This window comes from Microcaecilia unicolor, chromosome 13 (assembly GCF_901765095.1).
Source record: "Microcaecilia unicolor chromosome 13, aMicUni1.1, whole genome shotgun sequence".
NCBI lineage: Eukaryota > Metazoa > Chordata > Amphibia > Gymnophiona > Siphonopidae > Microcaecilia > Microcaecilia unicolor.
Window position 1 is genome coordinate 59,467,036 of NC_044043.1, and position 288,358 is coordinate 59,755,393.

General features: G+C 44.8%; 2 protein-coding genes across 3 annotated transcripts in view; one reads left to right on the forward strand and one right to left on the reverse strand.

Annotated features, from left to right (window-relative positions):
• Positions 1–12,817: 12,817 nt before the first annotated feature.
• SUPT6H (SPT6 homolog, histone chaperone and transcription elongation factor) lies at positions 12,818–138,923 on the reverse strand. Its single transcript, XM_030222091.1, has 37 exons — positions 138,851–138,923; positions 136,805–136,924; positions 136,245–136,415; positions 136,024–136,094; positions 132,335–132,533; positions 130,266–130,350; positions 129,728–130,001; positions 129,124–129,225; positions 105,717–105,833; positions 105,224–105,313; positions 95,485–95,627; positions 91,441–91,592; positions 89,450–89,554; positions 82,577–82,706; positions 82,200–82,350; positions 59,940–60,094; positions 59,443–59,638; positions 59,063–59,202; positions 58,714–58,831; positions 58,550–58,626; positions 53,694–53,829; positions 45,064–45,201; positions 43,924–44,091; positions 43,369–43,496; positions 42,938–43,145; positions 42,620–42,767; positions 41,340–41,482; positions 40,134–40,274; positions 35,127–35,322; positions 34,636–34,874; positions 18,806–18,919; positions 18,551–18,675; positions 17,939–18,051; positions 17,454–17,534; positions 17,106–17,275; positions 14,906–15,150; positions 12,818–14,318 (listed from the first exon to the last, which is right to left on the reverse strand). The coding sequence occupies exons 2-37, from the start codon at positions 136,905–136,907 to the stop codon at positions 14,132–14,134; spliced, it is 5,259 nt and encodes a 1,752-aa protein (XP_030077951.1). The 5' UTR covers positions 136,908–136,924; positions 138,851–138,923; the 3' UTR covers positions 12,818–14,131.
• Positions 138,924–145,881: 6,958 nt separating this feature from the next.
• KIAA0100 (KIAA0100 ortholog) overlaps positions 145,882–288,358 on the forward strand; it is a 144,726-nt gene continuing 2,249 nt past the window's right edge. Inside the window, exons 1-38 of one of the 2 annotated variants that reach the window (XM_030222080.1) lie at positions 145,882–146,119; positions 153,428–153,557; positions 153,830–153,879; positions 153,986–154,145; positions 155,964–156,082; positions 158,228–158,288; positions 175,292–175,586; positions 194,197–194,320; positions 194,694–194,818; positions 202,228–202,295; positions 202,551–202,696; positions 202,805–202,920; positions 203,309–203,472; positions 213,938–214,211; positions 217,021–217,226; positions 217,870–218,959; positions 219,726–219,917; positions 220,354–220,556; positions 220,639–220,757; positions 228,045–228,265; positions 239,045–239,235; positions 240,293–240,392; positions 240,717–240,916; positions 241,095–241,389; positions 242,550–242,707; positions 242,967–243,173; positions 243,503–243,602; positions 246,488–246,667; positions 247,935–248,056; positions 253,703–253,858; positions 253,972–254,093; positions 265,886–266,066; positions 266,801–266,887; positions 267,325–267,435; positions 277,004–277,139; positions 283,937–284,067; positions 284,688–284,789; positions 288,256–288,358. The exon at positions 288,256–288,358 is cut by the window's right edge and continues 32 nt beyond it. In XM_030222080.1, the coding sequence (XP_030077940.1) occupies positions 146,049–146,119; positions 153,428–153,557; positions 153,830–153,879; positions 153,986–154,145; positions 155,964–156,082; positions 158,228–158,288; positions 175,292–175,586; positions 194,197–194,320; positions 194,694–194,818; positions 202,228–202,295; positions 202,551–202,696; positions 202,805–202,920; positions 203,309–203,472; positions 213,938–214,211; positions 217,021–217,226; positions 217,870–218,959; positions 219,726–219,917; positions 220,354–220,556; positions 220,639–220,757; positions 228,045–228,265; positions 239,045–239,235; positions 240,293–240,392; positions 240,717–240,916; positions 241,095–241,389; positions 242,550–242,707; positions 242,967–243,173; positions 243,503–243,602; positions 246,488–246,667; positions 247,935–248,056; positions 253,703–253,858; positions 253,972–254,093; positions 265,886–266,066; positions 266,801–266,887; positions 267,325–267,435; positions 277,004–277,139; positions 283,937–284,067; positions 284,688–284,789; positions 288,256–288,358 (6,616 nt within the window). In that variant the 5' untranslated portion in view covers positions 145,882–146,048. Of the gene's footprint in view, positions 146,120–146,403; positions 146,453–153,427; positions 153,558–153,829; positions 153,880–153,985; positions 154,146–155,963; positions 156,083–158,227; positions 158,289–175,291; positions 175,587–194,196; positions 194,321–194,693; positions 194,819–202,227; positions 202,296–202,550; positions 202,697–202,804; positions 202,921–203,308; positions 203,473–213,937; positions 214,212–217,020; positions 217,227–217,869; positions 218,960–219,725; positions 219,918–220,353; positions 220,557–220,638; positions 220,758–228,044; positions 228,266–239,044; positions 239,236–240,292; positions 240,393–240,716; positions 240,917–241,094; positions 241,390–242,549; positions 242,708–242,966; positions 243,174–243,502; positions 243,603–246,487; positions 246,668–247,934; positions 248,057–253,702; positions 253,859–253,971; positions 254,094–265,885; positions 266,067–266,800; positions 266,888–267,324; positions 267,436–277,003; positions 277,140–283,936; positions 284,068–284,687; positions 284,790–288,255 lie in introns of those variants that run through there. The other variant, XM_030222081.1, reaches the window with a different exon arrangement.

The following is a 288,358-nucleotide window of genomic DNA, read 5'->3' on the forward strand; positions in this document are numbered from 1 at the left end:
CCTCCAAACGGTTGATCAACCTAGTCACCTCATTCTCTGACCACTGTTCCTGAGCCACCTTGTTCAGGCAATGCACCTCCCAACCAGTTAAGCTGGCATCCACATCAGCATTTCCAAGGCCATCCCACATCTCAGGCTGTCTACATTCTGTCACCATACCAAGCTGTGTCTTATCTACCCCTGAAGGAACAAATGGGTCCCCAGATCCTCCTTGACCCCAAAATACTTAGTCCCAGGCTGTCAGGCTTACCTGCCAGGCAAGACTCCTCACTTGTGCCTGAAGCCTCTGAATCCTGCCTTCCAGAAGGAACACCTTGGCCTGAAGTGCATTGAAACATGCACCTAGATATTCCAACATCAGGATGTGCTCAGCTTGCTCTTGACTAGGTTGACAATCCATCCTTACAAAAAATATCACCTCCACTGTGGTCCATCTGCTTTCTTTAAATGACTTTGCCCAAATCGGCCAGTCATCCAGGCAGGGATGCGCCAACATTCCTTCCCTTCCTCAGCCAAGTTTCTGCCACCATTGCCTTAGAGCTAGTTCTCAGGGCCATGGCCAGACCAAATGGAAGGGCTTTGAACTGAAAATGCCAGCAGCACCACAAAATGCAGGAACCTCTGGTGCTCTGACTGAATGGGAATAATGCAGGTAGACTTCTGTAAGAGCTAAATAAAAATACTTTCCTTGAGAAACTGCCACAGTAACAAACCTGTGTATCTCTATTTGGAAGGTGGATACAAGCAGCACTTTGTTCACCTGCTTGAGAACCAAAACACGGCAGAATGTACCCTCTTTTCTTGGGAACCACGAAACAGATTGTGTACCAGCCCATTCCTTGCTCATCCTGGGGAAACCATTTCCACTGAATTACCCTGTTCAATGTTGACCAGACTGCTCCCACCTTTAGAGGAAACTGGCAAAGCAACCCCAGAAATACACTGGCAAAGGGTGAGTACACCCCTGGGGAAATTCTGCAAATTTGTCAAAAAATCACACAACATTTTTTTGCTTTTCCTTCCCCTTTTCCCACTTACCTTGCAGTTTTCCTCTCTTTCTCTTCACACCCTCACTTCCTTTGTACTTTCCCCTTCCCTCAAACAAATAAAACCTTTATTCAGACTGGCAGATGAGCATGGCAAACACTGAACTCCAGCAGCGGGCTGCTGTGCCACCTCCTGATCTTATTCTTCAGTTATCTCATCCAGCCTGACTGCAGGGCCACAACATCATTGCAGATCTTATCATGAGACTTGTTCCTGCAGCAGCAGATTATGCACTTTAAGCACTTCTGCTGCCAGTCTAAATGGTGTAACTCAAGAATAAGATCAGGAGGTAGCATAGCAATATGGTTAAAGCCACGGCCAACCCTACATTTAAGTGGCTATGCTTTTTTTCATATGGCCCTGCTTTTCAACCCCTATTGACAATGCAAATGGGGCCTCACAATTAAATCGATTTTCATCCCTCACAAGTCCCTCCAGGTTAAAGAGAAGTACAAGGTATGCCATACTCACCTCAACCCAGTGTGCTTGCCACTACTTTAGTACCTTGCCCAACATTTGCACCTAAGGTTACTTGTATTAGGTAGCCTGTTAATCTACCTACCCTGCAGATCACTCACTGGTCCCTTTCTTGACAGGGCTCCCCCATCCAGTGTGCAGGGGGGAGGGGCTGCTTGAGTAATATTACCACCACTGAGGAGGGGGTCATGCAGGGGATTTCACATATATTAGGGAGGAGAAGGCTGCAGAAACTTGGTACTGGGGAATTGACTGGAAGGTGTGGAATGCACAGGATTGAGGAGGATTTAGGAGATGTAAAAGACACCACATGAATAGAAACAGAAAAAGAAACTGAAGGCCAAAAATGCTTACTCTAGGTCTTCTGGAGGTCAAGGTAGATGATCCAAGCCCAAATCTGGAAGTCAGGGCTGATGGATTTGAAGCACCCTCCAACACAAGCAGGCAACAGCTGCAGGCTTAGGAACCTAAGTGCCAGCCTCCTGGCACATACTGAAGTTTTGCCTTTACTGGCTCCTCTGCTGTCAGCCAGCAGTACTGGCTCCTGCTCCTCCTCCTCCTCCCCTCCATGGACTTCTTCAGCTGTATGTCATGGAGGAGAGGTTAGTACTGTTGTCAATTAGCAGCCAAACCCTGCTGGTGGAGGAGGAGCATATGCCCCCAGTACAGGCTACTTCCCAACTTAGCAGCACTTATACATGTACAAGGGAAAAGTCTCAACTACTACGGCAATAAATTTTGTTTGATTGCACGTAGAAAAAGTCATCACAGACTAAAAAACCCTCAAAACCAATATATATTTTTTAAACAATTTTTTCAATGTTTTCAATGTGAATACTATTCCCTGAATCCACTTATAAAGTTTTTTTTTGCTTTCACTTCAAAACAATCCATATTTTCAAAAAAACACGAATCACTCAACTGCACTTATCTTGCCATGTTGTCCTCCAATAATACGCTGATTCCTACGGTCCCGTTTCGATTGTCTTCATCAGGGAACCCAGCGACACAGAGGTCTCAACAACATTGCTCCTAAAGTAAACAGAACATTTTTTTATTATTGACGATGATCGCGTTGTCTCACACTAAAACTGCAAACTTTGCCAAAAACACATCGTTTTTTTCTTCCCCAATTAAAGGCAAAGAAGCATGAGAGCTAAATGGTCTTATATAAATTTATTCCTCGCACATGTGTCATGTCCAAATCTTGGTTGCAAATGTTATAAAGTTTGGCATCCTTACTGGCTCCTCACTTAAAATTTAAAAGAAAAAACCTCCAATCATGGATTGCCACATCACACACATAATGCGTAGGATCAGCTGATTTCTACTTCGGCTGACAAAAGACAGCGCAAGTTTACAACAGCGTTGACTAGAAGAGCTATAAGTATATAAGTACTGTCATACTGGGACAGACCAAAGGTCCATCAAGCCTAGCATCCTGTTTCATACAGTGGATAATCCAGGTCACAAATACCTGGCAAGATCCCAAAAGGTTGGGAGGGGGAGAAGCAGAAGATGCTGCCATTGGTAACAGAAGAGCCAATAGCAGTGCTGGCTCCTTCTTCCCGCCCTAAAAATATAGCTAATGTCAGGGAGAGGAGGAACGGTAAGTACTGCTTTTCTGCTTCTCTCAAGCAGGTTTGGCTACACATGGCTTTATGCTTCTCCTCCTCTGCGATCAAGATTTTGGTCTTCCTCCTGATTCTTCCTGCAACTGGATTCATAAGTACATAAGTACATAAGTAGTGCCATACTGGGAAAGACCAAAGGTCCATCTAGCCCAGCATCCTGTCACCGACAGTGGCCAATCCAGGTCAAGGGCACCTGGCACGCTCCCCAAACGTAAAAACATTCCAGACAAGTTATACCTAAAAATGCGGAATTTTTCCAATAGCGGTCTATGGACTTGTCCTTTAGGAATCTATCTAACCCCTTTTTAAACTCCGTCAAGCTAACCGCCCGTACCACGTTCTCCGGCAACGAATTCCAGAGTCTAATTACACGTTGGGTGAAGAAAAATTTTCTCCGATTCGTTTTAAATTTACCACACTGTAGCTTCAACTCATGCCCTCTAGTCCTAGTATTTTTGGATAGCGTGAACAGTCGCTTCACATCCACTCGATCCATTCCACTCATTATTTTATACACTTCTATCATATCTCCCCTCAGCCGTCTCTTCTCCAAGCTAAAAAGGTACAAAAAGGTAAAATTCTGTGTTTTGCAATGCTAAGGAATTCTGCACAAATTCTGTACCGCGCAGTTGCACAGAATTTCCCCAGGAGTAGATGAGCAAACTCAAGGGTATACCCTTCTCATATAACCTCAAATCAGTGGGTTCAAGAAGTTATTTGGATTCACCACTGGTAAAAGCCTTAAATGACTATCCACTGGCACCACCATTCTGATGGCCACATTGTGCAACACAAGCCCCTCCAAAGGCCCTGGATACCACCTTCATGGCCTCCTCTGAAGGCTACTCAAAGGACTCCTCCTTGGGCAAAACCTACTCCTCTGAGAACCACTGACTTTCCCTGGAAGGTACTGCCTCATGTCTCAAAAATGACCTTGATTAGGACTGTAAGTTCCCTGCCATCTTAGGCTGATCTTCTGGGAGCCTAGGAGACCCTCAGGTCCTTCACAAGCTTCTCCAAGTCCTTACCAAACAGCAGTCTTCCCTTGTAAAGCAGCTTGCTGAGACAGGTCTTCAAAGCCACATCCACCGACCAACTGCAAAGCTAGAGAAACCTACGAGTGGAGACTAACAGTGCCAGAGGCTTAACTGAAGTCTTAAAGAAATCGTATATCATACTCACCAAGAAGGCTGTGCCCATCTCGAGATGCACCATTTCCAACTACTCATCTGAGGCTCCAGGCACAGAACCATCTGGCTACTGCTCCACCCTCAAAAATAGACACAAGCTACATAACCTCCACACACTGCGACCTGCAAGGCCAATGCCACTACTTCACAGCACTGCAAGGGCCTCCATGAGATGATCCTGAGGATTTATCAGCACTGCTCCACCCAGCTTCCAATGGAACAGTGGTTTTCATCGTCAAAGGGGACACCAATATGCTGTCCCTATTCGAGAGGCAAACTCTCTCCTTATCCCAGTAACAGATGTAGTCTTGACATGGCCTGAGTGTCCTGGAGACCGGCATCCGACGTCTGCCACTCCACCTCAATCATCTTGCTGATAACCTTGTGCATTGTTAGGATCCTGGTGGGTTTCCCAATGTCTTCCAGGAGTGATCTCCAGTCTTGATCATCTCGGCTGGCTGGTCCCTAGATATCTTCAGAACTTCCAAAACTTAAGAAATCAAATAGGACAACTCATCCTTCTGAAAAATCCAGCACACCATGGCATCAACCCTCCTCCTCCAGGATGTCTTCCATCCACAGACCTCGGGGTCCTCTAGTGCCTCTACCACTGGGACTGCCAAATTACCTGACACCAGGAATGCATCATCATCCAACTCTCACTGGCACAAGCTGTAGCCTCTTTGCTCCCGAGGGGCACTTGGGTATCAAGGCCCTGGGTCCTCCACCCAGTCCCCTCTTGAAGCAAAAGACTTGGAGCATTAGGATGAATTGTGATATAAAATCCATTGCTCCACCTTACCCTAGCTCTAAAACTGTTGTTAGCTTAAGTGGAGGCTCCTCTTCATGCAGTTCTGCAGGTGCAGGCTGAAACAAAATGGTAGTTTCCCCACTAAAATCAGGTACCCGTGAAGATTGGGCTCTCTCCCCTCAGTGTTACCTTGCACCTCTCTGGCTAAGCCGACCAGCTCTCTGATCCCCCGCAGGCTCCCTGAGCCATCGCAGGTGCATCGTATTGCTCTTTGCTATATGTACGGCAAACACTGCCTGGCAACAGCCCTGCTTTGTGGTTCCATAGGCCACATAGCAGCAGCTGTGCTTGATCTTCACTACCATGCATCCATAGCTGCTTCAAGGTATGACTCTGAGCTTGTTTCTTCATGCCCTCCCCTCTGATAGTCTTATCACTGGCATTTTCAGGAATAGACCTCCAAAGGATTCTCTGCATTCTGTCCATCTTTTTTTGTCCAAACTTCATTTGTGCTCATCTATTTCTGACCATAAGGAGGCTCTCAAAGAATCCCTCTCATGAGTAGGAGAGGGGTCTACAAAACCCAAATAGGGCGGTGAAGGGAGGGACACAAACTATTGGGTTTTACACCCACAGGCTCTGTGGACCAGACCAGCCAATCCCAGCCTCACTCACAGGAGACAATTATATAGGATTTAGAAACAGAATCGCCTCCCTTCATGAGTAAACAATAAAATACAATTTAATCATTTAAAAACCATTTAAAAACCTCCATGGCTTAAATGTACAGAAGGTGAGTCTTTCAACTGAAGGAAAGCTCTGGAATGAGAGGGCATAGGATGAAGGAGAAAGGGAATAGACTCAAGCATACTCTAAGGAATTAGTTTTTTTTTACAGAAAGGGTGGCGGATGTGTTAAAAGAAGATTGGAGCTCATGAGATTTGAAAGCAGATATGAAAAGCCACACTGAATGTGACTTCCAAATCCAATCTCTAGGGCAGACAAAGAACTATGGTGAAATTAGGCCTTACCTGCTAATTTTCTTTCCTCTAGACCCTCCAGACCGGTCAAGACGCGTGGGTTATGCTCGCCTACCAGCAGAGGGAGACTGAGAACACTAACTTCAACTATGTACATATAACCTGTGCCCATCCCACAAAAGCCAGTATACACTTAGCAAAGCAGAGAAAACCCCCTGCAACTTGAACTCTGAATCTAGAAAACCCCTGTACCTGGAAAACCAATAGTCAACACCAACAGTGTGCTCAGACAGATGGAACGTCAAGCGCCCCGCTCTGTCAAGTATTATGGGCGAAGAAAACTCTCCGGCCCAGTGAAAGAAAAGGAATAGTCATAGCAGAACACGGCTCAAATACTTCTGATACGAACAATATCTCTGAAAATCCATAGGGCGGGCTCTTGACCGGTCTGGAGGGTCTAGAGAAAAGAAAATTAGCAGGTAAGGCCTAATTTCACCTTCCTCAGCGACCCTCCAGACCGGTCAAGACGCGTGGGAAGTACCAAAGCAGTAGAAACTTAAGGGTGGGACCCTCGAAACGCAGAAGACAGCACAGCCGCTCCAAAACATGCATCCTCTTTTGCCTGAACATCAATCCTATAATGCTTCACAAAGAAATGAATGGACGACCATGCCGCTGCCTTACAAATATCCTGCGGAGGAATAAAACTACTCTCCGCCCAGGAAGCAGCAACCCCCCAAGTTGAATGCGCCTTATGTAACAGGGGCACCGAACGCCGCGTCAACAAATAAGCCGAGGCAATAGCCTCCTTCAACCACCTAGCCAGAGTCCCCTTGGAGGCCGCAGACCCTCTCTTGGGACCTCCAAACAAAACGAACAACCTATCCGAAGCCCGGAATTCTCTCGTTCTGCTCAAATAGGACCGCAAGGCGCTGAACATCCAACTTAGCCAACCGACGCTGAGAGGCATCCCCCGAACGATCCCCCAACACCGGTAACGAAATCACTTGATTCACATGGAACGCTGAAACCACCTTAGGAACAAAGGAAGGAACCGTCCTCAAAGTCACTTTCTCTTTCGCAAAGGACAGAAAAGGCTCCCTACAAGACAAGGCTTGCAACTCTGAAATTCTACGAGCGGAAGCAATGGCCACCAGAAAAACAGTCTTCAAGGTAAGATCCTTACATGTGATGGATGCCAATGGTTCAAACGGAGGACCCACCAGAGTCTTCAAGACCAAATTCAAATCCCAAGGCGGAACCATCGGACGACAGGGTGGCCGAATCAACTTCACTGCCCTCAGGAACCGCCCTATGTCCGGAGAAGCTGCCAAGGAGACTCCTCGAATCTTACCTCTGAAACAAGACAAAGCGGAAACCTGCACCTTCAGGGAAGAAAGGGAGAGCCCCCTGTCCAAACCATCCTGCAAAAACTCCAAAACCTCCATCACCGAAGCCCACAAAGGGACAACATTCCGTTCAAGACACCAACTCTCAAAGATGCGCCACACCCGCACATAAGCCAACGACGTGGACTTCTTACGCGACCGCAACATTGTATCAATGACCCTGGCCGAGAAACCCTTCTTTCTCAATCTGTGCCTTTCAAGAGCCAAGCCGTAAGCAAGAATGGAGAGGGGTCGGCCATCTCGATCGGCCCCTGCACCAGTCTCACCCGAGACCCCAGGGGAAAAGGATCCTGCACTAACAACCGCATCAGATCTCCGTACCATGGCCGACGAGGCCAATTGGGCGCTATCAGAATCACTAAGCCGGGATGACGACCTATCCGCTGCACCACGCAGCCCACCAGCGGCCACGGCGGAAACACATAGAGCAACTGCTGAGTCGGCCACGGCAGAACCAACACGTCGAGACCCTCGGCTCAAGCATCTCTTCGACGACTGAAGTACCGCGCGACCTGCGCATTGTCGGCCGATGCCATGAGATCCAACACCGGCCGACCCCACTGCAACACTATCCGCTCGAACACTGAGTGATGGAGAGCCCACTCTCCGGGATCCAACATGTGCCTGCTCAGATAATCCGCGTCCACATTGTCCACTCCTGCTACGTGGCCTGCCGAAAGAGCCTGAAGATGAGCCTCTGCCCACCCCAACAACTCCACCGCCTCTACAGCTAATCCTGGGCTCTTTGTCCCCCCCTGCCGATTCACATAAGCGACGGCCGTGGCATTGTCGGAAAGAACTCTGACCGCCTTGCCCTCTAGCAGACTCTGGAAGGACTGAAGAGCCAACCGAATTGCTCGAGTCTCCAGGCGGTTGATGGACCACGACGCCTCTTCCGACGTCCATCGCCCTTGGGCCACCTGCCCTAGACAATGCGCCCCCCAGCCTAACAGACTCGCATCCGTGGTCAGTACCACCCAATTCGGCACCTCTAGCGGCATACCCTTCGCTAGATTCGGAGTATGAAGCCACCAGCGGAGGCTGCGCCGAACCATCTCCGGCAGCGCTAGCCACTCCTCCAACCCCTGGGACTGAGGGGACCAACGAGTCAACAACGAACTCTGCAACTGTCTCATGTGGGCCCTGGCCCAAGGTACTACCTCTATAGACGCCAGCCATCAGACCTAACACCTGAAGATACTCCCGCGCCGCAGGCGCCCTCTGAGCTCGGAGCTGACGTATCTGAACCTGCAGTTTGGAAATGCGAGGAGCCGTCAAAAACACCCGGCCTCACTCCGTGTCGAAACGAACTCCCAGATATTCTAGAGACTGTGACGGAACTAGGTGACTCTTGGCCGGATTGACAACCCAACCCAGCGACTGCAAAAAGGTCACCACCCGGGCGGTAGCCTCCTCGCTCTCCGCCTGAGTTTTGGCTCGAATTAACCAGTTGTCGAGATACGGATGCACCAAAATGCCCTGCAACCGTAAAGCCGCTGCCACAACCACCATCACCTTGGAGAAAGTGCGAGGAGCTGTAGCCAGGCCGAACGGGAGCGCACAAAACTGAAAGTGACTTCCTAACACCACAAAACGAAGAAAACGCTGGTGCGCCTCTAGAATGGGGATGTGTAAATAAGCTTCTGTCAAATCCAATGAAGTCAGAAATTCCCCTTCCTGAACCGCTACAATGACCGAGCGCAACGTTTCCATCCGAAAGGAAGGAATCTTTAGAGCCGCATTGACCCTCTTGAGGTCTAAAATGGGCCGAAAAGAATCCTCTTTCTTTGGCACCACGAAGTAAATGGAGTAACAACTGGTACCTCGTTCTCCTGGCGGAACAGGCACCACAGCGCCTAAATCTACCAGAGTGACAGAGTGTCTCGCACTGCCCTTGCCTTGCGCCTTGAATGACAGGGAGAGACGAGAAAGAAAATCGGACAGAGGAACTCCAGCGCGTACCCGTCTCGCACTATCTGCAGCACCCACTGGTCTGACGTGATTTGGGCCCACCTCTGGTAAAACAAGCGTAAGCGAGCCCCCACACGAACCAGAGGCTGGACCCCCAAACCATCATTGCGACACACGGGACGTGCTGGCCCCCCCGGCGGCCCCCATGAAAGGGCTGGGTTCTCTGAAAATAACAACCCCGGATCCCCCCCGAGGACCTACCAGGCCGATACCGTCTAGCTTCCTGACAACGGCCTCGCACCGCAGAGCCCCTAGACGCCTTAGGCCGAAGCTCTGGAAGCCGCGGGATCTTAGCATCACCAAGACCCCTAACCAACTTATCCAATTCGTCTCCAAAAAAGCAAAGCGCCCTTAAAGGGAAGCGAACACAACTTTGCCTTGGACGCGGCATCTGCCAGCCAGCCCCGCAACCACAGGGCCCTTCGAGCCGCCACTGTGAGGGTCATGTTCTTCGCCGATGCACGCAACAAATCATATAGCGCATCTGCCAAGAAGGACAAGCCCATCTCCAACTTTGCCAAATCCTGCACTAAGGCGGCTCTATCAACTTGCGGAGCATCTAGCAGCCGCTCAGCCCAGCGGAAACATGCTCGAGCCACCAGACCTCCACAAACTGACGCCTGCAAAGCCAGCGCCGATAAATCAAAACTGCGCTTCAGAAATGTCTCCAATTTCCTGTCCTGAGGGTCCCGCAAGGCAGTCCCTCCATCTACAGGAATTGCAGTAGCCTTAGTCCTCTCTAAGATCCGCATTCATAGGAAATGTACGAGAGACCCTTCGGATCCCCTTAACCAGCGGGTCCTGCTTTTCGGAGGGAGCCGGATCAAATTTGAGCGTAGCAGACACCTGCTCAATAAGATCCGCCAATTCCTCCCTGTGAAAAATGCGGACCACCGACGGATCCTCCCCGGGCACTGTCTCTCTATCTGGCCCAGACAAGGACCCCTCCCTCCTCTTCCAGGGGACTAAAGTCACCCTCTGACTCTGGAGGAGAAAAACAGTCCAAGTCCTCAGCCCACTCAACACGTGGCCTCTTAGCGCTCAAGCCCACCCCCAGACTAAGGGGCTCCGTGCGCGACGGTCCCGCCTGCCAGGCCTGAAATAAGGACCAAACAAATTCCGGGGGGAAACCCATCCTTCCCGAAACGTCCCTTCCAGAAGCACCAGCCACTGGGCTGCCCTGAGGTCCGCCGACTAAATCCGGAATTCTCGGGCCCGAATCCAAGATGGCGGCGGTTCCCGCCAAAACCGGGACCGCCGCTGAACCACTAGCCGGAGCCCCTGCAACCTCCTGCAAGGCTGGCGCTAACACCGGCGGAGCGGAGGACTGAGTCTTCGGTTCCCCGCAAAAGCGGCAGGAACCGCCAATCACATCGACCCCCCAATGCGTGCAAAAACGACAGCGAAGCGGCTTCGTGGACATCCTCGAGCAAAGGTAAAAGAAACGGGAACTCACCCCAAAGAAGCCACTCACAGCTCACCTAGAACGGCTGACCAGCTCCGGCACTCCGGAGTGCAGCTGCACAGCTCTCCACACCGTCTGGGTCTTTATGAAGTCTTTTTTTTTTTTTTTTTTTTTAACTTTATTGCAGCACAATTTGAGCCCTGCTGCTATTAAATCCCTGGCATTCAAGGCTGCAATATAAAAACTGCAGCCGAGGCACAAAGCTGCCCAAACAGGAGAGCTAGCTCGGGGGAGGGACCCGGCCACCCGGGTGTGACACCCCAGAGGGGACAATGGCAGGCCCCACCGGCACCACCAACCCCCAAGCACACAGAGTAGTCCAGGCACAGGGATGCTCCTCAGGAACGATCAATAGACCAGCCTAAAACTCTCAACTGATCCCTGACTCCTACCAGACCGGACAAGCTGCACAGGCTGCTAGTCTACCCTCTGCTGAGACTGAGAAAATACTGGCTTTTGTGGGATGGGCACAGGTTATATGTACATAGTTGAAGTTAGTGTTCTCAGTCTCCCTCTGCTGGTAGGCGAGCATAACCCACGCGTCTTGACAGGTCTGGAGGGTCGCTGAGGAATCAGACATTTGACCTTTAAGCAGATCTCCATAAGAATACTCTATAATAATGGGACAAGTTGAGGACATAGGGCAGGAGTGAGGTACACCAGCACAGCTCTCTCAGTACCCACTATTCTGGCACTGAAACTCACACAGCTAACTCTGTACTTTGCTCCTTCCAAGCAGGAATCTCTGCTATGCATGTACTGCGACCCATGCATTTAACTCACACTTGCGGTCCTCCCCTGTGAAAACCTCTGCTATTCCAAGTGCTATCTACCATTCTCCTATTTTCAGTCCTAGGGTCAAACCCCTTGCTTTCCCCGTAGCTTCTTGTGATGAATAACAGGTTCATATCCAAGCCACTTCTTTAGGTCTGCAAGGCAATTTGGAGAAGAAAAAAGTTCTTGTACAGATTCTACAGCATATGCACTAGCTACACGTACTTAAATTGACAGCAATAAATACCTTTTTAATCAAGAAAATGTTCTCTTCTTTAACATGAATTCTTTGCAGAATATGGGCTGTATAAGCAGCAAGGTTGCAGTTATGTGCAGACAAGGCAGTTCTTTCAATCTAAACATTGGCAGTAGAGCATCTGGTTCATGATCCTTTTTATAAAACAGTGGTTCTCAACCCTATCCTTAGGACATGAATATGCATGAGACAGATCTGCATACAGTGAAATCAGCACATGCAAATCTGAGGCATATTCCTTGTTCAGAGGATTAGCTTGAGAAACCATGGTATAAAGCCATAAAAACATATGCAGTATCGATCAAGGGAGTCAAGTATAGTAATCACATTAGAATTTACCTTCAAACCCTCTTCCTTTACTTGTGGATTACTGGGGTCAGTGTTTTTTCAGGTCAATGTGGCTGTGGAATTAAAAAAAGAAAAAGCTTCCAAGTTGTATCTTTTCTAGGATTATACTTTTAAGAAAAGACCCACACAAAAGAGCTGACATGGGACTGGTATCAGAGCACAGCAAGAACTGCTTTAGTCTATCCAGCTCACAAGTAGCTCTGAATTTAAGAATATGTAATTAAGTTACTTCCTGGTTCTGCGTTTTACTATTTTCAGAATTCAGACTTTTGAGAAACTGTAGCTTGAAAGCTTATTTCTGTGCCAAGTGCCCATGGTGTCACTACCATGAGTCCTGCCAATGCCCACAATTATCTCAACAATGTCTTGTCACAATAAGAAGCCACAGTCACACAGTTTCAGGGGCTCTGCACACTGATAAGGATAATCCTCAGGATAACATCTGTATCCATACAGTATTATGAGGTATGATTTAGTTTAGAAGATACACACAAACCCAGAGGGCAATCATCCAATAGCATTCAAAAAGTATCCTTTTATTTACAGCATGGCACAACTAAAAACAAACAGCAGTTGAGTGCTTCTGCATAAAAAAATCTGCAACTACTACCCTTTTTTGGAGACTGGAGCAGCAGACCCAGTACTTATTTTCAGATAGCAAATTTCAAGCTCTGTTACTACATTCTCAGTGTGGTATAAATTTGTTGTATAAGAATGATGCCTCAGAATTGAATTACGTCCTTGGCTGACACAGGAAGGAGAAGAACCTGACCACACTGCCCATAATGGAAAACAAAAATCAGAATCACAGTCTCAGAAGAAAGACTCAGAGGGAAACTCCCTCTGAGCAGGGCAGAATGTGGTCCCTCCCATGAACTGACAGAAGGGCACAGGCCTCATGACAGCTCCTGATGCCCAGTGCACATTGTTCTGAGCCCCTCTAAATGGACCCAGCCTAACTGACCTACTTGAGCAACCAAACAACAGTAATTGCAGCTCCTGGTGGGATCTTGCAGGAGGCTGAGCAACCACATGAGAAAGGCTCTGTGGCAAGACCGTTTATTCAGCCTTTGCAGTTACAAACCGACAGGTCTAGATTAAAGCACGCATGGCTGGACACCTCATTCCCAAAAAAATTAAAACAAAATAAAACCTACACAAGATGCTGGCTTTAAAAATAACCTGCCACTGCAGTGTAAATGAAGTTTCTTTCAGATGAGTTTTGAGATCTCCCACAAAGATCAATGTCATACACACTACAGGAAATGGCATAGTGCACCATTAATTAAAAAAAAATTACAAAAAAACAAAACCAGAATAAATATTTGCAGAGGAAGTTCTGAAACAAGGGAAGCAGACACCATACCCCTCCTGGCAGAGCACTTTGCTCCCACTTGCATGTATGTGGATACTGCCCATGCAGGAAAATTCATGTCACGGGCTGGAACTGGAACATCAGCAGTTTTGTTTTTCTTCAGCTTCTTGTAGTCCTTTTGGTAGGCAGAACCTCAGAGATTTCTGCATATTTTGGAGAAAACAACCTGAAGTAAGCTCTAGGTCACAAGCTGCAGTGAGTGCCTCTCTTCCAGTAACATGCTCTCCAAGTGCCTTTTATAGGAAGATTGACTTGCCTTTTGTACTTTGCAGAACTTGTGAAGTGAGGCAGACAAATGTTGGGATTAGCCCTGTTACTTGTCGTTGCTCTTGGGGTATGCACCACTGCTCTCGTCACATTTCAAGTCATTTTGAGTAACAAAATGGGAAAGGACTGGACCCTGCAACACCCCCATAAAGAAATAAAGACAATTCATGAGGTGCCAGAGTGCTCTTTATCGGTCCATTTCATCTAGCAATGGCGTGGCATCACCAGCAACAGACATCGGCGTGCTCTCGATCATGGGGCTGGGTGAAGGACGTGGGGTCAGCCGCTGCTTCTGCTTCCGTCTTTCTGCTTCCTTCTCTTGCAGCCACTGCTCTGCCATTTTGCCCCAGTCAATGGCAGCATGAGTGCTGGACCTGAAGGAGACAGGCAAGGAGCAGAGTTTAAATTCAGTGTGAAAAAAACTGTTGTATCTTTACAAGATAATAGGAAATTCTATAAGAAAACTTGACGCATGGCTAAATAGGCTGAAACTCCTACATAACTTCTTATCTAAGACAAGAACACAGTAGGGCTCATGTACCATGTCTACCCCCACCCCCTCACCCCACCATGCCCTGTTTCCGGAAAGAAACTCATACACTATTCAAACTGCCGGTTACGTCATTTGAAAAAAAGTTTTCTGCTGTCTTGATCAAAATTATCCTTTAGCAGTTTTATGATGCCTCTTCTTGCTCTTGTCATTGCAGATGTGTTAAGGGTATTCTTTAGCAGTTTATGAAGGTTGCTAACTGGCTCCAAATTTTCAGGATAGGCAGATTCACTGGCTTTGCCCCACTGCCTGCATTGACATGAACCAAGATTGGCTCAACCTTTCCTAAAAATCTGAAGCCACTTGGTAACCCTATGTTTATGCAGTCTCTCCTTGCCTTTAATCAAGAATCTGTAAGTGGAAACTGCCGGTGTTATCGACAAGTGAATTCCTGTTGCAATGGACACTTACTTTGGTTGCTGTCTTTGTCTGGAACTGGATGATGGCTGTGACTGTGAGGACTGAGGCGTGGGTGTAGGTGTAGGTGTAGGTGTAGGTGTGGGTGTGGGTGTGGGTGTAGGTGTGGGTGTGGGTGTGGCACTAGACTGTAATTGATGATATTGGGGGGTTGTGATTGGCTGATTGGGTGTAGTGTAAGAATAGCTGGGGGTCATCAGAGGGGTTGCCACTGGTTGCTGTGCTGGCGTTGTGAAGACCTAGAAGATATGAGAAGACCTTTCATTGAGACATAGCAAAAAACTGTAAATGCAGCAGGTGTCATTCACTTGCACTGCAAACGAAGCTTTCACCACTGAGCTAAATGAGTGGTACAAGCTTTATTTGCAGAAGAACTGAAAGTCATACCACTTCAAATCCCGATCATGAGATTCCTTGTGAGCACAGAGCATACACTCAACATAATAAATAACAGATAAAAGACCAGTGTGTGAAATTCTGGCCTTTACTGCTAAGGTTATGACCCATAAGAACATAAAACGTTGCCATACTAGGACAGACCGAAGGTCCATCAAGTCCCATATCCTGGTTCCAACAGTGGCCAATACAGCTCATGAGTACCTCGCAAGATCCCAAAAGAGTAACAGATTTTATGTTGCTTATCCTAGAAATAAGCAATGGATTTTCCCCAAGTCTGTCTTAATAATGGCTTTTTAAAAAATCCTGCTAACTTAACCTCTTTTACCTCATTCTCTGGCAACGAATTACAGAGTTTAATTACATGTTGAGTGAAGACATTTTCTCCGATTTATTTTACATTTACTACTTAGTAGCTTCGTTGCTTGCCCCCTAGTCCTTGAATTTTTGGAATGAGTAAACAAGCAATTCATGTGTACCTGTTCCACTCCTCAGTATTTTGTAGACCTCCATCTCCCCTCAGCTGTATCTTCTCCAAACGGAAGAGCCCTAGCCTCTTTAGCCTATACTCATAGGGAAGTTATCCCATCCACTTTATCATTTTCACTGCCCTTCTCTGTACCTTTTCTAATTCTGCTATATCTTTTTTTGAGATGCAGTGGAACTACACAAAATATTCAAAGTGCGGTTATACTATGTAGTGATACAAAGGCATTACAATATTCTCATTTTTGTTTTCCATTCCTTCCTAATAATTCCTAACATTCTTAACTGAAAGTAGAAACTTGATTGCTGGTAGTACATTGCTTCTTATTAAAATCAGCTTTTGGCGTTGGTTCTCTGTTATTCTGGGTAGAATAAGCATATATATTCCTGTGCTTAACTCAACACAAAGGGCACACCACCCCATCTCACCTTAAGCATAAAAGCTACTCAAACTGGTGGGGCTGTTCAGGGCCACATTAACCACCAATGGGCCCGCGGTAAAGTTTTGTGCATGATGCCCTCCACCTTCCACCAGGTCCAGTACCCTCCCTTACCCTCCTCTCCCCTCCAGCATAGCTTACCTTGCTTCCCGGGGATAAAAAGTGGCATAAATGTGCAGAACCACTGCCAGTTTGTACCACTGATGACTCTGCTCCACCCCCTTAAACAGAAGTCACATCAAAAGGGGTGGGACTGGCAGAACCACCATGTGTGTGGACTGATAGTTGCTCCATGCCTTTATATTACATTTTATTCCTGCAAAGCAGCTGCATTAAAGGGAGGAAAGGAAGGAAAATGCTGGACTGGAGTGGGCCCTGTATTCGGGTTGCTTTTACTTATGAGCTCCTGTTAAGCTTGGCATTGGGCAGCTGCTGGTAAAAGCATGTTGTCCAAACATCTTGCTATTAAGTCCCTTTGACCTTGCTGGATTGTACTTTGTTAATTTCTGTGTACTTAGAGCCTGTTGGTATCAACTCAGCTCCTTCAGGGCCTGCAGTGTCAGTCTGTGCATTCTAGATCTGCACCTTGCTTTCTTTATCACTTCTCTACTTGCATCTGCTTTTGGGGGAACAAAGGGCAAGTTGTTTGCAATACTGCAACTTCCTCTGTTTCTACCACTTTTCTATGTATCTGTCCCAAGCATTGCCGATTCCTGACTACCTCGTGATGAGGTTTATCCAATTTCACTCACACCTTTCCTGAGTTAACTGAAATATATTAGTAAGCATCCAACACAAAAACTAATCACATGTTCTGAGATCAACCTTATAACGCCTGCCATGTCAAAATCATGTACTCCAGCAGCACTCACGTGGTAAGCACTGCTTCCGCCCCCACTGCCACCTCCGTAGCCATACTGGCTGGATGCCCACTGCGCTGGTGTGGAGTTGGGATTCTGTCCTTGTCCAGCTACTGCAGCGATGGCATTGAACATCTGTGACGTCATGTTCTGAGGAAGTGCATTCACGACACGGGTAAGGTCTGCAGGGCAAAACAGAGAATAAAAGGTTTCATGACTAGCAGAATTTTTTCTTTCCTCACCATTTTTCTAGCAGACCAGGGAAACAAGCAATTATGGGAAAACAGGAGAAAAAAATTCAGGCACTTATTTGATATCGTGACAACGTAAACAGCCAAAAGTAAGGCTGATTCCACTCACCTGCTAGGTTAATATTGGCAGGGGTGGCATTCAATGAGCCTGGGGTTCGGGTTCTGCTGCTGCTGCTGCTTGGAGTTATACCTTCAAAAGCAAAGAGATGCCGTTGGCTCTCAATTATTTCACACCACCAATTTGTTACAATCAACTTCCAATGTCAGTGCAAAATTGAGAAAGAAGCTACAATTTTATAGGTCTCAAAGTCGCACATTTAGTGCACTGTACAGGTCTTTCCTCTCAGCAATACATACAAGGACAAGAAACAAAGCAGCAAAGAGCAGCTCTACTATAAGAATGCAGTGATTATGGCAAGCATAAGATTCAGGGGGTAAGAATGCCTATCAGTAAAGATAAACAGATACAGATATGTCACTGCACAAAGGACCTGACAGACTGCTATTTGAAAATGAGGCTGAACCAGATGGATGTTAGCTCCACAGAACCAAACATTGAGCTCTAAGAATCATAACATGTTCCGAGGCCCTTACCTGGCACAGGGTCCTGGTAATGGTCCTTGAACCATCGGAATAGCCCGTTTACCGTGGGAAAGATCTGACCTCTGTATCGGAACCCCTCTGGTGTTACTGTCACAAACTCGATCCTAAGGTGGAGAGGGCAGACAAGAATAACAAGGATTTTACCTGCTACTTCCTCCTTCAGTATGTGGAAGGGGATATGGGCTCTTGCAGGCTGAGTCTGTGGTTGTGTCCAGTGCTTGGCTCCTCAAGGGAGGGGGAGAGCCAAAGGGAATGGAAGCCTATAATTGCTTATCAGCAGAGATGGTAACAAAATGGTAACAAAATTTAAACAAGCTAGTACTATAGATCAAGCAGCTTAAGTAAATAGGGGCAACCGTGGAGGAGACAGCCCTCATCTTCTGATGTGTTACTAAGTTTGCAGCCAGAGTTATGAACACCGACCTGCTGTAGTGACCGAGTTCACAGCTTTTATAGGGATTGAGGAGGAGGGATCCAGAAAGGGGCAAGGATTATGGAGCTCACACCAGTAAGTGAATGAGTGCACATAAATGTCAGGGGTGGTATGGGGACTGCTACAGGTGAGGTTGGCACCACTGTCTGGCAAGCTTTGAACATGCTCACCTTGGTTTGGCTCGAGGCTGGTATCCTAGCAGGAATTTCCCAGGGAGGTCTTTACAAGCAGAGACATAATATGGAATAAAGGTTGGTTTCTCCTTTTTGGTCTTTATTAGAAGTTCTTCCAGTTTCTAGTCAAAATAAAAACACCTTAGTTACAACATACTAAAAATATCTGTTTCATAAAGTGTTGGACAACTCCTTCAGTCCTCAAATTGTGTTCACTCTGCATACACATTGAACTCTGTCATGCTAGCTCACCTTCTTCTCTCCACCGTTGCTGTCCTGGTAGTACTTGTGACTCAGCAGGTCTCTAGCAAAGGATGCCATTGGCTGAACATAGCGAGCAATTATTTCATCCAGGTCCTCAAACTCCTAGCAAGAAATAAGTATTTTTCACTGTGAATGTTCTACTCATTTTTTTGTCACCTATTTTAGCTGACATTAACCCTTAACTTGCCAAAACCAAGATCCAGGATTACAGATATCACCAGTAAGGTGAAGGGTTGGGGGGGGGGGGGGCATTCAGAGCTGACATTACTCCCCTTTATAGGGGGCTGGTGTTGCTTTCAGAGCCTCACCATCTTATATCAAAGCTAAGACAACTGAAGGCAGTTGTGTTTTGGCTTTCCAATTCATTATTAAAGCCAAACCTAATGATGTCAATCATTTCATGGTCACTTACCCAGGAATAAAATAATGCTGTACATCAAGGGTATGATTTATTTTCTGAGTGGACAACAACATACTCACTGCTAGGTTTCTGAGGGGCTAATGCAAAGGCCTGTGGTTGCTGGAAGGTGGACATACACATTATTGGCCGCACAAGACAGAAATTAGCTTGTGATGCACAGTATATTTGAAAGAATGGTAAGGAATGCCATTAGGTATTCCTCTGCAATGCACAGATGTACAAGGGATTTTAAACACATACGCAACATGAAATTCACCACCAGGTCCTAAGCAGTGTAAAAGGGTTAGTTGAGAGGGTATAAGGAGAAATTAGGTCTTACCTGCTAATTTTCTTTCCTTTAATCCAACCAGACCAGGTTAGAACCTGTGGGTTATGTCTGTCAATCAGTGGATGGAGACAGAGAAAAAGAAGTACTTTATGCTTCACCCAATAAGGGCATCATGCAGTCTTAGATGCATGGTATTTTGAATGACAAAAGCAATGGACCATCTGTTTTCCATTGTGCTTGAGCTGTATTAATACAACTCATCACAATATATTGCCAGTAAAAAACTTTGAAAAGTTAAACTGATAGAGAAAACTGAATGTTGAACCTGAACAGAGTTTGTTGATAAAAGAATGAATAGAGTAATATTAAAAATATACTAAAGTGGTCTAAATAACTATAAATATATTAGGGACAGCCTCTGGTCTGGTCTGATGAAGGAAAGAAAATTAGCAGGCAAGATCTAATTTCTCATTTCTTAGCTTCCTCACCAGCCTAGTCCAGAACCTGTAGGATGTTTCAAAGCAGTTCCCAAGATGGGTAGGATTCCAAAATCTCCACCTGAATTTCAGTCCCAAACACAGAATACAATCATGCTCCTACCAGGAGTTGACAATGCTTTGTGAATTTAAGATGGAATGGTTGTATCATCTAATCTTGACATTTTTTATTCTGCTTTACCAATATGGCTCAGGTATGACTTTGGTTAGTTTATTACGAACTAGAGACCTGCACGGGAATGGGGTCCACGGGAATCCTGTGGGATTCCCGCAAGAATGGAAGCACTTCTGCAGGGATCCCGCGGGGACGGAATCAATTCCTCCAGGGTTCCCAAGGAAGTGTATGCTGCACTTGTGCCAGCTTCTCACCTACAGACTACCAAGTTCTTTGAGTGCTGTCTCTTCCTCCTTGCTTTAACAGCACAGATGCAGAAAGTCTCCATTAAGGAGGTGGTAGAGACACAAATGATGATGAAATTCAAAAAGGCAAGGGATGAACACAAAGGATCTGTAATTAAAAAATGGATGTGTCAAGTGACACTTAGATGGCAACTCTGGCTGTGATGAACTAGGGCCAGTATCAGGTACACTTGTATGGTCTATGTCTCATATATGGCAATTGGGCTTAGGATGGGCTGGAAAGTAACTTTAGTGGCTGGAAGATGAAGACAGTGCTGGACAGACTTTTATGGTCTGTCCCGCAAACGAGAAGATGAATAGGCTGCAGTGGGCTTCGAAGCCAACTCCAGCAGCTGGAACATAAGGATAGGGCCAGGCAGACTTTTATGGTCTATGTTCCAGAAACACCACAGAAAGACAAAAAACAAATATGATATTACATTCATTGTTGATTTAATCGTGAATTGATAATGAGTGTGACTATTGGGCAGACTGGAAGGACCATTCTGGTTTTTATTTATCTGCTGTCACTTACTATGTTACTATTAATCCTCTCTGCTCCCAGGATTATGCGCAGACCTCAGCTCTGACAGTCACAAGCATCAGATGTCACCTGACCTACTGGTGTGTGCATGTGGTGACCTCTTAGCACACAGTGCCAGTGAATCAGAGACAAGTCTTACATGTGTGCACCAGAGTGTTCCAACTTCCATTCCTTCCTTGCCTGCAGTGCTGCTGCTCGAACTCAGAGAGAGACAGAGAGCTGACCAGAATTTTTTTTTATGTACCATTAAATTCTTGCAGAACTGGGTGGGGACAGGTTAAATTCTTGTGGGGATGGGTTAAATTCTTGTGGGGACGGGTTAAATTCCAGCAGGGATGGGTGGGGATGGGTAAGATTCCAGCAGGGATGGGCGGGGGACAGGTAAGATTTCTGTCCCCCATGCAACTCTCTATTACAAACCCTAGCAGGAACTGTTCTTTGCATTGATACCCAAGAACCTTCCTTTGATGTGCTTTTCACCAATCATCCAGATAAGGAAATACATGGTTTGCCTAGCGATGCTGCAACTATAGCAAGACACTTTATAAACAACCTTGGAGAGAGGCCAAATGGCAGAATGGGGTGCTGGTAGTGGTGTTTCCCTACTCTAAATCTGAGATACTTCCTGTGACTTGGATATATTTAAATGTGGGTGTAAGAATCCTTTAAATCGACAGAGAATAGCCAATCATTTTCTTGAATCATGGGAAAAAGGGTACCCAGGGAAATCATCCTGACCTTTTCTTAGATCTGGGATGGGACCACATCTCCCTGTCATTTTGGGCACTAGGAAGTATTTAGAATAGAATTCCTTCCCATTTTCACGGTGGTATGGGCTCAACTGTACAGGCCTTTAAAAGGGAAGAGTTCCTCTGTGAGCACTTCCTAATGCTGCAAGCTCAATTTTCAAGCTCTTGGTGGACAATTTGGAGGGAGTTGATGCCAACAGGGTGTATCCTGCCTGGACTATTTGAAGTACCCACCAGTCTGAGGTTACAAATGACCACCTTTCTTGGAAAAATTCAGTCTCCCTCTGACTAGCAGGTTGCCTGGAATGGATACGTTTATTTCAGCTTTGCTCTACTGGAGCCAGTCAAGAGCTCATCCCCTGCATAGACTGGGGAGCTGGTTGGGGTGTTTGGGTTCACTGCTGCTGAGGACGGAAGTACAGAGGCTGGGCCTGCTGAGGAGGACAGGACAAGGAAGTGATTCTACTTCTTTAATAGTAGGCACTTTTTCAACTTCTACCAGAAAACCTCCGATATGTAGAGGCTGCAGAAGAAATGATGGCGGCTGAGAAGAAATGGGCTGAGGAAGGGGCTTGATGGCATCAGTTCTCTTTATGAGATCTAACACCTCCTCCATCTTTTCCCCCAAAATACTGTCGCCTCAGCAAGGGACGTCCGCCAACTTTTCCTGAACGGCTGGTTTGAGGTCCGAGACATGCAGCCATTAGAGTCTGCGCGTGCCAATATCTATGGCGGAAAGTCTGGATGCCATGTCAAAAGCAGCAAAAGTGGCCTGAGCTATGTGCTTCCAACACTCCTTCTGCTTAATGGTTAACTAGCAAAGTTCTGCAGCCTGCTCCAATGAGAGAGTGTCTGCAAACTCTAGTGCACTGCGTACCAAGTTCTTCAAATAAATGCTCATGTAGAGCTGGTAAGACTATGTGGACAATGAGCATCAAGCTCAAACACTTTCCTCCCAAGATTCCAGAGTGCGAACATACTTGCCTGGGGATGCTGAGGCATGGGTCCTTCAGCTTGGAATGATATAGAAGCTGCAGCTTCTCAAATCTTGGAGCCTTCTAATTTTTATACATAGAGTCCATCTTCTTTGGAACCACCTGTACTGAGTGGAGTCTCCCAATTTCTTCATTTCTGCAGTTGGCACTGTCACAGCTTCCTTAGAAGGGGAGTCATAACCAAGGATGTCCCAACATATCTTGGCCTTAGGCTCATCCTCAATCTCCAATGGAATGGCCTCTGACATTTCCCTCAAAAAATTGATGAAAGAAAGTTCCTCTGGCAGAGACTTTCTTCTCTCCTGTAGTGATGAGGGATCTGAAAGTAGGCCATGGGATCCCTCCTTTGAAAGGTTCTCTAGCTCTACATCAAATCTCTGGGAGCGGTTCGACTTCAACTCAGCAAAGTATTTCTCTTGGTATGGCAAAGTCTGCATCTGCCTTGGGCCACTGGACCTGCAACCAGGCTCTGGGCCACAGCACCAAGGTACGGGTCTTCTCTTGGACTCTAGGGCCACTTCCTCCCCCAACGGGCTGGAGAAGAGCACTGCATTTGTCGGAGCTGGCTCCGATGTCCAATGAGGCACCAGCATTGCTGAACACCCAACAGATAAGGCATGGGTCTCCAGGATGGGCTGGAGTGGTACCACTGCCATCAATGCCTCAGCATCATGCCAGGCTAGGATGTGTCCCAGCTCTTCCTATAACATGACCCGAAACTGCTCTTTTGACGGCAGGCATTGGTAAAGGTGTTGCTGGGGCAAGTGTCAGTACAATAGCAGCCTGCAAAGAAGTCGGAGCCAAATCAGATGCGGGCTCCCGGCTTTGGGGAGTCTGGCACATTGGCACCACTTTCACAGAAAGGGAGTGGTCCTCACGGTGCTGATGCTTCTCAGGTACTGGTGATGCTGGCGTCTCCTGGAGCTCCTGGTGCCATGCTGTGAAGAGGGGCAATGGTCATGCTTCTTTGCCTTTGCTCAATGCTGGACATCAGTATCTCTCGGTGCCAAGGATGAAATAGAATCCTTGCGAGTCCTTGGTGTCAGGTTTGATGATGCACGGCCTGAACAGGTACTACTAACGCTCAATGCTGAGGCCAGTGGAGACCTCAATGTCGGTGCATTTCCAGCCTGCAATGCAGCTCACACCGCCATCTCGGTCAATGCCTCCGAAGCTGATGGACTGGACTTCAGTGAATTGAAAAATCTCTCTCACTGGACCTCTCTACATTCCTGTGCTCATTTCAGCATTTGAATAACTGAGCTTACATTGAAAGGGTAAATGGTCAAGACTGAGGAATTGTACTCACCAGTTGTGAGTGTCAGTCACAGACATGGTCCTACCAAACCTTGAACATTCTTGAAACAGCTGGAAGGTTTCTGTGACATGCAAAATCAAATGACACAATTCTGAACAAAATAAAAATACTCTTTTTTTTTTTCTTTGTTTTTTTTACCCGAGACCAGGAGCTCTGGTCTAAGCAAGCCACTACAAGAAAAACAAGAGCCACAAACAATTATAGAATTCAATGGAAATATAACTAAAACTGAAAAGTAAAAAGGTCCCATGCTACTCACACTAAAGTTCAAGGCAGGAAGGCAATAAACTGCGCATCAGAGAGGTGAGGTAAAACACATGTGAACAACAACTCCATGGAAAAAAAAGAACTGAGGGTCCCAAGCTAGCTACGCAGACAAGAAGGCACACGCGAATGCACAGTCAGGCCAGCCAAAGGCTTCAAGAAAGTTCTGAACGTTGGGCAGTGTCCGTCCCAGGGCTCCGTCAGTGATGTTACCAATTCGTGGTGATCGGTTGTCCTGCTTATCCTTGGAGAACAATGTCTTCCCAAAAAAGTGTAAGTCCACTATATGGTGCTCCTTCATACCACCAAACATTTATCACCTGACACCAAGTATCCTTGCCTCACAACTGGCAAGGCTGTAAAAGAGAATGAATCTTTCAGGAAGGAATCACGTGACTGGGGAAAAAGGCAGAGTACCACTCTTGACTAGTGCCTTCAGAAATCAGACCAGGTACCATCCAGCCTCCCAGCAGGCACTTACAGAAGGCTAAATGTCATACTAACATAGTAACATAGTAGATGACGGCAGAAAAAGACCTGCATGGTCCATCCAGTCTGCCCAAGACAAACTCATATGTGTATACCTTACCTTGAATTTGTACCTGTCCTTTTCAGGGCACAGACCATATAAGTCTGCCCAGCAGTATTTCCCGCCTCCCAACCACCAGTCCCGCCTCCCATCAGCGGCTCTGGTACAGACCGTATAAGTCTGCCCTCCCCTATCCTCGCCTCCCAACCACCACCCCCTCTTCCCCCCAACTGCTCCGCCACCCAATTTCAGCTAAGCTTCTGAGGATCCATTCCTTCTGCACAGGATTCCTCTATGCATATCCCACGCATGTTTGAACTCCGTTACCGTTTTCATCTCCACCACCTCCCGCGGGAGGGCATTCCAAGCGTCCACCACCCTCTCCGTGAAAAAATACTTCCTGACATCTTTCCTGAGTCTGCCCCCCTTCAATCTCATTTCATGTCCTCTCGTTCTACCGCCTTCCCATCTCCGGAAAAGATTCGTTTGCGGATTAATACCTTTCAAATATTTGAACGTCTGTATATCACATCACCCCTGTTCCTCCTTTCTTCCAGGGTATACATGTTCAGGTCACCAAGTCTCTCTTCATACGTCTTGGAACGTAAATCCCATACCATCCTTGTAGCTTTTCTTTGCACCGCTTCCATTTTTTTAACATCCTTCGCAAGATACGGCCTCCAAAACTGAACACAATACTCCAGGTGGGGCCTCACCAATGTCTTATACAGGGGCATTAAAACCTCCTTTCTTCTGCTGGTCACTCCTCTCTCTATACAGCCTAGCAATCTTCTAGCTACTGCCACCGCCTTGTCGCACTGTTTCGTCGCCTTCAGGTCCTCAGATACTATCACCCCAAGATCCCTCTCCCCGTCCGTGCCTATCAGACTCTCCCCGCCTAACACATACGTCTCCCTTGGATTTCTACTCCCTAAGTGCATCACTTTGCATTTCTTTGCATTGAATTTTAATTGCCAAACGTTAGACCATTCTTCTAGCTTCTTCAGATCTTTTTTCATGTTTTCCACACCCTCCGGGGTGTCCACTCTGTTGGAAATCTTGGTGTCATCCGCAAAAAGGCAAACTTTACCTTGTAACCCTTCGGCAATGTCACTCACAAATATATTGAACAGAATCGGCCCCAGCACCGATCCCTGAGGCACTCCACTACTCACCTTTCCCTCCTCCGAGCGAACTCCATTCACCACCACCCTCTGGCATCTGTCCGTCAACCAGTTCCTAATCCAGTTCACCACTTCGGGTCCTATCTTCAGGCCGTCTAGTTTATTTAAGAGCCTCCTGTGGGGAACCGTGTCGAAAGCCTTGCTGAAATCTAAGTAGATGACGTCCATAGCACGTCCTTGATTTAATTCTCCTGTCACCCAGTCAAAGAATTCAATGAGATTCGTTTGGCACGATTTCCCTTTGGTGAAACCATGTTGTCTCGGATCTTGCAACTTATTGGCTTCCAGGAAATTCACTATCCTTTCCTTCAGCATGGCTTCCATTACTTTTCCAATAACCGAAGTGAGGCTTATCGGCCTGTAGTTTCCAGCTTCTTCCCTATCCCCACTTTTGTGAAGCGGGACCACCTCCGCCGTTCTCCAATCCCTCGGAACCTCTCCCGTCTCCAAGGATTTATTAAACAAGTCTTTAAGAGGACCCGCCAGAACCTCTCTGAGCTCCCTCAGTATTCTGGGGTGGATCCCGTCCGGCCCCATGGCTTTGTCCACCTTTAGCTTTCCAAGTTGTTGATACACACTCTCTTCTGTGAACGGCGCTCTATCCACCTCATTCTCAGGTGTACTTTTGCTAGTCCCTCTCGGTCCTTCCCCAGGGTTTTCTTCAGTGAAAACAGAACAAAAGTATCTATTTAGCAAATTGGCTTTTTCTTCATCATTTTCTACATAGCGCTTTGTTGTATCTTTTAGTCTCACAATTCCCTTTATAGTCTTTCTCCTTTCACTAATATACCTGAAGAAGTTTTTGTCTCCCCTCCTTACATTTCTAGCCATTTGTTCTTCCGCTTGCGCCTTCGCCAGACGTACCTCTCTCTTGGCTTCTTTCAGTTTCATCCGGTATTCCTCCCCATGTTCCTCCTCTTGAGATTTTCTATATTTCTGGAACGCTAACTCTTTAATCTTTATTTTCTCAGCCACTTGCTTTGAGAACCATATCGGTTTCCTTTTTCCCTTGCTTTTATTTACTCTCCTTACATAAAGGTCTGTGGCCCTGTTTATTACTTCTTTTAGCCTGGACCACTGTCCTTCCACTTCTCGTATGTCCTCCCAGCCCATCAGCTCCTTCCTCAGGTATTCTCCCATTTTGTTAAAGTCAGCTCGCTTGAAATCCAGGACTTTGAGTTTAGAGTGGCCGCCATCCACATGAGCCGTTACATCAAAACAAACCGTTTGATGGTCACTGTTTCCCAGGTGTGCAGCCACTTGGACATTTGACACACTATCCCCATTCGTGAGCACCAGATCCAACGTGGCTCCCTCCCTCGTGGGTTCGTTCACCATTTGTCTGAGCAGAGCACTTTGGAAAGCATCCACAATCTCTCTACTTCTTTCCGATTTTGCAGACGGAACCTTCCAATCTACATCCAGCAGATTAAAATCTCCCAACAACAGCACCTCTCTTTTCTTCCCCAACTTTTGAATATCAGCGATCAGATCTTTATCTAGTTCTTCCAATTGTGTCGGGGGTCTATAGACAACACCCACGTGGACCAAGGTTCTATCCTCTCTTTTTAAGGTGATCCATATCGCTTCTTCCTTTCCCCAGTTCCCTGTCATTTCAGTCGCTGCGATATCATTTCTCACATACAGAGCTACTCCTCCACCTATACGTCCCTCTCTATCCTTCCTAAAAAGATTATAGCCTGGTATGTTTACATCCCATTCGTGGGAACCATTGAGCCATGTCTCTGTGACTGCAACTATGTCCAAGTCAGCCTCCAAAATCAGGGCTTGAAGGTCATGAATTTTATTGCTTAGACTGTGAGCATTTGTGGTCATTGCTTTCCATGTACATTTCCTAGTATGTGTTTTGGTTTTAGTGATTTGTGAGGGTGTTTTCTCTTTGGGTACCTTCTCATATTTTTGTTCCCCCTTCCTTGCTTTTTCTTTTTTTTCCGCTTCAGTTTTATTTTCAGGAACATCACAGTGCTGTAGTGGAGCAAAAGAATTTTATAGTGGCAACACTTGTGCGGGCGGATGCTTCTGTGTCACATGATGAAGTCTGCCTGAGCCTACTGTGAATCATCTGTTCTTATGTGGCTTTATTTTTTGAGGCAGTGGTGAGAAGTTATGATTCTGCACAGTCCTATAAGTTACTTTAATTGCATCTAATTCTTGCATTACTTTACAGAGCTCTTGTTTTAAACTAGATAGCTGAAGACAGATTGGACAAGCTTTAAGTCTCCAGATGATTGGCCTTGAAACTAAAGCATCACAATTATTGCACAGAATAAAAGTCATCCTGATTGGTTGAATGGGTATGAATAGGTGTACTATGTTGGAGTAACAGCCTGCAAGACTGCCTGTGTATGATTGAGTAAAGTTAATGAGGTTTGGTTTGTCTATAAATGAGTGGCAAACCCTGGGGTGGGTGGGATTATAAGTTCCAAAGTGTCAGCTAAGTGCTGTTGATTTGTTGAATGGGTATGAATAGGTATTTTATGATGAGGCTTGACAGTATACAAGATTAACTTTACTCCTCAGCAATTTGAGACAGTTGTAATTTGGGTGGAGTTAAGTTGTGATAAGTAGTATAGTTAGAATAGGGATTTAGGAAGTGTCAGTCTTGGGGTGGGTGGGATGAGGGGTAGGGTGGGTGGGTATAAACCTAAATTGTGGAATGTGTTTGCTGTAAAACCTATCTTAGGCCTGTATTAAGCCTCTTTTCTACAATGCTGATTGGGACAAGGGGAGGACAAGGATAGTAGGTAGAGATGTGCAAAAAAACCACAGTTCTAGGGTAGGAAAAGCCACAAATATAGCCAGCACAAATCTTATCTGAGTTTCTCCCAGCCAGAGACCAGCAACACAGCTCTCCACAGAAAACACACTTGTGCTTTTAAAATGGCTGCAGGAAAAAAAAAAAAAAAAAAAAAAACAGGTGAACTGAGATAGATGGGGTGGGGGAAGGAAGGAGCTCAGAAACTTGGCAAAAGAAAGATTTCTAATACTTGCTGGCAGTTTGAAATCAGAAATCTAGTTTTCAGATTCACAGATATCAATAAACCAGTTTGAAACACAGTTTGAAACACAGTCAGATTATACAATCAGAACAAACAGAATATCCTGCTCCCTGGCTCCAGCTTCCCTTTCTTTGGCTAAAGAACTTGTTTGCCTTGGAGTTGCACCAAACTGATAAGATATCCACTCACCTGACCCCTAGTAATAACATAGCCACTCTCGCAGTCCTTATACTTCAGGGTTCCAAAAGGAGCTGGCTCAGAAAAATCTTCTGAACAATAATGGTGTTAGTTATGTAAGCTGCTGCCAGGCTCTGCAGGGGAAACTCCATCCCAGACCAAATCTGACACACATACCAGAACACCTGAGAGCTACCAGTTTCTCTTAGTTTGTTCCCATCAGCATTATCTTGTTTGCTACCACCTGAACTATCTTCTCCCAAGCTAGAAGCCAGGATTTCTGGAGTGCTACATGGTGGGCTCTGGCCCTTGGCATAGACTTGGACCCACTGATTCTCCACCAGGACCACCATTACTGCTTCAGCTGCCCCAGACCACAACTCCCCTCCTAGCCTAGCAGGCTCATCTGTATGGTGCAAAATAACCACGAAGGGGACTCTTGATTCATTGCCTGCCAGAGACAACTTTGAAAAGTTAACTGCTCAGGCTCCTTCCAACCTCTGGAGACAGAGAGCAAGTGTAGCCCTGTGACATTGGGCTAATGGAGGTAACCTTAAAAGAAGTATGAACTGGGAGACATACATCAGGTCTCACTGTCTTGAAGCCCACAGAAAACCATTCTTAGAGAGGATGTGGAAACTAAAAGTGAACTCTTGAGTCCCTGATGTCCAATGCCACAAAACCATGGTCTTCTTAGGAGAGAAGGTGGCTCCTTCATGCTTCAGAAACAAGGAAGGAGTAATACTATTTTTTAGAATAATTGTCAGTACACAGGACCCACACCTGCAGAACCAAGCTATAGCCAAACTCTCCTGTACTGACTCAGCTCTAAACAGCCAGACATCTGAACTTACAACCCCCCTTGATCAACAAGTAACTGAAGCCTATGGTTAGCACAAGGGAAACAGCCTGAACCTGTCAGCGAGGGATTCAGGATACTGAATCTGAGAAATATTCCTGAGAAAATTAATAAGTCATAGGATAGGAGGCAATGTTCTGTTGTAGATAAGGAATTAGTTACTAGACAGAAAACAGAGGGTAGGGGTTAAATGGCCATTCCTCTCAATGAATAGTGGAGTGCTGCAGAGATCTGTATTGGGATCAGTGCTATTTAACATATTTATATATGTCTGGCAATCAGAACAACGAGCAATGACACAAAACTATTTAAGATTGTTAAAACATATGCGGACTGTGAAAAATTGCAGGAAGACCTTACGAGATGGAAGACTGGGTATCCAAATGGCAGATGAAATTTAATGTGGACAAATGCAAAGTGATGCACATTAGGAAGAATAATCCAAATCATAGTTACCTGATGCTAGGGTCCACTTTGGAGGTCCACACCCAAGAAAAAAGATCTAGGTGTCACTGTAGATAATACGCTGAAATCATCTGCTCAGTGTGTGGCGGTGGCCAAAAAAACAAACAGGATGCTAGGAATTATTAGGAAATGGAAGATAAATAAGACCGAAAATACTATAACACCTCTGTACCACTCCATGGTGCAACCTCACCTTGAGTATTGCGTTCGGTTCTGGTCTTTGTATCTCAAAAACTATACAGCAGAATTAGAAAAGGTTCAAAGAATAACAACCAAAATGATAAAGGGGATGGAACTCCTCTCATATGAAGAAAGGCTAAAGAGGTTAGGGCTCTTCAGCTTGGAGAAGAGACAGCAGAGGGGAGATATGATTGAGGTCTACAAAATCCTAAGTGGTGTAGAATGAGTAGAAGTGAATTGATTTGTAACTCTTTCGAAAAGTACAAAGAATAGGGGGCACTCAATGTCTGCTATTGTAATAGACATGGAACCAACCCAAGAATAAACAATCCATCTATAGATCACTGTCTTTTATGTGGCCCATCTGAGAAAAATCAGGTGGTCATGCCCTAGAAAATAAAGGGTCACCAGCTCCTCTCTCCCAAACAACTTCCCCAATGAGGTAATAAGCCCCGATGAGGAGGCAATCACTCTGCCTGCTAAACTGGTTTATCCTCTTCCCTTTGCCCTGGTCAGTGGAATGCTCTAGCAACCTAAAGAATGCTAAGGCCATCCTGTGGTTTCTTCCATGTAGACACTAACAGAATAGGGCTAGGAAAGCCTCAAAGAGTAATTTGAAGGTGCTGCCAAAGCAGAACCACCCAGGATTTTTTTTCCCTTTAATTACTTTCAAGCTGCAGCAATTTTCATGCATCCTAAGAATAATCTGGCCTTAAGGGCACTACAGGCAGCTTCACTTAAGTAGAGGAGCAGCCAGCTGGTTCTGCAAGCTGTTCCCAGAAGGGATGGAAGGGGGAGGACAGAAGAGATCTGACATGCATATGAGATTACCTGCTAATATATTAGCACAGACAACTGGAACTGCACATGTCCCATCATACCTCAGGGTGCATAAATTTGTAGACTTACGAATCTCTCCAGTTTTCTATCGAAGGAAAGAGAGAGATAAAGGGCCCAACTTGCTTCATGTACGGTTTTTTGGTGCAAAGCAGTAAGCACTGACCAAATCTTACTTCTTGTGCACTGCATGGGCCAAAGCTCAGTCTAGGGAACTCCTCCAGCTTTGCTTTCGGCAAGGTGCTAAACCTCCACAGATTGCACCTGCATATCTGGCACCAGCTTGCCTGCCTGCTCCCAATCCAGGTCAAGTGCACTGGCCGACAAGCTGCACTGCTATTACTTACTACAGTGTGTCATCACCTTTTTCCCTTGACACATCCACTATCTTGTGCCTGCCCGCTCTCAGGTTGGGCAAAAATGTGCTTACTGACATGCTGCACTATTATGATTTACCTACAATGTGTCACCTACAAACCAGAAGGGTGGGGTAAGGAAGAATAATCAATCAGACCCTATGAGTCCAGGGAGAGTGGGAAACAGTCTAGGAAGAGACTGCTGTCTCTTGCTCTCAGACCCACCAAGAGTGAAAAGTTACCAGGCACCACTTGATACTGGATCTATTGTTATGGGAACACAGCCTCCAGCTGAGTCTGTTCCCAAAGAGGGAGAGAAATCAGCCCCTTAAGTCTGTTGACTGTAACGTCCCCAGACTCAGTCTAAGCTCCACCAGGAACTTGACCTTATAGCCTTCCTGTGAGCAGCCTACTCATGGTTGTTGCATCATCAGCTGGAACCAGAAAATGTGAGGAGCTAGAAGGCAGCACCAGCCCCTTTAAGGGGAGTCAAGCAGTTTTTAGCTGTTTTTCTCTGTCTTCATCTGCAGGCAAGGGAACATAACCCATTTGCCTGGACTGATATAGCATGGTTAAGGATCTTTACTAGCATTATTAATACTAAGTGCTGTCAACTACCTGTCATTACAAGACCACAAGTCTGTTTAGAAGACTGAAGAAACCTTGAGGACGAAAATAGAGTCGGGGGTAACAGCACACATGAAGAAAGCGTTCTCTCGTTGAACCTAACGGCTTTACGCACTGGACATCTGGTACCATACCATCGTATATGGGACCCTTGTGTTCAATGGTCTTCTGGTCCCGAGCTCTGTAAACTGTTTCAGTAAAAGAGATACTTAAGCTTTCTCTACGAACACACACAAAAAAAAAAAGGGGAGACGGGGGGGGGGGGTGGGGGGAATAATAATTGTTGTTTTATTGTGCAATTTACAATTACAATAGTGTTGGAAATGTTATCTAATTGGCTATTTGTCATTTGGCTTATTGTATTTGCTATATAAAATTTCAAAAATAAAAGTATAAAAAAAAAAAAGAAAATGTTCTTTCTCCAAGGGCCCGATGAACAGAATTCGGGGTGATTAATGAGTCAGAATTACCAACCAATGCTCAACACTAACAGAACACAAATTATATCACGCTGTTAGTTATGCATCGGTCAGTAAAGGGGTCTGAGCATTCCTGGCACAGCTCTTGTGCATATGGCTAGTGATTAGATCCCTCCTGACCCCCCACAACCAAAAAACAATCCTCCCAACACCTAAAAACATTCCCAGGGTTCCAGTGGACCCCCCCCCCCCCCCCCCCCAACACCTAAAATCATCCCCAGTGGTTCAATGAACCCATTCCCAACCCCCCACCTTAAAAAATCCCTGGTGGTCTAGTGGATCTCTCTACACCCCCCCCCCCCCCAAAGGAAATCACCTAGTGGTCCAGCGAGCCCCTAGTCAGGCCAGGCCGGACCCCCTAGTCACCACTAAAAGCCCTGGAAGTCTAGTGGAATTCCCCTCCACCTTCCCAGACCTTAATGTTGAAGGCAGGATTACCTACTCCCTCCTGCCTCTGGGCCCGCCTGCTTCAAAACAGTGGCACTCAGTCCCTGCCCGGTGCATCCTGGGATGCACTGGGAGGGGCCTAAGTACCATAAAAGGAGTTTTTTCTTTATATAGTGCTCAGGCCCCTCTCAGTGCATCCCAGGATGCACCAAGCAGGGGCTGGTGACGCGAAGCGGGCGGGCCCAGAGGCAGGAGGAAGTAGGCAGTCCTCCTGCCTCCAACTCTAAAGTATGTGGAGGGGTCTGGGATAATGTTGAACCCAACACAGAAGTACTTAAGTTATGGTGCTACTAGGAATTCCACTAGACCACCAGGGATCTTCGTGGTGACTAGGGGGTCTGGCTGGACAGCAAGGGTTTTTTTTTTTTTAAAGGTGTGTGGGGTAGGAGTTGGTGTATGTAGGGGTGGGGTCCACTGGACCATCAGGTGATTTCTTTTTGGGGGTCAGGGAGTCCACTGGACCATCAGGGATATTTTTAAGGGTGGGGGATACTCGGGATCAGAAAACTGGAATGCTACCAACTTTCCTATCAGTGCCTAAGCCAAGCAGCGCTCAGGCACTGACAGGAAAGTTAGCATGGTACCTCAATGACAGCTCCAAAGCTGTCTGTAGGCTTTAGCTACTAGGGCAGGAATTTTCCATGCGCTGGTTTTCTGAGCACTGCACAGAATAGCTAATGAGCTCGTTTTACTACTAGCAAGCTCATTAGTGACTTTCGGTCACTGCTTCCGTGCATGGTAAAGCAGTGACCAAAAACCTCTGCATTGGCCACACAATAAAGTTTTCTTTTAGACTGGCTAAAACACAGTCTAAATGAAACGTTGCAAGTCCGGTTTGCTTTGAGCATCAGGGCCTACGATAGAAACCTACAACTTTGGTCACTTCATGCCAGTATATGATTGAGTGGAGGAGTGGCCTAGAGGTTAGGGTGGTGGATTTTGATCCTGGGGAACTGAGGAACTGAGTTTGATTCCCACTTCAAGCACAGGCAGCTCCTTGTGATTCTGGGCAAGTCACTTAACCCTCCATTGCCCCATGTAAGCCGCATTGAGCCTGCCATGAGTGGGAAAGCACGGGGTACAAATGTAACAAAAAAAAAATAAAAATAAAGAGCACATTTCTGGAGATGACACCAAAGCTGGGGACAAAACTATTTTTCAGAAAGAGAAAAATTTTCAGTAGGCCATACCCCTTCTTCCTACCTCATTATTGATCCACAAAGTGGAACCCAGGCTGAAAGCATTCTCTTTTCCCTCCTCGCGCACATCCACATGATGGTAGATGCCATCATTCACCTTCCAAGTGACAGTAAGGTGATTCTCTCCCTTGCTACTGGGCCTGATGATCACATCTCCTTGGTCCATGGTTTCCATCATTTTCTCGGCTTGTTTAAAATTAATATTGTGGAATGAGGGATGAGCGATCACTCTCTTGATATATGCTGTGGGAAACCAGACAAGCAGTTTTGATCTTAGTTACTGGTCAGCTATTCTCTAACTGGAGAGATATTGACATTTAAAGTGATAAGATGAAGTTCATGCAAATGAAAGGGGGGGGGGGGGGGGCGAATGACACTCCCAATACAAACAAAATCAAATAATAATCCAAACTAACTGTACCATTCTATTGCTGAAACATACCAGTGTCCAGAGTATAATCTGAGGGGAGTGAAAGAAGAAAGAAATAAACTCACTCGTCCGCTGTTGTTTCTTCTTCCAGTCCTCTTCCAATTTCTGATCAGCTGCTTCAGCATCAAAGTCATAATATGTGTCTTTAGGTAATTTCCACTCATTGTTTTTATCCATTAGGTCAGAAGTCCGGCAAGTCATATCCACACCAAACTTCTCTATATCGATCTTCATGATCCGGCAGTGGACAGTCATTCCCACCTAGAGAGAAAGCAACCACATTGGCACAAAGTCTGCAGAATTTATGTAAAAGGGAACAGTCCATCCAACAGACAGGAAAAGGAAAACCAAAACACAGAGGTTAAGTTCTTGGAGAGTGTGAAAAAAAAAAAAGCAGACCAAGAATAACGGAACTAAGATGAAAAAAGCTTTGTAAAACAAAAGGAAAAATTTTGTCTTACCTGCTAATTTTCCTTCCTTGGATCCAACCAGTCCTGTTCAGAAACACAGACTGCAGCTACTGATCAGAAGATGAAGGCAGAGAAATAACAGCTGTAAGCTCTGCCCTATAAGAGGGACTGTGCAGCTCACTAACTCAGTATTCCTGTAACAAAGCAGATCATGTGTCCAACTTCTTTATCTCAGAACCACCAAAGGGACCCAGATTATCCATAATGAGCACCCTCCCCAACAGCTCAGCTTGAGTTTAAATTCTTCCAGAGGCCAACCCTAGGCAAGCCCACCCAGAGCAACCAACACAATTCTCATCCAAAACAGGAGGGCCCCCCGAACAGGTCTGGCTGTACTTAAGGAAAGAAAATTCGAAGTAAGACTACATTTTTCCTTCTTTTTCACCCATTAGACCAGTCCAGAAACATATATGATTTAACAAAGCAGTCCTCAATGTGGAAGGGGAGGACCCAGCTGCCAAAAAAGCAGAATCAAAAACCACAACATCCCAAGCACCAACATCTAGGTGGTAGTGCTTCACAAAGGAGTGAAGAGAGGACCAAGCAGCCTTACAATCTCCACTGGAGCTACCGCCTAAGTTGTTGCCACACTTCAGACAGAATGAGCCTGGAGGCCAACTAGAGGAGAGTTGTCCTTAAGAAGGTAAGCCAAGGAGGAGATCACCTCCTTAAGCTACCATGCCACCTTGCAAGTGGTGGTCTTAGATGTTAACATTGCTGATAAGATTATACTGGCTCCTGGAAGAAGACAGATTTTATTTTAAAATTTGTACTTTGATATTTAAAATACTTTATGGTGAGGCTCCAGTATATATGAAGAATTTAATTGTTCTTTTGACTCAATCTAGGGAATTGTTTTTACAGAAATCCTCTACTTTTGCAGTTCCCAAATCCTTGAGGAATCTGTCCCAAGGCAAACTTTTTTAACCACGTTTCAATACCTAGCTGCACAAGTCTGGAATGCCTTACCAATTAAGATTTGAATTATTTCTGATTATATGGTATTCAGAAAACTGTCAAAAACATATCTTTAACAAATATTTTATTTTTTGGTTATTTTAATATGTTTGCTTCAACTTGTTGTTTAAATTTCTGTTAATTGTAATTCTTCAGGTTTGTCTGATTTCTTACAATGTTATGTAATCCGCACTGAACTTAAAGGTTGCGGAATACAGGTATTAGTTACTTCATCCTTCCTCCGAAAAGGAACAAATAAATTATCTGATCTACCAAAATCACTGATCACTTCCAAACACCACAATAAAAGTCTCAAAAAGGAAAACTCCTCTTTCCAGTCCTTCCAGCAAAAAGGCTGGGAGGGCAACCACCTGATTGACATGAAAGGACAAAACTACCTTAGAGAAGAAATGACAAACTGTCTGACTATACATCCCTTCTTTCAAAAACCTGAAAAAAGGATCCCTGCAGGACAATGCCTATAACTCCAAAGTTTCTTTGGGCAGGACAAACAGCCACTAGGAACGCAACCACCTTCAAAGTCACATCCTTCACTGTCACCTTCCTGATAGGCTCAAAGGGAGTCACTGACAACACCCTCAAGACCAAATTAAGATTTCAAAGGAGAACCAAGGGGCAGACTGGAGGCCACAAATGTGCCACTCCGTTAAGAAATCGAAAGACATCTGAGCGTGTCCTTAAGGGAGAGCCTTCCCCTCGTCCTCTGTAACAGGCCAGTGCTGCAACCTGCATTTTCAAGGAACTGAGAACCACAGCCCATCTTGCAGGAAGGACAGAATCTGATCCATTGAGGTCAGAAGGGGAGCAAGCCCCCTTTCCACTCACAAACTTTCCAAGAGCCTCCAGACCCAGGCATAAGCCAGTGAGGTTGAACGCTTCCAAACTTGCAACAAAGGTAAAATTAGTCCTTACCTGATAATTTTCTTTCCATTAGTCCCAACAGATCAATCCGGAGGCTTGTGGGTTATTGTCCCTCAAGTCTCTGGATTGATCTGTGGGACGCTATGGAAGATAAAATTAGTCCTTACCTGATAATTTTCTTTCCATTAGTCCCAACAGATCAATCCAGAGACTTGAAGGACATAACCTATAAGCATCTGGATTGATCTATGGGACACTACTGAAGTTATAATAAGTTTATCTGCTTAGCCTTTTCGCCTCAGGAGCCAAGCCATAACACAAAAGCGAGATGAATATTCCATCACCACTAGGCCTTGGATCTGAAGGACGTTCACCAGAGGGGAAAAAAAAAACCAATTCTTCCACTTGCGCCACATTAGATTGCAAACCAATTCAGAGCCTAGAGAATCACCAGAGCAGGGTAAGATTCCACTTTCTGTAATAAAACACACAGCTTAGCATCGCCCAACGAGGAAACACATACAGCACTCTGAACGAGGCCACTGCTAAACAGGGGTATCCAAATCATCAGGAGTCCCCCACTGAATCCCAATCATAGCAACAGCTTTGTTCGAGAGCTCCCCTTTTGTCAAAATCCAAAGCGTGTCTGCTCCAGAAATTCATTTGGATATTCTGGTTTCCTATTATATGCGCTATGAAGAGTGCTTAAATGTTGACCTTCACCCAACACTATGTCCTGCATTGCCACCAAACTCCTGCTCCACCCCTGGATGACTGACATAGGCCACTGCTGTGGCACCGTCTGAGAAGAACCAGACTACTCTGCTCTACACCAGAGACTAAAACAAGACTAATACATTCTGAATGGCTTGAGTCTTCAGCTGGCTGATCTACTAGGATACCTCAACATGGGACCAATGTCCCTGTGCCACCTGTCCCTGATAATATGCTCCTAGCCAAAAATGCTGGCATCCATCAACAGCAGCCTATAACTGTGGGACTCCAAATCCATGCCCTGCATCAGGTGATCTTGGGCACGTCTCTTAATCCTCCATTGCTTCAGGTACAAATTAAGATGTTGAGCGGTTCAGGAGCAGAATACCTACTGTACCTGAATTTACACCACTTCAAGAATTTCATAGATACCACCTGCAAGCCCAATATCCCTTAGCTACCAGACCACACTGTCTCCGGCTTCATTAATCAACAGAACCTGCTCCTCACTGCATAAAAACTCAGGCTTGGGGAGTCTTCCTTGCTATAATGGCCCATACCTCAGACTGGAACTACCTTCTCCACTGACAGGGCAGGAAAACATTGCCTGGCCAGGTACTGAAAAAAAAAAAAATTCTAGACAGTTGGCAACCCTAGCCTCTTGAGTTCTTAGCACATCCAACAGGCCCCCCCCCTAAAATTTTGGGCCCTAGGCACATGGCTAAAGTTTGCCTATGCCTTAATCTGGCTCTGCACATGCCCCAGCAGCAATCTTATGCACAGCTTAGCTGTCTGCACAAGCCTGTTTTCTCTGCACAGCAAACTCTTTTCCCCCTTCTCCAAACTTGTCCACTGATGCCCAGACTGAAGAAGGGGAAGAGGTCACGCACACAAGCACCTACACCAAGGAATGGTGGAAGTAGGGCTAATATCCGTCCAGCCTCGGTTCACTAGCAACTGGGGACCAACATAACTCACTCTCCCCTCCCTCTCACTCAACCAAACTCAAGGGCAATAGGAACACCTCCAGACCACCCCCCTCCACCCCAGAAAGCCTCACCTGAAGCCACTACCTGGACCGAAGGAGCACTTGATCTGCAGACCAACTAGGTCCAGGGAGTTTAATTCTGCTAGACCAAAACCAGCATGTTCCAGCAGCTGAAGTCAGAAAATACTGGCAGGTTACCTAGTGACACAGCTCCTTATAGGTAGTGATGTTACTGCAAACTATGGGGGTCTTTTACAAAGGTGCGCTACCATTTTTATTGCTCGCTAAAAATTCATGTGTGCTAAACATTAAGTTGCCCATAGGAACACAATAGGTATCTTAGCGTTAGCACATGCTAATTTTTTAGTGCGCGCTAAAAACGCTAATGCGCCTTTGTAAAATGGGCTCTATGTTCTCTGTCACTACCATCTGCTGGCAAGGAAGCAAAGCTCATTTGTTTGGACTATACTAGAAGGATAAGGAATTACAAATAATATTAAATTTTATTATCACTTATCTTGAACATTTGTATAAGTTTTACCTCTAAAGAGGTGTTCTGATGAAACATGGCCATGTTGGGCTTAAAAAAAAAAAGTGAACATATAGAGTTCTTGTTTTCACTGGTGTGTTTGCTTTTTGCATCTGTTCCTTCCAATAATCAAAAAGGAGCCAAATACAAAAGAAGAGTTCCAAAAATCTAAAATGCTTGGCTAATAACCTAGATCCCTCTCCCTGGCCTCTCTACATGCTATAGCCAAGTGCTCTGCATACTTCCCAGGCAACTTCCTCCCCCACCAGTTGGATTTATTTTATTTTATTTGTTTTCAGCACTTGATAAACTGCAAGTGATCCCTGAGACGACTATGTGGTTTACCAACACCTCCCAACCCCCTTTACTATCCAGTGTTTCACAGCTGGCCACACCTGACACTTCCCTAATTCCTTCCCTCCCACACTCTGGTGCTCTGGATACCTCCTGCTTCCCCTCCCTCCCAAGGTTGGGCACACCAGGCATCTCTGTCCACCCTCCCTCATACAGTCATGCCAAACTCTTCTTTCACCTTGACTCTTTCTTCTGGGCGCTTGACTACTTTGTCGCTAAGAAACTTTGTTGGTATGAAGCCTGTGACTCCGTTATCCAGCCTGGTTTTAACACCTATTGCCTGACCTGGGCACGAGCCGCTGTCAAAGTGATTCCATACCTACAGAAGAGCAAAAAGTCAGCATTACAAACACATAAAATGGCTTTAATCACACTGAAAATTTCTACATTGACTCCTTCCTGGTCATGGGGTTCCCCAGATGTAATCTATTTAAAACCTTGCCCACTTAGACCTCGCCATTCACACTATGCTCACCTATAAGGCACATCACAGGCCTGCCACTATTACTCCTGTGCCAAACAATTAAAAAAAAAAAAATCAAACTTCTATGCAAAAAATTTACAAATTCTGCAAAATTCTGTGCACAAAATTTGCAAATTCTGCAAGTTTGCCATAATTTAACAAATATTACAACCCCCCCAAACACAGATACCATCTATATTTTTCCTAAAACCCATAGCATCCATATTTTTCCAGCCACCTCCCTGCACCCTCCCTCACACACATCTTTATATATATATATATATATTTTTTAACAGCCCTGCCTTTCACCTACCCTCACCAATAGCATCCACCTTTTTCTAACAGCCCTTCCCCTCCACTTTTTTCCTTTTTACAGCCCTCCACACATACCCATAGTATCCAACTTTTTTTTTTTTTTTTTTTTACAGCCCTACCTCCCACCCATAGCATCCACTTTTGGATTTTTTATTTTTTGTTTACAGTTCCCTCCCTGCCTGTACCCGCAGGCCATCAATATTTTTCTTTCAGCCCGCTCCTGCACTCACCCATGAGGTAGGGTTGCATGGGAGTACCTCTTTGGGGCAGGAAAGAATCCTGCTCTTTCCTGCCCGGCCTGCTGCCACCGCTTTTTCCAAATGGCTGCCGAGACTTCCTGCGGCAGTCTCACACCACCACCAGGTAGGCCTTGGAAGGCTACAGCAAGGGGGAGGGGGGGCAGGGAGGCCAGCCATCCAGCCTCACAGCTCAGATTCTGCGCAAACATGTGGAATTCTGTGCTCCACAGTCACGCAGAAGTACATTATGACCATATGTAAGGATGAAGAACCTCCAGACTACAAAAACTAAAAATCAAGAAAACTTATCTTCAGATTCTTTTGGTCAATTGGCACATGACAGACTATTCAAAGACACAGTGTTTACCTCGCTGAGCTCTGGGAAGTTATCCTGCTGACAGAATGGACACTGCCACAGACCACTCTCATCATTCCTGATGGCCTGATCATAGCTCTCACCCTGAGGCCGCCGGTGTGCAATTCCTGTCACATTACAGATAATCAGTTTACCTGCAGAAAAGAACAGAAAACCTCAGGAAGGAATCAGAAAACCAGCCCATTGAATAGATGATACTGTGCAAACCATACATATTTCTAGTTTTTATTTTAATATAGTTATTTTGCTTTTCTTGAGCTGGGAGCAGACGTAAGAGTTGCAAGAGAGCTATAAATGTGCTTTTTCTGAAAACTACCCTTCTAAGGCTGTAGTTTGACATTTGGCCTATGCTAACTTGTGATACGTTGCTTGGCAGCAACTAAGAGCCACAGACTCCTATGATTAAGGACACCTGCAGAATCCAGTCAAACAATCAAAAGGAGAAGTAAGTGGGTGTGGGTGAAATTGTAGGCTCAGCAAGAGGGTGGAGGGGGCTCGTATAATGACTAGCATAACAAGGACATAGGTCAACCCATTATCTAATGAAGACTTATGCTTATGTGCATGACAGGCCCTAACTGTCAAAGCAATGAGGGAATAAATGATAGAAGTTGGAAGATGATAGTACATGCTGGAATAGGATTCATCATAACAGGAAATAAAATGTTCTGGAAAGATGCATATTCATTAGGTAGGAAGGATAATTATAATTAAGATAATGAAGAAAGGAAGAAGAAAGTATTTAAGAGGAAACAGAACTGAGGATGGCGAGCCTCAATGTGCCTACACTAACAGGTGGACATATTGACAGCTCCCAGGGAAAACTCTGTTTTTATTTGCTACATATTATACTCTATTGGGATTTTATTTGTTGATATTTCAATAATTACTGATTGGCTTCTTTGATTATTTGAATAAATGTTTATTATGTCTAACACTTATTTAATAGCTACAGTTTTTCTGGCCTGGGGTTCTGCCTGGGGGGCAAGGGTCCACCCTTCAGGAAACCTCCAGAAGGCTACTCCTGTCTCTGAGGCAAAGACAGGAATGCAATACCAAGGAATAACTTTGACTTTTAAATTATTATATGCTGAAATTTAAAACATTCATGTCATAATCTGAAATTCAAAAAGCTGTGAATGTCAAACTTTAAAGCTAAAAATGTTATCAATACATTAAGGTCCAAGAAGCTATTTTAACAGGTGGTAAAATTTTATAAGCATTACATGAAAAAGCCCATAAAAAACACACTGGAGTGATGGGTTACATACCAATGTAGAATGTCTCAGGGGTTTCCTTGGTCAGCATGTTGAACACCTCTTCAGTGTTAGCAGAGCGGTAAGGTGTCCTCAGGTCCTTGTACCTGCAACTCAGCTCTGCCCGGATGTCATATAAAGTGATATGCTTGTCACCATAGCCCTGTAGAGAGAACAGTGTAAGACTAAGCTTTCTATACTTCCATCAACAATGTGCGCATGCACCCATTAGAACAGTGATGTCATCAGCCTCATTCTGGTCTCATTACAACCTTTGTTCTACTGTAAGAACTTCATCTTCCTTACCATAGCTCCCCATAATTAAACACTAACCTGCCTCTCTAGCTCCTCAGCAAAGGCATCTAGATCAAGGTCCTTCAACCGTTCTGGGTTCTCTAGGATCTCCTCTAGGGCTCCTGCAGGGTTGGCATCCTCTGCTGATTCATCATACTCTAGTGCATCAACTGCCATCTTCCGTGCCCACTCATAAGTCTCAGGGTGTACTCTGGAGCCATCCAGCACCTCGATGTAGGAATCAGTGCTACAGAATTCAAACTGGCTTATCAGAAGACAAAAGAGATACAGATGCCCCCCCAAGCACCAGCAGCAACTCCCAAAACAGAAAACCTCTCAAAGGAGAGATATTACAAGGTCTGTAAAACATCTGGATAAATACCCATACAAGGCTTTTACTTATTCTAAACTTAAATTTGAAATATAATAGAAAAAGGAAGGAGGAAAACATGATTATTCATGGGCCCAACCTGTCTCCCAGTGAGGCGGTGTCAATCTTGATAAAGCCAGCACAGTTGATGAAGACCTTGGGCCCCATGTGACACATAGTGACCAACTGGGTTCGGTTCTCCAGTCTAGTATTGTTCTGTTTCAGGATCTGTCAGGAAATATGGGGCAATGTCTCACTACTATTTTCACAAACCTTCAAAAAGCAAAGTATTGTTGAATATCTGTAAGGTTGTGATATACAACACCCTCTACACCTCTCCAGCATCCCTTTCCATGTCCCTTCTCTCACATCTCTCCTACTTCCTTCCATGGAATACTAACACACTGTTATGAAACCTCTACAGCTCCTTTCGGCAATGGTCCTGCTTTCTTTTTATCCCTGTGTATCCTGGAGACAAGTTCTGAGAACAGAAATTGGGGGTGGGGTAGGGGTACACGCAGAATGAAAGCAACCTATGGCATACGATACTCTCTCAGCCTCTTCACTATCTGTTATAAATATTTATAAGCTCAAATTCTCAGGTGACCTCACAAACGAGCCCTCAGATGTATGGAAGGAATGCACAGATTCTTACCTTCAATAAATGAGTGCCCTTCCGTGGTCCCAAGCCACAAACATACTGGATAAGAGACTGTGTGTAAGGATGAGCAATCGCTCGATTGACATCCACTCCCACTTCATTTACACGGTTTATAAACTCGCAATATAAAGCACTCAGCAGCTCTTCTTTTACTACATGCTCCTAAGAGAAAGGAATGGGACAACTTGATATGAAATGAGTCTTAACTTCAGCAGTCTTCATGACACAAGCTACAATAGGAATGGTCTTAATCATCAATTCAGTCAGTGTTAAAAGGAAAAAGTATTTGATCTTACCTGTTAATATTCTTTCCTTGAGTCCTACCAGACCAATCCAGATGAAGGGTTGTAGTTATACTTCCCTCCCCACCATCCAGTAAATGGAGACAGAATGAACATCTGTGGGCTTTGCCCTTAAAGAACCATGCAGCCAACTGCTCCTCAGCTTTTCATTTTTCTTTAACAAGTATAGATCTTCTTCAACTCATTCCAGACAGAAGGGGGGGGGGGGGGGGTAGGAAGTTCCATGGTCACAAACAGGAATGTCTCCCCCCACCCCTGAGAGATCCCAAGGGTTATTCATGAGTAAATCACTAACAGATGACAATACTCCCAAAGTATAACCATACAGAAAACTGGACTGCTCTGGTAGGACTCAAGAAAATTAGCAGGGAAGACCAAATTTTCCTTCTTATCGTCTACTAGACCAGTCTAGACAAACAAGATGCTCAATTTCACTAAAATAAGCGTGCAGGGCGTGAGGGGAAGAGAGAGCAGGGAAGGGAGAACGGCGCTGGACAAGGCTTCAGCTAGTGGGGGTTGGGGAGACCCCCCCCCAGCCAAGGTATTTGCTGCCGCGGTGGGTGGGGAGTGGCAGGGTGGTGAGGGAGGGGGGGGACAGCAGACCAAAATGTGCCCCCCCCACTGCGAGGTCTGGCTATGCCCGTTTTAAATACTGTCCATTTTAAAATACATCATTTGGCGTTTCACAAATGGCCCCCGGCCAATGATGAGCAAATATGACAACTCTGCAAAATTTGGTTTTATGGGCTACAAGGATCATGTAAACTTGGAAGTGTGCTCTGAAATTTAAAAAAAAAAGTTGAGAAGCACTAGACTAAGTAAAATAGCTTACCTGCAAAGGATGAAGTTTCAGGCAAAGGATGTCCTCATCAGTGCTGCATACCTGGGAGAACTCAATCAGAGGGTCTTGGATGCGACGGGCAAGGGAGACAGCCTGCCGCAGCACAGGAGGGTAATCCCGAAAATCAGTCTACATGAGAAAGATTAGTCAGTCTGCATGCAGAGTGCAAACAAGAATGATTTACTACCTAACAGAAGCACACTATGATCAGGAAAGCCAGGGTACAGAGAAAAAAAAAACAACAACAAAAAAAGGCAACATTAGTAGCATCTCCAAGACAGTGGCAGAAGGGTAAGGAACAAAGCATTTAAAAAAAAAAAAAAAAAAAACCTTATATGGGTGAAAGGGGAAATGTTAACACAGTAGATGAAAGCAAATAAAGACCACCGTTCCTGTTCAGTCTGACCAGTTGTCTTCCTCAGTGAGTCCTTACTTGCTAATTGTCTTTCCCTGAGTCATGCACTCCTGGCTAGCAGGCAGAGACTGAGAACTATTGAGCGGTGCAGCCCTCTGATCAACCAATATTTATCATAAAGAAGTAATTAATATAACTCCCATAAGAACTAAGGAACTTTTCAACAGACAACACATCAATACTTTAAAATGTTCACGAATACTGTACAGACACAACAAGGGAATACTAACACTCCAGTGCTTTCAGCAAGGCGGCAAAATTTTATTTAAGAAGGTGGGTTCTGACCTGGTCTGGAGGGATTGAAAGCAATGACAATTAGCAGATAAGAAATAATTTACACTTCCTTATCTCTCCAGCCCAATTCCGTTAGTAGTCAAACTGATGGAAAGCCTAGTTACCAAACAGCTCACTGAATATCTGGACAAGTTCTCATTATTACATGAATCACAATCAGGATTCCGCCGCCTTCACAGCACTGAAACTGTACTAGTCACTCTCCTGGCCAAATTCAAGCGGGAAATAGCCACAAGTAAAAACATCCTCCTTCTCCAATTTGACATGTCGAGCGCTTTTGATATGGTAAACCACAACATACTACTGAAACTACTAGATTACTTCGGGATTGGTGGACATATACTTAACTGGATGAAAGGCTTCCTAACCACCAGAACATACCAAGTAACATCAAATTCAAACATATCGCCTCCATGGAAAGCTGACTGCGGAGTACCTCAAGGCTCACTACTATCACCAATACTCTTCAATATAATGATGATCCCACTGGCCAAAGCCTTATCCAACCTAGGCCTCAACCTGTTCACCTATGCAGACGACATCACAATCTACATTCCCTTCAAACACGACCTGGCAGAAATTACCAATGAAATCAAGCTCGGCTTGAACACCATGGACTCATGTGCAAATTCTTTCCAAATGAAATTGAACTCTCAAAAAACACACAGCCTTGTCTTATCATCTCAATACAATAAGTTCACCCCCACAACCGTAAACATCCCAAACCATACTCTCCCTATCTCAGACAATTTAAAAATGCTCAGCGTCATAATCGACCGCAACCTTACTCTTGAAAGCCAAGTAAACTCAAAAACCAAGAAAATGTTCTATTCAATGTGGAAACTTAAACGCCTAAAACCCTTCTTCCCGAGAGAAACATTTCATAAATTAATAAAATCAATGGTATTAAGCCGTGCAGATTACTGTAACAGAATCTATGCGGAATGCAAAGATCAACTCACAAAGAAACTCCAGACAGCCCAGAATACAGCAGCCAGGCTGATATTCGGTAAGACGCGATTCGAAAGTACCAGACCCCTCCGAGAAAAATTGCACTGGCTCCCTATTAAGGAACGCATTACCTTCAAAATCTGCACCCTGATCCACAAAATTATCTACGGCGTAGTCCCAGGATACATGATTGACCTTATAGACCTGCCAAACAGGAACAGTTCAGGATTATTTCGAACATATCTAAACCTCCATTATCCACACTGCAAAGGTATCTAATACAAAACAACCTATGCATCCAGCTTCTCCTATTTAGGTACAAAACTTTGGAACGCACTGCCAAAAGGAGTGAAAACAACCTACAATCATCTAAACTTCGAAAGGGCATACACTTCTTACCCAACATAGATGTCAACACCCTGCAACACAACATATCCAGCGATCGTATCGGACACTATTTAACCTTCCCTCTCTCTAACCCCCCTTATGCCTGAAAGAAATGGACCCTTTATACGACCACAATATCACCTTATATTTGTTCCCCTACTGTTCATGGTGAATGCCTCTGATCCAGCCTACATCATCTGTTCCTGCCTGCACCCTCTGTCCCGGCCTACATCATCTGTTCCTGCTTGCGCCCTCTGACCCGGCCTGCGTCATCTGTTCCTGCCTGCATCCTCTACTCCAACCTGCATCTTCTGCCCCAGCCTGCTCCTGTCTAGTGCAACCAATGTTCCTTAATTCTATTGTTCTTGCCTGCATCCTCTATTCCAACCTGCATCATCTGCCCCAGCCTGCTCCTGCCTAGTGCAACCAAAGTTCCTTAATTCTATTTTTTCCCTACCACCTGAAGTACGTCAGACTTTTCATGGCCCCTATACACATCTCTTCCTAGCCCTAACCCTTCCTAATCTTTTCCCTCACCCCCCACCACTGCCCATTACAGGAACTCACTGCCCATCCATTGATTTCATCACCTCACCTTTTCCCCCTTCCTCCTTCTCAGCTTTTAATCTTCATCTCTTTCTTCCCTCCATTGTGCCTTCCCCATTCTACCCGAGTACCTCTCGCCTTCGACGACTTCGTGGCCACACCTCTCCTACTCTCCTCCGCTCTCTTTTACTCCTTCTCTTATTCTGAAGCTGATGATATATCAATCCCAATCCTGGTCCTCCTCTTCTGCCTTCTTTCTACCTATGCAGGCCACATCGTAACGTCTCTAATCTCATCTCTATTCATCTTCTTCCCCCTTCCTCCTTACCCTTCTCTTGTGCCCTATGGAATGCCCGCTCCATCTGCAATAAACTTCCCTATATTCATGACCTCTTCATTTCTCGTTCCCTCCATCTACTGACCTTAACTGAAACTTGGTTCTCCCCTGATGATTCTACTTCTGTCGCGGCCCTTTGCCATGGTGGTTATCTTTTTTTCTCATACACCTCGCCCTGCCGGCCGCGGCGGTGGCGTGGGATTGCTGCTCTCTCCCTCCTGCAAATTCCAACCTCTTCTTCCACCCCAATCTCAGTGCTTTTTGTCCTTTGAAGTCCATTCCATCCGCCTTTTCACTCCTCTGCCTCTCCGACTGGCTGTCATTTATCGACCCCCTGATAAATCTCTCTCATCCTCTCTCACTGACTTTGACGCCTGGCTTTCCTTCTTCCACGAACCTACATCCCCCTCCATCATCCTTGGTGACTTCAACATGCAAGCTGATGATTCCTCTAACTCTTATGCTTCCCAATTCCTTGCCTTAACGTCCTCATTCAATCGCCAGCTATGCTCCTCTGCACCTACCCACCAAAATGGTCACTGTCTCGACCTTATCCTCTCCTCCAACTGCGTCCCCTCCAGTTTCTGCTCCTCAGCTCTCCCCCTTTCTGACCATCACCTATTAACCTTCACACTTAAGCACCCTCTTCCTCAGTCCCACCCAATCTCAACCCCCACATCTAGGAATCTTCAAGCTATTGACTCCCTTACTCTGTCCTCTTGTGTCTCTAACCCTTTCTCTTCCACCACTCTATCTAAATCTGTCAATTAAGCCATTTCTTCTTATAATACTATTCTCTCCTCTGCCCTGGACACTCTTGCCCCTCCCATGCCCCGTACTACTAGATGTACCAAACCCCAGCCTTGGCTGGCCTCTAAAATCCGCTACTTTCGTTCCTGTGCCCGCTCTGCTGAACGTTCTTGGCTTAAATCCTGCACCCTTGCCGACTTCATTCATTTCAAATTCATGCGTAACTCCTTCCAGTCTGCCCTCTCGCAGGCCAAACAGGATTACTTCACCCAATTGACAAATTCCCTTGGCTCTAACCCTCGACTTCTCTTCGCCACACTGAACTCTCTCCTCAAAGTGCCTCTGTCCCCAATTTCCCCTTCTCTTTCTCCTCAGACCCTAGCTGAGCATTTCCATGATAAAATCTGTAAGATTAACCTTGAATTTTCATCCAAACCCCCTACTCTCCTTCCTCTCCTTCTTATTCCTCCTCCTCTGAAGTTTCTACTGAGGAAACTGCCCTTCTTCTTTCCTCCTCTAAATGTACTACCTGTTCATCTGATCCCATTCCCCCTCATCTACTTAACACTATCTCTCCTACTATCACCCCTGTCATCTGTCACATCCTTAATCTCTCACTCTCCACTGCAACTGTTCCTATGGCTTTCAAACATGCTGTTGTCACTCCACTCCTTAAAAAACCATCACTTGACCCTACCTGTCCCTCCAACTATCGCCCCATCTCCCTTCTTCCTTTCCTCTCCAAATTACTTGAACGCGCTGTTCACCACCGCTGTCTTGATTTCCTTTCTTCTCAACCTATTCTTGACCCACTCCAATCTGGTTTCCGCCCTCTTCACTCTACTGAAACTGCACTTACCAAGGTCTCTAATGACCTGCTGCTGGCTAAATCCAGAGGTCTGTATTCTATCCTTATCCTTCTTGTCCTATCTGCTGCCTTCGACACTGTTGACCACACCATACTCCTAGATACGCTGTCCTCGATTGGATTCCAGGGCCCTGTTCTTTCCTGGTTCTCCTCTTACCTCTCACTTCGCACTTTCAGTGTTCACTCTGGTGGTTCCTCTTCAACTTCCATCCCGCTTTCAGTTGGTGTCCCCCAGGGTTATGTCCTTGGACCCCTCCTTTTCTCCATCTATACCTCTTCCCTTGGTACCCTGATTTCATCTCATGGCTTTCAATACCATCTCTATGCAGATGACTCTCAGATCTACATCTCCACCCCTGAAATCACAACCGTAATCCAGGACAAAATTTCATCCTGCTTGTCTGACATTGCTGTTTGGATGTCTCAATGCCATCTGAAGCTAAACATGACTAAAACTGAACTTCTCATTTTTCCCCCTAAACCCACCTCCCCTCTTCCCCCTTTCTCTGTCTCTGTTAATGGCTCTCACATCCTCCCTGTCTCCTCAGCTCGTAACCTTGGAGTCATCTTTGATTCCTCTCTCTTCTCTGCGCATATTCAACAGATCGCCAAAACCTGTCATTTCTTTATCTATAACATTAGCAAAATTCACCCCTTCCTTTCTGAATACGCTACCAGAAGCCTTATCCAAACCCTTGTCACCTCTCGCTTGGATTATTGCAACTTCCTTCTCGCTGATCTTCCTCTCAGCCATCTCTCTCCTCTCCAGTCTGTCCAAAATTCTGCAGCATGACTTATTTTCCGCCAAAATCGTTATACCCACACTAGCCCATTCCTCAAGTCACTTCACTGGCTCCCTGTCCACTTCCGCATACAGTTCAAACTTCTCTTACTGACCTTTAAATGCATCCATTCTGCAGCCCTCCATTACCTCTCCACTCTCATCTCTCCCTACATTCCTCCCCGTGAACTCTGCTCCCTGGACAAATCTCTCTTGTCGTCCCCCTTCTCCTCTACTGCTAACTCCAGACTTCGTTCCTTTTCCCTCGCTGCACCTTATGCCTGGAATAGACTTCCTGAGCCTACACGTCTAGCTCCATCTCTACCTGTTTTCAAATCTATACTAAAAATCCACCTTTTCACCACTGCTTTTGACTCCTAGCCACTACTCAATTTGCCCTCCCCCTTGTTCCTTCTCACCCAGTACTTCCCTTGTCCTCAATTGTTTTGTCTATCTGTCTTATTTTTAGATTGTAAGCTCTTTTGAGCAGGGACTGTCTCTCTCTATGTTGGATGTTCAGCGCTGCGTGCGTCTGGTAGCGCTATACAAATGTTAATAATAATACTATGTAAGCCACATTGAGCCTGCAAATAGGTGGGAAAATGTGGGATACAAATGTAACAAATAAAAATGGGATAGGAGGTAGTGTTCTATTGTGGATTAAAAACTGGTTAAAAGATAGAAAACAGAGAGTAGGGTTAAATGGTCAGTATTCTCAATGGAGAAAGGTAGTTAGTGGGGTTCCCCAGGGCTCTGTGCTGGGACCACTGCTTTTTAACATATTTATAAATGACCTAGAGATGGGAGTAACTAGTGAGGTAATTAAATTTGCTGATGACACAAAGTTATTCAAAGTCGTTAAATCGCGGGAGGATTGTGAAAAATTACAAGAGGACCTTACAAGACTGGGCGTCTAAATGGCAGAGATGATGTTTAAAGTGAGCAAGTGCAAAACTTTACCAACTAAAGAATAATAGTTATGGTTCCAGGTTAAGCCGATTTATTTTAAATATTGAGATTAATTTCTCCATTTAAATACCTGTCGCCCCCCTCTAATCACATAATTGAGATCTAAGGAAGATATAAAGTGTTTCTTTGAATGGATTGTGATGTACACTACTGCTATGTAACTCTAGCATGGTTGGATCTGTTTTTCCTTTGCAAGTGGAAGTTAACTTGTAAAATAAATTTAATAAACAAATTTAAAATAAAGTGAGCAAGTGCAAAGTGATGCATGTGGGAAAGAGGAACCCGAATTATAGCTACGTCATGCAAGGTTCCACGTTAGGAGTCACGGACCAAGAAAGAGATCTAGGTGTCGTCGCTGATGATACGTTGAAACCTTCTGCTCAGTGTGCTGCTGTGGCTAAGAAAGCAAATAGAATGTTAGGTATTATTAGGAAAGGAATGGAAAACAAAAATGAGGATGTTATAATGCCTTTCTATCGCTCCATGGTGCGACCGCACCTCGAATATTGTGTTCAATTCTGGTCGCCGCATCTCAAAAAAGATACAGTGGAATTAGAAAAGGTGCAGAGAAGGGCGACGAAAATGATTAAGGGGATGAGACGACTTCCCTATGAGGAAAGGCTAAAGCGGCTAGGGCTCTTCAGCTTGGAGAAAAGGCGGCTGAGGGGAGATATGATAGAGGTCTATAAAATAATGAATTGACCGGGTGGATGTGAAGCGTCTATTTACTTTTCCAAAAATACTAGGACTAGGGGGCATGCGATGAAGCTACAATGTAGTAAATTTAAAACTAATCGGAGAAAATGTTTCTTCACTCAATGTGTAATTAAACTCTGGAATTCGTTGCCAGAGAATGTGGTAAAGGCGGTTAGCTTAGCGGAGTTTAAAAAAGGGTTGGACGGCTTCCTAAAGGAAAAGTCCATAGACCGTTATTAAATGGACTTGGGGAAAATCCACTATTTCTGGGATAAGCAGTATAAAATGTTTTGTACATTTTTGGGATCTTGCCGGGTATCTGTGACCTGGATTGGCCACTGTTGGAAATAGGATGCTAGGCTCGATGGACCTTTGGTCTTTCCCAGTATGGCAATACTTATCAAACATATAAATGGCAAGTGATCGACTCACCTGCAAATGCGCAGTAGAGACTTCCCTTTCTGTCTCGCCCTCACGTCAATGCGTGATGACGTCAGAGGGCGGAACAGAGAGGGAAACGGAGTCGGACTGTTGGACACTGCCGCTTGGAAACGAACATCGTGCGCACCAACTGCCACCCTCCCCCCCAATCCCCGCCGCCGCTCCCGCCCCCTCTGTATCGGGCCCCCTGCACTGACCTGACAGTGCCCCTCACCTCCATGTGGAAGCGCTGCAGGCAGCAGCAGAGCGATCTGCTGCTGCCTGCAGCGCTTTCACATGGAGGTGAGGTGCTGTCAGGTCAGTGCAGGGGGCACGGCACGGAGGGGGGAGGGAGCGGCGGCGAGGAGGGTAGCTGGAAATCTCGCCCATTTTAACGGGCTTAATGGCTAGTGTACTTATAAAATACATACCAAAGCAGTAATAATTACTTATGATGGGAGAGCACGAGCCCTTTTGCCAAAATTCTGGCACCAAAGGTTGCATCTTCGAGCTTGAACATCCAGCTTATAATGCATTGACACCCAAATAGTCGCTTTACAAATTTCCACAGGTAAAATTAGAGAATATTCTTCCCAAGAAGCAGACTGTCCACTTGTTGAAAACCTCTGGCACCAAACAGCCTCTAAGAATACATGCAGCAACAATAGCTTATTTGATCCACCCTGAAGAGGTGAACGAACATGTAGACAAAGGTGAACTGGTTGATATTGTGCATCTAGATTTTCAAAAGGCATTTGACAAAGTACCTCATGAATGATTCCTGAGGAAATTAGAAAGTCATGGGATAGGAGGTAATGTTCTATTGTGGATTAAGAACTGGTTAAAAGATAGTAAACAAAGAAGGACTAAATGATCAGTAGTCTCAATGGAGAAGGGTTTCCCAGATATCTGTACTGGGACTGTTGCTTTTAAACATATTTATAAATGATCTAGGGAATAACTAGTGAGGTATTTAAATTTGTAGAAGACACAGTTATTCAAAGTTGTTAAATCAGAAAAGGATTGTGAAAAATTGCAAGAGGACCTTACAAGACTGGGCATCCAAATGGCAGATGACATTTAATGTGAGAATGTGCAAAGTGATGCGTGTACGAAAGAGGAACCCAAACTATAGCTCTTTCAAGTCCCATACCTAATTCAACATTCAAGCCTCCTCCCAAATCTTACCCTCACATGGGGCACTTGCCTCAGATTTTTTGCTGTTCATGTATAAGACAGCAAGTTCATTGTCCACCACCTCCACCCCAATAGATGACATTTGCTGTCCCTGATCCAGTTCATGCACAATGCGTTTTACATCTTCCATCATCATCTGAGCATCCCTGTAAGTGTGGAAGGGGACAAAAAGAGAGCCTCATTACTTCAAATGCTTCGTCTCAAATCTATACATATAATTAGTAACAGGCTACTTCAGAATTTTCACTATAGTCTACAAAAAATAAAATCAAAGGATAATGCAAGTGCAATTAAGAGAAAAATTAAAGACCATGACATAGTAACATAGTAGATGACGGCAGAAAAAAACCTGCACGGTCCATCCAGTCTGCCCAACAATATAAACTCATATGTGCTACTTTATATGTATACCTGACCTTGATTTGTAAAAGTAGTTTTCAATTTAATTTTCTTCACAGATTTGATCCAAGTTGTACAAGCTCCACTGGTAGCAGAGCACTAGACTCTTGAAACTGTTTGCTGTTTTCAGAATATGAAGTTAAGCACTGGCTGTTGGGACCTCTGGAGAAGACTTTTCCCTAGAAAAATGGCTTTTTAGGGCAGTGCCTCCAAATGGAGAAATTAGAGCTTACCTGCTATTTTTCTTTTTAGTCCCAAGGTTCAGTCCAGATTTGTGGGTTATACCCACCTTTCTGCAGATGGAGGTAGAGACTTGTACAGCTGTACCAATAGCATATTTTACTACTCAGCTGAATACGAATAATGAAAAATATTATTTGGCAGAACACGAATACGAATAATGGGCATTGAGCTTTAACATAGCAAATAATAAAAGAAGCAACATGAACTCCGAGATCGTGTTTATTTCAGTCGGATTTAGCACAGTACAGCCCCGGATTATTCATATTCGAATTTAAATCACTATTCAGCTGAATACGAATAATATATTTGGGGCACTATTTCGGGCCGAATTGAATATGAAAATTAGGTCAGCCCTAGCACAGAGTAAAACACAGCTCTGCCTTATAGGCTACTGTGCAGCTGCTCAGACTATTTTGAAATCTAAGCAGTGAAAGCACAAAGAAAAGAATCCACAACGCCTGCCTCCTTAACACAGGATGATCCAACAGTGAAATGTAACACACAAGAACAGTGTAACCTTAGAAAAAAAACTATTCAAAACTTGTGCTTATGAACCAGAACTGAGCAAAATGGAAATTCAAAGCAAGGGCTGACGGACTCTTGACTTTGGGACTAACGAAAAGAAAATTAGCAGGTAAGATCTAATTTCTCCTTCCATTTTGTCCCAAGGATCAGTCCAGACTTGTGGGATGTAGAAAAACAGTCCTCAAGTTGGGAGGGGCAGAGATAACCGCCAAAAGAACCAAAGCCCCAAAAGCAGTTTTTATTCTGCCTGCTATATACAAACAGTAATGTTTTGAAAAAGAATGACATGAGGCCCATGTGGCCGATCGACAAATTTCATCAACAGAAATCACCTGTGCTTTGGCGAACGACAGACAGTGCTCTAAAAGAGTGAGCATTAATCTCCACAGGCATCGACTTCCCTGCAAGAATATATGCCAAAGAAATGGCTTCTTTCAGTTAATGAACAATTGAAGCTTTGGAGGCTCATATACCCTTCCTAGATCCTGAAAACGAGGATGAAAACATATAACATAGTAACATAGTAAATGATGGCATATAAAGACCTGTACGGTCCCATCCAGTCTGCCCAAAAAGATAAACTCATTTGATCAAAACATCTGAAGTAGTTGGTGACTTCTAAGAGAACCCTATGTACATCACCAAACAACAAAAACGTGAGCCAATAATTCTTCTGGAATAAAAGGAGGTAGCTTGGTTTGTTCAGACGGAAGTTAGGAACTATCTTGGAAGAAAAAGGCACTGTTTGGAAAACGGAAAAAAGGGTCTCTACGTGACAAAGCTTGGAGCTCCAAAACACTCCTAGTTGATGCCATAGGCACTAGGAGCATTGTCTTCAGAGTAAGATCTTTCAGAGTGGCATGATCGACGAAGATGGAACTCCTAATGCCAGAGCAGAAGACTCCTCAATGGAAAGCAACGCCAGTGCCTCTGAAATACGAGTACTGAGCTCCTCTTTAAGAAAACCTCAGTACAGCAGAATCAAGATCAAGTATTTTTTCACGGAGAGAGTGGTGGATGCTTGGAATGCCCTCCCGCGGGAGGTGGTGGAGATGAAAACAGTAATGGAATTCAAACATGCATGGGATAAACATAAAGGAATCCTGTTCGGAAGGAAGGGATCCTCAGGAGCTTAGCGGAGATTGGATGGCAGAGGCAGGGCTGGTGGTTGGGAGGCGGGGTTAGTGCTGGGCAGACTTATACGGTCTGTGCCCTGAAAAAGACAGATAAAAATCAAAGGGCTGGTGGTTGGGAGGCGGGGCTAGTGCTGGGTAGACTTATACGGTCTGTGTCCTGAAAAAGACAGATATAAATCAAGGTAAGGTATACACAAAAGTAGCACATATGAGTTATCTTATTGGGCAGACTGGATGGACCGTGCAGGTCTTTTTCTGCCATCATCTACTAGGTTACTATGTTACATTCAGATCATCCTCCTCCTCAAGAGGGAGCTCTCCCTCTTCCAATGCCTCCTTCAACGATGGCTCCATTGAATAGACCAAAGCCAGATCATATAAGGAGGGAGAAGCAGACAGCCTCATCTGCCCACTCCTGGGTCTAAACGAGATCTCTTAGGAGCTGGAGAGGAAACGGGGTGAGAAACTGACTGTCCCTGCTTCTTAAATAGGCCTGGTGTAAGAGCAATATAAACTCCAGAGAAAAAGATCCCGATGCTATGTTGGGCCCTGAGGCTATAAAATGGTGGCCCTGCTCTGCGCATGGACAGAAACTGCTCCTCAAAGCCAGTTGGCCCTGACAAAATGGTGCCTGTTCCCACGCTCTCCTGCATCAAACTGCACATTAGCCCTGCTGGAGAGAACAAAGAACCTGGAATATTTGAATGCTGCGCCGAACCTGAACATGTGCTGCCACTGTTTCCTCCACATCCCGCGGGATTCCTGGCTTCAACACACTGCAATGCCCTGATGCCGGCTGGCAGGTTCCACAGTGGGAACACTGCTTAACTGTCTCCATGGGAGTGGCTAGTCACACTGTCACCAGCGCAGCACAATATGTCTCAAGTGGTGAATCAAGATCCCTCCCCTGCACCAAGTAGAACTTTTAAGCCTTCCAAGAAGTTCTTGTATTTCGCTTTACACACGTTTAGTTCTAAGCGGATTACATAAAGAATGCTAGAGTCAAACTTTAGCTAGACTTACCACTGTAGCTGCTTCCCCCAAGCTCTCAAGTTCTACAAGTCTTACCACAGATGAGAAAGGCTCAGTACTGATACTCTGCCCCACGGTCTTCAGCAAACCTTTTTCCTTCTCCTTTCTTTTTTAAAAGGTTTGTCAGGGAGTGGGTGGTACAAGGCAGGGTTTCCTTAGAAACACTCCTCACTGGTGCAACTAAGGCACCTTACACACTAGTGTGCCGAGGCTGACAGGGACGGGGGCTCAGACCAGGCTGGAGTCAAAAGCTCTCTGGCAGAACAGGATAGAGACACCCTGAAGTGTAGATGCTTCTAGAGGGAGGCTCCGAGGCAAGAGGGCTCCACTCTAAGCTGAGCTGTAGTATCTGAGGAGAGATCCAGGGACGTGGTATAGCTCAAGCTTAAAGCTTCAGATTTTGTGTGGGAAGACTAGCAAGGTAGAAGACATCTTAAATTAAATTCAGAAAGTATTTGTTTTGATGTGAGGAACCAGAGAGAAATAAAGAGACTGTACTTGTGCTGGACATAAGCCTGTAAAGTAACAAGGTGAACATGTGTCTAACAAAGTATTTTCCTTTTTGCTTGCAACCCTGTGTGTATGACCGAGTTGGTGCCCAATCCAAGCCACACTCTCAATCACAATACCACATATTGGATTTCATACAGGTTACCTGCTCTTGCAGCTGGGTAACATCCTCTGTCTTCTGCTTCAGACAGCTCCTCAACTCTGTGACTCTCCAGGGGAGAGGTGAAGGGAGGGAAGAAGTAAATTTACAGGGCACCAGAGACAGAGAGATGAGGACCTCCAGGTGACTCTTCAGACTCAAGCTACCCGCAAAGCTCAAATGGGGACCAGTTGACCACCTGGACCAGGAGCAAATCACTCAGAACCAGGGGCTGAAAGGTGTGTTTGCCCATCTGCTGGAGATAGAAATTACTGAGGAAGCAGACTGGATGCCATCAGAGACGTCTCAGCTCAGTTTTCAGTTCTTTAATCTCCAGCTGGTTGATGGACACAAATATCCCACAGGTTCTGGGATGGTATGAAGCTACATAATGGAAACTCCAGTTTGTATCCCTCTCTGATAAACTAGTCTAATGGTTAGAGCACTGGGCTTGTCATGCAAGGGCACCCAGTTCAAATTTCACTGCTGCTCCTTGTGAGCTTGAGAAAGTCACTTAACCCTCCCCCACTGCCTCAGGTGCAAAATTAGATTGTGAGCTCTCCAGTAACAGGAAAATACGCAGTGTACCTGAATGTAAATCACCTTGAGCTACTACTGAAAAGAGGTGTAAGCTAAATCCAAACCCTCTGCATTAAAGTGGAAAAATCCTCTGATTATTTGTACTAGCTTTCTGTCTGGAAAAACAGACTAAGTGTTTGTATGAGACAACGTTATCCTTAATAAAATAGTTGCAAAAAAAAAAAATCCTCTGGCATTTGGTGGTTACCTTAAAGTAAATGCCATTGAACATTGGATTTCTGTCACTAAGTGACATACTCTCTTTACAGCTATCTTTTATACTGCTGCTTTAATCACTCATACCTGTTCTCTCCAGCAATTGCTACCACGTGAGGTTTCTTACTCAGGAGAAACTTCTTCAGGGTCTCCATGTCACGGGTCTGGAGGAAAGCATAATTACAGATTCAATGCAGTGTAAAAGGTCAATTATCAACACTGTGATCTTATTCTTCCAAAATGCTCCATACCTTCCGCTCCCGCTCCTCCTCTCTCCAGGCATTTCTTCTCTTGGTAAAGTATGGCAAGCGAAGAAAATCTGTAACCTCCCCTTCACCATTCACCAAAGCACAGAAGACAGGATGGTCTCTGGGAAACAATGCTACCGGTAAGTATTACAAGGTCAGACAGATCACATGAAGCAATAGTTAGTGGGTTTGTATTTACAGCACTGTACAGTGAATTAAAAATCCTGAAATATGAGCTCAAGGCTCCTTTCTGCTACTACCTCATGATTTCAGGGAAGTTACCATTTCCCTGGGAATACAGTTTGTCTTAATTTGATTTTCCTAGTCAACAAATGACAACACACATACATACCTAGCAGAGGAGAAGGCCATTCCCAGAACTCTGATGCCTTTCCCCTGGCTTTCCTCCATAAAATCATCATCTTCCTCTACCTGCTGATCTGGACGGTATGGCGACACCTTCAGCCAGTTGTAGAGTTTACGACTGCAGCACTGGGATAAGGGTGGTAAGACAGTAGATTTTATAGTTTATAAACTGCATTACTAATGGTCTTATGTTGGGGACTGAAAGTCACCTCTTCCTTTGTTTAAAAACAATGTCAATGATAATGCCACAAGGATTCCCTGGTCATTACAAACACCAACATTGAGGGAGAAAGTGTTACTGCAAGGGTATGCCCCTCTGAGAATAAACATCCTAGCTGAGCACCCACAGAACAGATGCCTCCTCACCTTGATGACAAATTCCTTAGCTTCGATAAGCAGTTTGTTCTTGAGCTCTTTGCCCATCTGTGGATACAGAAATTGCTTGAGTGCTCGTTCAATAGCCATGGTGCGCTGACGATTCCATTCCTGCACCTGGTGGCTGAACTCGTCCCGGTAATAGAACTGTTTGATCTCCTCAAAGTAGCTCTGATCACTGCCATAGCTACAGGAAGAGGAAGAGAAAGCAACCTTTCACAGAGGGATTGGTCAACAGAACCTTGCCTTCCATCAACCCATGGGCTACCATTCTAAGAAACTCTTCAAAAAAAAAAAATGTGTTCCCAGCTCTTGATCCACCCTCGAATGTCCAAAGTGGATCCCATATGCTTCATCCCTAACAGTTATCTTCCAACCCACTTCACAGCTTCAGCGAGACCATAACACAGAGTTAAATACTCTTAGGCCCAACACACTGCAAGCTTAGAAGAAAGTTTGTTCTAGGCTCACTGGAAAGCTTTACTCACCCTCCCACGCCTTTCATATCAATGCAAATCTCAATGGTTAGTAGTCCCTCCTCTACTGCCAGACACATCTTCAGGAACTGGTCATCTCTCAATTCTTTCACTGGCTTATTCTTCAGGTACTTAAAGGAATAGGCATAATGGGCTTCATCCACATCCTGCCAAAGAAACGAGCAAGAAAAACAAGTTTATTTAGATCAAAAATTTGCTCTACTGCCTTGATATGCTGCAACTAGCTGATCTGGCTTCAAGCTACCTTATCAAGGGCCACCCCAATAGCTCACAGGTTTTCTAGGATGCATCACAGTGTTAGACAAATGCTGCTTATTCAATGCAGTGCTCTTACCCATGTTCTATAAATCATATAGGCTCAAGTATAGTTGCATTCCTGGCGTTCACCATGAATAGCAAGATACAACAGCTACACATGTGCGATGTCACTGAGAAGGAGCAGAGTCGGATTTTCTCTTCTAGAGCTCATAAAACTTTATGTGTGTTCCCATGCTCCTCAGTGGTTCATTCTCCTCAGTCAGTTGTACAGCAAGCTTCAGCTTTGGGAGTGAGGGTGAGATTGTGGGGCTGTAGAATCCTGCTGTCCGAGAATGTCGATTACAGGTACACAACTACATTTTCTCCATGGACCAGTAGGATCACTAGTGTCATACAATTTGATACTCTCAAGCACTGCTCCCTCAAAGCTAAGCAAGAGTCTTCTAGCTACAGTTCTGTTTCACTGTCACATAGTGAGGGACAGGCATGCTCTGCAGGACTCTAAGGAACCTGCCTGTCCCTACCAACTGAAAATACAATATTGAAGCACCACCCTCAATAGCAGCAATGCAGTTGGAGGACTTGCACTCAGCTTAGAGGGAACAGTGCTCCCAAGCTGATGGTTGTGAACATGCTATCTACACCATCTGAAGTCATGCAACTTGTACACTGAATAAGGTGGAGGAGGCTTGTTTAAACATTAGTCATATATATTCTGAAGAACTACTTGATCAAATACATTGTCCGAGTCTGGAGGCTGGTCAAGACAATAAGTGTTTTATGAAGGTATGCACAGATGACCACAATGCCGCTTTGCAAATGTTCTCTATTGTGATATTGTCATCCTAGAACACCTCGAGCTGATGAGCCATCACCTTCACAGGGTCTTTTGTTCCTCTATTGGTAACAAAATAAAAGTTTGCAATTCAAATTCTCTCTTCAACTAAATGCCCTACATTATTTGAGTTGAAAGATACTACCTAGTTAATTATTTATGGACTTTTCCTTCATGAACTTACACAATTCTCTTTTGAATTCTTCCTATGTTGTTTACCTTGACCACAATCTCTAGCAACACATTCAACAGTTTAACTATTCGCTGCATGAAAAACAAAAACCCTTCTATGATTTGTATTTAATCTGAAGGTCATTAGTTTCATAAAATGTTCTCTTCTGTGTTTGACAGGTTTAACAACTGTTCCATCCTATTCAAGCTTATAAATGATCATGTTCCCTCTTAGTCATCTTACCTCCAAGCTGAGAAGCCTTAACATTTTTAGCTTCTCTTCATAAGGAAATGTCCACCCCTTTTATTATTTTGTAACCCTTCTCTGAACCTTTTCTAGTTGCATTAAATCCTTTTTGAGATGGGGTAATCAGAACTTCATACAATACTGAAGGTGTGGGCACACATAGGACCTATACAGAGACATAACAAATGTTTTCAGTTTTGTTCTTAATTGCTTTTCAGATAATCCCTACTATTCTCTTTGCTTTTATAGCAGCCACAGCACACTGAGCTGAAAATTCAACGCATTATCCACAATGACGCCATATATTTTTATTTGGTGGTTACTCCTAACTCAGAACCCAGCAATATGTACTTGTAGCTGGGATTCTTTTCCTCCTATGAAATTCACTTTGCACTTGTCCACATTAACTATCATCTGACATTTAGGTGCCATCTCCTAGTCTCGCAAGATTCTTCTGCAAATCCTCAGAATTCTCAGCCATTTTAACAACTTTAAACAATTTTGTATCATCTGCAATCAACCAACTTCTATCTCCTATCATTTAGGAATGTGTTAAACAGCATAGGTCCCAAAATAGATCCTTGGGCACTCCACTAGTGACCCTTTTCCATGTAGATAACATACCATGAAGTCCTACTCTATTTTTGTGTCTTTTAGCCAGTTTGCAACACACAAAAAAGTATATGTCCTCCTACCCATGATGCTTTAAATGTGTAAGGACTGTCTCATAGGGCTTTTGTCAAATGCCTTCTGAAAATCCAAACATACTAGATCAACTGGCTCACCATTATCTACTTTTTCACACCTTAAAAAAAAATCAAAAAACTATGCATCCTCTCAGTAACGACAAAATGAAGATATTTAGTTTTTCTGTTGCTAACTCCCCAAGCACTCCTTTTACCCTTAGTCTCTAGCGATCCAACCAAATCTCTCATAGGCTTTTCCTTCAGAAATGTTTTTAGTATTAGTTCTTGCTTCTGCAGCAAGTTTCTTATCAAAGTCTCTCTTGGCCTGTCTTATTACTTTTGTACATCTAACTTGCCAGCGCTTGTAATCATCTCTGAATTCTTCATTAGAGGTGCTTTCCATATTCTGAAAAATGCCTTTTCAGCTTTCATGCTTTTTCCACCTCCCCATTAAAATCACACTGGCCACTGGTCTTTCAACTTTTTTTTTTTTTTTACAATTTTATCTGGGCTTTCTAAATGTAAGCATTGCAGCTAGGCAGAAGTACCCAAATTTAAAGATATAACTCTATCACAGAGGAATTAGTAAAGTATAATAAATTCTGACTCCACTTACATTAAACAAACCATCCAACCAAGAAAAGTGATGCATTCGTAGAATGGAATAAGACAGAGGGAAATTCATTTGGGAGAGACAGATGGTGAGAAATCCAGACTGCTTTATATTTTTAAGGAATTTAAGAGTATCCCATGTTGATAGAGCTAATGGGCTACTTATTAAGACTTGAGTTCAGTTGAGAGAAGTCTAGGAAAGAGAAATGGGATCATTTGGAGAAAGTAAGCTTCTCAGGGAGGGCAAATGAGTGGACAAAGTCTTGTTCTCAGAGAAGTAAGGAAGAAGTCATGGTATTATTAGAAAGAAGTAACCTTCTCAGAGTATTGTTTTCATTAAAGAAAGAGATAAGAGAATCAGAGGACAAACGATGTTCAGGAAGGTTAAGAATGATGGCCCCTTATTACTGTTGAAAAGATACTAAAGAGTTGTTTTGGGCTGTGATTTATGCATGGCTATCAGTTCAGAAAAATGCCTTTTTTTGGCAAGGAAGATTTGTTTGCAATTTAGTTTCCTTTTAAATTTATAATGTTTAAGACTAAGATGGCTCTTAGTTTTGTATCAAAGCTTTCTACATATCTAAGTATCTCTTCAAGAGGTAAAGACCTGGGCAATACCAGCTGCTGCAATGCAAAGAGTTAGCATAATAGAAGCTAAGGCGTCTATGGCAATGCAAAGACGGAAGTTCTGTCACTTATTTGACAGTCAAGAGTTTGTTCATGAAAGTTAGAGGGTAGATGAGGGAACAATAACCAGGTCATCTGATTGAATACAGGAAATATTTACACTTTCTTTGAGGATATTTGGAGGCTCAGCTGTTACTGATATACTAGAGATAAAATCTAATTAGAAGTGATCACCATTGGATCAGAATAGGGGAAATATACAGGCATATAATGAATTCATTGAAGAAAAATTTAGATTTATTGTGTGGCCTGCTGAACGGATTCAATTCAATTCTTGTATACCACTAATATCCCATTTCCAGGGTTCAGTGCGGTTTACATTCTTTGACTATCTTCCACATGTAGGTTAAAGTCACCAAGACCTATTAAAGAAGGATAGGCATGACCCATAAGTGTTACAAGAAATTTTAAATAAATATTTTACCCGAGACGTTTTTCTTCATAGAATAGGAGGGGACGTAGTTAGAATCTTCCAATTATTACAGGGATAGAAGATGTTGAATCCATCCTTAGGTCAGCAAAATTATAGAGCTCAAGAGTGGCCAAGAACAGGGAAAAGGAGCATAAAGAAATGCACATAGTGCTCCTTGGACATGTGACAATGCAGATGGTGCATCCTAGTCTATTCGTTCATAGTTGTACTTCCAGATACAACACTTTAGTGCAAAGGTGGGCAGATCTTAAATGAAGTCACAGGAGGAAAATCTGGGCATGGAGCAGCTTAGTGCTTATGTAGGCAGATGCTCGGAATTGAAGGAAAAAAGTATGAGTATGAACTAGCTCAGGAAAGTAAAGAAATGGTTAACAACAAACAAGCTAACAGAGTCAGAGAACTTCAGAGAAGAGTATACAATCTTTGTTTTTTCAAATGGTTAGTTATCAATGCACTGTGGGATAATGACTGAATGTGTCAATTCCATTAGAACTTCAGTTCTCTCCATGCACTGTTGCCATGTGTTTTAGCAAATGTAATACTTGTCTTGGCCACGCTTATTGGCGACATGGAATCTCATATGCTCAATCAATTTTGTTCCTTCCACTCTTTGGGTTGAAACACTCTGTCTGAGTGTAGATTAGAATTCCTATAAATTTGTAACACCTGAACTAGGACTACAGCTGATTTCTGAATATTGATGACACACTATGTCTTTGAGGATCCATATTGAAATCAAAGAGGTTGATACTTTCTCTGTGGTTTCTCTTGAAATCATTTCACAACTACAATCTTCAGGATCAATATACTATCAATTAAGTAGAACCTATCTAAATATCCTAATCAATTTGCACGATATGCTTATCTTACACAATTGCAGAAACCAAGTACAAATTGTTCAAGAGCTGTTACTCTAAATTATGGTTCTTGACAAGCCTCCTGGAAGACCTATACTATCATCGAGAGGCTCCTTACTAGAACCTTTATGCATATTTGTAGATCATTTTTTAAAACCATATGTTGCTCAGTCTGCATCATTCATAAAGGACACTACACACTTCCTTAATATTTCACAAGAAATGCTGGTTCTTTCGGACATGAACATTTTGATGGTGACTATGGACATCAAATCTCTATATACATCCATTCCCCAATCTCAGGCATTGGAAGTTATCTGGCAGGTGTTACATGATCGCCCGAGGCCAGTAGAGGTGTCCTCTGAATTCTTATTTGAACTATCCAAATTAGCACTAAACAAAAATTTGCTCTTGTTCCAAAATACATTTTATCTACAAACAGCTGGAGTAGTGATGGGGGCAACCTTCGCACCTATGATAGCCAATCTGTACATGAACAGCTTTGAAAAGAAATGGTTGGCAGATTCACCTTTCCAGGATAAATTTCACACCTGGAAACGATACAGTGACAACATTCTCTTGCTCTGGTCAGGTGATATTGGACAATTAAAAGTATTTATCAACAGGATCAATACGTGTGACCCTGTCATTCAAGTCACTGAAGAAACGGTAGGATACAATGCCCATTTTTTGGATGTATCAGTGTCCTTAGTTAATGGTCATTTTGACACGGTCTACAAAAAACCCACAAAACAGCTTTTTACAATACCAAAGCAGTCAGTCATCATCGAACATTAAAGAACAGCTTACCTTACTCACAATTTATGCACCAGTGTAGAATTTGTAGTAAGATGAATGATTACAAACTTCAAGCAAAGCAATTGGCTAGAGGTTTGAAAAACGTGGGTATCCAAAACATATTGTAAAAAATGCATATCTACGAGCAAAGTACAATGATAGGGATTTACTTTTGACAACCGCTTCATCAGGTGGTGTTGACAATTCCTTTGAGACCTTTGTTTTGTGTTACAAGTCGGTGGGGGGGGGGGGGGGGGGAGATAATGAGGAACTGAAGAAAAAAAAAGTATTCCTCCCACCAGAATATCTGTGTAAGCTTTTGTATTCAAAAGCAAAATCCAGACTTTGTCTGTGACTGGTTACTTTTAATTTGTTTGCGTGTGTCTGTGTGTCTTTGATGGTATTGTTAATGTCGCCGCTGCAACCTAGTGGAACCATATGAATATGATTGGCATATTCCGTATTGATAGTATAGTCTTCAGTAAGAACGATATTGCATTCTTTGGAGTAGAACTGCTGTTGATCAATACTGTCCACTGCTAAGGACTGGATGTTGAACCATCCTGTTTGTAAGAGAGACAATTTCATTGACTTTTTACCCAAACAGGTTGTCCCCTGAGAACAAACCATCAGCCAGTTGTTCATGTACATCCTCACACAGGTCATCCTTCTTGCTGCTAAAGCTGCTCCTCTAGATGTGGAATCATAGGATGTTCCAATCAAATAGTGCATTACTCCAGTTCTTAGGGCTATACTGTTTTTGAAGTATTTTGAGAAGTGGTAACTAAATCTGAAGCTTTCTCAAGAACAGCATAGAAGAACTATTAATGGAATTGATGTACCACTAATCTTGAATCTATACAGGAATCTAGATCTTTACCTGGAGGCATGGTACAGTGGGATTGAACCTTTGCATCTTTCTACAGTGGATTCCACTACCATGACTGGTGGCGTAATTGTAATTTGCTAACTGCGCTCTATATTTTGTCTCCAATTTCTTTGAGGTAGCCAGAGTGGATCAAGGTGCCTGCAAAATTTTTGTTTGTTTATTGAGAAGGACTTTATGGACTGGCAGACCATTAAAGTCTTGTGGGATATCTAAATATTTTAATAAGACTATGAATTCTGTGAGTCTGGCTTTTCCCATGTAGATTAGGACACTTTTTTGTAATCCTTTAAAGAAAGTTTGGATACAATTCATCCTCTGGTTGAGGTTCACTTTTTTGGCTGCTGCAGCTCTTCGGCTTGGAAAAGAGACAGATGAGAGGAGATATGATTGAGGTCTACAAAATCCTGACTGGTGTAGAATGAGTAAAAGTAAATTGATTTTTTACTCGTTACAAAAGTACAAAGACTAGGGGACACCAGAGGAAGTTACATGGAAATACTTTTAAAACAAATAGGAAGAAATATTTTTTTCACTCAATTAATAGTTAAGCTCTGGAACTCTTTGCTGGAGGATGTAGTAACAGTGGTTAGCATATCTGGATATAAAAAAGGTCTGCACAATCCAAGGGTTCACTAAAAGATGGCCGCCAAATGAGTCAGACGTGTGTGAGAGTCCCTGCTATTTCCTGAGATGCCAAAAAGAAGAGGCTGGGCCACCACCGCAGCCTCCCAGCGGCAGAGACCTTTGGCTCGATCCGGCCCCATTGAAGCTTTTCTGCAGCAGACTCCAGATCCTGAATCGTCGGTGAGCGGCCTGCTTGCTCAGCATGGGGGAGATGGAGGTCCCGGGCAGAACTATGGGCTGGAAGTTTCTCTCAGCCCCGATGTAAGAGACCCTCCCCCATAGCCGCATGGAAGCAGCTCCCCGATGGCGGCGTCCTCAGCCTTGGGTGTGGAACGAGCCTCAGGAGCAGTGTGACGGGAGGCAGAGTGTGATCTAGAGGGAGTCACAAGGAGTTTAGAATTACAAACTCCATTATTAAGTGCAGAAGCAGCACTTACAACGTCAGGGGAGATAGAAGCTGTGTGTCACGATCGTGCCCATGTTTCAGGCTCTCAGTCATCTCGCCACCTGGTGGCTAGACCTGGTGGCTGTATTGGATTGTCTGTGTGCTGTTTCCCAGGTTCCAGAAGTCAGGCCGGTCCAGTCCGGATCTTCCAGCCTCCCAGATTATCTTGGGAGTTTTGAAACTTAGCAGCACCCTTACCTGGTGAACTCCCTTGTATGTGGCCTTTATTAGCCACCTGGAAGCTTCTGCCTTTGCTTCGTCTAAGGTCCCTGGTTTGTTGGTGCTTTGTGGCACTTCTGCCTAGTCTGGTTTCTTGTTTGAGTTTCTTGTCCGGTTCTAGTTAGTCTGTGTGTAGTTTAGCTTAGGTTTATTGCTTATTTCTTAGTCTTGTTTGTATTTCTGTGTCTAGTTTGTTTGTCTCTCTTGCTTAGTGGCTGCTCTGCAGCTTTCAGTCCTGTCTCTTGTCTGTCAGTATTTGTACCCTGTTTCAGTGGCTGCTTGGCAACTTTCAGTTCCTGTCCTTTAGTTTGTCCATTTCCTGCCTTATGTAGTATTGTCTGTCTGTGAGTCCTAGCCCAGTTTCCTGTGTTGCTGCCCATGTTTATTCCTTTCCCCTCTGACCCTCAGTCCCTGTTCAGCCTAGTGGGTATCCAATTCCTGCCCTGTCCGGTAAGTCCTGTCGGCTGCCTGCACCCAGGGGCTCAACTCCTGAGGAACGGCGGTCAAGTGCAGGGGAAGTCTAGCTGTCCCTGTCAGAGTTCTGCCTTGTCTCTGGTATGGGGTGGTTTTGCCTGCCACTGCTGCTCCACGGCAGTGGCCCAAGGGCTCATGAACCTAGATTCTACCTTGAAAACCTAACACTGTGAATGCAAAAGGAGAAAATCCAATTCAACATGCTGAGGTACTGACCACTCAATTTACAGTTTTATTAACTAAACCCCCAGAAGTGACTTTGGACAATTTGTGATCTCTGATTTAGGTAAAGTACTATGCCCCCAGGTACAAAAAAATAAGTAAAAATATTTCAGTATTAGAAAGGAAGATAAAAGAAACCGAGGATGGACTAAAATCTGTGAATCAATATGTTCAAAAGCAAGAAAAAGATCTTCAGCAAATGCAATTGTTGCAAAGTAATATTGTTAAAGATTTAACAAACCTGAGGAGGAAGACAGAAATACTTGAAAATTACTCTAGAAGTAATAATCTGCGATATATACATTTTCCTCAACAATTGGCCGTCTCCCCTCGGGAAATGCTAAAAAATTAAATCAAAGACATTTTGGGGGTTAGGGAAGAAAATATCCCGCCCTTTTCACAAGTGAATTATCTCCCCACTAAGTTTGATGAAAATCAACAGACTCAGCATAAGCAGGTGTTAGATGTTTCTATGTTATTGGAAATGTTAGATACAGAAGTAATGGCAGCCACCTTGGTGGCTACAGTAGTACTGGCACCAGATAAAATTTGAATACTGAGAATGTTTTTCCAAAAATAAGTAAAACATCTACAAGGGTTCAAAAGTCCAAATTTTTCCAGACGTATCAAGGGACACAGAAAAGACGTCAGCAATTTCTTCAAATGAAATCAGAAGTACTTCAGTTGGGAGCTACGTTTTTTCTTAAATATCTGTGTAAATGTTTGATCAGATACCAGTCAATTAAATATGCCTATTATGAACCCTCCCAACTCGCAGCTTTTATAACATCTAAACGAAATTCTGGAGGTTGATCCATCCAGTATTAGCTCTTGTATGCTATTACAGGATTCAGACAAGTCTGATATAAATATACTTATAATTTCCTAGATCTCCATGTTATAGGAATCTTGGACTCAGATTGTAGACTTAAGTTAGGTTAATAGAAATAATTGTTTATTTTTCCTTTATTATTTCTTATATGAATATTCCCAATGTAACCAAACTTTTCTGTACAAGTGGATTATTGCTTGTTTAATAACAGAAACCGATAAATAAATAAAATAAAAAAAATTTAAAAAAAAAAAAAAAAAAAAAGGTCTGCACAAATTCCTGGAGGAAAATCTGCTATTTGAGACGGACATGGGGAAGCAACTGCTTGCTCTGGGATTCATAGCATGAAATGTTGCTGCTAATTGGGTTTCTGTCAGGTACTAGTGACCTGGCTTGGCAACTGTTTGGAAAACAGGATACTGGGCTACATGGACCATTGGTCTGAGCTAGTATGGCTACTCTTATGAAGACTCGGAAGGAAAAACCAGCCAGCAAACTTTTTTTCCCTTTTGCAAACTTCAGCAATAGTTCACAAGTATCCACTTGTTATGGCAATACAGAAGGTATAAAAGAAATTACAGGAAATAAAGAAGAAAGGAAAAAAAAACCACAAGAAAAGCTTAACACTAACCCGTAGTCAAATCTTAAACAATCTTCTTGAGCTCTATGAAAGACTAATTGTTCAAGCAAGAAGAAAACATATTTAATCCCTTTAAGCAGTACCAAACATTTGCAAGGATAAACCAGCAAGAATGTTGCCCCAATACTCAACGTCTTGTCTTAAGGCAAGAAAAGACAAAAGAAGCCACTACAATAGCACGCCAAATAGTCTCAAATATAAATTGCTCCAATATTGCTGATATCATTAATATCTATTTGTTTATCTGAACTTTGCACAGCTGGAATCTCTCCTTGGGGTTTAAATGGGGCATTACTATAATAAACCTTGTATAAAGGAGGAAAAGGTTCTGGGGAAAACTTCAGAGAAAGCTCTCTTAAACATGTCCAGATGCAATACCCAAGGAGAGCATGGAAAATTCAGTATATGAAGATTAAGATATGATAGTAATTTTCAAATTGCTCAATCTTCCTATGCACAGTTTGTCCTTAATAGCTGTGTTTTTAAATTCCTGAAGCTGTTTAATATTTATTTATTGCATTTGTATCCCACATTTTCCCACCTATTTGCAGGCTCAATGTGGCTTACAGAGTTTTGTTATGACATAGTCATTCCAGGATATCAGATACAATTAGTAATATACAGAGATTAAAAAAGGGAAGAGAGAAGGAAGGTGTTGGGCAGGATAGTATAGATGGTGGATTTTAATAACTGGGTGGGTTGGTGAGGTAGTTTTGTAAGGCTATGGGTTCTCTTTGTAGGCCTTATTGAAGAGATGTGTCTTCAAAGATTTGCGAAAGTTAGTTATTTCGTCAATGGTTCTCAGGGCTGTGGGTAATGCATTCCACAACTGCGTGCTCATTGAAGAGAAGGTGGTGGTGTGTATCAGCTTGTATTTTAGTCCTTTACAGCTGTGGAAGTGCAGATTGAGAAATTTGCGGGCTGATCTTATGGCATTTCTGGGAGGCAGGTCCACGAGGTTTAGCATGTAGATTGGGGCGTCTGTGTGAATGATTTTGTGTACAATCGTGCAGATCTTGAACGCAATGCGTTCCTTGAGTGGGAGCCAGTGAAGCTTCTCTCTTAGAGGTTTTGCACTTTCATATTTAGTTTTTCCAAATATCAGTCTGGCGGCGGTATTCTTGAATTTGTTTGAATTGGCTTGAAGAATCATTTTTAATGTCTTCAACCACCTTGACAAGTCAATCCACCTTCCCAACCAAAAGAAGTTACCACATCAGAAGTTTTCTTGGAGGTGGAAGTGAGATCTTGAAAAGCTTTCAAAATGGAGTCCAAGATAACTGCTGTGGAGGTTGCAACTGCCACTACTTCAGAAGCAGTTCCAACATTCTCAAAATCTTGGCATGGCAACAGCAACGAACCGCCTCCTACTGAGGGATCTGGCATCAATTCCTTCGATGCACCAGAACCCTCAAAGAAAGTCACTGTGACCGCCGGACACAGTGGTGGATTAGATACTGGGGGAGAAAGGCTTGACATTATGCCCCAGAGAGCCCGGCGTTCCCTCACTATAGCTCTCAGCAGGATGCTCAACCCCAGAACTTCCTCTTGTGGTCCCAACGGCACATCGCTCAATACTTTGTTGAATCGGGGAGAAAGACGAGGCCAGTGGGGGAGCCAACTTCACTATCCCCTTCCTCTTCGTACCAGTGAAGCATTTTGATGAGGTGATAGAGGTGGACTTAGACAAACATCAGATTCCCATATCTTAGTGCTCAATCCCGAATCAGGTATGTTTTTTTTCCTAGAGAAATCAGATAGTGAGTCAGATGAATCTGAATTGCTCAAGAGGATATTTCTACTGCCTAACTAAAATAGACTGATGCGTATATAGAGGAGGATGTCTGGACTTATCTAACCAGTAATCATTCCTTTGAGAACTTTCTCCATAATCTTGTCGTCTTTGGATGACAAGACAAGCAGAGATACGGTAGTTGGGTCTTGATATTCCTAGATGAGTTTTTCATATGTCAGTGTGATCTGTTATGCGTGTCAGAATTGGCAACTGTGCTATGCTTTAGCACTAAGGTTTTTCTTCAAATCTGAGCCACTTCTATGAGAGAGAAAGCTTGATACAGGGGATTTCCTAAGTGGGAAATCCACGCCATGCTGTGTCTTACTTGGCATGAGAGGGAGTTGTTGTCAGCTGTTCAATGACACTATGCCAGAAAAGCTCTCAACACTGTGCCGTATTAGGAAAAAGGAGGAGAGGTTGGCACTCTGAAGATGTTGTGTTCAGGATGCCTCAGATTCAGCAGAGGCAGAGTTGTCATTGAAGAAGAATCATTTGTTCAACTCAGAGCACCTGCTGGTATCAGCGTAAGAGCTGGGATTTGCTCTTCCTTTATTTATTTAATGTTTAGAGTAAAAAGAATAGTTTAAGACACTGGTGCAGTCTTATGTTTTAATGCGTTTAGACTATTGTAATGACTGCTTGTTTCCTAAGAAATTGATAGTTCACATTGGGTTAGCACAGAATGCAGCAGCACAACTGCTGTGAGCGCTTCCTCGATGGTCCATTGCTGAACTTCTTAATGTTTATTTGTTTTTAGCATTTATAGTCTGCCTATACCAAGGTGGATTACAATAAGACATTCACAAAAGTCATATACTTAAATACATATACTGAAAACATGTCTTCTTCTGAATGCTAAAATCAATTAAAATTGAACTGTAGGAAACAGATTAAGATACTAGTGCTAGCATTTCAAGTTTCTCATTGGATGGGGTCTTGTTCTTACATATTAGAATTTCCAGGTATCTAGGACAGTGATTCTCAACTTTTCTTCTGTTGTAACACACCTGACAAACAACGTTCACATGTGTGACACATTAAACACTACAGTTCATGACTGAACAAAAACATATCCCTTACATAGTCTTCAGTACTGGTGAAAACAAAATACAAACACAGTGGTGTTGACTGCTGGGTGAGAAACAGCAGACCTGCAGCATTTCCAATTGGGGCTGGTGGGAACAGTGATCATTGTGGATAATGGTGAAGCAGAAGCAAGGACCAATTATGCAGATTTCAAGTAACCGACTCCCTGCTCTCCGCAACCTGCAGGCACACATAGCTGTTAATGAAAAAAAAAGGGCTTGCAGTGTACATTTTTGGCGACCTACTGGTTGAGAACCACTGATATAGGAGATTCTTAAAGTCTTCACAGGAGGGCCTACTGGAGGTACCTAGGGTGAAGGAGGCAAAAAGAAAAAGTCATATGTAAGAGGGCTTTCTAGGTCACAATGGAATGGTATGCCAGTGGAGTTGAGGTTAGAAAGACATTATGCGTCTGTAAGATACCGAGCGGGTTTTTGGTGTGACTGGAGCAATAATACAGCCAGACATGAGGTATAAGTGCAACATAAGAGGTGTTTATTTACAGAACAAATAGTCTCAGTCCTGTTACCTCATAGGGCCGGGTCACAGCAAGGATAGTCCTCTGTGGTTCAGGAGCAGCCATGCCCCAAAAACACAGTCCTTCACTTCTAATCCAGGGGTCGGCTTTAACTCCAGCCAGACCTCAGACACACTAACCGTCAGTTAAGCAACACCAGTGGTTCAGTACTCTTGCACAGTGCTAATGTTCCCATACTTACAGTAGAGTTCCTCAGCATTCACATGCCCTCATGGCTTACCCCTGCCACACAGCATAACTTGTATTCACTCTTACAGTAATTCTCAGCCAGATAACCACACCTCACAATACAGGTAGGCAGGTCACACTCTGAGCTCCTGCTCTTCCTCCTCTGGGTCTATAGGGGCCTTCCTCCTCATGAGGCATCTCTTGCCAAGATCTCTGTACTGGGACCTTGCTCCTCCTGGGATTTCTCCTCCTGGGGCCTCTCTCGCTCTTAACTTCCTGTATTCTAAAGCCACTCCCTTTGGGACAGCCAACCTCACTTCCCCATAATGCACCGGATCCTACCATTGTAGTTCTGCAATACAATAGAACACGCAGGTTCAACACCCCATGCTGTCAAATGGCTGAACTGCCACACAATGCAGGGAAAAGCACCAGGGACACCTGCATCAAGTCCCTCACTGCCTCACAGCATCATTAAAAAGAGTTGAGAATTTGGCTTTTTCTATTTTAATGGTGACTGAGATAGAGCGCCTCATGAGGGGGGGGGGGGGGAGAAAGAATTTCAGCATTTATTTTATTGTGTTTCTGTTTTATAATTTATTTTGGTGTCAATTGTGAACTGCTTTGGACTTTTTGCCAGTAAGGCAGTATATAAATTTGTTATGCAAATAAAAACACAAACAGCTGTGATCATGGTTAAACAAAGACTGACATTACCACTGGAGCACAAGGGAATATGTGCACATGCTCAGAAAATTATTATAGAATTTTTCTGCACTCTGGGAGAAGGAATCCAAATCAGCTCTTTCCTGGTGATATCATCCTTTTTGTGCAGCTATAGCAATCCTGCTAATCCATGGAGAATACCAATTCCCAAGGAGAGAAACTGGAAAATCAGTCACACAGACTATTCATGGGAAGATGGGAGAACCACTCTCAATCTGGAGACTTAAAAGTGCAATATTGCAGACATAGCATAGCCAACAATACTAACATTTTCTATGCCTGGCATGCGTAATGGTCCTTCTGACTCTCAATGGCTACGAATTTGCATTAGAGGCTGACCAAATTTCAGATTTGGCACTGAAACAGAACCAAAATCCAGATTTCAACTGAAAACACTTCTGCATTTTCGGCCAAAAACAAAACTGTCCCCTCCCTCCCAATAGTCACTCTCTGCTACTGCTACCTCCCCCTCAAAAAACAAAGGGTCCTACTGGTCCAGTCAGCCATCTGACCCTATCTATCTTCTCTGCCCTCCCACCACCCAAAGGCCCTCCTCCAAGCCTACCTTTAAACAGCCTGGTGGTCTAACAGCGTCTTCTGGGCAAGCATGATCCCCAATTGCTCGTACTTCTGTAGGTTGCTCAGCAAAAATGGCTACCGAGACTGCCATGGGCAGTCTCAGCGACCATCTTGGGATTGGAAGCAGCAGCATAAACAGAAGTGACTGGAAGCTTGAAGTGGAACAATGAGACAATCTGCACACCAATCCTCAAAAAATGTGCCAAACTCGAACATACACAAAAGAAGTTGACCGCTTCTTAGAGCACAACGTAGTGGCAATGACTGCACTGGAATAGCCCTTCTTTGTCAAGTATGCTCTTTCAAGAGCCAAGCCGAGAGAACCAAGCTGGATCTTTCACAAGCACTGGCAGCAGCCGAAGCGGCTCCTCCACCAGAAGCCACATGAGATCTCCACATCACGGCTGACGCAGTCAGTTCAGAGCCACCAACACCACTAGATTAACATGAATGCGCTGAATGACTCTGCCTATCAGAGAGCACGGGGGAAATGCATTCAGAAGACCTGCCACAGGCCAGGGCTGCACCAGTGCATCGAGACCTTCTGCTCATCAGTGAGGAACCTGTGCGTTGGATGAGGACGCCATCAAGATCATGATGGGAAAATCTCATGGCCACTCAGAAGAGTGAAGGCCTCCCGACTCAGTCTCCACTCTCCCAAGTCCAGGAGATTCCTACTGAGATAGTCTGCCTGGACATTGTCCACATCTGCCATGTGAACAGTGAGGGGGGGCCACCAGCTGACATTCCGCCCAGGAAAGGAGCGGAGCTGTTTCCCTGGTCACGGACAGGCTCTTTGTGTTCCTTGATAGTTTACGTAGGCCACATGCACCGCCTTGCCTCGGAGAAGATACTGAAATGAGAGAAGCACCAATCTTATCGGTCTCATAAAGCCGGATCATACACTTCACAATACAGAAAAAGAGAGTCATCTAAGGGGAGAAGAAAACGCCAATTTATAACCATCTCTGATAATGTCCAGGACCTATTGGTCCGAGGTGATTTTGGCCCACTCGTAGTAGAAGATAGACAGCTGACTCTCTATCCGTATAAACGAACAGTGGACCGACACCCCATCATTGAGACGAGTGGTCGCATCACAGCACCAGTGGGTCGCTTATCCCCGCAAAAGGAAGAACACTGCTAAAATCTGGGGCTCTGGAAGTTGAAGCTTGACCCTGACAGTACTGGCGAGCCTCCCAAAAACAGGCCTCGCCACCCACGACCATGCTGTGGACTTGGGTTTGTCCTTGGGGTGCTGTTGTCGCTTAGAGTCCCCCAAATCTTTCACAATCTTCTCCAGGTCCTCTCCGAAGAGCAGCTTGCCCCAAAAAGGCAATCTAGTGAGGCGCTGCTTGGATGCCATATCCGCTGCCCAGTGATGAAGCCACAACAAACGGCTGGAAGAAACCCCAGTGCCATCTATTTGGCTGAAGCGCATACCAGGTCATAAAGGGAATCTGCCAAATAAGCCAGCCCTGATTCCATATGGCACACAACGGACCCCAGAGCAAAGACTATGCCCTCATCCTGCTCCAAAGCCTATTGAAACCAGCTAAGGAACGCCCCGGCGGCATAACAGCTACAGATAGAGGCCTGGAGAGTTAACACGGAAACCTCAAAGGCACACTTCAAAGAAGCCTCAAGACACCAATCTTGCATGTCTTTCAGTGCCACTCCACCCTCCACAGGCAGAGTAGTCTTCTTGGTAACTGCCGTCACCAGAGTGTCCACCGTGGGAAGGATAAATTTATCTACCTGGTCCGTGCCAACCGGGTAAAGGTGAGCCATTGCTTTAGCCATCTTAAGCTCCCCCCTCAGGGTCTGACCACTGAGCTGAAATAAGCTCTAGGATGGCCTCGTGTACTGGAAAAGACTTGGATGGCTTCCTCGTGCTGGCCATCTTAGGATTGACAGCGGCCGCGACCTGCACCTCCAGATCTGCAATGTTCAGCGCCTCCAAGGCACTAGAGATCAGCAAAGGTAAATCATCCTTATGAAAAAGGAGCACAGCGGTAGGATCATCAGACTCTCCCTGTAACAAATCACCCTCCTCCAGCTGATCCATGCAAAGATGGCCAGGAGACCCCAGAGAGTGCCGCCAGCAATGGAGAGGAGGAGATAGGGGCCAATGACCACATGTTGGGGTTTTTTTATTCTTCTCATTAGGTTTTGTTTTAAATTGAGCACATTTTAATTATTTACACTATGTTTACAGTGGAGTCTGTAATTAGGCTATGACACGGTCCCCAGAGAAGGCCATAATATTCTTCCCTCTGATCCTTTCACTTGCTATAAGAGATATAATAGTTTGGACAGGTGAGGCAGTAGGGTTTCTACATCCTTACGCCCACCCCGAGTCACAGTGTATAAGCCACTCCCAGGATCTGGGGTGACAGAGAAGACAAAGGCCAGGTTTCTTAGAGGAGGAAAGGTCTTTATTACTTACCAATCTTTGGATGATAACAAAGCAATATGGCAATATAACAGTCAGGCAAAGTAATTCGAGTAAAATAATTACACAATGAAGCAATTAGCCAATAGAGCAATTAGACAATTAGGTAATTACAGATAGCTACAAAGGCTCTGTTGATCATCTGACCCCCCCTAGACTAATACAGTATCACAGTGGCTTTATATACACTGGACTGAGCAGCAATCCCCCCTCCCAACTTGCAAGTTCAGCAAAATCATGTGTTACATCAGCTAATTTCTGTGTCACTCTATTGTTTACATAAGATGGCACCTACTATCTACTACTACTATTAAACATTTCTATAGGGCTACTAGACTTACTATCTCAATGTTTATGAAATTCAGCATCTTAAAATAGGTTCAAGTTTTCTTTTACAGAGGATTATAGACGCCATTTTGTTATAGGAATCTTCCAGTACCCAGGGCTTATCAAAGTGTTGTCTAGATCCTCAACACTTCTCTGTCTTCAAACCTTGTGGAGTAGTCTCAGTGACACCGACTCCGTCAGGGAGAGTGGAATAATGATCATAAGAGTCAGAGTGACCTCGGATACACAGCTTTTCACAGCTCTCAGCAAGATTGCTGCTGTATTACACAGAATGTTGAAGTCAGGGCTTTCAGAAAGATTCAGCCCTTAGCAAAAGTATAGAAAAGTTTAAGCCTTATAGTTATGCAGTTCATAGGTCATAAATGACCTGTCAGTGGTCAGAAAAGAGCACATCAATTCAACATATATTACTACACACTGTTTATTTAACATTTGTTATTTGCTTCTCATTGTGGTTTCACTCTTTTTGAGATGATTTGGTGGATCCTCCCTTTCCTTTCCTTTCCTTTCTTTTCTGCTCCTGGTACCAAAGTAGCATTGTTCTGACAGAAGGAACCTGCTACAGATCCTTAAATGCAGAGCATAGATCACGCATAAGAGAGCGCTAAAATATGTCTTGCTTTGAAAACCAACTTCTGGATTTTAAAAGACCTTCTGATACAGAATTGGCCAACAATCTCTACAGTAGTGAAATAACATGTTCCTTTACCCCTTTTGTGCCAAGCAGCCGTGCTGCAGTGTTCTGCAACAGGGTTCTTGACACACCTAGCAAGTCAGGCTTTCAAGATACCCACAATTACATGCACTGCCTCCATTCTTGCAAATCTCTCATGCATATTCATTATGGATATCCTGAAAAACCAACTGGCTAGGTGTGCCCCAAGGCCTACATTGAGAACTATGATCTAGATAAAACTAATGAATGGCCCACCCTCAGCGACTGACCACTACACAGCAGGATGAACTGCTGAACTGTAATTGATAAAATGAAAACTAAACAAAGGGGCACAGAACGTAAAACAGTTGGTCCGGGACGCCGCGGGTGCGTCGGAGGGGCTGATCTGAGGGTGATCCATCAGCGAACGCGGACTTGCCGCCATGAACTTGGGGGGAGCTGCCACTGAGGGACGTGAGCTGTTTTTTTTTTTTTTAAATGCCTATAAATTTGCATCTCATATTAAGATACTACATCTAGAACTGTAATCTGCCTCACTCATCCCATAGCATGATACTGCATTTAGAACTGCAATCTGCTTTAAATGCCTGTATTTTGCATCTAGAATGGTAATATGCCTATCTTTAACCTCATAGCATTATATTGCATCCAGAACTGTACTCTGCTTTAAATGCCGATAATCTGCCTGTATTTTACATCTAAAACTGTAATATGCCTATCTTTCACCTCATAGCAGTATAATGCATCCACAACTGTAATCTGCTTTAAATGCCGATAATTTGCATCTCATAACATGATACTGTATCTAGAACTGTAATTTGCTTTAAACCACTGCTTTTTAAAATCTGCATCTCACAGCATGATACTGCTTATAGAACTGTAACTTGCCTTTCTTAAACCAATGGTATTAAGATTTGATAACCGATTTGATATCCTCTAAAATGCTCTAAACTACACCAACTAATATACAAACTAATACTGATATGAATTCCAGTAAACTATTCCTAACTATCTACTGTCTCACTCTAATCCAACACACAATCATAATCCCTAGTATAGACAACAATAGTCCCACAACTCACAAACCACCCACACAAACCATACACAACATGCCTATTCAAAAAAATCAAAAAAGGCCACGAAAAACCTACTACCAACGGACACCATCAACAGAAAGAAAAGAAAGAACTTAAACTCACATATCAAGAAGACAGACAACTGATAAAAATTACCACTACCTCGAACCCAACTGAACACCACCAACTAATACAAATAGGCTACATCAATGCCAGATCGGCAGTTAATAAAACCACAACTATAACTGACTGGATTACTGATGAACATCTCGATTTCCTACTTATTAGCGAAACTTGGATCCATGACTCCAAAGATCCAATAATCCTAGAGCTGTGCCCCCCAGGATACAAAATTACCCACTGGACAAGAGAAGGAAAAAGAGGAGGAGGCATAGCAATAATTTATACATCTCAATTCACAGTCACAACAACAGCAGAATCTATGCTTCCCCAACTTGAAATATCAGTCAGAATCAACCACCCCAAACTACGTGATCACCTAAACCTAATCCTATTCTACAGACCCCCGGGCAACTGGCAAGACTCACAAACGCACTTTATGGATTTCATATCGAATACCTGCGTTTCCAACCAGGACCTTCTCATAGTAGGAGACATCAATCTTCATCTTGAAGACACCAACTCAAGCAATGTACGTGAATGCAAGGAATTCCTCCAACTATGGGAGCTTCACTGGCCAAGCATGCAACCCACCCATAACAAAGGACACATATTAGATATTATCACCCACAAATTCTCAGTAGAACATAATCTCACACTTATAAACACAAAGTGGACAGCCACGCCATGGTCCGATCACTACAAAGCAAACCTCTCCCTCCGCTGGAGAACAAAAAAGACAACAAAAACAAGAACAAAAAAAAACCTACACTACGAGAGGCAAATTAGATATTTGCCCCAATAGCCTAATAAGATCCGCCCCCAAACAATTCAAAGAAGACCTCATGAATCATGTAAACCACAGGCTTCAAAATGGTCTCTTTCCCACGGAGAAAGGAAACATCTTACTTACTCCGCTGCCAAAAGACGCTACGAAAAGCACAATGGACCTAACCAATTATCGCCCAGTAGCATCTATCCCGCTCATAACCAAACTCATGGAGGGCACAGTAACGAAATAACTCTCTGAATACCTAACTAAACACTCAATTCTTCATGAATCTCAATCAGGATTTCGGTCAAATCACAGCACCGAAACTGTACTAGTATCCGCAATGAACTCATTCAAACAAGCAATTGCAACTGGTAACAACATCTCCTCCTACAATTCGACATGTCCAGCGCCTTCGACATGGTTAATCATGGAATATTACTATAAATACTAGAATATTTTGGAGTAACAACGAACGCGGACATATCACCCACATGGATACCTGAATGTGGAGTTCCCCAGGGATCCCTTCTGTCACCAACTCTCTTCAACCTAATGATGATACCTTTAGCCAAACTTCTAGCCAATCAAAACCTTAATCCCTACATATACGCAGACAATGTCACGATTTAAATCCCATTCAAACACAATCTAAATGAAATCACCAACGAAATCAACCAAAGCCTCCAAATCATGCACTCCTGGGCGGGTGCATTCCAGCTGAAACTCAACACAGAAAAAACACAGTGTCTTGTACTTACCTCACAACACAACAAAAACAACTACTTCACTATAACCACACCATACTGCTCTCTCCCCATTGCACAAAATCTGAAAATTCTTGGAGTTACTATTGACCGAAACCTCACACTCGATGCTCACGTGAAGAACACAACGAAAAAGATGTTCCACTCCATGTGGAAACTCAAAAGAGTAAAACCTTTCTTCCCGAGATACATATTCCTTACCCTAGTACAGTCAATGGTAATAAGTCATCTGGACTACTGCAATGCACTGTACGCTGGCTGCAAAGAACAGACTATCAAAAAACTCCAAACAGCCCACAATACCGTGCCAGACTCACATTTGGAAAAACCAAATACGAAAGTGCAAAACCCCTAAGAGAGAAACTTTACTGGCTCCCACTCAAGGAACGCATTGCGTTCAAGATCTGCACGATTGTACACAAAATCATTCATGCAGACGCCCCCCCGATCTACATACTAAACCTCGTGGACTTGCCCCCCAGGAACGCCATAAGATCATCCCGCAAATTTCTCAACCTGCACTTCCCCAGCTGTAAAGGACTAAAATACAAGCTGACTGATACACGCCACCACCTTCTCTTACATGAGCACGCAGCTGTGGAATGCATTACCTACAGCCCTGAAAGCTATTGACGAAATAACCAACTTCCGCAAATCTTTGAAAACACATCTTTTCAACAAGGCCTACAAAGAGAACCCATAAACTCACAAAACTACCTCACCAATCCTTCTAATTATTAAAGTCCACCTTCCATACTATCCTGCCTAACACCTTCCTTTTCTCTTCTCTTATTTAATCTCTATACAATACTAAACGTATCTGATATCATGGAAGGACTATGTCATAACAAACTCTGTAAGCCACATTCAGCCTGCAAATAGGTGGGAAAATGTGGGATACAAATGCAATAAATAAATAAATAAATATGATCATCCAATGTCAAACTCCTGCCAGACACCCAGAATCTGGCTAGGTGTGTCCCAAGGCCTATGTTGAGAACTACGATCTAGATAAAACTAATGAATGGACCACCCTCGGTGACTATCAGTACACAGCAGGAAGAACTGCTGAACTGTGATAAACCTAATCAAGTAATAATATGATCATCTAATGTCAAACTCCTGCCCAGACACCCAGAATCTGAACAGAATAGTTGGAATCTGGGCTTCTCTCACACAGACTTTAAAATCTGCTTACAACTCCCTTTTTTCTTACCTTTTTGCCTTTCTTGGTTGGTGTTACGTTGATTTTGGCCCTTTCTTGGAAGGTCTGTCTAAGAACCTGCCTGACCAGTGGCTCTCGAGCTATCTGCAGAGCAACCATGTAGCGGGCTCCTTCCAGCACTGCCTCAGCAGTATTAAACTGACTAAGAGAGAGAGAGAGAGAGAGAAAACAACCCATCAGTACAAAAACACAGCAGGCAGTACTTTTTACTTTGGAGTACATGAACAGATTGGGAAAGTATTATACTTAAATGATTGGCACATAGCGGAGCTGGACAACACTTGGCTTACAGCTTTTGGGATGAACTCTTAAGTCACCTCTACCCTCCATTCTTCTACAAGCTGCTGTACACTGAGTGAAAAACTGACCTGCACACGTAGTCCTTTGCCAGTTCCAGGGGCTCTGCAGGAAATTGCTCCGTCTCGTGCCGCTGGTAACTGTCCCGGAGGTTCTCTCCAAACTGCTCAGGTGTCAGCCCAAATTTCTTGGCTAGGCCATCTATGGGAAGATGGAGGGTTGTCAACAAGAACAATACCTATATTTAAAGAATGCTACTACAATCATACAAGGTGCTATGCACCCTGTTTCCAGAGTCCAAGCATAGCTCCTGGTACCTCCTATGGGTTATCATCATACTATCCAGATCAACACACAGTGTAAGCAACCGTTGTTTTCCTCTGCCCAACCAAGTTTAGTACTGCTGCCAGAACAGGAGAGAAAAAAAAAACTTTAATATAATAAACCTCTGATTAAGGGAACATTAGTTCTTACCTGCAAATTTACTTTTCGTTAATCCCTCCAGACTGGTCCCAACTGTTGGGTTATGCATGTCTACCAGCAGGTGGGGACCGAGAACTTCTGACTCTTGAAATATCAGTCAGAATCAACCACCCCAAACTACGAGAGCCAGAATAAACTAGCAGAGCAGACTTCCATCCCATGTAATGCCCCTTCCCCCTCAGTGCTCCCTTTCCATCACTAATTCAGCTGCTCTACACTTGAAACCAGAATCATACAGCCCATGTACATTTGCTGAACTTATGTCATATCAAACTGCTACTTTATTCTTTTCCTTTTTCTGCAGAACTATTGAGAAAGAAGTAAACCAAACCAAAACCTTGCAGTGCAAAACACCCTCTTCTAGAACACTACCAAAGAAGAAATTAGTCCTTACTTGCTAATTTTCTTTCCTTTAGACCATCCAGACCAGTCAGGATGCTTGGGTTATGCATGCCTACCAACAGAAGGAGACTGAGAACACCTGACTTTAACCATTGTATATCAACCCTGTGCAGCCCAACCAGTCAGTATTTAGAAAACAAAGCAGAGAAAGAAAAACACTCTAGAACCCCATACTCTGGCCAACAAATGACACAGTGCTTCCGTAGACTGCTATCACGCACTATTCGAGAGATCATTGTGTGGCTTTTTTTTTTGTTGTGTTTTGTTAGTAGACACATGTATTAGCGAAACAGCCACAGCACCCTCCAAAAAAACACAGCAGCAAGCACCACACGATAAGCTGGGAGGGCTCTTGACCAGTGTGAAGGGTCTAAAGGAAAGAAAATTAGCAGGTAAAGCCTAATTTCTCCTTCCTTAGCAACCCTCCAAACCAGTCAAGATGCTTGTGAAGTCCAAAGCAGTATTCTCTAAGGGTGGGACCCCCGAAACCAGAAGTTAAAAACAGCTACCACAAAACCAGCATTCCCTTTTTACTGCACATCAATCCTGTAATGCTTCATGAAGTAATGGAATGAAGACCACACCGCCAACCTGTAGATGTCCTGCAGCAGAATCAAACTGCTCTCCACCCAGGAGGCTGTATTCCCTAAGTATAGCGTAGCATAATGGTTAGTGCAGCGAGCTTTGATCCTGGAGACATGGGTTCAATTTCCACTACAGCTCATGACCTTGGGCAAGTCAATTAACCCTTCATTTCCCCAGGTACAAAAAAAAAAAAAAAACTTAGAATGTGAGCCCTCTAGGGACAGAGAAATTACTTGCATCTAGTAGCGCTACAGAAATGATTAGTAATAGTAGTAGTTGTAGCTAAGCACCAATGGACCTTTGAGCAAATACACCGATGCAACTGTCTCCTTGGAAGCTGCCCCTCCTTCCTTCGGACCACCTTACAAGACAGACAACCGATCCGAGACATGAAGCTCCTCTGTCCTCTTCAGATAATGCTACGCTGATCCTTACCCCCTGCCTTATCTTCCAAAACCGGCAAGGAGATAACCTGATTCACATGAAAGTCCAACACCACCCTGGCCAAAAAAGATGGAACCAACTTCAAAGTAACCTTCTCCCTGGAAAAAAGAGCAAGAAGGGTTCCCTACAAGGTAAGGCCTACAACTCTGAAATCCTCCTGGCCGAAGAAACTACTACCAAAAACTCCACCTTTAAAGTGAGATCCTTGCAGGTGCTCGACTCCAGTGGCTCAAAAGGAGAACCAACCAAAACCTCCAAAACGAGATTCAAGTCCTAAGGAGGCACAAAGGGGAACCACTGATGCTGAAGAAGCTTCACCCCGTGAAGGAAACAAACCACAAGCCAAGGCCACCACTCGCACCTTCAAGTAAGACAATGCCAGGCCCTTTGTTCAGACCATTCTGCAGAAATTCCAGAGGCTGGTAAGACCTATCCTGGTACCAGTTCTCAAAAATATGCCACACCCTAATATAAACCAAGGAAGTCAACCGTATCAGCGACTGCAACATTGTGGAAATCAGCTTGGAGGAAAAAGCCTTCTTCTTCAGCTGAGCCCTCTCAAGAGCCAGGCTGTAAGCGAGAATGGAGTTGGATCAGGCATCACAATTGGATCTTGATGCAACAAGTCAACCGACCCCTAAAAAGGCAGAGGATCCTGCACCAACAGACAGATCAAGGCCCCCTACCATGGACGGAGTGGCCATCTGGAGCGACCAGAAATCACTGGACCCGAATGGCGCTCTATTCATTGGATGACCTGACCCACTAAGGGCCAAGGAGAAAATACGTAAAGAAGAACTTGAGCCAGTCATGGAAAAAAAATCAAAGCATTAATCCCTTCGGAACGAGGATCCTTCCGACGACTGAAGAAATGAGGCACCTGAGCATTGCTGGACATTGCCATGAGATCCACGTGAGGTATGCCCCACAAAACAGACCTGTGAAGTGACCATTCACGAGAATCTAAAGTGTGCCTATTCAGAAAATCTGCTTGCACGTTGTCCACGCCAGCCATGTGCACTGCGATGACCTGAAGATGCAACTCTTCCCAATTTACCAGCAATGCTGTCTCCTCCACCACAGCGCGGCTCTTCGTACTACCCTGCCGACTGACATAAGCCATGGCCATAGCATTGTCTGAGAGGACCTGCATTACCCTGCTGACGAGGAGCGAACAGAAGTACTTCAGAGCCAACCTGATCGCCCGAGTCTCTAGCCGATTGATCAACCAGCGGCCCTGAGCCACCTGAACAAGACAAGGGACCACGCCAAGCCCACCAAGACTGATGTCCATGGTGACAACTTTCCACTCCAGTGGATCCAGAGGCATGTCCTTCTCCAGATGGACAATGCAAAGCCACCACTGCACCGTCAATTCAGGAGGTTCCAAACTAACGCCCCTCAATGTCTCAAGTAACCACGAGTCATTTTCCAACTAATCAAAAATTCCCATCAGGGCATCAAGAGTCATTGTCATCAAATGGTCTAAAGTCTCTTCCCCACCAAACCTCCCAACCCCCCCTCGCTCCCCACCCCTGGGTTTCCATGGTGTACTGTCAACATTAAGAATTCTACTACGCGCTACCGGGGTTAATGATTCCCAGAAAGGCGACCACCTCCGACAATAAGCATCCCCTTTGGATGAGGCCAGGTCTCCCACCCCCCTACGTTCTAATGCACATAAGGAAATCATTCTAGACCTCCATTGCTGATAAGTGGGGGCTTCTGCCGTTATCCATTGGTGAAGGATTACTTTCTTATCCATAAGAACCGCCCGTTTCAAAAAGGGCCCAAGTCCCACAGCCCCTGGGGCCGATAACTTGAACTGGTCAAATAAAAGAGATGCATAGGGGGTCCAGGTCACTCCCCAGAGAGCCAACACATGCCCAGCCATCCGTTTCCAAAACTCTAGAACCCTGGGGCACTGCCAGAACATGTGACCAAGAACCGCCAAGGAGCGAGCACACTTGGCACAGGTGTCATCAGCTCTCATGGCTGGCCTCATCGCCCTGTGTGGGGAAAAATACATTCTCATTACAAACTTATAAAGAGTTTCTCTCAGTGTCACGTTCTCCGTCACTTTAGGAATATTTAACATGTAAGTTTTTAATTGCTCGCCCTTCAGATTCAAAGAAAACTCATTATTCCACTGGGTTGCCAGTTTCTCATAATCTACCTCCCCCAACTCCATCAGCCTTCTTAAAGTCTCCCTTACCATTATCAGTTTGGTCGCTCTTCTTTGAATCTTTTCTAATTCCACTATTCTTTTTTGAGATAAAGCGACCAGAACTGAATGCAATACTCAAGGTGTGGACATACCATGGAGCAATACAAAGGCATTATAGTATTTTTGGTCTTATTCACCAACCCTTTCCTAATAATTCCTTGCATCCTGTTTCCTTTCTTGGCAGCCACCTCACAGTGAGCAGAAGATTTTAGTGTATTATCTACAACGACACCCGTAATCTTTTTCTTGAGCGCTGGCCCCCAAGGTGGACCCTAGCATCAGGTAACTATGATTCAGATTATTCTTTCCAATGTGCATCACACCTTGCATCTGTCCACATTAAACTTCATGTGCCATTTGGATGCCCAGTCTTCCAATTTCCTTAGGTCTTCCTGCAATATTTCACAGTCCTTCCCACTATTCCAGAACCTGTGGGATAGTTGTGTACATCAACCAGCAGATGAAGACAGAGAACTGAAAACTGAGCTGAGATCTCTCTCTTGGCATCCAGTCCAGCTCCTTAGTATTTACATAGACAAGCAGTAAGGATAATACTCAGAATACAAACAACAACCTTAAACAATTCGCTAACCTAACACTAACCAGACGAGCAAACAAGTGTGACCCCTTTTCATCTCTGGACAACTTGCAGAGAACAAGGGAGATATGCAGGAAACACAATGCAAGGCGAGTCATTCTTTGACCCTTTACTTTGCACCAAGTACATAAGTGTTGCCATACTGGGACAAATACGACTCTGCAGTCTCAAATTACCTGAAAAGCTTAACTGGAGACCAGCTGACCAACTAGACCAGAACAAATCACTCAGAACCAGAGGCTGAAAATTGTGCCCATCAACTTGCTGGAGATAGAAAATACTGAGGAGCTGGACTGGATGCCAAGAGAGACATGTCTCAGCTCAGTCTTCAGTTCTCTACCTCCACCTGCTGGTTGATGGACACAACTATCCCACAGGTTCTGGAATAGTGGGAAGCTAAATGGAAGTCATGAATGATTCATAGGGGAGAATCTAGAGACCTTACGAATACCTTTAACTAAAGGATCCACCTTACATGGGGCATCTTCTTTAGAGAATCTTCTTCAAAACGAAGCATGGAAGTGACCTGCGCTCCAGAAACGTATCTCTGTGAAAGATATGCACAACAGAAGGATCTTTACTCTGAGGAAAATCCCAGCATCTTCACTGGGTACTTCCCACTCATCCTGCACCTCTTCATCTGGTGCCTGTTCATCAATGGACCACCAGGCAGCCTCCTGCAGGGGGTCATCTTTCCAATCCAGCCTCTGCTATTAACAGCCACCAACAAAACCCTGGTTATCAACCTCTCCAGGTCTAAAAGCCATCCAAGACTGCACAGGCTTACTACATCTGCCACCTACTGTAGACTGAGAACATACTGGCTCTCTGAGATCTGTACAGGATACTTACAGGATCACTTAAGAGTCATACATTCTCAGTCTCCATTTGCTGGTAGGCGTGCATAACCCATCAGTCGGGACTAATCTGGAAGATGACAAGGAATGGAATGCTTGTGGAGCTCCACCCCCAGGAAAACATGGGAGGTTCTTTGCAACTCTGCTGCACACAAGGATCAGTCACTATACTCAAAGACTTGAATTTACTGCTCAGACTCAATACATACATGTACCAATGTAAGGAAATACTGTTTCTGTGAAGAGACACTGGTACAATTAAACTGAAGCAGTAGCACAACTATGAACAGAGGGTGGGGCACAGAGACCAAGACTAGTCAAGCCCCTAAAATATGTCTTCTGTTCTCTTTCTTTTTTAGCGAAAACTTTTTGTTTTGTTAAAAATCATGGGGTCAAACACAGCAATCCAAGCAAGGCCTAACTGACGCAGAGCTGCACAGCTACTCACATACCATCTGGAGACTGAGAAATACTGGCTGACTCAGGGTTGCACAGGACCTTATAGGATGATGACACTCAGTAGTCCTCAGTCTCCCCATCTACTAGTAGGAGGTTATATACCCACTCATTGGTCTGGAGAGATAAGGAACGGTAAATGGATTTCTACCCCGCTATTACCTCGTAGTTCTAAGCGGGTTACAGCTATTTAAGAAGCCAGTTTCATTTAACTGGGATAAAGGAGCATAATAATAAATTTAGTGATTAAGAATAAATAGTAATCAGTAGTTAGCGTGGGACACAAATTTCTGAAACAGAAGTGTTTTCAAAATTTTCCTAAAAAGAATATAGGACTGAGCAGATTTAAATATAGGTGAAATCGTAGTCCATAATCTTGCTGCTTGAAATGCCAACCCTAATTCAATGAAACGTAATCTCTTTTTACCTTTCGATAATTGAAAAGAATAACCTACAGTACCAGTATGTCTTGTTCTTAAAGCATAAATGAATATAAAATGTGGATATAGATAGTCTGGTGCCAAGCCATGTAGAAACTTAAAGAAAAAACACACCAATTCGAAATAGATTCTAGCCTTGATGGGCAACCAGTGTAATGATAAATAACTGGAAGTGATCCTAATTGTATTTAGACAATCTAAAAATCACTCGAACTGCTGTATTCTGTATTGTTTGCAGTCTCCTCATCATGCTGCTTTAATCCACATATAATATTCAAAAATCTAGTCAAATGAAAAAACTGGTATAAAACCAGGCAGCAGGAGCTGCAGATCTGATTTGGCTGCCCTGAACACGAATTGTATTCCTATTGTTTGTTATAATCCACTCTGTACACCCTACAGGGTACAAGGGCAGAACAGAAATTAGTAAACCAAATCTACAGCAGCAATACCTAAGCCAGCATTTTGACAGATAGTATACATGTCCCTGCGAGATGCCTGCTTCAGTTCAGGTCCCTTTTGTTCTTCATCATCCTGCTCCTCAGCCTCTCCTTCTCCTGCAAAGAAACATTCAGAGTCTTGAGACAGTGTCCATAGACAGAGTAGTAGAATGTATTTTATTTATTTAACACATTTATACCCCACATTTTCCAACTAGTTGTAGGCTCAATGTGGCTTACACAATACCATAGTGCAGGCTACAGTTAGTAAAATACAATTAAACAATGTAATAATAAGATAGTAATCGTATATGCAACGTATAAAACAACAGAGATAAAAGATAATAGAGTCCATGAATTTTACTATAACAATAAGATAAGGAGTTGATTCTTGCTCTACCACTGACAATGAGGCCATAAATACCATACTTATCATAGGTAACTGGTACAAGAGGCCTTCCCCAAACCCAGAAGCACTGGCTGGAGCATAGAGTCAGTTTAAGATTAAGAGCAGGGATGGCAACAGGACAGTGACTGGAGGCAGCAAACTGGAGAACTTCCAAGCAGGCTGCAGCTCTAATTCCCCATCTGCTACCCTGATTTGCTCATTCTATAGAACCCAAGACCACCCCCTCCCTTCTACTCTTCTGCTTCAACCTATATAAACAACAATCTCTAGCCACCTATGGTGACAACTGCCTGCACACTTCAAATTATCACAGCTGCAATGAGGTATCCTAGATAATAATTCTCACCTCCAACAGCATGTGCTTGGGACCGTGCCTGCCGGAAGTGGTCTGCTAGGCAGGCACACACTGACCTCAGTGACATCAGTGACAGACAATTTGGCAAAGCAAAACAATCTGAGTGCTGGCCATTAGGACACAGGGTTGATAGGAGAGTTTTAAAAGACTGAAGGAACCGAAAGTGTTAAATGGGAGGAGGGGGGGAGTTCTGAACGACTGAAAGACATGAACATTTGGGAAAGGAAAACAATCTGAATGCTGGCCATTAGGACACAGGGTAGATAGGAGAGTTTTAAAAGACTGAAGGAAACGAAAAAGTGTTAAACTGGAGAGGGGGGGGGGGGGGGGGAGTTGTGAATGACTGAAAGACATGCAAATTTGGGACAGGAAAACAATCTCAATGCTGGCCATTAGCACACAGGGTACATAGGAGAGTTTTAAAAGACTGAAGGAACCAAAAGTGCTCGGGGGGGGGGGGGGGGGGGGCAAGTTCTGAATGAATGAAAGAAATGAAAATTTACGAGAGGAACACAATCTGAATGCCGAGCATTTGTACACAGGGTAGATAGGACACTTTAAAAAAAAAAAAAAAATGAAGGACGTGAAAGTATTACATCTTGGGGGAGGGATGAGGAGGAAAGTGGTGGGGTATCCAGATACTGGGCGTTAGGGCCACGGGGGTACATAGACTTTTGAAAGCCTTAAGGAACCCAAAGTGTGGGAAGGAGGAGGAAAAGGAGGGGAGGGAACGGGGTGAGAGGCATTAGGAACAGGGGAGGGGGCCCTGTCACACACTCTCATTCTCACACACACACTGTCACACAGACAGTCTCACTCTGTCACACACCCGCACATTCACTCTGGCTCTCTCTCAAACATACACACTCCCAGGAAAACCTTGCTAGCGCCCGTTTCATTCATTCCAGAAACGGGCCTTTTTTACTAGTTCAGAATAAGTTTGTCTTCCTTCCCATACAGATCATACATCAGTGGAAGTGAGGCATGTCATGTAGTACCAGAGGTTTATTTAGGTGTTTTTCTGAAATATTACACAGCACAATATGCTGGTATCTAACCTAGATGAAAGGGTCATAAATCCAAACCCTTTAAAAGTTCAGTTTATTCTATATTCAAGAGGCCCACGTTTGTGAGGAGTGGTATGTGGAAACACAACTGAACACAAAATAAAAAGAACATTTTTCTGTTTGCCTGTCCTGTGCCATAATGTTGCCAAAAATCCTGGAAAAAGGGACACACCTTCCTCCTCCTCTCCCTCCTCACGAATGCGCTTCTGCTTCTTGCGACTACTCTTGGCAGCATTCTGCATCTTGGGAATGTCTCGGCCATAATACAGCAGGAAGTGGTTGTACACATCCTTCAGTTCATCCATGGACTGCACATCTTTCAGCCTATAAAGGGAAAGAAGTGGGAGGTGAGGGGATGATTGTGGATTTATCTAATGCCTTTTCCAGTAGTATATCAAAGTTGAGTTACATTCAGGTACACTAGGTATTTTCCTATGATAGGCTTACAAAGCGAAATTGCTTACTTGTAACAGTGGTTCTCTGTAGACGACAGGGAAATGCAGCCACACTCAGAGATGACATCATCCAACAGAGCCTCAGGTGCCGGAGTGGTTCTTCAGCTTACAGATGTCAAGAGTTTGACATCTTTGACCATGAGTGGGAGTTCCCGCACCACCTCGGTCTCCCTCCTCTGCCTCAGTCTACCATAAAGCTAAATGAAGTGCTGATCGGCACTTCACCTGCACTTCCACCTAGAACACCCCCACATTTGAGGATTTCTCCAACTTACTTTTTCAACCTTTGAATAGCAGAGGCAAGAGCAGAGTGCAACACTGAGACCCGCTAAACAGTATAGAGGCATATTTTCAAAGCACTTAGCCTTCCAAAGTTCCATAGAAACCTATGGAACTTTGGAAGGCTAAGTGCTTTGAAAATATGCCTCAGTGTCTAAATCTGTGTGGAAAGGACAGGAGCGGTCCCAACCGCAAGAAGACAAAATGCCGGTGCAGCACAGTCCTGCAGTAATGTCAAATTCAGCTTGAGTTTCGGAGTTGGCGGCTGAAGAGGTGACACTAATGGAAACGCTATTAGACAAGCACTTAGGAGAAGCTTAGTAAGGTGCACAATACCTTGGCGGAGCTTAGCAGGGATATGGCCCAATACCAGTATCACATTGGTGAACTTGAAGACTGGGTATGGGTATAGGTGGCGGAAGATACCAGCTCCCAATTACAGAAAACACTAAAGTCCTGCCAAGACAAGCTTGAGGATCTGAAGAATCGCTGCAGAAGGAGCAATCTATACTTAGACTGGCATTCCAGAAACAGTTTTGGATGCAGATGTTATACTTGTTTTCTATTATCTATTATCCTCCTTCCCTGTTCCTCTTTGCCCGTAATGTCCTGTCTGTCTGTTTTACTTAGATTGTAAGCTCTTTGAGCAGGGACTGTCTCTCTATGTCAAGTGTTCAGCACTGCGTGCGGCTGGTAGCGCTATATAAATGTTAGTAGTAGTAGTAGTAGTTTGTGGTTTTAGTTTTTTCAGTTCTTCGTTATACCATGGTATAGAGTTATGCCTGCGTGAGGTTCTTGTTAGTAATGGTGCTATTTCCTCTCATATGCTTCTGCATCTGTTATCCCAATCTAGGGGATAGTGTATCGAGTCCATTTGTGCTGTCCATTCGTTAATGCATATCTGTTGCCAGAATATTTCAGAGTCCATTTGGCCTCTCGTGGTTTAGGTTGTGTGTTCTTGTGTACGGTATGAGCCTTTTTCCGTCACTGTAGGGATATGTTTAATTTGTAATGGTCTGACCATGGTGTGTCTGTCCATTTTGTATCTGATAGTATTAGGTTCTGGTCTGTGGACAGTTTGTGTGTGATAAGGCCAAGTGTGTGCCCTTTGACATGGGTTGCTTGCATATATGGCCATTTAAGGCCCCATAGTTGGAGGAAATCCTTGCATTCTCGTGCATTGGTAGAGTTAGGGTCTTCTAGGTAAAGACTGATGTCACCTAGTATAAGTAAATTGGAGTTAGATACGCAGGTGTTTGATATGAAATCCATAAAGTGTGATTGACATTCGTTCCAGTTACCTGATGGTCTGTAAAACAAGACACAGTTCAGGTGGTCAAGCAAGGTTGTATGGTGGATTCTGAATGAGGCAATTTCAAGTTGGGGTGTTATGGACTTGGCTATGGTTACTGCGGTGGTGGGATCTATGGATTAGAGCTATGCCTCCGCCTTTTTCTTCTTTTCTGGTCCAGTGATTGATTTTGTAACCTGGGGGGCACAGATCTAGAATTATGGGGTCCTTCTGATCGTGGATCCAAGTTACATTGATGAATAGTAGGTTGAGGTTGTCTGAGATGATCCAATCTGTTATTATTGTTGCTTTATTAAATACTGATCTGGCGTTAATGTATCCCACTTGAATTTTTTGGTAGGGGTCAGCTGTATTCGGTGTTGTGTTAACTTTTGTTAGTTGTCAATTCTCTTGTAGTATGGGTTTGTTATGCCCTTTCTTTCCTTTGTGTTGATGTCCGCCTGTTGGTGATCTTCCATTGTTTTGGTTGTTGTCAGTTTGGTGGGATGTGTTGTATCTGGGCAGTCTAGTAAGATTGTGTATTGTGGGTATGATGTTGGTTTCTGTGAGTGGGGTGGTTAGTGTATGGTGGATCAGGAAAAGTTTATTGAATACATTTGGTATAAGAGAATTCCTCAGTGGGATGCTCCGACTGAGAAACTGAGGTTTAGACTGAGGGAAAGTTGAGGACATGGAATCTGAGGTTACAGGAAGGAGATCCCAGTGATGGGAGTACTAAATTCCTGAGGAGAGGGAATATACTCTGGTGATTGCTGACCAGACCAGGGGGACTTAAAGGAACCTGGAGAGGTCTAGGGACTGACCTGTACCTGAACCAATTCATCAGGGGTAGGCTGGTGTGGAAATAATGGAGGAACCTCCACGGACAGCAAAACAGAAGAACGGTCACGTACAAATCACTGAAGTAGCTGCAGGAAAGCCGAATTAATGTTATGTGGAGAACTTAGTCCTGCATGGACTGCAGGACTAAGGAGAACCATTAGGTTTTGACATAACTTCTGATGTTTCGAAGGGGTTGGCTGCTGACTGAAGCACTGAGATGGAAGTTGTCTTTTTGAAGCTGCTGAGGAGCTTTTACTTTTGGGTTTAGTGCTTTGAGATTTTCCCTTGTCAGGATTGAGTGCCTGAAGAATGGGAAGTGTGTTTTTTCTTTTCTTTATGCTTACTTACAGTCTGAGATACAGTGTGTGGAGAAGGAGGAGGAGGGTGGACCTTGAGTCCTGTTGCCCAGCATGATCGAATCCAGAGCCCCCTACCACTATGTGCAAAATACTGGCTTGCTGAGTGGTTTGTTTCTGTGGCACAGCAGTTCCACCGAAGTTGTCTCTAAGGTGAGACAGAAGCTGTTTTGACGCTGAGGAAACCACTGCAGGAGGCATTGCCATGATGCGAAAGAAAACGAAAATGAAATCAAATTTAATAATGGAAGTTGCGGTTCACTATACTGCCTGTAGAAAATAAGAAATATTGTTGAAAATGAAAAGGTAACTTGAAAACCATTTGTGAGAACAGCTGAGAGCTGAAGAACCTATCAGTGTGACCTGCAGATGTAAAAGACTGAGGGGAAATAGGAACTACAGCACATGCGCAGAGATGTCAAACTCGGGGACATATCTAAGCTGAAGAACCTGTTTGTCACTTCTGCGTGTGCCTGCATTTCCCTAAGTCTATGGAGATTTTAAATTTACACCTGGAGCAATGAAGGGTTTCATAACTAGCCCAAGATCACAAGGATCAGCAGTGAACCTGGCTTCTCCGTTTCTCATCTTATGACACTTAACCATTAGGTTGTCAGCCTATAGCTTTTTAACAATATACATGCAGCTACTCACATCGTACAATACAGAACAGCCAAAATAATCAAATCTCACAAATATTACTGTTTAGGGCTTCACAACGATAGCATAGCTATGCAGTCTGAATATATTCCACTTTTCCCATATGCAGCTTCAAAAGTAAAAACACTATAAAAAGAATGTTATCTGCAAACACATATTTCAGGCTAATAAAGAAATCGTTTCAAAAAGACTTCATGTTTCAGATAGCAGCTAAACCCAATCAGCGGCGATGTCTGGGCATACAGATCTTTTGCTACCATTCCTCGGGCCCACAAACTCCAAATTTCACTGATCTATGACCTGGGCACCGCTTTCTCCTCAGACTCACTCACCTCTCCATGTCTGTGGTATCGAGGGGCCGAATCCCATCTGCCAGTGGTTTGTCTGGATCAGCAGAGATCTGCTCATATTGATAAGCTTGCATCTTCTGAAACAGACGCATCAGATTCTGTTTGCGAATCCGCAGCTGAGTCCGCTAAAAAGAAAAGGAAAATAGACATGTGTAGGAATGTAGTTATTGACTAGTTTACAAGATGGCTCTGAGCTCACAGGCAGGAACACACTTAGCACTAACAAAAGGTATGCTATGGGTTCTGACACTGCATCAAATGGTCACTGATCAGATCTGAGGTCTGTAAGGAGAAATTAGATCTTACCTGATCATTTTCTTTCCATTAGTCCTTCCCACTATTCCAGAACTTGTGGGACAGTTATGTCCATCAACCAGCAGGTGGAGATAGAGAACAGAAACCTGGGAGTCCCCAACTTCCACTATTATTATACTGCTGCCCAGCAACCTATTACTAGCAAGTGGGTGGGGGGTGTTCCCACTAAGCCATGGCTGGAGCCATTCCCCGACCACGATCAGACAGTGATTTGATCGTGAACTTAGAGTGTTCCTGGCCTGGAGTCCCTCAGTTATTACAGGGTAATAACTGGATAAATGTCTCTTATCTGCACCTTTCTCTTCCAGCCCTAACGCCAGACTCCATTCCTTTTATCTTGCTGCAACATATGCCTGGAATAGACTTCCCAAGCCGATACATCAAGCTCCATCTCTGGCCGTCTTCAAATCTAGGCTAGAAGCCCACCTTTTTGATGCTGCTTTTAACTCCTAACCCTTACTCACTTGTTCAATACTCATGTTTTATCATTCCCACCCTAGTAATTCCCTTCTCTTATTTGTCTTTACTAATTAGATTGTAAGATCTGTCGATCAGGGACTCTCTCTTTATGTCCAGGGTACAGTGCTGCGTAAGTCTAGCAGCGCTACAGAAATTAGTAGTAGTACATCGCGAAATCACACTCAAAAATATATTTTCCTCAATAGACAATACTATCTGTCCCCTGCTATTCAATATGCTCCGGCCTTCCCAGCGGGCAGGCAGGCTTCTGTGATTGCTTGGTGGGTCCATAGTGGGCAAGGAACCTTGGGTCAATTGTGGGAAGAGGGCAAGGTTTTACCTTTTCCAGACCTGCAAGAAGAATATGGGCTGCCTGCAAGGGACCTGTTTTCCTTAGGCCCAGATCAGGGATTATATACTATGGAGAGCGAATGAAGTTCTGGCCTTAGCAGAAATATTGATGGAAAAAGCTCTGACGAGAGAGGCAGAGGTGGTATGTCACGTATCTATCAGGCATTGCTCTCTGCTAAATCTCCATTGTCACATTATGTTGTCATTTAGGAATCAGACTTTGGCACCTCCTATGATCCCCAGCAACAGACTAAAGCTCTGAAATGGTTATTAACGGTGTCTTTTACTACCAATATGATTGAAAATGGATACAAGATATATAGGTGGTACTACGCACCCATGCACTTACGCCAAATTTATGAGTGGATCTGACCAGTACTGGCGTCGAGTGTGGGGCCTATGGAGATTTCTTTCATACCTGGTGGCCTTGCCCAAGGGTCTCTGCATACTGGGCAACTACCTTGAGGCTACTGCATATGATCACTCGGGTGCAGCACCTCCCAAAAAACAGAGGTTGTTTACTCCATTTTCATCCTACTGGGGGTTAAACCCGAGATATAGAAATTTGCAGCCTACTTGCTCACAAGATAGCAGTAGCCATGGATTACTACAATACCCACTGAAGAACAGGTGCTTCACCAATTGGACTATGTATATCAAATGTCTCATCTGAAAGCTATACGGCAAGGTTGTATCGTACAATTCCACAAAATCTGGGATGTACATAAAACCACAATGGCAAGGGTCCATGGTGCCCTGAATTACTCTTTTGGGTTGATTTTGGGTTGATACAGCTTCTATACGTTACAGAATATAGTGGTATTTTAGGGGGTGGTTTTCAAGATGGGGGTGGGGGAGTTGGGACAGGAAATGGTTGGTATTTTGTACTGCTTCTAAGATGTTTTGGTTTGTTGACAAATTCCAATAAAATAAAATAAAAAAAATACAACTTTCTAACCTAACAATAACCAGACGAGCAAACGTGTGGACCTCTCATCTCTAGACAACTTGTAGAGAACAAGAGATATGCAGGAAGCACCATGCACCAACTAAATATCTCCAAAACCTTGGGCAGGCTTCTGGAATAGTGGGAAGGACTAATGAAAAGAAAATGATCAGACTTCTCCTTCCATTATATAGCTTTCCACTATTCCAGAACCTGTGGGATGTTCAAAAGCAATCTCTACAGGGGGTGGGATCCTGGCCCCACCACCCTGAGGGCCAAAGCCCCAAAACGGGATCCTGGTCACAACACCCACCCAGTAGTGTTTAGCAAAGGTATGCAGTTTCAACCACATCGCCGCCTTGCAAATATCCGGAGTCATAAGATAATCTCTGCCAGGGATGTCGCTTTACGCCATGTAGAATGAGCCTGCTTCCTTGCAAGAAAATAAACTGACGCAATAGCCTTCTTCAGCCACCCAGCAACTGTGGGCTTGGAAACCATAAGGCCAAGCCTCTGTTTACAAAACAGCGAACACAGTCTAATTTGTGAAACTCATTTATGACTTCCACATATCTAATGAAAACTCTACAAATATCGAGAAGCTTTAAGGAAAAATACTCTGCCTCTTTGTCCTCTCTGTGAAAGGATGGAAACTCCACAGATTGGTCAAGATGAAATGCTGATTCCACTTTCAGAAGGAAGGAAGGAAGAAATCATGCGCAGGGAGGCCCCCGCCTCCAAAAAGTGAAGTAAGGGATCCTGACAAAAAGAGAGTCTGAAGCTCTAAAACCCTACATGCAGACACAACAGCCACCAAAAATGCTGTCTTTAGTCCAATACCTTTCCAAGGAGGCTCTCACAGAACGCCTAGCATCCACCTGGGGCTAACCACGCAGCAACTTAGAGGGTCTATCCCAAGCACAGAACAAGTTCATCTGCCGCTCATGTTCTACACTAGCACCCTCCTCCCACCAACTGGGTCCCAACCACCTCTAGGCAAGTCTCACACTCTCAAATTATCTCCAGTGATTTCTAGCTTACTTACAGACCCAACACACAAAACCACCAGGATTTGTGGGTGCACTTGGATGAGATGGCCCTCACACTGCAACAAAATCAGAAAGCATGTGGTAGAAGGACAACCCCCCCCCCCCCCCCAAAAAAAAAAAAAAAAAAAAAAATCAAAATTTCTGTGCTCCATCGAACAACAACAATGCAGGTTGTAATTGTGAGAACAAAAGGGGTAACACATAGGGTCTAAATGTATGCCAGATACTAGAAGCACTCAAGATCTTTATCTACCATTGATCCTCACTGTGACGTTTAGCAGTACTCCTGTATATTATAAGCCATGTAGGACCTATATATCACTAGTTCTCTAACATTCTAATTTTTTTTTTCAATTATAAGAAGTATTTATTGAAATATAAGAGATTACAGAAAACAAGAGTGCAATGAAATACAAATGCAAAAACAAAAACAGTAAAGGTGTTAACATTGAAAACTTATTTTTTTCTAAATTTTACAATAAACAGCACCCAAATCAAACCCTTAAAAAAAAAAAAAAAAATAAAAAAAAAAATATAAAATAAAAACCCCAACACAAACTCCCCATCATCAACACAACCAAAACCCCCAACTTAAAAAGAACAATGTGTTACAAATGGCTCCCAAATTGCCTCCCACTTAGCCAAAGTATGTTGGCGAACAGCCCACAATCTCTCCATTTCACAAATACACCATAATTTATGTAACCATAAAATCAAAGAAGGGACCTTTGGGGACTTCCAAAGCGCAGCCAAAGTAACTCTAGCAGCTGACATGGCATGTCTAACCAATATATCCTGAGATGTGGTTAGACCAGGGGGTAAACCAGGAAACAAGAAAAATTCTGGCAACCACTTAATAGGTTTAGATAACCATTTCTGGTCTATATTGAATAGCTTTCCAAAATGCTCGTAACCTTAGTACAAGTCCACCAGATATGCCCCATAGTACCCCTCTGACCACAACCCCTCCAGCATAATGGTGAGACTGATGGAAACATATGTTGTAGACGAGCAGGAGTCAAATACCACCGGTACATAACTTTGACTGCGTTCTCTTTAAATGGAACAGAAACAGACGTTCTTAATAACGCATGTTCCAAATTGGACCAAACATCATCACCCAAAGTCAAGCCTAACTCCTGCTGCCAATGCCTCCGATGCTCAACTGAAGAGAGCCCTAAACCACGTAAATGAGCATATAAACTACAGATTAGACCCCGCGTAGTCCTAGAGTCTTCACAAAGACTTTCTAAAAAGGAAGCCTCCCTAGTCAACAGAGGCTTAATAACACTAGAAGTTAGAAAATGCTTCACTTGCACATAAGCGTAAGTATCAGTGGAAGGAATAGAGTAAGTGTCAACTAAATGTTGAAAAGATACAAAATTTTCCTCCTCGAAAAATTAGCTCCAATTCTCTAAGCCTGCTAAATACCAACGCAAAAACAACTCCGAACCAAGACCCGGAGAAAACATAGGATTATATAGCAAAGGCGTAAATCGTGAGAGATTCAAATTCGGCTTGTCAAATAAACCATCCCAGTAATACAAAGTTGTCAAGATAGAAGGACACAACACTCTAGGCAAAGAACGATAGCGCCGCGGAATCCAAATAATAAAACGCAAGGGACACAAGCCCACTAAAGCCTGCTCCAGTCCCACCCACCGTTTCCGAGAAGAAGCATGAAACCATTCCATAGCAGTCACGACTTGTGCTGCTTTATAGTACCAAAAAAGGTTAGGCACGCCCAACCCACCACTTCGGATTACCATACAACAAGGAACGAGAAAGGCCTGGCCGCTTATTAGACCAGATAAATTTGAGTAAACGATCCTGTAAACCTGAAAGAAACACACGTGGCAAACGGATAGGTAGGACCTGAAATAGATACAACAAGCGAGGAAGAACATTCATTTTCACCGTACTAATCCGCCCAAACCATGACAACTCCATAGAACACCAAGAATCCAAGTCTCTGTAGATATTCCGCAAGAGTGGAGGATAATTAAGTGAAAACAAATCTGAAAAATCCTTCGAAAGTAGAACTCCCAAATACTTAATTCCCCGGGTAACCCATTTAAAAGAAAAATTAGATTGCAAAGACTGCAAAATAGGAGCAGGAAGATTAATAGCCATGGCTTCCGACTTGGACATGTTCAGCTTAAAACCTGAGGCAGACGAGTAATCATCCAAAAGCCTAATCAAATTAGGCAGCGACAATAGGGGTTTGGTCAAAGAAAGTAAGATATCATTCGCAAATAGGGCTAATTTGTACTCCTGATCCCGAACAACAATCCCTGAAATATCCGGGTGGGATCGTACAGCACAAGCAAGAGGCTCCATGACCAAGGCGAACAACAAAGGAGAAAGTGGACACCCCTGCCACGTGCCCCTCGATAAAGGAAACGCAAGAGAATTCCCACCATTGATGTGCACACAAGCCGTAGGGGACTGATAAAGAGCCCGAATCCAACTGCTAAAACCATCTCCAAACCCCATTTGCTCTAAAACACGGAACAGGAAAGGCCAATGCGCACGATCAAACGCCTTTTCTGCATCCAATCCCAACAAGCAGAGGGAAAGATCGTTCTCACTTGCGACATGCAACAAATTCACCATGCGCCGAACATTATCCTTTGTGTGCCGATGGAGGACAAAACCCACCTGATCAGGGTGAATAAGGTCCGGCAGCACCTGAGCTAAACGGTTCACCAAGACTTTAGCTATAATTTTAACATCCGAATTAAGGATTGAAATAGGACGATAAGAAGCACAATGTACTTTGTCTGAGCCAGGCTTTAGTATAACAGCTATCCATGCCTCCATCATGGAAGGAGGTAAGGCATCACCAGACCGCACTGCATTCAAAATTTCTACCAAGAGTGGAGCAAGCTCCCCACGAAAGGCTCTATAAAATTCATTTGGCAACCCATCAAGCCCAGGAGCCTCCCCAGCAGGCGTCCTTAATTACCTTAACTACCTCGTCCACATGAATACGACCATCCATCATATCACGCTGCTCCACATTTAGGGAGGGGAGCCCCTGGGAGGCCAAAAATTTGTGCATGGCCTCCGGCTGCAACGCTGGATCAGCCATGTACAGAGAATGGTAAAAGGCCTGAAACCTCTGTCGAATCAAAGGAGGTGTGGTCAGAATCCCGTTATCATCAGCAACCTGCAAAACAGTATGGTCAAACCGACGTTGCCGCAACTTATGAGCCAACAAACGACCCGGTTTATTACAATACATATAGCACTGTTGCTGCTGTTGACCCCGAACAAAGGCCAACTGTTCCAAATATACAGCATCAAGGCGAAGACGCAACAATTGGATCTGCCGCAATACAGATGGTGATCGTGAAACCTTGTGAATCTCCTCCAAGCGAGACAGTTGAGAGACACAATCTGCAACTTCCTTACGCCGAACCTTAGCCCGAGAGCTGGCCAGCTTCAGGAAAACCCCCTTGTAACCGCCTTCAAGCAATCCCACACAGTTCCCAAAGATGGACCTGATTCCAAGTTGAACTCAAGATAGTCTTTCAGAAGAGAACGATAGTCAGCTAACACTTTATCCTCTTTTAACTAAGAGACATTCATGGTCCATCTCGAATCCCATACAGCCTCACCCGAGGACGAAAGCTGTACCCAAATCGGTGCATGATCAGAAATAGTTATAGGTCCAATTTCAGAAGAACAGCTGCCCTGTAGTAAGGAAACATCAAACAACAAGTGGTCAATACGGGAATAAGAGTCATGAGGATGGAAGTAAAATGAATAATCCCAAACCGCAGGATGATGCAAACGCCAGACATCCACCACAGCCAATTGTTGAGCCAGAGCCACAAGCACAGAAGAAACCTTAGCATCTGAGCTAGACCCCCCAGCCAACCTATCCAAGGCCGGATCAAAACACGCGTTAAAATCACCCCCTATAATCAGGCAATCATATGGATCCGCTCGAACAAGTTTCACGAGTTGGGCAAAGAATTGCCCCTGAGAGTCATTAGGGGCATAAACAGCTACCAGGGTGAGAGCTACATTATTTAGCAGTACATGCAAAATCAAATATCTACCAGCAGAGTCCCGTCTAATGCGCACTATTTGAACCTGTAGAGAGCTATGGAACAATATCGCAACCCCCTGTTTCCTGGACGCATCAGCAGCAGAAGTGCAATAAACATATGGGTAATGATGTTGCGTCAAATACTTTTCATGTTCTCTTTTTAAATGAGTCTCCTGTAGGAAAACCACATGGGGTTTGTGAAGCAGAAGTTCCTGGGAAAGCTTATACCGCTTCTGAGGAGAGTTCAGACCCTTTACATTGTAAGACAGGAACTTAAGGTCAGCACTCATCTAGTCTCCGATACAGAGGGCGGAGAGAATATGGCATACTGAGATAGCCCACAAGGGAGCAGGCCAATATGGGGTGTCGAATCACGGAGAAATGGAGAAGGGAGGAGACCCCCCCCCCCCCAAAAAAAAAAAAACCCAAACAACAAAAAAAATAGCCCCCACTGAAGACCACCCAACCGTTTCCTCCTCTCCCATAGAACTCACAGAAAAGAAGAAACCCAGTCCCCCTCCCCCCACAACCCAACCCAGCCAAGCACACCCCACCCCCAGTATGCCCCAGCCCCTCGTACAGATAAGCCCCCCTCCCCCCCCAAATGTGTATATATATATATATATATATATACACACAAGGGTAACACCACCCTATGTGGGAAAGTAGAGGGACCAACCCCAGCACCCCCGACAGCCCGACCCAACCAACCCCCACCCACTCACACAGCACACCCAACCCAACCCATACAAACAAGCAACTAGCAGCAGACCCATGCAAATCTCCCCCCCCCCCAAAAAAAAAAAAAAAAAAAGTGAAAAGGGGGAAAAAGAACCAAGTCAAACAAATGTTCAATATGACAAACACTAACAAGTTTAGCAAAATGACAGAGGACCAGGAAGCTGAACCACCACAGGATTTATGAAAGCTTCACAACAGCACCTGGTACCCTCTTCCATCTCCGGAATTTGGCCAGAGTTTCAGGAGCCACAGTGGGAGGAGGAGCTGGTAAAGGTGTTAGCCCCGCCAAGTGTAACACCTTCCAAGCGTCTGCAAGCGTTTGAACACGATGGCTCTGACCCTGACACGTAAAATGTAAAGCGAAGGGAAAGCTCCAACGGTAACGTATCCGCTCCTTGGTTAAAAGCTGCAAAGCTGGCTTCATCTCCCTACGCCGCTGCAGGGTTAGCTGGGAAAGATCTTGGTACACCGCCACCCGGGTGTTGTTAAAAGTCCTGAGACTGTCGAGCCCGGGATAACAGCAGCTCCTTATCCGTGTATCTAACAAATCGCACTGCAATATCCCTCGATAAACCTCCTGGTCGCTGCACCCCTACATGATGGGCCCACTCGAGAGCAATGGGAGACGCGCATAGGTCTGCCCCCAGGAGAGCCACACACAGCGAGTGTACAATGGTGTGTACAATGGTCGGCACGTCCTCCGTTGCTCCGCCTTCAGGCACACCCCGAAAACGGAGGTTCTGGCGACGCCCCGTTTTCCAAATCATCCATCTGCAGGAGGACGTCAGCGTACTGAGAGCCCAACACTTTTATCTTAGCTTCGTGAGATGCGAGGGAGTCAGAGAGATCCTCCGTCTTGTGCTCCAGGTCTTCGACCCGGCCACCCAGGTCTCGAAGATCTGCACTCAGCGTCTCAATCTTGTCCAGGATCTCTACTTTGGAAGCCTTGATGTCCGCTTGCAAAACGGAAAGGATTTTTTGAAGCTCTGTAGAGACTCCTCGTTTTGACTTGGAGGAAGGCGTTTTAGAGTCAGCAGAAAATGCCAAGTCAGAGTCGGAATGGGACAGCTGTGATGGCGACGGTGAGGCGCAACCGACCTGGGCCCAGCGAGCCGTTGAACGGCCGTCCCCTTTTCTTCCCCCACCAGCTGCCGACTTGTTCATCACGGCTGCCCTCACTGAAACCAGGAGGGAAAGGAGGTAAGGAAACCACGCCAAATTACGTGTGGAGCCAATTAAAAGCCAAAATTAGAGTGAGTGAGCGAGGAGCGCAAGATCTAGGCTGCCATTAGAGACAATGACGTCAGCACTCCCCTCTAACTTTCTAATTTTAAGATGCAATATAAATCAAAAACAAAAAGCACAGATACAGCAAACCAGAATTCTGTGGACACATCCTAAGAGTTCTACAACAGATTGCAAAATAACTTAAGACCTAAAAAAATGGAGAATACGCAGCAGTCTCCCCAGGGGATACATCTACATATATATGACAGTTATTCTGAGGCAGAGTGAGAAAGACACCATAAAACACTGCTACACAATTAGGACTTCATCCATTAAGCTTTTTGCTTTAAAAAAAAAAAAAAAAAAAAGGAGAAAATCCTTAGTGAATCAGGCCCTTAGCGTGGACTGTGGGGCACCAGCTTCCAATGGACTGCATAGGGCTTACAGTCTTAAAACTATGTTAAAAGGGGCAGCAAAAGAGAAGCAAGTAGCATTCCCCATGCCTTGTTCTGCAGCAGATGCACAATAAGTATAAGGGAGTAACCGTTCATATGGTGCTCAGGGTACACCTACCTTTTCATCCCATTGCCAGACACGCCATAGGTCATTTATATTCAGCTCTGGTTCCACATACTCCTTCCTATAGAAGGCAATGAAGGGAACCTGATGAAGAGAAAACACATGAGATTGGCATCTACTAGTCAGAAAAGACGAGGTGAATAAGCAGGTTACTCTACTCCTGTATAGCGTGCCACAGGCAAGGACTTCACTCATTTCTACCACAGAACTCTGCCTATAGAGCAGGCCCTCCAATAGAAAATAGTTTTCAAGCTACACCAAGACTTTTAGGTGGAATATCAGTCCTTTAACATTCAATGATACAGAATCCTTATTGTTTAGGATAGCAATTACTCCCAAGTACTGCACACATTATTTTCAAACAGATTTGTAATAAAAGAGTACAGTGCACTATGATACACATCCCAGCATTTGTTATTTTAGCCTTTTTTTTTTTTTTTTTTTTAGTAGAGATCATGATTCAATTCCTGGATTAGGCAAAACATACCTCAAAATGCTGATTTCTCATAAAGTTGAGGGCTTCTTTAATCTTCTGTATAGTGCTAGGTCCCTTCCTGCTGAAACTGCTGCCAACTTGACCACGATCCAAATAGTCACAGCTTTCCTGGGGAGAACACAACAGCTTGAAAGGAGGAACAGGATAGATTCTACAATAATCACAGCTTTCATGGGCACTTTTGTGAGGTTACATCAATAAATGTATTTATATATAATAAATGTTGGATAATTACAAATGTACCTCATTCTATTAACAACCAAATTATATGACAGCAATATAAGTACAGTCTGTATGACAGGCTGTATACATCAAGAGGGTGAAATGTAAAATCCTTTAGTGGAGTAGCTTAGTGGTTAGTGCAGTGGACTTTGATCTTGGGGAAATGAGTTCGATTCCCACTGCAGCTCCTTGTGACTCTGGGTAAGTCACTTAACCCTCCATTGCCCCAGGTACAAAATAAGTACCTGAATACCTGAATATATGTAAACCACTTTGAATGTAGTTGCAAAAACCTCGGAAAGGCGATATATCAAGTCCCATTTCCCTTCCCCCCCCCCCCCCCCCTTTCCCTTTAGTCCTGCCAGAGCCAGACCAATCCTGATGAACTGGTCATGTCTCACTGCCAAAAGAAAACAGACTTCACTATTCTTATAAGGGTCTGATGCTGGATTCAGCTTCTTAATATCCTAAGGCAATCTTATTTTGATTTGCAATTCATAGTATCCGCTAAGAATCGACAGAAGGATGTGGAGCATTAAAAAGCTATCTATATACATATATCATTACTTCCACTTTCACAGCTGTATGTTAACACCTCCTCACTGAATTACAAAAACAAGTAACTTTCTATGGAAGGAAAGGCCTCAAAGTCTTTTACACAAATCCAAGTCAACAGAGCTTCAAACACTAATCATTGGCATTAAAAAAAAAAAAAAAAAAACTTTACACAGAATTATTTTCATTTGTGATTTTTAAATAGAAGTACGAAACATTCTTCACTTATCTCAACAAACCAAGCAGCTATTGCAAAGCTGACCTTTCTTAACTGTTTTTCATGAACTGTCCTTATGCAATGGTGGCCAGTGTGTCGCTTAGCTGCTTCAGTGATTTATGGAATTCCAATATAAGACTTCAACTGTTCATATCAAACATGCTACTTAGTTTCCAAATCACCGTCACAACAAGGTCTGATGCAGTCAAAAAATTTACTCTGTGGTCACTAACCCATGAATGAGTTAATAACCTACCCCAAGACTACGACTAGGCCACCTACCATCAGAGTGGGCATCATACTTGCCGTTAAGTTTTTATAACTTGCTGGACCAACAGCACTTGTCACTATGGCTTCCCTGGGTGGGGTGGACTAGTCTAGCAGAATTAAAGGAAAGGAAATTAACAGGTAAAGAAAATGTTGGACTTATCTCTTAAGGAGAAATTAGATCTTACCTGATAATTTTCTTTCTGTTAGTCCTTTCCACTATTTCAGAACCTGTGGGATAGTTGTGTCCATCATCCATTAGGTGGAGAAAACTGAACTGAGACATCTCTCACTTGTCATCTATCCAGCTCCTCAGTATTTACGCAGACAAGCAGTAAGTAGAAACTCGGAGCACAACAACCTTAAACAACTTGCTAACCTAACACTAACCAGAGGAGCAAATGTGTGGATCTCTCATCTCTGGACAACTTGTAGAGAACAGATAAGCAGGAAACATCATGCAGGGTGACTCATTACTTCGCACCAACTAAACGTCTCAGAAACTTTGGGCAGGCCTCTAGAATAATGGGAAGGACTAATGGAAAAAAATTGTCAAGTAAGGCCTAATTTTTCCTCTCATTAAGTAGCTTTCCACTATTCCACAACCTTTGGGATGTTCAAAAGCAATCCCTAGAGTAGGAGGAATCCTGGCAACATTGGCCTGAGGCTCTAAAACTGGCATCCGAGCATGCCGCAATGACCACCCTGTAACGATTGGCAAAGGTATGCGTCGACCTCGACCATGTCACTGCCTTGCAAATATCCACCAGAGACAGTAAGATTTTATTTTGAAATGTGTTTATTGATTGAAGTCACAATATTAACCAAGCATTTGTACATGACAGTAGCATTTCTTTAACTCCTCCTGCAATTATTCCTAGCTAATTCGCTCTCTCAAATGCTAAGGAGTGTCTTTGCGTCTCTTCTCACTATCTAATATAAGATGAACTGTTAAACTACTACAATTACCCCTCAACCTTCCTCCACTCCCATCCTCTCGGTTCATCAAACTGCCCCACCTCCCTTCCCCTCCCCCCCATAATCCACATCCGTTCTGACCCCCCCCCCTTTTTTTATTTCCTCCCCTCTTCCCACCCTCTTTACCCCCCCCCCTTTTTCTATACAACCCTGCGATCAGTCTAATCAAACATGTTTATCCGGTCACATATTAAGAATTCGGTCTCTACCCCCAGGGGGTAGTGTCTGCCAAAACGGAGTCCATATTCGATAGAAGCCTTTCTCAGTGCAGCGCAAATCTTGCCTGTGGTCTGCCACTCTTCTCTTGAATCTCACATAGTCTATCATGTGACTGCGCCATTGCTGCAGAGTAGGTGCTTTATTTGTAATCCACTCCATGAGAATTAACTTTTTAGCTATCATTGTTGCTCTGCGCGTGAAGCCCGTGAAGCCAGCCGGAATAGGCCTTATCAATGTTGCTTTGCCAAAAAGCATCAACGGGCTGCTCTTCCAAGTCGCACCCCACATTGCTGACGTGCTTTTAGTTAGTCCTCGCACGCCCAAAACATATGCCCTAGGCGTGCTCCCTCAGCCTTACATTTGGGACAAGCTCCATCCGGCGATATCCCCACGTGAAATGCTCTGTGTGGTGAGACATGAGATCTCAGTACAAATTTGTATTCCCTTTCGCAATAAGTGATCATCTTTGATGATCTCTGGATCAACAAAATATACTCCCTTAGCAAGTGCGGTGTTACCTGCACATCCAATTCTGTGCTCCACTTTTGAGCGAGGGTTTGAAAATGTGGATCCTCCACGGTGTCTCTCAAATGTCTATGATGCATTTTTAGCGTAACCTTATTGTGTGATTGGAGCGAATACACCGAGGACAGTTCCTCCTGCACATCTTCTGTTAAACATTCCCATGGCAGGCCGCGTATGTAATGTCTTAGTTGCATATAGCGGATATAGTCCGTAGACTTAAGTGAAAACTGGATTTGTAGTTCTTCAAATGGTTTTATTCGTCCCTCCTCTGTTAAGGCCTGGAGGAGATATATAAGGCCACGTCTCTGCCATCTGCGAAAGGTTGGGTATATGATTCCAGGTGGAAATTGGGGGTTATCACAGATTGCAATGAAAGGAGTGACGGTCCCCGAAAATTTATGATGTCGACAAGTCCGTTGCCATACCGCTTGTGCCGTAGTAAGGATATGCGTTCTTTTCAAAACTTCAGGAATTCTGCCGCCTCCAATGTGCAGTAGACAACTAAAGTGGATTTCTTGCGTCAAAGCCATCTCCATCTGCGTGGCCGTGAAATCCGATGTGGCTCTATACCAGTCTGATATGTGCCGCATTCCACTAGCCACTGTGAGAAATCTGATACTTAAGACACCCATTCCTCCAAACTCCCTGGGTATCTGCAGTATTGAAAGTGGTATGCGCGCTTTTCGCCCTCTCCATAGAAAGTGCTGCAAATGCTTGTGAAGTGTTTTTTCATCTTCCTGCCTGAGATATAGTGGCAAAGTCTGGAATGTGTACAGCCATTTTGGTACCATCATATCGCAAAGTGCGATGCGGCCTGCGAGGGACAAGGGATAGTTCTCCCACGTCCGCAGTTTAGTACAAGTTATCTCCAGCAAGGGGGTCACATTCAGGGAATAAAGGTTATTTAAATCTTTTGGCAAACTGAGTTCCTAGATATTTGACCTTGTCACCCGCCCGGGCTATGGGGATTTCTCTAGCCTCCGGCTGGCTGCTGTCTGTGTACACTTCCAGAGCTAAGGATTTCTGCATATTTAGGGTAAATCCGGAGAACTGTCCAAAGTCATGTATCCATTTAATTGCTCGGTCTAGGGAGCTGTATGGCTGTGAAGTGATAATCATAAGGTCATCAGCAAAGGCTAGGGTTTTGACTGTATCCCCTCCCACTCTGATTCCTGGTATTCCTCTTTCTTGCTTTAGTACCCGCAATAATGGCTCTAAAGATAATATAAATAAAGCTGGAGATAGGGGGCACCCTTGTCTGGTCCCCCGCGCTATTGTAAATGGTTGGGCTCTAATGCCATTCACTAAGACCTTCGCTGTTGGGTTTGCATATAAGGACTCAACAGCCCTATAGAACCTGTCTCCGAATCCTATATATTTCAAAACCGTAAATAGATAGTCCCACCCCACTTGATCAAAGGCTTTCTCGGCGTCTAGTGAATATAGTGAAGCTGGGGTCTCTGTAATCTGACTAGATGCCATAGCTAATAATAATCGTCGGACATTCTTTGTTGCTTGCCTAGTCTTGACAAAACCTGCCTGTTCCTCCTCTATCAGTCTGGGTAAGATCTCGGCCAGGTAATTGGCTAGGACTTTAAGATTTTAAGGTCTACATTTAGGAGGGAAATAGGCCTATAAGAATCTGCTTGATTTTCTGGGCGTCCAGGTTTTAAGTTATCAAAGCCGCGTTTGCATGCGGCGGGAACCGCCCTTCCCCAATCACCTGCTCAAAGTATTCACATATCAGGGGATATAACGAGTCAGGTAGCATTCTATAGAACTCCCCGGTATACCCGTCTGGGCCTGTTGCAGATCCTCTGGGTAGGAGCTTCACTACCTTTTGGATTTCTTTTATTGATACTGGTTTTTCTAGCTCTATTTTTTCCTCCTCTGATAATTGAGAGGGTTTCGCCTGATCTAAAACCTTTCGCATGTCATTGATCTCTGGGATTCGCGAGGAGCTATATAGCGAGGCAAAGAACTTGGTGAAAATCTCTGCTATTTTCTCACTTTTATTCTGTATCTGCCCTGCCTCGTCCTTCAATGCCACTATTGGTTTGCAGGAGCCCCAAGCATTGATCAGTCTCGTCATCATTGTTCCTGGCCTATTGCCGAATCGGTAAAGCCTAAATTTCTGATAAGCTAAGGATCTGCTCATGCACTCATGTAGTAAGGACTTAAGTGTCACCTGAATGGCCCGTACCCTCTCCCTAGTTTCTGGTGTTGGGTGAGTGATGTATTGAGTCTTGGCCTTCTTTAGGTTCTGTTCTAATTGCAGTATTGCTATAGTGTGTTTTTTATTTCTGACATGGATATATACAATTACCTCTCCTCTCAGAACTGCTTTGGCAGCATTCCAGAACAGTTCCGGGCGATCTTTGTGCCTGTCATTGTGATAAACATAGTCCTCCCATTTCTGTCTTATGTGATCAGAGACAGTAAGATAATCTTGGCCCAGGATGTAGCTATATACCTTGTAGAATGAGCCCACAAAGCCCGAGAAGCCTGCTTCCCTACAAGCAAATAAGCTGACGTGATAGTCTCCTTCAGACATCTAGCAATTGTGGGCTTAGAAACCATGAGGCCAAGCCTCTGCGTACAAAAAGCACAAACAGTCTGTCCAATTTGTGAAACTCATTCATGATTTTCAGATACCTAATGAGGACTCTATGCACACTGAGAAAATTCGAGGAAGAATACTGAGCCTCTTCGACCTCTCTGTGAAAGGATGGAAGCTCCACAGATTGGTTGAGATGAAATGCTGATACCACTTTCAGAAGAAAGGAACTGTCAACAGGGAGACCTTAATATCCGAAAAGCGGAGAAAGAGAGCCTGAAGCTCAGAAACCCTACGTCCAGACGCAACAGCCACCAAGAACGCTCTCTTTATTTATTTGTTACATTTGTATCCCACATTTTCCCACCTATTTGCAGGCTCAATGTGGCATACATAGTACCGTAAAGGCATTCGCCAAGTCCAGTAAAGGAACAAATACAAGGTGATATTGTGGTAGATTAAAGGTACATTCGCCTAGTCCGGTAGAGAAACATATACAAGGTGATATTGTTGTCGATTAACGGTACTTGTGTTTGAGGAATGGTGGGGGATCGAGGGGAGGAAAGGTTATATAGTGTCCATTACGAGCTTTGGTTATGCTGTGTTGCAGAGTGTAAGCATTTATGTTGGGTCGGTGGGGAATGCCTTTTTGAACAGGTTGGTTTTTAGTGATTTCCTGAAGTTTAGGCGGTCATAGGTTGTTTTCACAGCTTTTGGCAATGCGTTCCATAGTTGTGTGCTTATGTAGGAGAAGCTAGATGTATAGGTTGCTTTGTATTTAAGTCCTTTGCAGTTTGGGTAGTGGAGGTTTAGGTATGTTCGAGATGATCTGGTTATGTTTCTGACTGGTAGGTCTATGAGGTCTGTCATGTATCCTGGGACTTGGCCGTGGAAGATTTGGTGGACCAGGGTGCAGATTTTGAAGGTAATATGTTCTTTAGCATAAGATCTATCAAGTGGCCTTCCGGAGTGGCTCAAAAAGAGGCTTCTGAAGAGCGTGGACTAAATTAAGGTTCTACTCTGGACATGGAGTATGAAAGGGATACTGCACATGACCCACTCCCCACAAGAATCACAAAAGACGTCTTCTGTACTCGACCCCTGAAACAGGCCAAAACTGCAACCTGAACTTTTAGAAAACCCAATATCAATCCTTTCCGAAAACCTGCCTGGAGAAAAACCTAGGACTGGCATAATCTAAGCAGAGAAGCGAGAAAGTCTACGCTCAGAAAACCAGCCCTCGGACATCTGCCACAACCTCACGTATGCTATGATGTAGAGTGTTTCTGAGCCTGAAGCAAGGTAGAAATGATCGAATCAGAAGGAGAAATTAGACCTTACCTGCTAATTTGCTTTCCTTTAGTCCCTCCGGACCGGACCAGGATTGGACTCTTGGGTTATGCTCGCCTACCAGCAGGTGGAGACTGAGAAAAACTTGTGACTCTGGAGAGCCAATAAGAGCCCTGGTCATGTGACCCTAGCCTCAGTATTTGACTAACCAAGCAGAAAAGAAAGAGAGAAACCTTCTTTGCCGTATGGAATCCTAGCAGCCACAAATTCCTCGACAAAGCCAAGTACTAGAGCTCACCAGCAACTCTCACCAGAGAAGCTGTATGGCTCACTTGTATTATAGCTCACCAGCAACTCTCACCAGAGAAGTGGTATGGCTCACTTGTATTATAGCTCACCAGCAACTCTCACCAGAGAAGTGGTATGGCTCACTCATATTCTAGCTCACCAGCACTAGAGAAGAGGTATAGCCCACTTGTAGTATAGGTCACTAGCAACTGTCCCCAGAGAAGTGGTATAGGCCACTTGTATCATACTTCACCCACAGCTCCCACCAGAGAAGAGGTATGACTCACTTGGCTCACTTGAAGTATAGGTCACCAGCAACTCCCACTAGAGAAGCGGTAAGGTCCCCTTAAAGTTGTATAGATACATACATACATACGTACACATATATAGCAGCAACGGAACCCACCCGCAACTCCAACTAGAGATGTGGCATGGGTCACTGAAAATGCTAAATATACAAGCTTGTTATTGTTTGTTTGTTTTTTTAAATTATCTATTTATTTATTTTACTATTCCGTTGAAAAAATGACAAAACATGGGAGGGGCCTGGTCCGGTCCGGAGGGACTAAAGGAAAGCAAATTAGCAGGTAAGGTCTACTTTCTCCTTCCTTAGCGTCCCTCCGGACCGGACCAGGATTGGACTCTTGGGAAGTACCAAAGCAGTAATGTTACGGGAGGGACTGGCATTGAGAACGCGGAAGAGTACCTGAAAACAGACTAGGATGAATACGAAGCCAAAAGCTTGAAGATCCAAAAGCCGCCAACAAACCAAATAGGATGACTACAAAACAAAAAAAAAAACCTACAAGTCCAAGCGACGATGACTATTGTCCCCTACCTACCGCACTAGCTGTGCAGTGCGAAGGACAGGGAGACTCTAGAAAGAGAAAAACTGCTGAAAGAAAGATTGCAAAGCTAAAGGCAGAGCCGCCTTGAAACAAAAAATCTGCCAAGAATCCACCTCAGCTGAGAAAAATGGCAACAGGAATACTGAACTACCACTCCTACAGATATCCTAGCCGACCTAACAGCATATTGGAAGAAAGAAAAAACTGACAGAGAGAAAGCACCTGATCACCTGAAACTAAAAAGGTGAAAACAAGAGTACAATTAAATAAATTACCATAGCCGAAAATGCTATGCAGGAGAAGAAAGCATCTAAATCCCTGCCGCCAAGCTGACTAAAGGTGCAAATAAAGTGCCAGCCGCTGCAGTTACAGAATATGGAGAAAACATATCTCAGAGCGCAATTGAAATGAGATAGAACAATCATCTGTAGCTGCTGCCTCTGCAAGCAGATCACCTGAAATTCTTGCCGCAAACACCAACTAGAGGAAACGTGAATAACTGAAATGCAATGTAGACACTTGTTAATACCCTCATTAATACCTTTTATCATATTGAATTCCATAAACCACTACACAGTTCTAGGAATAACATGTATAGAAAGATTGTCCGTTTAGGAATCTAGGCAGGTGCCCTTTGGGCTCGATGGGACATTTGACCTTTTCCGAGTGTGGTAATACACATGTACCTATGTAGAAAATTTGTCCACATTCTCGAGACATACCTACAGAGAGGATGCTCAATCTCAACCAGGAGACCAGAGTGCTGCACTCTAAAGACTACATAGGCAACTGAGGGATTCCATCCGAGAAAAATAACCAGATAGGAGAGAATATATGAGAGGTGAGAGAATATCAGAGAGATGTAAAGAAAGTCATAACCCAAGAGAAAATATCGAGGAAAAAGATAGAGAAGAAGACCGTAAGATCCCTGCTGCCAGAGGACATGTACTCCTGCCATTGTCTTTGCAGCAAGAGACTAAGCAAAGCATACATGAGTTCAAAGCGAAAACAAAAGTTGTAGAAGAGGGACATCCCATTAAGGTACTATCCGCTGACAAAGCCCAGAAGCTGCGAGTCTCTTCCCCTGAAAGTAGAGTGAAATCCAAGAGAAAAAAAATACACACAATGCGTTTTGTTTTGTTTTTTAATCCAACCACATGCCATGTGAAGAGTAGATTCTTCATTGTACTTTGACAAATGACCTAAGCTACTGCTAAGGCATTGTCCGTCAGACTCTCACCACCTCGCTATCCAGTAGGGAAAGAAAAAAACACTCTCCCAGAGTTAGACAAATATTCCCATGTCCATGACATTGAAGAAGTGAAAAGTTGCCAAAGGAGACTACTGAGACTCGAAATATAATGAAGAAAAATTCCTTCTTGGGCGCTAGAAACAGAAAGTGGGATGCATGTAGAGAAGACAGAATACTCTGCTCCAGTTTGACTAAACAAAGAGAGAAAAGCAGAGATATATAATGAAATCTAATGAGATCACATGAGAAATCAAAGGAGAGAAGAAATGATAAACCTGGCAACATTCACCACCCAACCTAGAGTCAGCAGAAAAATGTACCCCCCTGTGCGTGACATGACAACTCTGCCAATAAGACGTTCTGTCATGAACCGGTCGTCCAGGAAAGGATGAAACGAGGAGGCCTTGTTTCATGAGCGCCGCTGCGAAAGAGCAGGGCAATAAAACTGGTAATGTGGACCTTGCCATCATCCTCGTATCATGGCCTTTTCTCCTGCCATAGTGAGATATACGGACCCACACCTCATAGAGAAGAATATGGTAATTATAACCTGTATTGGGCCCAACGTAGTGATGGCAAAAATGCCCAGGAAGTGAAAACAAAATCCCCTTCCAAATGAAAAGAAGCTCTGGAGTGAGAGAGCAGAGCACGAAAAGAAAGAAAAAAAGAAAGGAAAAATATTATAAATGGAAAAAGGTGGTGAATTTGTGCCATAGCCTTTCTGGTGAAGGCGGAGAATACAAGACTGTATCTGACTGTAAGAAAGTATGAGACAAGAACATAAGGTCTGTAAGCAAGAGAAAAAAAATAGTAGATGCTATGAAAGGGCATACTGGACACAAAAACAGAATGTGTACAATCTGCCAATGCTATATATTTTTTTTTTTTTCAAGCAAAAATATTTTTAATTGAAAAATAAAATTTTTTCTATTCTACAGGTTTGTCCACATCTATGAAATACGTACAAGCTCATTTTCAAAGCACTTAGCCTCCAAAAGTTCCATAGAAACCTATGGAACTTAGCCTCCCAAAGTGCTTTGAAAATATGCCTCATAATATCCTTGGCGTTTTACTTGCAGTTGGTATTCCTAGTCTTGCCATTGTTGCATATATGAAAAGAAGTAAACTAGAAAGCTTGTGGACCATGTAAGTCAGTTTATGTATGCCCCTGTATTTCTCTATTTTGCCACCTTGTTTATTTTAGTTGTATTAATATGTGTTATTATCAGATATGGCAACAAATGCAAACAGACTTAAGGGTCTAGAGACAAAGATTCATACTTGTCATAAAAAAGAACAAGTTAATCATCACATTACATGGCCACCAAACAATGTTGACAGAATGATGAAATTTGGAAGACACTTCCAGAAAATTTGGTATGAATCAAAACAGTAACAGAATTCATGGCCACGGGATAGACAAAAAGGGATCTTAATGGAAGGACAAAGGAAGAGAGAAGACCAACAACTGAGTAGAATATGGGATGCCACAAAAATTAAATATATATTGACAGACTAGGTGGATCAAATGGTCTTTATCCACCAAAATCTTCTGTGCAGTCAGTTTTCAAACAGTTTACTTGGCTTGGCTACCTTTCAAAGATAGCTTCTTTTATCTCTGTAAGTTTCTGAACTTAACATTTTCTCACTTACCCACTAAACTTGTCATCCATAATTCTTGGAATGGACTAATTTAACATGGCAAAAAGGCATTCTTCAGGCAAGTTTTCTATGTAGCTGGTCAATGCAGAGTTTCCCTACTAACTAGCTAAATTTAGCAGGAAAACTATGTTCTCAAAGTAAAGACCTAGGTCTTACCACTTAAGTATGAAGGTGATTCTACTTATTTTGCCTATCACCATTTCATCACTTAGCCCCACTAGCAACTGGTCACTTCCTTTTCACAGCACACTCTTATTTTCTTACCCTCTATTCATATCCTCCCTTCCTAATGTATCACATTTAGTAATCACTCCTCCCCTCTGCTTTTTTTTTTTTTTTTAATTTAAAGATTTTTATTGTACAGTCTAAATAACAATCACAGAGAGACTTAGTCTCTTGAACATTTTCAAAATCCTCAACAAACAAGCTATGTCAACATCCATTTTGTGTTTTGTCCCCTTCCCCATTCTCCCCCCTGCCCTCCCTTCCCCCTGCCCTTCCCCTTACCCCCACTCTCTTTGCAACTTCCGCAGCCCCACCTCCCTTCCCTATCCCCCTATGAGTGGATGTACCTATTCCCCTACACCTCCACCCAGTATTTTCCCCAGCTGTATCCATTCTTCTGCTTGTGGTTTATGTTTTCCCTGACGTGTATCTGTCAATTTTTCCAAACCTATCATTAATCTTAGTTTTTCCTTCCAGTCCTGCTCCGTGGGACCTGTCTTCTATTTCCATTTTATTGCTATGTTTGTTTTTGCTGCTGCTAGGCATATCCTTTTTATTCTACATTGCCATTTCTTTCTCCCTTTGTTCCCATAGCCAAGTAAACACCATTTGGGATCACATGGAAATTGAACTCCAATCGCTAGAGTTATGAGTCCTGTGATTAGCACCCAATACCCCTTTATAAGCGAGCATTCCCACCATATATGAAAGTATGTTCCCTTCTCTCTCTCACATCGCCAGCATATATCCGTAGCTTCAGGGTACATTACTTTTATTCTGTCTGGGGTGTAGTACCAACGGCTCATTATCTTATAGGCATTTTTCTTAACTAGTACGCATACTGAAGCTTTTTTTTTTTTTTTACTTTAAAGTTTTTATTGAGAGCTTTACAAGCATAACACCTCAAAATACTGAACACGTTACATTCCTCGTAGAACAATATACCTCCAAAGTTAAACATTTACATGTATAAGTGCATAGTTCTCTTTTCGACCTACCCACGCTCCATTTTTATCCCCCCATACTGAAGCTTTTTTAACTTCCAGACACATTCTTTTCCATTCATTCTCACTAAACTCAGTTTTGCGGTCTTGCTCCCAGGTTTTCATATATGGTAATTTTGTAAATCTTGTACCCCTAATGTGTTCATATAGCTTTGAGATTCCCTTACTTCCCTCAGTGATTGCCCCCCACAAATTCTCAAATTTTTCATTCTCTAACCAGTCCCCTTTATGCCAATGTTCCTTTATTATATAACTTTTGACTTGAAGATAAACAAAGTGGTCGGTCTCGGGCAGATCATATTCTTGTCTTAAGACTTGAAAAGTTTTGAGTTTTCCATCTACTGTTAGCTCCCGAAATCTAATCAATCCTTTATCAAACCAAGTTTTAAATATCTTATTCTCCTGACCCCCTGTGAAGCCTGATTCCTGAGTTATCCAAGCATATGTTGATCTTTCTTGCGGGCCCCTCAATTTCTTTTTAAGTCTGCCCCATAGTCTGAATAAATGTGAAACAAATGGGTTCAATGTCAAGTTTCTATAAGTGGCCTCTGAGAAAGATCCCCATAACAGTGCATCTAGTTTTCCCTCTTGCACAAAAATCTGCTCTAACCGTGTTACAGGGGAGAAATCTACCTTACTCCAAGTTCCGATTTGTTTGAGCTGTGCTGCCCAATAGTACCATGTTATATTTGGCATGCCCCTTCCCCCCTGCTCCACTGTACCTCACATTATTTTCCTTGATAATCGCGCTTGATGACCTCCCCAAATAAATTCCCCCAGTTCTGATTGTATTTTCTGCAATTCTCCCTTAGGGACCAAAATTGGCAAGGTTTGGAATAAAAATAGTAATCTTGGGAGTATGTTCATTTTGACCGCCGCTATGCGGCCCCACCATGAAAGCCAGCCTGTCCTCCATTTACTGAGATCTTTCCGAATAGCTGCAATTAATGGTACATAGTTAATCTGATATAACATGTTAAGATCTCTCGGAATTTGTATGCCTAGATATCTAAAGTTCGAGTCTGTCCAACGAAAAGCAGTATTCATCTTCAGTTGTTCTATCTCCTGATTAGATGTCGTGATCCCCATCAGTTCTGACTTATCAAGATTTACCTTAAATCCTGACATTCTCCCAAATGAACTCAACTCCTGAATGAGCATCAGTATTGTTAACAAGGGTGTCCCTATGTAAAATAATAAATCATCTGCAAATAATGCAATTTTATGTTCCCTCCCCCCCCCCCATTTGTACCCCCTTACTTCTTTTAATTCTCTAACTCGCTGTGCTAAGGGTTCAATAGAGATGGCAAAAAGTAGCGGAGACAGTGGACAACCCTGTCTTGTTCCACGCTGGATATCAAATAGATTTGACCAACCCCCATTCACCTTAATCCTAGCCACTGGCTGTTCATATAGTCTTTTCACCCATCCTATAAAAGGTCTTCCCATTCCCATTTCTATCATTACTTCCCATAAGTATTCCCATTCAACTCTATCAAACGCTTTTTCCGCGTCCACCGCAAGCAGTGTCATAGAGTCTCCCCTTCTCTGAGCCCCCCAGATCAGGTTGAGGGTTCTCCTAATATTATCCGCTACCTGCCTGTTTCTGATAAAACCTGATTGATCTTCATGTATAAGGGATGGCAAAACCCCGCTCAACCTATCTGCCAAAACTCAATGCTATATTTATTGCAGACTTGACTGAAGGTCCAGATAAACTGCCAGCCGCTGCAGTTACACAATATACCCTTGAAACTCATATGATATCAGAAGAAACATCCAAGATCCTATGCCACACTAAAAGTATATTTTCTTTGCCACTTAATGACTCCCAAGGTCCTTATGCAATACTAAATGTATAATCTCCTATATATTTTCATCATGCATGATGTAATGGAACATGGAATACAACTGCAATAAATAAATAAATCAATAAATATCCCAGAGCGCTTGATGCCAATTCGCGGGAAACTGAATTGAACAAAATGTATAAATGATTTGTTTTCTATAGAATGTCTGAACGTTTAGGAAGCTTACCAGACACCCTTGGCCTGGATTGACCGCTTTCGTAGCTAGGAAGCTGGACTCGATGGACTCTAGGCCCTTTTCCAGTGTGGCAGTACTACTATACATTATATATATATATACATATATATATACACACACAGACACATCTTACAGAAATAGCTCTGAAAAAAAAAAACAATTGCACCACACTGCAGCTGTTTTTTTTTTGTTTTTTTATAGAAAGTGTAGCTAAATGAATGCCTGACTGCCACCATGCCTAAGGAAAAATTTAGGATACCTGAGATGAGAAAAAGCAAACATACTAAGAAGGAAATCCTCCCTGTGCAGTAGCTACGCACCGCCAAAAGGCAAACAGACTGTCCAAATGCAGTCTGTTTCGTCTGTCCAATTTAGATTGCAAGCTGTCGAGCAGGGACTGCCTCTTCATGTTCATTTGTACAGCGCTGCGTAAGTAGTAGTAAACCAAAACATACAGTCATCCCCTATAGGGGCCACCTAAGAATAAAAGCATAAGGAACAATCAAAATATTATTTTAAAGATATGAATAGCGGAACCAGACACACGCAGCACCGAATACCTTACATAGAGAGAACAATAGGAATTGAAGCTGAAAGTCTTTAGAAGAAAAAGACTCCGAGGGAAACACCCCTCTGCTGCAAATCTCCAGACTATCCCAGAAACAATATCTTCGTTCTTCTACAGTGTTGAAGAGAAATAAAATAGCAGTCTGTTTTTATGGGTTTTTTTAATATAAACAACTGAGCTTGCTGGTTAAAAATGTGGGACTTTCTAGAGTGGCTGCCTCTCCCAGAGGCATACCCCTTTCTAAACAAAGGGTAGCCCTTCCCAGCTATGTATGGGAGATGGGGAGGAAGGGGGGAGAAACCCGGGGGCACCCCGAGTTTAACACCCCCAGAGGCTGAAAAGAAAGAAAGGAAAAGAAATCCCTACCTGACCAGCGTCTAACAGAGAATTCCTAGGCACAGAAGACGAGGTAGCATTGTTGTTCTTATTATTAACCTCTAAAAGAGAAAGATAAAGAGAGAGACTAATGGGCTCGATTCCTACCTGCTGGGAGACTGAGAAAATTCTGAGGCTAGGGTCACATGACCAGGGCTCTTATTGGCTCTCCAGAGTCACAAGTTTTTCTCAGTCTCCACCTGCTGGTAGGCGAGCACAACCCAAGAGTCCAATCCTGGTCCGGTCCGGAGGGACGCTAAGGAATAACCTTTTTCAATGGCCAAGCCCTAAGACCAAAGAGGCATGGATCCTCAATGAGCACCAAAACTTGCTTCAGTAGGCTTTGTACCTGCTGAAGACAAGAGAGGATCCCTGTCCAGCAGTTGAGTCAGGTTTGCACATCACGGCCTCCACAGCCAAACCGGGGCTACAAGAATTATTCTACCCTAGTGCAACGCAATTATTTTCAACATGTGGCCTACCATGGGCCAAGGAGGGAAGACATACAGGGAAGGCTGAACTGGGGAACTGATCCCCCATCAAGCCCAGTTCTCTCAGACAGCTGAAGAAATTGGGCACTTTGACATTCCATTTCATCTCAATCAAGTCCAGAAGAGGAGAACCCCATCGGTCCACTATCAGCTGAAAATGCTAGCTGGATAGTTCACATTCTCCCAGGTCCAAGGAGTGCCTGCTCATAAAGTGTACCTCCAGACTTAAAGACCCAATTCATCGCCATCAGGACCACCTACCCAGCATGCAATACTATGCTTTGCAAAACTCAGCCCAGCAGGGGCCAAGGAGGAAATACAGACTATTCCTGTTTTGAAGAAGCATCTCAGTTCAATCAAACAGAAAAGCTTCCTTGGCTACCACTGTACTCTTTATTCTGACCCCCTTCCCCCAAATCAACCAATATATGCCACAGCTGTGGCACCATCTTAAAATTTCTTATTACTTTGCCCTGAACCCAAGGTTGCATTGGTCACTGACCCAGACATTGAACTTCTCAAACAAAAGTGGCGTCCATCATCCCCACTAACCGTTTGAGAGTCTTGAACCCCACACCTTTCAAGAGGCCCAAGAGTTAAGCCATCACCTCATACTGGCCTTGGCTTTTGAAGTCCATGGGAGACACATCTCAATATGTTGGCATCACACTGACTCAACTAGTCAGTAACAATGACTGCAGAGCCCAAGGGGCTAAAATCAAGTGTCACTGCAATGAAAACAAAAAATCTGAATATAAAGCCGTGGCACTCCCTTTGCTGTAAGAGCCTGAATCTGAGCCTGGACCTTCACCTATCTAGGCAGAATATCTTTCCCCTTCAATGTACTGAAGCCCAAGATATTCTATGCATTAAGTGGAACCCAGCTTGCTTTTCTCATAAATGAAGATCCATTTAAGAGATTGCAACATTTTGGCGATTACAAAATGGAATAGACTTAGATGCACCTAAATTGATTATCCCAAGATCATGACTGCTATAACACAGACTTCACACTATGATACTCCACTAGTAACAAGGGGGGAGGGGGGTTTGCGGTAAGGGATAGGGGGGGAGGGGATGAAGGGGGGATACACTGCTTTCTGTTTTTGATGTTTAAACGTTCTGTACGAGATATGGTGAAATTAGATCTTACCTGCTAATTTTCTTTCCTCTAGACCCTCCAGACCGGTCAAGACGCATGGGTTATGTCCTCCTACCAGCAGAGGGAGACTGAGAAACACTGAACTTTTGAATACTGTATATATAACCTGTGCAGTACATTCACTAGCCAGTATAACCCTGACAAAGCAGAGAAAACAACAACACCAACTAGAACTAATAACCCCGTACGTGGTAATTGTCAATTGGACACTTTCTTCATATCCTTCATTGTGTCCTTCAGATAGTGTGTGCTTCCACAGGTGAACGAACAAACACGGTCACACCTGACCAGACTTATACAAACCAAGTCTGAAACCATAGAAATCACACTCAACAGCTGCCAAGAAAGAACAACAGAGTACAGACCTCTTGGCCTACAGTACAGACAGGGCGGGCCTTGACCGGTCTGGAGGGTCTAGAGGAAAGAAAATTAGCAGGTAAGATCTAATTTCACCTTCCTCCACGACCCTCCAGACCGGTCAAGACGCATGGGACGTACCCAAGCAGTAATATCTTAAGGGCGGGAACCCCGTAGGCCCGAGGTCAACACCGCAGCCCCAAACCCTGCCTCTTCCTTGGCATGCACATCAATCCTGTAATGTTTAACAAAGGAATGCAAAGACGACCAAACCGCCGCTCGACAAATATCCACCGGAGGAATCAAACTACTCTCCGCCCAGGAGGCCGCCATACTCCTGGTAGAATGAGCCGAAAATTCCTTAGGGACCACGCGGCCCTTCAGCAAATACGCCGAAGCAATTGACTCCTTCAACCATCTAGCTATCGTAGCTTTGGAAGCTGCCGCGCCCTTCCTTGCCCCACCATGGAGAATGAACAAACGATCAGAAAGCCTATAGTGACGAGTTCTGGAAATGTAACAGCGCAAGACTCTTCGCACATCCAACTTGGCCAGTCGACGCTGCTCTGCATCCCCGGCCAAGTCACCCAAAACTGGCAAGGAAATCACTTGATTCACATGAAACTCTGAGACCACCTTGGGCACAAAGGACGGCACCGGGCGCAACAAAACCCTTTCCTTGGAAAAGGACAAAAAGGGCTCTCTACAAGACAAAGCCTGAAGTTCTGACACTCGCCGAGCTGAAGTAATAGCCACCAAGAACACCGTCTTTAGGGACAGATCCTTATCTGAAACAGAAACCAAAGGCTCAAACGGCGGCCTCACCAAAGTATCCAAAACGAGATTCAAATCCCACGAAGGTACCATCCGCCGCCGTGGCGGGCGCAGTAACTTAACACCCTTCAAAATCGAACCACATCCGGACTAGAAGCTAACGACTTTCCCTGGAGCTTCCCACGGAAACACGACAAAGCCGCTACCTGCACCTTCAAAGAAGACAAGGCCAAACCCCTGTCCATACCATCCTGTAAAAACTCCAAGACATCTGTCACCGAAGCCCGAAAGGGCAGCACCTGCCTACATGCACACCAATGCTCAAAAACTCGCCAGACCCGGACATACGCCAACGAAGTGGACCGCTTACGCGAACTCAACATCGTATCGATAACTCTGGCCGAAAAACCTTTCCTCCTTAACCTGTGCCTCTCAAGAGCCAGGCCGTAAGCGAGAACCGATCCGGATCTGGCATAACTATCGGTCCCTGACACAACACCCCTGAACCTGACAACGGCAGAGGATCCGCTATCGCCAACCGCACCAGATCTCCGTACCACGGCCGACGCGGCCAATTCGGGGCTAACAGAATCACTTGTCCGGGGTGTCGAGCGATACGCTGAATCACCCGACCGACCAACGGCCATGGGGGAAACACATACAGCAACTCCTGCGGCCACAGCATTAGAAGCGCATCTATGCCTTCCGCTCGAGGATCTCTCCGGCGACTGAAAAACCTCTGAACCTGAGTATTGCGGGCCGTTGCCATGAGATCCAACACGGGAAGACCCCAGACCGACACAATGCGATTGAACACCGACCGACGAAGCGACCACTCTCCGGGGTCTAGAGCATGCCTGCTTAGGTAATCTGCCTCCACGTTGTCTACCCCGGCCACATGTGCCGCGGAGAGCGCTAGAAGATGAGCCTCCGCCCATTGACACAACAGCGCCGCCTCCTCCGCGACCGCCTGACTCTTTGTGCCCCCCTGACGGTTGACATAAGCCACGGCGGTGGCGTTGTCGCAAAACACCCGGACTGCTTTCCGCACCAGCACACTCTGAAACGCCTGAAGCGCTAGACGAATGGCCCGGGTTTCCAAACGATTGATGGACCACTGAGCTTCTACCTGAGACCAGCGCCCTTGAGCTACCTGCCCGAGACAATGAGCTCCCCAGCCCTGAAGACTGGCGTCTGTGACGAGAATCACCCACTGCGGAGCCTCCAACGGCATTCCCTTTTTCAGATTGCCTGGGTCTAACCACCACTGGAGACTGAGGCGTGGGCCTACCGGCAGCTGAAGGCGTACATCCAACTCCTGCGACAGAGGCGCCCACCGACTGAGAAGAGCTGACTGCAACTGTCGCATATGCGCCCGGGCCCACGGAACTACCTCTATGGTGGCCGCCATTAACCCCAGGACTTGCAGATACTCCCGGGCCGTCGGAGCCGCCTCCGACAGAAATAGCCGAATCTGACTCTGCAACTTGCGAATCCGAAGGCCCGGCAGGAAGACCCGACCGTTCCTGGTATCGAATAGAACTCCCAGGTACTCCAGCGACTGTGACGGCACCAGGTGACTCTTGCCGAAGTTCACTACCCAGCCCAGCGACTGAAGAAACTGCACCACTCGAGCAGTGGACTCCTCGCTCTCCGACTGGGACTTGGCCCGCACCAACCAATCGTCCAGATACGGGTGCACCAGAACCCCCTGCTTCCGCAAGGCCGCCGCCACTACCACCATGATCTTGGAAAAGGTTCGAGGAGCCGTAGCTAACCCGAAAGGCAGAGCACAAAACTGAAAATGCTTCCCTAAAACCGCAAAGCGCAGGAATCGCTGATGAGCGGCCCGAATGGGGATGTGCAGATAAGCCTCCGTCAGATCCAAAGACGTGAGAAACTCCCCTTCCCGCACCGCGACAATGACCGACCTCAATGTCTCCATGCGGAAAGAGGGTACTCTGAGAGCTGCATTGACTGCTTTCAGATCCAAGATAGGTCGAAATGCATCCTCCTTCTTTGGGACCGCAAAATAGATTGAATAGCAGCCCAAGCGGTGCTGAGCGGCTGGAACAGGCACTACCGCCCCCAGACTGATCAGCCGCGCCAACGTGTCTCGCACCGCCGCCCGCTTGAGCCTCGAATGACAAGGGGACTCCAGGAACCTTTCGGGAGGCGAGCCGTCGAACTCCAGAGCGTACCCGTCTCGCACCACTTCGAGCACCCACTGATCCGATGTGATTTGGGCCCAGTCCTGGTAAAACTGACTCAGCCGAGCCCCTACCCGAAACAGGGCCTGGACCCGCACACCTTCATTGTGAATTACGCCCCGAAACCTGTCCTCCCGCGGCGAAATCACGGCCTCCTCGCCGATTCCCCCGAAAGGACTGTGTTCGCTGGAAGAACCGACCTCTAAAGGCCCCACCAGTCCTCCCGGGCCTATACCGGCGAGCCTCCTTAAACCGACCTCGGGAGGAAGAACCCCTAAACGCCGCCTTAGGCCGTAAATCCGGAAGACGAGGGGCCTTGGCATCGCTGAGACCTTTCACCAACTTATCCAAATCCTCACCAAAGAGCATGGACCCCTTAAAGGGAAGCGAACAAAGCTTAGCTTTGGAGGCCGCATCTGCGACCCAACCTCGCAACCACAGTGCCCTCCGTGCCCCCACCAGCATAGCCATATTCTTGGCCGAGGCACGGAGCAAATCATAAAGCGCATCAGACAAAAAGGAGGATCCCATTTCCAATTTGGCTAATTCCTGTACCCCGGAGGTCCCAACCTCCACCGAATCATCAAGCAGCTTCTCGGCCCAACGGAAACACGCCCTCGCAACCAGCCCCCCACAAATTGAGGCCTGCAGGGCCAGAGCCGACAAATCAAAACTCCGCCTGAGGAAAGCCTCAAGCCTCCTATCCTGGGGATCCCGGAGAGCAGTCCCCCCGTCCACCGGGATAGCCGTGGCTTTTGTCACTGCTGTCACCACCGCATCCACTGTGGGAGCCCTAAAGGAATCCCTATCTTCCTGTGGGAGTGGGTACAGCCTCGACATCGCTTTAGACACTTTACAGGGAGAATCCGGCGAATGCCACTCTTGAAACACCATATCCCGGATGTCCTTATTCATGGGAAAAGACCTAGCCTGCCGCTGAATCCCCTTAACCAAGGGGTCCACCTGCCTAGCCTCCCCCAAAACCGCCTCTGGCTGTTCAAACTTAAGGGTGGAAGAGACCTGCTCAATGAGCTCCGCAAGCTCCTCCCTGTGAAAAATTCTTACTACAGAAGGATCCTCTCCAGGGACCACCAACTCCTGATCCTGAGGACCCTCAAACCCCTCAGGATCCGCGATATCACTCAAAACACCTTCCGATCCTACAGGGGAGAAGGCCTCCTCGTCGTCCCACTCAAAGCGAGGCTTCTTAGCCAGAGTCGCACTAGCCCCCTCCCCCAAAGGTGGGGGTCCCGCCTTCCAGGCTTGAAACAGGGTCCATACAAAATCCGGAGGAAACCCAACGCCTCCTGGACCCTCCGACGCTACCTTTGGAGCCGATCCGGGAGCAGCAGGGCCAAAAACAGCTGATTCCGCGGGACGCGCGGAATCCAAAATGGCGGACGTTCCCGCCAAAACTGAACTCGTCGGAACCGGCCCTGCCGACGCTGCCGCTACTCCCGACACCCCCGAACTAGCTGGGGCCTCCGCTATTAAAACCGGGGGTGCCGCCACCGGCGAGGCCTGCTTCGGTTCGCCGCACAAGCGGCACTGACCTCCCGGCGCCTCTACACCTCGGCGCGAACACGCGCGACAGCGGAGAAGTTTGCCCGCCATTACTTCAAAGCGCTGACCGATGCAAACACTCTGTCTCCCAGCTTTCCCCACAATTATCCGCTCTGCTCTCTCTCTCTCTCTCGTTATTAATAGCAACGGACCTTTCGTCCGTTCCTATGTAAAACAAGACTGCAGACGGCTCTTAAAGAGATATTACCAACAAAGCTGCAGACGGCTCTTAAAGAGATATTCTCAATTTCTTTTTGGCAGCTGAAAAGTGGGGGCTCTCAAGGCTACAATCATAGAAAGCAGCCGAGGCACAAGCTGCCAGCGTCTCCAAAGAGAGCAGCACAGGGGGAGGGACCTGAAAACAGGTGTAACACCCCAGGGGGAAAAACTGGGCCCCACCGGACCCAGGGCCCCGAAGCACTTTTTTTTTTTTTTTTTTTTTTTTATACCACGTACAGGGAACACTCCAAACCAATAAATATGGGAATAAGAGGAGAAAACCCCCTTAACTGTATAATCAAACTACCTCACCAGACTATTGAAGACTGCACAGGCTGTCCATCTACCTCTGCTGAGACTGAGAAAATACTGGCTAGTGAATGTACTGCACAGGTTATATATACAGTATTCAAAAGTTCAGTGTTTCTCAGTCTCCCTCTGCTGGTAGGAGGACATAACCCATGCGTCTTGACCGGTCTGGAGGGTCGTGGAGGAAATGACTGTTATGAGGATGTTGTCAATATGCAATTGTTTAAAAACTTCAATAAATAAAATAAAATAAAAAAATTAAAAAAGAGATTGCAACATCCAAACTACTTGAGCAGTAGCCTGATGAATCTCCAACTCTGGATTTTGCTCTCATGAGCAAATCATCTTAATACAGATGGACCAGAATTCCCTCTTTGTAAAGAGCTGCTGCCATCATCATTTATTTGGAGAAGATTGTGGTGGGGGGGGGGGGGGGGCAGATGTGGATAGTTCAAAAGGAAGAAATTGAAACTGAAGTGGCAATCCAGGACAGCGAATCATAGGAACCTTTGATGTGGCTCCCAAATTGAAATATGTAGGTACACCTCCTTGATATCTAATGCTACAAGAACTCTGTTGGAAACATGCTTGGTGATTTTAGCAGTGCGCATCTGGACGTATGGAACTCAAATGGCTAGATTCACACCCTTAAATCCAAAATAGATGGGAGTAATATCCTGTTCCCCACTCCTACTCCAAAAATGACTGTTGCCCAGAGCATCTCCCAGACTCTGCCTTTGCTCTACCAGGAACCTGGGCCTATAATCTTCTCAGAAGTGACATTCTTAGCTACTACACTAAACATATCTGCACCATCTGCTGAAGAAGAAATACTAAGGGAAGTGAAGTCAGGTCTGAGCTGACTCTACTGGCAGGACATTACCCACTGATCTGACAGAAGATGAAGAAATAAACTTTTGATCTAAATTTATAAACCACTGGATCAGATCCTGATCGGTACATCAAAACTTCTTGGGACGCTTGACTCGGAATGTAGAGACCCAGCACAATGGTGAACATGGAAAGAAGGACTGAACCCAATTCTAGTGAAGAACCTTCTCCCCTTCTGATTTTTTCATTCGGGGCCTAAAATCCAACCACTGAAACACAAGTACAAGACTAAAGTACCCAAATGATTAAAGTTACCTATGGAAAGCCCTCTCCTCACCCCCCCCCCCCCCCCAAAAAAAAAAAAGAGCCTTGAGGAGAAATTACCTGTAGAGAAATGGTTGGAGTTGCAAATGCATTTCTGTAGATCCAGTCAGCTTCTTCTTCTAACTCATCATCTTCAGCACTTTTCACAGGAATTGCACGTAGCTGCAGGTTAGCGGACACACATTTACTTACTATACTATTTAAGGACATTACACACAACTGAACCCAAATTAACAGTCACTATACAAAAGGAAATAAGATTGCTCAGGTTGCACCTCAAACCATTACAAGTTATTCATAGGTATGTGTTTTATTTGATAAGCTTTAACATGTGGAGGAAAACTCCTAGAGCTATTTGTCTGTCTAAATCACCTTTATTAATTACAAAACAGATCTGTTTGAGAGAACGTCTCTATCAAGTTTTGAGAGGGTTCTCTGTCCCACCCTAGGGGTCAAAGCCCAACAGAGCCCAGTTTACCCATTCAAATAACATATGAGATAAGCCACAGAGCAAAAAAAGGACTACTCACTTTTCTAAAAAGAAATTCCTCCAACAGAAAACTTCCTCCTTTCTTCTTTTAGTAATATATGCACACAGTATAAGAACACTTGGCCTGTAAACATGGATGCTCAGTTACCCAGTTTTCATCACACCCTGACCTACCTGGAACCTCTCAGGCAGATCTGTCATTCGAATCTCATTGTCCTGATCTGTGAGGTGGCTGCTCTCCAGCTCACTGGGCTCATATATCTCAAAAATACTGCGTCGGCTAACACGTTTCTTGGTGGTTTTCTTGGGTCGAACCCGTGTCTCCCCTTCAGTCTCTTCATCCTCATATTCATACTCTTCCTCCATCTCCTCATCATCCTCATTGTATTTCTCAAATTCACCATAGTCATAGTCTACACCAAAGATCTCCTGGGCCTCTTGCAGAGCACTGCAATACAACATATTCAGAACTTTAATATTGCTTTATCACCCCCTCTCTTCTCACTCAACTGTCCCTCTTCCTTGAATACACTAACTCCTTATCACACCCCTTCAGACCCAGTGCAGTAATACAGGATGAAAAACCCACTGGATTACACACATACAAGGTCACTATTTACAGTGACTCAGATGCTTTTCTCTGCATGAACTCTTGCTACAGAAAAGCTCATGCTGGAGACTGCTCTAGACAGACCACCACAGTTTCACTTACGCATCTACAAATCCTGGGAACTTCTTTCTCCATTTGGGCTTCTTTAAGGGCTGCCCATCATCATCCACAATGAAGTCATCAATATCTGGAGGGGAAAAGAAGGTAACAGGTAAAAGATTATTGCGTGCAGTCACTACATAAGTTCAAGTTCTCTGGAGTCTCAATATGCATCCCTGCTCCTACCCCTACTTAGGACAAAGGAAATGCTGCTCTGGACTAGAGTTGAACGGGGACAGAAATCAAATCTGTCCCCGTGGGGAATCTAACCCATCCATGCCCATTCCTGACTCAAGAAATCTTCATCCCAGCCCTTGCCACAGTCACCTTTACCCCCTCCTAAGAAAGCCAAATTCTATAAGGTAAAAATACTAGTAAAAGTATCATTTTCTTCCGTACTCTGCTAAATACAAAATTAAAATACACATATCCATGAGCATGTCCTCCTCTCCATCCCCTTCTATCCCATATTCTGTATTTCCCCTTCTCCATGTATATATCCCCCTTACTAATTTTTTTTCTTCTTCCCTGCACCCATACTCCTTCCACTCTTTTTACCAAGGAGGTTAGGTAAAACAGGAGACAGGGTGAGCCTATCTACTCCATTATATGGGCTGAAGCCAGTGGGCAGAGATTGCCCTCACACTAGTTCACTCAAAACAATAGCAAACACCATTGAAAACAATAACAACAAGATATAGGGACTTTTTTTTTTTTTACATTTATAATCCTACCTTATCCCAAGCAAACTCAGGTTCAATGTAGCTTACATTTGAAAATACAGTAAGACAGAATAATAGAATTCAGTTATATCAAAGGAGCAAGTAGATGGAGATGTCTGAAACATTTAACAAAGTTGAGATTAGCATATATACCCAACTGGGCATTTAAAAAAAAAAAAAAAGGTAAGTGCATTTTCATAATATACCACTGCAATCCCACGAAAAAAAAAAAAAAAAGGAGCACGTTCCCACATGCCATCTTTTTTGCACAGGAAAACAAAATATTTTAAATGTCCCCAGGTTTCCCAATTCATGTTTAATGTGGGATATGTCATAAATAAGTAAATAGATAGAAACTCTGAACGTTGAGCACGTGATTCTCATAATATGATGTCTGGTTTAGTGGCCCTTTACCAAGAGAAAAAAAAATCTCTGCACTAATATAACAGTGTTAGGATGTCCCTTTAACCAGCCCCTCCTAATGACATACTAATTACAATTACTACTCTATTAAAAGTTATTCCGTTATTATACTTCCTCTGTGTACATGCATATGCACAAGCCAGCATGTTTGAAAACATAAGTGAGATTAAATAAAAATTACACCAACAATAAAGAATGACAACGCAAATGCAGCAGCTCTTAGGTTTGCTTGCTTTGTTTTGAGTGTACAGTGATGACGGCTGCATGAGGAAGGGAAAACAGATACTAACCTTGCTTTTTTTTTTACAGGTCCCTCCCGCCTTCCCACATGCGACTCCAGACCTCCCCTCCAGCCCTGGGTGCCCTCCCGGCACATACCTCAAGCCATCCAGGTGGCTGACTCTCTTGCTGCCGCACCGCACTCAGAAGTCTTGCGAGGCCGCCGCTGGAAGTCTCAGCAGCCATTTTGAAGAGGCGGTGCAGCAGCAGCAGCAGCAAGAGAATCAGCAGCAGCAAGCAGGAAATACTGGGGTTGTTTCCTGCTCCGAAGAAGCCACTAGACCACCAGGGTGGTTTGAGTATGTGCTGGGAGGGGAAGCAAAGCTTAGATCACCATGCATTTCTGTGGAGACCCCACAAGACCTGGGTCCACCCCTGCGGGATGCCCGTGGTAATTCCGCCATCCCCACTCCCATGCAGCTCTCTATTCTGGCCTCCACTTGTCTGGCCTTTCTGATGAAAAGTACCAGAAAAATGTTTTCTGACCTTCAAATGCCCTATCCCTGTCCCCGTATACCTTCATCAACTCATCTTACCCATTTGACCTATATAGCTCATCTAAGGTACAGGTTATGTAGCACTGAGTTGAACCATTTTGATTTCAATCAGTGTGTGCTAAAAGTAGTAGGTCCTTTCAGTTAAACCAACCTGATTCCTCCTCTTCCTCCTCCTCTTCTTCCTCTGGGGCAATCATTGTGGAATCCACAGGCTCTGGCCCCTCTTCACCCTCTCCATCCTGAAAGATCTCCTCAGCAATTGCTTCCTTCTCATGTTCCTCCTTTCCGTAATCCTCTTCTTCTTCATCCTCATCTTCTGACATTTTCCGTACACGCCTGAATTTTTTTTGCTATATGAAAGACACTCAATCAGAAGACATGTTTACTGCTCCACCTATAGCCCTTATGTGTACTGTGCTGGGTTGGGTTTTGTATTGCATGCTTTATACTATACTAACCGTTAAGCCTGTTAAAACGTGCGAGATTTGTGTTTTGCAAAATGTAATAATTCTCACCTCCATCCATCCATCCATGTCCAGCAAACCTCCTCTCTCCCCTGCCCTCCCCTCCCCCGATCCATGTCCAGAAACTCTGCTCTCTCCCCTGCCCTCCCCCCATGTCCAGCAGCCCTCCAGTATCCCCTGGCCTCCCCCCGTCCACCAACCATCCTCTCTCCCCTGCCCTCCCCCCATATCCAGCAACCGTCCTCTTTCCCTTGGCCTCCCCCCCCCCCGGTCCACCAACCCTGCTCTCTCCCATGCCCTCTCCCCATGTCCAGCAACCCTCCTCTCTCCCCTGCCCTCTCCCCATGTCCAGCAACCCTCTTCTCTTCTCTGCCCTCCCCTCCATCGATCCATGTCCAGCAACCCTGCGCTCTCCAGTGCCCTCCCCCCAATGTCCAGCAGCCCTCCTGTCTCCCCTGGCCTCACCCCGTCCACCGACCCTCCTGTCTCCCCTGGCCACACCCCGTCCACCGACCCTCGTCTCTCCCCTGCCCTCCCCCCATATCCAGCAACCCTCCTCTTTCCCTTGGCCTCCCCCCCACCCTACTCTCTCCCCTGCCCTCCCCCCATGTCCAGCAACCCTCCTCTCTGCCCTGCTCTCTCCCCATGTCCAGCAACCCTCCTCTCTCCCCCCTGCCCTCCCCTCATGTCCAGCTACCCTCCTCGCCGCCGCTCCCTCCCCCCTCTGTGCCGGGCCTCCTGCACTGACATGAGAGTGCCTCTCACCTCCGTGTGAAAGCGCTGCAGGCAGCAGCAGATCGCTCTGCTGCTGCCTGCAGCACTTCCACACAGAGATGAGAGGCGCTGTCATGTCAGTGCAGGAGGCCCGATACGGAGGGGGAGGGGAGCAGGAGCGGCGGCGACATCAGGGATGGGGGGGTGGAGGTTGGTGCGCCGGTGATGTTCCTTCGTCTCCAGGCTCTAGCAGCAGCACCCGTTTCCCTCTCTGTTCCGCCCTCTGACGTCATGACGTCTTGACGCGAGGGCGGGACAGAGAGGGAAGTCTGTACTGCGCATTTACAAGTGAGTACGGTCACTTGCCATTTATATGTTTGATGCTTCAGCAAGGCCTCTTCCCTAAGGAAAATGGCAATATCCTACTCACCCCAATACCAAAAGATACCAAGAAAAGCACAAACGAAATTACTAACTACCGTCCAGTAGCATCTATCTCGTTGGTGGTCAAACTGATGGAAAGCATGGTAAACAAACAACTTACAGATTACATAAACAAATTCTCAATATTACACGAATCATAGTCAGGCTTTCGCCCTCTCCACAGCACGGAAACAGTATTACTCACTCTTCTAGCCAAATTCAAGCAGGAAATAGCAACAGTCAAAAACATCCTTCTCCTCCAATTTGACATGTCTAGTGCATTCAACATGGTAAACCATAATATATTAATAAGATTACTAGATAAGTTCAGGATTGGTGGAAACATACTTAACTGGATCAAGAGCTTCCTAACCACAAGAACATATCAAGTAAAATCTAATTCAAACACATCATCACCATGGAAAGCAGACTGTGGCGTATCGCAAGGATCGCCGCTATCACCGATCCTATTCAACTTAATGATGACCCCACTTGCCAAGTCCTTATCCAACCATGGCCTTAACCCTTTCATATATGCAGACGATGTCACAATATACATTCCTTACAAAACCAAACTGACAGAATCACCAACGAAATGAAGTTCGACCTGAACATCATGGATTCATGGGCAAATGCATTTCAACTAAAACTCAATAAAGAAAAAACTCATTGTCTCATCCCAACACAGCGCGAACATCCCCACAAGTATCAACACCCCAGACCACAACCTTCCTATCTCAGACAGCTTGAAAATCCTTGGCGTTACAATGGACCGTAACTTAACACTAGAGAGCCAAGTGGCATCCACAACAAAGAAAATGTTCCACTCAATGTGGAAACTCAAACGCGTGAAGCAATTCTTCCCGAGGGAAACATTTTGCAACCTGATACAATCAATGGTACTAAGCCACTAAGATTACTGCAATGGAATTTAGGTGGGATGTAAAGAACAAACCTTAAAGAAACTTCAGACCGCTCAAAACACAGCAGCTAGGCTTAAACTTGGTAAAACATGATCTGAAAGCGCAAAACCCCTCCGTGAAAAACTACACTGGCTCCCAATCAAAGAACGCATCGCCTTAAAAATCTGCACCCTGGTTCACAAAATCATCTACGGAGAAGCCCCGAGTTACATGACAGACTTGATCGACTTACCAATTAGAAATACATCCGAATCAACATGATCTTATCTAAATCTGCACTAACCAAGCTGCAAAGGACTTAAATACAAACAACTTACACATCTAATTTTTTCTACATAAGCACACAACTGTGGACCGCATTACCAAAAGCCTTCAAAACAACATACGACCACCTAAACTTCCGGAAATCACTAAAAACCAACCTGTTTAAAAAGGCATACCCTACCGATACAACTTAAATGCCTAATCTCTGCAACACAACCAAACTAAAGCACGTAATGGACATAACACAACTCTTCCGTTCTCCGATTCCCTAATGTGGCTGTGCCACATGAACTTGATCTTACCACCACATCACCCTGTATTTGTTCACACCGGAGCCTGCAAAGGCCTCTCCGGTACTATGTAAGCCACACTGAGCCTACAAATAGGTGGGAAAATGTGGGATACAAATATAACAAATAAATAAATAACAAAATAACTAGTATGTTATCAATTATACATATCAATGGCAGATTTCATAAACCTGCATGTTCCAAATATGCTAATTAGGAAGCAATCCACTGAAATCAAACTTCATTCCAAGAAAGGTGGGGCTGAACATCAGAGAGGAGAGCTTAATTTCTCCCTCAAACATATCTCCAAGCTCCTGGTCCAAAAGAGAAGCTACTTACGGGTTATGTGTGTCTCAGGTGTAAAATGTTGATGAGTAAAATTTCTCAGGCATAAGTGTAATGCTGTTCTAAAATAAGGAATGCAATACAAATGGGAAAGCCCACCCAGAACACATGATTTGTAAGTATAAAACTAATCCCTAAGGTTTCATAAACATACTCCATAATGGCCCAGACTACCATCTAGCCTGTCTACTAAGGATGCCACCTTGCAAATAGTGGACCTAGAGCCCACTACTACTGTCACTAATAACAATTAAAAAGGATATGCTCCATAAAAAGTCTTTATTGCTTCAAGCCATTTGCCTTCTATAGTTATACTTTCTTCTGCAGTCCATCAACTGTAAACCTGATGAACTTTTAACAGGTTCCATCTGTTAAACTCTTGCTAAGAAATATACCTCTTAAAATGAGGGGACTTACTCTCTTCACTTTGACACCCAGGTTCTCCTCAATAAGGTCAAAATCATCATCTTCTAATCGATCATCAAAAGCTAAAGAAAAGAAAGCCAAAATAGACTGTGACCAGATTGCAGGCCAGGAAAACACACACCTAATAGCACAGGGGGCTTACTCCTTTTAGAGGATGTAATAAACAATAGATGAGAAATAATAAAACACACAAAATAAATTAAATAACTTACTGCGCTTTTTCCTTCTGTGGCCAACTTCATCCTTGGAGCCTTCTGAATCACTACCACCTTCTTCCTCCTCTTCTTCCTCCTCCTCTTCCTCTTCATCATCATCATTAATGAATCCCTTCAGATTCCCCTGTTCATCCTGATCATCAAGATTTTCCTCCTCTTCCTCTTCATCTGAAAACGTATTAATGATAGAAAATATCAGTAGTCTTTCTTGATTTCAATCTGTAGTTTCTCAAATTATCTTTGCCTTTTCTGTGTTTTCTGCCCAAACTAAAAAAAAAAAAAAAAAAAAAAAAGGGAAGATGTCTGCTGTAAGAGATCTTAGTAGACACCAGATACATGTAGGAAACAAAATGAGAAAATTTTTAAGTTTTTATGTCTCATGTCATCAAACATTACTAGTGTCTTATGATGGCTCTTCATCTCCAAACAGGAGAATTCATATCTGTATATGAAATACATCCCTGATGTCGTGGCCTGAGAAAAGGCTAGTAAGCAAATAGCAGCAGAGAGAATGATCTCTTGAAAATGACCTGTAGATTAGCAAAATTGCCTCTCACCATCATCTTCCGCAAACTTCTTGCTGACTCTGGGACCATCGTTTCCCTCCTCAATATACTCCTCCTCCGACTCCTCAGCCTCACTCTCCACAAAGTCAGACATGACTCCCTCTCTGGCAACTAAGAAAACATAGAACCATAAAATATAACAACAGTTATGGTCCTCCTGGGCCACATACTCTACCTAATTTCACTCCCAATGTAATACCACTACTACTACTATTTAGCATTTCTATAGCGCTACAAGGCGTACGCAGCGCTGCACAAACATAGAAGACAGTCCCTGCTCAAAGAGCTTCCAATCTAATAGACAAAAAATAAAGTAAGCAAATCAAATCAATTAATGTGTACAGGAAGGAGAGGAGGGTAGGTGGAGGCGAGTGGTTACGAGTCAAAAGCAATGTTAAAGAGGTGGGCTTTCAGTCTAGATTTAAAGGTGGCCAAGGATGGGTCAAGACGTAGGGGCTCAGGAAGTTTATTCCAGGCGTAGGGTGCAGCGAGACAGAAGGCGCGACGTCTGGAGTTGGCAGTAGTGGAGAAGGGAACAGATAAGAAGGATTTATCCATGGAGCGGAGTGCACGGGAAGGGGTGTAGGGAAGGACGAGTGTGGAGAGATACTGGGGAGCAGCAGAGTGAGTACATTTATAGGTTAGTAGAAGAAGTTTGAACAGGATGCGGATAGGGAGCCAGTGAAGCGACTTGAGGAGAGGGGTAGTATGAGTAAAGCGACCCTGGCGGAAGACGAGACGGGCAGCAGAGTTTTGAACCGATTGGAGAGGGGAGAGATGACTAAGTGGGAGGCCAGCAAGAAGCAGATTGCAGTAGTCTAAACGAGAGGTGACAAGAGTGTGGATGAGGGTTTTGGTAGAGTGTTCGGAAAGAAAGGGGCGGATTTTACGGATGTTGTATAGATCTTAGTATCTCTAGCTTTTCTCTCACTTCTTTATAACTAGGGAAGTTTCACGTTTATTAACATTTACTACCCCGCCTTACAGATGTACCATCTAGGTGGCTTACAATCTAACAAATAATAGTAAAGTTAAGAAGCAACTAGTTATCTGCTGTAAATAACACAGCTTGCTAACATGAGTCACAGGAATACTGCACAAACTCATTTTCCTAAAGAACAAGAGAACTGTATATGTAAAACAGCTTAATTAATACTCTAGTCCTTAAATCCTTGGTCTTCCAGTCCTTGAGGGCTGCCAAAAAGGTCAAGTTTTCAGGATATCCCTAATAACACTGTCAAGTGAAGACCAAGGTCTTAAGATCAAACATCACACAAGCCACACACAATTTACTTCCAGATCGCATGCACATATACTAATACGACTAAAGCTTGCTTTTGTATACTATAATTTTACTTAGAAATGGAGCTTTACTGATACAAAGTGCTATATTTCTAATTTCATATACAGGTTCATGGGAAAAGAAAACTGGGACATCCTGACAATTATACATGAAAGCTCTAAATGACAGTAGAATGGGAAGTAATTACAAGTGAAGTTGTCAACAATGACTGATGGAAAACGAAGAAACATGGGCTGAAAAATACTGAACACACAAAATAAATTGTCAATTTAGCATTTAATGGAAACCACACTAAAAGCATAAAACTACAGTCAGTCCCAGTTCATTAGAGCTCAGGTTATGCCGGTGTCCGTGTACATCTAACTCAGGGAAATTAAATGAAACGAAACAGGTTTTCACGCAAAGCAATAGCAGGGCCGTAAGGGGTCACAAGATGACGAGTCTTTAAGCGCAGATATCGAAGATCCCCCGCCCCTCGCATGCAGAGGCAGGATCGGGGGTCCTCAATTGGGGCTCAGGGAGCCTAGCGGTTCCAGGATGGGGGTATAAACGAATCGCATCCCCCAGACAAAACAGATCTAACCCGAGCCACAATGTTGTGAAACTGTCTTTCCCCTGTAGATCACAACCAAGGAAGCAATTTCGGCTCACTACTCTATAATTCTAAGAGATTTACAACAACAAAAATAAAAGAAAATAAAATCTGACCAAAAGCTGAAACCACACTAACTTACCGACTGTCCAAACTCCAAGCCGCAGGTCTCTCTTCTCTCGGGTTTAAAGATGGAGGTAGAACTGACGGGAAACAGACGGAAAGAACTTTCCCCAACGTCACTTCCAGGCAGCGTCTTCACGTTAGCAAAAGGTAAAAAACGGATACAGCGGGATCCTCGGTATTCTCCCGGATTCGATTTAAAAACCTTTAAAAGTTAATTTTTTTCTTTGCCCAGTCGTTTACATGTGGACATTTTACATATATGCTCCAAAATAAATGTTTTTAGAAGAAGATGTAGTTTACGCTGAGGATTATTCTCCAAGGATCTTCCTAGTTCCTTACCAATCTTGTCCTCCTTAAAAGTTGCGATCCTCCGTGCGACGGTAACATTACGTCACAGGGGGCGTAACTCAGCGGATCGGGCGTTCTGAAGCTTAAAATAAGGTTTAATGACATAAGGACTGGGAGCGCTTCTTTGTTTTCACGGCCGCTACTGCTTACAGTATGCAGCGATCACCAGCCATAACCCAGCGCTGCACAAATCTTTTAGAAAGTTAAACAAAGAGGTGCAATAGACTGGAGTGGAAGTGAGCCTTTCTAGTCCACTGTAAGCAAGGAAGCTAATTTGGTTAATATCTGTTTCCAATCCCCCCTCGCAGCCGTCATTGCCATTCACTCAAAACCAAAGCAAGCAAACCTATTAGTTGCTGCGTCTGCGTTGTAGTTCTTTATTGTTGATCCAGTTGGATTGGCAGGTCTTACAAGGTGGAAGATAAAAGACATAATTGGGTGACATGATACAGACGTTCAAATATTTGAAAGGTATTAATCCGCATTGGAACCTTTTCCGGAGACGGGAAAGTGGTAGAACTAGAGGACATGAATTGAGGTTGAAGGGGGGCAGACTAAGGAGCAGTGGCGTACCAAGGGGGGGGGGGCGGTGGGGGCAGTCCGCCCCGGGTGCATGCCGCTGGGGGATGCCGCGGCGTGCGCCTGCTCTGAGTTCGCTGACTTCACGCGTTCGCTGCAGCTCCCTCTGCCCTGGAACAGGTTACTTCCTGTTTCGGGTCAGAGGGAGCTCCAGCGAACGCGCGAAGTCAGGGAACTCTGAGCAGGCGCGCGCTGCGGCACCCCCCTCCAGCAGCGTGCACCCGGGGGGGTGCTGCACTGCTAAGGAGTAATGTCAGGAAGTATTTTTTCACAGAGAGGGTGGTGGATATGTGGAATGCCCTCCCGCGGGAGGTGGTGGAGGTGAAAACGGTAAATGAATTCAAACATGCGTGGGATAAACACAAAGGAATCCTGTTTAGAAGGAATGGATCTATGGGATCTTAGCGGACATGGGTGGCAACACCGGCATTTGGAGAATAAAAACCGGTGCAGGGCGGACTTCTATGGTCTGTACCCTGAGAAAGGCAGGGACAAATCAAACTTGGATATACATATAAAATATTACATACCATGTAAAATGAGTTATCTTTTTGGGCAGACTGGATGGACCGTTCATTTACTATATGTTACTATGAATATCATAAGTACATAAGCACTGCCATGCTGGGAAAAGACCATCAGGCCCAGCACTCCGTCTCCGACAGCGGCCAATCCACGCTCCAAGAACCTGGCAAAACCCCAAAATTTAATAACAATCAATGGACTTTTCCTTCAGGAACCTGTCCAGACCCCCTTTAAACTCAGCAAGGCCAGCTGCTGTCACTACCTTCTCCGGCAATGAGTTCCAGAGTCTAACCACACGCTGAGTAAAGAAAAACTTTCTCCAATTTGTTTTAAACCTACCACATTCTAATTTCATCTTGTGTCCCCTAGTTCTATTATTGTAAGAAAGCGTAAAGAAATCCTTTACATCTGTCCACTCTACGCCACTCAAAATTTTGTAGACCTCTATCATATCACCCCTCAGCCGCCTTTTCTCCAGGCTAAAGAATCCTAGCCTTCCTAACCTCTCCTCATAAGGTAGTCGTCCCATCCCTTTTATCATTTTCGTCGCCCTTCTCTGCACCTTCTCCAATTCCTTTATATCTTTTTTGAGATGAGGCGACCAGAACTGAACACAATACTCCAGGTGCAGTCGCACCATGGAGCGATATAACGGCATTATAACATCCTCGTGCTTGTTTTCCATCCCTTTTCTAATAATACTCAACATTCTGTTCGCCTTCTTGGCCGCCGCAGCACATTGAGCAGAAGGTTTCAACGTCCTATCCACAATGACTCCCAGATCCCTTTCTCAGTCCATAACTCCTAAAGCGGAACCTTGCATGACATAGCCGTAATTTGGGTTCCTCCTTCCCACGTGCATCACTTTGCACTTGTCAACGTTGAACTTCATCTGCCATTTGGACGCCCAATCCCCCCGTCTCACGAGGTCCTCTTGTAATCTTTCACACTCCTCCCGCGACGAGATGACCCTGGATAACTTTGTGTCATCTGCGAATTTAATGACCTCACTAGTTACTCCCATCTCAAGGTCATTTATAAATATGTTAAAAAGCAGTGGTCCCAGCTTCAAAATGTATTGTAAATGGTAGTTGTAGTCATTTTTCTTCACTGTTCTGTGCAATATAGATGACCAGATTTCAGTGAGGATATCTTCTTTCCTAATGGGTTCATCTTAATTGTTGTAATCTGCCTGGGAAGCCTGGTGTTTATAAAGATGATGGAATATATTGAAATTAAATGGAAGTAGAATTAAACTCTCCTTTCATTGGGGCACGTGTATATTCTTTCCTCTTTTAGGCCTGTTACTAAGGGCTAGGTCTAAGGCCTGTACTGTTTGGTTCTCACAAGTTAGCCTACTAACTCAGCATCTTGTGTAACAATCATTGCCTTCTCAGGATCTGAGAACTGATACTTCATAACATTTGTTTGCAGCTGAGTATGTTTTTCATATAAGGTGGATGTAACCTTGATAGTTGCTAAGGGACTGAGGACACAGTGAGCCTACCAGTATGTTGCATTAGTGGAGAGAGACAGAGAGAGGACACAAGGGTATTGTTCTGGCTGTGCACGCAGAACTGACAGAGAACTCATAAGTAATTAACCAATGGCCACCGACTGTTCCCATGCAAACACATCAGGAGAGATTGATAGAATACAGGAAAAATCCATATATGGTATAAGGCAACCTAATGGTGCTCGTTTATGGGAAATCACATGATTTATGAGAAACTAGTAAAACATGCCCGTTTCTTGCAGCAATGAAACGGGCACTAGCACGGTTTCCTTCCGGACCTCCCCCCCACCTCCCTCCCTACTGACCCCGTCTGCGTTCCTACGCCATTGTTGCTGACCTGGGCTCGCCACCTTTAATTTGCTGACATTGCTCCGCCCTCGACGTCAGCACGTTTGACGCGAGGGTGGGGCCCTGACACTGTGTTTTCGGTGGCTTCACCACCACGAAGGCTTCGAACCGGCAGGAAGTGCCCTGAGGACCTGACAGTGACGTCAGTGTCCTCAGAACGTTGAGGGTGAGTTTTATTATATAGGATGTAATTTGCAACAGTATATATGTGATATTCGGGACAGTGTTAGGAGAGCAGACCTTGTCTTTTAGGATGTGCACTGCTGATTGGCAACCTGCTCCAGGGAGAGAACTATTTAATATTTTTGGCCTTCACTACTGTAACTTACTCATCATCGGCCTCCCACTTAGCCACCTATCCCCCTTTCAATCTGTTCAGAACTCTGCTGCACGTCTTATATTCCGCCAGAACCGATATACTCATATCACCCCTCTCCTCAGGTCACTTCACTGGCTTCCAATCAGATACCGCATTCAGTTCAAGCTTCTCCTTCTTACCTACAAATGCACTCAGTCTGCTGCCCCTCACTACCTCTATACCCTCATTTCCCCTTAAGTTCCCGCCCGAAACCTCCGTTCACAGGACAAATCCCTCCTCTCATTACCCTTCTCCACCACCGCCAACTCCAGGCTCCGCTCATTCTGCCTCGCCTCACCCTATGCTTGGAACAACCTTCCCGAGCCCATACGCCAAGCCCCCTCCCTGCCCATCTTCAAGTCTTTGCTTAAAGCCCACCTCTTCAATGCTGCATTCGGCACCTAACTCTTTCAGGAAATCCAGACTGCCCCTATCAAACTGTTCATGTGTCCTTTAGATTGTAAGCTCTTTGAGCAGGGACTGTCCTTCTATGTTAAATTGTACAGCGCTGCGTAACCCTAGTAGCGCTTTAGAAATGTTAAGTAGTAGTAGTAGTAGTAGTATGCTAATAAAAGTAATTATTGGCTGCGTCTAATGGAGTAAGTTCTCTTTCTTATTATTTTTTTTTTCCTCAGCCTATGAGGCTGTACTGTTTTTCCCCTCACTATCAGGGCTAGGAGAGGGGAAAAACACACATGGAATCACATTTTCATCTGTTTTGTAGAAGTTTACCTTTTAGATATACAAATTGATTATTCTGTTTTGGAACATATTTCAGGGGCAAGTAGTTTTATAACTCCTAATACAAATAAATATTTTGTTTTATGCAGATCTCTTTTGTTTAAACATAACTAAATAGGCTAATAGCCCCAAATGCAGTCCAGTGGTTTTCTTATATTTTGTTCTTGTGATGTCTTATACTGTGCCAAAACTGAAAACTCTTATCTTCTTGAGGTTAAATGAGAGGATGAGCTTATCTGGTCCACAGGAGACAGTATGACTATAAAGTTGAAGCCTGTCCCCCTACAGCAGCCATCTCCGTTTGTCAAAAACAATAACAAAGTAGATTTGCATTCTCTCTTGTAAGGGGATGGGGGGGGGGGGGAGAAGATCTAAGAGGAGTTGTGGGAGCTGGGCTGGTGGAATTTTCAAGGGTATGTGAAGGGGGGGGGGGGGAGGATTATTTTCAAAATATATTTGTCATTACTGCAGAAGCTGCTTTGTTATTTCAAGTGCTGTATTGTGGTTTTCATTGGAGCGCTAGATGCCTGCTTTTTTCTCCATGATGACAATAAAGATAGTCCTCTATAAAAATACTTGCAAAAGTTTTAATGCCTATGTGTGTCATTTGTTTTTAATTTGACAAAAATGTCATTTATTTTAAAGCTTTCCCTATGAACATGTAAAATAACATTTTAAATCAGCAAAACAGCATTACAAATTATTGTACCTGCTAGACACAACAGAAACTCTTTGCATATGTCCAAAACTTTCTGGAAAGGCTGCTCATACCTAAATCCAGCTGTATTCATTGTCTGAGGGGCAGCATACACCTAGATTCAGCTCTGTTTCTCATCAGAAGGGCCACATACACCAGGATCCTGATGTATGTTCAATCAGAAGGGCTGCATACACCAGAATCCTGGTGTAATTGGGATCAAAAGGGACGCATACACCAGGATCCTGGTGTATTTTCAATCAGAAGGGCTTTTTGAATTCCGTCACCATTTGTGTCTCTACCACCTCCTTAAAGGAGACTTTCTGCAACTGTGCTGTTAAAGCAAGGAGGAGGAGGAGACAACACTCAAAGAACGTGGCACTCAGTAAGTGAGAGGCTGGCACAGACAAGTGCAGTGTACACTTCCAGGGGAACCCCGCAGAACTGCTTCTGTCCCCGCGGGTTCCACAGGATTCTCACAAACCCCGTTCTCATTCAAGTCTCTAATTCAAAGGCACATAAGAACTGCTGTATTGGCTAGGACCAAAGTTCCACCAAGCCCAGTATACTGTTTCCATCCTTTGCACGTCTAGGACATAAGTACCTGGCATGATCCCAAAGAGTAAATAGATTCCATGCTGCTTGTGGCCAGTGATATAGAGTGATTTTCCTAAAGTCTATCTAGTTAATAACAGTTTATGGACTTTTCCTTTGGGAACTAGTTCAGGCCCTTTTTTGTTTTTTTTGTTTTTTTGTTTACCCAGCTATGCTAATTGTTTTTACTACATCCTCCAGTAGAGTGTTAAAGCCTAATTGTGGGTTAAGTGAAAAAGAAAACCGTTTTCTCCTATAACTTCAAGGCATGACCTCTAGTCTTTCTACTTTTGAAAAAAAAAAATTGATTTGTGTTTACCTGTTCCTCTTCGCTCATGATTTTATAGACCTCATCTGAGTTGTCTTTTCCAAGATGAAAATCCTTTTCCTATTTGACCTTCCCTCATAGGGGAGCCATTATCTCCTTATTGTTTTGATTGCTCACATCTGTACCTTTTCTAATTCCATTAGATTGTGTCCAAGATGTTGTAAGGAGTATTGCATACAGTACTCAGGCTGTAGGTGCACCATGGTGCAATACAGTGGTACTATGGTTAGAGATGCCAAGTTACCCAGGTCCAGGTTTCATGCAGTCCTGAATTGCTGACCACCCCAACCTGGTGCTTTGTGGAACTCCCAACACTGATTTCAATGGGCAGAATCAAGCACAACAAATCCCACACTGATTTGCGATGTAAGTGCAAAAGTAGGGTTTGCCCAAATCTCCAGCCTGAAACTGGGTAATTTAGCAGTAGTAAAGGAACCGAGAGTACCATACAAAGCTGCCAAGTTACTCAGTCGAGGAGGGAGAGTTTTTGGCCAGTTCTGGTTTCTCCAAATCAATGTGGTATTTGTAGTGTTTGGTTCTACCCATTGAAAACCAGAGGTCTCCCAAAATCCCCAGACTATTGCAAACAGCACTGTAAACGATATACATGAAGTAATCTGTAAACCACATTGAACCAACTAGATTGGAAAATGTGGGGTACGACTGCATAAATAAATAAATAACATGGTTATTCATTCTGTGGATTTCCTCACAGTCTGTTGGGGGAGGGGGTGGTGGGTTAGCACTGTAGATGGTGGATTCTGTCCTGCATTTATAACATAGTCCCTATGAACTAGTGAGTGATGGCCTTAATTCTGACTCCTGCATTCCGGGTTTGAAAAGGGTGGGTGGGTCTTCCTCTTCCAGTGAGTGGACAGTTATCCCGGTTCCACACTCTGGATTAGGCAGTGGTTGTCCCTTCGGTTTCTCACACTCTGGGTAAACGAGATGGTTGTCCGCCTATACGCAGGGTTAGTAGGCGATTGGCCCGGCTTCCGGCCTGTCTCGGATGTTTAGCCGGTGGTTGTTGGTAGTTTGCCTCTCACTCTGGGTTAGTGAGCGGTGGTCCTGCTGGCCTGTCACTGTAGGTTAGCGGGTGGTTGGTTGTCCTGGCTCCCTGCTATTCTGACTCCGGGTTGCTGGGTCCCGGGCGGCTGCACGCCCCTATGCTGTCCCGTAGATGCCGCCGCTTTACGCCACCCTGTTCCTGCTGCTTCTGCTGGCGCTCCTGGGCGGGCTTCGACTGTGCTGGTGAGAGGCCTGAGGGGGAAAAAAGGTGGGGAGGGCATGGGTGCGACTGCCACTGTTATTGGGTTGAGGGTGGGTTCCAGTACTGGTAAAGTAGTGTGAAAGAAGTGATGGTGACGTGTGTTAGAGGAGCGATGCGACCTTTTAAATATGGAGGGGAAGTTATAGGTAAGGGGTATAGGGTAATTGCTAGAGGAAGAGGATTATGGTGCTGGTGGTGTGTATCTAGCACTCTTATCTAGAAAAGCTAGCATAAATGCCTATCAGAAATGACAAGGGATCTTCTTTCCTATTCTGTGCAATGCTGCGTGGCATTTGTGTACTTTTAAATTGGGGGTAAGTACCACGGCACTGTGAACTGACTTCCACCTCTCCATTGCAGTCTATTCAGAACTGAGTAGCCCAACTCATTTGCCTTTGAAGGAAGGCATTACAATCATGTAAACTCTCCAGGTTCTGCAGGATGCAGTTTTTACCACCTTAAATTGGGTCCACAGAGATGGGATCCGGCTTTTTATTATATGCTGGCAAGCAGATGAACTTAAGTTCATCTCCTCTGCCCTGTCCGTATTTCCACATTGGCCCTGCGCTGCCCCTGCCTGGCTTACTTTGCCCAGGAGTGTCAAGATTTATTTCTTAATGTTAAAGTTGAATACCGAGGTCTCCTCCAAATCTGACTTTATTGCTAAGAATTAATCTACCTGGATCTGTTTAACACAATGCCAAAGTGCTATCTGTGAAAGTGAGCTGCTACAAGGACTTAAGCCTGTGAAGAAGTTGTGCCTGCAGCCTGAGTCCCTGAAGTAGTCATGCAAGCATACAAAACTCATGCGGAATTGAGCTTTTAAGGGAGATGCATGGCTTGTGGTAACCAGAAGGATTGGCTTTGACATTTGCACAGTAGCATGGTCGCCTGGAAAGTTTGTTTGAAATTTGATGGCAACTGTATAAGATAAGTAAACATTTTTCTGTTTTTATTTACACATCAAATAATATGTTGCGCACAAAGCAGTGCATGTAATTGGGAGCATGATGAAAGATAAGATTGTACACCCGATGTGACCACTGAGAAATAAAATATGGTAGTTTATTATGGGTGAATGGTATTTCCGAGTATTCCTGAATATACTGTATAAGCAAGATTAAATAAAAATGCCACCAACAATAAAGAACAACATGGATTCAGCAGCACATAGGTTTGTCTGCTTTGATTTGAGTGTACGGGGATGACTGCTGTGTGGAGGATGGAACAGGGCGGCGGCACCAGAATCTCACCTACTATAGGGATTGCTTTTGTATATCCCAGGCCAAATATATTCCGTGTATTAAAAAAGGAGGGAGGAAGACCAAACGACAACCGGCATGGTTAAAAAATGAGGTGAAGGAAGCTATTAGAGCTAAAAGAAAATCCTTAAGAAAATGGAAGAAGGAACAGACTGAAAATAAGAAACAGCATAAGGAATGTCAAGTCAAATGCAAAGCGCTGATAAGGAAGGCAAAGAGGGACTTTGAAAAAAAGATTAAGTTGGAGGCAAAAACGCATAGTAAAATTTTTTTTAAAGTATATTAAAAGCAAGAAGCAGGCAAAAGAATCTGTTGGACCACTAGGGGGCTAATTTTCAAAGCACTTAGACTTACAAAGTTCCATAGAAACCTATAGAACTTTGTAAGGCTAAGTGCTTTGAAAATACGCCTATAGATGACCTAGGGGTAAAAGGGGCAATCGGTGAAGACAAAGACATGGCGGAGAGATTAAATGAATTCTTTGCTTCGGTATTCAACGAGGATGATTTGGGAGAGATACCAGTGCCAGAAATAACATTCAAAGCTGAAGAGTCAGAGAAACTGAATGAAATCTCTATAAACCTAGTGGATGTAATGGAGCAGTTTGACAAATTGAAGAGTAGCAAATTTCCTGGACCAGATGGTATTCATCCCAGAGTATTGATAGAATTGAAAAATGAACTTGCAGAGCTATTGTTAGTAATATGTAATTTATCTTTAAAATTGAGCGTGGTATCGGAAGATTGGAGGGTGGCCAATGTAACGCTCATATTTTTAAAATGTTCCAGAGAGGATCCGGGAAATTATAGACCAGCGAGCCTGACGTCAGGGCCGGGCACAATGGTAGAGTATTATATAAATAACAAAAAAATACAGAGCATATTCAAATGCATGGATTAATGAGACAAAGCCAGCATGGATCTAGTGAAGGGACATCTTGCCTCACCAGTCTATTACATTTCTTTGAAGGGGTGAACAAACATGGGGCTAAAGGTGAACCGGTTGGTATTGTGTATCTGGATTTTCAAAAGGCGTTTGACAAAGTACCTCATGAAAGACTCCAGAAGAAATTGGAGAGTCATGGGATAGGAGGTAGTGTCCTATTGTGGATTAAAAACTGGTTAACAGAGAACAGGGTTAAATGGTCAGTATTCTCAATGGAGAAGAGTAAATAGTGGGGTTCCCCAGGGGTCTGTGCTGGGACCGCTACTTTTTAACATATTTATAAATGATCTAAAGATGGGAATAACTAGTGAGGCCATTAAATTTGCTGACGACACAAAGTTATTCAAACTTGTTAAATTGTGAGAGGATTGTGAAAAACAACGCAACAATGATTTTGCTACTGAGAGAAAAACATTTGATTTATACTAAACTAGCCGGTGAGCCCGTTAAAACAGGCTACTATTGGAATGGGGGTTTTCCAAGGCCCCCCCCCCCCGAGGTCGCCGCTACCGGTACCCCCCCCCCCAGAGCCGCCGCCGCCACCCCTCCACCCGGCCCGGGCCCTCTGTTCGCTATTAATTCAACTTACATCGCCGCAGTATGCAGATCAGCTGAGCTCCCGTTGGCCTGGCCTTCCTTCTCTGCCTGTGTCCCGCCCTCGTGTGACGTACCGTCGGCTCTGGCGGGACACAGGCAGGGAAGGAAGGCCGACCGGAGCTCAGCAGATCTGTGTGCTGCGGCGATGTAAGTTGAATTAATTGCGATTAGAGGGCCCGGGTGGGGGGGGGGGGTTACCGGTGGCGGTGACCTCGGGGGGGGGGGGGAGCGCAGTTTCCCTCTCTGTCCCGCCCCCGTCATCACATATTGACGTGGGGGCGGGACAGAGAGGGAAGTCTCTACTGCGCATTTGCGAGTGAGTTCGGTCACTCGCCGTTTATGTGTTTGATTGAACCCGCCGGTTCCAAATATGAACTCCGAATTTGCCTGACACGTCTAGATTTTAAGTATACATGCAAAGCCTATTCACTTATAATATTAATGCATTATATATTGGAAATATTCCAGTGGACATGCCCGGACCTGTCCAGATGCGCTCAGACAGGTGTATTGGCTGATGTCAGCAGTACGTATATAAGGCAAGATGGATAGACGCAAATGTGTTAACGATCCGGACAATTTCTGCTACATATGTGGCAAATACACTACTTATGATCAGCACAAGAATCTGACAAAGCGAGTGCGCCTTGCTTACAAGTATTACTTTGACTGACTGTCAAATTGAAGATCAAGATAAAAGCTAGGCACCTCATGTTTGTTGCACTGTGTGTTACTCTGGGCTAACACAGTGGTTGAATGGTAAAAGGAAAGGAATGGCTTGTGCAGTGCCGATGGTTTGGTGTGAGCAGAAAAATCACCATTCAGACTGTTATTTTTGCATGACTAAAATTGCCAGGTATTCAAAGAGAAACAAGTCACAAATTGTATATCCTGACTGTGAGTCTACTCTTAAACCAGTACCACACGATGTAGAGAATCCAGTTCCTGCCCCTCCCGCAGCAGAAATGGCAATTGAAACTGACGCTTCTGATCCTGATGAAGAAGATGATGTTGATTGGCATGATGCATGTCCTGATCCAGAACAACTGGAGGGTCAGCCGCACTTGCTGAGCCATTCAGAGTTAGATGAATTGGTAAGAGATCTGTCATTATCTAAAGAAAAGTCAGAACTTCTAGACTTCGGGAATGGAATTTGCTACAACGAAGCACCACAACTTCACACTTTCGTCATCGACACACCAAGTTAGCTGCATACTATGCAATGGAAAACGATGTCTGTCTGTTTCTGTACTGATGTAAATGGTCTTATGATGGAGTTAGATGGTACACATGTTCCTGATGAATGGAGGCTATTCATAGACTCTAGCAAAACGAGTTTGAAAGCTGTCTTGTTGCACAAGGGTAACGAAAAACCATCTGTTCCATTGGTTGTTGGGGTTGGAATGAAAGAGACCCATGCTTCTATGGAGTTAATTTTGAAAATGATCAAATACTCTGAACATAAATGGACTATTTGTGCTGACCTGAAAGTGGTAGCACTGCTGCTTGGCCTACAGTTAGGGTACACGAAGCATATGTGTTTCTTGTGCCTATGGAACAGTTGTGATGACAAAAATCATTACAAAATGAGACAGTGGCCTCTCAGAATCGAGCACACGGTTGGTACAGTGTACAACACAAATCACTGGTCGATCCACTTCAAGTTTATCTTCCAGTTTATCTTCCACTTCAAGTTTATCTTCCACCACTTCACATTAAACTTGGGTTAATAAAAAATTTTGTAATTGCACTTGATCGTGATGGAAATGGTTTCCAGTATTTGAATGAGATGTTTAGCACACTGAAAACTGAGGCTAAAATAAAGGCCAGAATTTTTATTGGCCCCGAAATCAACAAACTAATGCATAATGACACATTCAGAACAAAACTCAACCCTCTGGAACTTGAAGGTTGGGATGCATTTGAGCTGGTAGTGCAGAACTTCCTTGGGAACAGACGAGCTGAAAACTATGCTGAACTAGTTGACAACATGCTTAAAGCATATGAACAACTTGACTGCCGAATGTCATTGAAAATGCATTTCTTACATTCCCATCTTGACTTTTTCCCACCCAATTTGGGACATGTAAGTGATGAACATGGAGAGAGATTCCATAAAGACATTTCTACAATGGAGAATGGATATCAAGGCCGCTGGAATCCCAACATGATGGGGGACTACTGCTGGTTTTTGCAACGGGAAAATATGACCGGTCACAAACGCAAAAGCAGATGCCTGAAGCACTTTTAACAGTACTGGGCCTTGCTGAAGTAAGACTTTTACACTTGAATACAAGACTTTTTTGAAATGTTATTATTCCATTACATTTTCATATACTGTTTACTACGAAAACTTTGTTGCAGATCAGGTAATTGTTGGAGTAAAACTCGTTCTGTAAAAAATTATTCAATGCTTTCCAAGTACTTAATTCATTTGGGCAAACGTATGCATAACAAAATTTCCTGAGGTGTTACAACAATTCTGACTTGAGATTTGGAATACGCACACTGAATTTAGTATAGGACAAATGGATTTTGCCCAGTAGCACATGAAAATTTTTTTTTTGTTGTGCTGTGAGGACCTTACGAAACTGGGAGACTGGGCATCTAAATGACAGATGACGTTTAATGTGAGCAAGTGCAAAGTGATACTTGTGGGAAAGAGGAACCCAAACTATAGCTGCGTAATGCAAGGCTCCACATTAGGAGTCACCGACCAAGAAAGAGATCTCAGCGCAGTCATTGATGATACGTTGAAACCCTTTGCTTAGTGAGCTGCGGCAGCTAAGAAAGCAAATAGAATGTTAGGTATTATTAGGAAAGGAATGGAAAACAAAAGTAAGGACATTATGATGCCTTTGTATTGGTCCATGGTTTGACCACACCTCGAATATTGTGTTCAATTCTGGTCACCACATCTCAAAAAAGATATAGTGGAATTAGAAAAGTTACAAAGAAGGGCGACGAAAGTGATAAAGGGGATGGGACGACTTCCGTATGAGGAAAGGCTGAAGCATCTAGGGCTATTCAGCTTGGAGAAAAGATGGCTGAGGGGAGATATGCTAGAGGTCTATAAAGTAATGAGTGGAGTGAAATGGGTAGACGTGAATCGTTTGTTTACTCTTTCCAAAAATACTAGGACTAGGGGGGCATGCAATGAAGCTACAAAGTAGTAAATTTAATATGAATAGAGAACATTTTTCTTCACTCAAATTGTAATTAAACTCTGGAATTCATTGCCAGAGAATATGGTAAAGGCGGTTAGCTTAGCGGGGTTTAAAAAAGGTCTGGACGGCTTCCTAAAGGAGAAGTCCATAGACCATTATTAAATTGACTTAGGGAAAATCCACTGTTTATTTCTGGGATAAGTAGCATAAAATGTATTGAACTTTTTTGAGATCTTGCCAGGTATTTGTGACCTCGATTGGCCACTGTTGGAAACAGGATGCTGGGTTTAATGGACCTTTTGGAAGGATTAGGTCTTACCTGATCATTTTCTTTTCATTAGTCCTTCCCGCTATTCCAGAGGCTTGCCTGAGGTTTCGGAGATGTGTTATCGGTGCAAAGTAATGGGTCAAATAATGACTGTCACTTTGCATGGTGCTTCCTGCATATCTCTTGTTCTCTACAAATCATCCAGAGATGGGAGAGATCCACACACGTTTGCTTGTCTGATTACTGTTAGATTAGCAAGTTGTTTAAGATTGTGTTTTATTCTGAGTTTCTCCTTGCTGCTTGTCTATGTAAATACTGAGGAGCTGCACTGGATGCTAAGAGAGATGTTTCAGCTCAGTTTTCGGTTCTTTATCTCTGCCTGCTGGTTGATGGACACAACTATCCCACAGGTTCTGGAATAGTGAGATAGGTCTTACCTGATAATTTTCTTTCCTTTAATGTAAGTTCACCATAATTTATCTTGCTGTTTGGTTTGGCGTCTTTTGGCATCTGGGTTTTTCACATCGAGCTGGAATTATACTACTAGGCTCTCTGTATGTACTTTGAGGAAAGTTGGTGAAGATCTTGGGGTGGAACGCTGGGTGCTGGTTTTTGCCTTGTTCTGTTCCTACAGAGCAAATTTTCTCTGTGGTCTGATTAGTGAGGTTGAGATCTGACAATCAACTCTGATGTCGAGGTCTGTTATGGTATAATCAGTGATACTCTGGCCATATATTGAGTTTAATTTACCCAGGAGTATCAAAGATGTATAGGTTTAGGCTTTTATTCAGATATTACTCTCACTATTACTGACTTTCATGTTCTCTTATTCACTGACATATGTAGAAGTCAAAGACAAATGTTAATTCTTTTAAACCTTTTAGTGGACCAATTTAAAGTAATCTTTATTTCTGAGGTTTTTGAGACCACATAGTTTCCATAGTCAGACTCATGTGATCCCCAAAGTTCTTACAGAACTCCTTTTTTGATTTGTTTTGTTAGTCTATTAAAGGTATCACTGTTTTTTGTTCTCTTGAAATGCTTCTGCAGGTGGTTTGTATACCGCCTGGCCATCCAGTGGTGTCACAGGAAACTGGAAGCTGAGCTGAAAATTGGCTCCTTGGGATTCTTCTGTCTCCGAAACGTCAGCTTGAAGTTGGTGCATCAGCAGTTGATTCTGGTGGGTGTCTCTGGATGGTCAACATTGAAGCTAGCTTGGGTAGTTGAAGCACTTTTTATAGGGGTGTGGGGAAACTTGTTTTTCACCCATGCATAGTGGAAGCAACTTTTGAAGGATGCTGCAGCATTCCCAGTAACCTTGGTTCTATCACATATCTATTGCTTCCTGCTACCCCTAACAGTTGCCGTTCCCTGATGCTCCTTTCTGCTTGTTACCCCTGTTTTCTGCCAGCTGTCTGCTTCCGTGCTGAGTCGTCTTCTTTGCCATTACAGGAGATTGACAGCATTTGGTTCTCCAGTAAGCTGTTGAATCATGAGTTACCGTAAGTAGTCTTTTATAAAATAATGAATAGTTTCTCATTCAGCAGTTTCCCTTTGTCACAGGATATTCCTTCATGACTGTGCTTTGTCTCCCCATTCCTACTGTAGCAATTACTTGGCGCTGTGTTTTGGTGAGGTGAGAATTGAAACAAATCTGCAGAAGAGTCCTGGGCTCTCACCATCTTTTCCAGATGCTCAGGCTGAGAGTGAGGGACAGAGCAGAAGCAAGTTGCCTATCAGTCACTCCATGCTAAGAATAATTTCTCAGGTGAGTACCTTCCCTTTTCTGTTGGCAGCATTGATGGGTTTCCTTTTTTTAAATGTTTAATCCTGTGGTATGCTGTTCCCCTTCTATGTTCATTTATTGCTGTTTGGGATTCTTTATGTTCTTACGCAGGAGCTCATTTTCAAAGCATTTAGACTTACAAAGTAAGTCTAAGTGCTTTGAAAATATGCCTCATAGTAAATGATAGCAGATAAAGACCTGAACAGTCCATCCAGTCTGCGCAACAGTCACACTCATTATCAAGTCATGATTAAACCAACAATGAATTGTTGTTTTTGACATTTCCATTGAAGCCCACTTCAGCTTACCCAAGTGTGTCTTGTTGTTTGCGGGACACAGACCATAAAAGTCTGCCTGGTACTGTCTTCACGTTCCAAATTACTGGAGTTTCTGTCGAAGTCCTCTCCAGCCCATCCTAAACCAGATTGCCATATATGAGACCAAGAACGTAAAGCTTGCTCGGCACCGGCTTTAGTTCTTCACAGCCGAAGTTGCCATCTAATGCAGACATACATACAACCATTTAAGTTTTGTTTTCATACCATTCATTTTCTAATTAGAGATCCTCTGTGTTCATCCCACACCTTTTTGGATTCTGTCACCCTTTTTTTTCCCCAGCACCTCCCTCGGGAAGGCATTCCAGGCATCAACCACCCTCTACATGAAAAAGAATTTCCTGACATTACTCCTAAGCTTTATAGCACTAGAGAGTTGCACGGGGACAGAAATCTAACCCGTCCCAACAGAATTTAACCCATCCACGCTAGCAATTAATGGCACCTTAAAAAAAAAAATTCTGGTTAGCTCTCGTCTCTCTTTGGGTTCAAACCACAGCATTGCAGGCAGGGAAAGGAATGGAAGTAGGAACTTGGAACATTGCTCATAGAAGATTCACCAGCACTGTGCTGGGAGGTTGCCATTCACGCGCCAGTGGGTCAAGTGACCTCTGATGCTCATTCCTCTGTCAGAGCTGAGGACTGCGCATCAGCCCAGGAGCAGTGAGAGTTAGTGGGAAAATGTTTTGCATCTGCACTGTTAAAGCGAGGAGGAGGAGGCAGTACTTGAAGAATTTGGTACTTGGTAGGTGAGAGGCTGGTGCAGGTGCAGCTTACACTTCCACAGCAACCCCGATGGAACTGCTTCCAAACCTACAGGAACCCCGCAGAACTGCTTCCGTCCCCGCAGTATTCCCACAGCCCCGGAGGGGATTCCCGTTCCCATACAGTTCTCTTGTCTTCCACCCCGTAACCTCAATTCATGTCCTCTAGTTTTACCATTTTTCCCTTCTCTGGAAAATTTGTTTTTATATTAATACCTTTTGAAGTATTTAAATGTCTGTATCGTATTTCCCCTGTTCCTCCTTTTCTCTAGGGTGTACGTATTCAGGTCTTCCAGTCTCTTCTCATATGTCTTTTGGTGCAAGCCCCATACCATTTTTGTCACCTTCCTCTGGACCGCTTCAGGTCTTTTTATATCAAGATACGGCCTCCAAAACTGAACACAATACTCCCAAGTGGGGCCTCACTTGCTGTAGCTGGACATTATTTTATGGCTGGCTTTACTGCCCATCAGATATTTTTGGGACCTTACTCATTGCCACTACAAAATTGTCCAACTGTGCCTTTGAAAAAGATTCCTTTGGGATCATTAAATGCATAAGTTTCAAAGAGTGGTGTCTCATACACCAAATACTGTTGGAGAATATTCTAAGTCATTTTATTTGTATATGTGTCTGGAAATTTAAATAAAACAACAAAAAATAGTGTTGAGAGACTCAATTTTTTCTTTATATTTTTCCAGTTCTTCTCAATCCATATAGATTCTATTGACATCATGGTTCCACATATTGCAGCATCTGAATCCCTCTGGCACATGACAGTCTCCAGGACTCAGTTCCTTCTGTACTGCAATGGGGATAGGTAATTACCTAGCAAGCTCTCTGCTCTGTTTGGGGAGAATAATGTTTGCATGTGTTCAGTTGAGTTAATAGCATTTAAAGCAGTAATACAATGATATGGGGGGGGGGGGGGGTTGTTGTGTTTTTTTTTTTTTAAATATATTAAGTCGCAGAAGAAAAGGTAATATCACAATGTACAATACTATAAAAAGTGACCAAATTTTTGATTAAAGAACTCAGTATCCCTCCACCTCCACAGCCACCCAAACCTAAGCCCACCACTTGATCTTCACAAGAACAAATAACCATCCCAACCTGAGTCAACCCTGTTATTCCTTCACATTGACCCAGATCATTAGACAGCTGGTGCTCATATAACAATCCCTGACACCTTGCCCCTCACCCCTCCGCCTCAGGAAATGATGCTCTAGTTCACAAATTCAATAAAGAACTCCAAGCTCGATGAGGTAAAGGGTCCCAAAACAAAGACCATGTTTGTTGAAAGTGGCGCCAGGTCCTAGGAGAGCCAAACTTGGCATCTAACCTTTCTGTTTTCAACAAATAAAGAGTTCATTCTTCCAAAAAGACATTGACGGTGGATCCTGTTGTTGCCGATGAAATAAAAGACATCTCCGGGTCACAAAGAATGCCTTATGTAACAATAAGTTGGGTCCCTTTCGCAATCCCAGAGAAACAAAATTAGAAAATAAGACATTGTCTCGTAGTGGGATGCGTTTACCAATAATAGGACAAAAGTCAAAATGTTCCTCCAAAAGGAATGATCGAGCTCACAAGTCCAAAACATATGCACCAAACTTGGGGCAATCGCCGAATCAGCTATTTTTAGCCAAGTAAGCCCGATGTGGAGAAAAATAAAGCTACAAAAGAAACTTTGTACTGCTGTTCCTGTAATTGTACAGACCAGGTGAATCGTTTAAGATGTTTCATCAACAACCGGAGGCCTTCACCAGTAACGTGCTCCTCCGAAAGTAGTTCCGCATTCCACAGCGAAGCTAGCTGCTCATAATCTCACTTAGGGACAATGCTCCTCAAGCTGGTTTGGAAGAAAGACAGTTGAGTCTTCTTTGTATGGATAAGCATTACAGTTTCTACTATCAAGTCTACTACATCCTTGCTCAAGGAGGATGCATCTATTGTTGAAACATAATGCTGAACCTCAGTGTAATGCAACCAGTCTGTGGGCTGCAAATAACCCTCTTTTTGGAGCTCTGCAAAAGGTTTTAATGTACCTTCCTCCTTCACCAAATCATGGACATATAGTAAATTGGGCCCCGTGCATTCCATTGTTTCAGATACAATTAGAACGATCAGGGTCTAAATCCCTGTTTCTCCACAAAGGGAGTAGCATGGTAGACAATGGAGGAAAGTTCAATTGCTTACACATCCGCTACCATGCTTGTCTCATGGAGCACAATAAAGGATGGGATTTTTAAACCACAGTTCGTGTAGGTTCACTCGTATGAAGAAAATAGATGAGTTGGATCCACCAGCTGCCGTTCTATTTCCAAAGGGGTAAAAAAAGGTAGTGCCATTAATCCAGTCTACCAGGTGACACACAGTACATGTCACATTATATCTCTGCAGATCAGGTAGAGCTAGACCCCCCCCCCCCCCCCCCGACCAAAAGACAGAGACAACTGTGGCATGGAAAGTCTAGGTTTTTTGTTATTCCAGAGAAGCTTTTTTTTTTTTTTAAATATTTTGTAAATATCCCCACATCTCTATTGGTCAAATACATAGGAAAGTACTGCAGGATCTGTAACCATAATGGAAAAAGGACCATTTCATATAATGCAATCCGAAAGTAAGAAGGACCTAAGTTGTAATACAGTTTAATTGCAACAGAATTTTTCAGTTACAGTTGTTTAAAATATTTGCCTAATAAAGCCTGATTTTGTTATTGTTGTTTGTTTCACTTGACTGTCAAAATAATTGAGATCTAAGCAACAGAAACCTCTCACTTGATGTAGGCATTTTTCAGTTTTCTGTTTATTAAAGGGAGGGGATAGATTGGGGAGAATTCAGTGAATGAAATTTTAGTGGGAGGGGAAGGAGTAGATAGGACAGATTATAAGGAGAAGGGAAATATTGAGCAGTGTAATTTCAGCACTCTAATCACTGGCTGTTTAATTTTCTTCTTTCCTAGGCTGGACTTCAAGGTGAACCTCAGCCAACTGAACAGCAAAGTGCTGAAGAGCAGACAGGCAGTGAGTATTTCTGGGGGATTGTGGAATAGTGCTGGGTAGAAATTTTTAAATAAAATACAAGTGAGATCTCATATAGCACTCACATCATCTACAAAATTGTGACACATAGGATCATGTATTCTGCCAGTTTATGCTGTAGAATTTCTGTGCACTGCCCATCTTTGATAGCTAGTGCTCATGCTTCTTGCTAGTCTGTGCTATATAACATCCATATTCCTTGAGGAGGTGCAGTGTACGTGGATAAGAGAAGTGTGCACTTCTGCCTGTGCTGGGCGCTGAGTGTATGTGTGCGTGTGTGAAGCTTGCACTGGTGCTGCCCTGAATACTCTTGTTCTTGGTTTATATGGAGATCTTTAGTTTCCTGTTTCACCATGTAAAGCACCTTTCATAGGAACTAATTTTGATAGAAACAAAATAAAGTAAAACAAACAAAAAAAAGGTAACGGAAGTTCCTTTTCATCCTGCTAGTCCAGTCCAGACTGATAGGTTATGCCTTTTTACTAGCAGGTGAAGGTAGAGAAGCTAAATGTTTCAGTGACTTTACTAGTACAAAGAGTGATGCAGCTTGGAACTTGCCACTCTTTTTATGACTCCAGCGGATGATGCAAATTGGACTGGTGAAGGAGGATTCTTCTTTGGTGGCATGACTCTCTGGGGCACAGTCTATGGCCTGTTGCCCAACTATGTTAGCTCTTGGGGAGTAGTCTGCAGAGTTTTTCTCCCTGATTGAGCTAGGAGGTGCCTTGTCCTTCCTTTGCCCCAAGCTTCAGCCAGGCTGGCACTCCTAGCAGATGTCCCACAGGGTCTCTGTTAGTGGGGACATGTAGCTTGTGTCTTGTTTGGTGCCTCCCCCCCTCAACTTTTCTCCTAATTGGGCTTTATATTAAAAACAAAAAAAGGAGCTAAGTGACACAAGCCTAGTAATGCTTGTGCAATAAAGTAAAGAAATAAATAAAAAAAGAGGAAGGAGAAAAAAATAGTGATTTAATTACATTGGGGAGTGTTGAGGGCAAGGTAGAGGGAGAATCCCTGTACTGTGAAATGTTTTCTGAGTTGGATCATGTGAGCACCAGCCTGTCTTGGAGGCATGTTGCTGAACAGGTAGTGCTGAGAGGAGTGGAAACCAATGCGGCTGGCTCCTACTGTGATGGGCATCCAGCAGGAACTGGTTCCTGAAGTGCAGTAGTCAGCGTCCGCACAGTGACATGATTCTGGGGAGGCTCCAGTCCTCTTGCTGAAAATTGAGGAGAGGGTGCTTTTGATGGGAATGGCTATCCTTTTAAGTAAGGATGGCGTGGTACTTGAACTTCTCACCACAGTGCATCCTTTTCTTGTGGGGGGGGGGGGGGTAGAGTGGAGTCTCCTTTTGTCCCCTGAAACTCAATTCATGCATGCTCTCTTGTGTTGTCAGAAGCACGTCCTCTTGGGGCTGCAGAGCCCAGCTTTGCTTACTGCGAGTATTAGAGCAGAAAGTGAGCCCTTGATGGATTCCCACAGAGCCTGCCCCAGGTGAGTAGCTGTCTGTTCAAGAGACCCAGAACAGCCAGCAGGGCTTAAAGGGGGAAGTGGGTTCCAATCCTGGCTTCTTGACAGCAGGGCGAAAGCTGGTGAGGCTGAGGAGGATGTAGCCTCTCCCTGGAGTTAGGAGTGCTTTCCCTGGTGGAAGGGGAAGAATTTCCTGTGATTAGACACTTCCGACAGGAGGGATTGTTCTCCCTTATTTTACAGGTGGTGGGAACATTGCATATGGCTGAGGCAGCACACAAGATGTTGGCTGACAGGGATCACATCCTAGAGGGGTTGCGCAGGCTGTTCAGATCTTTTCCCTTTTACAAGGTGCTCTTTTGAACGTTCCTAGTGGAGTTGGAGGCCCCGGAATTGGTGCTCAAGGGCACAAAGGTGATGAGCTAGTTCAGTGGTATTCGCTAATTTTAAAGTCCGGGCTTTCTCCATCTAGATGGCTGTCTGTTACCACTGGGGGATTTGTGGGAGAGATTTTCAGTCTGTCTGGCAGATGTGTTAGCTTATCAGTTGCGCTATTATGTTAACTCTTTAGATGATGATGCTTTTGCTGTTGGTCATGTGGGTTGGCTGTGCTCATTTTTCACTTTGGAAGAACAAGACCGACCATCGGTAACCACTCTACATAAGGCCTTTTTGCAATGTTACCTTCCTAAAAACATTTTGAACGTGATGACCAAATGGGCAGAGGATTTACATAGATTCTCTACTTCTCTGGGCTTAGGTAAATTGGTTGCTGGAATTCCCCAACTGATGATAGCGGCAGATTTACATGAATGTCAGTTTAAAGTGCTTTATCATGCATATATTACCCAGACCCAGCTGTTTCACATGGGTGGCATTGACACTCCTCTATGTTTGAAATGTTCTCACCAACATAATTCTTTTATTCCTCTATTTTGGTAGTGCTCTGTGGTATACCACTTTTGTACAAAAGTGGTTTATTATTTGCAAGGATTATTAGGTTCTGCTAACCTATCAACTGCTGGTTTTTTGTTGGATAACTATGAGGATTTTCCTCTGCAGAGCGGGGGTCACCGATTATTTATTCGCAAAGCACACTTCTTGGTAAGAAATCAGTTCACAAGATTCCCTATCTTTTTGGGGCTGGTGGAGTATGCTTCACCATCATATGTTGTTGGAGACGCAAAGGGTGGGTCCATATTTTAAGCACAGGAAGTATTTCTTTTAATCAGTCTGGGATCCTTACATCTCTTCCCTTTCAACTAGGACTCACAGTTTTATTTTAAATGTAGCAAAATGGTTTGGTGACTAGATTCCCTGGCTTCAGGAGATTCCTTCTTTTTTTTTTTCTTTCCTTTCTCTGTGGTGGGTGGGTTAGAGGGGACAGATAACAGGGCTAGAAGATTTGTGGCATATTTCTTGTTTGGAAGAGAGAGGTTATCAGAACCCAAGCCTGTCTCCCCATCCTTGGAGGTTTCTTTCTGGATGATACTCAGCTTGGGAAATGGAAGGAGGGTGATAATAAGGGGATGAATTTTCTTCATTGGGATTTAATTGTTTGTTTAGACCTGGTTCCGCTCTTTGATCCTGTTATTCTATTGGATGGTGGGGGGATGGGTGGGGTGGGAGTATTGGGGATACTTCATTTTGTATGAAAGTTCGACTGTCTCCTCCTTTGGTTTATGTGCTGCTTCTCATCTGAACAAAAATGATTTATACTAAAGTCGGAGCCACTTTGGGTCCAAAAGGGCTGAAGTAGAGCTGACATATCTTCCCTATGTGGGGCTGCAACACTGACCAATGTGTGCTGATAGCCATCCCCACCAAAACACCTGGCCTTGGTCACACATGCAGCACACATACACAATTAGCCTGTCTTCAAATACAGCAAATGTAAATTCTCAAAACTGACATACTTCAATCACTAAACTAAAAATAAAATTCTTTTTCCTGCCATTTGTTGTCAAGTGATTTAATCATTTTCTTCCCAGCTTTTTCATTGGTTTCCTCTCCCTCCATCCATGTGTAGCATCTCCTCCATCTCCCTATCCCCACCTTTTCCATCATTTTCCTTCCTCCTGCAGTCCCCCACCCCCACTGGGCCAGGTCTTCCTAACTTGCTTTGTTCACCAGCAGCAATTAAACCAGGCTGCAGAAACCTCCATTGTCCCGTGGGCCTTGCATCAAGGAATGCTGGGGTAGTTGTATCTAATCTAGTCATTTTATATTCTGCTTAACCAATTTTTTTTAGCTGAAGGTGGATCACAAATTGTAAAAAGAAAGGGCTAAACTTCCCAGTAGTACATATAGAACTTTAAAAAAAAACAAAAACAAAACTGCCATGGAATCGTCCATGAGTAAACAATTTCAGTGAATATTTGTTAAATTAGACAATATGGAGTCCAGTTTTACCAGCCTGACTAAAGACGTGCAAGTGCTTCAGCGGCAGGTTAGTGATTTCCTGACAGATCAGCCACAGGGAAGGGGAGGGTGAGGGAGGGGTTGGGGATAAGTGGGAGCAGAGGAGTACGGGAGTGGGGCAGGGGGGAGGGAGGGAGGGGAGGGGGGGAAGACTTTGTTGGTGGGCACATGGAATGTAAACGGACTAAATAATCAGGGGAAACGCAGTAGAGTATTCAAGGAGTTGGGTAGACTGAAGTGGGATGTAACATTTTTGCATGAAACACACTTAAGGCTGAGGGACACTCACTTGCTGCATCATAGGCCTTTTTGGGAAGTGGTGGTACATTAGGAAATGGGGCCAAAAAAGATGGGGGGAGTGGCTATTTTGGTCAGACAAACCTGTGGACTTGTGATTAAAGAGGTATTTCGAGATGTTAGTGGGCGTTGTGTGGGCCTCAGAGGATGGCTGCAGGGGAAGGAGCGGACATTGCTTAACATTTATGCTCCGAATGTAGGGCAGAGGGAATTTTTTCAAACACTAAAAGAAGAAATCTCGGGATTTGTGAGAGGGCAAGTTGTGGTAGGAGGGGATTTTAATATTGCCCCTGATGCAAGGCTAGATCATTCAACAGGATGAGGGCAGCAGAGTGGTCCTGTGAGGAAGGCACTGTTACAATTTTTGAAGGGGTTGGAGGTGGTGGATTGTTGGAGGTTGATGCATGGGGTACAGCGGGATTACACCTTTTACTCGCATGCAGCTCAGACGTATTCCCGGATAGATGGGCTATGGGTGCATCGCAATGGATGGCACATGGTGGGGGCTGTTGAGATAGAGACCATCTGTGTTTCTGATCATGCGCCAATGTGGATTAAATTAATTGGGTTGGGCCAATGCAGGAGACAAGGAGTCTGGAGACTCAATGAATCACTGCCTGGGGATGAGCAAGTGCAGGAAGATATTCAGCGTACTATTCAGGAATTCCGATGCTTTAATGATAATGAGGAAGTAACAGATGGGGTGTTATGGGATGCGCTGAAAGTAGTGGTGAGGGGTGCTTTGATTAAGTGGGGGCGTGCAAGAAAAGGGAAAAAGCACAGCACTCGTTGACTTTACAGAAGAGGTTATTGTATTTAGAACAGATGCACAAAAGAAACCCTACACCGCAGGTATGGGCAGACCTTAAGCAAATGAGAGGGGAATAGCACAATTGCAGATGGCAGAGGTGGATTTTATGAGAACTAAGCTCAAGCAACAATATTTTGAGTTTGCCAACAAATGCAGTGCAATGTTGGCCCATTATTTGCGGGCGCGGAGAGAGCATTCCCTTATTCAGAAGTTGAAGGATGAGAGGGGAGGTTGGTATTATACTGACTTAGACATTGGGAATTGTTTTGTGAAATATTATCAAAAACTGGAGGAAGTGACGTCACCAACAGAGATGGACGCCTGAAAGACTAGCTCCGGTCCCCCCTCGGCGGCAACGGCGAAACTCGCATAGTTAAGCGAAGCTGAAGGGTTAAAAATATAACTCACCAGACAGCGAACACAACGAGAACTCGCACATGCAACCGCCGTCCTCGGGGGTGGATTTATCCCGGTTTGCGTTCGAAGGAGCAGGACCGCAGCATACAAACAAGATGGCGGACGCGAGGAAAACAAAAAGTTCAACGGAGGCGGGAAGCGCCTCACCCCAAGGCAGCAAGCTGGGGAAACAAACGGCGGAAGAGCCGTCTGAGATGGATCAGCTGAACCTGCAGCAATGGCTACAAAATATCAGCTCCGATCTCAAAGCCCTACGGGCAGAGGTGGCGACAATGGGGGCTGACTTGAGAGGAGAAATCAGAGAGCTGGGAACACGTCTGGAAGAGACGGAAGCGCAGGTGGAGGCACAAGGTGAGGCCCTCGGATCGATGGATCAGCAGGTCGCGGGGCTGCAGAACGACCAACAACAGCTACTGGACAAGGTAGAGGACCTGGAAAACAGGGGGCGCCGCAGCAATCTCAGATTCCGGGGCCTCCCTGAAACCCCAACCTACCAGGACTGTGAGAAGGTGGTACAGGAAATAGTGTGTGACTTATACACAGCGAATGGCGAAACGGTGGAGCCTGAGGCTATCCAGATAGAAAGAGCACATAGGGCACTAGGAGCAATGCGCAACAATAAACCAAAAGATATCATTGCCTGTTTTACCAGCTATAAGCAAAAAGAAAAGGTGCTGAAACTAGCACGCCAAGCACAGGAATTTAAGTGGGACTCGTATAATATCGAAATATACCAAGATCTGGCGGCGGCGACGCTAAAGCGAAGAGGAGACTTGAAACCCTTTACACGACATCTTAGAGATCTCAAGATCCAATACAGATGGAGGCATCCCTTTGCACTGGTGTTCTATAAAGATGGGAAGCAGCATCAAATCAGATCACTGATGGAAGCACAAGAACTTTTCCCGGAGACAACGACCACAGAGACTGGGCCGGGCACGAGCACCAGACCAAAGCCTGGATCGCACCCACCCCCACCGAAATGGCAACGGGCTGGAAAGGGACCGAGAAGACTGCAGCGCCAACAATCTGCAACTAGAATTACCTGAAGAAGTATGGACATTATTGTTGGTAAAGTTATAGGATGTTAAATAAGAGTTGTTTCAAGGTTAATTATGGTGAGTTGTTAATCAGCTCAGGACAATAAGAGAAAGTTGAGAAGCTGCTGTTGTGGAGGGGGGACTGGATTGAAACAGGTTGTTCCTTCCTCCTAGACTAGGCATCCTCTGAGGTATAAGGGATGCCTAAACTTTATAGAAGGGAAGGGAAAGGGGAATTTGGGATGGGGGGTGGGAGGTGGGGAAGTAATAGTTTAGCATGGCATGGGATGCAGGCTGATTATAAGATAATGAACCAAAGTGGGGAGAAGATAAAGAAAGGATTCATGTATATTAAAAGGCATGGGGGACATTAAGTGTTTGGTGCTAAATGCTAGGGGGCTAAACATACCCAGGAAAAGACAGCTGTTGTTCCAGGAACTGCAGCGCCACAGGGTGGACATAGGGCTGATACAGGAGACCCATTTAAAAACCAAATATGAGCGACTATGCACACACAAAGCATATCCTATTGTGCACTTTGCTTCGAGCACAGATAACACAAAAAGTAAAGGTGTCCTTATAGCATTTGGTAGGGGGAAGCCATGGGAGATTAAAAAAGTTATCAAGGATAAAGGGGGGCGATACTTGCTGATTGTCTTTGCTCTGGCGGGGCGAACATATACTTTAGTGAATATATATGGCCCAAACTCACAACATGGGGAATTTTTCAAAGCATTAGACCAAACACTCACCAGACACGTTGAAGGGTCCCTATTGATGGGAGGGGATTTTAATCTTACACTGAACCCACAATTAGACAATACGGTGAGAAGGATAAACTATGCAAAAAGTGATAGAAGGCAATTTCATGAATTTATAAACCACTGGCAACTACAGGATTACTGGCGGAGAGACAATCCTAATCAGAGGGCATATACATACTTCTCCACAGTACATCAATCCGCATCTCGAATTGATATGTGGTTGGGGGACTCATCTTTATTAGGAGCAATAGGAGAACATTCTATTTTACCGAGGACCTGGTCGGACCATTCCCCGGTGCTCTTGCGGCTCCGGGGGGTGGGCCCGCCGGGGCCAAGGAGGCTGTGGCGCTTGGACAATGCCTTGTTGTCGGACCCAGCAAACATAATACAGATAGAGCAACATATCCGAGAATATATCCAATTTAATGATACTGGGGAAGTCTCTCCGACCATGATATGGGAAGGGTTCAAAGCAGTGATCCGAGGTCATTTGATAGCGTTGCGTTCTAAATGCTGGAAGGAAAGATGCGCGAAAGACAAAGATTTACGTTCGAGGTTAACACAAGTAGAAAGACAACTGCAAGAGGGGACAGCCCAAAATCCGTTACAATTAAGGGGACAGGCATCTGAACTGCGTACTCAGCTGCAGGAGCTCGAGTTAGCCGAAATAGCGGAAAAATTACAGAGAGTACGCCAAATATATTTTGAATTTGGCGACAAACCAAGCAGGCTTTTGGCCCACAAATTGGCACAACACACCAATAGGAATATGATAGGGGGACTTAGAGATGCAGGGGGGGAGATACACTCAGAACCAGAGTTCCTGGAATCAGCATTTAGAGGATATTATCAAAACTTATACAGGGCAGAGGAGGGAGGCGGAGAAGAGGAAATAAGGGAATACTTGGCGAATGTAGACCTCCCGAAACTACCGGAACAGGCCGCACAAACCTTGGCACACCCATCACATTAGAGGAGGTGGAGCAGACATTCGAGCACTATCCCCAGATAAAGCTCCAGGACCAGACGGGTTTACTCCCAAATTTTATAAAATTTATGTAAAGCTACTTGCCCCATTGTTACTACAAGTGTTTAACTCACTAGATAAAAATACGAGCTTGCCCTCAACATGGAATATGGCCACAATTACGGTTATACATAAACCAGGCAAAGACCCCCAATTATGCAGCTCTTATCGACCCATTTCGTTATTAGGGGTGGACTACAAAATATTTACAAAGATCATGGCCACACGACTCCAGAAAATTCTCCCACAGCTAATACATGAGGATCAGACGGGCTTTGTCCACACCCGTCAGACGTTTGATAACATCCGGAGAACACTACAGGTGATCCAAGGGGCCCATATACTTAACTCCCAATTATGTATATTATCTCTAGACGCAGAAAAGGCCTTCGATAGAGTCAGCTGGCCTTTTCTTTTTGGGGTGCTCAAACAGATGGGCATAGAAGGGAAGTTCATGGAGTGGATACATCTCATTTACCAGACCCCATCAGCAGCAGTACGCGTCAACGGGACGCTGACGCGCCCGTTTTCTTTATACAGAGGCACCAGACAAGGGTGTGCACTGTCGCCTTTACTATTCGCATTGGTGATGGAGCCATTAGCTACTAGAATCCGAGGGCATGAAGAGATTAGGGGCCTTCAGGGAGGGGGTATAGAAACTAAGATACTCCTCTTTGCAGATGACATTTTGCTGACATTAAAAGACCCCCGGGTTGCCTTACCGGTGGTGGGAGAAGAGATACAAAAATATGGTGAGCTGTCAGGCTTTAAGATTAACTTTGATAAATCTGAAGCACTCGACATAAATATACCAAACTCTATCCTAACCTTTTTGAAAAAACGATTCCCCTATAAATGGGCTAAAAAAATATATTAGGTATCTGGGGATAAATATACCTCGTCGGATAGAAGATCTATTTGAATACAATTTCCCTGGGAAGGTACGAGAACTATTTCAGGAAATAGAAAGATGGGAGGGATTGACAATATCATGGGTAGGCAGAATCAATGCTATCAAGATGGTCATACTTCCGAAACTGCTTTACTTGTTTATGGCATTACCAATAGAGATACCAGATAGCTTCTTTCGGGGCTTGCAGGGTAGAGTCTTTTCCTTTATTTGGAGGAAGAGACCACCCAGGGTGAGGCGGGACACGATGTATCAACCCAGAGACAAAGGAGGTATGGGAGTCCCATCATTTTATGATTATTACTGCGCGGCACACCTTAGACTATTAGCTAATTGGTACCAGAGCACAGAGAAGTTATGGGTTGGCATAGAACAACATTGGCTAAGTCCGTACCCACTCAGAGCAATTCTATGGCTGCCTAAGAGTACACTTAGCGAGGTACTTAGAAGAAGCCCCTCTCTCCTACGGTGGCCTTTGGCAGTTTGGAGCAAGATTAGGAAACAGTTCTTTCCAGAACGCACTTATTTTCAACACACTTACCTTAGATTTGCCCCTCAATTCGGCATGGGCAGATACGATAGAATATACAAGGACTGGGAAGAACTGGGATTGTATGAATTGGGACAAATGTGTAATGAAGAGACGATCCCCACATATCAGGAGCTATGTCAGGACTATGGGCTCTCCCCGCTACAGGCTTTTCATTACTATAGAGTGCAAACCTTTCTTAAACGAACAGCGGGAGAGGAACTGGAGTTAACAGAAACACAGCTGGAAAAAGGGATGACGGGAGGGGGTGGTCGAGGGAGTATCACTAGAATCTATGGAGCTCTGTTGGCAAGGAAGTGCCCAGTGGAACATTATACACAAAAATGGGAGCTAGCGATAGGAACAATATATGATCCCCCACAATGGGCACAGATATTTAAGTCCTTACTCCGGGTATCGGTGTCCAGCAAGATGGTGGAAAATGGCCATAAAATATTATATAGCTGGTACTATACACCCACCCGCTTGGCTAAAATGTTCAGATTAAGCTCGGCAAGTTGTTGGCGAGAATGTGGGGAAGATGGGGATATGTTTCATATCTGGTGGTCATGTATATATGCACAAAGATACTGGGCAAGCATCATAGACTTTATCAGCTCAGTGACTGCTATACAATATCAACGGAAAATGGAATACTGTTTGTTACATCTTCGACCGCCCAAGGTACCACGGCATATACATCAATTTGCCATACAAACATTTGTGGCGGGCAAATTAACATTAGCAGCAGCATGGAGGAAGCCAAATTTGCCAGACATATCAACTGTATTAGGGAAATTGGAGTATATTCAATTAATGTCTAAACTCACAGCTATGAGGACAGGATGTATGGCTAAATACCTAAAAACTTGGGAATCTTATACAGCCTGGAGGGAAACCTCTGTGGAATCCTAATGCCACATATTTAGTAGGGGAGGGAGGGGAGAGGGTGGGAAGGGGAGGGGGGATAGTAAGTGAAATATCAGAAGACATTCTATGGGAAATGAATCAGAAAAGGAGACTATGTATGCGTATTAGAATGGTATATTTTGGAGACAAGTGATGTTTAAATCTGGTTTTGTACAATTCTGCAAAATATGTAAATAAATGATTTAAAAAAATATATATTATCAAAAACTTTATAGTGCTTCTGGAGAACAACAGATAGTAGATATGGCTCGGTTTTTGGATCAGATTCCTTTACCATACTTGGATGAAACTGAAAGAACCCAGCTTGGGGAACCCATTAGATTAGGGGAGGTTCAGGGGTGATAAAACGGCTCCCTAATGGTAAAGCGCCTGGCTTAGATGGAGACTTGGCGAGGTTTTATAAATGCTTTGTAGGGGAGTTGGGAGACCTCTTGGTGCGGATGGGAACTGGAGCGTTGGAGGGAAGTGGGTTACCGGTTTCTATGTCCGAGGCTGGGATAACGGTTCTGCCTAAGCCTGGGAAAGATCCAGTGGTTTGTGGTGCCTATAGACCTATCTCACTTCTGAATGTGGATGCAAAGATAGTGGTTAAGGTCCTGGCTAACAGGCTGGCTAGGATGCTGCCGAAGTTGGTCCATATCGACCAATCGGGATTCATCCCGAAGAGACAGGTAGGGGATAACATTAGGCGTACTCTTCATTTGATATGGGAGGCACAAAGATCCCAGGCTAGTACATCTTTGTTGGCTATAGACACAGAGAAGGCTTTTGACCGGGTGAGCTGGGGGGGGTTTTTGCGTGCAGTGATGAGTTGCATGGGCTTGGGAGACAATTTGGGGGCTTGGCTGGCAGCTTTGTGCACAGCACCGAAGGCGCGTCTTAACATCAATGGGGGATATACTCCCTTCTTCCCAATAGGTAGAGGGTCTAGGCAGGGATGCCCCTTGTTGCCACTCCTCTTTGCCCTGTAGTTAGAGCCATTGGCGGTACTGATACGGCAGCATCCAGATTTTCAGGGTATTAGGGTTGGGGGGGCTGGAACATCGAATTGCGTTATTTGTGGATGATGTGCTACTTTATGTGGTGGATCCTGAGCGGACACTACCTGTGGTGTTTGAGATTTTTAAGGAATTTGAACGATATGCTGGCCTAAGAGTTAATGTGGATAAGAGTGAGTTATTGGGGATTTCTTTGAAACAAGGGGAAAAAAGTAGATTGAGAGCATTGTTTGCATTTAACTGGGCCAGGCATCACATTCGGTATCTGGGGATTCAGATTCCTAGGGACTTGGGTAGGGTGTATAGTCTCAATTATGGGAAGGTAATAGACCAAATTCAGGGGGAATTGTCCCGGTGGAAGGGATTGTGGCTTTTGTGGTGGGGGCATATGGCAGTTTGTGAAAATGAACGTGCTGCCTAGATTGCTATTTTTGTTTCAGGTGCTACCAGTGGCGGTTCCGAAACAGATATTTAAACATCCCTTTCCTCAGAGCAAGCTCCATTTACCACTACCCTCTGTCTCCTCCCATTTAACCAGTTTTTAACCCAGTCAGTCACTTTAGGTCCCATACCAAGGGCACTCCATTTATTTATCAGTCACTTGTATGGAACTGTGTCAAAGGTTTTGCTAAAATCCAAGTACACCACATTTAGCGCCCCTCCCACATTCAACTGTTTGGTCATCCAGTCAAAGAAATCAATCAGATTCATCTGACACGACCTGCCTCTAGTGAAGCCATGCTGCCTCGGGTCCTGTAGTCCATTTGAATCGAGAGTTTCCATTAGTTTACAGGTCTGTAATTCCCAACCTCCTCCTCCTGCTCTTGTGCAGAAGGACCACATCCACCCTTCTCCAGTCCTCCGGGACCACTCCAGACTCTGAGGCACTGAAGAGGTCAGACAGTGGAGCCGCCAGAACATCTCCGAGTTCCTTGAATATCCTCAGATGTATCCTATCTGGCCCCATCGCTTTGTCTACTTTTATTTTAGCTAGCTCCTCACGAACACAGTCTTCTGAGAATCTAGCCCAGTCTACCACACATCCATCCTCCTTAGCATTTGTTTTCTGCGATCCTACCCCCGGCCTTTCCTCCGTGAACACAGAACAGAAATAAATGGTAAGCAGTTTGGCTTTATCCTTATCAGTTTACACATATTTCTCCCCCTCAGCTTTGAGCCTCACAATGCTATTTTGTCACTTCCTCCTGTCAAATATATATATGAAAAAAGTCTTGTCCCCCAATTTTACCGTATCGGCTATTTTTTCTTCCATATGTATCTTCACTTTCCTGACAGCTTTTCCAGCTTCTCTGAGCTTTTACAGGTATTTTTCCCCATCTTCCTCTTTCTGAGTCCTCTTGTAACATGTGAAGGTTAATCTTCTTTCCCTTACCTTTTCAGCTACTGAGTTCAAGAACCAGAGTGGCCTTCTTTTCCTCTTACTCTTATGTAATTTTGTAACATAAAGGTTAGTTGCCTTTAAAATAGCTCCTTTCAATTTCGCCCATTGCTGTTCTACTTCCTTCAGCTGTTCCCATCCAACCAACAGTTCCTTGAGAAATTTCTCCATCTTGGCAAAGTTAGTTCTTTTGAAATCTAGGACCTTCAATCTCGAATAAGCCCTCTCCTCCCTTGTCTTAATATTGAACCATACCATTCGGTGATCATTAGATGCCAAATGATCTCCCACCATAACATCAGAAACAATGTTTGTAAGCACGAGGTCTAGAATAGCTCCATCCTGTGTCAGTTCCGTCACCCACTGCTGAAACAATTCTTCCTGTAGAGAATCTAAAACCCCTTTGCTTCTGGTCGCCCCTGCAGCAGGGATGCCCCAATCGACATCCAGCATATTAAAATCACCTATCAGTAGTAGTTTCCCTTTCCTAGCTATCTTTTGGATATTTTCAATTAAGTCTCTGTCCATTTCTTCTGACTGTGAAGGTGGCCTGTATATTACACCAATGTAAATACATTTTCCTTTCCCTCTTACCAGTTTAAACCACAGCCTTCCTTACCCCATACGTCCTGCAGTTCTGTCACTTTGATATTATTCTTAACATATAATTCTACTCTTCCACCCTTTTTTCCTTTCCTGGATGTCCTTGTGGCAGTGATTCCAATGGAGGGTGGAATAGGAATCCTTCAAAGCCAGAACTAGAAAGTGGAGGCACTCCTAAAGTAAGCAATTCACCTCTTCAGTTCTGGAAGTCCAGTTGGCAATTTGTGGAGATTATGTGGCTTAGAGCCATGCTGTGTTGGTTTCAACTGTGTCTGGAGTCCCTAGAGTTGTTGTGTTTGCAATCAAGGGTGGCCTATTTGGCGAACATTTGTTCTCAGTCAGTGGCTTTGGTTCTGGTAGCCCACTGGTGGCTCTAGCTGTGAGTTGGTCAGCAGACTCGGCCTCCAAGGTGCACTTGAGCAAACACCCTTTCCAGGGACATTTGCTATCTGGGGAAGACCTGGAAAGGCCAGACCTCAGCAGCTCCCAGAGGACAGGTCTTGTACTTTGTGCAGAAGCAATGGCCAAAAAATTGTTTTATGCTTCAGTTGGGCAGGAGGGGTGCTCCTGCCTTTATGCTTCAGTTATTCAAGAATTGACCCTTTCATGGAACCTGAAAGCCAAGGGATTGGGGGGGGGGCTTCCTTTGCCTCCAGAACACCCCCATGAGGCAGAGTGAGCCCATTCCTTGGAGGGCCAGGTGTGGAGGGAGCATCGCATTTGCTGGTTCTACCAAAGATGGACCAACATAACCTCCAACCATTGGGTTTTGGAGGTGGTACAGCAAGGCTAAGCCTTCAGATAGCAAACACACCTTGGTACCTTTGTGTTATCACCTGAAATGGAGGGCAGTCAGCAATACACTGCAGCACCTGTTCCAATCAGTGGGCTTTGCAGGAACAAGACCAGATGTGAACATAAGACTAGCCATACTTGGTCAGACCAGTGGTCCATACAGCCCAGTACCCTGTTTCCAACAGTGGCCAAAAGTCACAAAGTACCTGGCAGAAACCCAGAGATGTGCTAGAAATGGGGAACTTCCATCCCTTTCTGGACTAGAAGGGGGTCAGTGCATTTCTTCAAGTTCTACATTTTCATGTGGAGACATTGCAATCAGTAATTTCATCACTCAGACCAAAGGAGTTTTTGATCCCCTCCTGGATCTGGTCTAAACTTATTTCCATATTATTAGGGGGGCACAAGTGCTTCCTGTAGTTCTGTGACTTGGCAAACATTTTTCAGTTCAAGGCAATGTCTTTTGGGATTGTGACAGCCCCAAGAATCTTCTCCAAGGTGGTGGCAGCCTTTCTGTACAAGGAAAGGATCTGCATGCACCCTTTCTTGGATGATTGGTTGATCTGAGTGGACTTGGAGGAGGGTACACAGGCTTCCACATTCAGAGCGGTCGGGCTTCTTGAGTGGCTTGGTTGAGTCATCAATTATGCCAAGAATCACCTGGTGCCATTCAGGCTGTCAAATATTTAGAGGTCATCTTGTATACTAGGTCGTACAATTTTTCTTATGCACTGAGGACAAACAAGTTAATAGCTCAGGGGCAACATTGAAGGTGATCTTTTGGGTTAGAGTGCACATGAAGTTGATTCATTGAGGAGCCTACTTCTTGGTCCGTGTTGCAAAGGGGCATTGATCAGAGCTGGTTTCATCGTGCTCCATAAATTGTCTGAAGGTGGTTGGCGCTACTACTGTTCCTTCATCTGTTGAAGGGAAAGGCTGTTCAATGGTTGACCAACCAATGGGGAGCCAGGAGTGCATCTATGGTGCAAGAAGTCAGTTGGCTGTGCTACTGGGTCTAGATCAACCTCTTGGAGTTCTCAGCAGTGCACATTACAGGAACAGAAAACCATGAGATGATTTTCCTCAGTTTTTGAACACAAGAAGAGAGTAGGAATTGAGCCCCTCAACCTGCTGATTAGTAGTGGAGTGTTGGGGACCTTCAGGCTGTGATTTGATGGTGTCAGATTGTCGAAGTGTTCTCCTTTAGACATAGAAAATAAGAATGGCAGAGATTTGATGCTGTGTTGCAGCCCTGTCTTTCCTTAGCTTCTGATCAGTTGGATTCCAAGAAGGATTGCAAAAAAAATAATCTTAGTTTCCCCAGATGGGCCCTGCCACCCATAATATGCAGATCAGGTTTGTTAGTTGGTGGGGCCCCCTTTGCTGTCGGAAAAGGAGCCTGGACGCCTGAGATAGGGATAGATTCCCATGGAGGACCTGGATTTTTTTTGGCTTATGGTTTGGACCTTGAAAGGTGCTAGCTGAGGCATAAAATAAATTCAGCTTTTATCATAGCTACTCTTCTAAAAACTCGTAGGAGCATATGTCCAAGTTAGGCATGTTTTTTTGAGTATTGATGTGTAGCATGGGAATTATTTCTGTAGTGGTCAGATTTGCCTTCCATTCTGGCTTTTTTTTTTTTTTACAAAGGGAAGTGGACCAGTTGGTTCTTAACTCCCTCAAGTTCAGGTTGTAGCCCTTTCTTGGTTTAAAGGCAAGGTGAAAGGGATGATATTGGTGGCACAGGTGGATATTACTTGGTTTTTGTGGAGAGTCGAACATGTCTGGCCTCCGGTTCATTTAGTTCCTCTTCAGTGAGGTTTGATTCTGGTAGCATCCAAGTCCACCTTAGCATGTTAGGTTAAGGTTGTGATTTAGTCAGTGTATATTCTTCACTAGAAAGTGGAGCTGCTAGGCTTCCAGGCTCATTCAACAAGGTCTGGCTGGGGGCTTGGATTGTCACTCTAGAAGATATTTGTAGAGCAGCAACATAATTTTCATTGCACTCTTTTGTACTACTTAATAAGATTTGATGTCATGACTAGAGAGGATGACACTTTTTGGTAGGGCATTTTTGGAGGGAGCCTTATCTATCTTCTACCCTGAGGGATAGAGCTTTGGTACATCCCATTAGTGTGGACTGATCTAGGAAGGTGAAATTTGTCCCTGCTTGCTAACTTCCTTTCCTGCTTAGGAAAAATGCAGTCAATGCAGTTTTTTGTAGCATCTGTTTACACTCTGTTTTCTTTTCTTGGTGCCATTGCAAAAGTTTATCTTGGGCAGGGATCCTAAGTGTGTGTAAGTTTCTTTTTCTCTGGGTATCCGCTTGTGTGTTAGCATATTGGCAGGTTCCAGGCTGTACCACTCCTTACATCAGAAAGTTCAGCTTCTCTGCCTCCATCTGATGGTAGAGTTGCATATCCCGTCAGTTTGTGCTGTTTTTGCAGGATTCAAGGAAAGGAAATTAGCAGGTAAGAACAAATTTCATCTTATCAACAGCTGGAGTCTTTGTTGAGAGGTGGAGGTAGTTGTTCAGAAAGAGGTGGATCTAGTAATGATGTACTTTGTCCTTCACAGGGTGACTCATGCCTGGCTGAGGTGTCTCTGGCTCTGGTTCTCTCCGTGGAGTATAGTGTGGCTGAAAGGCAGCTGCAAGCTCTCTGCCTTAGAGTCTGTAGTCTTCAGGCTGAACTCCATGAGGGGCTTTTCTATAGTGAACTGCTGCACAGTAAAGGGATTCATGTGGAACGAGGAGCAGAAGATGAGGCAGATAATTCAGAACAGTGTGCTGGTAATGAGGTAGAGGATCCGGAGCGAGGACCAGGTGATGAAGTGGATGGCACGATGGAGCTGTCGAGTTCCATGGACTCAGGTTAGTGCATATAGCCTCATTGAATCTTTCTTGTTGCCAAGCAGGTGCCTTTAGGAAGAAACACATTTTGCTACATGTTGGAATACAGTGACGACTTTGGGTGAATCATGATATCTTTTCTTAGACTGTTGCATATAATGCTGTGAAAAGGCATACATAGTGAGTGGGATTTTTCCCTGTATATATGCTGTGGGTGATACAAAATTGATGATGATAGTTCAGAACTTATTGCCCTCCCCCTCCCAAAAAAAAAATCAAACAAAATTTGTGTAGGTGTTGGGGCACGGGGGGGTGGGTGGGTGTAATTTCATATTCTGGTTCTATGCTGTATAGAAACTAGAGTAGACCAATCCAGGTCATTGCTTAGTGTCTGGCTACACTTTTCTGCACAAGTGGGTATTATCCCCTCATACCAGCAGATGGAGGTAGAGAAAAAAAGCTGAGCTGTACCAGTGACTCAAAGATATATTAACTGGTGGTGCTCCCTGGAAAGATCCAGTATTTTCTCTACTTCAGCAGATAGTAGATCATGCTATCTGGTGCTCCTGGTCCCTGGCACATCTTGGTTGAGCCTAAGGGCCACTTGCAGGTTATCCAGTCCCTGAACTGGACCTGATTGAACATGGAACTTTTTGGCTCTGCTACCTTCAGTAGTGCTTTACATTTACTGGGTGAGGCTTGTGGCTCAGTCCTACCGGACCCTGTCCGAGAGGTATGGGTCCCCTCTCCCCCACCCCTCCTTGCCTGCTCACCCTGTTTGGGTGTGAGTCCCCCAGGCTTCCCTTAAGGTCCCAGGCATAATTTAAAAAAATAATCCTAATTGGCTTTGCCTAGCTTGATTTTATTCCCTGGTGAAGGGCAGGGCATAAAGGTTTGCTGAAAGAAAAAAAGAGAATACAGAGCACACCTGAGAGATTGGGGTCAGCGGAGATGCCAGAACCCTGGGCCTGAGTCAGCTTGAGCGGCAGGGCAGGCCTACATGTGCCAGCCATGTGGCCGGGCATACCTGCGAGATAACACAGCCATATCTGCAAGAGCCCGGTTCGCCTGTCCCTCCAATTTCAGAAACATTCCCGAAGTGAGGGGGGTGGGGTGCCAGAGCTGCTGCTTCTCCCTGCTCTGAGGCTTCAACATCTGCAGCCATTTTGCCCCAGCTTGTCATTTTTCCTGCTTGCCTACCCAACCACATTGAGTCTGTTTGTAGGGGAGGTTCTGGGGTTTTTGGCTCCAGAGCTTGACCGAAATAGTCAAACAAGCCCTTCATGAGGAGGCCGACCCCTAGAAGCCTGGATGCTCCCAGCTTAGGGCCCCCTTGTGGGAGCCATGCTCTACAAGGGGGATTGGGGGGGGTGTCGCAGAGGTCCCCGTCAGCTCCAGGGTGTCTGGACAGGATTTGGATGTCTTGTCTGACCCTCTGTGATTCAGATTAAAGGACTCTCTCACACAGGAGGAAGAGGAGGAGTGGTCCCATGCAATCCAAATTTTCTTTCTTGAGGGGCTCTCGTATTAATGAGATTCCAGTGACTCAGGGTACTCAAGTCTCCCACTACAGACTTCTGAGGAGAACTCCTTATTGGAGGGCCTTAAAGGGCCACAGAAGCATTTCCCGCTTGGCTCTTGCCCATGTGATGCTCATGGAATAGGAGTTCCTGGATAGGGCTTTCAAGGGGGTCTGAACACTTGATTACCTCTATTCCTTTGCCCCTGAGGAAGAGAAGTATTGGGTGTACCCAAGGTGGATGTTCTTGTCACAGTGATCACTAAAGCAACCACTGTCCCTGTTCAGGGTGGCTCGGCTGTCCTGGGGGCTCCATGACAAGTGTCTGGAGCAGCACTTACACCTAGCCTTTCAGTGGGGGCATCCAGTGTTCAGGCAGGCATCTGTGTTGGTTATGTAGCTTGTGCTTTGCTGTGCTGGCTGCAGCAGTTTCTGGAGTCCCCTGCAGTTTCCCCTGGAGCGTCCTACTTGGCAGTTGTCTTTTATAATTATGTTTAGCTGATTTCGTGGTCAGTGTGCTCGGATATGGTGGGCTGTTACTAGCTATGGCTCTGCCGTTGGGTTGCGAATACTGCCTTCAAGAAACTTCTCGGTCAGTTTCGTTTCCGAGGGCACTTACTGTTTGGAGAGGATCTGGAGAAGCTGGTGAAGGAATATGATGGCGGCTTAGCCCCTTTTCCCTTAGCTGAGGCAAGATAAAGGCCGACAGAAACCAAATTGGCAGCTGAAGTTTGCCGAAACCTGCTCCCCCGTCACAGCCCCTCCTCCCTTCCACCTCCTGAAGGCCCTCACCAGGCCTACTTTTTAATGCCCTGGTGGTCTAGTTTGCGCCCCCCCCCCCTCTCCCCTGACCTATCTTTTTAAATCTCTTGATAATCTAGTGGCCTCTTCAAGGCAAGAGTGATCCCCAGTTGCTCTTGCTACTGCTGGATCCTCAGCTAGTATAACTGCCGGGACTTCCTGAGGCAGCCTCCCAAGACTGATGCAGGAGGTCCCAGCGGCCATTTTGGGATTTAAACCAAAATAAACAGAAGCAACTAGAAATTGCTCCTTCTTATGGTAGTTCAAATCCTAAAATGGTGGGAGGGGCCACCACTAGGGCATTGAAAAGTAGACCTGGAGGGGGAGGGGCAGGAACAGCTGGCCTTGGGAGTTGTCAGGCAGCCCAAGGGGAGATGGAGAGCAATGGTGGGGGTGGAGAGTTTGTTTCAGTTGAAAATGCACTGCCATTTTCGTCCACAACGCCAATTTTGGGTCAGTTTTGATGCTGAATCCGAAACCGAAATTCAGTCGATCTTTTAAGACAAAAGGGTTCCCAGTAGTCTTCAACTTCCAGAGGTTGCTCTAGGAGTCCAGGTCATCTTTTTTGCCAGCCTGGCATCCTGTGACCCAGGCCTCCAGTTCAGGGCGGCGTTTTTGGTCGGCTCCTTTAATGGCCTTAAGAGTTCCTCAGCTCTTGCGAGCGTAGCTGCAGCGGCCTAACCTACCCAATGAGGACACGCTGGGCCCCCTCGGTGGTGCGGGTGGGGATCAGGTTGTTCCTCTTCTGCCACAAATGGGCCCATGTCACCTCAGACCAAAGGGTTCTGGAGAGAGTCAAAAAGGTACTCCCTGGAGCTTGCCCACCCCTGTTCCTGATGCCTTCATAACTTCCTCATGTGGCTTGGAGCAAAAGCAACAGGCAGTTGCCCTTACTCTAGCATCTACTAGAGCAGGGACCAGTGCCTCACAAATGCCTGCCTGTGGGTGCAAAGTCTTTGCATGGAATCCTTCAGGTTGCTGATCGACTTGGTTCGGCAGTTCGAGTTTTCGATATCCCTAGACCTCACAGAGGCTTATCTGTACATTCCCATCATAGCCCATTATAAGTGTTATCTTCACACGGAGGGGTGCATGGCAATTCCTTATTGAGTTGTATCGAGACCCGCAGTTTAAAATATGTATGGAGGAAAAATAGAAGGAGTTTGAGGAGCATCTAACGCCAACATAATAATAACCGGGGACATAAATATACACCTAGAAGACCCTAATGCAACCAATGCATGTAAATGCAGGGACTTCCTCCAGCTATGGAACCTTCACTGGCCCAGCATGCAAGCCACCCACAACAAAGGACACACAATTGATCCCATCACACACAAATTATCCTCAGACTTAAATATCACAATATCAGACACAAAATGGACAGAGATACCATGGTCAGATCACTACAAACTGAACTTTAACTTACAATTGCGGAAAAAAGGTACACAACCCAAACAAGAACCCACAACCTACATGACGAGAGGCCAAATTGACCTTACAACTTTCTGGCAAGAGATCTACAATGATGAATGGACAGCACAAACAGACTCTAAACACTTCCTTCAAAACTGGGACGACAGATGTAAGAACACACTAGACAAAATTGCACCATTACAACAAAAGACTACACGAAGAAAAAACTCAATACCTTGGTTCAATGAAGAACTGAAAATACTAAAAACACAGGTCAGAAGACTTGAACGGACGTGGAAGAAAAGGAAAGACGAACAGATACTCAATGAATGGAAACCACAACAAAGAAAATACAAATATGCAATAAGGCAAACCAAAAGAGCATACTATAGAACCAAAATAGGACCTGACTACAAAGACGCACACAAACTATACCAACTCGTAAATAAACTAATAGACACTACACCAATTACAACAACCAGTACAGACATCCCAACGGCAGATGACCTTGCTAAGTACTTCAACGAGAAAATCATAAAATTACGGTCCACGTTACCACTGACCACAAAAAATTCATGGACTGCATGGATCCAACCCCCGGTGAATACCCAGTGGATTGAATTTGGAACAGCTTTGATCTATTAACCGAAAACACCATTTCTCAAGCAATCAACAAATTTTCTAAAACCCACTCCAAATTGGACACTTGTCCCAGCTATCTAATAAGGTCCGCCCGCAAACGCTTTATAACAGAAATCACGACACACCTGAATTACATGCTACAACATGGACTGTTCCCCAAAGACAAAGGAAACATATTACTCACATCGATACCCAAAGACCTAAAGAAAAAACTAAACAACACGGCAAATTATCGACCAGTGGCATCCATCCCCCTGATTGTCAAAATAATGGAAAGCATGGTAACACAACAACTCACCAACTACTTAAACAAATTCACAATACTACATGAATCACAGTCAGGATTCAGATCCAACCATAGTACTGAAACAGTGATAACCACCCTCATAACCAAATTCAAACAACTAATAGCAACCAGACACATTGTGTTGCTCCTTCAATTCGACATGTCCAGCGCGCTTGACATGGTCAGCCACCAAATACTCTCGAACATCCTAGACTACTTCGGGATTGGAGGAAACGTACTAAAGTGGTTCCAAGGATTCCTAGAAGCTAGAACCTAACAAGTGATCTCAAAATCAAAAACGTCAACACCATGGACACCAGAATGTGGAGTCCCACAAGGATCACCGTTGTCACCAACCTTATTCAACCTAATGATGACACCTCTAGCTAAATCGCTATCCAACCAAGGTCTCAACCCGTACATTTATGCAGATGATGTCACGATATACATCCTGTTCAAGCATGACCTAACCAAAATTACAAAAGAAATCCAACATAGCCTCCAAATAATGAATTCATGGGCAGATGTATTCCAATTGAAACTAAACGCAAAAAAGACACAATGTCTCATCTTATCTTCACAATACAACTCAAATAAAAATAATACTATAAACACTCCAGCCTATACTCTCCCGGTCTCTGATAGTTTGAAAATTTTGGGTTACGATTGACCGAAATCTCACACTAGAAGACCATGCGAAAAATACAACAAAGAAAATGTTCTACGCAATGTGGAAACTTAAAAGAATCAAACCTTACTTCCCAAGGGAAACATTCCGCAGCCTAGTACAAGCAATGGTGCTAAGTCACCTAGACTACTGTAATGCAATTTACGCAGGTTGCAAAGAACAAGTCATTAAGAAGCTTCAGACAGCCCAAAACACAGCAGCCAGACTCATATTTGGGAAAGCAAAATACGAAAGCGCCAAACCCTTAAGGGAAAAACTACACTGGCTTCCATTAAAAGAACAAATTGCGTTCAAAGTTTGCACCATGGTCCACAAAATTATACAAGGGGAAGCTCCGACCTACATGACAGACCTTATAGACCTACCTGCTAGGAAGGCAAAAAAATCAGCACGCACATTCCTCAACCGCCATTACCCCAACTGCAAAGGATTAAAATACAAGTCCACATACGCAACCAGTTTTTCCTACATTTGCACGCAGCTATGGAACGCACTTCCAAAGACCATAAAAACAACGCAAGATTTAACTATCTTCCGAAGACTATTGAAAACTGACATTCAAGAAGGCATACCACAAACAACCGTCCTATTTACTAAACAATAAGACTGAAGAATAAGACTGGATCGACCTTAATCACATGATCGAATAACCTCATTGCTTTTGATAAACAAATAATCCCACTTCTAATCTAATATCGATTACTATGTAACCACACAGTGCTGACTAACCTCACTGCCAAACACTATCACTTTTACCCTAATGTCAATACCTGAGCAACAACATAATGTTGACACCTACGCAAGATCACAATGTATTCTTATACCATGTATGTACGCACTGAATGTAAAACCATGTGCAGCTCTGTAGACCAGAAATGGCAATCGCCACTACGGCAAATGTAAGCCACATTGAGCCTGCAAATAGGTGGGAAAATGTGGGATACAAATGCTACAAATAAATAAATAAAATAAATAATAAAGGTCACCAACAGCAAGCAAGCTTATATTGGGAAACAGCTAAGGCAGTGATAAGGGGGGAAATAATAGCTTACAGGGCTAGGGCTAGGAAAATGAGGGATAAGGAAATTTTACATTTAGAAAAAGAAGTCAGAGTTCGGCGGGTAGATTTTGGGTCAGCGAACACTGAGGAAAAGAAAAGGGCACTCCTGGCTTCCCAAAAAGAATTGAATGAACTATTGCATCAAAGGGCGAGGAAGTCACAGGAATACTATAAACATCAGCTTTATCTGTATGGGAATAAAGCGGAGGCATTGCTGAGCCGATTAGCACATGGTAAGCGGGGGCCCTCTAGGATTTTGCAAATAAAGGATAGGGGAGGGAAGCTATTGAGGGGAGTGGAGGAGATTACAGAGCGCTTCCGTGAATATTACAAAGCATTGTATGAGGAACCAAGTGATATTATACCGGATAGTGCAGTATATTTGGACAATCAGGTGTTACCAAGAATATCGGAAGCGCAAAAGGCTGTACTAAATAGCCCAATAGTGGAAGGGGAGTTAATGTTGGCACTGCAACAGAGCCATATTCACAAAGCCCCAGGACCAGATGGATTTAGCATCGCATTTTATAAGTTACTGCAAGAGCAGGTAACGCCTCCATTGCTTAATCTTTTCAACACAATGGTGAGCTCAGGGCAAATGTCGGACTCGCTTAATATTGCAAAAGTAATAGTACTATTAAAACCTGGCAAGGAGGGGACGGAGGTGGGGTCCTATAGGCCCATCTCCTTGTTGAACAATGACGTCAAGCTATATGCTAAGATACTGGCAAATAGGTTGGCCAGAGTGCTCCCAGATTTAATAGCGTCTCAGGCAGGTTAGCAGTGAGTAATATTAGAACCTTACTAGCCTCTTTGGAGACAGTGGACGCACAGAAAAGGCCTTCTGTGCTGGTCAGTTTCGACGCAGAGAAGGCCTTTGATCGTGTCGTTTGGAAGTTCATGTTTGAGGTGTTGGCAAGGGTGGGGATAGAGGGGGCTTTTAGAGATGCAGTGGGAGCACTTTATTCGAATCCACAGGCATACATGTGGCTAAATGGGGAGCAATCCGAGCTATTCCCGATTCGGCGTGGTACGCGGCAGTGCTGCCCGTTGTCCCCATTATTATTTGTCCTGACGTTAGACCCACTAATAAGAGAAATTAGTGTTCACCCAGAAGTGCAGGGAGTAAACTGGGGGCCCCATACATTTAAAGTTTCCGCGTTTGCTGACGACATTCTAGTGCATCTTACGCAGCCCAAATGCTCGTTAGAGGCGTTGTTGGAACTTTTTCAGGAATATGGAGACTTTGCAGGTTTTAAAGTCAACTATTCTAAGTCTCAGGCGTTGACGGCTAGTGATAAGGTGCGAGAGATGTGGGGAGGAGCATTTCCGTTAAAATGGGCGTCAGAATCACTTCAGTATCTGGGAGTGTGAATTTCAATGAAAACCTCTGCTTTGCACCACCTTAACATTACTAGCTTGATAGAGGCCATGAAGGGGCAGTTGAGCAGATGGAAGGCTCTCCCACTTACCATGCATGGGAGGATACACTTATTTCGAATGGTGGAGTTTCCGAGGTGGTTGTATACCTTCCAGGTGCTCCCCTTGCGGTTAAAAAGTAAGGACCTTGCTGCAGATCTACACACAGGTGAGGAAATTTATTTGGAGGGATACAAAGCCCAAACTTCCGTTACATTTATTAATGGGTACGTGGGCCACAGGAGGGATGGGTCTTACGGACCTCCGTCGTTACAACCAAGCTTGCTTGCTGAGACACCTTGGGGATTGGTTGTTGGACAGAGAGGACTTTACCCATCGAAATATGGAGCAAGAGTACTTTAAGCCCTATCATTTGTATTATTTACTACAGTGTCCAGGGAACGCAGTAACAGGCTCGGTGGGAAGTAGTGTAATATTGGGGCCCCTGAGGGGTGTTTAGAGGGACTTAGTTAGGAGTTGGGGGGTAGCGGCAGACATCTCGGACCTCCTACCATTACAGGGCAACACTCAGTTCACACCAGGGTCGGAGTCAAAGGTATTTCAGGGATGGGCGGAACTGGGCATCACACGGTTAGAACATGTTCTTGGTTTTCGGGGACAATTGTTGAGCCTAGGGGCTTTAGGGTTGGGGATAGACATTAGTCATCTATTTGCATATGGTCTGCTGACCCTGAACCAGGAGAAGTTGGGAGAGGGTCACGGGCGTAGGGTAGGGGAATTCTTCAGTACTATTCCTGGAGAGAGGCTGTCGGTTTCTGGGCTGCAGAAGGCCCTGTGGGGTTTGGGACCTGGGAAAGAGGTTGGGAACATTCGAGTAAGGTGGTGTCAAGACTTACAGCAGCCAAATTTACCACTCGATTTCCGGAAGTTGGTTTCTCGCATACCCTCGCTGTCTGGGAATGCCGCGCTCTGGGAATGCCAGTATAGAATCCTGTATAGGGCATATATGGCCAAGCCTCAGGTGTTTCAAATTGGAGGAGCACTGGACCCACTGTGCTCCAGGTGTCAGCGGGAGGAGGAAGTGTTGTTTCATTCACTTTGGGAGTGTTATAGGATCCAGTCTTACTAGAAGCAGATAGTTCAGTATCTGGAAAGGGTGGTGCAGTGTAGGATCCAGTTTACTCCCCTGGGGGTTTTGCTTGACCAATATGAAACGTTTAAATTATCGCATAAAGGGGCTCAGCAGTTCGTCTGAAAGGCCTGCATAATTGGGAAGAAACTTATAATGAATAATTGGTTGAGTGCGGAAGCGCCAGATTACTGGAATTGGAGAAACCGACTGTGTGAGATGTTGTTGAGGAACACAGGGTGGCGGGATCCTCCCCAAAGAGAAAGAAAGTATTTTTGGAGATATGGGACTTTTATATTCAGACGCTGTCCTCAAAGGCTCGTAGTTTTATACTGAATAGACTTTGATAGCCTTATGGTTCTTTTTTTTTTTTTTTTTTTTTTTTAATTGTATCATTTCTCAAGTGTGGTAAGGTTGGAGGGAAGAATAATTGGGAGAAAAAGTTACAAATGCACGCATCATCTTACTAGGGGCCTTTTGGGGGGGTGATTATAGTTGGGAGGGGGGAAGGAGGTGGAGGGGGGGTAGAAAAGAAGAAAATTTCTTGTAGAATTGGAACGGTGCACTGTATTTATCGGAAGAGTTTTGCAATTGTTATTTGGTGGTTTTATGCCAGACTGTTGTATTTTGTTTGCCAATAAAAAAGATTTAAATATAAGTGTTACCTTCACTTCGGTGTGCTTGGGCACTCCCCCATTCTCTATTTCTGTGGATAACACTCTCTTCCTGTCTCATCAGCGCGTAACCTTGGGTTCATCTTCGACTCCTCCCTCTCCTCCTCTGCACATATTCAACAGACTGCTAAAACCTGTCGTTTCTTTCTCTATAATATCAGCAAAATTCGCCCTTTCCTTTCTGAGCACACTACCAGAACCCTCATCCACACTCTTATCACCTCTCACTTAGACTATTGCAACTTGCTTCTCATAGGTCTCCCACTTAGCCATCTCTCTCCTCTTCAATCTGTTCAAAATTTTGCTGCACGACTAATATTCCGCCAGTGTCGTTATGCTCATATTAGCCCTCTCCTCAAGTCACTTCACTGGCTTCCTATCCGTTTCCGCATACAGTTCAAACTCCTCTTATTGACCTATAAGTGCATTTTCACTCTGCAGCTCCTCTGTACCTCTCCATTCTCATCTCTCCCTACATTCCTCCCCGGGAACTCCGTTCACTGGGTAAATCTCTCTTATCTGCACCCTTCTCCTCCACTGCTAACTCCAGACTCTGTTCCTTTTATCTTGCTGCACCATATGCTTGGAATAGACTTCCTGAGCCGGTATGTCAAGCTTCATCTCTGGCCGTCTTCAAATCTAAGCTAAAAGCCCACCTTTTTGATGCTGCTTTTAACTCTTAACCCTTATTTCACTTGTTCAGAACCCTTATTTTATCAACCTCACTTTAGTATTCCCTTATCTCTTATTTGTCCTGTTTGTCCTAATTAGATTGTAAGCTCTGTCGAGCAGGGACTGTCTCTTCATGTTCAAGTGTGCAGCGCTGCGTACGTCTAGTAGTGCTTTAGAAATGATAAGTAGTAGTACTGTTTCCAGTTTCATGCCTTGCCCTTTGGTCTGGCCACGGTACCACCCCCCCCCCCCCCCAACACCTTTTCCAAGGTGATGGTGGTGGTTACTGCTAATCTGCATCACCAAGGGATCAGACTACATCCTTACTGGGACGACTGGCTGATTCAGGTGGATTCAGCAGCAGAAGTCAACCTTGCCACTTCTCAGGCCATTCTTTGGTTGGAGACCCTAGGCTCGGTCACAAATCAAGGCAAGAGTGACCTGGCTCCCTCCCAGATCCTAGGATACCTGGAAGTCTGATTTGACACTGTCCGGAGGATGGTGTTCCTTCTGGAGGTCTGAGCAGAGAAGCTTCAGGCATAGAAAACCAGACTGTGAGCTCCCTGTTCCCACAGTATGGGACTAGTTGCAGCTCCTGGGTTCCATGGCTGCAATGTGTTTTTAATTACCTCTTTTTATAGACCTCTTTCTGACTCCGTCACACGGGGGACTAAAGGTACTTATTTCATATATCAGGTTCTGTATAGTTTCTCTAACCTCCATTGTCACCCAATCATAAGGGGGTGGCATTAGGAGCTGTAATTGAAAACTAATTCCCATAATTACTGCTTTCTGTTTTTTTTTCTGGATCTAGATATACTCTGGGCCATTTATGTTCCCACATAAATCTTATTAAACATCTGTCTAAGTTTCTGCAAAGACTGAGTGTCACTTGTATATGATCTACCTTGTAGGCTAAATGTAAGGTAAAGAGAAGATAGAATCAATAAAAATAAAGACAGAGATAGGTTTAGATAGATAGATACATTTTATTTCTTACCCAAACACAGGTCTTCAAGTTGATACAAATACAGACATCAGATTCTGGTTTCAGCCGCACAGGGCTTCGCCGTCTGACAGAAGCTTCGGAGAAGACTCTCAAACTAAGCCAAAATCTCCCCTCTTTTATACACAAACCTCTCCATAGAAGTGAATGGTGAGAAACCTTGCTCCTAATCTTTCTCACTTTCTGAGATCATACTTTCCCATGCGGTCTGCTGTCTGATGTGCCCACCTCCTTCCGTTCTCAGCTACTGCTAATTATCAACATGTTTTGGGAAGCGTTGAGATAACAGTTTCACATCTTCCGGCTGCAATACTTTTCACACCATCTCATGAACTCTGTATTACCTCTGTATCATTGTATACCAAAACTAATAAGCTCCATTTTATTCATCTGATCCATCATTCTTTCATTACAGGTGCTGATTTAAATTAAAAGTTGTACCAGTTTGTATCAGGACTCATTGTTCAGACCTGCTTTTTTTCAGATTCTCAAATATTAATTCACTTGCTTGCTGTTTGGCCTAGTCAGTATTTTTTTCAGTTGTTCTAGGCTGCATAGCTTTGGCCATCACTATTCCAGTGGTAGCCTTAAAGCTAGGCCATATATTAACAAATGCTAGAATGCTGGAAGTGGCACCTTGAACGAGGGCTCACATACAGCCCTTGCAGTGGGCTCTGTTGTCTTGGCAGGCTTCGGTCTCGCAGGACTTCCACCATTCTGTGCCTTTTTCTTCCAAGGAGACCCAGGTGGCTAGACTTTCCGCTTCAGTGTGCTTCTGTCAGTGAGCAGAGAGACACCTGCGGTCCTTCACAATGATCTATTTTGCGGGCATGGACACTATGCAAGTGGACTTTTTAGTCACTGTCTCCTGGACTCAGGAGAATGGGAGCTGGGGCAACAGGCCTGTAAGCTCATTCTGGACCGCTGGAGCCCCCGCTGTTTGATCAGAGCCAATGCGAAAGTGGAGTGTTTTTTAGTTGTTGGAGGGAGCCAGCCTCTCAAGGGATAGAAGCCCTAGTCCAGTCTTAGCCACTAGAGGAACCTCTGTATGTATTCCCTCCATGGCCTCCTAGGCCACATTCTGCGCAGGATTGTGCCCCACCCTCCTCTGATCTTGCTTGGCCTTGTAAACTATCCAGCTTATTTTCGAAAGTGATCGCCGGCCATTTCCCAACATAAATCGGGAGATGGCCGGTGATTTCGGAAAAGCGGCAAAATCGGTATAATGGAAAGCGGCATTTTTGACAGCATCGCCGCTTTCCCGTCGCTTCGCTGGCGAAAGTTCAAGGGGGCGTGTCAGTAGATTAGCGAAGGCAGGACATGGGCGGGCATGGGCGTGGCTACCAGATGGCCGGCTTTCGCCGATAATGGAAAAAAAAAAGCGGCGTTAAGCAGTATTTCGCCGGCTTTACTTGGTCCTTTTATTTTCACGACCAAGCCTCAAAAAGGTGCCCCAACTGACCAAATGACCACTGGAGGGAATCGGGGATGACCTCCCCATACTCCCCCAGTGGTCACCAACCCCCTTCCAAACTAAAAAAATAAAACTAAAAACCTTTTTTGCCAGCCTGTATGCAAGCCTCAAATGCTGTACCCACCTCCATGACAGCAGAATGTGTTGTATCCTCCGACAGCCTTTCCCTGGTTGCGATGTGGCTCTCGGGTGAGTGTGACACCTTTTCTGTTAGGTGCCCTGCAGAGTCACATTACCAATGCATTGTGTTGGGTGTAGGGTACTGGGCTCTACTCCCATGGTGCTTTTCCCCCCTGCCAACCAGGTCAGAGTGTGCCCTGTTTTGTTTCCTGTTGTAGTCCATGCGGTAGTGGCCATTTTTGTAAGCCAGTTTGTTCCTTTTCCTGTGTTACCCACGTTAGAGAACGTAGTTCTTACCTTGAATGGTGCTGAAAGAGGGCATTGTACACCATTGTGCCAGCTCTGACCTACTGCTAATCTTAGTACCAGGGGACTCTTTGCCAGTGGGGCACAACCTCTGATCTGCAGTTCACTGTGAGTAAACGTGCTTATTTCAAGAAAGGACTTTTTCAGAGAGATTAGTCTTCAGGTGTGAACTGGTGTGCCAAAGTTATACAGCAGCAATAAGTCCTGGAGGCTGTATGCAGGTCCCTGGAGCAATTTTAGTGAGTGCAGTACATTTGTGGGTAGTGGGTTTGGGGGCTCAGCTCCCAAAGTAAGGGAGATATGCACGAGGGAGCTTTTCTGAAGTCCACCGTAATGACCCCTAGGGTGGCTGGTTGGTGTCCTGGCATGTCAGGGGGGCCAGTGCACTAAAAATGCTGGCTCCTCCCACGGCCAAATGCCTTGAATTTGACCGGGGTTTGAGATGGCCGACATAACTTTCCATTATCGCTAAAAAACTAAGCCGGCCATCTCAAACCCTGGCCAAATCCAAGGCATTTGGCTGGCCGGAACCGTATTGTCGAAACAAAAGATGGCCGGCCATCCTTTTTGAAAATACGGGTCTGGCCAGCTGTTTGCGGCGCCGCCAAAATACATCGCTGGCCATGTATTTCTCCGGCGCCGTTCGATTATGCCCCTCCACGGTACGTAGACCTCATGTGCTTACTGGAGGGTAACCTTCTCCCATTGCCCATAAGTTGGGGCCTTCTCAGTAGAAATGGAAGATAGGACTCCCTGACCATTGAAAGGAGACACTTAGAGAAGCATGGTTTTTCTCCTCTTTCTGAAGTTTTCCACATCCGTCTTATGTCGGCGTCTGGAAAGTTTTTGAGATCTGGTGTGCAGGATGGTCGCTGTTCCCTTGAGACCTCAGGTCCCCAATATTCTGTGCTTCTTACAGCATAGCCTGGATCAGGGTCTGGTGTTAGGTTCCATGAGGGTCTGGGTATCTGCTCTTTCCAGTTTTCAGGGTAAAGTGAAGGATGCCTCTGTAGCATTGTATGGGAAGGTGACCCTTTCTTCCTAAGGTGTGCCTCCATTCCATTTGAACTGGGACGTTTGCTTGCCCTTCCTTGTAGTGGAAGGCACTGCTCCTATGGACAGGAAACTCAATGTCACGGAATACCTTTCACCGACCAGGGGTTATCCCTGTGGCCACTTAGGAGGTCTGCCCTTAGCATTGCTCATGTCTGTCTGCACCTGGGCACGTGCTGTACACCAGCACCCTCCTCCCACCAAATAGGTCCCAACTACCTCTGGACGAGTCTCCCGCTCTCAAGTTATTCCTGGTGATTTCTAGGATACTGGAGCCACACTCCCAGTTGTCTCACAGTTCCTAGAAAGCACTCACAGACCTAACATGCAAACCACCAGACAAGCAGAGTCTATAAACTAAAAAAAAAAAAAAATGTTTTATTGTCATAAAAATATTAAAAAGTGAACCATAAAAACAGCACACAATAAAAGGTAACTGAATATGGATAATATGGATCAGTATTTAAAAAAATCTAAACATTTAGTCACTACCTGGATAGTGCCTGGGGAGTACAGGAAATATAGCTGCTCACAGGTTACAGAATATAACTGCTTACAGGGTCTCAATGAAGAGATCTTTCTCTCTCCTCTGCCTGGCTGGGACTGGGGAAAAAGCCAGTACATCCTGGCTGAATTTGAGCTCCTGGGCTAATTGGAACTCAGAACAACATTTTTTTTAAAGTAGCTGGCCACATCACTACAGATTACTTCCTCTCGGTGTTAAACTAAAGAAGGAACAGTCATTTTTTTCTGTGACATCTTTAAATATAAACATGCACCACTTGCTGGCCAAACTAGAGAAATACACTTCATGAAATCGTTCTATAATTCATATGCTGGAAAACTCACCATTTCACCACACTCCACAAGCTGGACGTCTGGAGGATGCTGCTCCAGTACTTGTAGAGGAGAAATGATTTCAGCCTCTCTGATCTCCTCTTTGTTCTTTTTCATGGTCCTAGGAGGAGCCAAGTGGCATGTAAGGCATCCATTGTGAGGTGGCTCAAGACGGCTATTGAATCCATCTGTTTGCAAGAATTGTCTGGTGTCTCTAGGCCTGAAGGCCCTTGTCACATGCATTCAGGCAGTGGCTCCTGAAGAGATTTGCAATGTGGAGTGCCCTATACAGGTGACTTGATCATCGCTCCATTCCTTTGTCAAACATACAGATTAGACATGTTGGCCAAGGCCTGTTCAGACATTGACAGAGCTGTCATTCAGGGGGCCTTGTCTTTCCCCGCCCAGGAGATCTGCTTCGGTATATCCCACTTGTGCAGAACAGTGTAGCTAGATTCTAAGGAAGGAGAAATTGTCTTACCTGATAACTTTCTGGTCTGCAATCTGCCCTTGCTCTGCGTTTTCCCTTACGATGTATTTTAAAAAATAAATGAGAAGAGTCAAATCACATGTATTATAATTTACAGCAATACAGGTTTCCCTTGATATTGCTATATCAGTATGCAGCATAGTGAATGCCATTGTGGTGATAAGATCGCCGATTCATTACAGCTGCAGTGGTCGATAGGGCATGGATGCATGACAAATAGGGACCTTCTACTTTGGCAGATGCATACTGCACTACCAGCTAATACCAGTGAGGTCACTGATAGAGCTTTGCTTTATCTTCCTCAATCTGCTGGTAGGGGGGGATAATGCTCACTTCCTTAGTGGCCATTCCATGATTGTCCATGCATTTGATTTGGGGATCTTTGGAACTTTGGTGCTTCTTTTGGTGGCACAAAAAACTTTTTTTTTGCTCTTTGCCTCTGCCTCATTGCTAGTGAAGTGTTTGTTGGATCACTTATTCCCCGGGGGTTTTACACCCAGAAGGCTGGGTCCCTCCCTATCAGTTGGCCACCCTTTCAGGGGACCTTGTGTTCCTCTGCCTTAGCTCTGCTCGGTGCCTTGAGTGCCTGTTCCTCTTCTAGCTGTGAGCTGTTGCCTTTAATTCTGCAGACAAGGAAAAAAAAGACCAGTGGCACAAAAAAAACAAACAAAAAAAGCAAGCAAGCCAGCCTGACAGAGAAAAACCTTCCCAGCTGTACATTACTCACAGTTCAGCTGAATGCTATGGCTTCACTCATTTGAGTGCTCGGAGGTTCCTGCATCTTCAGATGGTCTCAGTGGCATGAATGTAGAAAAGCTTTGCCTGTGCCGGGAGTGTGGTAAAAAGGATGTTCTGATTCCCTGTGCTCCTTGCGGGCTTTGTGGGGAATCGAAGTTGGCTTTTTCAGCATCTGGAGGATCGCAGCGCATAGAGGAAGCAGCGAGTGATGAGGTCTTCTAGCAGGTCCCTTGGCAACAGGCTCGACTGGTGGGAAACACTGCTGTCTTGCTTTCTTCTCGGCAGACAGAGCTTCCTACTCAGTTGGTGCGCGAGTGCTCTGTCCCAGGTATCTCAACTGCCCATGATAAATCTGTGATGGGGGATGTAGGTTTCTCCCCAGAATTTGTTTGGACATTATTCAGGGCCTGGAAGTTTGGGGGTTCTGTGTCTGGGGACACATGGAGAAGGGGTTTCTCTGGAGCCAGCCAAATGGCCCAGGGTGGACTGGGACCGCTCATCTGGTGGAGTTAGACCACAATAGGACCTCTCGGACCCCAAGGAGACCCCTTGGCAGGAAGTGGATCTTGGGGAGGCCAGGGACCTACCTCCGGGGAAGGATTCCATGGTTGTCTGTATCTTTCAGAGAGAGGAGTTGACAGAATTGATTTAGCAAGTCATCTTGGTGCTGAATTTTGAGGAGGAGGTCCCTGCTGAAGGCACAGTGAAAAAGGTGGACCTGTTGGTTAAGGGCATTAGGTGGATGTCTAAGTCCTTCCCTATGAACCAGGATCTGTGGGATATGGTCCAAGCGGAGTGGAAATCCCTGGATGCTCCCTGCAAGGTTGCAAGGGCTATGGGCAAGTTGTATCCATCCTTCCGCTCTCCTACTGTGGACACGCTGGTAATGGCAGTCACAAAGAAGACTACAATTCCTGTGGAAAGGGATGCTGCCCTTAAGGATCCCCAGGATAAGAGAATAGAGGCTCTGCTCAAGCATAGCTTTGACCTCTTGGCTCTGGCCCTGCAGGTCTCTCTCTGTGGGGGTCTGGTGTTGCAGCATATTTTCGATGTGCAAAGAGGCTTCTGGATGCTACTGTGGCAGATCCATGGTCGGTAGCCAGGGATCTAGCTAAGCTGTAAATGGGGGCCTTCTTTTTGGCAGATATGTTATATGATTTTCTTCAGGTATCGGCTAAAAATATGGCCCTTTCCGTGAACGCCCACAGAGCCTTATGGTTTTGAGGCTGGGCGGCTCACATTGCCTCTAAATTTAAAGCTTTGTTCTCTTCCATTTCATGGCTCCATTTTATTTGGGGAAGAGTTGGATAAGCTGGTGAGAGGTCTCATTGTGGGTGCTATCCAAGAGTACCATGGCATAGCATAAGTCAGTTGGCAAGGCAGCACAAGAAGTCATCAGGTTGTGGAGGAGGCCTCCACCCTTCTTTGCTAGGCAGAAGCTCACTTATCTTGGCTGCTAGGGAAGGAGAAATTAGATCTTACCTACTAATTTTCTTTCCTTTAGACCTTCCAGACTGGTCAAAGGACCACAAGGAATTTGGAAGAATTTATGGTCATGCGCTTTCAGGGGAAGGGAGTCCTCAGATTTTACTTTTTTTTTTTTTTGTTTTTTTTTTTTGTTGCGGTCTGGATTTTATTGTTTTGTTTTGTTTTACAGGCTGTTGCTGCAGTTTTTCTCGCTGTTATTCCATATAAAAATAATATTTTTTAAAAAAATCAAACCCGAAAAGAAGAGTCAGGAACAACTTTCTATCTTTAGAGCCATTGGTTTGCCTGTATCATGAAGTGGAGGAATCTGCTTGATGTGATGCTGTGTTGGGGTAAAGGGTGGGGACTTTAGTCCGTTCATCTGCGTTACTGGTGAAATACTGCAACTGCATAGGGGTTTTGTACAGTATTCTCAGTCTTTACCTTCTGCTAGGCATACATAACCTAAGCATTTCGACTGGTCTGAAAGGCCTAAAGGAAAGAAAATTAGCAGGTAAGACCTAATTTCTCCTTTGCAGAACAGTGTAACCAACTAAAGGAAAGAAAATTACCAGGAAAACATAATTTCTCCATTTAATAGTCAACCCAGGTACCTGTCTCAGCCTGTATTGGCAGGGATGGAGACAAAGTGTGAGGCTGTTGACTAGTGTTCAAATACTTTTGATATCATCTCCACTTCTGAGCTTGTGTGTGGGAATGGCACCCTCCTCCTTGCCTGTGATCGTTATGTTCAATTGATGCACTCTGCCCAGGCTTGTGAGCTTCAGTGTGGGAGTGTAGCCCTTTTCCCTGTATGTGACCTGCATGAGATGTTTAGCAAGGCATTGATGATTACTGATGATGTATTTACAGAAAAGGCAAAAGATGTGAAAGGGCAGACTGTGTCCTGGCAGCGATTCTTCAAGCATGTACCTCAGAAACTGAAGATGGAGCTGGAGAATACTAGCTTGATCCTATCAATGAACAGTCAACAGAGGTAAAGCTGAAGCATTGTGGTTCTTTTGGGAGATGGATTGGAGGGCACAGACCCCTCTAAAATTCTCCTTGCACTAGATATCTGTATGGGTAGAATGGAAGGCATAGACTCTATTAAAATCGGCTCCTTGCTCTTACTGAGGATGAGATTGGAGCATTCAAGTCCCACTAAAATCCCTACAAATTTTCTTCCTGGTTAAAATTCTTGGTGGAGAGGCCAGAGTTTGAATTGGCATAAAAAGTAAACTTGGTCCTCTCCCCCTGTTGTGAATTTCTTGTGAGTCACAGGGCTTTCCTCCGTTGGAGGTCAGAGGTATGTTAGAGAGAGCTCTCTCTCTATGTTCTACTAACCACTTTGGCTGTCTTTTACTCAGGCATCTGAACTGGACGCTTAAGCTGCTGCAGCTTCTGTACACACAGGAGAAGAATCAGTTTCCTCTCCGGAACTTCACCAGCTGCTCTGAGCTGGCCCAGATGAGTGGCCAGTTACTTCTGGAAGGTCAGTAAGTGGGGGGAGGGCTTTTTCTCTGATTTTTATTTATTTATTTTGGATCTTGCACTTGTCATTCTTCTTGGATTGGGGCAGTATGAGGGGAAAATTATGCATTACTCTACCTTGTTGCATAGCATTTGGCACCACACCTCTGATTGATGCTAGGAGAGGTTTGTTTGTGCTTTTCTCTGTGGTAGCAGCTTTTTTCTTTTGGACAGGAGAAGCTCTTGATAATCCTGAAATGGTGTTTCCTAGAAAGAAGAGGCTTTGGAGTGCCATCCCTAATGCTACCTGCCACACTCCTTCGTGTCATTGGTTTGCTTCTCTCAAGACTCTGTAAGGAAATTTTGGGGTTGATTATTCAAATTGTCTGGATAATTTTGGGAGATGAACTTCCTCCTCCTGTATGCATTTCTGAATGATTAATTTTTGTCTGACTAATTCATGTAGTTAAATTTTATCTGACAAATGAGGAGAGATGAAACTTGAGGTGATATGGTTTATAGTTCAGCTGGACAAGTCTGGTCTTGGCTAGGGGCTATGCTGAAGTCTGCCTCAAGTTTGGGGGAAAATGGCCCTGGGCATTCCCCAATTTTGGTTGGCTTGGTTGTTTTTGCAGTAAACGTTAAAGAAAAAAAAAAGACAATGGTGCTGGGGATCCCCCTGTTCTTTTTCTTGAGGGGATAGAATTCTCCTTCAAAAGGCTGCTTTTCTTGGCAAGGGGGGGAGGGAAAAAGGCCCGGGGTGGCTGATGGAGGGAAAGGAGATCACTGCCGAAGGGGTGCATTTTTTAAAATCCTTTTAATTCTGGATGGCTAGGTTGAGATTTTAAAGTTAACAAAGAAGCTGGATATTTCAGTACCAAAAGGAACTATTTTTGTTTCATAGAAAGAATGCTGCTTGGTACCAAGCAAAAAAGAAGGGAAAGTGTAGGTGGATTAAAAAAAAAAAGGATGGAAGATAATTTTGGGTGAAATGTAAAGTACTTGTTGGGTTTTGTAAGTTGCAAGATGAGAGGGCAAGGAGGGAGTACATGGTGGAGAAGATTGAGATGGCTCAGAATTGTCTATGGAAGCTTTTTCAGGGTTTTTTCATGACTTTACAAAAAGTGTAGGTGGTTCTATTACAGAACCAAAGTTAACAGTTGTCTGCCTCAGTGTTTAGTAATTCTTTCCAACCCAGGGGATGTTGGAAAGAAATTATGTGTAGGGTGCCAGCAACGTCTGTATGTCTGGGGGCAAAATAAATCTAGAAATTAAAGGAGTTGGACAAAATTCTGCATGGGGAAAACTAGTTGAAAGAAGTCAAGTTTGGAAATGCACCAAATCAAATTGAGCATACAAGAGAAACTCAAAAACTAGCCCAACACATTTTACCATGTGAGAAGCTGTTCCAGTGTATTATAAAAGCTTTGCTACGCTAAAATATAGCAGGTAAGGAATTGCTCCTTTCAAACCAACTTGCTCCTCTTCTCTATTCTGCTAGTCACAGACATACATAACCAACAGTAACAGGAAACTAGAAATAATTCCATGAGGAATGCTTTGTATGCATGCCCCCCCCCCCCCCCCAATACTGCCACACCATTATCCTTATTGGGCTGGCTGTTAGTTTTTCAGATAAGTGTTTCATTCTACTGTGAAAACTAGGAACTGAACCATATAGCTTTCTTAATTTTCACAATGTAGTGACTGATCTTTGCGGTTTATTACTGTTTGCTGTGTGTATTGCCAGCTATTGGTGGAGAAACATGGCAGTACTTGTTGTTGTAAGACAGTGGTTTTCTATGGTTAAGGAAAATTAAGTCTTTTCTGCTAATTTTCTTTCTTTAGTCCCATCAGACCAGGCCAGAAGCTGTAGGTTGTGTCCTCTCACACTATCTAAAATTATAGACTGGGCAAAGTACAAATAAACAGACATAAATGAAAACATTTTCGTTATGTAGCTTTCCACTATTCCAGAACCTGTGGGATAGTTGTGTCCATCAACCTGCAGGTGGAGATAGAGAGCTGAAAATGGAGCTGAGACATCTCTCTTGATCCAGTCCAGCTCCTCAATATTTTCTGTCTCCAGCAGATGGATGAACACACCTTTCAGCTTCTGGTTCCGAGTACTTTGTTTCTGGTCCAGTTGGTCAACAGGTACCCAGTTGAGTTTTACAGATGGCTTGAGTCTACAGAGTAGAAAATTACATGGGGACAAAGTTTTGTCCCCGTCCTTGCAAATTCTGCCCTCATCTGCAAAAGCCTCAGACACTTATGATTTTATATTTAAATCTTTTATTAAAATATAAAAAGGAACAATATTCTGTGCAACTGTTTATAAATCACAATAGAAAATAGTAATAACAATAAGCAACTATAATAACCCCACCACCACCCTCACCTTCTATCCTTCCACCCCCAACAATAGCTGACGACTACTACTGCTACTACCTAATCATTTCTATAGTGCTACAATACGAAACGCTGTACACTTTATATGCAGGTACTTTCTCTGTCCTTAGAGGAACCCTAACCCACCCTGTTGAAATGTCCAGGGGTACAAAATAGAACCTGTTCTGTATGCCCTAGTGGGGGAGAAATATGCTCTATGTAGCACTTTTATGATTTTTTTAATCTGTGGAGGAGTCAGTCTAGCTCTCCTGTCTTCCACAGTCCTTCCTGCAGTAGAAAATGTCCTCTCAGAAGATGTGCTGGTGGAAGGAATGCACAGGATTCCCCTGTGCAAACTGTCCAATTCATTAACAGCCTTCAAAGTAGAGAATGACACGGGGACAAAGTTTGTCCCCGTCCCCGCGGGCTCTATCCCTGTATTTTCTGTCTCTAGTGTCTTGCAAATTTACTTCTTCCCTCCCTTCATCTCTCCCCTATTTCCTGTGGAGCTCTCCTTTTACATCACAACAAGCTTAAAAAAAAAAAAGAGAGAGAGAAAGAGATTTGCTAGAGAGCATTTGACAAAATATCAGTTTTGAGTCTCGCTCATCTGTGGTAAGACTTATGGAGACTGTGAGATGGGGGGGAGCAGCCAGCAGTGGTAAGTCCAAAGTTTTACTCAACCACTTTGAGGGCTGCCAGTTTTACTTGGTGCAAGTAAGGGATCCTCCTGACTTGCCGATTGGGACATGTTGTGCTGCGCTTGTGACAGGCTGGGTAAATGATGACTCCCTCGGAGGCAGTTAAGCAGTGTTCTGCTATAGGACCTGTCAGTCAGCATTAGGGCATTGTAGTGCATGCAAGCCGGGAATCCCACGGGACGCGGAGGAAATGGTTGGCGGCAGCACATCTTCGGATTTGGAGTAGCATCCGCATATGCCGGGGTCTTCGGGCTGTCCGGCAGGGCCAGTGCGCAGGTTGTTGCAGAAGAGCGCAATAACGGGTGCTGTTTTGTTGGGGGTGACTAGCACTGAGGAGCAGCTTCTATCTGATACATACGGAGCACAGCAGCCATTTTACAGCCTCTGGGCCGGACAGAGCATTCAGCTTCATGAGAATCTTTGTTTTCTCCACAGTTTATATTTCTCTTACACCAGGCCTATTAGTGAAGCAGAGACAGAGTTGCTGCAAGGTGCTTCAGTTTCTCACCCTGCTTCCTCTCCGGCTCCTAATAGATCTTGTTTAGACCTCAGGAGTGGGCAGATTCATCTCTGCTTCTCCCTCCTTATCTGATGTGGCCTCGGTCTGTCCGTAGGAGCCATCGTTGAAGGAGCCATGAAAGGAGGGGGATGAGCTCCCTGCTGAGGAGGGGGATGATCTCAGAGTATTGAGGTTGTCTCATAAAGGAGCTCAGTACTTATTTCTAAGGCACTGGTAGTGCATTCCAATGAAGAGCCTTCTGCTTTGGCATCAGGAGTTCCATCTTCATTGATGATGATAGGGCTCAGAGGTCCTTCTAAGGCTTTTCTGATGCATCCATACATTCAGGACCTGATTACAGCAGAATGGGTCTCGCCGAATGTGGGGCTGAGAGAGAGAAGAGCCATGGCTCATCTCTACCCATTAGTTCAGGAGGAGAAAGATACATTGCAGCTTCTTAGGGTGGACTCCCTGGTTACGGTGGTGATTAAGATCACCACCTTGCCAGTGGAAGGGGGCATTGCCCTAAAAGACCTACAGGATAGGAAGTTAGAAGGTATGCTGAAACAAGTCTTTGAAGTGGCCTCTTTGGGCCTTCAAGTGACAGTGTGCAGCTCGTTAGTGGCAAGAGCATGCCTGAAGTGGGATCAGCAGTCTGCAACACAAGACTGGCACCATATTGTCAGCTGGAAGTGGGGTTGGCCTACTTGACGGATGCTATTTATAACATGTTACGGGTTGCGGCCCATAGTATGTCTGTCGTGGCACATCGGCAACTCTAGTTGTGGCATTGGGCAGCGGATGCAACGTCAGAGGCACGTCTAGTTAAACTGCCCTTTTGGGGGAAGTGTCTATTTAGAAAATATCTCAGTAACTTGGTGAAAGAACTGGAGGAAACTAAGTCAAACGGTTGCTGGAGTATATGCCCAAAGCCTCAGTTTGTGCATCATCAGGGAGCTCTCGATGTCTTGAGACAGCAGACGGTACCTGCCTGGTCATCAGTAATATGGTCAGAAGTCCCGCTTTCAGACACGCCACTCTTCTTTTTGTGCAGACAGAAAGTCCTCCTCTGTCGGATAGAATGCCCAATGCCTTCAGAACTTTGCAATGATGCAAGACTGGTCCACTCTTCCTCTGGTGGGAAGATCATCTTCAGGAGTTTTGGGTAGCGTGGGACAAAATCACTTCAGACCAGTGGGTTCTGGATATTCTTACAGAAGGTTACAAGTTGGAGTTTCTCCTGCGTGGTCTCTCTTGCAGTCTCTTTGTCAAAAGGGAAGCAAGGTGGTTCTAGGTTCAGGCCACCGTAGACTCCTTGCTGGCATTTTGGTCCATTGTTCAGTTCCCCAGGCCAAACAGGGACAAGGCAGATACGCAGTCTACTTCATTGTCTAGATCTAAACCACTGCCTCCAAGTGCCTGCTTTCGCATGGGGACACTAAGAGCATTGATAGCCTTGGTTCAAGTGGGAGAATTTCTCACCACCCTTTGTCTCAAGGATTGCGTACTTACATATACCCATATTGCCGCGTCATTGGAGGTTTCTACATTTTGCGGTGTTGGGCTGTCACTTCCAGTTCAGGGTTTTACTCTTTGGTCTCGCCATGGCTGTAAGGTTATGATGGTGGTAGTGGCCTTCCTTCAGCGCCAGGAAATCAGAGTTCACCTGTATCTTGACAGCTGGCTCGTTCATTTTTCATCCTATTCAGACAGTGTGGCAGCGATGGACAAAGTTGTCTCTTTTGCAGTTGTTGAGTTAGGTGATCAATTTTTAAAAGAACAGACTAACTCCATCACAGAAGCTAGACTATCTGGGTGTTCATTCGACACAGCATGAGAGACGATCTTCCTTATGGATTACAGGAGGTTGAAGCTGGTTCAACAGATTTGTCTTCTCAGTCAAGGCAAGCCCAGGGTCTGAGACTACGTCCAGGTTCTGGGGTCAATGATGGCAGCAATGGAAGTGGTGCCATGGGCAAGGGCTCATGTGCTGCCATTACAGGAATCTTTTCTCAGCCACTGGAACTCCCTTTCCGATAGCACAATGGGAGGTGGTGACAACAGATGCCAGCAATTTGGCTGGAAAGCTCATTACAAGTTCCATCTGGCACCGGGCACCTAGACGGAACAGGAATCTCAGTGGTCAATAAATCACTTGGAGCTCAAGGCATTGCAGAATGCCTTATGCAACTTTGCTCCCTTTGCTCAAGTCTAAGTTTTCTCTTACAATGCAACGGTGGTGGCTTATATCAGCAAGCTAGATGGGACCTGCACTTGTCCGGTGGAGGTAGTCTCCCTCATGACTTGGGTGAGAAAAATCTTCTCTACTTGTTGGAAGCTCATATTGCAGGATTGTTGGCTATGGAGGTGGACTTTCTCAGCAGGCACTCCTTGGAGAATGGGAACTCTCCAGTAGGGGTTTCAGCTGCCAGTGAACCGATGGGGTTCTCCACTTCTGGACTTGATGGTGACGAAAAGGAATGCCAAAGTGCTCAAGTTCTTCAGCCATTGGAAAGAACAAAGCTGAATTGGTGATTGATGGCCTACTGCAGCCCTGGCCAGAGACATATCTTGAAGTCACAAATGAGTTTCAGAAATTGGACAGACTGTGCTTTTTGGTAAATAGAGGCTTCTCCTCATGGCTTTGATATAGGAAATATTTGGGAGTTATGGCTACACAGTGTCTTATAGAGTAGAGCATATAGCTCTACAGTTTGTCTCCATCTGATGGCTGATAAGCATAACCCATATCTTTTGGACTGGTCTGGTTGGATTCAAGGAAAGAAAATTAACAGGTAAGACTAAATTTTTCCTTTGAGCTTGATGTAGTAAGCTGTGCTAGACTTGAGTGTAACTGTTTACTCCTGATTTTTCTATACTAATCTTACTTCAAATGCAGTAAGAGAATTTTTTGTGTGGGAAAATCAAGCCTAAAACCAACATGCTAAAGAAAGGGTTTGCATTGTGGGAATGCAAAACATTTGGTTTTTAATGGTTTCCAATTGTATAAAAACAACAACAACCAAAAAAGTGCAATATTTTAGTGCAGTATTTGTCTTACAGTACTGAAACGTTTCTGCAGCTCAGGGTTGGAGTAAAGATGCAGCACAGGAGCAAAAGGGTCATCTGAGGTAAAATGTGGCACTTCACTTCAGATGACCTTGTTTGATGATGATACCTACTTACCCAAGAGGGTTCCTAGAACACCTCCTGAACCCTCTCCACCCACTTGCTCCCATCTCTGATGCCACCATCTTCAGAAATGGCAGTGCATGGGGGTCAGCCTACCAAATAAAGGAGGCAATATCCTCATTTTGGAAGATGGCGATAGTAGGAGAGGGACGTTGCTGGATGCCCCTTCTTCCTGACCAGGTAAGTAGTATTGGTCTGGATGGGTGGAGGGGCCAAAAGCATGAAGCTCTTTAGTTGAGGGCCTCTCTGTGTGAGGTCCTGGTCCAAGGGTGCCCTGAGAAAGGGGATCAAGAAGGAGAGCTTCAAGAACGGGAGGCTCATTGAACCACTACGGAATTTTTGTTTCTGGAGACAAGGGAATTGAGAAGTCAAGTCTGGCATGTTTTTTTTTTTTTTTTTTTTTTTAATGTTTCACTTCCTGTTATGAGCGCCAGTCCCGCACGTGTACTGATAAGGAGGGAGATATTTTATTGATAAAGAAACAAATCACTGCAGATTACTACATAAATGTGCACAATTATTCTGTCGCTGTATTCTGTTTTTAATACCATGATAATTTGGATGCTAATAGTTTACTGAAGCTTAGCACAGCATATCTTACTGCTTCAAACCTGGTTGTCCTCATTTGACCTTTTTATTGTCCTGCAGATGGACTTCTCTTGTCTCAGAGCCGCCAAAGAATCCTGTGTTTGAATTTGTTTAAGACACATTTGCAGGTAAGTGTCTCTGGAGCAGGCTGAATCCGTCCTGTATTCTCTTGGTTCTTCTGACTTATTTCAGTACCACTCTTCCTGTTCATGTCTTATCTGTTCCTCTCCCTCCCCCTCCTCCCTGATGCTGTTGTTAGAACAAACGGGATCTGATAGAGGGCCAGGGCTGTGCTATGTTACTGGCTCCTGCATCCTTCCAGCAGGCTGTCTGTAGGGACCTTAGTTGGTTTTACTAGTGATTTGCTCATATCCTTTCTGCAGGTCACCTCAATAGATATCACAGGCTCAACCATTTTGAATACGTGTATCATTCATTATCGCCATCAAGAGCTGTCTCATTGGCTGAGCTTGTTAACATTGGAACAGTGGGGTAGGAAGACTCCAGTCCAGAGCAGGAAAGTAAGATGGTGAGTTTCCTTTTTTTTTTTTTTTATTAGGACTGCAGTCAGCTGTGTAAATATTTTCTCAGTCTGGTATTTTTGGAAACTGCTAAAAACTGTCTTTCTTCCTATCAGCTTTCCTCAGATCATTGCTCCCATCAGTTTCAGCACCTCCATCAATAATGTGAGTGTGTCTTTGCAACTGGGGGACACCCCTCCTTGTGCCTTGGGGTTTACTTCCATTTCTTTAGGTAAGTTATGGAAGGGAGCTCAGAGTCTAGGGATACACTTAAAGGTAGAGATTCAGCAGCAATGTAAGGCTCCAATCCTCTGTGCTGGGCCTGTATATAAGGATATTGCATTCAGTTTTCTGAAGTCTCATGATGAACTTTCTCACTACCTCAGCATTTCACTAACATTCATGTTTATTAAAAAAAAAAAAGTACTACCTAAACCCAAAGTACTTTTCTAGAGACGTTACCTTTATAAAGCCTGCTAATTTTTAACAAAGGATTTTGGGGACTTTGATTCGTTCTGTTTCAGACAATAGCTGGCATTCTGGAACCATCTTTGTAGAAAAGATTAGCGTATGTGTAGACACTGACTACAACATATACCACTCTGTTTGTTTTCTTCCAGATTACCAGAAGCTTCACACACAGAACCTTCACCAGCGAATGCTATTAGCTGTGGATCACCTGTGCTGGCGAGTGGGCAAAGACTCTCACATCCAGCAGGCTCCTCACCCCCCTAGCATGCATGTTTGGGGGGAGGCGCTTATACTTGATACCTTCAATCTTCAGGTGTGTGGCCTGCAGCAACCAAATCTCCAATGTCTTAGACATGGAAGGTTGTAAAGGGTCTGTCTATCCAATTGGCAGTTTGATCATTGGGGTAGTGTAGGTAGCTGAGTGGTGAGTGATAAGATGGCTTGGTAACTTGGCTGCATAGTGTGAAGGGGGCAGGCCTCATATGTCACCTACATAGGATTTTAGAGCATGCTGGGGAGGAATTAGCTGTGGTGGCACATATGGATACCAATCATATAGGAAAATTATGGAAATTTAAAATCTGAAACCTCCAGGTAGCATTCTTAGAAATGCTGCTTGTTCCATGCATAGGAGGACTCTAGAGGTAGACTAAGCTATGGAGACACAATGCTTGGATGATGGTGCAGTGGACAGGGCTTTAAGAACTGAGCAAGATTTTGGGGAACAATCTCTTGAACCTGGGTAGAAGCAAGGTCAGGAAGATAAATGCTTGCTTGTGGGATGCTTCCAAAAGCTTCTGGATAGTTTCTGGTGAACATTCTCATGCAGGCTGTGCCAGAAGACATCTCCCAAAAGTAACAATATTCATCCTACTGTCCTCTGAGAACAGCTGATACAGGTGAGTAACCTTGTTTTCCTTTTGTGTCCTCACCAGATAAGTCCAGAATGTATGGGTTGTGCTTGTCAATCAGTAGATGGAGATAGAGAAAACAAAAGAAATCTTGTATGCTTCACCAAGTAAGGGCACTGTGCAGCCTTAGATGCTCAGTATTTCTCCGTCTCCAGCAGATGGTGATGAATGGACCTACAGCTCTTGGAGTAGTTACTAAAGTTGCTCCTTACTCAGAGGGAGAAATCGGTGTCAGTTGAGTAGAATGGTACCTAATTTAAGGTTTACAGGTCTTGGAGTAGTTAATAAAGTTGCTTCTGATTCAGTTGGAGGGAGAACTGGGTGTCAGTTGAGCAGAGTCGTACCTAATTTGAGGTTTTAAGCTCCAAAACAAGAAAAGACACTTGGCAAATTGAATTTGACCTGGAGCAGGGATGATACCCAGAGGAGTCCAAGTTCTCCCCTCCCCCCACCCCTTGTGTACTGCTGTTTTTCTTTCTTTCCCTGAAAGGATTTAAATCACTGGATGGGAAGTTGCTCCCTCACTTCAAGACATCAGAAGTCTTATTCCAGACTACATTAGTGGTTATTGTAAATGTGGGATTATGCACCCATACTGCAAGGAGGGATCCTTTTTTTTACTACTCCAAAGAAGCTTGGGTTAGAGACCACGTGCATGATTCAGGATACAGACTTCAGCAGAAGGGGATGACTCGGATTCTTGAGTCCACCCCCCTCCCCACACACACACACACTAACATTTAAATCTAAAGCCAAGACTAGAGCTGTGATCAAATCTGTGTTTTTTGGTGTGCAGTTGCAGATAAGGTCTTCCCACTAGCACCACAAGTAGTGGCAGTTATCTTTTTCTTTTCTTTTTTTTTTAAATATATTTAAAGGAGATCTTTATTTGCACAAAGTCTCAAAGTTGTCATAATAAACAGTAATAACGTTCATCAACTAAAACTTTGTCCCAGACTACTCAGTCTCATTTGCAACAGCTACCCCTAACTTTAAAGAATACACAAATGGTTTCCCTATTGCAGAAAGAAAACCCACCCCCTCCACAAAATCAGGTATTGCAAATGTCACACAATAGCTAAGTACAGTTAGTTATTAACAAAAAAAAAACCACACACACACACAGAAAACTAAACAAAGCTGGTGTCCCACAACTGGCTCCAAACTTTCTCCCATTTCTCCATATCATATCTAAGTAGTGCTGTCAATTTCTCCATTTTATAAATATAGTTCAGTTTAGCCCATGTCATCACTGATGGCACCCAGCTTCTTTCCAACTGGCTGTCGGTGTCAATTTTGTTGCATATAAACAATGTCACACCAGATTTATTTGCAACATTTTAAAACCCAATATTGCTTTTTTCGATGAGTTATTAGTGCATGTTGCCAATCCTTGCAAATCCTTGACAACACTTTTGGAGAGCTTTACTGAGTATGGAGGCTTTTCCAGTTGTATCCTTAACTTTCAAAACTCAGAGGCTTTGGCTATAGGGGAGATGTTGGAACAAGATTTTTGGGGCATCATTTTCTTTGCAATAGGCCAGAGGTTATTTTCATTACTTGGGGATTCTCTTAGATCCTAGGAACCTTGGGCCTTTAAATATTCAATACTTATTAAGTGATGCTAAACATCACTTGGGCATTTGGACATATCTTCCTTTGTCCTTTTTAGTTTATATCGGATGGCTGTTTACCCTAAATGGCTATGGGGCTCATTTTCAAAGTACTTAGACACACAAAGTACCAGTGTTTTGAAAATGAGCCCCTATACGTCTTACAGATTCTCCCCATCAGTATATTGAGGAAGCTGAATAGGTTAGTTGAGGCCTTTTGTTGTGGTGGGAAGAAACCAAATTTATTTATTTATAATAACATTTGTATCCCACATTATTCCAAACAGAGTTCTGGTTCAACGTGGCTTACAATCCAGACAAATTAGTAAATACATATTATAATTATAAATCTTCTGATAAAGGAAAAATGTTGAGTAAATCTACATATGGCCATATGAAACTTTACAATAATTTACTTTATAAATTATTTTACAAGGTTGTTGTGATGAAACGCTTAGCTACCTGCTTGGGGCTAACCCTGCTGCCACCTGGAGGATCTGTCCCTACCACAGCTCAGGTCCATCTGCACCTGCCACTTGTGCTCTACACTAGCACCCTCCCACCCCACTAACTGAGTCTCACTTGCCTCTGGGTGAGTCTCCCCCTCTCAGGCTATTTCTCGGTGATTTCTAGGTTACTGGGCCACACTCTCAGGGTCCCAGAAAGCACCCACAGATCAAAACACAAACCACCAGGATTCTTAGTCAGTCCAGGACAGCAGAGTCAAGAAAATAACCGGGTTTGTCGTCAGAGTAGAACAGCAAACCATATAAAACAGATGGAAAAAAAAAACAGGCAATAACAGTTTTATATTTGATCCATATTCAGTTATCTAAATATTTGTTTACTACTTAAGGAGTACCTGGGGAGTTCAGAAACAAAGATATAGCTGCGCACAGGTTATGAAGTCTAACTGTTCACAGGGTCTCAGGAAAAGAGAACCTTCTCTTTCCACTCCCTTATCTGAAACTAAAAAAACTTAGCTCACAGCTTAAAGCTAACAGCTTTTGGTGGGAAGAAGAAACTGACAGTTCTGTAACAACATCTTTACAAACCGACAGTCACCATCTTCTGGCCAAACAAAGGAAATGCACATCATAACAATAGCTATACAATTCACAAACAGGAAAATTCCCTGTTTCGCCACAGTTGTATCGTGTAACAAACATCAAATTATAAACAGTTATAAATACGCCATCCGAATTGCAAAGCGCACCTACTTTTCATCTAAGATGCAGGCGGCTGGCCGGGACATCCGACAGATATATCAACTACTAAACACCTTTCTAGATACTCGCAAGCTAGAACGCTCCAGTGTTGATCCTCCCTCAGCTATACAACTTGGAACCTACTTCAAGGAGAAAATTCTTACCCTGCGGTCTTCAACCGTCAGCTGCCTCTCTGATGTGGATGACTTTCTGGCATCCTTGGATGTGCCTTCGGGTGCTTGCCCTGCTGACCGCTTTTGGATCAAATTCAATCGCCTGTTACCCGACAAGGTGACTGCTGCTCTATGTAAATTCACAAATAAAAGCTGCAGATTAGATGTATGTCCGACTCATCTCCTAAAAGTCGCACCAAAATGCTACATTGTAGAACTGACCTTGTACCTTAACTATATGTTAAGCGCAGGATTCTTCCCGCCAGGTCATGAAAACATCCTTCTCACCCCAATCCCCAAAAATTTAAAGATCAAGCCAGATGTCATCTCTAACTATCGCCCAGTGGCTTCGATACCTCTAGTTATCAAGCTGATGGAGAGTCTGGTCAATGTTCAGCTCAACGAATTTTTGACTAATTTCGATATCCTCCATCATTCACAATCAGGTTTTCGAGTTCATTACAGCACGGAGACTGTCCTGGTTACCCTCTTATCCAACTTTCGACGAGAACTATCTATTGGACGGAAGATTCTTCTGTTACAATTTGACATGTCTAGTGCTTTTGACATGGTAGATCATGAACTCCTGCTCCATCTACTGGATTCTATTGGTATAGGAGGGCCAGTTTTGCATTGGTTCAAGGGTTTCTTGACCTCAAGGTCCTATCAGGTCATGGTGAATTCCCACACTTCTGAACCGTGGAATGCTTCCTGTGGGGTCCCTCAGGGCTCTCCCCTCTCACCTACCCTATTCAATATAATGATGATGCCTTTAGCCACAGCACTTGCAAATCTGGACCTCAATCCTTTCATCTATGCGGATGATATTACAGTCTATATCCCTTTTCAATCCACAGTATCAGAAGTTGCCAACCTCATAGATGCCTGTTTCTCCACTTTAGAACAATGGGCCAGGGTGTTTCGCTTCAGGCTAAACAGGGAAAAAACTCATTGTCTCATCCTCTCGTCCACGTACGCTCATGTAACTGACACAATGCTTCCAGTTCAGGGTTCTGCCCTCCCGATTGCCAACAGCCTGAGACTTTTAGGAGTGCATCTGGATTCACATCTCCAGCTGGTTGATCATGTACACTTGGTCTCCAAAAAAATGTTCCAGGCCATGTGGAGGCTTCGGCGCATCAGATACCTCCTTCCCAGAGACTTGTTTCGTACCCTTGTCCATTGGCTTGTCCTATCCCACCTAGATTATTGTAGTGGTATTTATGTGGGTTGCCAGGCCTCCCTATTGAAAACTTTCCAAACGGCTCAGAACACTGCGGCGAGGCTCATCCTAAATGAAAGGCGTTTTGCACACGCCGACCCCCTGCGTTTTAAACTTCATTGGCTGCCAGTACAGGAGCGAATTGCTTTTAAGATCTGCTCCCTAACACATAAATCATCTATGGGGCTGCCCCGGAATACATGCTCCCCTTGATCGACCTTCCGTCTAGAAATGCCAACCCTGCTGCTCGGTCCTATCTCCACCTTCATTTTCCGAATTGTAAGGGAGTCAAGTATAAGAAAATCTTCGCCTCGTCTTTCCGTTATTGGAGTCCCAAACACTGGAACACGTTACCTCGTCACCTTAAAACTCAAGTGGACCATGCCCTTTTTAAGAAGTTGTTAAAGACATTCCTCTTTGCTAAGACTTATCCCTCAAGTTACCATGTTGATTAAAGCATCCCTTGTCCCTTACCCTACCTAGTTCACTTTGTTAGTTTCTTCCCTCCTACTTACTTCTTAATGTTTGCCTAAGCTGTTAAGTTTGTACTCTTATTTAATACTCTGTAAGCCACATTGTGCCTGCATGAGTGGGAAAATGTGGGATATAAGTATCAAATAAAAAAAAAATATTATACAGGATAAAGTTTGAAACAGCATTTTGCTTAAAAGTGGTTAGTCTTGTCTTCCATTATCTTGTTGCAGGAACATTTTGAAAAGAAAAGTTTTTAATAATTTCTGAAAGCAACTCTAGTCATGTACAGATCTAACAGCCTTTGGAAGAAGATTCCACCAATTAGTACATTGATAGAAGAAGTCAGCAAAGAGAACTATTTTGTAAACAATCTTTTTACAATTAGGAAAATGGAAAATTAGGAATTCTCTGTATCTAGGGATGGAATCAAACAAAGCAGATCAATCAGTGATATGGTTCAAAACTTTATTTTCAGAGATTCGCCCGACACAGACTGTGTTTCACCCACAAGGGCTGCGTCAGGGGCTAATAGTCCAAGCAGGACATGAGATTGAAATGTAAAAAACCAGGGTAAGTCTGGTCGCATCTCTCAGTCTTACCCTGTGTATTGAGCTGATGTCCTCACCTTGATTGAGGAAAGCACCCTGCTGGTTTTTTACATTGCATTTTGCGGATCGCTTGCCATCTTGTTTCTTAGGTCCAGGGATGGAATTACATGTAAGGAGGTCAGTCAAAGTGAGCATATAGTCAGGGATCATTCCATAGATAATTTGGAATGTAATGAGTTAAGGAATGCAGTGATGCAGACATTGCATACAAATTTTGCAGCAGTGTTTTGGGCAATTTGTAGTTTCTTTATGACCCTGTACTTGCACTCTGCATACACTGCATTGCAATAATCATATTGGGATAGTACTAGGGTTTGGGCTAAGTTTCTGAACATTTCTTTTGAGAAAAGGGGTCTAATTCTTTTCAACCTTCATATAAAGTTAAGAATTTCTTTATCAGTAGAGATACTTGCAGATCAAAAGAAAGGTGTTATTGTAATACCTAGAATTTTCATGTTCTGTTCTAGTGGGAACTTATATTGATCTATAATGAATTCTTTGGCAAAGTATGAATGGAACGGAACAGTAAGGACTAGGATGCGTAACCCTAGTAGCGCTCTAGAAATGTTAAGTAGTAGTAGTAGTAGTAGAATTCCCCCCCCCCCCCTATTTAGTTTGTTTGGAGGTGGATATCCACGATTCTATCAGGTCTAGTCTTGCTTTAACAATATTCAAAATTTCGCTTAAATTATTACTGAAAGGTATGTAAATGGCCACGTCGTCTGCATAAATAAAGATGTTGAAAAGCCATTTTCTTCTAGTTTCCTCTCAAGCGGGGCCATGATGGTGATAAAGATGATAGGAGATAATGGAGAACCTTGTGGCACACCACATCCATGATGAGGATATGAGACCTGTGAGTTTCACTTAAATATGCTCTTAACTTGAGGAAACCTTTGAACCACTGAATGACTCTGCCACATATTCCCATGTTGTCAAGTATTCTTACTAATATATCATGCTGTACCATGTCAAAGACGCTGGACATATCAAATTGTATGTTTCCTCGTTTCAGTCAGACAGCTGCTGAACACTTGCCGGACTTCCTGGGAACAGTGCTGTGCTGTGCTGCATTAGGGATCATATGTCACATCCAAGCATGCTAGAAACAGCAGAGCCCAAACCTTCACCTAGTCTCACCGGTCATAGCGGCTTCATAGTGCAAAAGCTGGGCATGCCAGGACTAGGGAAACCAAAACTGAAGAAAATTGAGACAAACGAACAGCTATACTGTGGACTGGCCTCCTGTGAGCCAAATGTTGACAGGAAAACATGGCGGATCAGCATTCCAGCTGCCACATTTCTGGCAGGAAATACCCAGTTCTGTCGGACTCTGCACAGCATTAAAAGAACCAGGACTGCAGCTAAACGGAAACACGCAGTAACTGCAATACATAAGACAATAGCAGCGTTTGTATTAAGTGAAGAAGAGGCAAACTGGAAAAGAATCCTTTCCTTCCAATTGCTCTATAGTCTCTAAAATAATTCAGGAGCACCTTGTAAGGAAACTAAATAGCCCCAACACAAAAGTTAGTCTTTTACATTGCATAAACAAATATTGTTATACTTGCTGTTTCCTGAGGTAAAGGTTCTGAGAAGAATGCAGGTAGAGGGGGCAGAAGGAATGGACTCAGATCTCTGAATGTTGTCTTCAAGGTCTAGGTAACCGGCTAGAAAAGCTCTCCTTAATCCAGTGAGAGCCAGCCTTTGAACTGGATCAGGGACTAGCCTTAGACCTGCTGCCTCCATCAGGGAACATCTCAACCTAATGAAATAAATCCTTTTAGGAAAATGAGGGAGGGTAGAACCATCCAAGTATTTCCCCTTTTTTAAGATTCCATCTAGCCAAACTAGATTAGCTCTACTTGACCAGAAAAATGGTTCAGGAGCTCACATAGGGCAATGTAGCCCATATCCTGCACGGTGTGACATCTGCTGTAAACAGAGAAAATACTGAATTGATTTGCCTGCACAGTGCCTTTATAGGGCATATCACAAGGAACTATTTTGTTTCTGACTACATCCATCGGTTGATGGACACACCTACCCACAGGTCTGGACTGGTTTGGTAAAGATGAAATGGAATGTATTACTTCCCTTTGTACTCCCTCCATAATTTTAGTGGACCTGATGCTGAGAAATATTTCTTTGGGTATATTTTTGTTTTCTGTATTTTCAAATTTTTTCTTATTTCCTCTAGATGTTTGTAGCAGTTTACCTTGTTTGATTAGTATTTTATAATTCAATAAAAATGTTTAAAAAATGGCAGTGAAATTTAATATGGACAATTGCAAAGTAATGCATATAGCATAAAACAATCCAAACTTTAGGTACCATATTAGGAGTTCTTATCCAGGAAACGGATCTTGGTGTCATTATGGAAAATATGCTGAAATTCTCAGCTTAGTGTGTGGCATTGGTCAAAAAAAACTTTTTTTTTTATTTTTATTCTCTAACCCTTTCTAAATAATTTCTAATGTCTATATGTTGTTCACCAGTAAGACTGCACCTTGAGTACTGTTTGCAATCATCCCATCTCAAGAAAGATATAATGGCCTAGAAAAGATTCAGAGAAGGGTTTCCAAAGTGATGAATGGAATGGCTTTCCTAAGAAGAAGCACTAAACACACTAGGGTTCTTCAACTTGGAGGAGATGGTTGGGATGTGATAGTTTTTATAAATGTATTGAAGAGAAACAGGAAAAAACCTCTATGCAGATCATACAGAACTCCAAAGAAGTAGAGGAAGACACAAGGCTCCACATGTGCAAGAAGAATAAATAGTCTTTAATCCAAAGCACCATATATAGACCTGGTAAATGGGGAATGTTGGTTTTTAACCTTTCAAGTATTTGTTTCCATTCAATCAGGTTATAAAACTCCTAACAGGCTCAAAAAGTATGACCACGTTACATTCCTCCTCAAAGAAGAGCACTAGCTTCCTATTTCGCATCAAATTACTTTCAAAACCCTCATTTTGATTCATAAAATTCATCAGCCAGGCACTCCACTATATCTTTCTCAATACTTAATTCCTTATACCCCCCCTTACGTGCTTCTATTTCTAACTTATTACTTGTCCCCTCCCTCTGGCAAATTTACTGCGATTCAATCCATACTAAAGCCTTCAAGTGTTATAGACCCAACTCTAAGGAATGCTCTACCTCCCCAATTAAGAATGGTGACTCTTCATACAGAATTACATTTAGCCCTCAAAATCTTTCTTTATGATGATACTTATAATCTCTAATTCCCTTAATCCATTTTTTATTGGCTTTGTGGCCCTTGGACGCTAGTCCCTGGTGTGCATCATGAATGCATATATCAGCATGCTGTCTAATCCTATCTCTGTCCGCCCTGTCCTATATTATATGGAGTTCCTAATTTACTTAATTTCTTCTATATTTTATCCTCTCTTTTCTCTATACTTGACAAATCATTCATACTATCTAAACCACTGTGAAGGCCCCTGCTATGGAATGGTATATCAAATTCTAATAAATCTGAACCCGAAACCTGTACAATAAAGCTGTCAAATTTGTTGCTGGAAGGTGTGGCCAAGACAGTTACAGCTGGGTAGGTTTTAGACAAATTCCTGGTGGAAAAGTCTGTAAACCATTATTAGCCATGTAAACTTGGAAAATCCACCACTGGTCTCTGGGAGTGAGCAACAAGGAGTGGATATACTCCTTGGGATCCTGGATTGGCCACTGTCAACGACAGGTTACTGTGCTCTGTGGACTTCTCACCTGACCCAGTATAGCACTTATGTTCAGAATTCCTTATTGATATGAGATGTCAGGTTTGGAGTACGTGTTCAAACAAATCCGCAAACGAGCGGAGTATGACAACTTTTAACGTGGCAGCTGAGAAAAAATTCCCACATGTGAAACACGGTGCATAACTGTATTTGGGTAACTATATTATGTATATGTCACGCACAGTAGTCTCATCCCTCTTCCTCCTGCCATGTATCTCCTGGACAGGTGCTGCACACAGCACTCTCATCCTCCAAGCTATTTCATTTGATATGAGTACTTATCCACTTTACTAATGAAGAATTCAAGGTGGATTACAGCTTAACAAAACTTCATACATAATCAAATGTTCATCAAACTACTACAGCAATTAGAATCAATAAAATATATTTTATTACTAAAATATACATGTATTCATATACTAAAATAGAAGTATATGAATACATAAATTAATTCAAAATATACTAATACAATAACACCTTTGGTGACTAACAGACCAATAAAGCCTACCAATACAAAACAAGCAGATCATACAGATTTTATAGAAACAAATATGTCTTTAAGAGGCATCTAAAAGCTATGTAGTTACTTGCCCCTAATTTCAGCAGGAAGAGAATTCCTATATTGCACAACAGTATAACTCAGTGTTTCTATGAACAGTTTTTGACAGTGGAATCCTAAGACTATTCACTACAGCAGATTTAGTAAGTCTTCTGGTATTGTTGTAATTCTGTGCTGGGCAGCTGTAATCAGCCTGCGAACTGATGAACACAGTACTTCCATCCATTCCTTCTTTGTGTATCTTCTTACAGGGCAGCTATAATCAGTCATTGGACAGGTGTAGCACACAGCCGGACACACTTTTCTTGGATGGCACCATCCAAGGGTTACAGGTGGAGATATCGGACACATGCACTGAATGTCTGGCCAAAATCCTGTCCCTAGTCCAGCGGCAGCAAAATGAGGGGGCATTTGCACAACAGGAGCCAATGTGGTGGCAAGCGCCACAAGGAATGTCTTTGCTTCTGTGGAAAGTGGATATTAATGTGGAAGATGTGAATCTGTTCACATTGTCCAGTTTGATTGGTGAGTGAGAACATGAGCAGCTAGCGTGAAACCAATTGAAGTTACTTTCCACAGATCCCTGTATAGGACCGGCCTAAGGGTATTTGACATCCTAGGCAAACTTTCATCCCTGCTCCCCACTCCCCCCCCCCCCCCTCAGAGGGTGGCAGAAAGCTCTAACCCCCAAGCCTTAGGTGGACAGCATTTCATTTCTCCCACCCCCTCCCTCCTGTGTGGCCAGCATCTCATCTGTCCCCTTCCCTACCCCCTACCAGCACTGTGGCAGCCATCTTACCTTCACCTTCCACCCTTGGCTGCTGCTGCAGTCAAACTCAGCATGAGACCTTGAGCACAGGCCCACACTGAAGCACTGCTGCATCCTGTTCTCCCTCTAGTACAAACTTCCTGTCGGAGAGTAGGCAGGACACTGCAGTATTTGAATACAGGCCTGTGCTACAAGTCCCTGTGCCATGCTGAGAGAAGCTTTGTGCCCCCCTCCTGCCCCCTAAATTCTACCACATTACGTGATTCCTAGGGATGGTTCTGCTTCTGTAAATCAGTGAAGTGTCAGGCATAGAATTTTATTTCCCTCAGTCCATGTATGTAATGTAATATATAGCTGTGCTTCTCTTAAAAGTCCTATATACTGTGTGTTGGAAGGGAGATAAATGCTTGAGATCTATACACATTGTGAATGTTAGGATTTACTGATGGGAATGGTGAATTAAAATCTAAAAAGGAAAACTGATCCAAGGGCAAGCTTCCACCCCATCACTTTTATATTTTACTTCTTCATTACAGCATGTATTTGGTATTCTTATCCAAGGATATCTTAAAAAGAATTAAGTCTAGATGGTGAATGTTACCATAGATAATTTAAGTATATACAGTGGTGGAAATAAGTATTTGATCCCTTGCTGATTTTGTAAGTTTGCCCACTGACAAAGACATGAGCAGCCCATAATTGAAGGGTAGGTTATTGGTAACAGTGAGAGATAGCACATCACAAATTAAATCCGGAAAATCACATTGTGGAAAGTATATGAATTTATTTGCATTCTGCAGAGGGAAATAAGTATTTGATCCCCCACCAACCAGTAAGAGATCTGGCCCCTACAGACCAGGTAGATGCTCCAAATCAACTCGTTACCTGCATGACAGACAGCTGTCGGCAATGGTCACCTGTATGAAAGACACCTGTCCACAGACTCAGTGAATCAGTCAGACTCTAACCTCTACAAAATGGCCAAGAGCAAGGAGCTGTCTAAGGATGTCAGGGACAAGATCATACACTTGCACAAGGCTGGAATGGGCTACAAACCATCAGTAAGACGCTGGGCGAGAAGGAGACAACTGTTGGTGCCATAGTAAGAAAATGGAAGAAGTACAAAATGACTGTCAATCGACAAAGATCTGGGGCTCCACGCAAAATCTCACCTCGTGGGGTATCCTTGATCATGAGGAAGGTTAGAAATCAGCCTACAACTACAAGGGGGGAACTTGTCAATGATCTCAAGGCAGCTGGGACCACTGTCACCACGAAAACCATTGGTAACACATTACGACATAACGGATTGCAATCCTGCAGTGCCCGCAAGGTCCCCCTGCTCCGGAAGGCACATGTGACGGCCCGTCTGAAGTTTGCCAGTGAACACCTGGATGATGCCGAGAGTGATTGGGAGAAGGTGCTGTGGTCAGATGAGACAAAAATTGAGCTCTTTGGCATGAACTCAACTCGCCGTGTTTGGAGGAAGAGAAATGCTGCCTATGACCCAAAGAACACCATCCCCACTGTCAAGCATGGAGGTGGAAATGTTATGTTTTGGGGGTGTTTCTCTGCTAAGGGCACAGGACTACTTCACCGCATCAATGGGAGAATGGATGGGGCCATGTACCGTACAATTCTGAGTGACAACCTCCTTCCCTCCGCCAGGGCCTTAAAAATGGGTCGTGGCTGGGTCTTCCAGCACGACAATGACCCAAAACATACAGCCAAGGCAACAAAGGAGTGGCTCAGGAAGAAGCACATTAGGGTCATGGAGTGGCCTAGCCAGTCACCAGACCTTAATCCCATTGAAAACTTATGGAGGGAGCTGAAGCTGCGAGTTGCCAAGCGACAGCCCAGAACTCTTAATGATTTAGAGATGATCTGCAAAGAGGAGTGGACCAAAATTCCTCCTGACATGTGTGCAAACCTCATCATCAACTACAGAAGACGTCTGACCGCTGTGCTTGCCAACAAGGGTTTTGCCACCAAGTATTAGGTCTTGTTTGCCAGAGGGATTAAATACTTATTTCCCTCTGCAGAATGCAAATAAATTCATATACTTTCCACAATGTGATTTTCCGGATTTAATTTGTGATGTGCTATCTCTCACTGTTACTAATAACCTACCCTTCAATTATGGGCTGCTCATGTCTTTGTCAGTGGGCAAACTTACAAAATCAGCAAGGGATCAAATACTTATTTCCACCACTGTATAAGTATTTACCATAGATAATGAATTAGCAAAAATAACAGATTAAATGAAGTCGAAGGTACAGAAAACAGAGTTTAACTGGTGTTTGAAAAACAGCAGAATTGTGGGTGTCAGAGAGGAGACATTTCCAGAGATGTGTCAGGAGGGGAAGTGCTTGTAAATGATATAACTAATAGGCAGTAACTTTGGAGGAGTAGAGGTTATGGATAGTAAAGGATCATAAAATGACAGCCATCAAGGTGGGATGAGATAGTGGATTCATTTTTGAGTAAACAAGAAGCCAATTCAGAAGTGAAATGCAACAGTGATAAGAGTGATGTATCTCTAACTCCCTTTCTGTATGTTTCTAGGTGCGTCTGGGATGAGAATAGATGCACTAAGTGTCTGTGGTAGTGCTGAGAGCACCCAGGTTGACTTGGAAGGCATGGTGCTCACATTAGTGAAGTCTATAACTGAGAAGATGCAGCTGTGTTGCAGTGCTTCTGATATTTTGGAGCCAGTCCTTTGGGTCTCTACCCTCTCTCTGACTTATCACAGTAGTATCCAATCATTGCAGGTACAATTCTGACTTGACTCACTCTTTTGCCTCTCATGCTGTCTGGTCTTAATTTTCTGCATCTGACTTCTGGTTGTGACCTTTGGCCTCTCTGTAAGTTGTGATTTCTGGTCTCTGAATTCACATCTGCATCAAAGCATAAAACAGGTTAAGGTATAGGTTCTCTGTCTTGCTTCGTCCTCATTTTATACTTTGTTCAGGGTAGTGTATAACAAGGTTTTCCAAACTATTAAAACATTACATTGGAGTTTTAAATGAGGATTCTTCTTATTTGCCTGGATTGACTTCATTCTCTAAAATATTGTGTGAAAATCCGTCTCTATTCTCTTAATAACCTGAAATTAGGGAAAGGGAAATGGGACTTGATATACCACCTTTCTGAGGTTTTTGCAACTACATTCAAAACAGTTTACATATATTCAGGTACTTATTTTGTACCAGGGGCAATGGAGGGTTAAGTGATGTGCCCAGAGTCACAAGGAGCTGCAGTGGGAATCGAAATCAGTTCCCCAGGATCAAAGTCCACTGCACTAACCACTAGGTTACTCCTCCTCCTCCAATTAGGGATGGGCAGGCATTGATAAGACTTCAGACCATCACAGTTCATGTGACAGGAGAGTTTGATGCATATTTCTCTGTTCAGGTGCAGTGTGGTCAACATTTGGAAGTACACTGGAGTCCCTGGAATCATATGTACCTGTATGAGCACATGCTGTCTATATTACAGTGCATTGATCCACTGCTAACAAGCTTGGGGAGGAGGAACACAGTGTCTAGTCTCAACCACAAGAATGGTGAAAATTTGGAGAACCGTGTGGAGATGGATGGCAGCCCACAGCTGAGCACAAATACGAAGGTGCTCCTGCTAACATTGGAGCTGACCTCAGTAAGGCTAGATGTCACATTCTCAGAGAATAGTTGCATCAGTGTGGCTGCTCAGAGTGTCTGTCTGAGCCGGCACTGTGGTTCTCTTCAGGTTCAGACCCCAGAGCTGACAGCCAACTTTGATGGCAATGACATCTTTTCTTTCAGGGGACTGGAGGTGCAGATGCTAGAGGAACTGGAGGAAATGATTTTGCACCGGAGCCCATTTCCCACATTGAAGACCTTGAGGAACCGAGTGTGGGCATTCTCCATTAACAGTGTTTCCATTGAGTTCCCCAATCAATATGACTTTTCCAAGACCCTAGACAAAGCCATTGGTGTGCAGAAATGGCTAAAGGGTCTCCATCGGGTGCCAAGCAAGGGCTTAGGGCCTCTACCACCTGATCTTCTCATCAAAGTCAAACAGTTCTCTTGGGTCTTCCTAGATGACATCTTTGAGGTGAAATTGCGTGATAACTATGAGCTGATGAAGGATGAAAGTAAAGAGAGTGCAAAACGGGTTCGGCTGCTGGATGCCAAGGTTACAGCATTGCGTAAGCAGCATGGAGAACTGCTGCCTGCCCGCAAGATTGAAGAGCTTTATGACTCACTGGAGAAGAAAAACATTGAGATTTATATTCAGCGCTCACGCCGCCTCTATGCCAACACTCCCATGAGGAAGGCACTACTGACCTGGACAGTCTCTGATCTGGAGTTGGTGGCACTGGCTGATGAGACCTTTCATGGGGTGGAGCAGGTCCTGGAGCAAATGAAGGATATAGATGATGTGAGCCCTTTTCCAGCTGAGGGATTGGAGCTGGTTATCCAGTGGTGCCGGATGGTGAAATGCAACATGAGCACTTTCTTTGGTGAGTCTTCTGTTTGATTGGGAGCGTTGGAGGAGGGGGATGTAAGGGAGTTCTGGGACATAACTGAGAGCTGAGGGCTAGCCTTTTATCATAGGGGAAGGCATTCTCTTATAGGACTCTGGAAATAGTCTCATAACTGTAGCAAATCTTGCTTTGGACTTTTGCCGCACATTTTCCCCTCTGAGACCTTAGATTGAGCTGTGTTCTATCAGCCAGGCTCTTTTAGAACAACATATACCTCCATGATGTTCGTTCTTGGGATTTAACATTATGAGGTTAGACTTTAAATGTCTATAAAATGGTATATCTGGTCTTCTCTACTTCAGTGCCCTTAATGCAGATGCTTTTCAGGGTTTCTGCCCTTGAGTCTGAGGAAGAGGATTTCCCACTACAGGGGTGTTAGTCTTACTGGCACCTAGTGGTGCTCGCGTTTAGAAAAGGATTCCTTGGTAACTAGTGAGGGGATTGCATTCCCTGGGTGTTTGTTCAGAGGAACTGTTAAGTAAGACAGGACCTTTTGGTGCATGTGGGGTTCCTTCTTCTAGTTACAGTTAAAAAAATTCAATTAATTCATGTGCAGTATTTTTTTCTTGGACAACAGTTCAAAGCACTACCAATTACAGGTTTTCATCACCAATGACAGCATGTATATGACTACTGATGTGTCCTTAGCTGGAACACATAAGTGTGCATAACTGCAGGTATGTCCTTCAGTTGGAGTGCATGTATGTGTTGTGTGCAACTGCTGTTGTGTTTCCTTTTTCAGTGCGTATCCGAGATTATCCTCGCTATCTCTTTGAGATCAAGGACTGGAAGATAACAGGGAGGCTGATTGGGACTGAGCAGCATGGACAGTCTTGCGCACGCTACCAGCAGACCCTGGAGCTTGAGGCACCTTGGAGAAATGTCTCTGTGGAAAGGAATATGCCACCGTTAAAGTTTTACCATGACTTTCATTGTAAGTGAACTCCAAAAATGCTCTTTCCTAAGCTATAGCCTGTATTTACATACCAGCTAGGATCCTAGGATACAAAGCCAGGGACTACCAGACATAATACTTTTATGTGTGACTTTAGCTCACTAAGCTCCATGTTCTTAACTGAAACATACAAGTACCAATTGAGCAAAGTTCTGACGATATTAAGTGTCCTATGGAGAATGATGGTGAGGTTCTGGGCTTACCATAGCCCTAGCACTAACATTGTACATGTTTGCTACAACTTGAGACACGACTCTGCAGCCTTGCCAAAACTGTTGTGAGGCCCTTGTCAGTCTATAACTGAACTGCAGCAGGCAAGGGGGTGACCTGATAACACTTAGTAGTGGGAAGTTGGGCCTGGGGGTATGTTATATGAGAATGAAAATTATTCTGTATAATTTTTCCTTTTCTGCAGCAGAGATTTCCTTGTACACCATAGTGTGGGGTCCATGCTGGGACCCAGCTTGGACTCTGGTTGGTCAGTCTGTTGACCTTCTTTCCAAGCCCACAGTAGATCCAAGCCCTCTTCTGCCTTGGTGGGATAAGAGTCGTCTCCTTTTTCATGGACGCTGGAACATGGATATTGACCATGCTAACCTTCACCAACTGGCCACAGAGGTAAAGAGCACTAGTTTACTATGTGAAACTGCAGAGAGCTGCAGGGCCCTCCATGTTACAGTCTCATGGTGCTGTCTTGTAGGACCCATATAACACCACTGAGAATCTTCACTGGGAATGGAACAAGCTCATGTTCAACTGGAATCCTGGACAATTTGTCTTTAGGGGACACCTAGACATCAATGTCCGCACTGCCTCCAAGTGAGTACTGTGCTTTGTGGGGTGAGCATGACTGGGAGTAGGTCTGTTACAGTTGCCATGAGCTGTGAGATCGATGTAACTGAGAACAAGGGCCATCATAACTGCTATGCACCATGAGGTGAATGTTTAGAATAGAAAGGGATAATAACAGCTATTTTTATTTTATATTATTTTTATTAAACAAAATTGCAATAATACGAAACAAAAGCAGTAAGTACAATACATTTTTTCGCTGATGTTTGTCCCCCACACAGTCCCTCCTCCCCAACACCCATAAAATACACTATAGTATATAGACAATTTCTCCGAGGACAAGCAGGCTGCTTGTTCTCACGACTGGGTGACGTCCGCGGCAGCCCCCACCAACCGGAAATAAGCTTCGCGGGACGGTCAGCACGCAGGGCACGCCCACCGCGCATGCGCGGCCGTCTTCCCGCCCGTGCGCGACCGCTCCCGCCAGTTACTTTTTTTCCGCGACTGAGAGAGTTGTGTTTTCCCCTCTCTCTCGTTTCAGCCGCCGGATTTTTTCGACCGCGTTTACGCGGATCGTCGCTTTTGGCCTGTTCGGCCTCTTCTTTTTCTTCTTTCTCTTTTAAAAAAAAAAAAAAAAAAAAAAAAAAAGAGAATTTTGCGCGTGTGGAGCACGCGCTCCTTCTTTTCCCTCGCTTTCTAGCGGGGACGCCTCGTTGCGGCCTAGTGGCCGCTCGGTCGGTTACAATTTTCGTGGTGTGATTTTAGCCACCATTGCCGACTTTGACTTCGCCGACGCGATTTTTCCGTCGATGTCCTCGAAGGTCCCGAGTGGATTTAAAAAGTGTGGTCGCTGCGGCCGGCCGATCTCGCAGACCGACACCCACGCTTGGTGCCTCCAGTGCCTCGGGCCGGAGCACAATCTCAAGTCGTGCGTTTTGTGTCTCGGTCTCCGGAAACGGACTCAGGTTGCGAGGCAAGTTCTGCGGGACCGTCTTTTTGGAACTTGCGCCGGCCCCTCGACGTCGACCTCGACGGCATCGGTATCGAAGGCCGGTTCTTCGGTACCGGTATCGATGCCCGAGACATCGGCACCGATGGCAGCGACCCCAGGAGAACAGGTCCCGTCGGCCCGCCGGTCCGCCGGCGAGAGTGGGGTAGAGAGACCGCGTGGGCAGTCGGCCCCGGTCACTCCCTCAACTCGTGAGCCACGGGACCGAACCCTGTCGGACCCGGTACCCCGAGACCGAGGGGGATCGACCTCCTCCTCCTCCATGCCCTCCGGCACCGGTGACGGGCACCGGAAAAAAGACAAGAAGCGCCGTCACCGGGAGCCCTCGGTGCACCCTGAAGAGGAGTCGACGCCGAAGCGTCATCGCAGAGAGGAGAGATCTCCGTCGGTGGTGGAGGTACCGACGCGTCGGGGTTCCGGCACCTCGGTGCCATCTCCTGGCCCCCAGCAGCTTCCGGCACCGACACCCTTACCGGCCCCACCGCCTTTCCCGGCAGCGGGCCTGGACGAGTGCCTCAGAGCCATCCTTCCGGGGATCCTGAGCACCCCCGGCGCCGATGACTGTGGCGCCGGCGAGCTCTAGCCCGGCGCCGGGGCAGTCGACACCGCCGCCGCTTGCGGTGCCGGTCTCGACAGCCACGCAGGTGGAGTCCCCGTCGACGTCGATGGAGGGAGCTCCGTCCCCGCCGGCGCGGGAGTCCACCGCTCGACGACACCGAGACCTTGGTGCCTCGACGTCGAGCCGGGCCCGGTACCGGACTCAGCTACATGAGCTAATGTCCGATACCGAGGACGAGGACTCGTGGGGGGAAGAGGAGGACCCGAGATATTTCTCCTCCGAGGAGTCTACAGGCCTTCCCTCGGACCCCACGCCGTCACCGGAGAGGAAGCTCTCACCTCCTGAGAGTCTCTCCTTTGCCTCCTTTGTGCGGGATATGTCTATAAGCATTCCCTTTCCCGTGGTCTCTGTGGAAGAGCCGAGGGCCGAGATGCTCGAGGTCCTCGACTATCCATCACCACCTAGAGAGTCCTCCACGGTACCGCTGCACAATGTCCTGAAGGAGACGCTGCTCCGGAACTGGGTGCGACCACTAACTAATCCCACCATTCCCAAGAAAGCAGAGTCCCAGTACAGGATCCACTCTGACCCAGAGCTCATGCGGCCCCAGTTGCCCCATGACTCAGCGGTCGTGGATTCTGCTCTCAAGAGGGCACGGAGTTCGAGGGATACCGCCTCGGCGCCCCCGGGGCGGGAGTCTCGCACTCTGGACTCATTTGGGAGGAAGGCCTACCAATCCTCCATGCTCGTGACCCGCATCCAATCTTACCTGCTCTATATGAGCATCCACATGCGGACCAATGTGCAACAGCTGGCGGACCTGGTCGATAAGCTCCCGCCGGAGCAGTCCAGGCCTTATCAGGAGGTGGTCAGGCAGCTGAAGGCGTGCAGAAAGTTCCTGTCCAGGGGGATTTTTGACACCTGTGACGTGGCATCTCGTGCTGCGGCCCAAGGTATAGTGATGCGCAGGCTCTCATGGCTGCGTGCCTCTGACCTGGACAACCGCACCCAGCAGAGACTGGCTGACGTCCCTTGCCGGGGGGATAACATTTTCGGTGAGAAGGTCGAGCAGATGGTGGACCAACTGCATCAGCGGGAAACCGCTCTCGACAAGCTCTCCCACCGGGCGCCTTCAGCACCCGCCCCCACGGGTGGGCGTTTTTCCCGGGCACGGCAGGCTGCACCCTATTCTTTTGCAAAGCGTAGGTACAACCAGCCGGCCCGAAGGCCTCGTCAGGCACAGGGACAGCCCCAGCGCGCTCGTTCTCGTCAACAGCGTGCGCCTAAGCAGCCCCCTGCGCCTCCACAGCAAAAGCCGGGGACGGGCTTTTGACTGGATCCACGGGAACATAGCCGCCCTACAAGTGTCCGTACCGGACGATCTGCCGGTCGGAGGGAGGTTAAAAATTTTTCACCAAAGGTGGCCTCTCATAACCTCCGACCAGTGGGTTCTCCAAATAGTGCGGTGCGGATACGCCCTAAATTTGGCATCCCTGCCTCCAAATTGTCCTCCGGGAGCTCAGTCTTTCAGCTCCCTTCACAAGCAGGTACTTGCAGAGGAACTCTCCGCCCTTCTCAGCGCCAATGCGGTCGAGCCCGTACCACCCGGGCAGGAAGGGCAGGGATTCTATTCCAGGTACTTCCTTGTGGAAAAGAAAACAGGGGGGATGCGTCCCATCCTAGACCTGAGAGGCCTGAACAAATTCCTGGTCAAAGAAAAGTTCAGGATGCTTTCCTTGGGCACCCTTCTGCCAATGATTCAGAAAAACGATTGGCTATGTTCCCTGGATTTAAAGGACGCATACACTCACATCCCGATTCTGCCAGCTCACAGGCAGTATCTCAGATTCCGACTGGGCGCACGGCACTTTCAGTATTGTGTGCTGCCCTTTGGGCTCGCCTCTGCCCCACGAGTGTTTACCAAGTGCCTCGTGGTGGTAGCGGCCTATCTACGCAAGCTGGGAGTGCACGTGTTCCCATATCTCGACGATTGGCTGGTCAAGAACACCTCGGAGGCAGGAGCCCTCCGGTCCATGCAGTGCACTATCCAACTTCTGGAGCTGCTGGGGTTTGTGATAAATTACCCAAAGTCCCATCTCCAGCCAACTCAGTCTCTGGAATTCATAGGAGCGCTGCTGAATTCCCAGACAGCTCAGGCCTACCTTCCCGAAGCGAGGGCCACCAATCTCTTGACCCTGGCTTCGCAGACCAGAGCGTCTCAGCAGATCACAGCTCGGCAGATGTTGAGACTTCTGGGTCATATGGCCTCCACAGTTCATGTGACTCCCATGGCTCGTCTTCACATGAGATCTGCTCAATGGACCCTAGCTTCCCAGTGGTTCCAGGCCACCGGGAATCTAGAAGATGTCATCCGCCTCTCCACCAGTTGCCGCACTTCACTGCTCTGGTGGACCATCCGGACCAATTTGATCCTGGGACGCCCATTCCAAATTCCGCAGCCCACGAAAGTGCTGACGACGGATGCATCTCGCCTGGGGTGGGGAGCCCATGTCGATGGGCTCCACACTCAGGGTCTGTGGTCCCTCCAGGAAAAGGATCTGCAGATCAACCTCCTGGAGCTCCGAGCGATCTGGAACGCACTGAAGGCTTTCAGAGATCGGCTGTCCTGTCAAATTATCCAAATTCGGACAGACAATCAGGTTGCAATGTATTACGTCAACAAGCAGGGGGGCACCGGATCTCGCCCCCTGTGCCAGGAGGCCGTCGGGATGTGGCGTTGGGCGTGTCGGTTCGGCATGCTCCTCCAAGCCACGTACCTGGCAGGCGTAAACAACAGTCTGGCCGACAGACTGAGCAGAGTCATGCAACCGCACGAGTGGTCGCTCCATGCCAGAGTGGTACGCAAGATCTTCCGAGCGTGGGGCACCCCCTCGGTGGACCTTTTCGCCTCTCAGACCAACCACAAGCTGCCTCTGTTCTGTTCCAGACTTCAGGCACACGGCAGGCTAGCGTCGGATGCCTTTCTCCTCCATTGGGGGACCGGCCTCCTGTATGCTTATCCTCCCATACCTTTGGTGGGGAAGACCTTACTGAAGCTCAAGCAAGACCGCGGCACCATGATTCTGATCGCGCCCTTTTGGCCCCGTCAGATCTGGTTCCCTCTTCTTCTGGAGTTGTCCTCCGAAGAACCGTGGAGATTGGAGTGTTTTCCGACTCTCATTTCGCAGAACGACGGAGCGTTGCTGCACCCCAACCTTCAGTCTCTGGCTCTCACGGCCTGGATGTTGAGGGCGTAGACTTCACTGCGTTGGGTCTGTCTGAGGGTGTCTCCCGGGTCTTGCTTGCCTCTAGGAAGGATTCCACTAAAAAGAGTTACTTTTTCAAGTGGAGGAGGTTTGTCATGTGGTGTGAGAGCATGGCCCTAGAACCTCGTTCTTGCCCTGCACAGAACCTGCTTGAATACCTTCTGCACTTATCAGAGTCTGGCCTCAAGACCAACTCAGTAAGGAATCACCTTAGTGCGATTAGTGCTTACCATTATCGTGTGGAAGGAAAAGCCATCTCTGGAGAGCCTTTAGTCGTTCGATTCATGAGAGGCTTGCTTTTGTCAAAGCCCCCTATCAAGCCTCCTGTTGTGTCATGGGATCTCAACGTCGTCCTCACCCAGCTGATGAAACCTCCTTTTGAGCCACTGAATACCTGCCATCTGAAGTACTTGACCTGGAAGGTCATTTTCTTGGTGGCAGTTACTTCAGCTCGTAGGGTCAGTGAGCTTCAAGCCCTAGTAGCTCATGCTCCATATACCAAATTTCATCACAACAGAGTAGTGCTCCGCACCCACCCAAAGTTCCTGCCGAAGGTGGTGTCGGAGTTCCATCTTAACCAGTCAATTGTCTTGCCAACATTCTTCCCCAGGCCGCATACCCGCCCTGCTGAACGTCAGTTGCACACATTGGACTGCAAGAGAGTATTGGCCTTCTACTTGGAGCGGACACAGCCCAACAGACAGTCCGCCCAATTGTTTGTTTCTTTCGACCCTAACAGGCTAGGGGTCGCTGTCGGGAAACGCACCATCTCTAATTGGCTAGCAGATTGCATTTCCTTCACTTACGCCCAGGCTGGGCTGACTCTTGAGGGTCATGTCACGGCTCATAGTGTCCGAGCCATGGCAGCGTCAGTGGCCCACTTGAAGTCAGCCACTATTGAAGAGATCTGCAAGGCTGCGACGTGGTCATCTGTCCACACATTCACATCTCATTACTGCCTCCAGCAGGATACCCGACGCGACAGTCGGTTCGGGCAGTCGGTGCTGCAGAATCTGTTTGGGGTGTAAATCCAACTCCACCCTCCAGGACCCGAATTTATTCTGGTCAGGCTGCACTCTCAGTTAGTTGTTCTTCGTAGGTCAATTTCTGTTATACCCTCGCCGTTGCGAGGTTTAATTGACCTGGGTTCTTGTTTTGAGTGAGCCTGAGAGCTAGGGATACCCCAGTCGTGAGAACAAGCAGCCTGCTTGTCCTCGGAGAAAGGGTATGATACATACCTGTAGCAGTTGTTCTCCGAGGACAGCAGGCTGATTGTTCTCACCTACCCTCCCTCCTCCCCTTTGGAGTTGTGTGTTTCATACTTTTTGCTAGTCATTCAACTGGCGGGAGCGGTCGCGCACGGGCGGGAAGACGGCCGCGCATGCGCGGTGGGCGTGCCCTGCGTGCTGACCGTCCCGCGAAGCTTATTTCCGGTTGGTGGGGGCTGCCGCGGACGTCACCCAGTCGTGAGAACAATCAGCCTGCTGTCCTCGGAGAACAACTGCTACAGGTATGTATCATACCCTATACAACACAATACTGGATGAATGAAGGTTTTGACTCCTATAACCCCCATCATCCCTCCATCATAAACGCCCTATAACCCCCATCATCCCTCCATCATAAACGCAACAAATACTTATATCCCATTCCTTCCTATACCCTTCCTCCCTCTGTAGCCTCAAATGTACATAAGAACTCCTACCATCCGCTACCCTAATCTGAAAACCATTTAGCACCAAACTACATGGTTTGGATGACAAGGATTGGCTATAACTATTCCAAATAAGCAAAAACACTTTTTGTTTCCTAGGGGATTTGTGAGCATCTCTTGATTCCCACAACATTAATGTATGTAACTTATTCCACCAGTGCCAAAAAGATGCTTTGCTAAGGAATAATTGAGAATCTTTCCTTGAAACCTCATAATGTGCAGAGTAATTAAATAGTATCCCCATGGATTTAGGTACAATGTGTCTTCCTAATAAGTTCCCCAGATACCTATTAATTTTGCCCAAGACACATATATCTTACTGCATTGCCAGAAAGCATGAGCAAAAGTATTATCATAAAGAGCTATTTTTATGTTAAAGCTGAAGATCCGTGAGAGATTCTAGAGTTAACATGATCCTGTAGGCTCTCATGCTAACCATGGCCTTGGTCTCCTTGTGCTACCATTTCATGGATTATTGCATAGGATGACATTTGAGAATGTTTTAACATTAGCAGATGTGGGGACAGGAATGCTTGAAGACACAATATGGGCTTAATTAAGGTCTTTTCCTAGAAATAAAGACTGGGAGAAAAGCCTGGGTGAATCATTCCATGTGTTTTTTTTTCTTTTTTAATTATTGTAAACATTTTGGCTGGAAATATGAAAAGCTGTTGGACCTGAAAATACTGAATTAGTTGTGTTTGAATATATCTTCATGTTACTGTAAATTATCAAAATAAATAAATCTAAATGTCTTCCATGACAGGTATGATGATTGCTGCTTTCTGCACCTGCCTGATCTCTGGATGACTTTTGACCTTCAATGGCTTTGCCATGGTAATCCCCATGATCACCATTCTGTGGTGCTGTGCTCCCCAAAGTTCATATCGGAATTCTCATCAAGTCCACCCCATGACTCATACCGGGCCTTTCGATCTGAAAACCTGAATCTGTCCATCATCATGGACCTGACACAGGCCAGCCCAGGTAAGTTCTGAGGGTAGGAGCGTCTCTATACAGTTACAATTTATATTCTGATGGACATTTTGTCCTCCACAGAAAACTGCCAGAGCTCCTGCTCTGTGTAGTACTCTATAAGTTGTTACCACATCTCTAACTGATGCTTGTCATCTCTTGGGAAACAGCATTCATTATCAGGATTTTGCATTTCTAAGAAATTTTGGTCTGAGTTGAGTTGGTGCTGTCTGGCTCCAGCATACGGTGTATTTAGATTCGTGCTTATTTTGATGTCCCGGTTCTTTCATCAAAACCAGACCTTGCCATAACAGACCTTGACTCCTGGGGAGAGGGAGAACCGATTCTGTCACAAGGCGTATTAGATCTCCATTCCAGGCCTAACCTGTAGTTAGTGATTAGGACAAGAGAAGCATGTTTCTCCAAGGATAAGCAAGACATTATACTGCCACTTATGGGTGATGTCATCCAACCAAGCTCAGCATGGAGAGTTTCCCAGCAGCTTTCTGGAAGCCTTTGGAAGATTGTGCAGTGCATTTGTGCACACCTTCCTGCCTACTGCGCAAGACCAAACAGATCGCATCTTCTATTTGGATTGCAGCCTTGTTTTGTTTCTTATTTTTGTGTAAGTGCTATGCAGGACCAGTGTTCCTTTAGTTCTCTTTTATCTTATAGTTTAGTATTTTTGTTACTTATAAGTTTTTCATAGCGTTTTGGTCCCCGAACCCCAATACAGTCTGAGTGCTCCCTGTCAGAATGATTTTTGCCTTATTTTTTTTTCCCACAGTTGAACTGTTTGATTTCACTTTGGCTATTTTCCCTGACATGTCCCAGAAAATTCTCAGTGTTTAAAAAAAAAAGTGCTCCTGGTGTGCCAGGACCATGTCACTTACTTACGGGTTTATATATTTTAATTTGAATTGTAACCTAGGACTCCCTTGGTTACCCCCCACCCCCTCCAGTTTCATGGGATCTTCCAAGATTGGGGCACCCCTCGGTGGATCTCTTTGCCACTTACTTGAACAGAAACGTTCCTCAGTGCTGCTGCAGGCTAACATAGAATGTATTTCTTTAGGTCTTTTGTGTGCATATTATCCCATACCTCTCCTAGGAAGACCCTTTCTGAAAGTCAAGCAGGACAGAGAGACCATGATCCTCATTGCCTTCCATTGTCCAAGGCCAAAATTGTTCCTAAGAACATAAGAATAGCCATACTGGGTCAGACCAGTGGTCCATCTAGCCCAGTATCCTGCTTCCAACAGTGGCCAATCCAGGTCACATGTATCTGGCAGAAACCCAGTTAGTAGCAACATTCCATGCTACCGATCCCGGGGCAAGCAGTGGCTTCCCTCAAGTCCATCTCAATAAAAATGGACTTTTCCTCCAGGAACTTGTCCAGACCTTTTTTAAACCCAGATATGCTAAAAGCTCTAGGAGCGAGTTGAGTTCCAGAGCTTTAACTATTCTTTGAGTGAAAAAAAATTACTCCTATTTGTGTTAAAAGTATTTCCATACACTTTCATTGAGTGTTCCCTGGTCTTTATACTTTTTGAAAGAGTGAAAAATTGATTGTTCTACACCACTCAGGATTTTATGGACCTCATTCATATCCACCCTCTGCCATCTCTTTTCCAAGCTGAAGTGCCATAACCTCTGTAGCCTTTCCTCATATGGGAGGAGTTTCATCCCCTTTATCATTTTGGTTGCTCTTTTTGGAACCTTTTCTAATTCTGCTATATCTTTTTTGAAATACGTGTATGGCAACGAGAATTGGACAAATTGCTCAAGGTGAGGTTGCACCACGGAGCAATAATAATCTTGGTCTTATTTTGCATCCCTTTCCTAATAATTCCTAGTATCCATGACACCTAGATCTTTTTCTTGAGTGCTGACTCCTAAAGTGGACCCTAGCATCAGGTAACTATGATTTGGATTATTCATTTTGTGACATCTTCCCAATGTGCATCACTTTGCATTTGTCCCCATTAAATTCCATCTGCCATTTGGATGCCCAGTCTTAGGAAACTCAAAGTCTTAGGAAAGTCTTCTGCAATTTTTCACAATCCACATGTGTTTTGACAACTTTGAATAGTTTTGTGTCATCTGCAAATGTAATCACCTCATTTGTTGTCCTGTTTACCAGATTATTTATAAATATGTTAAATAGCACTGGTTCCAATACAGATCACTGTAGCACCCCACTATTCACCCTCTTCCATTGAGAAAATGGCCATTTAACCCTACCCTTTGTTTTCTGTCCAATAACCAGTTCCTAATCCCTTTTTAATGACTTTTTAATTTTCTCAGGAGATCCTCACGAGGAACTTTTGTCAAAAGCTTTCTGAAAATTCAGATACATTACATCAACCAGCTCACCTTTATCCACATTTATTTATGCCTTCAAAGAAATGAAGCAAATTGGTGAGGCAAAACTTCCTTTGGCTGAACCCATGCTGTCCCATTAAACCATGTTTGTTTACGTATTCTGTAATTTTATTCTTCTAGTTTCCACTATTTTCCCCGGTACTGAAGGTCAGGCTTACCAGTCTGCAATTTCCCGCTTCCTCAGCGACCCTCCAGACCGGTCAAGACGCGTGGGTTATGTCCTCCTACCAGCAGAGGGAGACTGAGAAAACACTAAGCTTTTGAAGCCTGTATATATAACCTGTGCAGAACCTCCACTAGCCAGTATTTTCTCAGTCTCAGCAGAGGTAGCAGTTGACAGCCTGTGCAGTCTCCAATAATCTGGTGAGGTAGTTTGTCATTGGGTCGTAGGATTTTTTCCTTCCAAACTTTATTCTGTTGCAGTACCCTGTACGTGTGTGTAAAAAAAAAAAAAAAAAAGTGCTTTCGGGCCCTGGGTCTGGTGGGGCCCAGTTTTTCCCCCTGGGGTGTTACACCTATGTTTGGGTCCCTCCCCCTGTGCTGCTCTCTATTTCTGTTTGCTTGGCAGTTTTGTGCCTCGGCTGCTTTCTCAGTATTGTAGCCTTGAGTGCCTTACAATTTCCAGATGCCAGAATTAGAGTACTGTGCCTTTAAGGTCAGTTATTCTATTTCATTTTGCTTGCCAGCTTTGTGCCTCGGCTGCTTTCTCAGTATTGTAGCCTTGAGTGCCTTACAATTTCCAGATGCCAGAATTAGAGTACTGTGCCTTTAAGGTCAGTTATTCTATTTCGTTTTGCTTGGCAGCTTTGTGCCTCGGCTGCTTTCTCAGTATTGTAGCCTTGAGTGCCTTACAATTTCCAGCTGCCAGATTTAGAGTACTGTGCCTTTAAGGTCAGTTATTCTATTTCGTTTTGCTTGGCAGCTTTGTGCCTCGGCTGCTTTCTCAGTATTGTAGCCTTGAGTGCCTTACAATTTCCAGCTGCCAGAGTTGGAGTACTGTGCCTTTAAGGGCATTTATTTCTTTATTTTCAGCGGACCGAACGGGGGTTTCGATTCCTTGCTGGAACGAGAGAGCAGCGCTTTCTTCAGTGCTTTTGCAGTGTGAGGGAGTTTTTGGTTTGGCGCGTTTACGGAACAGCTTTTCCCTTCCCTCGTGGTTTATGGCGGCCCAGCTCCTCCGATGTCGCGCGTGCTGGTGGCGAGGGGTAGAGGCGCCGGGTGCTCAGTGTAGCTTTGCGGTGCACCTATAAAGGTGGCTGCGGCACCCCCCGACTTGACCGCGGAGGGATCGATGGTGTCGGGAGTCTCCGGGTCAGTGGGAGCGTAGGCAGGGCTGCTGTCAGCGGGAACAGTTTCGGCGGGAACAGCCGCCATCTTGAGTCTGACGCGGCCCGTGGAGCCAGCTGTTTTTGGGCCTGCAGCCTCCGTTTTTGGCACAAAAGGGCCTAATGACGGTCCAGGAATGGTGGGCTTTCCTCCAGATTTTGTCTGGACGCGGTATCAGGCCTGGAGATCGGGACCCCCCCCCCCCTAATTGGAAGAGGGGGCTATTTCCGTCTTGGCTGAGAGACCACGGTTAGAGTGGTCAGAGGACAGGCAATGTTTTTCTCCTGTAGCTGCAGAAGCTGTGCTTAGTGATCTGGGGGAGTCAGATGGAATTGAGGGCTCTCAGGAGCAGGATTGGTGGATTCCTGGAGAGGATCCTTCAATAGTGCGGATTTTCCATAGAGATGAGCTGTCAGAACTCATAGATCAGGTGTCGTCCACCCTTCAGTTTGGTCCTGAGGTGGCTTTGGGGGAAACTGTCCAGGATCCGTTGGTGAAGGGCATTCAGCGTCAGGCGTGATCCTTCCCTATGAACAAGGATCTCCGGGAGATGATTTGTCAGGAATGGGATTTGCCGTGTAAGGTGGCAAAGGCAATGGCGAGGCTTTATCCCCTCCCTCAGGACGATAGGGATTCCTTTAAGGCTCCCACGGTAGATGCAGTAGTGACGGCAGTAATTATAGCTACGGCTATCCCGGTTGATGGAGGAATGGCCCTCCGTGATCCTCAGGATAGGAAGTTGGGATCTTTTCTCAAGCGTAGTTTTATTTTGTCGGCTCTAGCCCTGCAGGCCTCGGTTTGTGGGGGTCTGGTAGCTCGGGCATGTTTTCGTTGGGCCGAGAAGCTCCTGGATGATTCGGTAGATGTTGGTTCTTCTGGGGGTCAGGAGTTAGCCGACTTGGACATGGGTTCATCCTTTTTGTCTGAGGCTTTTATGATTTGTTGCCTACTTCAGACAAAAAATATGGCTATGGTTGTGGGTCTCTGCCACTTAAGGGAGCTATGCTCTTTGGAGAAGATTTGGACAAGTTAGTGTGAGGTCTTAGTGATACCAAGGTTCTATGGCTTCCAGATTTTCAGTTCAAGGCAGGGGCCAGAACTAGTTCCTCTCGGGGACGGTTTAGGGAGGCTCAGCGGTATAGGCCGGGCAGATCGAGTGGGACCTACCCCTAGCTGTCTGTTTGTCTGTCCAATTTAGATTGTGAGCTCTGTTGAGCAGGGACTGTCTTTTCATGTTAATTTGGACAGCGCTGTATAAGTCTAGTAGTGCTATAGAAATGTTTAATAGTAGTAGGACCTCTAGGGGTCGGTTTTTCCAGCGCGCACAGTTCTTTCGTGAGAATCGTCGCGGAGGGCGTGGCTTTTCCGTAGGAGGTTAGTATTCACGCCGCAATTCCCAATGAAGGTGTGCGGGCTCAGGCTCTGGTGCATGTTGGGGCTCGGCTGAGTCTGTTTTACCAGAGCTGGGCCCAAATCAGGTCAGATCAGTGGGTTCTCAAGGTGTTTCGAGGCGGATATGCGCTGTTGTCCCGAAGTGTTTCTGGAATCCCTCTGTCGGTCTTGGAGCAAGAGGGCAGCAGTGAGGGACACTCTGCGGTGGCTGCTCGCATTGGGAGCCGTGGTTCCTGTTCCTTCAGATCAGCAACGCTCAGGGTGCTATTTGATCTATTTTGTGGTCCACAAGAAAGAGGACACTTTTCGTCCCATTTTAGATCTCAAAAGGGTCAATGCGGCACTCAAGGTGCCCTGTTTCCGGATGGAGACGTTGCGGTCGGTCACTGGTGCGGTCCGGAAAGGAGAGTTTCTCACTTCCCTGGATTTGACGGAAGCTTATCTTCACTTTCCTTCGTGCAGCCTTTTGGTTCCAAGTTACAGGGTCCGATTTGTCGGTTCCTTGCAGAGAAGGCGCCGACAGCCCGTACTTATCGTCAGGTCCTGGGCCTGATGGCGGCGACCATAGAGGTAGTTCCATGGGCCAGGGCGCACATGCGTCAGGTACAGTCAGCTCTGTTCAGTCGTTGGTCCCCTCTGTCGCAGGACTTGGAAATGTGTTGTCCGCTGTCGGTGGCCCCTCGTCTCAGTCTCCGCTGGTGGCTCAACCCGCGCAATTTGGGAACAGGAATGCCGTTGGAGTCCCCACAGGGGCTGGTAATGGTCACGGATGCCAGTCTGCAAGGTTGGGGGGCACATTGTCTCGGTCAGGTAGCTCAAGGCCGGTGGTCTCGGGCAGAAGCAGAGTGGTCCATCAACCGGCTGGAAACTCGGGCCATTTGGGTGGTGCTCCAGGCCTTGACGTCGGTGGTTCGCCACAAGGCTGTCCGAGTGCTCTGTGACAATGCCATGGCAATAGCATATGTCAACCGTCAAGGGGGGACGAAGAGCCTTGGCGGCGCAGTTGAACTCATCTTCAGGCTCTCTTGGCAGCGCATGTGGCCGGGGTAGGTCACATAGATGCAGATTATTTCAGCAGGCACACTCTAGATCCCAGAGAGTGGTCTTTTCTTCGGTCAGTGTTCCAGTGAGTTGTGTCGGTCTGGGGACTTTCGGTGATCTTAGGGCAACGGCTCGCTATGCGCAAGTTCAGAGATTTTTTGTTTTTTCAGTCGCTGAAGAGACCCTTGAGCGGAGGGAATCGACGCTCTTCTGTTGCCTTGGCCTCGGGAGTGACTGTATGTGTTTCCTCCGTGGCTGTTAGTCGGTCGAGTAATATAGCGCATCGAACATCACTTCGGTCGGGTGATTCTGGTAGCTCCGGATTGGCAGCATCGACCATGGTACGGAGACCTGGTGCGGTTGGCAGGGGCGGCGGCCCTGCCTTTGTTGGGATCAGTTCTGTGTCAAAGCCCGATAATCATGCAGGTTCCGGCTCGGTTTTCGCTTATGGCTTGGCTCTTGAGCGGCACAAGTTGAAGAAGAAGGGGCTTTCGTCCAGTGGCTTTGCTACGATGTTGAGTTGCCGTAGACGATCCACTTCCTTGGCGTATGTCCGGGTTTGGAGAATCTTTGAGCACTGGTGTGAAGACCATCGAGTTCGTCCGTTTCGCTCTTCGGTGGCGGAAGTTTTGGAATTTTTGCACGATGGTGTTGATAGGGGTCTGGCCTTGTCTACACTGAAGGTTCAGGTGGCAGCTTTGTCATGTTTTCGTGGGAAGCTTCAGTGAAAGTCCTTCGCGTCTGTGCCTGAGGTAGTGCGTTTTTTGAAGGGTGTTAAGTTGCTGCGTCCACCTCAGTGACGGATGGTGCCTCCGTGGGATTTGAAGCTAGTTTTGGATGCTTTGATCAGGCCTCCGTTTGTGCCGCTGGTATCGGCATCTTGTAAGGATTTATCTTTAAAGACGGTCTTGTTGGTGGCGATTACTTCAGCACGGAGTGTTTCAGAGCTTCAGGCTTTGTCTTGTAGGGAACCATTTTTGTCCTTTCTGAGGGAAAGGTTTCGTTGCGGACGGTGCTTTCCTTTTTTTGCCCAAGGTGGTTTCCGAGTTCCATGTTAATCAGGTCATCTCTCTGCCAGTGTTGGGTGATATGGCTGGAGATTCGGAGCAGCGTGGTATTGCCAAGCTGGATGTCAGGAGAGTTTTGAGTTGTTATCTCTCTGGAACTCAGGACTTCAGAGCCTCTGACCGTTTGTTCGTTCTTCATGGTGGCCCAAAGAAGGGTGCAGCGGCTCCTAAGGTGACCATAGCACGGTGGTTGAAGGAGGCGGTTGCATCTGCTTACTTGGTGAAGGGTCCTGTGGTGCCTAGGGGCTGGTCTGCTCATTCCACTAGGGGAATGGCAGCCTCGTGGGCGGAGAATAGTATGATTTCTCTGTTAGATATTTGTTGGGCTGCGGTTTGGTTTTCGTTGCATTCCTTTGTGAAGCATTATAGGATTCCTGTGCATGCAAAGGACGAGGTGCGCTTTGGGGCAGCAGTTTTGACCTCTGGCCTTAGTAGGTCCCTCCCGTAAGTTAGTTACTGCTCTGGTACGTCCCACGCGTCTTGACCGGTCTGGAGGGTCGCTGAGGAAGGTGAAATTAGATCTTACCTGCTAATTTTCTTTCCTCTAGACCCTCCAGACCGGTCAAGAGCCCGCCCTGTCTGTATTGGAGGCCAGGAGGTGTGTTGGTTGGATAATTCTTGGCTGCTGTAGATTGTTGTTTCTCTAATTGCAGACTGTTTATTTTTTGTTTTGTGATAGGAGTCTGGGACAGGTGGGGCTCTTCTTTGATAGTCCACCTGTAGAAGCCCAACTGTTTTATCAAAGGCAAAGGAACATGTTTCCGTAAGAGCAAGCGGAAGATGTTTCTTGTTTTTGCAGTTTACTGTGACCACGTACAGGGTTTGCTAGTTGTTGTTAGTGTTTTTTGTTTCTCTGCTTTGTCAGGGTTATACTGGCTAGTGGAGGTTCTGCACAGGTTATATATACAGGCTTCAAAAGCTTAGTGTTTTCTCAGTCTCCCTCTGCTGGTAGGAGGACATAACCCACGCGTCTTGACCGGTCTGGAGGGTCTAGAGGAAAGAAAATTAGCAGGTAAGATCTAATTTCACCTTCACCCTTGTAACCCTTTTTATTGGCCACCCTCCAATCTTCAATTACTGCAGATGATTTTAATGACAGGTTACAGATCACTAACAGCAGATCAGCAATTTCATGTTTGAGTTCTCTCAGTACCCTGGGGTGTATGCCACCCGGTCTAAGTGATTTATCAATCTTTAACTTGTCAATTTGGCTCGGTATGTCTTCAGGTTCACCGAAATTTCTTTCAGTTCCTCTGCATTGTCACCTGTGAAAACCAGTTCCGGAACAAGTAGATCTCTTACATCTTCTTCCATAAAGACTGAAGCAAAGAATTCATTCAACCTCTCTTCTATGGCCTTGTCCTCCCTGAGTGCCCATTTTGCTCCTTCATGATCTAACGGTCCCACGGGTTCTGATGTACCTGAAAAAGGTGTTACTATGAGTTTTTGTCTACATAGCAAGTTTTTTTTTCATATTCTGTTTCAACCATCTTTATTAGTTCTTTGCATCTAGCTTGATACTGCTTATTTGCTTCTTATTTTCGTCATTCGATCCTTTTTTCATTCTTTGAAGGATGCTCTTTTGGCTCTAATACCATCTTTCAATTCACCTTTTAACCACACTGGCTGTCATTTGTTGCTCTTTCCACCTTTGTTCACACAAGAAATACATCTGGTCTGGGCTTCCACGATGGTATTTTTAAACAATGTCCACGCCTGATTTAAAGTCTTAACCTATGCGGCTGACCCTTTCAGATTCTTTTTAGCCATTTTCCTCATTTTTTTCATAGTCCTCCTTTCAAAAGTTCATGTTATGATCACTGTTTCCCAGTGTATCCAACACTGTTACCTCTATTACCATGCCCTACATTCTACTAAGGACTAGATCTAATATAGCTCCTCTTCTTGTCTGTTCTTGGTCCAGTTGCTCAAAGAACCAGTCACTTATTACATCTGAGAATTTTACCTCCCTAGCGTTCCCTGATATAGCATTTATCCAGTCAATACTGGGGTAATTTAAAAATCAAATACTCAAAGAAAAAAATCACCTCTCTTCTATTAATGGTACCTCCTACTGGCTTGCAATCCCAAAACAATGTGGAGAAAAAAGACCTCAGAAATAACAGGGCTTTAAAATACCTTTAGGTGGGCCCCAGAAATTTTTCTGTTCTCTGTTAAGGTAGGAGGGTTAGCACCTAGCCAACAGATTCTGGTGAGAATGGCGACCGGAGTAGCTAGACAGGTCTTAGCCTCTCATTGGAAGCAGAAGGGTGTACCCTCCATCAAGAGATGGATTTCAAAGTTGAAATATGTTTGTGAAATGGAAAGGTTATTAGCAGAACGTAAACGCAAGCTGAATCAATGGCAAGCTGTTTGGGGTACCTTCTTGGAACAGTATCCATAATGAATGGTGAGGGATATCTAGACCCTGTGGACAGGAGAACGCTGAGCCATACTTTTGAAGGGGGTGGGGGGAGGGATGGGAGGGGGGGAGGTAGGGGGAATTAATATCTCTAAAAAACTCTAAAAATGTTGAAGTTCAAGTGTTCAATATTGTTGTATGCAAAATGTTAGTATCTTGTATAGTGAAGAAAGGAACTGTATCATCTTATTCTTATTGATAACATTTTGTAAGGAAGGAAAGGTGTGTTGCTTTCTGTGTTGAATTTAACATTCAATAAAGACTTCTTTAAATTAAAAAAAAAAAAAAGAAATAACAGGGCTTTAAAACAAACAGCCACAGCTGATAGTAGTGAAAAGCTCCCCTTCAATCATTGGTCAAAAAACTCCACAATAATAATAATTGAATTTCTACTGGTTTTTTCAGCCTTCAGATGAGTATTTTGAGAGTTGCTTTTTATAGCTGCATTATTGCCACTATTGTTGATTTGCTTTTGTATTCCTGAAAACTTTCATTGACTGGAACTTTTTTTACCTATTCATGTTGTTTGCAATCTTTTGTAATGATTATTATTGTGGAGTTTTCTGCTGATCCAGAATTCCTGCTGTTCCACATCTGGCATGTGCCACCATTTGCTGGAGATAGAGTACTAGCAAGTACCCAGGCTGTACCACTCCTTACAGTGGTTATGATATCACTGGAAGTGTAGTGCTCTCTACAGCTGCTGACAGAGTGGTATAACCCACACATCTGGGCTGGTCTAGGGGAATAATAAGGATGCAGAGCTTTAGGCTTTTACACTGTTCTTAAGAATTCCCCACCACCTGTGTTTTGGTAGAAGGTTGGTCTTTGCTTGTAATAAGGTTTTAAAGCCAGTTTGTAGCGCAATTTTTCAAACACATACTGCGGTCTTAAAAAAAAAATTACTCAGCTGTTCAAAATTTGACTTTAGTATAGCAAGGATGCAGTGCAGTGATCAATCTGTTTGTATTGTTTTTGCTATTTCCATGTATATGTTAGTAATTGATATGTTTTATTTGTGTTATGTATGTTTATTTTGTACAGTATAAAAGTAGTGGTAAATTATAATCTTTTGAAAATATAGTGATAGAGGAATTATTGATCACTGGTTCTCAGCTACTGCATAAATCCTTTTGAAAATTGATCTGTTTTTGTCAGAGGTCTCTCAGCCCCGGATCCTGTTGTACAGCAGCACGCTTCGCTGGATGCAGAACTTTTGGGCTACTTGGACCAGTGTGACGAGGCCCATCTGTCGTGGAAAACTATTCAATAACATGAAACCCAGCAAGAAAAAACTTGGACAGCACTACAAACAGCTGTCATATACTGCACTTTTCCCACAACTACAGGTGACGTGTCCCCTACTCTGTGCTTTCACACATCTGCCTTTAGTTGTCATACCCTGTGATCTTCCCATGTATGCAGGCAGGACTGACCATAGGGGACTGCAGGGCCCAGGATGAATCTGTTGGAATAATTCGCCCCAGTACCCGCAGATTGGAAAAGGGGGTCCCCCTCTAGAGTTTGGCAGGCTGGCCTCTCATGACCCACTGGAAATGATATTAGAGGCAGTTGTGCTGATTGATTCCTCCTACCTTACTAAGGACAGCCCTACCTCTCAACCTCATTTCTCATCCTCCATTCTCTCACTTTCCCTCTCCCCCCCTCACTCATCCCTCAGTCTCCACTATGTCTTTTCCAATTTCTGATTTACCAACCCGAAGGCGACTCTTTTTCAGCTTCCTGGGGTTTCTCTTTCCTTGAGGCCAAGTCAGTAGGAGAGTGGGGCCAGCAGTTCAACATTTCTTATCCACTCCTGCTACTGCAGACTCCTTTTCCTTTTGTGTGGGTCTGATTAGCTGGTATGGGAGAGAGAGGAGATGGTTAGAAGTTCAGATAACCAGATGTACTTGTTAGAATCATGGCTAGAGGCATCACTGCATCTAACCTTCTTGGCTCCAGTGGATTGAAGAAAACAGCTGCGACCTAGCATTTTTCTATCCTTTATAAGCTGCCTCACAGGATAGGGAGTAGCAGTGGCCATGATGTTTGATTCTGACCTGGGCCCTACACATAGTATTGGGCTCACTAGTTGCTATGATTCAACTGCCCCTTTTCCCAAGGGCAGCCTTAATACCTTCTGCTAGTCCTACAGCTGCAGATGATACAACCCTTTGGCTCTTGTACCTTGCATTTTCTCATAATCTGCAGTTGGTTTACTCTGTCCTGTTACTGTATCTTTTTGTGTTTTGTGTAAACTTGGTGCTGGATACAATTAGATTGTGTCTAGAAATCATGTGGAATATGTGGCTTGTATATAGAAGTGTACTTGGCTGTGGGTGTATCATATAGTGCAGATCACTTCCTTAGCATGGACTTATTTCTTGTTTTCTGCTTCCTCTCTAGGTTCATTATTGGGCTTCCTTTGCTCAGCAGCGAGGTATTCAGGTGGAGTGTAACCAGGGCCACATATTCACCCGGGGGACCCAAAGACTCATCCCTCAGGGTGAGGCTTGAACAGCTTTGTTATGTTGTGGGTGGTTTCGTGAAATTTCATTCAGAATGTAGCTGGGTAGCCTGTTTGGAATAAGCATCTTGTTGACTGTTTCCCTGGGGTTATGCAGTGCTCAGTGACTATGCAAGAGAGATTTGCATACATTAGGAATACATTTTTTAAATTTATGTTAATTGTCAATATCCAGCTTTCACTGGCTGTGAGATCCCCAGAACAAGTTTGGGAAGCCCTTACAATATCAAAAAGGAGATAGAGGACTTATTTTATAAAGAACCTGATGTTTGTTTCTCCCCTCTCTCCATCCTGCTGTGACAGCTGGGACAGTGATGCGTCGCCTGATCTCAGAATGGAGTATCCCGCAGATGGTGAGTGACCTCAGCCTGGTCACTGTGCACCTAATGGCATCTACATGTGATGAGAATGCAGACCATCAGCTGGACAGTCTGGTGAAGAAAACCCACTTACTTAGCCTGTCATCTCTGACTTACCAGCGCCACAGCAACCGGACCGAGGAGGTATCCATAATGTTTCCTCTAACATTGTTCCTGTAGCACTAAAACTTCATCTCATTCATGCCAGAGGCAGTCAGCACTGACATGCTACCTCTCCCACTGTCTTTGCAGAACTGATTTTATGCTAATTGATTGAAAGAGGTCTTAGTTTATAGCACTGACTTTCTGCTCTCTGTCGTAGGAACTTTCTTCTATAGAAGGGGAAAGTGCTTTTTATACACACCGGCTGCACCTTGTGGACTTGCGAGCTTCCTGGACTACTCTGAACAGGGACATTGCTTTTGGGCTGTATGATGGGTATAAAAAGGCAGCTGTGCTGAAACGGAATCTGTCCACAGAGGCTCTGAAAGGACTGAAGATTGACACACAGCTCCAGGCCAAGAAGCTGAAGCGCAGCTCCTCGCACAACTTTCCACCTCCCAAGAAAGTAACTGTGCCAGTAAACATCAGCCAGACTGAGAAAGCGTCCTCTGGAGGTGGGGCATCTTCTTGAGACTGGCTGTGGGGCTGTCTTAGTTGCAGGCAGAAAAAAGGGAGCTGTGCTAAACGCAGGTGTAGATTCAGTGGGAAAATAAAAGGCAGAATTATGCATTTGGGGAGCAGAAATCTGAGGGAAAAGTACATGACGAGGTGCGAGAAACTGATATGTGCCAACCAAGGTAGACACCTTGAGATGATCTTGTCTGTTGATCTAAAGGCACAAAAAACAGTGTCATGAAATGGTGGCCAGAACCAAAGGATGCTGGGGTGAATGGGAGAAGTGTAGGTGGCATCTTAGAAGTATTGTCACCTTGTTTCTGTGGGCTAGTTTGTTGTCTTCAATTCTGGAAGCTGTGCATTTGAAAGTGGTGCATCATCTACACTACACTAAGTGTATGAGATTTAAGCATTTAAATATGTATATTCAAAAGGAAAGGAAAAGAGATAGAAGAGCAGATATTCACATAATTTGCAAGTTATAATGCACAAGAAGAAGACCTTATTTAAAAGAAAAGGTTACTCTAAAACCAAAAGTTGTAGTATGAAGTGTCAAGGAGTAAGACTTGAGAGCAACCTCAGAAATATTTCTTCACAAAAAAGGTGATAAACACATGGAATGGACTCTGGTGGAAATTGGATGAATGGAATTCAGAAAAGCCTGGGATTAGTGTAAAAGATCCTTAGTTGCAAATAAGTGAGAGGAATGCTAGTCATCAGTTGGGGTCTCTGGCATTGTGTTAGGAGTGAAAGTTGATAGATTGGGCTTTATAGTTCTTATCTACCCTCATATTCTGTGTTTGTTACTGGGGCCCTGTGGCAAGTGCATGTAATGATCTTTAGGGGCCCCAGCATGTCTGTATTCATACTCTCCAGTTTGCATGGTAAACACTACATTAGAACAGCTTTTCAAGATCAGCATGGTACAACTTGTGAAAAAGTTACAGAAGAGTAATTATCTGTACAACAGTGCGTTTATATGCTGTATTGACAACTGGTTTTGATGTCTCTTGATCGGGACTGTTGCTGCTTGGACCTGAGAGCATCTGCTCTTGAGAGATCCTGGACAGTGGGCCCCTAGCCATTCTGTGGCCCAGGGTGAGTGAGCAGAGTACATGTACACCATTATTAAGAAGCTCTCTTTGTTTCCTAATTCCAGGAGCCTATATGCTACAGAAGCTTATCGAGGAGACCGATAAGTTTGTGGTTTTCACAGAAGATGAATCTGGCGTCAGTGAACAGCTTTGTGGCATCGCTGCCTGCCAAACTAATGACATCTTTAATCGCAACTGGCTGATTGAGTTGGTGAATTGCCAGGTACCAGGCATATGGAGAAGCTTGTCAGATGAGCTCCTTTTTCTAATATCCTGTGCCATTCCTTATGGCACCTCTTGCTGGGAAAAGGTAGTACTGCAGGAGCTGTAAGCATGCCTATTGCTGCACCATTTCCTATAGTGTCTTCTGCTGAGAGAGGCTTGAACTGCCTGAACTATGAGCTCCTCAGAGCCAGTATTCCTGCATTTGTTATCCTCTGCTGTCTTGATATTTACTGCTCTGTTCTTGTTCCTAACCACAGATAATGCTGCGTGGTGCGGAGACTGAGGGATGTGTGATTGTTTCTGCAGCCAAAGCTCAGCTCTTGCAGTGCGAGCATCACCCTTCTTGGTATGGTGATACTCTGAAGCAAAAAACGTCATGGACTTGTCTGCTGGACAGTATGCAGTACTTTGCTACTACAGAGAGCAGCCCTGCTGAGCGAGAGGATGGACAACTGTGGCTGGAGGTCAGTTCATCTGCATGCATTTTCCAGAACTGCTATTGACTGACTTCACCCATCTGAGCAATGACTTCTTAAGCAAGTTCAGCTCCACCTAGAGGGAGGTTATTATACTCCGCAATCCCTTGGGTTAGTTTTCTAGTAAGGTAGAGCACAGAGGAGTAAAAGCTGTTATAGCCAGAAACAGATGGGAGTAGGGGGGGAGGGGGGAAGGGGAGTAGTAGTATTACTTGCTGTTATAGGCAGGAGTACTGAAGATGGAAGTTTAATGATATTTTTTTTTGTATGACAATATAGGAGTAAGCAGAGGCTTATTATACCTTCCTCATTTTCAGGTGAAGAACATCGAGGAGCATCGGCAAAGGAATCTGGACTCTGTACAGGAGCTCATGGAGAGTGGTCAGGCAGTGGGAGGCATGGTCAGCACCACCACAGGTCAGCACTGAATCGGGTCTTGATGTATGAGTCATTAGCTTTTATTTGACTTATCTCTGTGGAGGGACTTGGTCTCTCTCCCTAGAGAATCAGTAGCACCATGTGCAGTATCACAGAAATGTGTGCCCGGGAGTGAGTATGTATCTGCCACACAGCATCTACTTAAATATTGACATTCCTTAGTGTCCTTCCGAACCAGCCCAGAGAAGACTGATGGGTTGTCCATGCCTACCAGCGGGTGGAGACTGAGAATTCTCATTCTTGAGAGAGCCAGTAAGAACCCCTATGTAGTCTCTGCTAGAATCATTATTGTTAGTCTCCAGCAAGGTGGTGGATATGATGAGAAATCTCAGGATTTCTAAATTTCTCTTTTTTTGCTTTGAGCTATTAACAAAAAATAAAATAAAAAAAGGACAAATGAGGATTTTCTTTACCTTTCTTTTGCTCTACATCTGTGCTCTGTCAGGTTATCCATTTTGCTGGCTGGAGCTGAGGTCCATGGGGGTTTTCTGTTGCAGTGACAGCCAAGGATGTACTGCATTCTGTAACCCGTAACATATCATAAATAGCATCCACCAAGTAGGCCCACCCCAGCTGGGCATTATAGTGAGCGTCTTGTGTTACCGACTGCCTATGCCACTTCAGGCATGCTACTACTAATCATTTCTATAGTGCTACAAGACGTATGCAGCGCTGTACACATTATATCCTGGTACTTTGTCTGTCCCTAGAGGGCTCACAATCTACGTTTTTTGTACCTGGGGTAATGGAGGGTTAAGTGACTTGCCCAAGGTCAGAAGGAGCTGCAGTGGGAATCGAACCCAGGTTGCCAGGATCAAAGCCTGCTGCACTAACCATTAGGCTACTCCTGATGCTCTTGTCACAAACGAGCTACACACTGTCTTTAGAAGGCCCAAATAGGCTACTTCAAAGGCTTGTTTCAGCGAGCCTTCTAGCTTCTCATCTTAGTCACCACCATAACCATGGAGTCCACCCTGGGAAGCTGCAATTTATCTTACTGCTCCAGAACTAACAGGTAGAGGTGAGCCATGGCTCTTCCCATTCTGAGCCCTACATCCATTGAGACTCATTTAATCAGGTCCTGAATGTCCAGATCTTTTGGGAAGGCCTTAGAAGAAACTCTAAGCCCTCTCATAATCGACAAAGATGGAAATCCTGACACTGAAGCTGAAAGCTTCTCAATGGAAAGTACTGCCAGCGCCTCAGAAATAAGAGTACTGAGCTCCTCTTTATGAAACAATATCAGTACTTTCATATCATCCCCCTCCTGAGGAGGGAGCTCTCACTCTAAGTGCTCCTTCCACAATGGCTTCTCTAATAGACCAAGGCCACATCATATATGGAGGGAGAAGCAGAGATAGCTTCATCTGCCCGTTCCTGGAGGTCTAAATGAAATCTCATAGGAGCCAGAGTGGCAGTGGAGTGAGAAACTGAAGAACCTTGCAGCAACTCTGACTGTCCCTGCTTCAGTAAATAGGCCTGTGTAAGAGCAATATAAACTCCAGAGAAAACAAAGATCCTGATGTGGCTTGAATGCTCTGTTGGGACCTTGAGGCTGTAAAATGGTGACTGTGCTCCTTGGGAATCAGATAGAGGCTGTTCCCACTGCCAGTTGACCCCGACAAAATGGCACCTGTTCTCGTGTTCTGTTGCATCAAACTGCATACCAGCTCTGCTGGAGAGCCTGAAGTCCCCAGCATATTCGGATGCTGCACCAAATACGAATATGTGCTGCCGCCGACCATTTCCTCCACATCCCCATGGGATTCCCGGCTTGGACGCACTGCAATGCCCTGACACCAGTCAGCTGGTCCCACAGCAGGAACGCTGCTTAACTGCCTCCGCAGGAGTCGTCTTTCACCCCGACTGTTACAAGCGCAGCACAATGTGTCCCAAGTGATGAGTCAGGATCCCTTCCCTGCACCAAGTAGAACTTGCAGCTCTCCAAGCGGTTCTGAGTCAAATTTTAGTTGGACTGCTGCCTACTCCCCCCACAAGCTCACAGTCTGCACGGGTCGTACCACAGATAAGAGAGGCTCAGGACTGATATTCTCCAGCAAACCTCTTTCCTTCTCCTTTCTTTTTTCTTTTTCAAGGTTGTTGTGATGAAAAAGGAGAGCTCCACAGGAAAAGGGAGAAGTGAAGGGAAGGAAGAAGTAAATTTGCGGGGCACCAGAGACAGGGATCTGAAGATCTGCAGATTTTGCTCAACAGACTTGAGCAACCTGCTAAGCTCAGCTGGGGACTAGGTGAACAACTGGACCAGGAGCAAATCAGTCAGAGCCAGAGGTTGCAAAGCGTATCTATCCACCTGCTGGAAATAGAAATACTGAGGAACTGGACTGGATACCAAGAGAGAGATTTCTCAGTTCAGTTTTCAGTTTTTTTCTCCACCTGCTGATTGATTGACACAACTATCCCACAGGTTCTGAAATAGTGGGAACCTACATAATGGAAAGTCCAATTCCCCTCCTCTCCCCCTCCCCCAACATTTCAAAGAAGATCTCAGTTTAGGTAAATTTGATGAGCCTCTTTACTTTCCTGAAGTGAAGAAGAATAAAGTAACAAGGAAAGCACATCCCAAGCCTCTGATCATGGCTGAACAAAAACTGAGGTGACAGGTATGCGTCTTAAGGCAGGAACACTAGAGCACGCTCAGAAGCTTCTTAGAGGCTTCTGAGCTCTGTGAATGCACACTGACAAGTTATGTCGCTGCTGAAGTCACCACCTGTGGGGCTGTAGCCAGCAATTAAAAGGTAGTGATGTGGATGTAAAAAAAAAAAAAAAGGCATCTCTGTGTAGGTGGCAGGGTAGTGTGCCCATGTGCTTCCACTATTTCTAACTGTTGTGCCCTGATTCTTCAGACTGGAACCAACCTATGGAGGCCCAGCATAGTCAACAGGTGCAGAGAATCATTTCACGTTGTAATTGTCGGATGTACTACATCAGCTATAGTCATGACATTGACCCAGAACTAGCCTCGCAGATTAAGCCTCCAGAGATCCCGGAGAACCAGAAAGAGGATCTGCTGAAGAAACAGGAGGGTGTGTATCCAAATGCATTTTTGTGAGGGGCTGGAATTAATTTTTATTTATTTGTTACATTTGTATCCCACCTTTTCCCACTTATTAGTAGGCTTGAAGTGGCTTACATAGTTCCGGAGAGGTGGTTACAGACTCCGGTGTGAACAAGTACAGTGTAGGGGTACTGTTACAGTGACAAATACAGTAAAGAAATATCAGTAAATAGGTTGGGGTGGTTCATCCCAAGCAAAATGCTAGGGTGTGATCATGTGTCGGGGTTGAGTACTGTCTGTTTCCTGATTAAATTGCCATATTTCGGTATTTATGTCAGTTCTGAGGGGCATTAGTTCAGTCATATAGTTCGGAGCTAGACCATGTATTATTCTGTAAACAAAGGTACAAATCTTGAAAGTGATACATTCCTTGATTGGTAGCCAGTGTAGTTTTTCCCGGAGGGGTTTTGCGCTTTCAAATTTAGCTTTTCCATAGACAAGCCTGGCTGCCATATTCTGAGCAGTCTGCAGTTTCCTCAGGATTTGTTCCTTGCAACCCGCATGTATTCCATTGCAATAATCGACATGTGTTAGTACCATTGTTTGAATCATGTTGCGAAAAGTTTCCCTTGGGAAGAATTGTTTTACCCATTTGAGTTCCCATATTGTGTGGCACATTTTCTTTGTAATGGCAGTGGTTTGGTTCTGTAGCGTTAGGTTGCTGTCAATATTAATGCCGAGGATTTTCAGGTTGTCTGAGTTTGGAAGTGTGTGTTCCGGGATGTGTATGGCTGTGGGGTGGTTTGTGAAATGTTGGGATGAAAGAATGAGGCAGTATGTTTTTTTCTTTCTTCAGTTTTAGTTTGAATGTCGTTGCCCAGGTATCCATTATGCTAGGCTGTTTTTTATTACATTGGTGATTTCTGAAGGGTTCGATTTGAAAGGTATGTATATTGTGACATCATCACATCATGAAGAGTGGAATATTAGATGAGCTGTGTTGTTAACATAATTGGAGAAATGCTGTTGGAGATTGAGTGGGTGGACTCAGGAAGAGGGGAAATGCAGTGTGAGGATTGGAAAAAGATACTTGTGAAAAGGAAGAGGGATTGGAATTAGGAAGCAGGGAAGGAGGTTATATTGAGGGTCCATTGAGGATACTTGAAGTGAAAAAGAAAGTGGTATCAAGTTAGCACTAAGGTAGACAATATCAGAGCTAAGTAGGTGTTACAGTTTGTGAGATAGGCTGAGACAGGTGATATTATTCTGGTTATTTGTCCTCTCTGTGATTAAAGGAGCTGCGGACACCTTCACCCTCATCCATCATGACCTGGAGATATCCACCAACCCTGCACAGTATGCCATGATCCTGGACATTGTAAACAACTTGTTGCTGCATGTGGAACCCAAGAGAAAGGTACAGAACATATTTCTGATGTAGTTGATGAACAAGAGACAAGGTGCAGAGATTGCCACTGATAGGCAGTGAGAGGCTCCATAATATGCTACTGATATGGCACTTTTCTGAAGAACAAAAAGATGAGATATGGAGTGCCGCAGGGATCAGTCCTGGGGCTGGTGCTGTTCAATGTCTCGGTGAGAGATATTGCAGAAGAGTTAAAAGGAAAAAGATTGTCATTTTGTAAATGGCTATAAGATGTGCAGCAAAGTGGAGATGCCTGGAGGAGTAAACAGTATGTAAAGAGATCTAAGAAAGCTTGAAGGACAGGAGACTACTTGTCAGCTAAGTTTTAATACTGAACCCCCCCCCCCCCCCCCCCAAAGAGTTATGCACTTTTTGTTCAGAAATCTAAGAGAGTAGCTCATGGGTTGTGAGTTACAGTTGTCCATAGCATGGGAAAGAAATCAGAAAAGTGAAACACTAAAATAAACTATTTAGACGGAATCCAAAGCAATTTTGAAGGGAGTAGGGGAAAATTATTATCCATGTTAACTCCACCATCCAAAGCTGAAATAAGAAAATTCTGGAGAATTTTATGTGAGAATCCTGTAGAGAACAAATAGAGAAGGAAAATGGCTACCTAACATGCTGAAAAAAATGGGAAAAGTGATCAACTAAACTATAGAATGGCATGAAATAAGCGAATTGGGAACCAGGTTAAGAAATGCCCTAGGTTAGAAAAGTCTTTGCTTTGGAGTACCCAACTTTTGGCGCCAACATTTTAACATCTCTCCACCAAGATCTGCCCTCCGTGTGATTAAAGAAGCTGCAAAAATAAACTGTGAATATCTTTAAAAAAAATGTAAGTTACATTGGTTAATAGCAAATCATTTCATGGCAATAGAAGATGAGCAACAAAAAGAAGAGCATATAGAATTAAAGGTTAGTTGATGATGAATAAAGCCATCTCCCTTATCCACCAGACCAGTCCAGAATGGATGGTTTATGCCCCTCTACCAGCTCATGGAGACAGAGAACAAGCACTTGTGAACCTTGCAGTATATAGGGCACTGTGCAGCCATCTGTTGCTCAGTATTCTTTCTTCAGCAGATGGTAAATTAACTTACCGTGGAGAGGTAGGTGGAAGACAGCTGACAGTGACTCCTGGGCCCAGTTGGCAAACTAGTCACCCAGTTGAGACTGGGCAAGTAGGGGATTCTGTGCCTGGCCTCCAGCAAATTCCTGGAGGCTTCCAGGTTCCTTCCCTTTACCCACTTTCATTTTTGTTTTGTCTCTCTCTCTCTCTCCCCCCCCCCCCCCCCCCCAGTTACTATTTAAAAAAAAAAAAAACTTAGGATGACTACTGAGGTAAGGACAGTTTCAGGGGGACGAGTGCACTGTTGCTTGAGGGGGGGACCTGTTGTCAGCATCAATGGCAGGAAGAAGTTGCCGTGCTACACAGCAGCCACTGGGAGTGATAATGAGAAGTCATGGAATATGGAAGCTGCACAGTGGTAGGGACATAAAAGCAGGAAGTAGCTCCCACCAGTGTTGCCAGGTGGGCGGTTTTACCGCCCAATTGGGTGGTTTTCCGCGACCCGCTGCAGGAAATTTTTGCCCGCGGTGGGTTGCGGTTTTTTGGGCTTGTTTTGGGTCTTTTGGGCGGTTTTTAAAGCGGTTTTTTCGGCCATGGGGGGCGGGGTTAGTGATGTTTTGGGCGGGGTTAGTGATGTTCTGGGCGGGGCCAATGACGGGGTGGGGCCGATGATGGCGGGGGCGGGGTTGATGACAGTGGGGGCGGGGTTGATGATGGCAGGGGTGGGGTGATGACACGGGGGTGGGGGTGTCAGGGGCGGGGTTTGACTTTGGGCGGGTTTTGGGCTGGATTTGGGCTCGTTTGGGTGGGAAAAAAAATTTCCACCTGGCAACCCTGGCTCCCACTCTGAACAGTGTGAAGTAGTGAGTAGGAAGGGAGCTGATCTGAAGACCAGGAGTAATAGAATAATTCAAATATATGAAAGGTATAGTTTACATGAAGTAAACATTTTTCAGTGAAGGGGAAATTCTATAAAAGGATTATGATAGGAGTTTTTAAAAGAGGTAAATTCAAGAGCAGTATCAAACAAAGGGAGATGGATGCACTGAATCGCTTTCTAGAATGGGGGGGGGGGGGGGGGTTGGAGTCTAAAATAGCAGACTTAAACAAGTAATGGGACATGAGCCTTAATTACAAAGAAGTGAAAAATAGCAGCTACGTTTGGCTAGTAGGCTGCAAGTACAGTAATAACTAGAAGTTGTAGAAGAAATATAGGTGCTGATGATGTCTAGCAGGCTTCAAACTCCTAGAATTGTTGTGACAGTAAACCACCAAGAAAGGCCACGGGGATTTAGGAAGCTGTATGATTGGGTACATAGGAGCCAACTTGTCAAAATTATTGGGGGTGCTTGACCCAGTGGAAATAACCATTCCCTGGATACATACAAGGAAGTTTTTCAATATTGTGGGTGCTCAAGCACCCACAGAGTTGGCTCCTATGACTGGGAAACAGCCACATTGATGGCATTTTGGATTTTTGTGGGATCTTGTGATTTGGACCTGGAGGTTTGGTGGAGTTAGTGCTAGTACTAGATGTGAACTAAAACAAACACCATCTGAGCTACTAGCAGAGTGGGGTATACAATTACTACTACTTATCATTTCTAAAGCGCTACTAGACGTACGTGATGGAAGATGATACTCTTTTATCCAAGACAGATTTTTATCATCTTTCACAGGTGGTTATGTTATGTAGCTGGCAGATGGGAAATATCCCCAAAATTGAGTAGACTGGATGGACTAATTGGGTTTTTTTTAATGTCATCTACCATGTTACTTGAGATTAATGTGGATAAAATTGCCTTTTCCTTGCATAAATATGCCCTTTAAAAATATCTTCCTTTGGGTCACATAGAGGCATTTTTCAAATCATTTAGACTTACAAAGTTATATAGGGGCTCATTTTCAAAAGAGAAAAACATCCAAAAAGTGACATAAATCTGCATTTGGACGTTTTTCTCACAAAAATTTCCAAATTGTTATTTTTGAAACCAGTTTTTAGACATTTTTTTCTATGAAGTCCATCAGAAGTGCATTCAAATCACAAGGGGGCATGTCAGGGGCATTTTAAGGGCAGAATCTAGACATTCCTAACACTTGGACGTCTTTCTGTCATAATGAAACAAAATAAAAATGTCTAGGGCTATAAGTTGGATGGTTTGGTCTTTACCTGTTTTATTAACGAATAAGCCACAAAAAAGTGCCCTAAATGACCAGATGACCACAGGAGGGAATCAGGGGTGACCTCCCCTTACTCCCCCTAGTGGTCACCCCTTCTAATACAAAATACGTAGAGCCCACTGGGGGAGTTAAACCTGCAGCCACTTAAAGGGTCAGTCCCAGCACTGCTCAAGGTCTGCTACCACTTGTGCACATGCTCTACACTGACATACCTTTCCACTCGCCCACTGGGTCTCACTTGCCTCTTGGTGAGTCTCCCACCTACAAGTTATTTCCCCGGTAACGGGAAGGCGGTAGAACTAGAGTCCATGAATTGAGGTTGAAGGGGGTCAGACCCAGGAGTAATGTCAGGAAGTATTTTTTCACAGAGAGGGTGGTGAATACATGGAATGCCCTCCCGCGGGAGGTGGTGGAGGTGAAAACGGTAATGGAATTCAAACGTGCATGGGATAAACACAGAGGAATCCTGTTTAGAAGAAATGGATCCCTGGAATCTTAGTGGAGATTGGGTGGCGACGCTGGTAATTGGGAAGCAAACCAGTGAGGGGCAGACTTCTATGGTCTACGCCCTAATTGTGACTGAATAGATATGGATAGGCTTGAGTGTAAGGTAAGGTATACACAAAAAGTAGCACATATGAGTTTATCTTGTTGGGCAGACTGGATGGAACGTACAGGTCTTTATCTGCCGTCATTTACTATGTTACTATGGTGGTTTCTAAGGACACCTGGGCCACAATCCAAGGGGACCCACAATTCCCAGAAAGCACCAATAGACCAAAACACAAACCACCAGGATTCTTAGTCAGTCCAGGACAGCAGAATCAATATACTAATAAGGTTTATTGTCAGGAAATTGAACAGTGCACGGTAAGAGGGAAAAATTGTGAAAATGTAACAACAACAGGTAAGAATTATTAAAACTAGATAAACATTTGTTTACTACCTGAGTAGGACCTGGGAAGTTCAGGAAATATAGCTGCTCACAGGTTATAAAATATAACTGCTCCCAGGGGTCCCACAGTTCCCAGAAAGCATCAACAGACCAGACCAGGATTCTTAGTCCAGGACAGCAGAGTCAATAAACTAATAAGGTTTATTGTCAGGAAATTGAACAGTGAACGGTGAGAGGGAAAAATTGTGAAAATATAGCAACAACAGGTAAATCAAACAGTTATCAATTATTAAAACTAGCTAAACATTTGTTTACTACCTGAGTAGCACCTGGAGAGTTCAGGAAATATAGCTGCTCACAGGTTATAAAATATAACTGCTCACAGGGCTTCAGTGAAGAGATTTTTCTCTCTCCTCTCCCTTTCTGAGACTAAAGATTACCTCACAGCTAGGTGGGAAAAAACTGTCACTTCTGTAACAGCTTTTCAAAAAAAAAAAAAAAAACAGTCACTGTCTGTCCAAACAAGGGACATGCACTTCATGAAATAATTAATACATACAGTTCACAGGCTTGGAAACCCACTGTTTCATCACACCTTTCTACCCCTCAAAAATGCGATTAAAAACATATCTCCCCCCCTACCTGTTACACTTGTGGTGTAAACTGTGAGCCTTCCAAAACTCAACAGAAACCCACTGTACCCACATATATGGTGCGTCCTTCACCCATAAGGGCTATTGTGTTGGTGTACAGTTGGGGGTCGTGAGTTTTGGGGGGCTCAGCAGACAAGATAAGGGAGTGAGATGTGTACCTGGGAGCATTTATTTGAAGTCTACTGTAGTTCTCCCTAAGATACCCCATTGCTTTCCTGGGATGTCTGTGTGGCCAGTCTACTAAGAATGCTGGCTCCTCCAAAATCGCAATGGCATGATGTGCGTTTTTCACTTGGACCTTTTTTTTTTTTTTTTAAATGGACCAAAAAGTTAAATGCACAGAGCACAAAAACATTTAACAAATAGTATTCTTGAAAAAACAGACATTTTTCTGTTTTGAAAATGGCTATATTCCCCACTTGAATTTTGGACATTTTTAGCAAAACATCCAAAGTTGGACTTAGACATCATATCAAAAATGCCCTTATAGTAACCTATGGAACTTTGTAAGTCAAAGTGCTTTGAAAATGACCCCCTTTATCTGTGTGGGCAAAGTCACCTAGACAAAAAGGAATGGGGCTGGATGTTTTGCATGGCAGGTAAAATATTTAGCTAAATACTGACATTCTGAGCATTGCCAAGCTAAACCCATGTGGGCAAAGCAGTCTTCACAAATAGAAGGTCCAGAATTATCTGGTTATCTTAACATATTGGTCAGTTCTAAATATAAACCTCTATGCAGTGTGTGTAGGCAACAGACAGATTCTAGGACCCAAGAACTATGTGCATATGTGAACTTCATGCAGTATTGTCTTCCTTTTACCTAATTTTCTCAGGAACACAGTGAGAAGAAGCAACGTGTACGATTCCAACTAGAAATCTCCAGCAACCCTGAGGAGCAGCGCAGCAGTATCCTTCACCTGCAGGAAGCAGTGAGACAACATGTAGCACAGATTCGCCAGCTGGAGAAACAAATCTACTCCATCATGAAGGTGCTGCTTGTAGGGGTGGAGGAACTATCCCAGGGAAATGGGTGTGGTCACTGGCAAAAGATCTGTGGTATTTAGGTGACTACCTTTGTTTTGACAATACTCATCTCTTTTAGTCTTTGCTGGATGAAAGTAAGAATGAGATTCTTCTAGACATGAACCAGAAACTGCAGGCACAGCTGTCCCAGGAGAAATCAGACTTACAACAGAAGAGTGAGGAGTTGAACATTCTTATCAGGTAACCAGCACAGGAATCAAAAGTTAATTCAAAAGATCAAAACTAACCGGCCTGTCACTAAACGCCTAGGGGGCTACCCTGTGGCCACTTAAAGGGTCTATCCCCAGCACAACTCAGGTCCACCTGCACTTGCCGCTTGTGCTGCACACTAGCACCCCTTCTTGTTTTGTTCTTATTCCTTTATTTGTTAGCATCTCTATTACCCTTCCCCACCCCAGGAAACCTGCCTCTGATCCTCTCTGGCATTGGCAGCCTTTCAAGACACTTCCAGAGCTTAACTATTCGTTGAGTGAAAAAATATTTCCGCCTATTTGTTTTAAAAGTGTCATTGAGTGGCCCCTAGACATTGTACTTTTTGAAAGAGGAAAAAATCATTTCACTTCTACATCCACTTAGGATTTTGTAGACCTTGATCAATCTCCCCTCAGCTGTCTCTTTTCCAAGCTGAAAAGCCCTAACCTCTTTAGCCTTTCCTGATATGAGAGGTTATCAATAGAAATCAAACAAAATAAAACATGGAAAAGAAAATAAGATGATACCTTTTTTATTGGACATAATACATTTCTTGATTAGCTTTCAAAGGTTGCCCTTCTTCGTCAGATCGGAAATAAGCAAATGAGGTAGCAGATAGTATATATGAGAGAAACATCAAAGCATTACTTTGACAGTCTGACAGAGTGGGAGGGTGGGGGTATGCATGGGGACATCAAAGCATTTCATTGATATTCTAACAGAATGGGTGTTGGTAGGTGAGAGGAGGGTAATAAACAGAGAAATAAACAGAGATAATAAGAAATAAGCTGTATTTCTCTGTTTATTACCCTCCTCTCTCCTACCAACACCCATTCTGTTAGAATATCAATGAAATGCTTTGATGTCCCCATGCATACCCCCACCCTCCCACTCTGTCAGACAGTCAAAGTAATGCTTTGATGTTTCTCTCATATATACTATCTGCTACCTCATTTGCTTATTTCCGATCTGACGAAGAAGGGCAACCTTCGAAAGCTAATCAAGAAATGTATTAAGTTATGTCCAATAAAAAAGGTATCATCTTATTTTCTTTTCCATGTTTTATTTTGTTTGATTTCTATTGATAACCTTTAAGAGTGGACTAACACGGCTACCACACCTCTCTACTGATATGAGAGGAGTTCCATCCCCTTTATCATTTTGGGTGCTCTTTTTGAACTTTTTCTGATTCCTTTATCTGGGTATTTCTCAGGTTTCAGTTTTGAGTCCCTTCTTGTTTAACATCTTTCTGGCCCCACTGGCTATATTTATGCAGATATTCTCTTACCTGTGTTTGTTTATGCAGATGACATTTAGATTTTAATTCTTGTAGACCCATTGAATCTAGATGATATTGCTCTCAATGTGAAGTTTGACTTAATAGCAGGATGTTTGAAGTCCCATGAATTAAAACTAAATCCAAATAAATCCAAGGTCATGCTTTTATTGCAAATAAAATGCTTACATTGCCATCTGATCTTAATGTTTGTATTTCAGGTATAATGGTATAACTTTTCCATTAGTTAACTCTATTAAAATCCTAGGAATTATTATTTATAATAATCTAAATTTCTAGTCTTACATTCCCCTCGCTGAAACTAATACTCACCGTTCAACCTCTCCCTTTTTTAAATTTTGAGAAGTCGTTATTAAATTTCCAAGAACAATAAAAATGGAACAATCCAAGCAGGAGATACAACAGCAATCCACAAGATGCAAATAACTCCCCCCCCCCCCAATTGTCCCATATGAAAGAAACAACCGCAAGAGTCCAACTCCTGGAAAGGCAAATGAACATATTACTACATACCTCTAAACATTTTTGTGATTTGCATATTTACCCCTTTCCCAAACCACCCCACACCCCCTTCCAACCCCAAACCAAAAGTGGGGTAGCATGACCAATTCCCAACAACATCAAGAAGAACAGTGTAGTAGAAAAAGCTCCCAAATCGTACCCCATTTGGAAAGCATATGATTATGAGCAGCCACCAAATGCTTCTTGTCACAAAGGTACCACATTTTATTCCCCCAGTGCAGCAGAGATGGCACCTGGGATTGCTTCCATTGAGCAGCCAAGGTCACATGAGCCGCACTCATAGCATGGCGGACCAGCAGAGCCTGAGGACGTGTAAAACCCGGAGGCTTCTTCGGAAAGAAACTCCACCAGGTCCCATTTGAGCGAATGACCCAGCCAGCCCTGCAGACTGTTGTGTAGCTTTCCATTAGGTCTTGGCTTTGACACAGTTCCACCAAATATGACCCAAGGTTCCAAGCACCACACAGCCCCTCAACGCAAAGGAGAAGCACCAGGAAACATTTGATGCAATCTGACAGGAGTAAGATACCACTGAAACATCACTTTAACTGTATTTTTCTTGAAAACAACAGAATGAGAAACCTTTAATAATGCTTTTTTCCATAATGTGCCAGTCCTCGTCCTCATTAGTCATCCCCAATTCATGACTCCAGTTAGCCCAATGTAAAAGGTAGGGGACAGGACTGCTTCCGCTGAAACTTATAAAGGCAAGAAATCAATCCGTAGTACCCTTAGAGTCCTCACAAAAATCTTCTAAAAAAAGAATCTTCATGTAGGATTCAAGTTTTAATATGGGGAGTCACTAAAAAATGCTGCAGCGTGAAGATAAGTATAGTGATCTGTGGGAGGAAGATAAAAATCCTCTGCCAAACTAGAAAAGGAATGCAAATTCTCTTTATGAAAAAGTTGTCCCCACGTAGCCAGTCCAAGTGTTGCCGTTCAACCTCTCTTTAACAATTAGCACTTCTGTCACTGGTTCATGCATTAGTGCTTAGCAAGCTAGATTGTAATTCTTTGTTCCAGGGTTGGTGGGTTACAGATATACAGCGTCTTCAAATAATACAGAACATAGCTGTCAAACTCATTGCAGGAACATTTAAGTATAATCACATTATTCCTGTGCTCAGGGAGGAACACTGGTTACCTATCTTATAGGCCAATTTTTAAGATTCTGCCTTAATTGCACAAAGTTTCATTCCAGATTTCCATTATTTCTGCTCCGTTTACCACATCCTTATTTGCTTTCCAGAAACTTGGGTCTACACAAGAGAACCTTTTGGTCGGTCCATTTTTTAGATATATTTGGCTTAATAATATACAGAGTTCAATTTTTAGTGTTATAGGCCCCCTGCTTCTAGAATTCATTACTGCTAATCTTCCGTTAGATGTTTCTTATCTGTAGTTTCAAACTTCGCTCAAAAACTCGTGTCTACACCAAGTGCTGCTCATGTTGAGTACACCTTCACAGGCAGCAGGATGAAGATGGGTGGAGCTTGGCTTGGGGCACATGACAGATTAAATGTGTGTGTGTATAGATAGTATTTTTGATGGATTTTCTTCTTTTCCGATCTGTTAATTTTTCTGCATGGTGTTTTTTTACTTTTTTTTTTATTTGATATTTTATTATAAATACTGCAGGTAGCTAACTGGTAAGTGGTACATCAAGTTTTAATAAAACTTGAAACTTAACTTCATTTCCACAAATGGTTTGGTAATTTCTGTCAGTTTCTCAGGTTCAGAGCCCGCGGGGCCGGGCTCTGGAGCAAACGTGAGCCCTTGGGCTGCTGCCGAGGAGCGACAGCAGCAGGCAAAACCCACCAACCAACACTGGGTAAGCACACCGGCAGGGACTGCAGGCACTGCCCAGCGAACCGGAACACCTGGACTGGAATCCCCCGGACTGGAGGACACAGGACTGGAACACTGGACTGCAATCCCTCGGACTGGAACACACACCGGACCGGAACACACTGGACTGGTCCCCCGGACTGGAGGACACAGGACTGGAACATGGGACTGGAGCACACCGGACTGGTCCACACAGCTTCACCTGCACTTAGCTACTAAGCCCCCCAGAAGTTGAGCTCCTGGGTTCGAGTAGCCGACAGGACTTACTGGATACCGGATGACATAGGGACCAGGACTGGAAACAGAAGTGCTCCTAAACCTAAACTGATCTACTTGCTCCCAAGCCCTAAACCAGCAGGAGTGTTCCTAACAGTAAACTGACAAAAGGACTTCCTAAGCCCTATACTAAACAGGAGCTCCTAAGCCCTGCTCAAGAAAGGGACTTCCTAAGCCCTAAACTAACAGAGCAGGGTACTAAATACAAAGCTAACACAGGTGCTACTAAGCACCAAGCTACAAGCAGAGCTTTACACTAATAAGCTAAACACAAAACTAAACCAGCTACCTAAGCACTGCTCTAGCAAGCTAGATACAACTAACAAGGTGCTTCCTAAGCACTACTCTGGCAAGCAACCAGAAGAGCTCCTAGCACTAAAAGGGAAGACAGGGGAGCCACAAGGAGGGAAGCTAACACATAAGCCAAAAGTGCTTCTAAAGCACCAAACACCAACAGCAAAGACTGCAATGCTCCCAGAAGTACTTCTAACAGCAAACTCTGCAGTGTTCCTAACAACACCAAACCCTGAAGTACTTCTATCAACAACAGAGCTTCCAAAGCCCTACACACAGCAATGCTTCCAAAACCAAGAGGGAAAAGCAGGGGGACCAAACACACAAACACCAGTGCACACTGCACTAACACTAACCTGGACCTTAGCAAAAGCAAGCAGGGAAACTAGACACAACGTCAGAAGTGCACACTGCACCACCCTACCTACAGCAAACACCACTGTTGCAAAGGCCCTGAAGGAAACAACACCACTTCCTTATCAAGGCCCTCCCTGATGATGTCACACTCCCTAGACCTAGGCAAAAGCACACTGACCCAGAGAGGCCCAACCCACACCAATGCAAAACCGTGAAACACTTGAAGCCAGTACACCCAAAGAGAGTTAGAGCAACTCAGGCAACACACACACAGCTGTAGTGAAGTGAGACAATTAACCCCATGCTGCTGGAAGCTGCCAGCACAGAGAGACAGAGCCAGCTCAGAAAGGAAAGAGAAAAGAAACAGAAGCCAGCTAAGAAGCTGACCCCCAGGAAATAGGTAAGTTTGAGAGGGGTTCAGACCCCAATCATAACAGCACCTCCCCCTCAAGGCTCCCGTGTCCCCACGGGAGCTCCAGGTCTCAAAAGACAATTTAGGTCTCCATGGGTAGCTGTGATGAAATCTCCCAATGGGTTTCACAACATAAATCTGGGCGGCTGGGCAGGACGTGAGAAGTACATCTGGAACTAGGAAACCAAAATGGCTTTGGCCGCCATGAGGCTCTTTAGAACGGCTGCTAGGCAGGATCAGAGTCTTGGATGCACCAAGCGGAGTTCTAGTCAACAGGAACCATCTTCTGAAGGAGTCCACAACTTCCTTGACTTCCTGGCACTCCACTGTAGCAGCCAGAACTGGGCTAGAGCCCACACCCATCCTGGAATCTGAAGCCAGACAGGAACTTGAACTGGACTTCAGACTAGACCTTGCCCCTTGGCTGGAGCTGGAACTCAGAAGGAGTTCAACATCTTGGCTGAAATGGGAACTCGGAGTAGACTCAGCATCTTGCCTGAGACTGCAACCTGGTCCGGCCTCAGCATCTTGGCCGGAACTGCCACTCAACTCGGCCTCAGCATCTTGGCTGGACTTGGTACTCAGCATAGACTCAGCATCTCGGCTGGCACTGGAACTCGCTCCGGACTCAGCATCTTGGCCGGAACTGCAACTTGACCCGGACTCAGCCTCTTGACCGGGACTGCAACTTGACCCAGACTCAGCATCTTGCCTGGGACTGGAACTCCAGCTTGACCCGGACTCAGCATCTTGCCTGGGACTGGAACTCCAACTTGACCCGGACTCAGCATCTTGCCTGGGACTGCAACTTGACCCGGACTCAGCATCTTGCCTGGAACTGGAACTCCAACTCTCACCGGACTCAACATCTTGACCGGAGTTGCAACTTGACCCAGACTCAGCATCTTGCCTGGGACTGGAACTCCAACTTGACCCAGACTCAGCATCTTGCCTGGGACTGGAAATCCAACTTGACCCGGACTCAGCATCTTGGCTGGGACCGCAACTCTCACCGGACTCAGCATCTTGGCCGGGACTGTAACTTGACCCGGACTCTGCATCTTGCCTGGAACTGGAACTCCAACTCTCACCGGACTCAACATCTTGGCCGGGACTGCAACTTGACCCAGACTCAGCATCTTGCCTGGGACTGGAACTCCAACTTGACCCGGACTCAGCATCTTGCCTGGGACTGTAACTCAATTCTGATTCGGCATCTCGGCTGAACTCTGCACTCGGTGCAGACTCAGCACTCATCGTGGACTCGTCATCTTGGCTGGGCTCTGCACTCGGTGTAGACTCAGCACTCATCATGGACTCAATATCTCGGCTGGGCTCTGCACTCGGTGTAAACTCAAAATCCCGGCTGGGACTGCAACTCGATCCAGACTCAGCATCTTGACTGGAACTACCACTCGATCCAGACTCAGCATCTTGACTGGAACTACAACTCGATCCAGACTCAGCATCTTGACTGGAACTGCAACTCGATCCAGACTCAGCATCTTGACTGGAACTACAACTCGATCCAGACTCAGCATCTCGACTGGAACTGCAACTCGATCCAGACTCAGCATCTCGACTGGAACTGCAACTCAATCCAGACTCAGCATCTTGACTGGAACTGCAACTCGATCCAGACTCAGCATCTCGACTGGAACTACAACTCGATCCAGACTCAGCATCTTGACTGGAACTGCAACTCGATCCAGACTCAGCATCTTGACTGGAACTGCAACTCGATCCAGACTCAGCATCTTGACTGGAACTACAACTCGATCCAGACTCAGCATCTTGACTGGAACTGCAACTCGATCCAGACTCAGCATCTTGACTGGAACTACAACTCGATCCAGACTCAGCATCTTGACTGGAACTGCAACTCGATCCAGACTCAGCATCTTGACTGGAACTGCAACTCAATCCAGACTCAGCATCTTGACTGGAACTACAACTCGATCCAGACTCAGCATCTTGACTGGAACTGCAACTCAATCCAGACTCAGCATCTTGACTGGAACTGCAACTCAATTCTGATTCGGCATCTCGGCTGAACTCTGCACTCGGTGCAGACTCAGCACTCATCGTGAACTCATCATCTCGGCTGGGCTCTGCACTCGGTGCAGACTCAGCACCCATCGTGGACTCATCACTCGGTGTAGACTCAGCATCCCGGCTGGGACTGCAATTCGATCCAGACTCAGCATCTTGACTGGAACTGCAACTCAATCCAGACTCAGCATCTTGACTGGAACTACAACTCGATCCAGACTCAGCATCTTGACTGGAACTACAACTCGATCCAGACTCAGCATCTTGACTGGAACTGCAACTCGACCCAGACTCAGCATCTTGACTGGAACTCCAACTCGACCCAGACTCAGCATCTTGACTGGAACTCCAACTCGATCCAGGCTCAGCATCTTGACTGGAACTCCAACTCGATCCAGACTCAGCATCTTGACTGCCAATGCTGCAACTCACTCCGGACTCAGCATCTTGGCTGCCCCTGCTGCAACTCGCTCCGGACTCAGCATCTTGGCTGTCACTCCTGCAACTCGCTCCGGACTCAGCATCTCGGCTGTCACTGCTGCAACTCGCTCCGGACTCAGCATCTGGGCTGGAACTCAGTGTGGACTCAGAAGCTTGGCAGACAAAGCCCTTCAGGCTGGACTCAGAAGTTTGTCGGGAAAAATCAGGAAGCCACCTTCTTTCAGCTTGGGCTTCAGGAGTATCCCGTAGGGTTGGCTCCGAGAGGAGTTGGAAGCGATAAAAGAAGAGCTTGGTAGCAGGGTCAATAGCAGAAACTGGGTTTTCTTCGAACCCAAGCCAGGAGACACGCCTTCTTTCCGCTGCAGCTTCAGGAGTATTCTTCAGGGCTGGATCAGACAAAAGTGCAACCCGGTAATCCTGGAGTGTCAGAAACGGATCCAGATCAAAAATGGGGTTGGAACTGGGATCCAAACTGGTACTAGGAGGCTTGGTTTGAAGCGCCACTTGAACTGGACGCAGAGACTTGGCTTGAAGCGCTGCTTGGACTGGAATCGGAGACTCAGTCAGAAGCATCCCTCGGACTGCACTCTGAAGCTTGAGTGGAAGCGCCACTTGAACTGGCATCGGAGGCTCGGTCAGAAGCGTCCCTCGGACTGGACTCTGAAGCTTGGCTGGACGTGCTGCTCGGACTGGATTCAGAGGCTTGTCTGGGCGCGCTGCTTGAACGGGACTGGACCCCTGCTGGGCCCAGAGCATGGAATTCCCAAGACGTCTCCTCTCAGCGACAGCTTCAGGAGTATCCCACAAAGCTGGATTCAAGACCAGGCTGCGGCGATATTCAGTGAGCGTGATAAAAGGGTCCATATCTGAAACTGGGTTTTCAGCGATTCCAAGCCACCGGACACGTTTTCTCTCAGCTGCCGCTTCAGGGGTCTTCTTCAAAACAGGATGAGACAAAAGTTTCCCACGATACTGACGAAGAGTCATAGAAGGATCAAGAACAACGATGGAGCTGGACCCCAGCTGGGTCAGCTGGGCAGGGGTTCTTGCCGGGCTCATGGCCTTTGCAATCTGTCAGTTTCTCAGGTTCAGAGCCCGCGGGGCCGGGCTCTGGAGCAAACGTGAGCCCTTGGGCTGCTGCCGAGGAGCGACAGCAGCAGGCAAAACCCACCAACCAACACTGGGTAAGCACACCGGCAGGGACTGCAGGCACTGCCCAGCGAACCGGAACACCTGGACTGGAATCCCCCGGACTGGAGGACACAGGACTGGAACACTGGACTGCAATCCCTCGGACTGGAACACACACCGGACCGGAACACACTGGACTGGTCCCCCGGACTGGAGGACACAGGACTGGAACATGGGACTGGAGCACACTGGACTGGTCCACACAGCTTCACCTGCACTTAGCTACTAAGCCCCCCAGAAGTTGAGCTCCTGGGTTCGAGTAGCCGACAGGACTTACTGGATACCGGATGACATAGGGACCAGGACTGGAAACAGAAGTGCTCCTAAACCTAAACTGATCTACTTGCTCCCAAGCCCTAAACCAGCAGGAGTGTTCCTAACAGTAAACTGACAAAAGGACTTCCTAAGCCCTATACTAAACAGGAGCTCCTAAGCCCTGCTCAAGAAAGGGACTTCCTAAGCCCTAAACTAACAGAGCAGGGTACTAAATACAAAGCTAACACAGGTGCTACTAAGCACCAAGCTACAAGCAGAGCTTTACACTAATAAGCTAAACACAAAACTAAACCAGCTACCTAAGCACTGCTCTAGCAAGCTAGATACAACTAACAAGGTGTTTCCTAAGCACTACTCTGGCAAGCAACCAGAAGAGCTCCTAGCACTAAAAGGGAAGACAGGGGAGCCACAAGGAGGGAAGCTAACACATAAGCCAAAAGTGCTTCTAAAGCACCAAACACCAACAGCAAAGACTGCAATGCTCCCAATAGCACAATCCCAGAAGTACTTCTAACAGCAAACTCTGCAGTGTTCCTAACAACACCAAACCCTGAAGTACTTCTATCAACAACAGAGCTTCCAAAGCCCTACACACAGCAATGCTTCCAAAACCAAGAGGGAAAAGCAGGGGGACCAAACACACAAACACCAGTGCACACTGCACTAACACTAACCTGGACCTTAGCAAAAGCAAGCAGGGAAACTAGACACAACGTCAGAAGTGCACACTGCACCACCCTACCTACAGCAAACACCACTGTTGCAAAGGCCCTGAAGGAAACAACACCACTTCCTTATCAAGGCCCTCCCTGATGATGTCACACTCCCTAGACCTAGGCAAAAGCACACTGACCCAGAGAGGCCCAACCCACACCAATGCAAAACCGTGAAACACTTGAAGCCAGTACACCCAAAGAGAGTTAGAGCAACTCAGGCAACACACACACAGCTGTAGTGAAGTGAGACAATTAACCCCATGCTGCTGGAAGCTGCCAGCACAGAGAGACAGAGCCAGCTCAGAAAGGAAAGAGAAAAGAAACAGAAGCCAGCTAAGAAGCTGACCCCCAGGAAAGAGGTAAGTTTGAGAGGGGTTCAGACCCCAATCATAACAATTTCTGCTTTTCAATTAGTTATTTTATCAAGTCTAACCACAGGGAGTCCGGAATCACAACTGGAGCTTTAACCAAAAGGAAAGGCTTATAACACAGCAAGTAAAGGTGATGCTTCCATTGGACTCATTCTTATGAATCTTCCTCCTTCATTCTTCCCAAATATCACCAGTGGGGTAGTGGTTGATTGTCCCAGTGCTTCAATCCCTCAACAAACCTGCTGCTCTCAGTACTACTACTACTACTATTTAGCATTTCTATAGCGCTACAAGGCATACGCAGCGCTGTACAAACATAGAAGAAAGACAGTCCCTGCTCAAAGAGCTTACAATCTAATAGACAAAAAATAAATAAAGTAAGCAAATCAAATCAATTAATGTGAACGGGAAGGAAGAGAGGAGGGTAGGTGGAGGCGAGTGGTTACAAGTGGTTACGAGTCAAAAGCAATGTTAAAGAGGTGGGTTTTCAGTCTAGATTTAAAGGTGGCCAAGGATGGGGCAAGACGTAGGGGCTCAGGAAGTTTATTCCAGGCGTAGGGTGCAGCGAGACAGAAGGCGCGAAGTCTGGAGTTGGCAGTAGTGGAGAAGGGAACAGATAAGTAGGATTTATCCATGGAGCGGAGTGCACGGGAAGGGGTGTAGGGAAGGACGAGTGTGGAGAGATACTGGGGAGCAGCAGAGTGAATACATTTATAGGTTAGTAGAAGAAGTTTGAACAGGATGCGAAAACGGATAGGGAGCCAGTGAAGGGTCTTGAGGAGAGGGGTAGTATGAGTAAAGCGACCCTGGCGGAAGATGAGACGGGCAGCAGAGTTTTGAACCGACTGGAGAGGGGAGAGGTGACTAAGTGGGAGGCCAGCAAGAAGCAGATTGCAGTAGTCTAAACGAGAGGTGACAAGGGTGTGGATGAGGGTTTTGGTAGAGTGCTCGGAAAGAAAGGGGCGAAAACCAGATTGTAATGGGTCAAGAATAGCATGTGAGGAGAGAAAATCAAGGCAGCGGCGGTGAACAGCACGCTCAAGTAATTTGGAGAGAAAAGGAAGGAGGGAGATGGGTCGGTAATTAGAGGGACAAGTAGGGTCAAGTGAAGGCTTCTTAAGGAGAGGTGTGACCACAGCATGTTTAAAGGCAGCAGGGACAGTCGCAGTGGAAAGTGAGAGATTGAGAATGTGACAGATAAAAGGAATAAGAGTAGGAGAGATAGCATTAAGAAGGTGGGTGGGAATGGGATCAGAGGAACAGGTGGTACATTTTGAGGAAGAAAGGAGAAGTGTAGTTTCCTCAATAGTAACTTCAGGAAAGGAGGAAAGGGAATGAGGGGAAGGAGAGAGAGGGGAACGGACTAGTGGAGGGAGAGCTGGTGAGGTAGAGAAAGCAAGGTTTATCTTTTGAACCTTGTTGTGAAAGAATTCAGCAAGGGTCTGAGGAGATAATGAAGGGGGAGTTGGGGGAGGGGGCACCTTGAGGAGAGAGTTCAATGTGGTGAAGAGAAGTCGAGGATTAGAGCCAAGAGAGTTGGTCAGTCCCTCCACAGTCTCTCTAACAGATAACCAACTTTGCTTTCTTGGCGTACTGCCCTTTGGAGAGAGGACAAATTCCAATAGCACTGTGGCTTGGAACTGCAAGGCAATGTGGAAAAGCTGTGGCTGATCTTCAAAATGTTTCCTGGGTTTTTAGTGTCAGATTTTAATTTTCTAATTTGCCAGGTGTTTTAAGGATTTCCAGCTGCAAAGAGCAAACAAAATGGAACTTCGTAAACAGCAGGAGGATGTGAGTGTGGCCAGACGAACAGAATTTTACTTTGCACAGGCTCGGTGGCGCCTGACAGAGGAGGATGGACAGCTGGGGATCGCAGAGCTGGAACTTCAACGTTTCCTCTATAGCAAGGTTTGCTGGGGTTGTGGTGGGTAGGTCACAGGTCATTCTTTCTTAGGATGGGGGGGAGGGGGACGGGAAGGTCACAGATGATCTTCCTTCCCTGTTCTGCGCTTTGTGCTATGAAAGATACCTCAGAAGTAAGGGTTTCAACCTTCCCTCCACTTATGTGGCTGAGTGCCAGTACAAGAGTATTAGGTACCCTAGGTAAAGTTTCAACATTGTGCCTTTTCATCCCAATTATTTTTCAGGCCTCTGGTATCCTTCTTCCTCCCTATATTTAGATAATTAGTCAACAATTATGACTAGTCCTAGTAGAACAATCCAATAAAAATGTTTAATTGGACATTAACATTTAAAAGTATAACTTTGTTTTGTATATTCATACTCAATGAAGGAAGTTTTACAAAAGCCATTTACCTAGGTAAATGAGCTATTTTGAAAATGTGACTGTCTCTATAGGTAAAAGTACAGACCGTGATGTAGGATCCCAGGCTATGACACATGAAGCCCAGATGCTTAATATGAGTTTGGAGCCCTAAACACTGAACTTAGTATTTTAGATAATTGATTATTGCATAGTTTCCAAAATTAACATTACCAAAATCATGTGAATAATATAGTGGGAGGTGACAGTATTTGAGGAATGCTTGGTCTTTGCAATAAGCTGTAGGATTCCTGGGGAGGGATTGAACTTATTCTGGTTGCTGGGTGACATTTTCATGAGTTGTGTCCTAAATGTCTAGGTAAATAAGTCTGATGACACTGCAGAGCACTTGCTGGAACTGGGCTGGTTCACCATGAACAATCTGCTTCCCAATGCTGTGTACAAGGTAAATGTTCCTGGGAGAGGAAAGGAACAGTGCCTGCCCCTCCTCAGGCCAAATATTAAAGAAAATTGGAGAGGAGGAATGAGGGGTAAAGCTCTATGAGAACTAGGATAAGGGAAATGGAGACGAATCTCTTCTTGGGACCTGGGACGGAGGAAAGTAGGGGCAGACTCCGTCTGGTGCATGGGACAAAAGGGAAGGGGATGGATTCCCCCTGGATTCTGAAATGGAACAAAAAAGTGGAAGAGAAAGATACCCTGCCATGATCCTGAGATAAAAGGATGAACGGCAGAGGATAAGTGCCTCTAGAACCTAGAATACAGGATGTGGGGAGAGAGATAAAGAGCCTCCTAAAGGCCTGGGATAAAAAGGGTTGTGAAGTCCTTCGGTCTGTGAGAGAAGAAAATATAACAGTAGAATGTCAAATGTTTTGTGTGCAGGTGGTGCTCCGTCCTCAGAGTCCCGGACAGTCTGGGCGCCAGTTGGCACTCCGCATTTTCAGTAAAGTGCGGCCTCCTGTTGGCGGGATATCTGTGAAAGAGCATTTTGAGGTAAGGCATTCTAGCTTAGCCCTGTACATTGTGTTGTCATATCTCAGTATACTTGTACACAGTTTTTTTTTCCATTTGATGTGCCACTATATAGAGAGCACTGACACAGCAGTTTACAATAATAATGATTAACTAAAGAGAGAGTGTAAGGGGAGAACACAGATATGGAGAAAGTTACAGTCCATTATAGAACATAGTGAAGGTGAAACAATAGTCATTTTGTGTTCTAGGTCTTTAGCTGGTTCTGTCAGTCCTCACCAGCTATTGTGCTTGTCAGGATAAACCAAATGCATCCTTAAATAGAAAGGCTTTTAGACCTTTCCGTAAAGCTTGATAGGATGTTTCCATCCTTAGATATTGTGGCAAATTGTTCCAAAGAGATGGGCCTACTACACTAAAATATGGGTTGAATCATACCATATGTGGCAAAATGATGGTATTGCCAATAAATTTTGAGATGAGTATAATACTTGTGATGTAGAGAATGGGATAAGAAATCTAGATAATGAAAGGGGGAAGGGATCCATAATGAGTAATTTTGTACACAAGGGTTAATATTTTGTATGTAATCCTATAGGAGACGGAGCCAATGTTCTTCCTTTAAAAACAGAGTGACATGGTCCTGTTTTTCTGGCTCCTGAGATTAGTTTTATTGCTATATTCTGAAGAAACTGGAGATGGCGGAGGTCGAGCAAAAGAATCCCTTTAAGCAGTGAATTATTTACTTATCACTGTGGAAAGAATTAGTGTTCTTAATGCTTTACTAGAGACCAGCAGCTTCACCAATCAAATCAAGTGTAACTTAAAAAAAACAAAAAACATTTTTTGACACATAGGATATATATGGTCTGAAAGAGAGTTTGTCATCTAGAATTAATCCTAAAATATTTACTTTGAAACCCAGGTGATTGAGAAACCAGACATGAGTATAGTGGGAGCTGGCAAGCAACCTTATCAAGCTTAGAATTGAAAGAGGTTATTGCTTGTGTGTCCTAAAGATTTAAGGTCTTAAGTAATTGAAAGTTATCTACATATGCAAATGCCTTAACCTCAAGAAGACTGTATTAGTTCCAGTAATGGAGACATAAAGATGTTGAAAAGTGTAGGTGCCAGCCATGATCCCTGAGGCATTCCTCAAGTAAAAGTGTAGGACTTGGAATACGATCCATCAAACAGGACTCTATATGTCTGTCCTGAGAGCTAAGATTGAAACCAGTCTAGGATAATATTACAGATACCTACTTCCCTCAACCTGTGAAGTAGCAAATGATCTATCAGTAGTGTTTGATCTGGTTGATAATCAAATTTGTCAGGGGCTTTTGTGATTTTAGGGATTTTAGACCATTCCCAACTGCATTGCTTAAACATTTGCCATGTGAAACAATATGATTGGCTGATCTTTTAAATCTTAAGAATAGCAGTACTGGGTCAGACCAGTGATTCATCTAGCCCCATATCCTGTTTCCAGTAGTGGCTAATCTAGGTCACAAGTACCTGACAGAAACCCAATTAGTAGCATCATTCCATGCTACCAATCCTGGGACAAGCTGTGGCTTCCCCCATGTCCATCTCAATAACAGACTTTGGATGTTTCCTCCAGGAACTTGTCCAAATCTTTTTTTTTTTTTAAACCCAGATACGCTAACCACTATTACTGCATCCTCCAACAATAACTTCCAGAGCTTAACTATTCTTTGAGTGAAAATAATATTTCCTCCTATTTGTTTTATAATTATTTCCATATAATTTCATTGTGTCCCCTGGTCCTTGTACTTTTTGAAAGAGTGAAAAATTGATTCATTTTTACCCATTCTTCACCACTCAGGATTTTGTAGACCTCAATCATATCCCTCCTCAGCCATCTCTTTTCCAAGCTGAAGAGCCCTAACCTCTTTAGCCTTTCCTTATATGGGAGGAGTCCATCCCCTATATCATTTTGGTCTCTCTTCTTTCAACCTTTTCTAATTCTGCTATATCTTTTTTGAGATACGGCAACTAGAATTGAACGTAATACTCAAGGTGAGGTCACACCATTGAGCGATACAGAAGCATTAAACTGCGCTTTTTACACTAAATTCAGTTGTTTTTATGAAGATGTTCTTTTCCATCTTGGACTATTGTAATGTTTTGTTCCTGGGAATGTCTCGTGCTTCCTTATCCTGATTATAATTAATTCAGAATACTGCAGCGAGACTTATATTGAAAAGATCGAAGTATGAGAAGATTACCTCTTTGGTAACCAGTGCCTGCAGCAATCAGAGAGCGCATAGAATTTAAGGTCTTATGTTTCATTTTTTTAAATTTTATATGACTTTAAAGTCCAATTTAATTGACCAAATGTATAGGTTTACATTCTACTGTTATTACCAGGCAGATTGCTTCATGCAAACAAACTTGATCTAGCTCTCTGTTCAGCAATTCATTTTTTATCAACCCAAAGAAGAGGTTTTTTCCACAGCTGCTAGAAATCAGATTAGAATCTCGCTGTATCTGTTTTCATAAGAAATTTAAAACCTGGTTCTTAAAAAAAACATGTATTATCTTTTCAGTGCACTTTTTATTTTATTTTTCTTTTATGATTATTTTATTGAATTATGAACCATCTATAACTTTTTGGTAATGATGATATATAAGAATCATGTATTAGTATCCAGTGATACATGTGAGTTTGAATGCACGTGCCACGGAACTTGTGAAAGCCTGATTTTTATTTTATTTTTTATTTATTTATTGCATTTGTATCCCACATTATCCCACCTCTTTGCAGGCTCAATGTGGCTTACAATGCATCATGGATACTGGAAATAAGAAGAGAATATACAATTGTTTTTACAGAAGGATTTAGGGTTCATGGTAGTAGAATACATGATAGTGGTATAGCAGAAGGAGATTTTTACATGTGTTAGTCTTTGTGGTATATCTTGTCAAAGAGATAAGTCTTCAGTAGTCTGCGGAAGTTGGTCAATTCATAGGTCATTTTCAGGTTACGTGGCAACGCGTTCCAGAGTTGCGTGCTCATATAGGAAAAAGTAGATGCGTGCATTAATTTGTATTTTCCTCATCAACCCTCCAGACCGGTCAAGACGCTTGGGTTATGCTCGCCTACCAGCAGAGGGAGACTGAGAACACAAACTTGAAACTATGTACTTATAACCTGTGCCTAGCCATCTATAGCCAGTATTTTCTCAGTCTCAGCAGAGGGTAGACAGGCAACCTGTGCAGCTTGCCCGATCTGGATAGGTTTTTGAGTTAATTTTCAGAGTTTTCCTTTGTTTCTGTGCTATTTCTGGTGGATCCCCTGTGCCTGGAAGACTTTGGTGTGCTAGGGGTTGCGGGTCCGCTGGGGCCCGTCATTGTCCCCTTTGGGGTGTCACACCCGGGTGGCCGGGTCCCTCCCCCAGTCTGGCTCTCCGTTTGGGCAGCTTTGTGCCTCGGCTGCAGTTTGTATACTGCAGCCTTGAGTGCCGAATTGTGTTAGCAGCAGCAAGGCTCAAATGAAAGGCTGCAGTAAAGTTTAAAAAAAAAAAAAAAAAAAAAAGTCAGACCCAAACGGGTGAGAGCTATTGGAGCTGCACTCCGGAGTCTCGGAGCTGTTCAGCAGTGAGTAAGGCGCTGACTTTCCTGCTCGGGTGAGTTTCTTGAGTTTTTCAATCGGGGCACTTGTTTGGCGGTCAGCTGGGCTTGCTCTAATGTCGGGGAAACCGCTGAGGTGCCGGTCATGTGCGCGTCGGGGCGTCGACGCGGTGGGGAGTGTTTGCCAGTTTTGTGGGGAACCGAAGCCTCAATCCTCCGTTCCGCCGGTGTTGGCGGCCGAGGTTCCCGCGGCTAGCGTCTCGGAGGTTGCGGCGCCTTTGAACAGCGGCCCTGCGGCGGTTCCGATTTTGGCGGGAACCGCCGCCATTTTGGATTCGGCGCTACACGGGCCTGGGAGAGTCGGGGGACTGCCGGGCAGCCAATTTCCAGCGCCTTCGGGGGGTGATGCCTCAGGTAGGAGCGGGTTTCCCCCGGATTTCATTTGGAGTTTATATCAGGCTTGGCAGGCAGGGCCGTCCCGAGCGGAGCCCCTTAGCCTTGGAACGGGGGGGGGGGGGGCTGGCGCGAAGAGACCACGTGTAGAGTGGTCTGAGGATTTTGAAGGTTTTTCCCCTCCGGATTCGGAGGGTGACTTTAGCCTCCTAGAAGAGGAGGAGGGGTCGTTGGCTGGATATGATAAGGAGCTTGCGCTGCCTGGGGAGGATCCCTCGGTGGTGCGCATTTTTCAGCGAGATGAATTGTCGGATCTTATTGATCAGGTGGCTGCGACCCTCAAATTTGATCCGGCGGCAGTTCCGTTAGAGGCCGGAAAGCAGGATCCGTTGGTTAAGGGGATCAGACGGGTGTCTTGTTCTTTCCCTATGAATGCGGATCTGAGGGAAATGATTACTCAGGAGTGGCAGGCGCCGGAGGCGCCGTGTAAGGTGGCTCGGGCCATGGCTAAGCTTTATCCCCTGCCGCAGGAAGATAGAGATTCTCTCAAGCCTCCGACCGTGGATGCCGTGGTTACGGCAGTGACTAAGGCCACGGCGATTCCGGTGGACGGAGGGGCTGCGTTGCGAGACCCTCAGGACAGGAAATTGGAAACTTTCCTGAAGCGCAGTTTTGATTTGTCGGCCCTGGCGTTACAGGCGTCGGTCTGTGGCGGGCTGGTGGCGCGGGCTTGTTTCCGCTGGGCGGAACGGCTCTTAGATAGCCCGCCAGGGGACAGAGGCTCTTTGACTCAAGATCTGGCTAAGTTGGAGTTGGGTTCCTCCTTTTTGGCGGATGCACTGTATGATTTGTTGCGGGCCTCGGCGAAGAACATGTCTCTAGCGGTGGCAGCTCGTCGGGCCCTGTGGTTGCGAGGCTGGATGGCGGATGCTGCGTCCAAGGCCAAGCTGTGTTCGCTCCCGTTTAAAGGCTCTTTGTTGTTTGGTGAAGAGTTGGATAAGTTGGTAAGAGGTCTTACTGATGCCAAGGTTCCTCGGCTTCCGGAACTTCGCCCTAAGACTTCTAGAGGTTCCGCGGGTCGCGGTCGTTTTCAGGAAGCAAAGCGGTATCGGCCGGGTAGGTATTCTGGTGGGACTAGGGGTCGTTTCTTTCAGAGAACTCAGTCCTTTCGCGGTGGCCGTCGTGGAGGGCGAGGTTCCTCTTTGGGAGCGTCCGGTGCGTCCCGTCCTTCTCAATGATGGTTTGGGGGCCCAGTCTCTGGTTCGCGTGGGGGCTCGCTTACGCTTGTTTTACCAGAGGTGGGTCCAGATCACGTCAGACCAGTGGGTTCTGCAGATAATCCGAGACGGGTACGCGCTGGAATTCGACAGGCCTCTGTCCGACTTCTTCCTAGTGTCCCCCTGTCATTCAAGGCGCAAGGCGAGAGCGGTCCGCGATACTCTGTCACGGCTGATAGCTTTAGGGGCTGTAGTCCCTGTTCCTCCAGCAGAGAGAGGAAAGGGATGTTATTCCATATACTTCGTGGTACCCAAAAAAGAGGACGCTTGTCGTCCCATTTTGGATCTCAAGAAGGTCAATGCAGCCCTAAAGGTTCCTTCCTTTCGAATGGAGACGTTACGCTCAGTCATTGTAGCGGTTCAGGAAGGGGAATTTCTGACTTCTCTAGATCTGACGGAAGCTTACTTGCACATTCCCATCCTGGAGGCGCATCAGCGTTTTCTTCGCTTTGTGGTGCTAGGGAGACATTTTCAGTTTTGCGCGCTTCCCTTTGGACTGGCCACCGCTCCTCGCACCTTCTCCAAGGTGATGGTCGTGGTGGCAGCAGCTCTTCGCTTGCAGGGCGTTTTGGTGCACCCGTACCTAGACGACTGGTTGATTCGGGCCAAATCAAAGGCGGAGAGCGAGGAGGCCACCGGTCGGGTGGTGTCCTTTTTGCAATCTCTGGGCTGGGTTGTCAATCTGGCCAAGAGTCACCTAGTGCCGTCGCAGTCTCTCGAGTATCTGGGAGTCCGGTTCGACACGAAGAGAGGCCGGGTGTTCTTGACTCCCTCTCGCATGTCCAAGCTGCAGGCTCAGATCTGTCTTTTCCGAGTCCAGAGGGCGCCGTCGGCGCGGGAGTATCTTCAAGTGTTGGGTCTGATGGCCGCATCGATAGAGGTAGTTCCTTGGGCCAGAGCGCATATGAGGCAGCTGCAGGGTGCTTTGTTGTCTCGTTGGTCCCCTCAGCTTCAGGATCTGGAGGAGAGGCTCGCTCTGTCGGAGGTTGTGCGTCGCAGTCTCAGCTGGTGGCTCCATTCTCCGAACTTAGTGAAGGGCATGCCGTTGGCCACTCCTCAGTGGGTGGTGATGACCACGGATGCGAGTCTGTCAGGCTGGGGAGCGCATTGTCTGGGACAGGTGGCCCAGGGACGTTGGACAGTGGAGGAGGCGTGTTGGTCCATCAATCGTCTGGAGACACGTGCAATTCGGTTGGCTCTTCGGTCCTTTCACTGTCTGTTAGTCGGCAAGGCTGTCAGGGTGCTGTCCGACAATGCCACAGCCGTGGCGTATGTGAATCGACAAGGAGGAACGAAGAGTCCCGGGTTAGCACTAGAGGCGGCAGAGTTGCTGGTGTGGGCAGAGGCACATCTGCAGAGTCTCTCGGCGGGACACGTGGCAGGGGTGGACAACGTGAGCGCGGATTATCTAAGCAGGCACACGTTGGATCCCGGAGAGTGGGCTCTCCACCCCTCCGTGTTCGAGCGGATAGTGGTGCAGTGGGGTCGGCCGGTGTTGGATCTCATGGCGTCGTCCGCCAATGCGCAGGTCCCTCGGTTTTTCAGTCGTCGAAGAGATTCTCGAGCCGAGGGCATCGACGCGTTGGTCCTTCCGTGGCCGACTCAGCAGTTGCTCTACGTGTTCCCGCCGTGGCCGCTGGTAGGCCGAGTGGTTCAGCGGATCGGTCGTCACGCGGGATTAGTAGTCCTGATAGCGCCCAATTGGCCCCGGCGTCCGTGGTACGGAGATATGATGCGGTTGTTGGTGCAGGATCCGATTCCCCTGGGGCCTCGGGTGAGATTGGTGCAGGGGCCGATCGAGATGGCCGACCCCTCTCCATTCTTGCTTACGGCCTGGCTCTTGAAAGGCACCGTTTAAAACATAAGGGTTTCTCGGCCAGGGTGATTGCTACGATGTTGCAGTCTCGTAAGAGGTCTACTTCCTTGGCATATGTGCGGGTGTGGCGCATTTTCGAGAACTGGTGTCAAGAGCGGGGCTATGCCCCATTGCGCGTGTCAGCGGTTGAGGTGTTGGATTTTCTTCAGGATGGTTTGGACAGAGGGCTTTCGCTCTCCTCTCTGAAGGTGCAGGTGGCAGCCTTGTCTTGTTTTAGAGGTAAGGTTCGGGGAGTATCCTTGGCGGCTTCTCCGGACGTGGGGCGGTTCTTGAAGGCAGTGAAGTTGCTTCGGCCGCCTTGCCGTCTGGTGGTTCCGCCTTGGGATTTAAATCTGGTCTTGGAGGCTCTGGTGGCGCCTCCGTTTGAACCTTTGCCTTCCATTACGTGTAAGGATCTTACTTTAAAGACAGTCTTTTTGGTGGCTGTTTCTTCGGCACGTAGGATTTCGGAACTTCAGGCTTTATCTTGCAGAGAGCCTTTTCTGTCTTTTGCCAAAGAGAAAGTGACTTTACGCACGGTTACTTCCTTTGTTCCTAAGGTGGTGTCTTCCTTTCATGTCAATCAGGTGATTTCGTTGCCAGTGTTGGGTGATCGTGCCGGGGATTCCACGCAGCGTCGTTTAGCTAAGTTGGATGTGCGACGCGTGTTGCGGTCCTATTTGAGCAGAACACAAGATTTTCGATCTTCGGACAGGTTGTTTGTTTTGTTTGGAGGTCCCAAGAGAGGAGAAGCTGCTTCCAAGGCCACTCTGGCTAGATGGTTGAAGGAGACTATTGCTTCGGCTTATTTGTTGAAGCGTCGACCGGTGCCCTCTTTACTTAAGGCACATTCTACGCGGGGAGTAGCTGCTTCATGGGCGGAAAGTAGTTTTGTTCCGCCGCAAGAGATTTGCAGGGCTGCGGCGTGGTCCTCTCTCCATTCCTTTGTAAAGCATTACAGACTTGATGTTCAGGCGAAAGAAGATGCTCGGTTTGGAGCGGCTGTGTTGTCTTCTGCCTTACGAGGGTCCCGCCCTTAGTTGGGATACTGCTTTGGTACGTCCCAAGCGTCTTGACCGGTCTGGAGGGTTGATGAGGAAGGTGAAATTAGGCCTTACCTGCTAATTTTCTTTCCTCTAGACCCTCCAGACCGGTCAAGAGCCCGCCCGTTCTTTTCGCAGAAGTATTCAGCCGTCCGTTCTTTTCGCAGAAGTATTCCTCAGCCGGGTCTTTGCTTAGCAGTATTTTGAGCCGTGTATATGAATAGCAGTATTTTGAGCCGTGTTCTGCTAGGACTATTCTTTAAGGTTTGTGTGGTCAGAGAGAATTCTTTGACTCTAAGACATTACAGAGCGGGACGCTGTGACGTCTCGTCTGTTGTCAGCACACTGTTGGTACTTGTCCTTGGGTTTTCCAGGTACAGGGGTTTCTAGTTTCAGAGTTGTGTTTTTTATTCTCTGCTTTGCTAAGTGTATACTGGCTATAGATGGCTAGGCACAGGTTATAAGTACATAGTTTCAAGTTTGTGTTCTCAGTCTCCCTCTGCTGGTAGGCGAGCATAACCCAAGCGTCTTGACCGGTCTGGAGGGTCTAGAGGAAAGAAAATTAGCAGGTAAGGCCTAATTTCACCTTAGACCTTTACAGTTGGGAAAATGGAGATTAAGGAATGTGATTGATTGAAGATATTAGTCTTTTCCACATAGTCACGTAGCTGGGATTCTATGAACTGTTCAGCTATTTTGGATGTAAAAGGGAGGTTGGCCACAGGTTGATAGAGACGACGAGTTAACAAGTTTGGGATCTTTTACTCTAGGACATATGATGGCATTTTTCAGTAAAGTGAGTACGGTGCCTGTTTGTAGACTTCAGAAAATTGCTTGGAAAATAAATGGAGCTAATGTATCTTGGTATCGTTTAATTAATTTAGAAGGTATGGAATCATGAAGCGCTGTTGCTGGGCCAAATGAACTGAAGTGTTTGCTGAATTGAGGTTTGAGAGGTACAGAAAATACTAGTTAGTGATCTATTACTCTGAGGAGAGTCCAGAAGCTTTAATTGAGGATGTTGGAAAGGACTTTTGTAGCACTTGAATTGTGCTATGTTTTCATATGTATATACATGTGTTCATATGTGTACCTATGCAAGACATTATATGTAGATTGTAGCAATTCACTGATATGTTTCTAAAGTATGTAGTGAGCTCACGTGTAAGAATGTATTCCCACTAAATATACATAAATGTTAATGGAGTTAATTTCCTAAGTTCATTTTTCATCCCACATAGATGCTTACAGTTAGCTCAGCTTAATTTACATTCCCATGCAGTAACAGGTTTTAATATACAGAGTAGTGAATTCTGTTTACCACCACCCTCTGATACGTCCCTCAATCAATTCCTAATCCTCTGCTATTAGTGAAGAGCTGCTGTGGGATGCTTATTGACTGTATGGCTCTAATATATTTCTTCCAGGTGAACGTGGTACCTCTCACCATCCAGCTGACACACCAGTTCTTCCATAGGATGATGGGCTTCTTCTTTCCTGGCCGCAGCATGGAGGAGGAAGATGTCGGGGATGAAGAGGATAAATCCAAACTTGTTACCACAGGTAGGTGATGGTGTTCATTCCATAGAGCTTGCATAGGTGGGAATGTCAAGGTAAGATGAGGAGATGAAGCTGAGGTTGTGGTGTGAAGCTCCATAATCTTAAGTCTTTGGAAAATGATATTGTGTAGCTGGATTTTCATATAGCAATTGAGAAAGCACCTCATGTGACTTGAGAAAATAAAAAAAAGTATTGGGAATAGATGGGCAGTGTCTTACTGAGGATTTAAAAACTGGTTAAAAGATAGATGATCTAGATTGTATCTTGTGAGTACTTTTGTATTTTCGGATGACAAATTTGTATAAACTACAAACTCACACATTCACCCAGGAAATAAGATACATTAGATATTTTTAATATGATGCCAGTAGAATAATCCACTCACACAGCTTCTGGTTACAGATGGACATTATTCATGACAGCCTGTAACCTCCTGTGGATCTCCAGAGTGCACAGAGATGGAATTTCGGAGCAAAAAGCCAAAGAAAAGAGAGAAAAAAAGCTCCAAAGAAGTTCTCTAAAAAATACCAGTGCATAGTGCAGCTATACTCCTACTCTGCCCAGCCCAGGTGGGGCAGGACCTGACTAGGATGACCATTCAAATATGTATACATGGACAGAGCCTGGCCATGGTATAATGAGCACATCCACAGAAAAAAGGAATGTTTCTCTCCCTCATTTACTAACTGGTAATGGAGGTTGAAGATCTCTGGTTGTGGCAGGGAGATTCAGAGACAAAGCAGTGCAAAAATGGGCATGTAGGATAATGAGACTCAAGGGTAAGGCCTTGGATACCTAGGGAGAGGCCTCAGAAAGCCCAATTCACAGCTATATGGGCCCACTTTCCACTGACAAAAGAGGGTTTGCACCATTCTCTATTAACAGAGAATAAGGTAAAATGGTCAGTATTCTCAGTGAAGAAGAGTAAATAGCAGGGTTCCCCAGCGATCTGTGCTAGGACTGCAGCTTTTTAACATATGTGTTCAATGCAGTCGGGTGATCTTTATAACAGACCCGCACAGTTAGTGCATCGGGTGCCATGGACCTAGTCATGAGCCTAATGTTTTCTCTCTGTTTAAAAATGCAGTTGAGGATGCAGAGGGCATGGCAGATCCATGTAGCGCTATAGAAATGCTAAATAGTAGTAGTAAATAGTAGTAACAAGAGAAACTTTGGCTTCTCGAAGGCCAATCTGTCATTGTCAGCACCAGGAACATCGACCTCGATGACTGCGCAGACTTCTATGATTATGGTTATTGTTTATTTGAATTTGCGATACCATCTTGATTAACTGGCAGCTCTCAGTAGTTTACAATAAAAACAATACAAAATTTGAGGAAAGGAAGTATAATGTTTTATAGGAAAGTGGATAGAACAGAGGGGTAGGACAGGGAAGGAAGAAGGGGACAGAGGGCGATATCGAAAATGCTGTAACAACTTTTTTTTTTTTTTTGTTACATTTGTACCCCGCGCTTTCCCACTCATGGCAGGCTCAATGCGGCAGGCAATGGAGGGTTAAGCGACTTACCCAGAGTCACAAGGAGCTGCCTGTGCCGGGAATCGAACTCAGTTCCTCAGGACCAAAGTCCACCACCCTAACCACTAGGCCACTCCTAGTGGAAAAGGCATTAGCAAAATGCCAAATCTTTAATTTAGTTTTGAAAGTTTTCAGAGAGGTTTTGACACAAATGTGTAGTGGGAGAGAATTCCAATGAAATGGTGCAGCAAAGTAAAAAGCACAATGATGGGTGGGCTCGAGTTGGGCAGATTTTGGACTGGGTAAAACTAGTCAATGATCATTAAGTGAGCGTAAAAGGCGAGCTGGGGAATACAGAATAGTGAAGGAAGAGATGTAAAGAGGTAAACTGAGCTGGTGGGACTATAATATGAGAACTAGTAGTTTTAAAAAGTATACGTTGATGAGTCAGTAGCCAGTGGTACTTTTGAAGCAATGGAGAGGCATGGTCAAAATTGTGTGCATGACAGAGTAGATGGATGGCTGTGTTCCGTAATGATTGAAGCCTTTTAATGGATGACTAGATACAGCCTAAATAGATGATGATACAGTAATCTAATCTTGTGGTGAGCAATGAAAGAATTGAGGAGTGGAAAGTTTCACGGATAAAATAACATTGAATCGCGTGGAGCATGAAAAAACCTGCTTTGCACACGTTTGAGATCTGAAGGGTAAGTGATAATTGTGAGTCAAGAATAACTCCAAGGTATCTGAACGAATCTACTGATTGGAAGATGGACCCAAAAAATTTCAGCAGAATGGGTGAAGTACAAAGGCCACCTGTAATCCAGCATATTACAGTTTTCTCACTGTTAAGGACAAGTTTGTAGTCAGAAACCAGTCAGAAATAAGTTGAAGACAGTTTTGGAATGGCCTTACTGAAAGAGTGAAAGGGTTTGTGGGGTAGAGGAGGAGGAGATCATCTGCGTAGAAATGGAATGAGATGCCCATGGATTGTATCAGGGTTGCTAAGGTACTAAGAAATACATTGAAAAGGAGAGGACAGAGGATACAAACTTGCGGAACACCACAAAGGTAATGATCAGGGGGATGCCCTAGATGATGAGGTGACCACAGTGTAGGTGTGATCTGAGAGAAATGATGAGAACCACGACAGGACGGAACCTGAGATGCCCAGGGAACTTAAGTAGGATAGGAAGAGGGAGTGGTCAACAAGATCAAAGGTGGCCGAAAGGTCAAGTGAGACTGCAAGTTGTGTTTATCCCAGTGAGTATGGATTTTGTTGACCACTGCAGTTAGGACAGTTTCTGTGCTGAAATGAGACCTGAAACCAGACTGCCTAGGGTGAACAACAGAAGTCTTCTCAGCAAAAGCGGATAATTGAAGATAATTTTTTCTAAGACCTTAGAGAGAAAACAAAGATTAGAGACTGGAAGGTAATGTGCAGGGATGAGTGGGTCAAGAGAGGGTTTTTTAAGAATGGATTTAACAATTGTTGAATTCCAACGGAGAGGAAATTGACTAAGGGAGAGGGTATTATTTATTCATGATAGTATTTGAGGGAGGAGTTGGGGATCAAGCTGCTTTGAATTAAGAGGAAGGGAATGGATCTAGCTCACAGTAGATAGGCCTAGTGATAGAGCAGCAGAGAGAGAGTGTGGCGTCTGGAATTAAAAGGAGGACCATGAAGTAACACCAGGCAGGGGTTGTTGGGATGCTGAAGAGGAGCAGGAGACTGAATGGTATTCGGGTTTTGGAATTTAGCAAGAAAGAATTTTCAGAAAGACAGTATGCAGTTGGAATGGAGGGGACAGGAGCCATGGTAGTTAGAGATGTCAAAATATGAAAAATGGAATAAAGTTCTTTGGTCGGGTTAGGGGCCCTTGTGAAGAAACAGTGTGTTTTAAGCCTGTAAAATGTATTGGATGTTTTCCTGCATGAATTGTGTCTTGAAGTGTATGTGGCCAGCAGGTGGTGTTTCTTTGCTGTAAGCAGTTACAGAAAAGAAAATGAATGTTCTCTCTTTAGTTAAACACAAACAGGAAGCAAGAAGCAGTATATTTTTGAAATTTTCTTGTTCTGGGCTCTGATTGGCCCAGGAGCTCATTTTCATTTGGAGAGTACTGGCTTTTGCTTCAGTCTTATAACATACAATAATATAGTCCTCCTCACAATGTCACACCTGTGTCTCAGCTTGTAACTTCTAGCTGCATACTCAAGATTCAGTTCTAACCAGCTCTTAAACAAAGAGTAAAAATGGAAAAATGAAGGGTTACACCTTTAAAGTACCGGCAGTCAGAACAGTGAAAGCAATTCGCCACAGACTCTGAAGAAGGTTCAAAACTTTGACCATAGTTGGCCGTGGCATATGGATAAATCTGAGCATCATACACAGATAAGTTTTGTTATAAAGAGTCATGTACAAATTAAAATCTAGTAAATATTGAATATCTAATGGCGGATGGAGGTTTTTTGCCAATGATGACAATGTTTGCTCCTTGACACAGAAGGCTGGTTGCTACAATTAAAAGGAGCTTTTTTGAGGCTTTGGTTTGAGGGGTGATGAGATATGGTGCAGGATGCTGGGAATGTGCCGGCATTAGGAGGTCTCCATTTCCCTCATCATTGGACGCTGATAGTAGGTCTCAAGACCGGTCAGCATCAGACCCGATTCCGAGGACACATAAGGGGTCGATCTTGTCCTCTTCGGTGTTGAAGGACTGTGACACTGAGCATCAAGGAAACTCTAAGAAGCATAAGCATTAGTAGTTTCCCCCTCTTTGTGGTCTTCAAGCAGCCAGGTTCCAGCCACTGGTTCAGCACAGGCACTTTCTCAGGCTGCCTCCAAACCAGCTCCCCAGCCTTTGTCGATGCCTATCCTTGATGCTCTCCTATTTTGGTCACATCATGCTTAATGGCAAAAGAAAAAGAGGCTGCCCAAGAATTCGTTGGATAGATACTATCGAAGAGTGGAGGAGTGGCCTAGTGGTTAGGGTGGTGGACTTTGGTCCTGAGGAACTGAGTTCGATTCCCACTTCAGGCACAGGCAGCTCCTTGTGACTCTGGGCAAGTCACTTAACCCTCCATTGCCCCATGTAAGCCGCATTGAGCCTGCCATGAGTGGGAAAGCGTGGGGTACAAATGTAACAAAAATAAAAATAAGATACTGGAATGAACATAACAGAACTGAAAGAAGCTAAGGCATTGTGAACACTGATCCATAGAGTGACCAAGAGCCGCACTTGACTGATCGGAGAAGGAAGGAAGGGACCTTGATGAGCGATACTGAGCCATGCTGAGGGAGGAGCTGGCACAGATGTTTCAGCAGCATGCCCTTGAGGCTTCGAGGTGCTTGCACCAACTGCAGCTCAGCCTCAGCTTCATCCCGAGAGATGCTTCACTGCCTGTGGAGTGATCTTCGATGCCAGTGCCTTGGTGGGTGTCGACATCAGCATTGACCCATATGGCATGCGGTACCTCTCTAAATCGGGAGAGGAAGTTTTCCGGAGCCTGAAAGTAGGGTGCAGATTCACGTTGCCCATTTGGACTATGGTGAGGAGTCGGACCACTCATGGGAGTCAGATGATGATCCGTATTACGACTTGGAGGAGGAATTATGTGTAATTCTTTCTGATCCCTCGCCACCTCAAAAGAAGCATAAAATCTCCTGAGAGTCTCTTAGTCACAGGTTTTGTGAAGGATATGACGTCAGTCATCCTATTTAAATTAGAGACTGAGGTAGAGCCTAGAGCAGAGATGTTATCTGTCTTAAAATATGAATCACCTCCTAAGGAAGGGGTCACAGTTTGGTTACACCCTATCCTTAGAGATGCACAGACGCAAAATTGGGAATCTTTCCTCTCAGTGCAAATGGTACCAAAGAAGATGGACACTGAATAGTGTATCCAGAAGGCTCTCAGATTCGAGAGGGTGCAATTGCCTCACCACTCTCTGGTGGTTAATCTTTGTTCCATTCTAGAATTGCCTTATACTTTAGATGTTATGTAAATCTTCTCTGAGAAGCTCTCTGTATTTTAGATTGGATAATTTCTTAATCTTTTGTTTTAGCTTTTTACATTCCTTGTAAAGCTCAGGTTGTTTCTAGTGTGTTGTGTTTTTTTTTTAATTCTGATTTGGTAGTTAATGCATTCCTTGCTTCACTTTGGAACATATATTTACATCTATTAATTCCTGATCAGTGTAGGTTAATCTGATTTCTATTTCAGTCTTTTCTAAGAATATTTATATTCTTTACTTAGCTTATCCCCAGGGCCAACCCAAGGTATAGTGGTGCCCTGATCCAACTTGCTTTGGTGGTTCTCCCCCCTCCCCCCCCCACAGTCACATCACTTCCAACACCACCCCACTCCCCTCATGGGTTCGGCATCTGTCCACCACCCTGGGCCCAGTCTCTCTTTTCCCCTTCCTCTGTCCCCCTTTTTGCGGGTCCTCACCTCTCTCGCTTCCTTACAGATTGTAGGGGAGTGAGAGAGATGAGGAGCAGTGCCGGACCCATGGGAAGGGGGAAGACAGAAGAAGAGAAACCGGACATGGAGGAGGAAGACAAGACTTAACCTGTAGACCAGGTGAGGTCAGAGTCTGGGCATTTTTGCACCCTTAATTGCCGGTGCCCTGGGCCAGAGCCTTACCTGGTCCAATGGTTAAGCTGGCCCTGCCAATATATATTTTGAAGGGAGACTTTTTGGAGATTTTGGAATGGAGCACTGCCTGGTGTATTTGCTTTGATCTGGTTATGTACAGAACCATTTGGCTGCATTCTGATAGATAGATTACTGCCTTAAGACCTCAGTCTTCTTTGTTTAGATCTGTTGTGGCATACTCCACCATGCTTTGACCTTGTTTTGTATTGGAAGTAAATCTTTCTAGGGAGTCTTCTCTAGCTCTGCCATTTAAGATGTATAGCCCTGAGGTTTTACATATATTAATGAGTCTTTTCCTGTTTGTATTAAGTTATCTAAGCTGTTCCTTTTGTTTTTAGTAATACATAAACAAGGTATCTAGTGTACAGATATGTGCTTTTTTCCCTTGTTTGGAGATATCTTATTTGAAAGAATTCAGCTGTATTCCTAGTATCATGAGAGAGTAAATCATTCATTCCTTATTAACTTATTCTGAAATTCCATGTTCTGAGTATGCCAGGGTGACGGTGTTTAAGAAGGATAATATGTAACTGAGTCTGGAGTGCCATGTTGTGGGCTTCCAGTGGGACATTCCTGAGCTCAGATCTCATCATGCTGTATACCCAATGAGTATTGGGACAGACTGACTTTGCAAAAAAGAAATAATGTACCTTCTCTTGTAGGAATGCCTGTGGTGAAGCCTCGTCAGCTGGTGGTAGCTGATGATTCTGTCTCACTCGGCCCAGGAAAAGGAATGTCTCAGGGTTTAAATCGAACCACGGGAGTCAGGAGATCATTCCGAAAAGCACCTGAGGTAAATCCTTTATTTTGTTTTTCACTGTGAGCCACTTTCTTGGCAGAATAGTTCCAAATTTTGAATAAAGAGCTTTATCATACAGTCTTAGCCTTTCTTTCATGTACTTCCCGAGCAGGGTGGAGGTTGTCCTTTCCCATCTCCCTTTGCCATATCAGTTTTCCTACGCGGGCTCCGCTATTCGCCATAGCTATCTTTCATCTTTTACCCTTTGTGTCTCTGGGTGGATCCTTCTTTGCTCCTGTCAATCTGAGATTGTAGTTCTTCCGTCTCTTCTCTCCCCCTCCATATCCTGTCTGCCTTATTTGCTAGTTTGTTTTACCACCTCCTTTTGTTAGCCTGTGAGCCACCCCAGATGGCTTATCTGATGGTCAAAGGTAGTACTTTCTCTCAATAAACTTGATTTCAGAAACTACTCCTCTCCAAGGGAAGTCAAGATCCAGTACCTGCATACTGAAGCCAGTTTGTCTTGTGATATGGGTTTCCCAGTGCAGCTTAGGTCAGCTTCACATAGGACCAAGAGTCAAGATTGTCAGTCCATTTATAGTGTCAGCACAGTATCAGTGAGCCTGTGCCCTTCTATGCTCCAATTAAATGTTTCCAGTGCTTCTCTTTTACAGCATCCTGTGGATGACTTGGATAAAATGAAAGAAAGAGCTGCCATGAACAATTCGTTTATCTACATTAAAATCCCACAGGTGCCTCTGTGTGTCAGCTACAAGGTCAGTCTCTTGGAGTGTGGAGGGGGGGACAGGGGGGGGGGTCTTGGTTCTATCAATTCCTCAGCATCACACACATTGGCCACGCAGATCTTGAATACTGTGTGCAATTCTGACCTAACATTGTGCACCTAAAAATAGTACAAATAACAAACATATTGAAAGTTAAGTGGCCAAACATTGATGTTACTCTGATTTAAACTACTTTAGTGACCCCTACTTATATAATATGATGACTGCAACGAATGATTAAACCTATGTCTCAAAGCAAATTTTGTAGCTGGTTTTATGTACTGGTACTCAAGGTTCTGTTAGAAGATGTTCTCTTAAATCACATTATTTCTATCTGTGCTTGAAAACTCTGCATAATCATAAGTTTTTAAAAAAATGATGTAGACACAGACAATAAACGGGGATCTGGAACAACCAAAGAGGAGAGACTCCTGAAAATCAGCTTAGAACAGAGACACTGAGGGAGAGATTTTAAAGGTGTATACAATCATGTCCTCTGCGCCTTAGTGCTCTTGGTGCCATGTTCTGATGAGGTGCAATGTTGATTCATCCTGATCTCCATTTGGCATCACAAGCCTCTTAGCACCAATTAAATTGAGGACAAATCCTTTGTCATCATCAGGCAGGATGGAAGATGACCAGTCCCAAAGGCCTCTATTGATGCTTGACGTCGAGGGTGAAAGATGCACTCTTGATGCAAGTGCAGCTCTGGGACAAATAGAGACTGATGCTGATGTTGACGGATTGGATTTACAAGCACCAAAAATTTTTAAATGCTGCTTCTCAAATCCATGAAGACCTTTCTTGGACATCCATGAACGTAATTTAGTTATAAGTATTCATGATGGATATTATCCTGTTGCACTGGGTGCATTTTAAAGTTGTTGGGGGCTTTTTTGTAGGACATATCCATAAAAATAGCCAAAGGGAAATAAATCTTCCTGATTGGGAAAGTCCTCAATTGGGATTCTGAGTTGTTCCATTGAGGTTTCCCTTGGGCTGAGTATGAAAAATAAAGGAAACCTATAAACGGATGAAAAGCTTAACTAAGGTGCTACCAGGAATGGCCTCCATACTACACAACAGCAACAGGACAAGGAGAAAAAATCTTACAAATGTTACAAGAAAAAACACATTTTGATGCAAGCTCCAGTGAGGCTTCACTAACCAGCTTCACAGGAAAAGGAAGACTGAGGAGATCCTGCATGACATTGGCAGGTGGGAAATGGTGCACATATTAGTAAGGCAGCTCAAAAGCTTTTAGTTATAATTAAACTAGAGTAGCTTCCTGCATGCTTTGTGTTATGAGGACTTGCTATCCTGTTTGGCGTTCCATAACAGACCTGTCCATCTTTTTTTGTGGCTGCGGTGGGATTGTTAGGCTCAGTGTGTGGGGTGAGAGTCACCATCCACTGAGTGGTTCAGAGTTTTTATGCGTAACCTCCAGACATAGAGCATAGTGAATGAGTGCAGCAATAATAGGGTCCCTTACCCGTTTAGTTTTTTTTTTGGTAGTTCCCTGTTCAGTTTTTTTTTTTTTTTGAGGGGGGGGTTAGTGTTAAGAGATTAGCAGCATGCTGATGGCAACTGACAGCAGCCTTCCGACACGGGATATGCCTGACCTAACACAAGAGCGACTGGATGACCTCGGTGAGGAGGAGCTGCAGGACCTGCCTGCGCAGAGTTCTCCTGGGGGACAGTAGACTCCTTGTGGGCAGAGGACCATGAGTTGGCAGGGGCGGATTCCACATTAATTGAGATCTGGCAGATCTACATGTTGGAATGACAGCAGTTAGAGTAGACCAGCTTCGGCGGGAATTCCAGCTGGAAATGGTTTGTATCCAAAGCCCCCGCCCAACCCCTCGCCAAGGCCAGAAGTAGGATCTACAACCCAGATTGGGCCTAACTTGTTTGTGCAGTTTGATAATACCCAAGGTGACATAGATGGATATCTGGGTGCACTGTCTTGGAGGAAAACTCACTGGTAGAGCATTTGAGTCATTCTAAGGACTGTCTGTGGAGACGTGCTCCCAGTTTGAGGAAGTGCACAAAGCTTTCTTGAACCGTTATGCCATTACGCCCAAAACCTACAGACTAAAGTTCTGGACTTTGCAAGAGGGGGAGGATGATACTCACAGTGAGTTTGTGATTCAGTTAAGATACCAGCACCAGTGGTGGCTCAGTGGAGCTGAGGTTAAAACCCTGGAGGACTACCAAAACCTGATGGTCCTAGAGCAATTTTTACAGTGTTGTCATCCAAAAGTGAAGGAAAGATCACCGGCCCCATACTCCAGAGAAAGCGGCTGAGTTGGCTGACATCTTTGTGGCCATATCCGCAACAGCCAGGATCTAAGGACAGCCCAGGGCCCTGAGCCAAATACCCCTGCAACCCAGTGGCGTTCCTAGGGTCGGTGACACCCGGGGTGGATCGCTGATGCCCCCCCCCCCGGGTGCATCTTTACCTGCTGGGGGGGGGGGGGTGCTACGCGCCTGTCGACTTCACTCGTTCCCTGCTCCCTCTGCCCCGGAACAGGAAGTAACCCGTTCCGGGGCAGAGGGAGCAGGGAACGAGTGAAGTCGACAGACGCGCAGCACCCCCCCAGTGGCGTGCACCTGGGGCAGACCGCCCTCACCGCCCCCCCTTAGTATGCCACTGCTGCAACCTCAAAGACAGCAAACCCTTCAGTGTTCCCCAAAAACCTAAAGACTTTAGGCACAAGCGTCCTTGTTACCAGTGTGGACATACAGGACATTTTAAAGCTGATTGCCCAGCTAATCCCAAGCCTGCACTGGAGCATTCCAAATCCTGCACCAAAGCTGGCGGCTTTCGTGGATAGCTCCATTCCAGTGGAGACATTACGCAGAATGTTTTTGTTACAACCAGAGCTAGTACCGGAAGAGGTTATTCTTCCATGGTGCACTGCAGATGTAGAGTTAGCCAATGGATCCAGAGAGACTGTACCCATTGCTTGAGTATACAGAGAAGTAGGAATAATGAAAAACATGTTTAGCTGTTTTCACTAAGATTTATTGGCCACTACTTGTGTTTTCAGCTATTAAACTTTAAAACAGCAGCAGTGTTTTTATGGGGAGGGGGACAGAGTTTTCTAAACTCTAAGCTTTGGCGGGTTCCTATGAACCGTTTTATTGTGTCAAACTGCTAACTAAAGAAAAAAGCTTGCATCTATAGTATTTTGCTATGGAAGAGAGTATTCCTGGTTTCTGGCCTCAAGAGGTCCAGTACATTTACTCTTCTTGATTTTGCTTGGTCATACTGCTGTCATATACACAAGGTAAGGTAGCAGGGTGTTCACACCTCATATTGTGCTGGTTCTCTATCAGCCAAGAAGGATCATACACTTACAGAACAGTTTGTGGATTTCTCTGAAATGTTCCCATGCAACACACATTTTTTCCTGTTACTGGAGCAACTCTCTTACCTGTGTTTCTCTCGCAGGGTGAGAAGAACAGTGTGGACTGGGGAGACCTAACCCTTGTTCTGCCCTGCCTGGAGTATCATAACAACACTTGGACTTGGCTGGACTTCGCCATGGCTGTCA

What these genes read in the sequence shown, in the direction of transcription:
- SUPT6H (XM_030222091.1), bottom strand. Translation starts at nt 136,907, where the DNA reads ATGTCTGACTTTGTGGAGAGTGAGGCTGAGGAGTCGGAGGAGGAGTAT. An exon ending in CTAAGGAATTTGTCATCAAG is followed by an intron (nt 59,203 to 59,442) that starts GTGAGGAGGCAT and finishes CCCTTATCCCAG; the next exon opens with TGCTGCAGTCGTAAACTCTA. An exon ending in AGACAAAGACAGCAACCAAA is followed by an intron (nt 14,319 to 14,905) that starts GTAAGTGTCCAT and finishes TGTCTCCTTCAG; the next exon opens with GTCCAGCACTCATGCTGCCA.